A 288,358-nucleotide genomic window follows, 5' to 3' on the forward strand; every position below is an offset into this window, starting at 1 on the left:
GGCTGGCATTTAGAAGGGACTTTGTTCTTTTCTAACCAAAGATCAGGAGTCTTTGATCTAAGCTGAGTAAGTCTAAGTTCATGTTACAGGTCCAGGAATGAACAGATTTCAAGAGAATCCTTATGGATGAGGATTGGCATTTATTCCTTCCTTCCTTCCTTCCTTCCTTCCTTCCTTCCTTCCTTCCTTCCTTCTTTCTTTCTTTCTTTCTCCTTTAGTTATACATGGGCACGATATCTTTATGTTGTTGATTTATTTTTATGTGGTGCTGAGGATCAAACCCAGTGTCTCACATGTGCAAGGCAAGCGCTCTGCCACTGAGCCACAACCTAGCCCTTATTGTCTGTCTTTATCATTAAAATGGGAACAATTGCATTTACATTTCACTTAAGGATATTGTAACTTTTTTTTTCACTGAATCAGTTGCAGCAGTAGCTGTGATCCTATAACTACTTGCTTTGTTTTAGAAGTTGAGAAAAACGGGTAAGCCTTAAAAAAAAAAAAAGAAAGATCAAAACAAAGTTTTAACATTCGATGTGTTTAAAATTAAAATGTTATTTTAAAACTAAGCAAACACTGGAAAACACCAGGGGGCAGTATTTCATAACCTTATGAAGGAAGAGTACTGAGTAAGTGGGCTTTCTTTTGTACAGCCTCATAGATGGAGAATAGACCTCCTTACAGAGTGTGTTTTATCCAATAAGGAAACAAAGTCCAAATACCTCAAATAAATCACCCTAAGTTAATTTAAATCCCAAAGCTCAAGAGCAGCAAAGCAGGACACTTGTTAGTGCTTCTCAACTGTCAATTAAGTGTTTTTTCAACCCTGTATTATCATACTCTTTCCTTTGGTCACTTGCTGATGGTGACTGACTTTTTACCAAAAGACCCATGGACACCAAGCTTGACACCTTGTCACTGAAGATGCATAGTTAATTTGAGCAAAACATGAATCAACTTCCAGAACAGGAATAGGCTTCCAGTGTAATTCTGCATTAATCCTCAACATAAAGGAGGTCTGAAGGGGAATGGTTAGGGGATAAGCATTCCAAAATGTTTTACAAATATTAAAGCTGTGTCCTTTAATTTCTCCCTTGAATCATACTTTATTGTATTCTCTCACCTCTGAGGATGAGCCATTCTAAAGCCTCGGGGTGACAGATATGGTACACTTGCTCTCTTTAGAAAGACAAGAAAATGGGGCTGTCTGGGAAAGAAAATGAGGGTTTGCTATAGCTCTTTATCAATAGAGCCTGGTATTATCTATATAAAGATAGGCCTGGTGGACTCATTTGCAGAGTTTCTGAAGCTTCTCTCCCTTCCCATAACAAGCAGGCCAAGAAGTTTGCAGCTCCTTGCTTAAAGATGACCCTGGAGTCCAGGAAGTAAGAGGAAAATGTCACCTTTTCTTGTGGGGAGAAGTTTAATAGAAAGAAAGACAAAAGATGAAGTGATCAGCATGCTTGCCCTGTCGCCTGCTCTCTGGGATAAAGTCTGCGGCCTGGAGAAGAAAGCCTAGGGGAAGAGAAAGTTCTCTCCTCCTCCTCAGTCAGACCCAGGAAGCATCAGCCACTTCTCAGGCCGCCCACAACACAGTAAATCGGACAGTGCATCGTGGGTGGCCGAGTGAATGACTTTGAGCCTCCCTAGGTAATTCTCTGTTCCTGAGGTTCCTGGGACCTCGGAAGGCAGCAAGGTAGAAAGGGAGAGCCTACATACCCACCACACGCCCACTGTGGCAAAGATTGAGGCTGCTGCCCACCATCCTCAGGATGAGGCAGGTCCTGCAAGTGGACAGCAGAGCCGAGGGCTGGGTGGAAGACAGGGTGGAAGCCAGGGAATCTGTGGGGCCAGAAATAGCCAAAGTGAGACCAGACTGCCAAAGACCAACCCGGACCTTCGCCAGGCAGAGAGAAAATGGATTACAGACGACAGCAACTACAGCCTATTTAAAGGCTGAAGTTGAAGAAATGGCCTCCCACTTGGACCAAATTCCTTTTTCTTTTTCTTTTTTTCTTTTTCTTTCTTTCTTTCTTTTTTTTTTTTTTTTTTTTGATGAGTTAACATCAGATTATTTATTTTGCTTACACAAAATAAGGACAAGGGAACTTCACTATTTCGCCAGTTGAGAATGGATGTTCTCTCCCCAATCCAAATTTCTCTTGGAGGACCAGATGTGTCAGCTTGGTTTGATTGACACCATGGGTTTTTTTTGTTTTTTTTTTTTTCCCCTGGAGTATTGTCTCTGTTGAAAAACTGGCTTCACAAAGAAGGTGGCAGCAGGAAAATTTCAGAATCCAAAGCTTAAAAATAAGTCTTGGGCAGTGTGGGGTTATTTTCTGTCTCTGGGGGGGATCATCCAGTGTCTGAGGCCTGGGGACAGAGGCAAAGTCCCCAGCCGGCCATCCAGGAGATGTCACTCTCAGTAGCATCTGGTGTCTTGACCTGTGCTCGCCCAGGATGACAGTGGGTAAGGAGCAGCAGGTCACAGGGGCTCCCTGACCCTCTGGGAGACAGAGCTCTCCCTGGGCAGATCCCAGGGCTGAGGGTCAGCAGCCAGGGGAGAATCAACGACTGTCCCCGCCTGTGGTCCCTGAGGTCCTGGGGCTCGGATGTAGGAGGCAGCTAGTGTCATAAGACGTCCCCATCCCCAGCCAGGCTGGGCGCTTGGCTAAGGGAGGAGAAAGACAGTGGCCTGGCCCCTGCGCCTGGTCTCACTTCCTCCCCGGCACCGCTTGGAAGGGGAGGAAGTGACACCCAGGGGAAGGCTGGGAAGTGAGGCCACCATCACAATCAAGTTCAGGGTGCGACAGCTCAGTCTGCCTCCCAACAGGCCCCATACTCAGCTCCCCTTTATGGGCCACATCCCTTCTGAGAGTCACACCCTGCCCTTTATAGGTACAAGGAACCAGAAGTTCCAGGGACACATCCAGGTTTAGGCCCTCGGATCTGGAAGTGCCTCAAGTGTCCATGTTTAGGCTCCAGGATCCGGAAGTTCCTCAGACATCCATGTTTAGGCCTCAGGATCCGGATCCAGAAGTTTCAAAGGTGCACGTCCATGTTTAGTTGCCCGGATCGGGAAGTTCCTTGGACGCACATCCATGTTTAGGCGTAGCATCCAGAAGTGCCTCAGGTGCACATCCATATTTAGGCTCTAGGATCCGTAAGTTCTTCAGGTGTCCATGTTTAAGGCCCCCGGATCCAGAAGTTCCTCAGGCATCCATATTTAGGCCCACGGATCTGGAGGTTCCTCAGGTACACGTCCATGTTTAAGCCCCCGGGTCCAGAAGATCCTCAGCATCCATGTTTAGGCTCTAGGATCCGGAAGTGCCTCAGGCGTCCATGTTTAGGCCCCAGGATCTGGAATGCCTCAGGCATCCATGTTTAGGCCCCCAGATCCAGAAGTTCCTCAGATGCACGTCCATTTTTGGGCCCTCGGATCGGGAAGTTCCTCAGTCTTCCATGTTTAGGCCGTAGCATTAGGAAGTTCCTCAGGCGCACATCCATGTTTAGGCCCCCAGGTCTGGAAGTTCCTTAGGTACATGTCCATCTTTGGGCCCTCGGATCTGGAAGTGCCTCAGGCATCCATGTTTAGGCCCTCGAATCCGGAAGTTCCTCAGGCACACATCCATGTTTAGGCCCCAGGATCCGGAAGTTCCTCAGGTGCACGTCCATGTTTAAGCCCTTGGGTCCGGAAGTTCCTCAGCATCCATGTTTAGGCTCTAGGATCCGGAAGTGCCTCAGGCATCCATGTTTAGGCCCCTGGATCCGGAAGTTAATCATTCCTCCATGTTTAGGCTGTAGCAACCAGAAGTTCCTCAGGCACATATCCATGTTTAGGCCCCTGGATACGGAAGATCCTCAGCATCCATGTTTAGGCTCTAGGATCCAGACCCAAATTCCTTTTTTAAGTCATAGCAGGACAGCACTTCTGCCTCCCCTTCCTGAGGGTGCCTATTAGTCTATCTCTTTTATTCTACTGAATTTACTAATAGTTTCTTTATGTCCTTACTTCACTAGGGACCTGATATCAAGTCCCTGGGGTAGTGAGACAGAAAACAGCTTGCATGGCATTGGTCTCAAAAACTTTTGTTAATTCCCAGATATTATCCTAAACTTCTGCACCCCAGAGCATTTTCACCCCTTATGGAAAGTGCCTTGTGTATCTGACACGCTGCCCGGGAGGTCAAAAGGAAGCCATCGGTCCTCCAGTGTTTGGGAAGCCTTCGCCCTGACATCCAGTCTTCACTTCTAACTCATCCACCCAGGGTGCATCATGCGCTCCTGATAGCAGGACTCCTGGCGCCTGCCCATGCACACCCCGTGCCCAGTGAAATGAATAGTCATCATCATGTAATTAGACCTTTGCTCTGAACCCCCTGCCATTGTTCTGAGGAGCTTCAGCAGTGATAAGGATAATTCCACAAGAAACATCTCAGGACACTACAAAGAACTCATCTTCTGAATCTCTTCTTGCCAGGTTTACCTAAAACAAAACAAGGGGTGCCTGTAGTTCTAAGGCTCTGGGGTAACTCCCCCCACTGGTAGAGCTCCTAGGCTGTGAGAAGAGATTTGATAATGGTTAGTTGGATTTATGGATGATAACTTGGCCACACCTCCTGAGTTCAGATCCCATCTCTGCCACTTATTGAATGACTGGAAACTTGCTTATCCCATGAAGTCCCAAGTGTGTCATTCTGTGATCATTTCAACCAAGTTGACTCAGGTGCATTCACATAGGTTGGAAACCATAATCTAGAGCACATATATATTATTATATCAATTTAAATAATCACATTATAATTATAATATAACTGATTATATTATGCTGAATATCATACAATTATCTGATATATTCTATTCTATATTTAAGTTTTTATCTCACATCTGGGATGATGAGACAGAACAGGTGAACTTTTCTGTCCTCAGCATCCTCATCTGTATAATGAAGAGAGTGACACCACCTACCTTAGAGGGTCGTTGCAAGGATTAAATGTGAAAGGAAGAAAAAGAGAAGAAGGAAGGAAGGAAGGAAGAAGCAGGTGGTGCCCGACATAGAGAAAGGAGAGAAAATGTATATTATGATTATTGGCTTAATGGTGTTAGCTTTCGTAAAGAGGGAAAATTTAAATTTTTATTTTAATTTATTTTATTGATGCTGGGGATCAAACCCAGGCTCTTCTGACTGATAAGCATGTGTTCTATCATTTGGCTACATCTCCAGCCTCTAAATAACTCTAGAAGCCAATGTATGTTCGTATCCAGATAGACTTTGATTAGTACAAAATTGCCTTTGATTTCTATTTACTGGCCTAGATTCTAAACCCTAGCCTGCTAAACAGCCAAGTCTGAACATATTGACATGATTCATTCTACCCTCATCTTCAGGAAGAATTGTCACAACGTTCTTGATGAGTTGCCCCAGTGAGACTGTACCTAGGACTATCCTGGCAAGCGGCAGCAGCACTCAATGGGAGAAGCCTCACCTTCAGAAGACACTGAGGCCCCGGTTCGCAGGGATTATAAACAGGTGGGATGAAGAGGGTCCTGGGCCTGAAGAGGTGTTTCATTTCATTGAAGGCTGTCGTTTTCTTTCTTTTTTTTTTTTTTATCTTGTTTTGACACCAACATTGGTGGGGTTGGAATGTCTTAGAAGGAACAGGCATTTTAGGGCTCACGCAGCCCTACCTCCCACTGCCTCCGCCCTGTGTCTTCCCACATGTCCATATCCGCCTGCTATTAAAGCTTTTGAGTTTACCTAAAACAAAATAAAACAAAAAAAATACATGCCCTGGGGCCGAGAGAATTTTTCAAACTAGTCTCTTTCTTGCAAAAGACCATCGTCCCTCCTTCCTCACCACCGCAGAAGGCACACACAAGAGATTCACCAACTGCCCAATCTGCCTTTCCCTCTTTCCTCTTCACAGTTCCCCTTCAGCTCACCAGCCAGGTGGCAGGCTGCATTCAGCAGAGGAGAGGCGTCTCCACAGAGCTTTCCAATGTTTCTTGCCTTTGAAATAGATAAGACGAATTCCTTGCTTCTTTTGGTAATTCTTAAACAAGGTGACTGTTGGTTTGGTATTGGCCTAAGTGGACAACGTGGCAATAGATAGATCCAGACTTTCAGGTGTTTTCTGATTCACTGGGAAGCCATAGGGCAAAGACAACCTCCAGCTGACAGCTACATGGAAGAAACTTCTGAATTTTAGGACACTACTTTGGCATTCCATGCTTTTTTCAGATAGAGCAAAAAAGCTCTTGATGATACTATTTTATATTTTTGTACTTATGTATCATGAGTCATGTCAAGTTCCTTGAAACTGAACTGCTACATTCATTGAAAATTTAGACATTTCTTCTACCGTTTAATACCTATGTTCAATTATGTATTCCAAGTTTAAGAGTTTGAGGGATTTTATTTGTTTTGGTACTGGGGATTAAACCTGGGAACACTTAACCACTGAGCCACATCCCCAGTCCTTTTTTTAAAATATTTTATTTAGAGCCAGGGTCTCACTAAGTTGCTTAGGGCCCTGCTAAATTTCTGAGGCTGTCTTTGAACTTAGGATCCTACTGCTTCACTCTCCCGAATCACTGGGATCACAGGCAAGTATCACCTCACCCGGTGTGAATGTTATCTACTTTAAATAGGCAAGGTCTTTCTGTTCCATAAATCTATTCATAAGGATTCATAAAGAGATTTTTTTAACTTGGGACACTTTGAAATAACAACAGAACTCATTGTTCTTCATGGATGAGCAGATGAGACAATGAAAATTCTTAGCACCAGGTCTGGTCCACGGGAACTAATCAACTAGAGTAGGAAGAATCAGGAATTCATGCAGAACAGGATTTCTTGGCTACAGAACTATTGAAGTTTGGGACTAGATAATTCTTTGTGGTGTGCAGGGCTGGAGGTGTTGCCTTGTGTACTGAAGAATGTTTAGGAACTATGTTAACGTTTGACCCACATGGCACCAAAGTTCTTAAATCCTGCATTACTGACATAACAAGCCGAATCACTCCACTTTGGAGCACTGTCCTGTACATTATAAAATGTTTAGCTGTGTCCCTATGTCCACCAGTTGCTCATAGTACCTAGTTGTAATAACCAAATATCATTCCATATATTGCCAAATATCCCTGGAAAGCAAAAGCAGTCCCACTTGAGAACCACCGGTGGAGAACCTGGGCTTTGAGTCTTTTAATTACTTCTTCTATAAAACATTGAACAAGTTTCCATCCAAGGGAAAGGTGTCTGAACCTCCCTGATACAGCTACCTGGTTACTGTCCACCTGACCCACCAGAACAAAAAAGCTCCAGGAAGGTACTCTTGTCTGCTGTGCCCACAGGGGGCAAATCACCACGGACATAGCCAATGTTCAGTAAAAACCTGTCTAAATGAATTCACGTAATAACATTTTTTTCTGAAGTCCCTGTCTACTAGCTAATAGGTCATAAGGTTCCTGTAGGCTCCATAGATTTAACTAAGTCTGTGGAAAGTATCTACCCTCCCTCCCATCCCTAATATAAACTCTTCTCTCAAGAGAACCTATTGTTGCAAAATAGTAAGATCTTCTCCAGAGCACAAGTGCCAGTATGGGGGTCTGAAAAGAATAAAATGGGATCCTAGTTTCCAGGGTCATTCATAAGGACCTGAGAGTTCTTTCAGATCAAACTGGATCCAAAGCAGGATCCAAGGTAGCTTTAAAATTCTCTGCATCAAGGATACAAAATCAACACCCATAAATCAAAGGCATTTCTGTATATCAGTAACGAATCCTCTGAAAGGGAAATGAGGAAAACTACCCCACTTACAATAGCATCAAAATAAATAAAATACTTGGGAATCAGCTTAACAAAAGAGGTGAGTGACCTCTACAATGATAACTACAGAATGCTAAAGAAAGAAATTAAAGAAGACCTTAGAAGATGGAAAGATCTACCTTGTTGTTGGATAGGCAGAATTAATATTGCCAAAATGATCATACTACCAAAAGCACTATACGGATTTAATATAATTCCAATTAAAATCCCAATGACATTCCTCATAGAAATGAAAAAATCAGTCATGAAATTCACTTGGAAAAATAAGAGACCCAGGAGAGCTAAAGCAATCATTACAGGAAGAGTGAAGCAGGTGGCATCACATTACCAGACTTTAAACTGTACTACAGAGCAATAGTAACAAAAACAGCACCAAAATAGACTGGTAGACCAATAGTACAGAATAGAGGACACAGAGGACACAGAGACCCACCTAATTATAGTTATCTTATATTTGACAAAGATGCCAAAAATGTACATTGGAGAAAAGATAGCCTCTTTAACAAATGGTGCTGGGAAAACTGGAAATTCATATGTAGCAAGATGAAATTAAGCCCCTATCTCTCACCATGCATAAAACTCAACTCAAAATGGACTAAGGACTTAGTAATAAAACCAGAGACCCTATGTCTAATAGAAGAAAAAATAGGCCCAGATCTCCATCATGTGGGATTAGGCCCCAACTTCCTTAATAAGACTCCTATAGCACAAATTAAAATCAAGAATCAATAAATGGGATGGACTCAAACTAAAAAGTTTCTTCTCAGAAAAAGAAACAATCTGTGAGGAGAATAGAGAGCCTACATCTTGGGAGCAAATCTTTAACCCTCACACATCAGATAGAGCACTAATCTCTAAGATATATAAAAAACTCAAAAAACTAAGCATCAAAAAAAAAAAATAACCCAATCAATAAATGGGCCAAAGATCTGAACAGACACTTCTCAGAAGATGATATACAATCAATAGACAAATATATGAAAAATCTTCATTGTCACTAGCAATTAGAGAAATGCAAATCAAAACCACTCCAAGATTTCATCTCACTCCAGTCAGAATGGCAGCTATTATGAAGACAAACAACAGTAAGTGTTGACGAGGATGTGGGGAAAAAGTCCTATTGCTGGTAGGACTGCAAACTGGTGCAGCCAATCTGGAAAGCAGTATGGAGAATCCTTGGAAAACTGGGAATGGAATCACCATTTGACCCAGTTATTCCATTCCTCAGTCTATATCCAGAGGACTTAAAAACAGCATACTACAGGGATGCAGCCACATTAATGTTTATAGAAGCATAATTCACAATAGCTAAACTGTGGAACCAACCTCGATGCTCTTCAGTAAATAAATGGATAAAGAAAATATTGGAATATTATTTAGCAATAAAAGAGAATAAAATCACAGCATTTGCAGGCAAATGGATGGAGAATATAATGCTAAGTGAAATTAGCTAACCCCAAAAAACCAAATGCTGAATGATTTCTCTGACTTAAGAATGCTGATCCATAATATGTTGTGCGAGGGAGGAGATGGGAGGATTAAATGAATTCTAGGTAGGGCAAAGGGGAGGAAGGGGAAGGGGAGGTGCATAGGAGTAGAAAAGACGGTGGAATGTGATGGCCATCATTACGCTAAGTACATGTATGAAGACTTGAAGGATGTGACTCTACTTTATGTACAACTAGAGATATGAAAATCTGTGCTCTATATGTGTAATATGAATTGTAATGCATCCTGTTGTCATATATAACAAATTAAAATTAAAAAAGAAAAAAAAACCCAGTAAGCATGTCATGTAACTAACAGAAAGGAGAACCAAAATCACCTTCTTAGATCATGTCTATAAAACTATAGATTTTAGCTGGGACACAGAGGCATCAGAACTGTGACTCAAGAGGCAGAGGATCCCAAGTTTGAGTTCAGTCTGTGCAACTTATTGAGACCCTGTCTCAAAAATAAAAAATAAAACGGGTTGGGGATGTAGCTCAGTGGCAGAGCGCCCCTGAATTCAGTCTCCAATACCACAAAGCAAACAAACCAACCAATGATTTTACATATCCATGCCAAGATCACACCAGTGAGTTCCTCTCTAATGCCCACCCACATTCTACTCTGCCAGTGTGTGCTTCTTGCTTTCTTTTAATAAAGTTGACTTGTGTATCAAAAAAAAAAAAAAATTCTCTGCATCATGTCGGGACAGGTACGTGAAGGGTCAGTTTCACAGAAAGGCAGAAAAAAGCCTCAAGTCACTATGGGTTTGACTCCAAGCCCCTCCTGCTAGTCAGGCTTGTGGGCTGCTCCCCGGGACAGCGCTGCCTGGATAACGAGGTTTTTTGTGTTCTAGGTCACTCTGCCCTTGTTGTTTATTGCTCACATGTGGTGGTTGACTGAGCCTGAAGAAAACTTTGTACCTTCTCTTCTGCTCAAAAACCACGCTATCCACTCACTCATCTCATAAGTCCACCGGCTGGCTACCCAAGACCAACGACAGCTATTCTTTTTCACGCTAATCTCTTTTTTGGATACTATCCAGGAAACAGCCTTTTCTAACTATTCTGGCAATCAGGAGAACATTTCTCATGTGTGCAGAGTCTCTTCCATTGAGTGGATTCCTGTGATTCTTGCTGGCACCTGCCCAAAGCCACCACTTGGCTTTCCTGAGTCCAGCAGCTGGACCCCATCTGTGTTGGCGGCTTCTCTCCACCACCTCCATCTACTGTTCCCTACGTGAGTCTGTTGTGGATGAATCTCATGTCTACTTCCTTTCTCCAGCAGCTTTGAAGACCTGATTTATCATCTGTGTATTCCTCTGCACGCTTTCTTTACCTATTCCCAACTTTTGTCCTCTAGCAAAATACTCCTCCTTCCCTCTCTAAAAGATGGCCTCCATAGGGGCTCCCAGGGGTCAAAGGCAAAGAGAAGACTATCTTGACCACTCAACCGAAAATGGGCAACACTTTGAACTATTCAAATAGCCACTAAACACATGAAAATATGCTCACTTTCATTGGCTCCAGGGAAATGCAAATAAAGGCCTCAGTGTACAGCTACCACACAGCTAGCCATGGTGGCTGAGATTAAAAGGACAGAAAACACCAAGTGTTGGTCCTAATGTTCCTGTACTGCAAATGGCAGTATAAACTGGTATCACCACTTTGGAAAACTGTTTGGCAGAACTGTGCCTACTAAAACTAAACAATGCAATTCCCTACAACAAGGAGTGCTTAGGCCCAGCCAAAGACATTTTCTAGAATGTTCATTATGCTGCCACTCAGAGTGGCCTCCAAGTGGAACTACTCCAATGTTTGTCAACCAAAAAGCTAAAAAACAAACGGTATCATCCTCACAGTGGAATACTAGACAGCAACGGTAGTGAATTGTACACAAACCCATGCAACAGCACCAACAAATTCCAACAAAATATTGAGCAATGGAAGCTAGATAGAGAATGTTCGATATGATGTCATTTAGATAAAGCACTAGGACAGGCAAGGGAAATCAATCTATTAGAAGTGATAAGTGATGAGAAGAAAGCATGTAGGATATTCTTTTTTGGGGAGGGTGGGTGGTACTGAGGATTGCAAACCTAGGGGCACATTGAGCTACATCTCCAGCCATTTTCTATTTTGAGACAGAGTCTTGCTAAATTGCTTAGGGACTCACCAAATTACTAAGGTTGGGCTTGAACTTGCAATCTTCTTGCCTCTTCCTCCTCAGTTGCTGGGATTACAGGTGTGTACACCACACCCAACTTGTGTGGTATATTCTTGATTTGGAGACCGATTATATAGGTGGGTTCATTTTATAAAAATTCATCTAGTGGCACGATTATGATCAATGCATTTTTCAGAGTTTATGTTATATGGTATTGGGGTCAGTTTGCTGGAAAGCAGACTGAGATAGATAACCATGTACTAGTGCTTGCCTGACATTTGTGAAACCCAGGTTCAATCCTCAGTACTGGGGAAAAAAAGCTAGAAGTTAATTGGGGTAGGCACACTTCAGAATGATATGTGTGATAAAGGAAGGCTTAAATGAGCAAAGAGAACAGGTGAAATATGAAATGTCACCACAAAGCCCTCAGACCATCCCCTCAGGGGTTGTGATGAATTGGGACTTGGAGGTTAGATATTTACATGTCCCTATTGATCACATAATCTCTTTTAAGCAGGGTCTTTGCAATTCCTGTCCAAAAAGTCAGTCCTTTCTCTTAAAATGTGGGCTGCCATGAGGACGGGAGCAGGACCTGAGAGGAGGCATCTCTCTTTAGCAGAGAGGGGCTCAACCCAGAATTTACTGGCCAGGTACACATGAGAACTTCAGTCTGGAAGGCAACCACAACTACCAGTAAATACTTGAATAAAAAGCATAACAACAAAGATTCTGACTTGGATGATGAAAGAAGAAAGAAACATTCGAAAGACCGAATAACAAGATGGGACAGGCAATGTACACACTGACCACACGCCATCACTGAAATGCTTAAAACAATTACCAGTAATTTGTCTCATTATCCTGAACCCTGGGCCAAGGTGGCCTATGGCGTACTTTGTTAGTAATTTATTACAGACCAAATGCTAACAAATGTTTTTCTAGCCACACATTTTTTAGTTCCAAGAAGAATTTCTGTGGTTTGCACAGATCCTTAGAGTCTAGCAAGAGAGAATGTACCTATTAGTAGCCCTTGGTGGACTCTCCCTTTTATAATGTGGAGCCCCAAACAGTGGTTATAGCTTCCAGCATTTTCAGTTTGTCAGCTACTTTCATAGGGCAGGGCTTGCAGCAGATGGTCATGTTGTTCAGTACTGTGCCAGAATAACCCTATCTGCTCCAACAGGGCTTGGGCTGAGCTGGTTAATTATTATTGGAGTTAAGGCTGCAGTTTCTTGGAAGACACAGCTGACTTGCAGGATAAAGAACTCTCTCCTGCAAATGCCGTGTTCCCTGGAGTGGCGAGGCCCACTGTGGAATCGTGTTCTGTTAGATTGCACTCCCCTTCCTTCCCCGGGCTGCGCCACCTCATTGCAGGTGTGGGACCCATCGCCATCTAGACAGCCTCCCACACACGTATCCACTCCCTCTCCTAGGGAAGGGTTGAGTTGGGGAAAAGCAGGTTTCTGATGAGTTTTAGCATGAAGGAAAACTCTTCACGGGGGGAACGATCATACCAGGGTGGAAAGTAGCACCTCTTTCTATTCCAAATTTCATCATAGATGGTTGTGGTTTCAGCAACGGATTTGAAGGAGGGTATTCGGTGGATGCGGAACTAGGAGCATGGCGAATCTGGGATAGAAAGAAAGTTGTTTCTACCAAACCTCTTTTTCAATCATTTTCTATGGAGTCCTTACTTTCCTTCCTGTTCCCTAACTCTCCATTTAAAACTCAAGGTACCCAGTGTCTTCATGGCTCTGCCAATGGCTTTTCAGGGCAAAGCCAAATGAGAAAAGCAGAGCAGAATCCAGGTCCATCCTTCCTATGTCACCTCCTACTATCATTTCATTTGAAAGGTGCTTGTTGCTCATGGGAGCATTCAGCTCTGGGGCCTCGCACATCTGTAACTGAGTATTACATACTGGATAATAAATGAATAGGACAGGCCTGTGACTCTTTGTTTAAAAAGATTGATTGTGAAGCAGGGGTGTAGCTCACTGGGAAAGTGTGTCATGTCTGAGGCCCTAGGTTCAATTCCAAACCAGACCCTCCCTTAAAAAGGCAGATTTCAAAGAGCTTCCAGGGCCACAAGGTTTTCACCCTATTCCCAGGTAGCTCCAGCATGTTTTATGTAACAGTTAACAGTTCTCACTGCCAGCGGACTTGGCAGCAGGCACTCTATAAAAAGACTGTCTTCGTGGATATTTATGGTTTTGTCTTCCATAACAACAGCCTTTCTCTTTGGGGAAATGCTGCTTCAAGCTATTGGGACTGTTAATCATTGTTCTCCCATGTCCTCCAAGCAGGAAGGACATATAAGCCAAGATGAACTTGTGGTAGAAATCCATCTTTTTTTCAGAGATGGATCCAGAAATTCATATGAGGTAGGCCAGACGACATGGAATTCACGGACAAGATACTTCACAGTGGTGCAAATGGAACAGCACTGTTTTCCTTTCTGACTGGTAAGCGGTATGCATTTAACCCTGGAGAGAGCGGGGCAAGGATGTGCACATCTGTAATCCTAGGGACCCAGGAAGCTGAGGCAGGAGGATTGCAAGTTTGAGATCACTGAGACCCATCTCAAAATAAAAAGGCCCAAGATGTAGTTCAGTGGTAAAGTAACCCTGGGTCAGATCCCTAGTACCCCAAAACTAAGGAAAAAGAATTTGAACCTGGTGCTTCTGCCAGCTGTGTCCCTTGCTATATGACCTTATTGGAATATAGCTCACTCTAGATACTCAGAAAAAAAGCAACAAAGAAAGCGGGAGAGAAACTCGGCAGCTTTTTAGGTTGTATTCATCCTGATTTTCTGTACTAAAATGAGCAGGCCTCCCAGGCTACATAGGCAGTTCCAGCTTACACCCTGTTGTCTCAGCTCAATCATTAACAGCTCTCACTTTCATTCTCAGAAGTGTCCCATAAATTATTTAATCATTATCTCTTCGCAATGTGGTTAAAGCAATCAAGTCTTTTCACCCTTACATTAAACTGGTTTTCTGTCACTTGCAACAACAAAAAAGTCTTACTGAGTTACCTTTATTTCCCAAATTAATCAGGGAATTTTTCCAAACTGATTTCTGGATTTGATTACTTAACGCTTTTTCTTGAACTCCTTGGCAGATTCCTGATTCTACATCTGATGCTTGGTCTCCACTTACTTTGTAGAATTGGCTTCTTGGACCCTCCGAAACCTATCCAACCATCATGGCCTGATCATGAGTTCCTTTGCTTCATACCTCACCCCAAAGTCAGCAGAGTGCACAAATTTCATCTGGAAGCTCTGGGACCATGGTTAGAGAGGATAAGAGCCAAGTTTAGCCTAAGAGACCACCTGGATGAGTTAGCTTCAACTGTGTTTTCCATAATTGCATTATCCAGCTCAAAATTCATTGTCCTTGAAGAGGATCAAATGGCACAAGTTGAGTTTGGGGCCCACTGGTTCAATAGGAGAGAGAGGGCATCATGATAGGTATTTCATTACAGCTACACAAAATTAGGGAGAGGCAATCCACCCTCTAAGAGACCAAATATATACTTAACAATGTGCATTTACTGATTTAACCAGCTATTTGTGTGTCTATACCAACAAGAGCTGAAGAATTCTTATATAACAAATGTGAATGGTGCTCAGAAGAACTGGTGATGACATAGTTGATCTTTCTGGAATAACGAAGATAAATATGACCACCCTGAGTGATGATGAAGCTGATATTTATATGTATTCTGCATTTCTGCATTCTGCAGTTATTGAGTAAAAGTTTGGGGTTGGTGTTTGTAGGAATTTTTTTTTTTGAGGTTTCCTGATGTATTCATTCCTCTGCCTTAAATCCACCCTGCTGGGTCCTGTCCTTCATGGCTTCCTCCTTAATCAATATCACATTAGAACCAGCTTCCAATATCTTCCCATGGTTTCTTTTTTCTTGATGTCAACTCCAGGGCTCTACACATCTGCCCTGTTCCCCCTTTGGCTTCTGACCTCATGATTTGATCTTCTTGGTAATGCACATCTCACCACTCTGACCTTTCAGCACTGCCTCCAGAGCTCTCCACCATTTTTCATCTACAAAAGCTAGTGGCTAATCCACAGTTCACCCTCATTTGGCCCCTGAGACCTTGAGCCTTAGCACCGATGCTAGCAGAAAGCATTTTTTTTTCTGGCTCTCCCCTCAAACTGATGGAAAATGTGATGAAGAAAGTTATTGGTCCTGGAGTCAGGCACACCTGATTCATGTCCCAGCTCAGCCATTATTGTCACTGTGCAAACCTGAAACTTAACCTCCAGCAGGATGATGCTGTATAGCTTTCTAAAAATACCACAGTTTTGAAGATTTTTTTTCATGTGCAAATCTTCTGCCTTATTTGGTAATTAGTTATGTCAAAATAAATACATATTGTACTAATAAGGATAGGCTCACATACACTATAACAACAACAAAAAAATCCCCAAATCTAAGTGGTTTGGCACATTTCTGCCTCATGTGAGTCAGGATGGTCTCCTTCATGCACAACTCAGGGATCCAAGCCCTTTCCATCAAGCATCTCCTCAATCAAAGAATCCTTCTCTTCAGGCCCTTGAAAGGGGAGAGAATGAGTGTAAGGTTTTACAGGATATGGTAGGGCTAACTTCTAACCACATAGCATTGGCCAGAACTGAGTCACACTGTCCCACCCACATGCAAGAGGAGCAGGGAAATGTACACTTCCTGTGTGCCCGAAGGAGGAAGCAGGATTTGGTGAGCAAGTGTCTAGTCTACCACAAAGTCATCTTACAGTTGATGTGTGTTAAAATAAAACCACATAATGATATTATATACTTATTATAACTTATATAATGATATTATGCATCGATATGCCAAACACATATTAAGCTTTTTACATTGGGTTATCTCATTTCATTTAATTTTATAACAACTTTATGAGGTTTGGTAAGAATTAAACAAGGCAAATGTGAAAACAGCAGATGCCAACAATTACTCATATCATTTTTTGTGCATTTCACATTCTACGAGGAAACTGCCCAAGTTAGCATATTAAAACAGCACTTGGATGGATACTGTCTTTAACTCATATTTAATTCATATAAGATGAATCACTTTATTATGGAGTTATATGCTAGAGATTGTAGGATATACCAAGATGAGTCTGCTAGGGTCTTCAATGATAGGACAAAAGAGTATATATAAATAGAATTGATACAAAAGACACCATTGTAAGGGTATCAAGAGGTATCTGTTCAATTCCGGGATTTAACTTTAACTGAGGTTGATTCACAAGACACCACCAAGCTGGTAAAGAAGAGAAAGGTGTTCTGGACAATGTTGCTCATGATAAAAGAACTTGCGCCCTCTTCCCTCTTTTTTTTTTCTCCTAATGCATTTCCCCTTGTCCAGATTATGATTTAGGGCTCCTTCTCCAATTCAGATGGAACCTGGGCTTGCGGTCTTTCTGTTGCCAGGGTGCTGACTTTCACTCTGTTTCCTGTTTGCCATCTGACACAGACCGACCATAGGAGGCAGCCTCTCTATGTGGATTCCCCAGTGCTTCTTCCATTACTTATCTTTGAACCCAAGCTCATATTTATTCTTGCCCAATTTTAGACAGCATCCCTGAGACAGAGTTCAACATTTAATGAGTATTGGAGGAGACATAACAGATTTTGAGTCAAAATGGGGAAGGAAAGGGTAAGACAGGGCCAAAGTCAGTTGGTAGTCCAGGAAAACAACAGGCAAGGAGAATCAAAAGAAATAGCCTTGCACTCTAACTCCCAGTCTGCATGAATTTTTTAAAAAGGAAGCTTTACTTGATTTTTATCTAGAGCCTAGATACTAACTATAAAGAAACGTTTCCAAGAAAGGAGCATATTGTTTGAGAAGCCTTGTGAGCCGTGTTTTTATTTTTGCAGTAGAATTCTCTTTGGGGTGGCAAGGTTAGGAGTGGGGGAGACTCCAGCAGGCACACAAGAGGCAGCCTCTGTTCATGCAAGTGGTGGTCTCAGCCCTCACAGAGCCCTCCCATTGTCTAACCCCCACAAAACTTGCTGGACAAGCCAATACATTCTTTGTTTCTTGACTTACCCTTTCATAGTAAGAGGTTTACATCACTCAAGTCATCCAAACACAGTTGATGTGAACAGTCATTTCCAAGGAATGAGAAGAGCACTTCAGCCCCTGGTTGAAACTGATTGATGGCCGATGTGTGCATCCTGCCAGCCCCCTTGTATAACTGGGACTAGAGTCAGGAAGCCCCCTACAATGGTGTGCATTATGTTAAGAAACCATAAATGTGCATGTCCTTTGAGATTTGTTTTCTTCTCCTTCTTCTCCTTCTCCTCTCCCCTCCCCCTCCCCTTTCTCTTCTCCCTCTTCCTCCTCCTCCTACTCTTCCTCCTCTGTGGGCACTAACAATCTTTGATTTTTTCACAGTCACGTTCTTTCCTAATAAAACTCTGTGAGAGTCAATAACCTAGCTAGAAGACTGAGGTAGATCCCGAGAGTCCTTTAACATGTTCATCTTTCTAAATGAAAACTAACATATTCTTTTTGACTTCCTCATTCATGTAAGAAAAGCATGACAAATCCCAAAATAAAGAATTTGTCAGGAATTAAAAGACAGCCGCAACTCTCTTAAGAATGCTTTTTTCCCCTTCAAACATTTGTGAGTGAAAATTCCAGCTTTACTAGCCTGCTTTGTAATCTGTTTTGCATGTTTGGAGGTCAAAGAGGAAGCCAAAGGTCAGAGTTTAGGGCAGGATTGAAGCACTGTAAGAGGCATTACCAAGTGCTGACTTGCATTAGAAAGTGGTTGCTTAGACAATGTACACAAAGTAAATATAAAACACTTAATAGCAGGCATAAAACACTTAGCATGTCTGTTACATTGCACATAGTGCACACTTAACTATTGCTATTATAAATGAAAACCATCTTCTTTCTCATAGCCTAGAATGTGGGGGATTTGCCTGGACTCATTTTGTGGTGGATAGGTGACCCTGAAGGTCTGTTCTTTCAAAAAAAAAAAAAAAAGTTCCTTTGATTCTTTCTCCTCCATCTTTTCTATCAGCTCACCATTTTATTCTCTCTGAACTCCACGTCCCCTTGTGTTCCACCAGATGTCAGTCTGGCCTTGCTGGTACCTTAAGGAGGACCAAGAGAAAGCGAAGACACACAAGCCTGCTTCTAAGAATGATTGAAAAGGGGAGTGGAGTCTTTGACAGGCCATCTTTAAGAAAGGAGGCTGGAAACAGGCATCAGCGAGACTTCTATTCTAGGGAAGACTAAGGACCACTGCAAACTGGGGGACATTTTTACAAACACATGCTTTTATTTAGCAAACATTCATCAAGCGGCTCCTGTGTCAGGGTACGATGAGGTCCTGGGTATATCAGTATTCACTAATGCAGTTTCTGTCCACTAGAACTCGTGGACTTGCCAGGTTACTTTTCATTGCTGCTTCTAGTGATTAGCACTTAATATTTAACACAGCAGAGGGGTCCAGCAAAGAAGATGATTGTGCTAGATGAAATGAAAGGAAAGGAAATGCACATATGGAAACATTTGCTTCTAGAATAGCAACTGTCGAGGAAGCTAGAGAAAAAGCTACTGCACCCCCAGTTTTGGAGCAAAGGAGACTCTTGGAAGGAGTCAAGTGATAGTAGTGATATCGAGAAGAACGAACGAAGCAGGTAGAACACCATGTGTGCAGATGATCCAGGCACCAGGTTAGAGGAATAAGCCTAGGTCAAAGTGGGGTGCTCTCAAGGAGCAAGTTCTTATTCTAGATTGTTCTCTCCATTTCTGTGCATGTGTAATCTCATGCTCAAGTTGGATGGAAGATTCCCTCCGTAGTCAGGGGCTAGGTTCCAAGCCTGGCCCCATCACTTGGCCAATATGTGATCTCCACTGACTTAATGACTAAAGAACTGCAGTCTTTGTAAAATGGGAACTTTACTAATACACACTTCATGGAATTGTGAGGATTAAATGAGATCATCTGTAGAAAACATTTAGCAGAGTAGCTGACATGTATTTAGAGTGCAATAAATACTAGTAACCCCCTACCCCCCACTGTGTGTGTGTGTGTGTGTGTGTGTGTGTGTGTGTGTGTGTGTGTGTGTGTGTATAGTGCTGGAGACTGAATCCAGGGCCTTGAGTATGCTAAGCAACCATTCTACCATTAGGCAACATCCTCAGTATAATAGTACTAATAGTAACTATCATTATCAGTTATTTATCAGTTATTTATTTTTTGAACCTTTTTTTTAGTTGTAGATGGACACAATACCTTTATTTTATTTATTTATTTTTATGTGGTGCTGAGGATCAAACCCAGTGCCTCACAGGTACGTGGTAGGAAGTATTCTACCACTGAGCTACAAACCCAGCCCCCATTATCAGTTATTTCTAAGACTGTTTATCTGGGAAAAAAAAATAACAATTTTTACCAGAAAATTTAAAGCATCTCTTAGATTTTAACAAAGTTTATCTTATTTGTTTCTTTGCACTTTGCACTTACAGAACAAGTTGGGAGTGTGTACAGTACTGGCGGGAAGAAAGCGAAACAGGTGGATGTAGGGAAGAAAATGAGTGGATTTTCTTTTGCTTGTTAAGAAAGAACGTGAACTTTAATGAAGATAGTACCCAAACTCTTCCCATTCCATGTCAATACCTAAAGCACCAGAAAGCTCTCGCAACTGATGTAGCTCAAACTGGCTGGAGTAAAAATCTGAAAAAAAACAAGGGTTCTTTGTTTAACACAACAGGCTGGTCTCATGTTCTCAGACTCCCATGTTCCTTACAGCTCATCAGACTTGCTTTCCTCCCTTTGTGCTGCTAAATAACAGATCTAGGGGGCTCCCTACTTAATATTTAACTAGCCTTGGTGTCCCCATGTCACGCAGCTCGTGAGTTTTTCAGGTGTAGGTGCTAGTATTCTGCTTTTTACCTTTCATAGCAGCAGAAACATCTGGGTCTTTTAAAATTCTGGGCTCACAGTTTTGGCTACACTCACACATCCATGTTCAAGTTGAGGTCACAGAGCCAACGTCCTCTCTCTCTCTTCCCAAGCTACCTGAGGGCTAGTCACCCGATGTCCCATCGAGTCAGACTGGACCTGGATAGGTGTCACTGTCCACCTTCATAAAGCCCCAATTATGAACTGACCTCTGTGGACCCAGGCAACTCAGACTCGCAGAAATGAGTTTAATATTTAACTCTGAGGAAGCAAAGGACAGCTAGAGTAAGATATGGAGTCCCTGGAATCAAAGAGAGAGCCACAAAGACAGAATAACGTGCCAAGGAAAAAGAGAGTTGTCAAGTTCTGGAAAATAAAGAAAGGAGACACGTGAGCCAAGTTCTTGACAAACCTTCCTTTATTTTGCTCAGTACGTTCATCAGACGTACACGGCAAGCAGTAGCCTGTGCTTCCGCTCTGACCACAGAAAGCTTATGTAAATAGAAGCACAAGGATGTGTGTTGCTCATGTAATTCTAGGGAAGAATGATGTCTCAGTTCAGGTGTGTTCACGGGGCAGTGAGGGAAACCACCTCCATCATCAAGATGAACTCTCCAATACCCCCGGAGAGCTTTGCTATCTGATACAATGACCTACACTAGTGCAAACATGTCGATTGTTTTTATTGCTTTCCTACCAGGCTGTAAAACTGCTGGGAATCTGATAGGGTAAGAAATAGATATTGTTGTTTGTGAAACTATTCTATAGGAAATTTTAAACTTTAAAGATTATGTTTGGTGAGTCATTTCCACATATGTTTTAATTTCAATAGCTAGGTATCTGAGTAAGATAAGGATCCAAAAGCAAATTTATTTTGGCTTCCTCCCAATTTTCAATCCAAAATTCAGAGCTATGTTTTCTATTAACCTGTGAATCTCCTTATTCCTCAGTAACTGAGAAAAATAGTCAAAGTGACAGAATGAGATACACATTGAAGTAAAAATTGCCTCTTCAACAAATGATGCTAGGAAAACTGGAAATCCATATGTAGCAGAATTACACTGAATCCCTGTCTCTCACTTGCTCAAAACACAAAGTGGATCGAGGACCCAGGAATTAGACCAGAGCTCTGGGCCTATGAGGAGGAAAATATAGACCCAACTCTATTACATCAGCTTAGGAACTGACTTCCTCAACGAAATACGTAAAGCGCAAGAAGTAAAATCAAGAATCAATATATGGAATAGTATCAAACTAAAAAACTTCTTCACAGCAAAAGAAACAATCAAAAACATGAAGAAAGAGCCTGCAGAATGGGAGCAAATCTTTGCCACCTGCACCTCAGATGGAACATTAATCCCCAGGATATATAAAAAACTTAACACCAAAAAATTAAAAAATATTAAAAAAAAACCACAAATAACCCAATCAATAAATGGGCAAAGGAACTGAACAGGTACATCACAGAAGAAGAAATATGACTGGTCAACAAATATATGAAAAAAATATTCAACATCTCTAGCAATTAGAGAAATGCAAATTAAAACTGTACTGAGATTCCATCTCACTCCAGTCAGAATGGCAATTATAAAGAATACAAGTAATTATAAATGTTGGCAAGGATGTGCGGGGAAAGGTGTAGTCATACATTGCTCATGGGACTGCAAATTGGTACAACCACTCTGGAAAGCAGTACGGAGAGTCCTCAGAAAACTTGGAACAAAACCATCATTTGACCCAGTTATCCCACTCCTTGACATATACCTAACGAACTTAAAATCAGCATACCACAGTAACGCAGCCATGTCAATGTGTATGGCAGCCAAGCTATGGAGTTGGTAAATGAAACTATGGCATTTGGCTGTAAATGGATGGAACTGGAGACTATTATTGTAAATGAAATAAGCCAATCCCAAAGAACCAAAGACCAAATGTTCTCTGATCTGCTGATGCTAACACACAGTGTGTGTGTGTGTGTGTGTGTGTGTGTGTGTGTGTGTAGGAGGAGAACAGAAGTTCATTGGATTAGACAAAGGGGAAGGAAGGGAAAGGACAGTGGATGGGAATAGAAAGGCAGTAGAATGAATTGGACACAACTTTCCCATGTTCATATATGAACACACCATCAATGAAACTCCACATCATAGACAACCACAAGAATGGGATCCTAATTAGAATAAGTTATGCTCCATGTATATATAATGTCAAAATACTCTCTTCTATCATGAATATTTATCACATATATTTACAAATTTAAAAATGTAAAAAAAAAAAACAACTGACAGAATGAGTCCTTTTAAGGCACTCAATTGAATGTAGAGTAACAGATTATTTGTTGGAGGTTCCCGAATATTTTATACAAACTCTCAATAATCCTTGCCTCAATTGATTCATGGAGTTGTAGGATACAAAGGTCGAAGACATCCTGCATATGATGAAGGCATAATGTAGTAAATTAGGATGGCGAACGTAGATAAGTCTGTGCTTTAGTTTATGTGCTCTGCAGCACCTTGGAAACCTCAGGATCATCGACCACACATACACTCATTTGACAATCATCAAGAAGTCTCAAAACATGAAGAGTTGGAGAAGATATTAATATACACCACTTTTGTATTTTGAGTCAGTTTGGAAGCTCATTAGTATTACTCTATAAAGTTGGACGTTCATATTTCCTACAACTCAACAATTATTTTCCTAAGTGGACATCTAAAAGAAACTCCTCTATTGTTTGGAGATGGCATGAGAATGTTCAAAGCAACCACACTTATGACAGTAGCAGTGAGAATGGCTCAAATGCCCATCGACAGGAAACTAAAGAATTTGCGGCATGGACTTTACTGAGTTGTGAAAAAGGAATGAATTATTATACACAAAAACCTGGAAAATAAAATGCAAATTGCAGATTACATAAAACCCGATGCTCTTTTAGTAAATTAATTTTTTTTAAAAAACGAAACAATTAATAAGAACCAAAAAAAGCAAGAAGAATGGTAAACTTCATGTTCATCACTGTGTTTTCCTTGATTAAGGGAAAGTCAGAGACGGGAGTGGGAAGAAAAATACAATTAAATTATTAAAGTATTATCAGTATTCTGGTTCTTGAGTTGGAAGGTGGTCTCTAGCATTAAAACAGATGTTTTAGCTGGGTGCAGTGGCATACACCTGTAATCCCATCGACTTGGAAGGTTGAGGCAGGAGGATCACAAGTTCAAAGCCAGCCTCAACAACTCAGAGAGGCCCTAAACTCAGTGTCACTCTGTCTCTAAATAAAACATAAAAATGGCTGGAGATGGGGCTCGGTGGTTAAGTGCCCCTGGGTTCGATTCTTGGTACCCCAAACAAAACAAAACAAAACAAAACAAAAAACCCAGCTGTTTTAACACCTTGCTTTCTTATTCCCCCATCTACAGAGAGAATAATTTTAAGAGACAAGCCCAAAGGTGACTCTTGAAGGACGAGCTGCACGTCCGCTCACTTTGTATTCCCAGTGCCTACGGGCAGTGTCTAAAACCCAAGTCCTCAGTAAGGTTTCCTGAATGAATCAATAAGTGAATAAGCAATAGAAAATTAAATGTCCTTTTGGTTAACTCTGAGTATAGTGTGAATAACCACTAACCCCTAAAACTTTACATCCCCCCCAACACAGAATTATTTAACTTATTTCCTAATCCATCGTCATTAGTTTTTAAAAATGACAAGTACATGGTATTTTTCCATATAGAACATCCTACAATACCCATCATATAGGGTATCTGAATAGGAGAAAATTATTCTGAATCAAATATAGTACAGAAAAAAAAAACACATTTTAGTGCATATTTTTTTTCCAGGCAAAAGACCTCCAGAAAATATCCATCAAGAAGTAGGTTTAAAAATGGCACTTTTGGCTACCTTAGAGAATTAGATATGAGTCCCATGTGTTTTCGCTGATAAATAAGTAGTAGATCAGCTTATAATGCAACCCTTTCTTTGAACAAAAATTGGCTAATTTGTTTTAAATGACAGGAAAAGCTGAAATCCTAAAGTCATTGTTTTAAAAATGTTCCATTTATTTCATGCCACATGCCTCTGTTTTTATATAATAATTCTAAGTATTATGCTACCATTTTAATAAAGGGCAAATAAATCTCAACCCAATTTTAAAGATATATATTAAGTACATTTATTGATTCATTTAACAATACCATATGCTATCTTTGACAATGAACTTCATTTTGGTACATAGCGCATTTGTGTTTTGGTATTGAAATGAAGAAAGATACATTGCACCTGAAAATCTGCCTTAAGTGATTAAAACCATGGTCAATGACAGTGACAGATTTCAACCAATTAGCAAAACCAACATGTTCTAGAGTTATTCTGATCATTTATAATAAAAAAAATTAAACAGGATTAATACTCAACAGGAGAGAATAGTTAATCTCAACAATTTAAAACAGGTCTCTCTTTAAGACAGCAGATTATTTTCACAATACATTTGAAAGGAAACAGTATTTAAAAATGTGAGATTCCAATATGAACAAACTTTCAGCAGTAACATTTTAAATATGAATTACCTGTCCCTGTGGTATAGCCACCTTTTATAAGATGGTGTGAAGTCGATCACACTAATCCACACACATAATGATTATCATCTCCAAGTTATTCCCCATTTATCAACTTAACGTCTTATTAATTTATACAATTATTTAACAAAGATTACCTCAAGACTCAACCCAAAAGGTAGCTGCATTTCTCTCTATAACAAAACATGGCTTTCAAATTTGCACACATTGAATTAATGAAGAAACAAAAACTATATTCCTTTCCATCACCAAAAGATAAACTCATCACATACACAAACACCTGAAAAATCAAAAGTGAGCAAAGAAGGGAGCAAAGAAAGATATCAGAGGCCCCCGAGTGTGAGTAAAACCTCACACAATACCCGTGCCCTATGTGGGGAAGGCACAGTCCAGACACACTCACACACACACACACACACGAAATAAAAGCTCCTAGAAACACTGCTCTTATTCATTTAAGATATTTTTTTGTGCTACATTTAGAAATGGGTTTTTAAATTTTAAAGCAGAAAACTGTGAAAATATCAGGTAGAATACTTATTGTTTTATGATATGATTTAACAATTCAAGACAGATCTATTAAAACTCTATTCCCTTGCCTTTACAGACCTCTTTCCTTTGCTGAATACCCGCAAGCCAAAGGCCCATTCTGGCAACATTACCCTCGGCTACACAGCAGGACTGCAAAGGCCCTGGTTAGGAGGAGGAGCAGGGCCTCTGGCCTAAGCTCTCACCCAGCAAGCTTCGTGGATCTGAGCATGTCACGTGACCATTCTGTTTCCTTGGTCATCAAATGAAAAGACTGAGCCATGCCCACATGGCCTATCATTTTAGGATTTTCTGACTTGAAGTTTTCATTAGAAACAGCCTTGATTCAATATTACACTCTACCCAGGATGCTGACTAGTAATTTGCATCTGGATAGAGAAAAGCTTTCTGTAGCTAGGTTACCTGTTGGGATTTATTAAACAAATGGGGGGGGGGGGTGGTGTCCCACTCTAGGTGGATTAAAAATGGCTACAAATTCTTTGAAATTGACCCATAAAAAGGAGGCATCTTGTTTCCTACCCTTTAGTTCTGGACTAACTTTATGACTCCTTTTGGCTCATAAAATGGTGTGGAAGTGAAACTATGTAACTTCTAAGCAAGTAGAAGAAAGGTATTACAGTATATTTAATCTCAACCTGGGCTAGTTCTGGGGAATAGTCAAATGCAGCGGAAACGTAGGCAATTTGGCCCACAGTCCCAGCCCACTATAAGACATATGCATAAGACCATCTGTGTTTGTTAGCTTTCCATCAGTATAACAAAATACCTGAGATAATTAACTTACAAAGAGAAAAGGTTTACTATAGCTCATTTTGGGAGGTTCCAGGCCATCAATTGGCCATTGCTTTGGGGTCTATGGTGAGGCAGGATATCACAGCAGGAGTAGAAGGTGAAACAAAAGTGCTCAACTGATGGCTAGGAAGAAAAAGAGGAAGGACTAGGGCCTCCCAGTCCCTCTCAAGGACATACTCCTATGACTTAAGGACCTTCTACAAGGTTCCACCTCTCAAAAGTTTCCACCATTGTCCCAATATTATCACTCTGGGGAACAAATCTTTAACACACGGGTCTTCAGGGGTTTTCAAGATTCAAACTGCAGCACCACCCAAGATCAAGCAGCCTCCACCAACTGCTCACTAACCACAAACGTGGGGCAGTGGTGGGCCACCTCAGCTTAATTCTGCCCCAACCGACAACCTGTAGGGTCGGGAACAAAGAAATTTAGGGGGAGGTTGTTGGGCAACAATAAACAGCTGGAATTCTCCTCTGTGTCAGGAACTATGTTAGGTAAAGGGATATCCTTCTGGGTACCAAGACATCCTTATTCTGCAGATGCTCAGCGTCTAGGCTGGGAGACAGTGCGGAGGCGGAGCAATTTCAAAGGAATGTCATTGGTACTATAATGGGGTTAGGGTAGGACTGACTCAAGGTTTATAGGAATTCGGAGAAGGGGCATGAATGCCAGAATGGGGAAACTGGCAACAAAGGCTTCTCAGAGGAGATAATATGTAAGGGTGGGTTAATAAGAAGAAAGAGATTCCTGGGTAAAGAAGGAGATAGGACATTCTAGGAAAGAGAAACAGCAGGTGCACACCCTGAGGACAGTGAGATGAGGACGGGGACACAGGGGCATTCACTGTGACTCAGGTAGGAGGACACTGGGGTGGGCGGAGGAGTGGCTAATGTACAGCTCTTGTGGCCTTAAGAGACCCTCTAGCATTTGGCCTTTAAACTGAGGGTGATGAGAGCCAAAGAAACCCTCTCTGCCTCCGCTCCCTGGCAGGAGGAGGCTGTGTGGAGCACAGGTACTTCTCGGGTGCTCAGGTTAGCTAACGGGAAGTTATATTTCCGAGGGTTCAAGACGGTGGGCCTTGGGATCTCAGTAAAATGTACAGGCAGCAGGTGAGAAGATGGCATTTTTGAAAGGTGTTCTTTCTTCTCTTGTCAATTAATGAAAACCTGGAGAAATAAAGCATCTAAGACCCATCTTTAAAAGATGCTACAGGAAATGTTGTTAAAAACCAGGTGGTAACCAACTACTATACATATAAATAGCTAATAAAAAAATGGGAAAAAAAACCCAGGTAGTATGTTTTCCTACTGACTAGTGGTGTGGTTTGGGCATATGACTAACCTCTTTACAAGTGGGTTTCCTCACGTGTACAATGGGGATAACGCTGGCCTTGGCCTCACAGCTCATTAAAGACAAACAGGTCAAGTCTTAGCATGGCACCTGGCATATGAGAGCTTCCAATATAAGGTCCCTAAATGGGGAAAGTTTGGAGGGGAGGGGTAACACGGGCTTTAGCAGGAAACTACCGGGTGTTTGAACTCGGGCTGTAGGATGCAGTAGTTTTGGCAGCTGTTTGAGCTTAGAGATCAAATTCAAACTTGCTCAGACTTAGTTTCCACATCTGAAAAATGTGGGTGGTGATATCTACCTCAAAAGACTGTGATGAGGAGGGAAGGAAATCATACACAGCAAATACCACACAGCACAGAGCCCGACACGCAGTAGAGACACACACACACGTGGAGGCAATCATCTTTCTCAAATACAGATTGACAATATTAATGCTAGACATTCAATATTACTTCAAAATCCTGTCCTCTGACTACAGCTAGAAAAGTTGGATTACCAGGAAAAAAATATATATATATGTATAAAATCTTCAGCATGTTTTCCCATCCGCTGGTACCAATGTATGGTGATAACCTATCACCAAGAAATGACTGAGGTACAACACTCTTACTTTGTTAGAGCATATTAAGAAAGCAATCTTGTTGTTTATGGGAAATGATAAAAAGAATTTAGCATTCCCAGACTCCCTCATTTGGCACTTTGAGGAACTACCTCTACATACCAAGACCCAAGATGTACTCTTTCCTAGACCAAAAAAGGAATCGTGCATATGTACAACAAAGATGAAAAATCCCTACCCCAGATGGCAAATTCAGTGAAAATAATCCCCCTGATGAGCAGCATGTCATGTCCTTGGAATATGTTGCATTAGAAGGCCAGCAACAATTTGGGCTTAAGAAAGCAATTCAGAGTTTCAAGTTTTATCACACAGAAGCTGAATTCTAGAATATTTACCTTAAAAGTGGACACCTGCAAAGTAAAACCCTTGCTAGAAGGCTTGATTTTGAGCTTCACGTGTCGTCTATGCACAAACTTCTTCTATTCACATTCAGTATATTTAGAATTAATTCTAGAAAATGGTTATAGCTGATTTATAGAACCAAATGATTTAGGCTCAGTAAAAATAATCATCATCTCAGTAAAAGATCATCATTTCCCTATTTACCTGCTCACAGCACGACAAGGTTTCTTTCTTTCTTTTTTTTTTTAATCTAATGTCCTAATTAACATTAAGTTAAAAGTTGATACTGAAGGCAGTAATTAAGGAATTTGTCATTTTATAATGGCTTTTAATCACTTCAATGCTTTAGAACCTTTTTGGAAAGGCTGGTTAACAGGTCATATTCCTATGGATGTCACTTTCGTTTGAAGCTTGGTGAAATCTAGACCCTCGATTAAACAATTCCCTGCTAATTTGGGTGAAAGTTTTTGTTTGTTTGTTGCTTTTGTTTTTTGAGATGGGATCATGCCTTGTGACCTTGGAACCCCTGGGCTCAAGCCATCTTCCTGCCTCAGCCTCCTATGTAGCTGGGACTACAGGTACATACTACTGTGCCCAGCTTAAAAGTACAATTTAAAGTCTGTAACAACTAATGATTCCTAAAAGGGGAATTTTAGCATGTTGCTCTTCTGGGTAGAAAAACATTTTAACAGCTTTCTGCAAACTAAGATTTAAAAATACAATGAATGAGAACTACACCTAGAAATCTAATAAGGCAATTCCATCATGTAGGAAAACTCTAGTTCCCAAATGTTTTTTAAAATATGTGTTACCCGGTTCTTCCACATTCAAACAGTGTATGAAACTCAATTTTAAGATGTGTATGCACAAAGAAAAATTTCCTATGTCCAAAGCCATCCATTCGCATGAAGTGTTGTCATTGTGTTATTGTGTCACTCTGGTCACCCATGGGCCACTGGAGGCCTGGAGGGACAGCTGCTCAGCACTCCAACTCCTCCATGACTTCCATGACAATTGTCCGTGGGCCTGTCAGAATCAGATTGCTCACGGTCCGGTAGTCTACGTGCAGCACATTGAGCCCATTGACAGAGACGACGAACTGACAGACCTAAAGGAACAATGAAAAGAAAGAACATCAGTTATAGCTGCAAGGTTTTTACAGACCTTTCATAAAGATAGTGTGCAGCCATAACAGGTAAGTCATTCTTAAAATATCCATCCAAACGCACTGACAACTCCAATTCAACAATCTCCAAAAAGCCACATTTTTCCTGGCATTGTGATGGGAAAAAAACATGTATTTTATGTATTTATTTTCATTACTGGGGATTGAACCCAGGAGTGCTCTACTGCTGAGCTACAATACTAGGCCCACCCCCTTTTAAATTGGGACAGGGTCTAAGTTGCCCTGGCAAACAATTTACAGTCTTCCTGCTTCATCCTCCTGAGTTCCTGGAATTACAGGTGTGCGTCAATAATGTGCCTGGTGAAGAAGCATTTATTTTAGGGTTTCACAAAATTGGGCTTAAATCCTAACTCAGAACCTTAAGCTAGGTTATTTAAATTTCTGAGCTTTATTTCCTTCATTTCTAAAATAGGGATGTTACCTACCTTATAAGGTTATTGCAAGAATTAAAGAAGGTGAAATACACAAAGCTTCGTTACAGTGCTCCAAATATGTGGAGATGCAATGTCTCCTTACAGTCACTGTGGTTTTTTTTTTATGGCTGTAATTATTCATATGGACTCAGTAGACAAGAAAACCCTATGGTCCAGTGTTCTCTAAACAGTTCTCTTTTATAAATATTGCTTCTACATGATTATTAATAGTGCTTCCTAGTGCTTCCTTCCATTTGTCAAGGGGTCCAGTCATTTTTTCCAGTATTGTGTATGGAATCCAGGGGCACTTTACCAAGAAAGCCACTTTCCCAATCCCCACCTCACTCCTACTTTTTTTTTTTTTTTAAAGACAAAGTGTCCCTAAGTAGTTAAGGTTGGCCTCAAACTTGCAATCCTCCTGCCTTAGCCTCTGGAGTCCCTGGGATTACAGGCATGTGCCATCACACCTGGCTGAAGTGTACCACTTGTAATGATAAATTCTACAAATCTCCCTATTTCCTATCCCCAGAAAAGTGGATGAGGCTAACAAAGGCTAACTTTTACAGTGAGTGGTAACCTATGGCAGGAGAGGGAACCACAAAACAATGACAAGCACCATTCATTTATGTGCGCCCACTCTGTATGTATCAGTTAAGTTTGGTAAGTCTGTGCTAATTTGTTATAGCAGCAGTACTTATACATATTCAGTGTCGAATGAACTGAATAACTAAATGCATAAATAAAACAGCACAATTAGGATTGAGTCTGAAGGCCTCCTTGCTCCACGTAAATCTCTCCTTTCACTGGGAAAATAAGAAAATAGGAAGAAGGAAAAGACAGCAAGCAGGAGAAGGGATAGAAACAGGGAGAAGAAAAGGAAGGATGGAAGATGGTTGAGATGGACTAATTGAGTGATGAGACCCATATCTGTGGTTCTCATCATCCTGAGTACAAGGCCTGAGTAACTAATGTGTGCTCCTGCTCCTAACTGGTTATTAATTAATTTAGTGTTGAAGGATTCAACCAAACAATGTGGAAAATACAAAAACATTCTGAAACTACCATTTCCCTTTAGGTGTTTTCAGAGTGGGTGTTGTAGTCAGTTTTTTCATAGCTGTGACCAAAGACCTGACAAGAAAATGAGAGGAGGGAAAGTTCGTTTGGGGCTAATGGTTTCAGAGGTCTCTGTCCACAGATGGCTGATTCCATTCCTCAGGGACCAAGATAAGGCAGGACATCATGGTGGAAGTGACGTGGAGGAAAGAGGTTCAGGTCATGGTCACCAGGAAGTTGGAAGCTCTGCTCCACACCACAAAATACATACCCAAAGGCATGCCCAATGACCCACCTCCTCCAGACACACCCCACCAGCCCCAGGCACCACTTAGTTAATACCTATTGGGGGGGCTGACCCACCCATTAAGTTAAAGCTCATAATCCAATCATTTTGCTTCTAAACCTTCTTGTCTTGTCTCACCCATGAGCTTTGGGGGGGCGGGGTGATGGGATTCCTCACATCTAAACAGTAACAGAGGATAATTTCAATTTAAATTCAAACATTATATTAAGTTCCAAACAATCTATACCTACTCCTTAGATACACCAAAATTTGAAAGTATTAAAAGGTCAGTTCTGCCTCTGCAGAAAAGATGTGGGATTTAGAATCCAACATTATAGACTGACATCCTTGGCCCCTTTGATGGACGACTTTAATCAAATCACTTCTGCTCTTCTATGTCTCATGATGTGTTTCAGTCAGTTTTTTCGCTGCTGTGACTAAACGGTCTCACCAGAACAATTTTAGGGGAGGAAAGTTCTATTTTAGGGGCTCATGGCTTCAGAAGTCCAAGTCTACAGACAGCAGACTCCATTCCTAGGGGCTCAAAGTAAGGTGGATATCATGGTGGAAGATTGTGGCAGAGGAAATCAGCTCACATGATGATCAGAAAGCAGAGAGGGAGAGGACTCCACTTGCCAGGTACAAAATATATCCCCCATAACCACACCCCCAGTGAACCATTTCCTCCAACCATACCCCTCCTGCCTCCAGGCACCAACCAGTTAATCCCCTCAGGGACTAATTCCTCCCCAATCATTTCTCCTCCAAACCTTCTAGCATTGTCTCACACATACAGAGTTTTTCTGGGGACACCTCACATCCAAACAATAACATGATACGTCTGATTTTTAAAAGAGTTAGGTAAACATGCTTATCCTCACAGGTTCGGATTAGAGAATGCACTTATAACCTCTTCCTTAACACCAAGCAATACAGTCGTGCTGGGTTCTATTCATTTTTTTTTCCTTAAAAAACACTCCCTTCAAGGTCACATACAAAACAGAATAGAAAGTGGAAGGTCATAAGCAGACTGTTTATTTACTCAGTGAGCAGTTGCTATTTCTTCTTGGATTTTCTACTCCCCAATTTACATCACTAAGGTGTTTCACCTGCCCAAGGCCACCCCGTGATCACCAGTTTTCCCTGTTCCTTTTCATTAGTCTTTCCTCTTGGATTCAGGGCATGTCTTATATAAAATCAGCACTTGTCAACCATGGTCAAGGTCAGAGCCATAATGGAGGTCATGCACCAGGTCGTAATTCCTCCCTAAGTGGGTCACAGCAATGCACAGGACAATTTAGTTCTAATTTCACATAGGCATTAGCCTGGGCTTTGCTTTTGTTTGTTTTTGTTTTTTTTCTTCTGCAGAGCAGACTCTCTAGCCAAAGAATGGGAGGAATTTCACCCCCTCCCATACCAGAGAGTTGGTCTTTAGAGCTTGATTCTTCTTTCCTCTTTGTATTGCCAAATAATCCAGTCATTTTGAAGGCAAGAGTTTCCAGGAAGTCCAGCTCCAGCTCACCCTTCACAGGTTCCCCAAGATTAAATGTGTCTCTGCATGACACAGGGTCACATTCAGAATGAGTCATCACCACACTGGGTTTTGTCTATAGTTTGTTTTAATTGACCAACAATTAAAAAAAAAATAGAAATTCTTCATATAAAATCCAGATTGGGGCCTCTCTTGGACAAGGAGAAGACCTGATCACATCAAGCCTGGATGGCCACTGGACAGGGGCTGAGTAAGGGCAGCCCCTTCTCAATGGGGCATACTCCACCCTCTCATTTGCCACCATAATTTCTACTTCCTAACTTATGCTTAGCTGATGGGCGTTTGAGTTTGAAGTCCCCTATCTGGAACCAGCAGAGAAAAGAAGCCAAAGAGACAACGGCTGGAAGCTTTAAGAACTGAAGGAGAAATGAAATGTGGAGTATCCATGCAATGGGAGGTTATCCAGCCATAAAATGGAACAAACCACACGCTGTAACACGCACGGATGAGCTTAGAAAACATACAAAGTGAAAGAAGCCAGTCACAACTGCCCAGAGAGAGAGGACTCCACTTGCCAGATACAAAATATATACCCCATAGCGATGCTCCCAGTGAACCACTTCAGAGGAGCCATCTGTAGGAAATGTTTAGAATGGCAGAGTCCTATGGGTTGCAGAGGGCTGGAGAACAGGGGTAGGATATGGGGGTGATTGCTAAAGGGTAAGGGATTTCTTTTTATTTATAATTTTATTTATGATCTGGACATCATAAATCTTGGTGAGTGGTGGCTTGAATTAAATTTAATTTTAGGCAAAGGGAGAGGATCATTTCTTGGTTTTGGTTTGTATGCATGTGCACACACAGGCACATTTCTCAAATACCAAAGTGTGACTTATTTGCTTTCTCATAAAATTAAGGCAATAAGACTGGGCAATTAGACGTTCTCACTCCCTTGCAAAGTAGCAGGGGCAATAGGGGGTTAGAACAAATGCCCTGTGAACAGCTCATAGCCCACAATCCTCTTTACCTGTGCCAACACCTGGGTGCACCTCTGGGAGTATAACAATCAAGGGGAGACCTCTGCCGCCAAGGGGAAAAGGCTAAGACATCTTGAACCAAAGTGAGTGTGAAGAACTTTAAAAATAATAATAAGAAGAAGAAGATTTAACCACCAGAGTCCTTGCTTTCATGAAGCTCACAATTTAGTTGGAGAAGCAGAATATCACAGGTAGAGTCCTTTCAAAATTGAGGGCAACTTTTCAGTAAAGTCTGTCCATTGACTGAAAACCTGTCTTTGGGGATGGGAATATAGCTCTGTGGTAGAATAAGTGCCTAGTATACATGAGGCCCTGGGTTCAATCCCCCCAGCAACACACACACACACACACACACACACACACACACACACACACAGGAGATGAGAGAATAAAACATATTCTTTTCCAAGGTACTTTAAATACTTACTAAAAAATCTTTCTGGCCAGATGCATTGGTACATACCTGTAATCTCAGTGGCTTGGAGGCTGAAGCAGGAAGATCACAGGAAGCTCAAAGCCAGTCTCAGCAACTTAGCAAAGCCCTAAGCAACTTGGCAAGACTGTCTCAAAATAAAAAGGGCTGGGGATGTGGATCAGTGGTTGAATGCTCCTTGATTCAATTCCCAGTAACAAACAAACAAACAAACAAAAAATTTCCTAACAACCATGTAGTGACATGTGTTAGGTTCTGGCCAGACACCCAGCTGTCATCCTAAAATCAGCTTGATATTTTTTTCAGAAATCACCTTCCCTCTGTCTCTGCGGTGGGCAATATGCATAGGAATGTCAACCGAGGTACCATGTCACCTCCCTCATTCATGGGGTCACCTGACTCAAGCTTGGCCATTCACACTCACTCTCCCTGAAGCACTGAATCTGGATGTAACACTAAAGACAAACTTCATTTGCACTGGTTGTTAGGTCTCCAGGTCATCTCTATTCCTGTCCCTTGCTTATCAATTGTGGTTCTCTAGATTTGCCTTTGATTGTTTTGTGTACTTGATATCCTTCTAATCAGTTTTTTTTTTCTTATCATAGCTGGTATCTCTCATTGGCAACCCATAATTCCCAATACAATCCTTATGAGCAAACTGCATGTCAGGGAGGTCAAGTTACTTGCTCAAGGTCACACAGTTAAGTGTCATATCTGGAATTTAAACTCCATATGAATCCACAGCATTACACAGATACAAATTTATGAAGTACAGTATGTACACGTGAATTCTGAGGAATGTAGAGAAGAGTGGAAGATAGGTATTTTTTTCTCTTTAACTGTTAAATAGTTGTAGACCCACTCAAATCTCTTATAGTTTTGATGTTTAGGATCTTTCAACTTTTTAAGAAGGTTTTTACTCAATTAAGACTGGGTTGCTATGTGTGTCATTTGTCATTCTCAACAATATGTAGAGTTAGACACTTATTTCACAATTTTCCTTAAAGGAAGAAAAAAAGGCTTCAAAACCTTTATCCTGCTTATATTCAAGGTAGTATTTTTAGAATTAGACTTTAGAAAGACGTCATCTCTCCCCAAGTGTTCTCAACACTGTGGTTCCTGCAGTTCCAATGTCCTGTTACTAAAAATGTACAAATGATCTAGAACTGCAGTCTTACAGTGTAAGGTATTCAGTCATAATGGACCTCCAATTAGCATCCATGGTACACTATGTTTTGCAAATCAACATGCATTATGAGTAACCACAGGAAGTGCACAGCTTGGGGGGAAATGACTTCTCTGTATTAAAAAGCAAACAGACACAAATACAGAGAACAGGTGCCTCTGAATTGGCCCACCTGAGGAACATATTACCCCCTACCTGGGCTGGAGGGCTTAGATGAGAATTCAAGCGCGTTCAGAACACTTTTCCTTATAATCATCTTTATCATGTCTATTTTCAAAGATTGGGCTGCAGTTCTTTCATTTCCCCAATTCTTAGAAAAGCGATCAATCATGAGTTTGTGCAGCTGCTCTGTAACTCATCTCCCAGGAGTGTGTGTGTGCTGCACAGGATTGAGTCCAGGGCCTCACGCATGCTGGGCAAGTGTTCTACCACTGAAGTTACATCCCCAGCCATTTTAATTTTTTATTTTGAGACAGAATTTCACTAAATTGCTCAGGCTGGCTTCAAATGTGGGGTCCTCCTGCCTCAGCTTTCAGAATAGCTGGGATTACAGGTGTTTGCTACCATACCTGGCAAAGTTTAGGATCCAGTCTCTCCCATCTGCTAACTTTTACATGAAGCGACATGAAACATGTTATCATCAATGAAAAGAAGAACAACACCTTCGTCTGTCATAGTAAGCCTAGGAAAGCAATGTCTCTGAGCAAGCAGGCAGTGGAGAAAAGTCTAAGAAACTGAGTGTGCCTTGTAAGAGTTAACAAGAAGAAGGCAGGACTAAGCACATTGCAGGGTGTGATCAGGTTGGAACAAATACCTAGGCAGAACTCCAGCCTTCCTCCTGATAGGAAGCCAAATCAACTAAATAATCTTGCCTCTAATTCCTCTCCCTGCGCCAGTCCTGGCAGATGGATGATAACCCTCTGGACAGGCTGAGTTCCCAAGGGATTGTGCAACTGCACATTTGTTCTTACATGGCTGAAGTCCCACAATTACTCAACTTGATTCATCCAAAGTGGGAGCGAGGCTGGGGAGAAACACAGCACCTACAATTACAAGAAGGTCTTCTCCCTGCCCTGGGAATCTGCATCCATTCAGAATCTTGCACCCTGCCACTGCTTCGTTCATTCGTATGAATGCACTTTGACTTGTCTTTGCCTCTTTTGTCTTTCTTTCTTTCTTTCTGATCTTGAAAGGACTGAAGGGTGAGCTGCTTCAGACTTTCTCTGAAGATTACAGAAAATGTTTAGAGAGAGAGAGAGGCAGATAAAGTTTTAGAGATAAAAATCAGAAGGAAGAGAGAGATAAAAGAGACAGAAACAGATGCAGAAAATAATCAGGAAGAGCTGGTTCCTAGTTATGGGGTGGGGAATCCTGTCCATCTAAATGATACAGAAAGCAGGAACCAGATGCCAGGCAGCAAACCTAAAACTCTGAATCAAGCAGAATGCTCTACTGTGCTCTAGAGATCATCCTGATCAAGATCCCATTAAAAGTGGAACCCTTTTCTATCAGACCCTGCCAGCCATCCAGCCTATCTTCTCTTAAACACTTCTTAGGTCAGGAAATGCAGAAAATGATAAGGAAGGCTTTTGGGGGCTGGGGGCAGTTGCATGGTAGCTGTTCCTGCTTTGTGTGCAATCAACATTGTCTAAGTCACTTTTAATGCCAATTGCTTAAACAAAAAGCACACTCAGATATAAAATGCTAGCTTGCGAACTGCACTGCAAATACAAGTCACTTTGAGGAGTTTTCTCAAGTGTGGACCACTCTCTTGGGTGGTCTCACCCGAGACCTACCAAGTCAGACTCTCCAAGGGGTGTGCTCTAAGAATCCCCATTTTCATTGAGCATATCAGGTACCATTTCGAGAAACAGTGCTGCAAAGCATCTAGTCAAAATTTTTCCAACATCATTAGTTTAAATGCTCATCCCACCTGTCTTATAACAACATTATATTCTTTAATCATGAATATTAACAACTTCAAACAAGAGAAAAAAAATCACATTTCAGTTTTTTACTTGAGTCAAATTTTGTTACCTTTCAGGTTTCAAAGCTAATAATAATCTATAAAATGCTGAAGATTAGAGCCACAATCAGAGATAACATCTAAGTTTCCCAAAACACAACACAAAAAGTAAAACATGCTGTCATGTTAGTCCACACATACCTTTAATGACATTTATGAGCTATATCTCAACTGTTGATGTCACGAATTAATACTATGGTCAGGCCTACTGAGAATAAAGTTACAACATTTGAAGGCCAAAACATCAAAAAGAAAAGAAGGCTAGGGTAAACCACAGCAAAAAGAGTCATGAGTAAATTAAGAAATATTTGAAGAATGTTGAAATTTAGTGTTCAAAAAGAAAAACAAGTTATATTTTGATTGTTCTTATTTCCTTAGTCTTTGCTTCAAATCACACATGTGACTGTCATAATAGGATCCTGAATAATGTGAAAGCAATGGCAGACACATTTCCACAGAGCACTATCTCTCCTCTCCAATGCACACTTCTGAAAGCCCAGCCATTTGGTCCACACCTTAATCTGTCTGGGAGGCAAAAACAAGTACCATAAACAGGGGAGCTTACAAATAACAAATATTTGTCTCCCATTTCTGGAGGGCAGGAATTCTAAAATCACCACACCAACAAAGAGGTACTGGGGAGGGCCAATGGCTTCCTTGCAGATGATACCTTCCCATCCTCATATCGGGAGGAGTGACAGCACCCTTTCAGGACACTTTTAAAAGGGAATAACGGCATTCATGAAGGCTCCACCTCCAGGAGCTCATAACTTCCCAAAGGTCTCACTTCCTAATACCTTCACCTTGGGGCCTAGGATTTCAATGTGTGAATATGTGAATTTGAGAGACACAAACATTCATACCACAGCAGTCCTTACCCCAGACCACTTCTTAGGTCACAACTTGCCAATCAGCATAATAGCTAAGAACACCTAACCCACCTAACCTTCTTTTAAAACTTTTTTTTTTTGGGGGGGGGATACTGGGGATTGAACTTAGGGGTGCTTAACCACTGAGTCACATCCATAGCCCATTTTTTATATATTTTTTGAGACAGGAACTCACTAAATTCCGAGTCTGGCTTTGAATTTGTGATCCTCCTGCCTCAGCCTCCAGAGCCACCAGGATTACAGGCATGCACCACCATGCCCAGCCCTCTTCCAAAGTTTTTGATGTGTGTGATTTCACTTAAAATTCTCATCATACCCTCCTGAGGCAGTTAATTATTTTTATTCCCATTTTACAATGGAAACTTAAGTTACTTCACTGGCCCAAGTGTAGCTACAAGTGGTGAAGCCAGGATTCTGACCTTGAACTTGTAGACTTACATCTTAGATTACTCTGCATCCTGCAATCAGCTAGCCACTCCCCTAAAACTGGCACTAACACCCTATGGATGAACACCCTACCCTGATCTGGTGTCTAAGTGCCTCTTAGACATAATTAATTTCTCAAGAACACAACATTTGCTTTTTCCTTCTACTATCCCTGAATATGGAACACTGCTTATTTCATGGTCATCATTATTACCACTATCATCCTTATACAAAGAAGAAAATAAATAAGAACAGGCAGGGGACATTTTTATTCTCCTAAAAATAACTCTCATGCCTGTAATCCCAGTGCTTGGGAGACTAAGGCAGGAGGATCACAAGTTCAAGGTCAGCCTCAGCAATTTAGCATAGCATTGAGTAACTTAGCAAAAAGACCCTGTCTCAAAACAAAAAATAAAAAGGGCTTGGGGGTGTGGCTCGGTGTTTAAATGCCCTTGGGTTCAATCCCTAGTTAAGAAAGAGGAAGGAAAGAATGAATGAAGGAAATGAAGGAAGGAAGGAAGGAAGGAAGGAAGGAAGGAAGGAAGGGAGGGAGGGAGGGAGGGAGGGAGGGAGGGAGGGAGGAAGGAAGGAGAGAGAAAAGAAAAGAAAAGAAAAGAAAAGAAAAGAAAAGAATAACTCAGGCAAACATAAGTCAGATCCAGCAGGGTTATGTACCATCTTATCTCCAAAGACAGTTCAGATAACCGTGTTTCCTCATAAAATGAAGGAGGAGGAGGAAGGTCCTACTCTGTTGGCAGCTCTTCTCCTTTGCTACAATTAACCAGGATGCAACAATGAGGGGAAGATTAATGATTTCCGGATCAAGAGCTTAAAGATTCCAGAGGAACAGAGGAGGGTACAATCACCTTTGGTGGCAATGCTACATATAATTCAGCCAGCAAGTTCCCTAAACCACATTGTTTGTCATAACAATCGATTATATTACCTAATCTCTGCCTTCACCCAGCATGAACAATTCCACTAAACACCCTTTAAGTGCCTCTAAAACTTGGTTTATCCACAGCAAAAATCAATTTCCTATGGAGTTTATCCCTGGGGATATTCTCATTCTCTCCTTCCTTCCTCTCTTTCTGATGAGGGATTCTCCAAGTATCCTCAAGCACAGGGTAAAGGAAAAGTAGCGCAGAAGCTGGAGTCAGGAGATAAATTCTAATCTCAACTCTACACCCAATAAACTGAGTTATGGAGCATGCTATTTCCCTTCTCTGGGTATTAGTTCTTCATCTGATAAATTAGATAGGAAAAAAACATTTTTAGAAAATTTAAAGTACATTTTAGCTCTAATGTTCTATGTGGAAAAGAAAATGGTGATTGAACAACATGTTTACTATTAACAGTGCCTTTGGTTTATTAAATACTTATGTGCCAAGAACTAGGCCAAGCATTTGTTTCTATTAAATTTGTAAAGGAAATGTTATTCTTAGATACGTAAACTGAAGTTTCAGAGCCATGCAAATGGAAGAACATGAGATCAGAGTTTCTTTCGTGCACTTAATGCATTTTAGGTTTATGAACAAACAAACAAAGCAAAAAGACATATTACAAAGCTCTCTTCCCTTAAGACAGTGTAGCGTAGCCATCAGCAGAATGTGGCAGGACTGAAAGTCTAGTAACTGATCCTCATACATGTGCATTGGACTTAAGACCAAAACTGTACAATAGAAAAGAGAAACATTTTATAGTGATCAAAGGTTCGAACCTTTATCAGGAAGATTAAAAAAAATTGAAAACACTTATGCACCTAAAAAAAAGTCTCATAAACCACATAGCAAAATTCACAGAATTCAAGGGATAAATGGGCAATTACACAAAAACAGTTAAGACTATTCTGTCCCATTTTCAATAAAGGATAGAGCAATTACGCAGAAGGTCACCCTAGACATATGTAATACATATGTATAGCCTATGATCAGCAATTCCGCTCCCATATCGTACACAATACTATGCTTACAGTATGACTCATTTAAAAAGACTTCAAAAATAGATAACTAGTCCATGATTTAGAATTCCTTGGTAGTGGTTACATTAGCAATTCAGTTTGTAATAACTGTAGATGTACTTAAATACTTTGTACATTTTTACATAGTTCAATAACATTTTCGTTTTAACCCCTACCTTTATAAGTTACTAGTTTTGTGACTTGGGCAAGTTGAAAACTCTGAATTCTACTTTACTCATCTGTAAAATAAGGATCAAGTTTATTAATAGGATCAAATCTGATTAAGTACTAATCTCAGTGTTTAATAGCAGTAAATATTAAATAAATGTTGGCTTTTCTCTTTCATTCTTCTCCCTACGCAATCCTTCTTCCACCATATAGCCCAGTGAAAGCAAATTGTTGAAGGCAAGGCTTCTTATTCAGGAAAGCCAGTCTGGATTCTAGTTTGGGAAATGCAAACTTGTCAAGTGATGGCCTCACTCATTCAGATGAAGAATTTTATTTTCAAATATCTTTATTTATTTATTTTTTTGTGGTACTGAGGATCAAACCCGGTGCCTCACACATGTGAAGCAGGCACTCTACCACTGAGCTACAGCCCCAACCCCTAGATGAAGAATGTTTAAAAACTGAAAAGAGAATTTGCTCCAATCTAAGAGAACCCTACAAAGACAGAGAATCTAGAAGCCACAGTAAACCATTAGTATACATTGAAAGTAAACAGAGGGGTCAGAGCAGAATCTGTGGAATCCGTGGTCCTGTCCCTAAGGTATTCACATTAACAAAGCTGTTTCAGAGCTGAAACAGTTGTACAGTGTAATTAGACTCAAAGATGGTCCTTCATCAAAATATTAGAGACATAAGCCAGCTCAAGATTTGCTGGTAAGTAGGAATTCATTACATCCATGGAATGCTTTTTGCTTATAAAAACATTCACACTCATCAAGGACACGACTTAGAATTTTCAGATGCTGCTGTTGTAAATAAGTTGTGGGTTTGTGTCTCTAGCAGAACAGCCAGGACAGCAGAACACTGTTCTGAGGGGGAAAAGGAGGGAGCAAAAAAAGAAAGAAAGAAAAAGAAAACTTGCAGCTGTATCTTCAGCCCCATAAATCTCTTCTCCAAGTATGCAACTGGCTGGAGTGACGGGTGTGGGAGGAGGTAGAGGTCCAGCTCTTGGACAAGCACAGGATTCTCTCCCCAGGGAATTAGTCCTTCTCTAAGCCTCATGCATTTTAAGCACGCTATATATGTTTATGTGGTGTCCCCAAAGAACAGTGCACAATTAGCCTTGAAGGAAAGCCAACTGTTCATAAGAGTGACTATCTTTCACAATAAAACAACAATGACAGTAACTCAAAGCAGCACAAAAGCATTTTTGTTTCAATTTGAGAAATTCAAAGTGCCTGCTGGCCCTACACAGAATCTGCCCCATTTGAACCCATCAATCACTGGTGTGTGTCAGATCTAGGCTTACCCTTGGTCCACTCTGCCCAGCTGGGTAAATCAACTCCAGGGGGATTGTGGTACACCCAAAGGAGGGGCAAGGATGGGGAATGCTGGCTCAGTTCGTGGAACTTGATTCTCAAAGTTAAGACAAAAAAAAATTGTTTTCCCGGGATTTTCTCTAGAGATATGGAAAAAGCCAAATGGAGGATCTGTGACCCATACTGACAGTTCACGTCCACTTCCCACAGGCAGCCCGGGACTGTTCTAGGACCACTTGCAAGGCCTGCTTGCATTCAAGGAATACAGCATATTCTCAATGTGGCACTTTCCCAAAGCCATAAGAAAGGTCCAGTCACTGGAAAGAAGCAATGCATGCACATTACCTATCACCTTAGGATCAAATCTCACTCTCACACTCCTAAGCTGCTCTTAGTCAGCTTTTGCGTCAATAAAACACACGACAAGAACAATTCAGAGGAGGAAAAGTTTATTTTGGCTCATGGTTTCAGAGGTTCAGTCTGAAACTGCCTATAGGCCCCAGGTGAGGCAGAACATCCTAGCAGAAAGGAAACTTGAGGAAAGCAACCTAGGACACAACCAGGAAGCAGAGAGAGTGAGCTCCACTCTCCAGGGACAAAATATAAACCCCACAAGGTACACAGGTGCACCCCCGACTTACTGTATCCCACCCTCCTTGTCTGCAGTTACCACCAGTTAATCCATATCAGTGGATGAACCCTCCATTCAGGTTACACCTCTCATAATCTAATCATATCACCTTTGAAAATGCTTTCATTGTCTCACATGTGAGCTTTTGGGGGATGTCACATATCTAAACCATAATAGCCACCACAAAATTGGCTTACTCTGGATACAGAAAGCTCCTCAGAACTCCCTGCAATTATGAGTGGGTTGAGGGGAGGTTCCAACAGTGGGAGGCACATCCTCCACACGCCGACTCAAATACAAGGCTCCACGAGGTCAGCCTTCCTCCCTGATCCCAAATTCCTTTCTCCATAAGAACCTTTTACCCAGTTATCTGTTTGGCTTTAAAATGTTTATTATTAACTGTTTTAACACTCAGAAATTATTAGACTTTTTTCCCCCTCCAAAGATTTTAAAAGACTGACTCTTAACCAAGATACAGAATATTAAGGTTATTCATCAGGCAACTAATTTAGTTATAACTTTGTTCTCATAAGCACAAGGCAGGGGCTGGGGATGTGGCTCAAGCGGTAGCGCGGTCGCCTGGCATCTGTGCGGCCCAGGTTCGATCCTCAGCACCACGTACAAACAAAGATGTTGTGCCCGCCGAAAACTAAAAAATAAATATTAAAAAATTCTCTGTCTCTCACTCTCTCTTAAAAACACACACACACACACACACACACACACACACACACCCAATAAAGTCCTTTTTAAAAAAAAAAAAAAGCACAAGGCATTATTTCACCCACAAGGAATGATCTGTAGTGTGTTGGTGTTATGATCTAACCTCTAAAATGAGTCAACCTTTCTCATTCTTCCTCTAAGGTGGTTGTGCTCTGATATGGGTCAAGAACAAAATGGGGGCATGGCATGCGTATTGCAGATATGCATAAGGATGTTGCCACCTAATTTGTTTTAATGGGAAAAACAAAATAATTGAAATAGGATTGACCACAGGGTACCCTTTTTTGGTGTGGTGAGAACTGGACTAAGAATCTTTACCTATCCTTTCCTGGATGCCCACAGAGGAAGGACCAAGCTGCTTTCTGCTCAGAACCTCTTCCTTATTCCACCACTACATGGCTATCATTAGGACCATGAAGCTGGCCCACTTCAGGACTGTCCCAGTTCAAGAACTTGTACTTAGGGTTCAAGAAAGCGTTCCATGCTGATTTGGTGAGATACTGGGGGTGAAGACTTGTCTAGTATTTCAAAGTAGGTGTGGGACAGTGTGTCATCTGCATCATATCATTCTTAGAAGCCTTGGACACCAGTCACAGAGAACTGTATGAATCTGTGGAATAAAGTTCCTCAAATAGCTATTCCTAGAGAGTTCATAGTGGGGTAGGGAGGGGGAGCATGGGAGGATTAGATGAATTCTAGATAGGGAAGAGGGGTGGGAGGGAAAGGGAGGGGGCAGGGGATGAGCAAGGGTGGTGGAATGTGATGGACATCATTATCCAAAGTACCTGTATGAAGACTCAAATTGGGTGTCAACATACTTTATATATAAACAGAGAAATAAAAAATGTGGTATATATGTATAGTAAGAATTGTAATGCAAAACAAAACAAAACAAAATACATGTATAAAAGCATGAATTGGCATGAACATACTCCATATACAAAGATATAAAAAATTGTACTCTATATGTGTAATAAGAATTGTAATGCATTCCACTGTCATGTATTTAAAAAAATAAAATCAATAAAACTAAAAAAGAAAAAAAAAGAAACTTAAAAAAAAGAGAGAGTACCTAACCTCTGGCAGGGTGGGTAACATATAGCAAGAAGATGGAGAAACTGAGGACCAGGAAAGTAAAATAATTTCAACCCATTTGTAGAGCACTAGGGTACGATGGGGAAACCATGAGCTCTGAAGCCAGACCAACCTGAGCTGTTTTGGCTTCTAGCTCTCACACTCAGTTGCACCACCCATGGCTGTGGCTCAAACTCTTTCAGCCTCAACAATAATATGCAATTAATATTCAGCCCACAGGGTTTCGAGAAAGAGTAAAGGAGACAATACTCAGTAAGCAACCAGCACGGTAAACAGCATAATGAACAACAAAAAGTGGTCCCTTCCTTTATCCCCTTTAGAATCCACTAGACTTGAAGTTACATAAGCACTCTACCCTCTAGGCTAGTTCCCAGGTCTATAATAGTTACTTTAAATGCTAAACCACTAGAATCTTAGCCAGGACCAAATTCCTTTACTAAGCCTCTATGCGAGAAAGCGATTAATTTATAGTCTAACTCTGGAAAACCAACTACATTTTGGACATTCAAAAATGTTTCCCAGAAAATTTTCCAGAAACAGCCACATTTAGCTTGGTCATATTTCTTCTGTGTCTTACAAAGTGGCTGAAGTAAAAACCATGTAGGGTACACAACTAGAGTTTGCTGGGACCAGTTCTTTTAGAGGCTGGAGAGAAAATACTGTGAAAAGGATTCTTCTCTTCAAAACTTCATCCTTTCGTATCCCTGTCTCAAAGAGCCAGAGGGAATCAGACAGCCGGTTTAGCTCACAGAGACAACCGTGGAAGCAGCCTCACTCTGGATGTAGAATTCCATCTCTGAAGTAGGTATGAGGTCTAATGCTCAAGGAAAGCTGTCAACTTCCTTTAACAGAGCATCCTCACCACTGCTCTCTGGATGAGCCTTATTCACTCTCTCCACCCCTTCCTCCTGTACTGATCATTTTCTGGACTGGCCATGAGGAAGAATGTTGGGAGTTGCCACATAGGAGCTGAGCAATGGAAGGTTTGAGCAATGGAAGCAGGTGGATCCCCATCTCCATTGAGCAGAGGAGCAAACCTTTGGGAGTGGACGTTACCCAGTGGGAGTGGGCTGCCCCTTCTAATATTACCCCTCTGCCTTATATGGATGGATTGGTCTTCCGAAGAGCCTCCTCCAATAAAATCAGGGTTTGAGGTGTGCTGCTTCTCTTTTCCAATGGATCCCTAAGGTTGAGAGCCATCGCAGAACCCAAAGAAAGGGGTATTTTCTGTCTGTGTGTAATTATTTTGTGCCAACCCAAATTCACCTGGAGTGACCCTGATTTAGTTATGTGTTGCAGCAGAAGAACATGAATATAAATAAGAGGGTGGAGTTTTATGGTATCAACTTGGCTAATCTAGAACTACATGTCCCAGATTCCCTATCCTGTGCAGTTCCTGGTTCAAGTTGGCCACAAGAGAACTGTGCACAATATCTGGAAGGTGGAAGTGAAACAGCTACCATTGCTCATGGCTACTGTGGTTCATGGCAGTGAAGGGTGGACACGAGGGTGCCTGTCCAATTCTTCTCCCCAACTGATGGTACCACTGACCAGTGGCTTCCAAAATCCCGCCAGCTGATGAGGCTGGAGTCTTCCAGACACTTTGTCACTAGCTTCCCTTGTGAACCCACTCTACAATCTTCAGGAATGAAACTTAGTGTCACCTAGAAAGAAGAATTTGCAGAATGAAGGTTTGGGAACCAAAAGCAACCCAGGTGCTTTCTGGGGACTAAGGGCATATGGAAGAAGTATTATAAAAAGAGAAGTTCCTAAGACAGATGCAGAGAGGCTGATGGGTCACAACTTGAGGTCACTCTTCTATGAGGTGAGAGATAAATGCAGAAGTGCTGGTAGCTTCCAACTCGCTCTGATTCTCCTCCACTCTATATTCAGCTGTTCATATCACCTGCTGCCTCTGCTAAGAAAAGTTCAGACCCACTAAAATAAGTGTCAAAAGGAACGTGTCACCCAGACTGAAGACTAAAGGGGGCATAAAAATGGAAGCTCACTGCACAGGCACAGCTGACAAATGAGGATGTAGGCCGAGGATACAAGAGAATTCCAGGTATCGAACCTGGCTGGCCAGGAGAATAATGATGGCAAGGGCAGACATGGGGAAGGGGATTAATAGGAGATGCAACATTAAGGAGGAGCTTGGAAACATGACCATACTGATGAGATGTGCTGCTGCAGTGTCCAGGAAGAGACGGAGTATGGGCCAGGAGCTCTGAGAGAGCTTGGGGTGGACAGTCAGCTGACTTCCAATCACTGACACAAAGGTGAATAGTGAAACAGCAGGGGACAGACAGAGTCTCATTACAGCAAAATGGAGCACTGAATCATTTACAAACATGACTTTAAGTAAACTATTTTTTGAGGAGTTATGGGTTCACGGGAAGATAGGGAGGAAAGCACAGACCCATATCTCCTTGCCTATAATCCTCCAAGCATAGCCTCTCCCATTATCAACATCTTCCACTTAAGAGATACATTTGTAGAACCAAAGAGGCCACACCGACACATCATTATCACCCAGAGTCCGTGGTCACAATAGAGACCAGGTTGCCTGCTGCACATCCCATCATAAGGGCAAACGTTTAATGGCACATACTCACCATTACAGTATCAAAGCAGCAACACCACCTCGAAATCCAAACATGACCTTTTCTTCTCGTTATTTCTCTCCATTTATATGCTATTTCCACAAGACTTGAAAATCCTAAAGAGAGCTGACCTCTCTCCACATGTGGGCCACAGCCTCCCCAGGCCTGGTCTAGGCAGGGACAGTCAGGAACCTCTGGGCTTACAAAGATAAGATTGGTGCCTGGAGTTGATTACTCGGGTTTTAGAAAGCAGAATTGAATCCCATTAACCCCAGGGAGGACATGTGCAGGTGGCTACCCTGACCATAACACAGTATAGTTAAGGTCCTGTTTTGTCTGCAGTGATTACACAGCTGTCCACACGTGGCTGTCACAAATGTAGCTTTATCCTGAGATGCAGAGGGCTCTGTGGACACTCCTTATCCAGAGAGCTGACATCCCACACTTTCCCTGCCCCAACAGTGAGCCCCATTTAAAACCTTGCGCTGTGAACTTTCTACCAGTCTGCACAAACTCTTGCCAACACTGAGAGGGTAGAGGGCTTGGTGTTGACACATGTGGGGAAAGTAAATATTTACCCTTTTGTGGAGGAACATCCTCACTTTAAAAGGCCCAGAGCATATATGAATAAATAACACTGACCTCCTCAAATTAGTCCTAAGCTTTCCTTAGGAAATATATTTTTCTTGTCTTCACAAAGGCTCTGCTTCTTAAAACAAACAAACAAACAAACAAAAAACAGGACACAGTAGAACCTCCCCAGGGTACAAGATCACAGCTACTCATTGGCAGCCTCCCTAGGTATGGTGCCTGAGATGTGAACGGTGTTTTACACTGCTAGTTGGGGCAGGCTCCGCTTCCTAAATGCCACATGGCCCAGCTGTGATGATTCAAAGCAACCAGGATGAAGGCATGAGCAATATTTGGCTCTAGAGACTGTTATTAGGAATTAGGGGCTGCTGCTTGGCTTGGTGTGCTCCATGAGAATTTTGACATTAAGAGCTAGAAAGTTTTCCAATGTGTGTAACTGATACTCTGCAAGGAAATACCCCAACACCAAAAGTACATCAACCAAAGATTTCATAAACAAGTCATAGGATACCGCTTTCCATCTGAATTTGAGGCATGAAAATCAACATAGTCCCTGGTCCAGCAATATGCAGAACAAACAGCATTGTATTCCTCTCCAGAGATCTGGGACAGACATCCTTACACTTGGCTGTGCATGAAAATCACCTGGGAGTTTACACAGAGAGCTGACGTCTGGGGCTCAATCCAGATCAACCGTGTCTATATCTCTGAGTACTTTTTAGGAGTTTCCCAGATGATTCTGATGCATAGTGAAAGATGAGAAGCCCTGGTCTGGGCAATTCTTGTTCTTGTTTATGCCTTGCTTTAAACAAGATGATTATATTCAATCAAGCCCAGTACCCTATAGTGCAATTCATGGCACTGACTCTCATCTTGGTCATGAACAGCTCAGTGGGTTTCATTTTTTAATGTGTAAAATGGAGTCAGTCGTATTTCCTCATCTCTTATTTCCCAAAGCTGTGAGACTACAATGAGAAACGTGCTGTCCTCACACACGTTTTACAAAAGCAAGCATCATTATTACTATTGTTATCGCTACTATTATTATTATAACAGTTGAACATAATGTAAATGTAAAACAGCCCAGTTCATATCAGATATTGGAATCACTGTGATGGAAGAAGATGGTTGGAAATAAATAAAATGAGTGACCATCAGACCACAACCACAGCAGTTGGTCTATTCCCCCGCATTTAATATCATGGTCATATCTTACTTCTGCTCATCTCACTTGACCCTTAATGAGAAATTTCACTTCTGAAGGCCTTGCTTTTGTTAATTGAAGAGGTCAAACCAGGGGTTCTTAAACTGGGTCCCCAGATAAATTTTTGTATGATCCATGCACAATATCAAATTGTGCAAATGTATCACACACATGTGCCCAACTTTTTTCCTGGGATTAAGGTCTATAACTATCATCAGATCCTCAAAGAGGCACATGATCTCCAAATAATGTTAAGAATCAGAGGAATCTGCCGGGCATGCTAGCACACACATGTAATACCAGCAGCTCCAGAGGTAGTAGGATCACGAGTTCAAAGCCAGCCTCAGCAACTTAGTGAGGCCCTAAGCTATTCAGCGAGACCCTCTCTAAATAAAATATTAAAAAGGGCTGGGGATGTGGCTCAATGGTTAAGCACCCTTGAATTCAATCCCCATCCCTGCCCCTACCCCGCCCCCCCCCCAAAAAAAAGAATCAAAGGAACCTTCCCAACTCTTAAGTTTTCTGATTATTAGTAGTGGAAATAATGCTTTGGAAACTCCAAAGCCATTTATTTATGGGTGGATTTCAAACATTTTTTTGGCAAAGATATCTTTACCCTATGATAGTTCTTTTATAAAGTTCTTCAATGTAAAACACTAGATTTGAGTCAAAATCAAAAGCTGAGCTAATACCCATTACACATTGTCAATGCTGCCTTTACTTCCTAAAAATCAAGTTGGTTGGAAAGTGGTCTCAGAAGACCAGCCTTGTGGGATTTGGGACATCCTTGAGGCCCTGCCAATCTGGAGGCTTTCTGTACATTCCACAACGGTGCTGGTGGGAGAAGTATGTTGTGCTGGAGGATGGATGGGGAAGAAAATGAAGCCTTGGGGCAAAAGGAAAAAATTCTTAACTATGGAATTCAACCTGAGTAAGAATGTGAGCCACTGTCACACAAAGCACAGAGTAAGGAAAAAACAGATGCTAAGCCCTGAGTGGAACAAAGTGTCTGCTGATGCTGAGTCCAGACTTTGCTTAAGGCTCTCTACAATCGCATCATCAGGATCTACACATGGTCTCCTGGGATTCTAGGGTTCAGGCTTTTAGATCAGATCAACAGCAAATATTCATTCAGGAGACCTGCTAAAATGCTGATTTTTCAAATGCATCCTAAAGGTGAACTGTTTTGAGCTGCTCTAATCCTTGGAGTACAGAAAATTCAGAGACAAGCATATGTTCTTCCTTGTTTCCAAAACGCAATACTTTCAGTTTTAAAAATTTTATTGATATGAACTTATCACTTCCTCAAAATGCCATCTATTGGTATTATATTCTTGGAGAATATGGCTTTACAGTACGAGCCCATGTAGAGTGGCCCCTAGTGTAATATTGTGCTCAGGCTACAAGATTTATCTAAATCCCTACAATACAAAGGGAACTTCTGGCCTATGCCTTCATTTGAGATAATCAGCTCCATACATGAGCAATAACAATTCCAAAGCACAGGATCAAGTTCCCAGCATACATGAATTCATATTCAAGTCTTGACCTTATGTGAATTTCTTAGCCTCTCTGAATCTTATTTTTTTCCATCTGTAAAAATGGAGACAATAACTATGTCTGAGGATTATTATCTTAAATGGTAAGACAGATATAATATACCTAGCATGGTGCTTGGTGCTTCATATCACTCAGCAAGTATTGCTTTAATATATCGTAGAGCTTTTATCAGTTATCCATTAAACCTACTGAAAGAGGAGAATATGTTTCCAATCATTAAGTGAAAAAAAAATACCTTTTTAGTAATGTCTATAGGTTCAGTGCCATCTGTGACTTTTGTATCCATTATATTAACTGAATATCTGTTGACATGCTCAAATCCTTTTAGAAAACAAAAATGAGACTCGTTCGCTCAAGATACATTTTAGAAGCATCTTAAACTAGAGGAAAAAGAGAAAAGCATGGCTGATTTCTAGATTTCTGGCCCAGGCAACTGGGTGGATGTTGATGTTATTTATTGAGATGGAAGAGAGAGGAGGAGGTTCAGGAATGTGCAAAACAAAGCCTTCAATCAACTCAATACCCAGAATTTCTATTCCAGGGATCTGACCTTGTGGCAAACCAATGTTCCCACTTCAGTTTCCGTCATTTCAATTACTCTTACAGGCTCTCTTGGAGGACCCCAAGTTCTAACAGTAATACCATTTCATCTGGCAGAAGATATGATGGGTAGAATTAAGCTAAAGGCAAAATGACAGACTCGATGCATGTTTCAGCGTCGTCACTGTGGAAGTCTGACAATGGATGAAATGTGTAAATATGTAAACATCTGTAATGTAGGAACGGAAGCCTTGCCTTCAGGAATGTTCCTTTCAAATACATGTTTTCCACAGTTTATAATTAAATATTTGTGTGTAATAGATATTTGCAGGTCATTAATAGCTGCCTCATCACTAAATCTGAAGCCCCTGACCTTGCTGCCTTTGCTTCCTACTGGACCCCCTGTGCCTGCTATAGGGTATCACATATGGTAGGTACTCCGTAAATATGTGTTGTAGGATATTTGTGAAGGTTTTTTTTGGGGGGGATAGGTCATGACAGAAATTATTAGTTGTCCCCCAATATCCACTATCCTCTCTTTATTAATAGAACCCCCATTTTTTTCTGGACATGGCAACTGTATTTATTTCCTAGGGTTTCTGTAACAAAGTCCCCCAAATTGGATGGCTTAGAATAACAAAAGAATATTTTGTCTCACAGCTCTGGATGCTAGAAGTGTGAAATCAAGTTGTCACCTTGCTCTCTCTGATGGCTCCAGAATTGAGTCCTTCCTTGGTTTGTCCAGGTTTTATTTTTAAGTTTGTAAGCGGTCCTTGGCATTCCTTAGCATGTAGCTCCATCGCTCCTGTTATGTGGACATCTTCTCCCTGGGGGTCTTCCCATCGTCTTTTTGTGCATCCGTCCCTACGTCCAGTTTCTTCTTCTTATAAGGACACTAGTCATATTAGATTGGGGTCACTCTAATAACCTCATCTTAACTTTACCTCAGTCCCTGTTTCCAAATAAAGTCAACTCAACTTCTGAGGCACTAGGGGTTAGGACTGGAGGACGGTCCCCAATTAAAGTACAATGTGAATTTGCAACTGCCACTCAAAATAAAATGTCCATTCCCCATATTTTCTTGCATCCAAGCCATGTGTGGTTATATTCTAGCCATTGGGATATAAAAGAAGTAGTATGTGCAACTCCCAGAAAGTATTTTAAATGAGGGGCAGTGCCCTCTGCTTCCTTTCTTCCCTGCAGAGTGGCTAGGATGCAAACCTAATCACTATCATGTCAGTAGTTATGTTAGACCATGAAGTGACCTTGGAAATGGAAGATGGAACACAGTGAAAAGACAAAATAGGTGATCAAAATCACAGAGACACAATTCAGCCATGGGCTGCTTTCCTTCCAGCATTTACATGACAATAGTAACTATATATGTTGAAGGATTTTATGTCTTTTGAAGGATTTGGTCACTCATAACTTAATCAAAACAGATATAGTCTGAAATATAGAATCTTCTGAGCCACCTGCCTCATCCTAGTAGATAAAGACACTACTGTGCTTGTCTTTAATCCCCAAGATGCTTGGATTGGTCAATGCTATGGACTGAATGGGGTGCTCCCCTCACCCTACCCCTCTATTCATATATTGACACCCCAACCCCCAGTGCAACTGTATTTCAAATAAGGAAGTAATTAATGTTAATGACGTCATAAAGGGGGAGCCCTGATAGGATTAGAAGAAGAGACACCAGATATTCTGCTCTGGTCTGTTTAGCATGATCCATATTGCATGGTCCACAGTCTAGAACACAAATTACATTTGCTCATGACTTTTATAAGCCCCCTTTTGGAGATGAAGAATTTGAGGCTGAGACTTTAAGCAACTATCCTTGTTACTAAGAAAAAGTGGTGAAGCTGGGACTCAAACCCAGGAGTCTGACACTGAAGTCTGGACTATCCATCACATGACCTAGCGGCAATAACACACTTGAGTCTCAAGTTCTAGGTGAAGGTGGACATGGGCCTGAAGAGAGTGGGGAAGAGATGGGCCAGATGAAAAGAATGAGAGGATGGCCAGAAGAAACAGAGATGCTCCTGGACATTTCTGGAAGTGGAAAATGGCATGTGGGGACAGGGCTACCAATGGCCAAGATGAAGCTAGTCAGGCAGAGCCTGCGTCCCTATATCCAGCGGAGTGGGATGGTGGCTCTCAAGACGAGGTGAGGAATAGAAATGTGGGGAAATGGAAAGTAGTATGTGCAACTCCCAAGAAGTATTTTTAAATGAGGGGCAGTGCCTCCTTTCTTCCCTTCAGTGTGGCTAGAATGCAAACCCTCATCACTATCACGTCAGCAGTTATGTTAGACCATGAAGTGACCTTGGAATGGGCAGGGCAGAGCACAGGGCATCTGGACTGGCAAGCATGACATCCAGAGGCACTAAGACAAAGTCCAAGACTGAAGAGGTATTCAGCTTTATTTTATAAACTGGCTGTAGCTGGGCTCTTAGAGATGCACCCATGTATTATTCAGAGTGGGACGGAGGGGAGGACCAGGTGCCCAGTCTGGTAAGGGGCTCTGTTCACCACCTCCCTCAACCCCTCACCTAGCCCTGAGGAAGAGCCACAAAGGTCCTCAGTCAGCAGACGAGAGAGAGAGGGGCCGGGGAAGCTAAATGATGTGCCAAACCTTACACAGGCAGGAGGAGGGGCGAATGGAGCCATCTGACTCCAAAAACCCAATTTCTTATGACAGAAATCATATCCATGGCTGCCTCTGGTGGAGGGGCTGACATGAAAGAGACGTGAAGAGTTTCCTGGAGTGACATGTCCTACAATCTGACTGGTAGTGACACTAGCGTGCACATCTGACCAAACCTGTAAACTACACACTTAAAAGCCATGTGCATTATTGCATGAAAATTATGCCTCAATTCAGAACATAATTTTATAAAGCTCTTGAACCTCTTCCTTCCTCTAAATCATGCTTTCTCAAGGAGGAAAGGGACATAGTCCCTAAAGAACAAACATTGCTTCTTAGAGTATGAAAAATGTATATATGTGTGTGTATATATGTGTGTGTGTGTGTGTGTGTGTGTGTGTGTGTATTGATTAAATCATTTTGACTAATTTGGCAGTACTGGAGGTTGAACCCAGAGACACTGTATTATTGAGCTATATCCTCTATCTTTTTATTTTTTATTTTGAGACAGGGTCTTGTTAATTTGCGTGGGACCTTGCTAAGTTGCTGAGACTGCCCTTGAACTTGCAATCCTCTTGCCTTTGCCTCCTGAGTTGCTGGGATTAGAGCTGTGAGCTGTTTCACCAGCTTATCCTATTTTTAAGTATAAAGCATATGTGCATTTGTATAGACATATATAGTAGAATATATATATATATCCACACACTGTATACATATATACAGTAGAACATAATAGATAAACAGGTACTCTGTAAATCATTGCGATCTACATTTCACAGGGAGGGATAACTAGAAAAAAACATGTCTTAGACATATTCCTCATGGGGTGAATCATAAAAAAAAAAAAAAGGCAAGAAACTTCCTTAATCCACAGCTCCCTCCTTCCCAATTCTCCTCACACTGCAGTCTGGTTATGACTTTCATTCTTTTCTGCAAGACACCATGCTACCTTCTGGGTTCCCTCCATACAGAATAAAACCTGTGTGTGTGTGTACCCATGTGAACACCCAATCCTGTGCACACCCATACACATGCAGGGTGCACACACTTAGCAGGTTTCTGTTCATTCTTTGGGTTTCAGCTCAGGCCTTCTTTCCCCTGAAGGTCGGGGAGTGTTCCTGCTCATTCCCCCTTTATTCTGCAAAAGCAGAAGCATCAGGTTTTTCCCCCCTTTCCTTTCCTACAGTAATTCTACTTTCATTAGGGGGAAGTGTTTGCTTAATGTCTCTTTTTCTTCTCTCGACTGTAAATCCCAGGATGGCCTAACCTAATGCCAAGCACATGGTAGAGGTGAATGTGCATTTGAGGACTGTTGGAGCCTGGCACAGGGGAGGCTCCCTGCTAAGGAAGGGGACAGAGCAGGAGATGATGTGAGTCTGAGCCCGGGAAGTGGCCCTCGCTTATTGGCAGGTCCCTCCCAGGCAAAGGAGTTGTCTCTTCCCTCCCAGGCCTGCCCAGTGGCAAGTGGAGGATTCTCGTCCCCACTATTCCTGTCACCCTCTGCAAGGGCCAGCCAAGGCACAGAGCAGCCTGAAGTCACCTGGAAAGGAGCTACTTTCAAAAACATCAAGTGAAGTCACTTAAAAAAAAATCTCTGTGGATGGTCATCCCATAATTTACTTTAGTGCCCAAATTGACTTGGCCAATTAGGTAAGAACCTGGCCTCTTTTGGTGCAGTAGGTAAATTCCATGAAATGACACAGTACTCTGTCCCTGGGGAGAAAAGATCAATGGGCAGGATTTTGAAAAAAAAAATTTTTTTCTATGTGAAAAAACAAGTCAATTTTTAAGAGGGGGAAAAAAGATATAATGGCCACTAATTCCTTATTCTGACTCAGATAGTTCTGTTTCTATATAAACATGCAAAGAAATAAGTAAACAGAGAAAAGAGATGGAGTCAGTCCACATCCATCAATTCATCACAGCAGGAAACAAGAAAAGAAGCCAGGAGTCTTGAAATCCCTCTGAGACTTGGCACGGGGCAGCATGAAAACTGGAATACTGCTTCTGGCAGGATTTAATTATTCCCACAAGAAAAATAAACTTTCCAGAAAAAAGCAAGGATATCTTTTGTCCTGTATTTGTAAATATGGCTCAGATTCCTTCGTAGCCTAAAGGCTCAACCGTTGGTTCTAACAAGTGTTTCATTTAACTAACGAAAGTAAGTATTTTAGATTTTTCACTTGGATGACACTGTGAGATCTAGTCCTCACCTAAGTAAGGGGACAGTGCCAGGGACTAAAACTACTCATTTGATCTTCTTCAAGCCAACCCAGATGAACATGTGACCACTTTACCAATGCACTTTGCATAGAATGTACAGTCTCTGCACAGGAGACATGAAAGGTCATGAATCCAAAAGCAGTCTACCTAGGATTTAAGATTTTAATGGGACACATCATCTATTGGGCTGTGCCTCAGTTTGTATTTCTTGAACTAATACTATGAGAAGCATGTGGATTTGAATCTAGCTCTTGATATTTACAAACTGGTAATTAGGAAGGGATTAATTGGGTTTCCTCACTTGTGAAGTAGGGAGACTGTAAGCCACCCATCTTCAAAAGTCAAGACCATATATGGGAAAGGCCCAAGTTCATGATACAGGTGGCTCCGTATGTAAGTTCCCTGAACCTTTTGTAGAATAACACAGAGGCGGGGCCTTCAGGAAGGGATTAGGTCATGAGAGTGAATGGGACTGGTGCCTTTATAAGAAGACCACAGGAAGACTTGCTCTTCTCTCTGCTCTATGACGTGTGAGGAAACATCGAGAAGATGGCCTTTGAAAACCAGGTAGCAGGCCCTGACAGACAATGGATCCGCCAGTATCTTGATCTCGGACTTTCCAAACAAATGCTTGACATTTACAAAACCTCCCAGTGTATATTATTATTATTGGACACAATACCTTTATTTTATTTATTTATTTACTTATTTTTATATTGGTGCTGAGGATTAAACCCAGTGTCTCACACATGTTAGGCAAACACTCCATCACTGAGCTACAACCTCAGCCCCTAGTTTATAGTATTTTTGATACAGCAGACTGAAATGACTAAGAGAGCAGGGTGAGATGATGAAGAGCAGCTGGTGGAAGACAGGGGAATATCACAGGATATTTAAGGAAGGCTTCTCTGAAAAGTCAACATGGAACCTGAGATTAGAAAGACAACAATGGAACCAGTCATCTTTCTTCAAGTAGGAACAAACCTGATATTTGGGAAGCACAAAGAGAAAGTCAGGGGTACTATAAGCAACACAGTGCAGGAGATGAGGTTCTGATCTGCAGAACCAGATCAAGGACTCTGCAGCCCACAAAAGACATCTGGAGTTTATTCTCATTGTGACAGGAAGCCATTAGAGCATTAATGGCCAGAGTCAATGAATTAGATTTACTTAAGAGCTGGACATAGGCGCGATCCTGAGATACTAGTGAAATGTAAAAAGTCTGCCTGGTTAGAAAGAAGGCTGCTTATTAGAGGATCATGTAGGTTAAGATGATCATAGCGTGGTCCAGAAATGGAGTTAACTGGAGTGATAGAGAGGACAGATATCCTAAAATTGCTGCTCCCTCAGGATATTAGTATTTTGCTGTAGCCATTAAATGGGCTCACGAAGAGAAGGGCCAGCAAGGTACAGGCACAGAGAAGACCCTCAGGAAACCAGGGTTCCTTTTCATGTTTTCTCCCTTCTCCTTTGTATTGAAAGGAGTAGTGCTGGTGAAATTCCCAAAGATGAGTGAAAAGTCAGCAAATAGAAAATGTGGGGAAGAAGGAGATACAAATGTGCAGCCATGGGTGCAACCACACCTTTGACCCTCTGCATATTTCGTGCTCCACTTTAGAGCTGTAGAAACATAAGCAGACCTTCCCCTTAGGCCCCCCAAGAGAACTGCAAAATCAGGTTGGTGGAAACAAGCCTTCAGTATTACATTATACAACTGGCTGCTTATGAAACTGAAACATTCTGTTACTAACACAAGTGGTAAAATATGAGATAGTTTAGTAAGTGTTTTAGGTCAGAGAATCATGAACAAACTATCTCTAATGAATAAACACAGCTAAATTATTTGAAGGGCATGACAATCACCATCATTTTCATTTAACCAACAAACCAATAGTGCATTCAAAACTATATCTCTATGAGTTTCATTCCAAAATAGTTTGGCCAAAGGCATCTTCTAACAGTTTGAGAGCTATCTTAACCAAATGGAAGACTCCATTTGAGTGTTTCTCTTAAGTGATAAAATGATATGTTAAATAACTGAAACAAAATTAGCCCTCTGCAAGATTAGAAATTTAATATGCTGATTTGTTTTATTAATTTCCAAGAAGGAGATGAAGTGTGTGCAGTTTAAAATGGTTTTAAGTTGGATGAGGAGGCACACACCTGTTGTCAAGAGCCATGGTGGACTATGTATGGACCAAAACTGGCATTGTAGTCAGTGAATAGGAAGGTCTGGTATCTGGAAACTTCCAGTGGCACTTGTGCTGGTTAAGACAGCCCAGATACATATGTGTTCTATTCAGCTCCGCCAGGTTCCATACAGCACCAGAGATGGGGTGACCTGCGGCAGCCACCTAGCCACACAGACTCCCAGAAATAGGTGCGGCTTCCCAAGATGCCAATCAAGCTGTCCACTGCAAGACACCAAAAAGAAAGACTCTACCCACTGAAACCTATCCCCGCCTTTGATGCTCTCCCTTAAATAAAGAATCAGAGCCATTTTCTAACTGTTCTGTTCCAGCTTCCACCAGGACTGGGAGAACCCATCTGGCGCTCCCTTAAAACTAATTTTGACTTTGTCTTATTTCTTCACTAATTATTTCAGACTTTAATTCTCCTGTGGCTTATTCCTTCCTGTTCAGTAAGAATTACCCTGTCAAGGTGCTGGCTGCTTTGTGTTAGCCTATAATCCTAGCAACTCCAGATGCTGAGGCTAGAGGATCAGAAGTTCAAATTCAGCCTTGGCAACTTGGAGAGACCCTGTCTCAAAATTTTAAAAAATTTAAAAGAAGAGCTGGGGATATGGATCAGTGGTACAGCACCCCTGGATTCCATTCCCAGTACTGCAAATAAAATAAAATGCGATAGAATACAAATAAAGCTACTTTTAAGTAGAGAAGCTCAGGATAGAACATTCTGCTGAATAAGAGAGCTATATTATGCAATTGCAGAAGAGCTGCTCTGATGAATTCTATACAGCTCCAGGATATAGGAAAACCATTATAAACTTCCAAGGAAAATAAAAATATAACCATATGATGTATTAGTTTATAAAATAAAAAATACATATATCAGGAAACCCATTTATCCAGGTACATACAGCAAATAGTTAATTAACTGACATGTCAATTATGCATGTTAATTGACAGAGATGAACTAGAATCAATTAAATTCCCTATACACTTGGCTAGGCAAAGCAAGTTCTTCAGTTGCAATATAAATCTACTGTTTTCCTCAAAGGAAATGTGCTTAAAGCCAAGTCCTCACGTGAATGAATGCACGCTCAGCACCGAAGCTCTCTGCCAAAATCATCCATACTGGGTACTTTACTGTGGAAATAAAATGTAAGATCCTTCCCACAGCCAAGAGTTCCATTAGAAAATGAGAAATTCAGCCTCGGCACAGTCACAAGTGCTTGCCCTTTATGTTCCTAGCCAACTTTCCTGCTGAGTTTCTTTGGTGCTGTGCCTGCTGTGGTATACTGAGAAGGTAGGGAAGGTCTTCTGAGGATTCCACAGCTGCCATGGGGCACAGGGCACAGCAGGACTGTGCCTCCCCCATTCGGACAAGGTCGTGAAATCAGGGTGCAGGGCCAGCACCTGATCACACCAGCCTGATTACCTAGACTGGCACTAAAGGTGAAGCTCTTTGCTCCCCCTTTTCCCCCAGGGTGTACACCAACGCCAGAGGGCACATGCTGGAAACCAGACAGGTGGAGAATCCAATCACACCTGTTGCTGCACCAGAAAAAGCCTGATGGGAGAGGATGAAGGCACTGATGAGTGAATGGTGAGAGTGATCTACAGCTTTCCAGCTTGCTGAACCCTCCCATGTCCCCGATAACTGAGATCAATATGCCCTGGGAAATGTTTCACAGATGACAGAACAAAACTGTGCTAGATAAAGGTGTTTCGAAGCTCTGAGAAAAAAAAAAATCAATGCTTTCAATATTCTCTTTCATTTCTGTTATAAAGACAATGTATTTCCATATATGCATACGAGAAGTCTAGAAAAATAAAAATCAAAATGTAAATGGTACTACTCCACCGGGTGCTAATTATACATCCAGAAGGCTGCTTTTAGAATGTTATATAGTTGTCATTTCTGGATTAAGAAAGATGATAGGCAATTTCAACTTTTTTTAGGCTTGTCTGTGTTTTCCAAATTTTCTTGGACACACATCACTTTAATACCAAACAATATGTAAAATTATTGCCAGAAAATCTTTGAATTCATTCAATATTGAATTGATATTTGTGTAGCTGTTTGTACTTTATCAAGTATGTCCATATATATAATCCATAAAAGAGTTAAGGGAAAGATTAATGCCATTTCAGAGAAGAGGAAATAGGTTCTGAGATGTCACCAAACTTGCTCAAAAAGCCAGTAACTAGCAGAATCAAGATATGAATATTGTTCTCTTCAAATTCCATGAATTTTTTTCTCAATATGTGCTCATTAGGGTCTGGTATGATCTACTGATGGCATATAATCCACAGAATAGACCTTGTCTACAACACAAACAGCAGATTTTGATATGAGATTTAAGCAAAAAGAAATATATGTTTATGTAAATATATATAAATAAATAAATACACTTGAGTATGGTGGTGCATACCTGTAATCCTAGCGGCTGGAGAGGCTGAGACAGGAGGATCACAAGTTCAAAGCCAGCCTCAGCAACTTAGCGAGTTGCTAAGCAACTTAGTGAGACCCTGTCTCTAAATAAGATACAAAATAGGGCTGGGGGTGTGGCTCAGTGATTGAGTGCCCCTGAGTTCAATCCCCAGCATCCCTCCCCACTGAGAAAAAAAAATTAAAATTAAAATATATATATATATATATATTTTTCCTCTCCTCTAAATTCAGCATTAAGAAAAGAAATGTGGAAAAAAAAAGAAAGAAAAACAATGAGAGTTTGGAGAATACAAAGCAGAGGCAGGAAGTGGGCAAACCTTCTTCTCTGGTTGCTGCATGATATGCTCTTATCTTCATCTCGACCCCATTCAGAAAGGAAAAAGAAAATTTGACAAAAATGGAACAAAAACACTTAGGGAGAGAAAGTACAGATGGCATCAAATAATTAAATAAGGCTGGAAGTGTTCACACTGGGCTGTTAAAGGAGAGGGAAGACCCGGGACAGGTAAAGGGTGTGGAGATTAGAAATTGAAAGGGCACAACCTGAGAGGGCTTTGGATCCCATGACAGAATTGCAGCCAACGCAGGCCCAACCCAGGACAGATAGAAACCAAGTCAGAAAGGCCTGGGAATACCTTCATTCCTGCTGCCGCTGCAGGGCCACTGGGATCCACAGCCTGGATGTGGCATGGCTTACTTCCTCTTACCACAAAGCCCCAGCCAACCGCATCGCCAACAATCTAGAGAAGAAAACCACAATTAGCAATCGGCAGGCAGTCCCTGGCAATTTGCCTGTCCTGCCAAGAGACAGAAAACCAGCACAGGATTAAGCATGTGCCATGACACATCTTTCTCCACTTCCTCGCCACCTTGTTAAGGGGATGGAATACGTTGCTTCTATCATGAGAGCAGGCAGAGCTCCGTGGAAAATGTGGTTGAGAAACAGAACCTGTTTGGCAGAAGGAAGTTGCTTTTGGGAGGGCACTACTCAATAAATAATTGGCAGACTGCCTCTTTCTTAGGCTGCTCGACGAGTCAATATCAAAATCTAGTAGAAGGTTTAGAAGATCTTAAAAACATGGTTGTAATTTCTCTCCAAATCCAATCTCTACCCCAAGTTTGTCTTTTCCATCTGGATCCAAACGATACACTATTATCTAGCTATGTCACTCATGTCTGGAATAACATTTTAAATTACTAATAATGAGAAATATGAAGAGCCTAGTATTTCTTGAAACAACTTTCTATACCAAGAAAATAAAGTGATCCAGGCGCAGTGGCATGCACTTGTAATTCCAGTGCTGCTGAAGACTTCCACAGGAGGATTGCAAATTTGAGGTCACCCTGGGCAACTCAGAGAGACTGTCTCAAAAGAGAAAAATAAAAAGGGCTGGGAATATAGCTCAGTGGTAGAGCACCTCTGTGTTCAATTCCCAGTACCAACAATAGAAACAAAGAAAGAAGGGAAGAGAAAAAGGAGGTGAAAAGGTACATAAAGTTCTCAATTCATAAGTAGACTCCAATCCAAAAGTTATTTTAGAAATAGTACATAAACTTTTCCTATAGAATCACTAATATAATTGGCAGTTACATTCCCTGGGGGCTCTAAGACTCATCCTTAACATATACGTTAGTTGAAATACAGATGAAACACATTCACAATCAATTACTAGCAATGCTGGCATAAAACTAAAAGCCTAAAACAAATACAATCCACCGTCTCTTCAAAGCTGGAGACTGAGGAAAGCAGGAATTTGGTGGAAATTCTCAAGATTCTTAATCACTTTAGCAATTTTAGGGTTTGCTATTATTTCGTTTATTATACAAAATTTCACTCCCAAATGCCTTTTCCCTGAATACAAATATATATCACTGCCTTCTCATGTTAAGTCCTCCAGCTCAGCAACAGAAGTAGCCACCAAAAAATGTTTGCATTATGTATGATTGTGGAAAGCTTGTGTGTGTGTGTGTGTGTGTGTGTGTGTGTGTGTGTGTGTGTTTCTCTACCTGAGGTAATGGAAAACAAGAGGAAAGAGAAGTGTATAAGAGGAAGTTGATGTAGACGTGAGGAATCTGAAAGGAAGGGGATGGGGGGAGGTGCTGTCAATCAGAAAACTTCCACATTCTGAAGAAAACCTCTGGGGCTAGAGGGAGGCAGAGTTAAGGCTGCAGGGCCTTTCCCCAGTAGGTCTTCAGGAGCCCCTCACAGCCACACAGGGCCCCAAATTAGATGCCTTCACAACTGGGGGTTTGCTGATATTGTAAAAGGCACCACTCTTTACAGTGGAACAATTTATTCGATTGTTCCCTTTTTCTACCTTAAGACTCTCCTACTGTCTTCAGTGATTTTTAAAATTAAGTGTAATGCAGAAGAAATTGTGGGCATTATTTGCACTACCATTTGTCTTAGAATTCCATAATTACATTAGCATAAGTGCATCATGGAAATCTCTTTTTAAAAGACATATCAAAAATAACTTAAGATACCAAAATACTATGTGAATAACAAGTGAATCATGTAAAGACCTAATGTGCTTTATGTTTTAGTGTCTTAGTGTCAAAAAAAAAAAAGCCTACTTTCATAATATGGAAAGCAGGCTGTGCCCTCTCTGAGTTATTTCATGATGTATAAAACAGCAGTGTTCAGGCTGGGCCTAAACCTGAGCTGCTCCATTTTGCAGTCTGCCATAAGCTACACAATGTTGAGTCTAAGTGCTCAGTAGAATGTCTCTATACCTTGTTTGTACAAACAGACAAACATAAAACAACCATAAGCCAAAAACTGATAAATTAATCACACTAATAAAAATGGCTATCTGTGGCCTCATCAAATTAATCAGAAGCACATGGACAGGTGTATCAAACTCATATGGGGGAAAAATAAAACAGGCTCATGAGCTTATCAAATACCCCAGACTTTTACTACTGAATGAAACAGCCCCCTACTTGAGGCCCAAAAAGGAGAAGCACCCTGAGTCTGGTCACGACAGCACCCTTTTCCTGTCACCTGTCACTTGTCCTAAGCTTGCCCAGGAAAACTCACAGTGATGAACCTCTGAATCTCTGTCCTTGGACTTTAGCAGAGCAGTTTCTCCTGCCAGTGATCACCATGCACACCCACTCCAAGCTAACATCTCAAGCTGACACTGTGAACCTGCTGTCCAGGCAGACCTTGGCCTAGCATAAGTTCCTGTGCTTTGACAGTTCTGCATCCCGACCACCTCCACTGACTCTTTGACTCTGCATTCATGTCTCTGCCTTTGCTCTCAGTGCAGCCTCCTGAACCCCAATGGCTGCCTTAACTTCTTCTTGACCTTTCTGTAAACTGTATATATAATTGTATAAAGTATAACTTGAGTGTTACAGATACTAGAAACTAAGATTAGAGTAAAAGAACCTGTGATCTCCTGGCTTATGACTACCAGGTGACCCACAAATATTCAGTGAACTGTCACTGATCAGCTGGTATAGCCTGTGAATTTACTGTTATTCAATAAATTGTGATATTCTTGAAAGACACGAATGTGTTTTGTTTATGTTAACACAGTTTGCTCACAACACATGTGAAAAACAAAGGAAATTTAGGACAAGTTTTCAATTCAGTCCATGAGCTACACATCAACATGTTGACATGACAGAAAAATGAGTATCACAGGAGAAAAAACAAGGCATAAGCCTACCGTGAACGTCTTCCTTGCGTATGGTGCCCCAGGAGTCAGGAGCTCCTCAGAAGTGACTGGCCTCTTGAGCACTGAGAAGCAGACACAGGGTCAGGGAATGAGTACCTGGAAGTCCTTCCTTCATTCATTCAGCAGATACTTACTGAACACCTGTTACGTGACCATCAGTGAACTACAGTGGCCAGGTCCCTGCCCCACTGTTAGTAATAAAATATCAGCAAACAAGTAAACCTAAACCCACCCACAGAGCTAAGGAGTTGGTGGGTAGCCAAAGGAATAGAAGCAGAAGGGACAAAGGACAGGGTCGAAGTTTTCCTATAAAGGAAAATGTCATGTTTTCTATTTTTCCCATTTCTCTCTTATAAATCTATTATGCATTTATATGTTTCAAAGGTAGGAAAAAATAGCTCCAGCAGTCTGAGAGTCAAGCTTTAAGCACTAACCAGATCCAACCCCATTCCCACACTGCCCTTGTCCCATGCATTAAAGCTCCTACTCATCGGGCTGGGGATGTGGCTCAAGCGGTAGTGCACACGCCTGGCATGTGTGCAGCCCAGGTTCGATCCTCAGCACCACATACAAACAAAGATGTTGTGTCCGCCGAAAACTAAAAAATAAATATTGAAATTCTCTCTCTCTCAAAAAAAAAAAAAGAGCTCTACTTATTTCCTAAATAACATAGGAACACAGGGCTACATATAATACTGCCTTGTGCCCAGAGTGATAATACTGGTGAATTTTTCTGAGAATTCAGCATGTCCTGAGTATAATGCTAGGTAACCCATTATTCAGTTAATTATTACAAGAGCTAATGAGTTAGGTTCGTCAGTATCCTCATTTTATTTGTGAGAAAACAAACCTAAAATAGTTAAAGTATTTATGGCCAAGGACCTAAAGCTAATTATCAGCTTCCAGAATTAGAACCAAAGTCAGATGTTGACTGTCCATGCCCACACTCTCAGCCACTGTGTTACACTGACCCCTTGCACTATGCTGTCTTGTAAGTAGACAGAAGGGCTCAGAAGCTCTGGAAGACAGTGGTGTGGTGTGGTGTCTGTGGTGTCTATTCATCTTAAGATGTCTGTTTTCAGCGGCTCACCTGTTGCTGTTGCCTACCAAGATGGAAAAGCCAGCAGCCAAATCCTGACCAGCCAGCTATAAAAAAACACCCACAAATAACTTTATCATCTGTTGTATGCCTATTAAGAACTGGAGAAAGGATTTCCCCTTCTTTCTAGAATAGTTGATCGGGGACAGAGACCATTCTAGTTTATATGAAAATCAGGGACTTAAGTGCCACAAGGAAATGGAAAGTGCCAGAGCCAGGCCAGCCTGGACAAGTGCCAGCTCTAATTCCCTTTGCAAGTGGCAACCAGAGGTCAGACACCAGCCCTGCACAAGTGGGCAGGAGTGTGGGGCAAGGCATGTGTGATTTCCAAGCAGCTGGGTCTTGTCTGTTGGGTGCAGCCCAGGCCTAACAAGATCTCTCAGTTAAAGGCAGTGAAATGCTTCTGCGGAGATGACAGATGGCTGAGATTACTACTTTTGCTCTCAGAAGCTTATAAAACAGCAAATGATTTTATGTTCACTAAACAAAAGGGAGTAGGTTAAATATCCAGCTGGGAACAGAATCTCTCAGTAGATGGAAAGGAGATAAGAAAAGTGGTCCATGTTGGAGGGCTGAGATATTTTTTAATCCTCCATGCCCCATAAATCCTCATGGAGTTTATGAATCTGAATACAGGACACCCTCACACTGACCATTTATTTTAATGTACTTTATTTCTTTATTACTTTGAAAAACTAGAAACTTTTGAGGCTTGAAAAAATATCCTTAGAGTCCTTTTTACATATCCTTGGAAGATAACATTTTAGCAGGATACTGATTATGGTCATAATAGCTATAGTTTTTTGGGCAGAATGTCTGGCTTAAGGCATTTTTTTTAATAAACTACCAAAAATACATATTGATGTTTCTGGGTGGTTAATTTTAAATTCTTTACTTTGAAGGCCTGTTTATCTGCTTGAGAAAAAAAAAAAAAGATCATAGATGAGCTCACAAAGTACTGGCCACCTTCACAAGGGTGAAGGAGAAGCTGGTCAGAATATGGGTAAGAAGTGAGATGCAGGAGCCACTACTGCTCCAGGCCTCAGGGACTCAAGAAAGGCAGCTTCCTCTTCTACCCACTTGTCAGTGAATTCTTCCCTCTGATCTGGGTGCAAGGGGAAAACAGGAAATAGTATAACCCACCTGGGAGCACACAGATGTGTTGCTAATTTAAATAATTAACCCTTTGCTCATATTTTATCATATGCAATCAAAAAAATAAATATCCAGCCTTGGTGGCACCCCCCTGCAATATCAGCTGAGGCAGGAGGATTGTAAGTTCGAGGCCAGCCTCAGCAACTTAGTGAGACCCTGTCTTAAGTAAAAAGTAAAAAAGGCAGTGAGTGTGCCTCAGTGGTTAAGCACCCCTAGGTTCAATCTCTGATATATAAAAAAAAAAGTTTTTTAATCTACCTATCCATCTGTGGGTGGGGGCTGTGGATGTAATTCAGTGGTAGAGCACTTGTTTAGCATGTGCAAATATATACATATGTATATACACAAATATAAATATATGTACATACACACACACACAAATATATATATGGAAAAATGGAGATAGCATGACTGTCCTTTTTTTGAAACTGAGATCTTTTGCTTTTAACTTTGAGGAGGCCTTTCAGGCTTCTACCCAGTTTTCAAATATCCTTCTTCTTCTTTTATTATTGTGCTGGGGATGGAACTCGGGGCCTAGCACACACTAGACAAGCCCTGAATATCCTTTTTCTAGAAAGTCCTTCTCCTTTCTCATTCTCCCTTATAAGCACACTCCAGTAACAGCAAAACATAGTAGAACATGGGTATTCAATAATTTTGCAGCCAAGACCAGGATGGAAGCAAGTTTCTTCATTTGCTTGCAAGTTTATTCTTGCCACCAGTTCTCGGAAGGCAGAGAAACAAAAGTGAGATCAGGAAAGGCAGCCACCTTCCCAGACAGCAGCATTGGATGACAAGTTCCTCTTTAAACCTTTTGAACAACATCTTTTAGCCCTTCATCTTATTATGTTTTGATTTTTCCTCCACGGGGATGAAGTGCTCGTTGAGCTAAGGGGTCATGGCCTCTCGTCTCTGTATCCCCAACATCTGATGCTGGGGAAACATGAACAGAAGGAACAAAGTTCCCTGAAAGGACACACTGAAGGGAAGGTGGAAAGTGCACTGAACAACTGGAGTTGAGGATGTTCTCAAGTGATGACTATAATGATGTCATACACCAGCTCATCCTGGGAAGAACAGTGAGGACCGGGCAGGTAGGGGGAGTGAGAAAGGGGTAATGTGGATGGATGGCAGGTTCCTGGGTGATGAGGTCAAGGGAGGATTGTTTCTTAGTATAAGTTCAACATTCTTTGAACCTGCATTTTTTTCCCAGGTATTCAGAGACCATAGAGGTCGATGAGTAGATTTTAAAAGTGTAAGGCACCCGGGAATTCCAGAGACAGGTGGATTTGCATAGATCCATTCTTCCTTAAGAGCACAAGCCTTCCTCCAGCCTGGGGAAGCGCTGTTTCTCCTATAGTGAGCAGCTGCCCCTCAAAGGCTGAGGGGCTCCTCCCAGCTGCTGGGAGAGCTCACAGCAGATGGCCCTCAGCTGTCTTTGGGAACCACTTCTCTGAAGAGAGTAACACTGGCCAGTCATGGCTTCCTCTCTGGGATAGCAACATTTAAAATCTGGTTAACTTGTGGGTGGGTACAAAAGCCCAGCCCTCTCAACACAACTCCATGTGACTCTACGGGGCCACCCAGTGCAGATTTTCCACTGGGGTCCAATGCAGCCTTCACTGAGACTGACTCGCCATCTAATTTCTCCTCTGCCCAGTTCTACTCTCTCCCCTAAGAGCCAGCTCTCACAAGATTCCTGCAGTCTCCCTCCATTTCAGGGAGACTTGTTCACCAGGGAACCCAGCCTGCCCATCTGTCCCAGTCCCCATAGCCAGGAGCAGGACCGCCCGCCTGTCGTGAACTCACCAGATTTGGGGTTGCAGAGCACAGGGGGGCTGCTGCTGAGGGTGGGGCTGCTACTGAAGTAGCCGCTGCTGCCACAGCTGCTCATGCTGCTCCTCCGCACTGCAGACACGATCTTGATCTCCTTGCTGGGGCTGACTGCAGAAGGGAAGACACACACAGTCATCCCGGGGGCCATCTGGGTTCCCTGGAGCACCCACGCTTCTTTCAGAGGCAAGGTACAGCAAAGCAAGGCACGTTGGCCAGGAAAACACACCCTGGCCTTGGAGTCAGAAAAGCAGGAACTTGGGGGGCAGCTCTGCCCACTTACAGCACAATTTGGCCACTGTCTTCAGTTCTCTGAGACTCGATTTCCCTGATGTAAAGTAACCATGGGAGCTCACAGGGTTAGTGCAAGCAGAAGGATTATAGAATGTCCATGAAAGTATGATATTATTTCAGGAATGACCAAACCCAAGCGTTCCTGGCCAGGGTGTAAGTTCAGTGCTGGCTACACGTGTGATAAATAAACAGTGATGGTAAATGCCTCCTGGTTTCATATCAAACCATTAATCATTCAGAGTCATGAGAGAAGGGGCTTAAAATGTAGAGCACATATTCATACTTTCAAAGTGTTACAGGAGGCAGTGTCTTCAATTTTCTGATTTGGTTCTTCCTGCTGTGGAACAGGCTGGCTCTCAAGCAGGGGAAGGGCCACAAGTGAAAGAAAGAGGCTATGGAGAGCACTCTGCCCACTGCCTGGCAGAAGGAAGCAAAAAAATAAATCTAGCTTTCTGGGGGACTATGATGAGGCAAGAAGATTGCAAGTTCAAATCCAGTCTCAGCAACTTAGTGAGGCCCTGAGCAACTTAGCAAGACCCTTAAAATTAAAAAAAAAAAAAAAAAAAGAGGCTGGGGATGTGGCTCTGTGGTTAAGCACCCTGGCAAACCCAAGTACCAAAAGAAAGGAAGGAAGGAAGGAAGGAGGATCATTGATGACATATAATTGTGAGCCAGGTGTGGTGGCACATACCTATAATCCCAGTGACTCAGTAGGTTGAGGCAGGAGGATTACAAGTTTTGAGGCCAGCCTTGGCAACTTAGAGAGGCTCTAAGCAACTTAGGGAGACCCTGTCTCAAAATTAAAAACACAAAGGGCTAGGGAGGTGGCTCAGTGGCAAAGTGCCCCAAGTTCAATTCCTAGTATAAAAAAAAAATAAAAAGATAAAAAAAGGAGGAAGAAGAGAGTTGTTTGTAAATGAAAAGTAAATAAGGCATGAATGAGCTTGAGTGATCTTCTCTAATTCAAGTACATAATTTCACAAAACAGACTTCATGCTATTTAAGCCTGAGAACAACTTGTTTTTTGCTTTTTGTTTTGTTTATTTGCATACTTCTTGGTTATTCTTAAATAAAAAAATCTGCTGGAGAAACAGTTTCACAAAGAAGAATTATTATTCTACCATTTCTCATAAGGCAAATACAGGTTCACATACATCATGGGACCGGCGTACCTGACATGAAGCTGGTAGATTTCCGATTGTCGTGGCTCTGCTTCCTCAGGCAGAAGGGGCTGTCATGAGCCTCCTGGGAGGAGGGGGACTTTTCATTGAGAAGCTCCATCAGTCTTCTCCTCCGACGGAAGTTCATTCTGAACTGGTAGAGAAGATTGCTGTCCACAAACGGGTGCTTGTTGGACACTGGGGGAGAAGAAAGAGCCGGTGAGAATGCCTGGCATTCTGGCCACCCAGCACTGCAGCCAGAAGCCAGAGGATGCCGACAACAGAGGCAGAGGCCTCTAGAAAGAGGTTAGTTCTATAGCTACCACATGGGCTTGTGGTCTCTCCACAATGTGCAGTCCCAAATTGCTTCCATGTGTCATGCACTTTAAAAATTTGCTAAGCTGTTCCTCAGGGAAACCTTCCCTGACCTCACCCCCAACTTGAGCTCTTCTCTTCAAGGTGGTCTGCTGGCCCCTGTATCCCCTTCATCACCGCACTGACTGCCCTACACTGTCCTTGTCCACTTTCTCCCTGTTTCTCCCCCTAAACACTAGGTTATTTGGGGCAGTGATCGTAGCTTCCTTTGCTAACCTTGGTGAAGTTTAGTCATGACAGTGATAACAGTCGTTCACTTACTACAGGCCATTTTACTAAGCACTTTATGAGACAATTTCATTTTCTTTTTTTTTTTTTTCATTTGCAATGCTGGGAGTTGAACCCAGGACCTGGTGCATGCTAGGCAAGTGCTCTACCACTGACCCAGAGCCCCAGCCTCATGATCACTTGCAAGGTAAATGTGACTGTTCCTTTTTTTTTTCCTTCCTTCCCTTAATTTCACTGTGGAAAAAAATGAGACTTAAATGGGTTTAGTAACTTTCCCAAGGCCACATTGCTACAACTTCTGAGCCCAAATCAACATGGGCCACACGTTGACAAAGTTGTATAAGTCACAGGCCACAGATAGTTGGAAAAGACTAAAGTGATGGTAAAATGTCACCTTCTCCAACATTCAGTCTTCTGGTTCATCATGGAGTGTGTTGTCACATACATATCTAGTGACTGTGACACCATATTGTCGTGTAACAAGGGTTTTCTGGGGGTGGGCAGAGGGTGAGCACATCTTTTTCCCCAACTAAGTCACTCTGCCTGAGAGCCCAGACTGGCTTAGCCACTCTGTCATCCTCAAATCCTAGACTATCATATATGCTTAGCTCAGGGAAGGTGCTGGACGAATGGTTGAAAGAGATTCGAGCATGATAGGTAAGAAGGATGAGCACCAGGCACATAACAGTGCTGACTCTGAACCCTTTTGCAGCCGTCTGTGCAGGAGTTCCACCCAAACCAATCTGTGTGCCCCTGTAGTTCCTGAAGGGCTTGCTGAGCCTTGGGGAGAAAGGACAGGAAGGACAGGCATTTGGTTTTTCTAGTTTGAAGGCTTTCCTTTGCTCCAAAATTATACCAGGACTACATTTTTATTGTCCACCATCTATCCATCTACGTAGCTAACAGGTATGGAATTAGGCAGACTATAAGTCAGGTACTTTTCACACCTAGTGTTTCACAAAATGAGGGAGAAAAGATAAAATTTTTAAAAAATACTCATTAATGGCAACTTTTTTTAAAATTGTGAGATTAAAATTCCATAAACCACTAGGAAAATAATCAAATGTAACCTAGTACAATTCACATTAACCACTTAATCAATAATGCTAACTTCTTCACGCCCTCCTTTGGTGTTTCATGAACATTATTTACATCCTCTCTAGGTCAACACCAAAAGTGCAATCTAGGGTTGTAACTGTAATTGTTACCCACATTTGTTAATGTATATGTATGCTGGTTAAACATTAATCTTGGAGTTTAAATGTGAATGATGGAATGGAAATTGAAACGGAAGAATAATTTATTAGCACCTTTAAAGCCAATGCCAGTTCGTAAAATGCCTTGGGTTTACAAGGCACTTGATCCGAGTCTCAGAATTCAAGATCCCTGTAATGAGAATATTCCAGCCAACATTTAACCTAATGATTCATATGGGTGATTCACAGTCTTTAAATAATGATAAACTATTCACTTTGGTCAAATGAATAATATTGGCCTTAAAGAAAGATACATTTAATTCAGTGGTAATTCTACATGTTCTCAGTAAATAATCTATTGGTGAGTCACAAGATGCTCTCCTAATGCTATCTGGACCAAGAAATAAACCAATTATACTTTGATGTGATCTCTACAATTACTGCTTCCCTTGTTCACAGTCAGATTTTAACATAAATTTCCATCACAACACTGAGTGATACTATAATAAAAGTTTAGAGATAAGTTATTTATTTTTGTCCATATTTTCTGAATTTATTGATTTAAAAAACCCTCAAGCTGACTTTAGCAATGACATCTTAAATTATGACCTGCAAATACACAGATCTCTATGTATATACTTATTAATACCTACTATTTTCTCTTGGCACAGTGTATTACATAAAAGTGTTGGCTCTGGTATAAATAAATCCTAAAAAATAGTCTGAATACAAACAAATTCCATAACAGATGAAAGTATATTAAAAGTATTTTTTAACTGCAGTGGAAATTCGCCTGCTAATCTAATCATGTGTCTCCTCCAGCTTTAATTACCAATCTAGTGTTTAATTCCCAGTCTCCATACTCCACCTCCTCAGCTCTACACCATCTGTAGCCAAATGGAAAACATACTGTCTAAGATAAAGAGACAGGGTTAAATTTAAATAATCTTTAATCATCACATATTGCCAAACAGATTGTAAGAACCCAACAAATTGCACTTTAATTATTTTACAACCACTGTTGTTGTTTTTACTGTTATCATTTGCTGATGATACACTGCCATTTGGCTTATGAAAATTCAATTTTAGAAGCCATTACACTGAATGCCCCGCTTCAGTTTCCAAAGACTGACTTGAGTTTCAATGCCGCAGGAGCAGCCACTGTCCCTCTGTGAAACGAAGGTCACCATGGGTTCATCCACCCAGCTGTGCGTCTTGGCACATGAGTCAAGTTCTCCTCTCAGTAGAGGAGGGACAGGTGCACAAATCGCCTGCATTACTGTCAATACTTAATTTTGCCTTGAAGGTATTCTTTATCCTTTCTCTCTCATTAAAAGTTTAACGTGAGTTTCATGCACTTGCTTTGTGTAAGTAACTGGAAGATGGAACATGTGATTGTAGCTTCAAAAGTTGAAGGAGTGCAGGTTGTCAGCTGTATCACAGCCTCAATAAATCACACCAATTCACTGACTCCACAAACCAGTGCTAAGTGCTGCTAGAGTCACACATGGTCCCAGCTGTCTATCTCAGCACTGTGATCAAGAGCGATCTGCCACTGGAAAGCTCATTAACACCAAAGTCTGCTGAAAGAGACACTATTTCATATCAAAACAAAACAATTAAACCAGGCCTTTACTGAAAACTCCCTTATGCTAAATAAAGTCTTACAAAATAATACCTCTCCATGAAGAACTCAGGTTTTATAGTCAGACAGTCTTGGTTTCAATCCCAGTTCTGCTGAGTAGCTGAGTCAGTGATTTGGGCAACTTATTAAAGATTTCAAATTTCAACTGTTTTCTGCACAGTTTCTATAGAAAGAAGAAATGGGGTAACTCATGCAAGAGACATGGCACGGCAACTAATATATGGTATTTTCTTTCTCTATATGGTGTTTTCCTTCTCTTTCTTTTCTTGTTTTCTTTTGGTGGTGCTGAGCATCACACCCAGGCCCTTGTGCATGTGGGGAAGTGCTCTGCCACTGAGTTCCATTCCCAGCCCAACTTACAGGGCTTCACATGTTCTTTGTCTTAAAGACTTCCAGCCTTAGATCATTAGGTTCCTTTACAGAACCCATTTCCTTTCTTCTCTGACCTTCTTTCAGAGAACATTTTGCCCTTCTCTCATGTGCAATTCTATCACCTATGATGCATGAAAAATATGATCTCCTAACTGGACATCCAGATCAAGTTTAGCAAGAATCCCACTGAAGATATTTAAAGTTCTGAAGTCAAAAGAAATAAAGGAGTATGTTAAGACACAATAAGCTTAGTAAGCTTCTTAAAAATATTAAGAAAGACAAACATTTCTTTGATAATTATAATTTACATAAGCAGAGATCCAAGAAATAACAATGGGTAAATGTAATCGTTTATATTCCAAATAGAGAAAGTTAATTCTGTCTACATTTCAATGTGATATTCTTCATGTTTAATACAAAAAATTATTTACTATACAAGCTACTTAGCCTTTTAAAATAAAGAAAAAAATAATGCATGATCTAAACAAAAAGAGGGAAGAAAAAAAATCAAGCAGAACAGTTCACAGGTGACTCTAAATCTTATAGGTGCTCCCGGTCTCCATTTCTCAGATTCTGGTATTATGGAAGATCTTAATATTATAGTAAATGTTGCAACATATACGGTTTGGTAAGTTTTATTCTTTGCTTTTTAGCACTATTCATCTCTAAACAGGAGACAATGAGAAGAAACACATGTTCGAAGCCCACATTCAATGTCCAGTTGTGATCTTATCAACAGCTATAATTAAAAACAAATTTTGTATGGGGCTGGGCTTGTGGCTCAGTGGTACAGCACTTGCCTAGCGTGTGTGAGGCACCGGGTTCAATTCTCAGCACCACATATAAATAAGTGAATAAAATAAAGATCCATCAACAACTTTTTTTTTTTTTTAGGAAAAAAACTAATTTGTTACTTGATTTATAATTTCTGGGACATCCTTTGCTTTGGTGGAATTCTCTAGAGGTTTGACTTGGGATATGAAATAGGGAAGGCAGACATAGCCAGAAAGCCGAGGCCATGTAAACAGAGAATTTTACTGCTTAGGATGTGTGGGGCTCTGGAAACACTGAGCTCAGGTTTGTTTAAAGAGAAACAGATCCCTGCTGACTGGATGTCTTGACTTACAGAAAGCATGAGGGAGATGTCATTTGGTCTACCAAAATAATGATGATACAGTACAGATGTTTTCTTTTCTCACGTGTGATAAGCTATCAATCAGGGTGATCCTAGCAGATATAAAGAAATTTTAAAAAGCTGAGGCTGTAAGAGGGGGGAAATCAGCTTCCACTGCATTCACATGTAGTCTAAGGACAAAGATAAAAAAAAACTCACCTTGAGCTCTACAGGTTCAGCTGAGTATAAAAGACATTTTAGGCTACTTATCTTGTTGAAAGGAGGAAGGTCATATACTTTCACCCTTCCTGAATTGCTTACTGGAAAGCCACCTAACCCAACAGGCTTGATGAAATCAGTGAACTAGCCCAGCAGTCTCACAACCACACAGCGAGTGCAGACCTCAGCTGCAACCTCAGCATCAAAAAGCCATAAAAGACAATCTTGGATTTTGGGATCACGTAGGCAACTTAGTGGAGTAAAAGAGGGGGCCTCAACAGCAAAGGCAATAAGAGAGAACAGCAAGGACAGAACTAAAGGAGCTATGACTACGACTACAAACCAGTGCCAGAGTTAAAAAGGGAATCGAGGTAGGCTTACAGACAGAAGCTCATGAGCTGCCACTGCCAACATCACTGTCACCCTACATTCCTCCACAGCCAGGGTGGCCGCGGCCCATCACCTCACTAAACTGTACGAGGCTGGTAGTGGGGTTGTGTTGGTGAAGCATCATTCTGTATGGTCCGTGATAACCGCTTGTTCCTTTTTCTTCCGCTTTTACGTCTCCTGTTGACCTCTTTATCCTGATTTTTGTTTTTTTACTATTTATTTGTTTGTTTTTGAGATGGGGTCTTGCAATGTTGCCCAGGTTGGTCTCGAACTCATGGGCCCAAGCAGTCCTCCCACCTCAGTCTCTTAGATTCCCAGGACTGCAGCTGTGTGACACTGCACCTGGCTTCTACTGAGTTCTAAAAGATCCCACCGAGTACTACAGACATTGCCTGAGAGTACAGACAAACTTCCAAGGATAAGCAGGTAGCAGGTCTTTTCTTCATACTCGGTGTTTCTAGAAGGCAAATGGATTCTGCATAGAAGAAACCCATACCCACTCTGCCAACAAGATGTAAGCACTAAGCTGCTTCACATGTCCAGGCTGGATCTGCAGTGTTTTGTCTTTCTTCCCCTAATAGACCAAAGGCCTACAGAACCCAGGTAATTGATGTAATTTAATACTATATATTTAAAACAAAAATTGCCAAACTTGAAAAAAAAATATTAATATTGTGGTTTTAACCATGTGTTTGGAAGAAAACATGAATTAAGAATGAATTAGAAAGCTATTTTTTCAGGAAAATCTGAGCTGACTCACAGGCCAAAATTAGCCACCTCATATCATCCTGAGAGAAGGCAGTAATTGAAGGAGCCCTGTCACCGGAAGCAGCAAAATTCTTGGTTCAAGAAGATAAAGCAATTGTTTTTGAGTGCCTACTTCAACAAGGACCATGTTAGGTGTTTGGGGTATAAAGCTTCTCAAGAGGCATTAGCAGCAGTGAGTCAGAGGCTAAAATAATTACTTCCTTAGAACTGACAACATTAAGAAGAGGATGTAAAAGCAGGAAATTGGTTTTTAGGGCATAAAGTTCTCCTAGCTAATATTAAAATGAAACACTTCATACACCAAATTATATCCTACTTAAAATTTATTTAATTGATTGTAGGGAAGAGGGAAGATGGGAAAGAGAAAAGGAAAAAGGATTCAAAGTCACCTTAACAAAGATAACAGAAGAAACCAAACATGACATTCTGATTATACAGGTTTCTGCTACTTCTGTGTCTTCCTGGCAGAAACGTAAAGGTATTAAACAGACAGAAGGTCAAACTATGCTTCATTCTTCTCTACGCATCAGCAAGTGGTAGCTGTGTGTATTTCAAATATTGACAACATTCTTTATGAGTGATAACATACAGAGCATAGGTTAGATTTTTCAGAGACTATATCATGCAGTAAAGGTAAAAATATCCTAAAAAAAAAAGCAAAACAAAATCTATTTTGTCAAGCAAATGAATATCTCAGATACATGACTCAATGAAAAAAATCTGCAAATCTATTTTAAATCTTTTGAAATTGTTGGCATAAATCCAAACACCTGTTCAAAGCACTTCAGTGTAAGAGGTATTCAGACAATGTGTAAGAGGTATTGTTTAAGACCAGAAGTGAATGAGGTCATCAAACTTATATTAAAGTTTGCCCCCAAGGAATTTGATGAGGAGGGCTGAGAATAAAAACAATGATAATAATGCTCAGCTAACCCAGTAGCATAAATAAAGAGAGAGACAATGTTGTTTCACTTACAGTAAAACTTCAAAGAAGAATAGAAGGTATTATTTGAATTTTGGATCATATCTTGGATAAATCTTTTCTATGTAAAAACATGAGAACTAACAAGATCAGTCCCAGTCTAAACAATAGTAACCAACTAGTTTTTGACTTGTGGAAATATTAAAAAATCAAAGGTAAGAACAAGTGGCACAAACCTGTAATCCCAGCATTTGGGGAAGTGAAGGCAGGAAGACCACAAGTTTGAGGCCAGCCTCAGCAGCTTAGCAAGACCTATCTCAAAATTCAAAGTAAAAATGACTGGAGAGGCAACTCTGTGGTAAAGAGCACCCCCCCACACACACACACCAATTAAAGATAAGAATAAAAAGAAAAATATGAAATTAAACCTCAATAGAATAATAAACCTCAATAGACTCTAAGATACAAATGATAGCATAGAACTGAGTGTAAATTTAGTCTGGTAGCCATATACTGGCAGTTTTATAGGACATTGTTTTCAATTTTTTATGAGAACCTAAACAAACACAGGAATTGTTTATCGTAGAGATGTGGCTTAGAACTTGGACGGTGAAGTCAGACACTGGAGGTCTATTTCTTTTTATGGTATAGGGAACTGAACACAGGGCAATTAACCCCTGAGCTGCATTCCCAGCAGCTCCTTTCATTTTTAATTTTGAGACAGGGTCTCTCACTAAATTGCTGAGGCTGGTCTTAAACTTGGAATCTACCAACCTCAGACTCAAGAGTCACTGCAATTACAGCCGTGCACCATTGCTCCTGGCTACAGTTGTGTTTCTGTCTCTGCCATTCACATACTGTGTCTTCTTGGGGTAATTAATACTTCATCAATAAAATGGGTAAGGAAATTTGACTGTGGAATCATTGTGCTGAGGAAGGGAGAACATTTGCTTTTGCTTCTGGGGCTGGTCCCCCACTTCTTTAGTTCCAAAGTGGAACTGCAAAATACAGCTCTCCATAGTCTCCACCACAGAGGAAGAAAGATTCCTGGGATAAAGGACTAAAAAATTAAACTTGCATTCAAGAGGATGCTACCCTGCCCTGTGCTGGTTTCCAAAAGGTCTAGAACTGGACTCCTTATGAGGGTGGCCACTAGCCACATGTGGTTGCTGAGCACTTGAGATATGGTGAATCTGATGTTAAGTATAAAATAAGTACTGCATTTTCAAGATTATGTATGAAAAAGATGTAACACTCAAGATTAACATTTTATTTTAGTTCCATTTTGAAATGATAATATTTTAGAGAGAGTGATTCAAAATGTATTACAAAGATGAATTTAACTTCTTCCTACATTTTTACTGTGGCTACTAGGAAATTTTAAAATTACACATGTGGACTGCGCTTGTGGTTTGTGTCATATTTCCATTTGGTAGCACTGATGTGGAGGCTTCTCTCCCATAAGGATGGACCAATCAACCAACAAATAACATCCATCCCTTTAAACAGGTGCAGCACCTGCAGAGAAGATAACCCTTGTCCTGAGCTTCTAAAGGCAAATAATTAAGAGCAGTGGTAGGTTTGTTTTTTTTTTTTTCTCTCTCTCTCTCTTTCCCATCCCATTTCCCTCATTTTGACGAGGAAGCACATTATGTACCCATTCAATAGGAATCTCCATGAGTTTATGATTTAAGCAACCTGGAGGACTAGAAAGAGAGAGTAGTGAGCCAGTGAGGCAAAATCAGCACTCACCCCTTCCCTGCGGGCATGGAACCTTTAGGAACTTCCAATTTGACCAAAACCTGGGAAATAGCTGGGGACATGGTTGGAATAAAATTTAAAGAATACAGATTCTGGGGCTAGGAATGTAGCTCAATGGTGGAACATATGTCTCATATTTGTAAAGCCCTGGGTTCCATCCCCAGCTTACACACACACACACACACACACACACACAAAAAAAAAAAAAAAAAAAAAAAAAAGCCTCCAAAACCAAACAACCAAATCCTGATTTGCAGATCTTCCTCGATTGGAAGAAAAGATGAGGGTGGGTGCCCTTTTTTGGGTCAAATGTCAACACTCAGGAGAAAGAAAGAGGGAAGCTTTTTAGAAAATAAAACAAAACAAAAACACTACACGAAATGTTAGGGTTAAAATTTTATGTTAATTTAAAATAGCATACAAATAACTTTTTAAATGGTACTCAAAATTAAATCAAAATCAGTTATAAAGATTAAAAACACTTTTTATCCAATTATAAACAGGACCAATGTGTGGGTTTGTGCATACATAATGCCTTTGTGAATTTCAACCTAATAATTTCATAGTTGCACTCATCAGAGTTTACGTATGGTCAGTCACTCCAAGAGATTCATACACTTGAGCTTGTTTATCCAGTCCATGCTGGAGTGGAAGTATGCATCAGGCAAGGAAGGGGAAGGTAAGAGCAATTTTTCCAAAGAACCATAGGTCTAAACAAGAAAGACAGCCCAGCTGTAATGAGATGGAATTATCAGCTGAGAGAATGTGTAAAATGGCAAGACACTCAGAATCAGGCCACAAAAGGCTGGTGGGAGAGTTTCTAGAGGAAGAAGTGACAGCAGACTGACAAGGATGGCTCCGAGAATAAATATTACAAGTCTTCTGCCAAAGAGAGCCTGAGTCCCCGCTGGAATCCCTGACTAAGCCCTCAACCTCCTAGCTGGGTCAGGCTGACCCAAGGCACTCACCCCAGATTGGCACAAGATACAAAGACATGAAAAAAGACCTGTGATGGAAAGTATGGGAACAATTCACTGCTTAAAGGAAAGGATCCCAAGTTTTTGTCCCCCTGAGCCCTGCCCCTTTGGGGGCCGTGGCCAAGCTCACTAACTGGAATTTAACATCACAGTGCCCCTCCACCAAGAAGAAAGGAGGCAATCTTATCAGAATCCACACTTTGAACTTTCCAGTCCACCCGAGAGATTCTAGTATGTTTTTCTAATAAACCTGAGAACTCAACTTACGTGTCCCACTAAAAATGACCACTTAATCCCATCTGAATACTTAAATTATCACATAAGGCCAAGCTAAGTACTTAATAGTAGACTATGTACTTCCCATATTACAGTTCTCCTTTGGTACCTATGGGGATCTACAGATACCAAAATCCATGCATGCTCAGGTTCCTCATATAAAATGGTATAGTCCTTGTACATAATCTACACACATCCTCTTGGGTACTTTAAATCATTTCTAGGTTACTTATAATACCTAAAACACTGTAAATGCTTTGTAAATAGTTGTTAAAATATATTGTTTAGGGAATGATGACATACTGTATGTGTTCAATACTGATTCAATTTTTTCCCAAATATTTTCCATCCATGGTTGGTTGAATCTACCTGTGAGACACCAAGAATACAGATAGCTGATTCTACTTCAACTGTAGAAAGATTGTGTGCTTGTGTTTTGTTTTTGTTTTTTTGTTTGTTTCTTGTTTTTTTTTGTTTGTTTGTTTGTTTGTTTGGTGGTGCTAGGGATTACAACCCAGGGCCTTGTACATGCAAGGCAAGCACTCTACCAACTGAGCTATATCCCCAACATATGTGCTTATATTTTAAAACTTCCTCTTATAGGGGCTGAGGATGTAGCTCATGGGTAGAGGCCTCACCTAGCATGCATCAGGCCCTGGGTCTGATTCCCAGCAAAAAATTTCCTCTTGGAAATAGTGCATAGTTGGGTAAACTGAGAACTACATACTGCAGGGGACACTGGGTGAAAAGCTGTCAGGGGCAAGGCAGGAAAGGACAGTTACACAGGCCTGGGAGCCAAACATGATCTGATTCTAGAGGATCAGCTTATAGACTGCTGACAAAACCATACTAATTTCAAGGAGAAAAGAAATACAGTTATGACACTTCACAAAAGAAACACTTCTGTTCCATGTATACCACTTTTCTTTTGGACAATTATACAGAGTGCCTACCTTTTAGTCTTTCACACATTGTAAAAAGTTAAGATCTGATTCAGTGACCGGGTCTGTTTTCCTTTAACCAAAACCAACACTATAATGTGTACCAAAGTCTCAGTGCATGACTTTACCAAGCAACCTTGCTCTCTTATATTTATATTACAACAAATTTCTGGCTGTCTATTTTTCTTCCTGCTTTGGATTCAGCTACAATAAAAAGGCAAACAGCCAAACACATGAGGGAGCACAGTGGAAAATTCCCAGAAATTCTAAATTGAGAAAATAAAAATTAGATTATAGTGGCTGATTATGGATTGAAACATTAAATATTGAAATTAGAATGAGAAAATATTTTACCCATTTTTAATTTTTTTAATTCAAAGTTTAATATTTTGGAGGTGAGAATGATTATATCATTTGCAAAAAATTTCCTCAACATCCTCATCAAAAGAAATAAGCTGACAGTATTGAGTGTATTGACTCCTTGTCAAGATTAGAGCCAAATGTAATTTAATTTTTTTTAAACCAGCTTATCTGCTGCTGTGCTCATCTGCTTAGCACTCATTTCCCTGTAGTAACAGAGCTTGCATTTTGTTGTTGTTGTTGTTGTTGTTTTGGTTTTGATGCAACTACTCCATCTATCCCACTTAGAAGGTCTGTCAATCAAAGTGTCCTGCCTACTCAGGATCAAGGGTAGGAGGAACAAGTGAGCCAGAATCAGCCAATTGGGTTCCTCTCTAGAATATCTGCATCGTAAGAGTAATTGAACAGACAGAAAACAGTTAGAGCACATTTATCTGGCCATCGGAAGCTGGAGGGATAGACTACTACCATGTAGACACTGGTTCCTGGTAGCTGCTTTGGTTCCTCTTCTTAGAGTAGCTTGCTTTTTCAGTGTTTTCTTTAACTGACTCTGGGATGACTGAGACCCCTTATATTCAAAGACCTCTAGCTGGTATAAACATCTACTGTGCCTAGCAAATGTCAAGTTCTCAACAAATGGTCAATATTATCATTTGTTCATTCAATACATTTTTACTGAGTGGCTATTACAAATTGAGCATTCCTAATCTAAAAATCCCAAATCTGAAATGCTTCAAAAATATGAAACCCTTGAACATCAAGTTTTGAATTTCAGAGCATTTGGATTTTTTGTTTGTTTGTTTGTTTATTTTATTTTTTTAGTGTGTGTGTGTGTGTATATATATATATATATATACACTAGGGACTGGGGTTTTTAAATTAGAGATGCTCAACTGATAAAGTCTATGCAAATATTCCAAACTCAAAAACAAAAATAAACAAACAAACAAACAACAACAAAAACCCTGAAACCTGCAACATTTCTTATCCTAAGCATTTTGGTCAAGGGATAATTAATATATATAAAGTCCAGGTCACTGGAGATACAAAGATGGAGAAAAATTCTCTGTCCTAAAAACACCTAGGCACTAGTTAAGTAAGGGTAAAGAAAGGTTATTTTTTTCCATTTTTAATGGAAGAAAATCTCCATTTCTTGATGGTGGAAGTGGCAAAAGGTCACCGCATGCCAAAGAAAGAGACTGAGTAAGAGGGCCTTGTGGAAAGGAAGAGCAGGTAGGCAAGCAAGGATAGGTCAGCTCTGACAAAAATTCTCTCCTCCACCAAACTTCAGTCGGGCTTCCTTGAACCCTGTTTCTACTCAGCCTTGACCCTGCTGCTGTTTCTCCCAATCCCTGTCCTGTTGTCATTGGCTGGGGGGCCCATCCCAGTCTTAGCAAATAATCCTGCTAAACTATTTCAGCAAGAGTCCTCCCACCTTTGGTATCTGAAGTATCTTTTCATGGTCCTCATCTCCCATCTTTGATGTGTGAGTCCTTGGCCTGCCTTTAGCAACAACCCTGGGCCTTCCAGGTGGGACGCATTCTGGAATCCCAGCGACTCGGGAGGCTGAGGCAGGAGGATTCCAAGTTCAAAACAGCCTGGACAACTGGTCTTTATTTTGAGATACTGTCTCAAAATAAACATTTATACAAAGGGCTAGGGATGCAGTTCAGTGGTAGAACACCACTGGGCTTCATCCGCAGAACCAAAAAAAAAAAAAAATCAACCTGGAAGGACAGCTTAGTAAGAATCCTTCCTAGTGATGTCTCCTCCTAGTGATCTTCCCTCCAGGGACCCCGCCATCATGCTATAAATCCTCACTCGTCCTTGTCTGCTTAGAATTCAACCCATTTCTCCCCTACCCCAATGCCTCCATTGCAGGAGTCTTGAATAAAGATTCCTTTACCATTTTGTCAAGTGTTAGAATAGCTTCTCTTCAATGGCTTGGGCACGTTGCGACTGATGATGCTCAGGAAATGCCATCCCCAAATACCACTGTAGGAAACAATATGCTATCCCAAAATATGACTGCAGGAGACAGAATCCCACCTCAAAACATGCCTCTCTGACATGAGGATTTTGTTTTCCCCCAGAGGCAGAGAAAGCGGTTTAGTTAGGAAAGTAGATACATATTCAAGGGAGAATGAGGGTAATCAAGGGATGGAGGTTGGGGGGACGGGGGAGACAGACAGGCCTTTGGGAGTAAAGCACGGAAGACGCGTTCCAGGGAGTGTGCAGGACATCTCCAGAGGGAGAGGCAGCCATGAGGATTATTTTGAGTTAGTTATTTTAGGATCAGCAGACACAGCAGTAGCTGGGAAAATCTGTCCCTTTATAAAAGAACCGTCCATGTGTAAGCATAAGCATGTCTCCCTCTGCACAGGGAAGGATGACTAAACCAGGAGGGACTCTGAGCCAATGGAGAAGGGTTGGGTTTAAATCTACTGAACAAACCTTACTTTGTTTGCGCTCCGCCTGGCCTTTTCATTTAGCCAGGTGTTCACTGCTTTTTTTTTTTCCCCCTTTGTTTCAGATAAGGATGGTATTTAGGTCTAAAGTTTAAACAATGCCTTTGAGATCTACTCTAGAAGTCCACTCATTTCTCCGGGTTATCTCCCACGTATACAAGAGGTATGCATGTTATTAAACTTGTTTTCCTCTTGTTGTTACAAGAATCCAGTGAAGAACTCATGAAGAGCTCGGCACAGTGGCCCATGGCTATAATCCCAGCCACTCTGGAGGCTGAGGCAGGAGGATTTCAAGTTCAAGGCCTCAGCAATTTATCGAGGCCCTGTTTCAAAATAAAAAGGGCTAGGGACGTGGCTCAGTGATTAAATACCTCTGAGTTCAATTCCCAGTTTAAAAAAAAAAAAAAAAAAACTCACCAAGGGCAGAAAGTTATTTTTCTTCTCCTACACAATCTTACCTTTAACCTTCATCGGTCTTTCCTTCCTTCCCTCCCTGTTTATTCCTTCTCATCTTCTCTTCTGCCTTCCCTCTCTCCTTTTTTTCCTTTCTTTTCATGATTTGTCTTTCTCTAGGCAGGTTTAAGCTGAACTCTGTCAATGACCTTGATTACTGGAAAGATGCCATTGATTCCTGTCAGGATTTTGACATAGGCAACGCCATTTGGAAATTTAACCTCAATCTTAGAACCAAAGTGGTGGCAGCCTGACCAATCCTCCAGATAATACTCCATTATCATGCAAAGAAAGGAAATTGTTATCTGGGACTGAAATCCTGAAAAACACCTGTTTTGATTCTTCCCTGACAACCCCCTGGTAAAGGCCTAAACTGGTAAAGGCCTAACCGCAAAAATCCCCTCCTTCCTTACTACCCTGTCATTACCTCAGTGGAAGACAGACCTCAGTCTCCACTGGACCCCCAACTGCAGCTCTGTCCTGAATAAACCTGGGTTACTGTAGAGCTGCCTCTGCTCTCTATTTCCTTCATTGGGTCCTTTCCTGATAACATCTATCCTCCCAAGTTCTTTATGGCTTTCAGAGTAGATGTCTCAGCAACCTTCTTCCACCAGGGGAAGGGATAATCATTACTACCTTGGGGCAGCAGGGGGAATGGAAAAATTATTTCACATGAAACTACTTTATATACTGCACAATGTTATCTAAATACATATTTTAAAAACAAAAGAAAAAGAAAGAAGGCTTTCTGGAGTGTTAAAATTGTTGAAGCGCTCTAGCTGAAGTTCTAAAAGAGAAAATTATACGCCTGGACACAGCAGCAATAGCCTGATTATCCAGGGTCAGCTGCTGCAGCTGTGAGCAGTTTACCCACATGATTATCCAGTTTCCATCTCCCTCCTTTTAAGGCTGAGATAGCTGGATGGCAGCGAAGGCAGTGGGGGTGGTGGGTATCTAATATGAGTAAAGAAGTGTGTTCATCCCATTTGCAAAGGTTACACAAAAACTCAAGGCACCTAGCCATTGTTTGGAGAAAGGGAATTTTTAGATTTTATGGGCTAACGGTATTTTATAGTTGCAACCTCTGCCAGGTTGTGCGAGCTAATATAATAAAAGTTGAATTTTTTTCCCCTAGTTCCCTATGACTTACATTTAGCACCCTATCTTCTTTAGTATTTGAGAGTTTGCCTCTAAAGCTAGACTGGCTTGATCCCTAATCTTGAATCTATCACTTTTTAGCTTTCATCTTCAGCAAGTTTACTTAACCTCATCTCAAAATGAAAATGATTATGATAACTTACTCAGTATGCAGAGAAATAAAAGAGTAAAGGCACAGAGGCTTAGAACAGTGACTGCTAGCATACAGTAGGAGCTCTATAAATGCTAGCTATGATTTGGAATTGATCAGATCATATACAAGAGCTAGCATTTGAAGGCCATCAGAGTTAGACACTGTACTAAAAACTGTGCTCCTGCCACCGTGCCAGGCAGCCACACCTGACTACATGCTTACTGGACATAGGCAAGCTTCTTTCTAAGGTATGGATGCCTAGCAGGGACTAGCCAGCAAAGCAACCCTGGAAAAAAGATCTTAAAGGCTTCGAACTCAGATTTCTTCCTGTAAAACTGTCATAGTAATATCAATGTCACAGAATTGATGTGAGGATTTGATAAGATTATATTGAGATTCTGTCTCAAAATGGAAAAATAAAAGGGCTACAGATACAGCTCAATGGAAAAGCTATCCTGGGTTCAATCTGCAGTACCAAAAATAAGTATATACATATAATCACACAGACATAACATAAATATGCATGCAAATGAATTACGTGACTAACAAACTCTGCCTTGATAATAGAGTGTCATTCACCATTCATAGGTGAAGCTAGTTAGGGTTTCATAAGTGGGCTTGATTTTTATACCAACTGGTTTCAATTGATGAAAACACTTTTTATTTTTTTGGTAATGGGGATTTAATCCACGGGCCCTTTACCACTGAACTCCATCCCTAGCCCCTTTTCTTTTTGGTTTTGAGACAGGGTCTCACTTAGTTTAAGACACTAACTGGTATTTATCATGAGCCCTAACATATACAGATATGATGGCTACATTTCTGTAACTCTAAATTAGCAATCCAGCAATGAATTGCTGTGCTGTATAACGATGAGTCCAGCTGCTATACAGACTATTCAATGCTCCTAAAATCATGGAATGCAAACTGGTGTGGTTAAGATCTGCTATCAAAGTCTTAATTTTATCCTTTACATTATATGTATGTATGTATGTATGTGTTTTGTGGTACTGGGGAATGATCCTGGGGCCTTGTGCATGCTAGGCAAGTGCTCTGCTACTGAGTCACATCCCTAGCCCTGCATTGCATCTTTATGGCACTTATGTTTGTAGCATATAAAATTCATTGTAATTGAGGTGTAATTAGTCATTCCTTTGAAGTCATCTGGAAACAATTCATGACATCCTCTATCTTCTCTCATGCACAGTATGAGTCATGAGAGAAGTCATAATCATAGTACAAGAGGCTGGTTTTCTCACAGAACCTGGTTATCATCTGAATTTTTCTGCTTGAGCAAAGATGGCAGAACCAATTGTAACTCAAACATACCATGGCTCACCGGGAAAACCCTAACACTCCAACCAACTCCAAGTTCATACCTACCAGCAGTAATGACCATTTGGACATTACTACTGAATGGCCTCTGATAAATTTTATAACCTACTGGTGATTTCATTCCCTGGTCTATAAAATGGAGATAGTAAGAATACTGTTTTATACCCTCAAAGAAGAGGGCAGATCTCACATTAAGTGTTCTTAATTACCACAATGAAATAAGATTTAAAAGATTAATAGCTATCTTGTCAGTTTTAATAAATTAATAAAGGTTAAAATTATTAGAACAGTGCCTAGCACCATGTAAAATCAATAAACAAATGGAAAAAATATATGATACACCTTCTACTGTCCTCTAATTGCTTCTAAAACCATTTTCTCATCCAACAAGGCTTTGAGCCTTTGAAGTCCAGGGACCATACTGGCAACACGCTTTCTTTTCATCTTCCCTCCCTCAGTGAACTCAGCTCCACTGGAGGCAGGTTACCACAGCTGTGAGTTCAGTGTGGCAGTAGCACATGGGAGCAAAGCACCTGGGATACGCCCAGTGCCACTCCAGTCAATGCCTCCATAGCAGTGGCTTTCCAAGCATTTGACCCCAATACACGGTGCTTTTCGGTTGCAATTCAATACATGCTTGAATACTACATAAATATCTATATCTATATTGTAATATATATATTACAATATAGATATATATCTAGATAGTATATATACATATAATGTAGATACTACAGAACATGTAGTACCTATACTATCTACATATTTATATAGTGTATACCTAACTAAAATAAAATTTGCAAAAAATATTTATCTTTATTTTATAAAATATACCCCATTATTTTCTAGTTAAATCAAATTTGGTTCCTCTTAAACTGTAATATACAGTCCAATTTTGTGATCATCTTAAAATTCAGATCAGATTCAGCAGGACTTGGGTAGGGTCAGAGATTCTGCCTTTCCATCACATTCCCAGGTCATACTGCAGGTTCATGGACCATACTTTGATTATAAAGAGCCTAGTCTAGTTTATTTAAAGTTATTTTATATTATTTTAAATTTTTTTTAATGCTAGAAATGATCCTTTAAAATTATTTCAGGACCCACGAAGGGGTTTTAATCTGCATGTTTTAAAACATTGCTCCAAATAATTTCTAAAGTTTATTTAAAGTCTATAATTCCTAATCTTGGAATAGAAATCCTATGTAGGCCTGGAAGGGAGCGGGGGAAAAAGTAACTCAAGGATCACCTCTCATGCTGCCTATAGGCAAAATGCTGTCCTGTTCCCATTTCTTTCCTCCCAGTCCCAAGCCTCCGCCTTATGGCTACTGACTAAGCAGTTACTAAGGGCAGGGCGCTGATCCAAGTGCTTTACATCTTTCCATTTATTCACACAGCCACCCTATGAGGTTATCCCAATTTTTTTTTTTTAATTTTAACATTTATTTATTTTTTCTTAGTTCTCGGCGGACACAACATCTTTGTTGGTATGTGGTGCTGCTGAGGATCGAACCCGGGCCGCACGCATGCTAGGCGAGCGCGCTACCGCTTGAGCCACATCCCCAGCCCCAAGTTATCCCAATTTTCGAGACAGGGGAAAGTAAGCAGCTGTAAATGGTGGGTCTGGGATTTGGGAGGCTATGATTTGTGACAGTCCACCTCCAAGATGGCTCCAGCGGTCACTGTGTTCTGGTATCCCTGCCTCCTCTTCCACACTGAACAGGGCTGACCATGTAACCAATAGACTATTGAGGAAATGGCAGAGTCTGACTTCCAAGGCTCAGTTAGAAAAAGCACTGTGGCTTCCGCCTTTCACTCTCTTGGCCCCTCCCTCTCTGGGGGAAGCCAAGCTATCAGGTCACCAGAATCCTCAAGCAGCTTGCTGAAGTCCACACAGTCAGTGTTGCACTAAAGCCTCTAGCCTACAGCCAGAACCAACCTGTTTGGCAACAAGTGAGTCACTGTGGAAGTGAGTCCTCCAGCCTGGCTGGTCTTCAGATGACTATCACCCTGGCCAATGTCTTGACTTAACCTCAGGTGGCACCCAAGCCAGAACCTCCCAGCTGAGCTTCTCCTAAATCCCACAGAAACTGTGTGAGATAATAAAAGTTATTGTCGTTTGATACTTTAAGTTTTGGAATAATACATTATGCATTAAATTTTAGGATAATTTGTCATGTAGCAAAAGGTAACTGATACAGCTCTCAACCAATAGGTTACACTGCATCATTATGATTCAGCACTATAAAGAAAATGAAAACTTTATGAAGTCTCTTTTGATTAACCCTTCCCTGTGGCTACTTGTATCATGATTCAGAAAAATTTCATTTTCTCCTCCCAAGATATCTACTTCCCAAGGCCATGGAGTTGTTTGTGATGTTACATTCTCATCTGAGTAGAAGCTTCTGAAAGCATCACAAGAATCTGCCTGTCCTTTTCAGCTTCGGCAGTCATCTGTAAAAACAACATACCCCAGACAGTCGATGTACCTCTAGACTGTGTCCCAGAACAAGAAGGCATGATACACATATCTGAAATTGACTCTCAGCTTACAGACAAGCCAAGTTATACCCAAGCAGAGGTACAACAGATTTAGAACCATGATTGAGAAAAAAAGTGCTTGTTGTTATATATATCACAAGATTGTGGGGTTTGTTTGTTACTGCAGCAAATGCTGACCAATACACTCACCATGTTGTATGATGCCATGCTCCATAAGCCGATGGCAAAGCTGCTCAGCCTCTTTTCTTGTGGTGGCCTCACCTTCCTGAACCAGCCAATCCAGGAATTCAGATGCCATGAAGGTGCGCTCATACTTGACTCCTTCTTCTTCCCTGGGTTGTAAGAGTGTGTTTTCAGGGGCCATCAGCCTGGGAGGAAAAAAGGGGGAAAGAAATATAAAGCAAATCAACACAAAAGGAGCATAGCTCATTTGAAATCCTAAACCATAGACTTCTGTGAAGTATCAAGCACTTGTCAGACAGACAGATTTGGCTGTCATGTGCTGCCACAAATGTAAATTCTAAGAGAGGATCTGCATCAGAAGTGAACAGATGCATTTTCTTCTGGTAATAAGGGAAAAAAAACTGGAAATAAAACCTAAGACTTTACCATTCATAGATGATATTCAAGATAGTCACCTTGCAAAGTAGTAGCCCCATCCCACCTTTCTAAAAAGGCTAGTGTTTCTTTCCTAAAGACATAATCCATTTCTCAAATCACTGTGCTAACAAGATTTCTGCTGTAGTCTGTTTGTAAACTCCACCCTCCACACACACACACACACCAATTCTTTGTATATGCTGAATAATCCCTAATGTGATGGATTGGAGATGGGTCTTTGGAAGGTAGTTTATGTGGTTGGAGCCCTCATGATGGAATTAGTGCCCTTGCAAGAAGAGACAAAGATAGCATGCTTCTCTCTCTCTGCTCTATCTATACAAAGATGCAATGACAAGACAGCCATCCTCAAACCAGGAAGCAGGTCCTCATCAGATACAGGGTATGCTGGCACCTTCATCTTGAAATTCCCAAACACTTGTTGTTTGTTTAAGCTAACCAAATCTATGGTAATTTTGCTAAAGTTGCCTGAGCTAAGACAGCCACATAAGTCAGTCCTTTACAATCTTCCTATCTTCACCACCTAACTTGCTTTCTAAGCATTTCTCTACTCCTTGGGATTTTGCCCTTCAAAATCGCTTCACTGGGGCCATCAGCATTCTCCTATGCATGCAAATATGACCCAATGTAACATAAATCTAAGTCTTCTTTTAGGTTGACATAAGTACCATTACATATTGCTGACCATTTCCTCCAGCTAAAGGGACATCACACTTATATTCCTCTCCTGTTCCTCCACTCCCACCTCTTTCTCAGCGCATCTGTGTTGGTTTCTCCTCATCTCCCTGAACTTTAAGTTTTGGAATAATACATTATGCATTAATGTAAAGGCTGGAATCATTTGAGATTCAAACCCCAAATACTTCTTTTCTCATTCCATAATCTCCTGGGTGAACTCTAACATCCTTACAGATTCAGTTACTATCTGTGCCTCAAAGATCCCCAAATATACATCCCCAGACAGGGCCTCTACACCCAACTCCAGTCATTTGCATCCATATAAATGCTGAAAAGACACCTCAAAATTAACAAAAATTGAGCTCCTGTCTTTTCCTCCCAACCAGGTTCTGTGCTAGTGAATGCTTCCACTCGCTGGACAGAAAAATAAATAAATAAAAGCCCCAATACCTACATCTTTACCAGCCTCCCACCCCCACAATCTGGCAGATGAACTGCAGATTTTATTTCCTAAATCTCTCTCATGTATGTCTAGGTCTTCTCTTTCTGCATTGCCACCACCTTAGCCGAAAACACCAATACTTTTAACTGAAATAATGATGTGTTTTCTTAGAGTATTTATCCATCTGCTTTTGTTCTCAACCCAACTTTATACACCTACATCCTGATATGGTAATTAAAAATTATCTTTCAAAAATTCAAATCTGATAATGTTCTTCCACTGTTGAAATTATACTTTAGTGAGCTGGGTGTGGTGGTACATGCCTGTAATCCCTGCCACTCAGAAGGCTAAAACAAGCAGATTGCAAATTTTAGGACAGACTGGGCAACTTAGCGAGGCCCTCAGCAAGTCAGCAAGATCTTGTCTCAAAATAAAAAATAAAGAGCAGCCTCTTATCCCTGTTAAAAAAAAAAAAAGAAGAAGAAGAATTAAAAATAAAGAAAAGCTGGGGATGTAGCTATCAGGTAAAGTACATGGGTCCAATCCCCAGAACCAAAAAGAAAAAATAAGAAAATATACTTCAATGACTTCTCATTGCCTTTAAAATAAAAACCAAAGTTGTTTACACGGCTTATAATGCATGCAAAATCCTGCCCTCTGGCTCACTAGAATCACTGCTGTGGCCAGGCCTGGTGGCACATGCCTATAATCCCAGGGATCTGAGAGGCTGAGGCAGGAGGATCACAAGGTTGAGGACAGTCTGGGCAACTTACTGAAACCCTGTCTTGAAATTTAAAAAAAAAAAAAAAAAAATTAAAGGGTGGTGGTGGAGAGTGGCTGGGAAGGTAACCTAGTGGTAGAGCACCCCTGGGTTCAATCCCCAGTATTAAATGAGTAGTCACTCTCACTTCTTTGGGGACACTGGCCTTCTTTTAGTCCCACAGACATCCTATACCCTATCTTCCAAAGGGCCTTTGAATGCTGGAATATTCTCTCCTGCTTCTCCCCATCTTACCTCCATTTTTCATGCTTATTTAACTCCTATCCTTCACATCTTTATTGACAGGTCTCTATTAGAATCTTCTCATTGTTTCCCCTGCATTTTGTGTGATTTCCAGACTAAGGATTACCTCCCCTATTCAATATAAGCTCCAGGAGGGTAGGGTCCATGTTCATCCACAAAATTTTATGTAAAACAGAATCTCGTCAAATACCAAGGTCAAAAACCAAATACAAGGCTGTGTCATCTTCTTTTGTAAAACTGTGCCTGGTAATTTCTGTCTTCCATATGAAAGCTGGTCTTTCTTTTAAAAAGCTTCGTTTCCTTTCAAACAATAATATGCAATACAAATTGAACCACTTCACTCGAGAGCAGGAAGAAACCTTAGAGATCTTTGTAACCCAGCTTCCTCTGCATCTACACAAGAAAAATGCAGTTCTCATCCAGATGAGGAAAACTACGCAACAGCCCTCACTGTAAGGGATAACTGCACAGTACACCTGAGTGCCATATGGTGTCCATCCTCGGTGCTTTCTGACCTACAGCCCAACCATGCTACAGAGTGAACACTGGTCTAGGAATCAGATAAGGTTTTCACTTAGCAGCTTTGAGACCTCAGGCAAGCCCTCTTTATTTTTTTTCCAGACTCATTCTCCTCAGGAGTACAATGGCACCTTCACAGAGCTGTTGTAACAATCACACGTGAGTAAATGGCTTCATAATGCAGAAGTCACTGTAAATGCCAAGCCCTGCACTACTTAAGTAACCCCCGATGCCCACACCAGGACACGACAACCTTGTTCCTAAAGGCTATGAACTGATGGAAACAGAAACTCTTTCAAAATTCCTCTGCTCCTCCCAGAAGAATTAGGAGTTTTGCTAAATACAAGTCACAAAAGGGCATAGGATTAGCAAACCGCAGTCTTGGGATCTGAACTCAGACTGCCACAAATTCAGACTGCCACATGCCATTTCTCACTGCTTCAGTGTCTTCCAAACATATTAAATAAGGAAAATAATGCCTGTTCCACTTTTCTCATTGGGTTACTGCTATCATCAAAAGTCTTTTTTTTGGGGGGACCCTAAAAGTTCAAAGAATATAAATATATATTTTATATAAAGAGAATTTATAAAAGCTACAATTTCTCATTTAAAATCTTCTTATTCAGGATGATCTCATTTAAACACTTCTTATGTAAATCCCTCTCTAAGTCAATCCTCTTCTGTACTTTTGTTCATACTGAGAAGTAGTTACTAGGCTGCTTGCCTGGGGTTAATGACAGCTGAGTTGGGGTGGGCAATAAGAGCTCAGAGCTATTTAAGTATTATTTAATATAATACTGGCCAGCCCCTTCTTAGAAGGTGAAGGGCAACACAAGTGTCAGAATCATGAAGACATTCTATAGGTGATCAAGTGCACGGAGGCCACACAGCTCCTCTCACCTGCCTTCCACTAGGACTGCCTTGTGTCTCCCATCAAGAGGCTGAGTCTGTTTCAACTTCCCTTGAACTTGTGTTGGCTTTGAGACTGGCTTTGATCAACAGGATGCAGTGGAAGTGACATTATAGACACTTCGAAGGTGAAGTGTAAGAGGCCTGGCCAACTTCCTCCTTTGTTCCATTGTAGTGCCACCATGTAAGAGTGCAGGTGGCCTCTTGGAAGGAGAGGGCCCAAGGAGGGGAACCAAGGTGCCCAGGCAACAGCCAGCACCAACTCTTGGACATGTGAATGAGACCATCCTGGACCTGTCGGCCCTCCAAGAGCAAGCCCTGGAGAAAGGACTGGAAGAACCACGCCAACCCATAGAATCAGGAAAAATAACACTATTAAGTTCTAGGGTGATTTTCTTTGCAGGAATAGGTAATTGGGACACATTCCTATCAACAGAAGGTGGCAATACTATGTGAAACATCACACACAGGAACACATCACACAGCTCAGAAAGTATTAAGGGCAAGATAAGGAACGGTGGAGGGTGCTGGAAATAAACTGCACAGAAAAAAAAAAAAGCCATATGTGGCCAGACCTGGGAGCCTGCACTGGTGATGAGAATCTAGGATTCATATGTTCAGGTCCCAATAAGGAACACCACCCTGGGGCTGGGGATATAGCTGAGTTAGTTAAGTGCCTGCCTTGCAATGCTCAAGGACCTAGGTTCAAACCCCAGCACCACAAAAAAAAAAAAAAAAAAAGAAATACCACCCTTCCTTCATTTCTTTGACCATTCAAAGAATGGAGCAAAAAAAATGGATAACTAGCCTCAATTTTGCCATTATAAACATTATGTCTCCTGAGAATTCTCTGATTCTTATAAATCTGAACCATGCCACTTCCAGAGTCCTCGGGAATCACCTGCTCCCACGACTGTAAGCTTTTGATGAGCAGAGACCCTGTTTATGTAGTTCATGGTTGTTTCCTAGCACAATAGGTTTATTAAAAATTTTGGCTGAATGAATAAATTAAACTCATTTCTATGCATTTCCTGTCATCATCCATTTGGTGGGGCGAGTATTGGGAACTGAACCCAGGGGTGCTTTACCACTGAACTATATCTCCAGTCCTTTATTTTTTTTCATTTTAAGACAGGATCTAAGTTGCTGAGGCTGGCCTCCAACTTGTGATCCTCCTGCCGCACGCAGTTTCCCAAGAAACTGAGATTCCCTGCCTCAAAAAATAAAAAGGGGCTGAGGATGTAGCTGAGTGGTTAAGCCCTGCTGGGTTCAATTCCCAGGACTCCACCTAAGAAACCTACAGCTGGGCATAGTGGGGCACTCCTACAATCCCATCTAATCAGGAGGCTGAAGCAGGAGGAGTACGAGTTCAAGGCCACCCTGGACAACACAGTGAGCACATGTATCAATAAAGAAAGAAATAAAATGACCCCTTTAGGATCATTCTATGTGGAGATGAGGTGAATCAAGAGAGTTCCAGTGGGGGAGTGTAGCTCCGTGGTAGAACATTTGTCTAACGTGCATGAATTCCTGGATTTGATCCCCAGCACCAGTGAGGGGGGAAATGAGTCTGTACTGCTGACACTCTCCACTGCAGACAGACTCCTGGCCTTTAGCCTTGCTTGTAATGACTCTGCCCCTTGCAGCTCAGGGATTCTCCTTTCAAGGTTTGGGGAGGACAAGTGCATGGGGTTACTTTGTGTCATTTTTCCCTCCAGAATCAAGATCTGCCAGTCCTCTAGAGTTCCCGCCAAGGAGCTGGTAGACTCCGGAGTCCAAAGTGGCTGGTTAGCTGCTTCTGCCAAGGCGAGCTTCAGGAAAGAGAGCAACTGGCAGGCGGCCTGGGTGGCTTCGGCTTGCCATTTAAAACATGCCCTACCACCCTTGACTCTTCCTTATTTCATTTCCCCTTAATCAAGGAAATAGGTCTCCATCCGGGTTCCCCTTTTTAAGGCCCAGTCTTTCTTGGGATTTGATTTTGTTACTATTATGTAGTCACAGTGTTCAGGCAAGAATTTGACTTATAATGGGTCCTCTTCCTCTTTTGCTTCATAACAAGCTACCCTCGAATGCAGTGGTTTTAAACAACCATCATTCAATCATCTTTTAGTTTTGGATGGCTCTGGCTTGGAGTAACACACAACTGCATGCAGAGGGTGGCCAGGGCTGGAGGTCAGCCTCTGTGGTGCTCTGTCTAGCAAGGCAGCCTGGACTTCCCATCTGGTGCCACAGGGCTTCAGGAGGAGGAAGCAGAAGCTACCAGGATGAAATGATGTCAACTCCTCCTCCTCCCAATTTTATTCGGATATAACTCACACACCATACAATTAATCCATTTCATGTACACAATTCAGTGGTTTTTTTTAAAAAAAAATATATGTGCAACTTATACCACCATTTCCACAATCCACATTACAACATTTTCATCTCCGCAGTAGGAGACTCTAAGCCCATTAAGTCATTCCCCATCTCTTCAGTCCTAGACAAAACACTAATCAGTGTTCTGGCTTTGAATCTGTCTTTTCTGGAGAGTTCATATGAATCGCTCATACCACATGTGGTCTGTTGTGCCTTAGCTTCTTTCACTTAGCATAATGTTTACAAGGGCCATCTGCATTGTACCAATTATGCTTTTTATTGCCAAATAATATTCCACTTCATGGGTATACCACATTTTGCTTATCCATTCATCAACTGGTAAACATTTGGGGTTTTTCCCCCATTTTTAATTATCATGAATAATGCTGCTATGAACAGTTGTGTAGTCCTTAGTTCCATAATGACATTTCAGTCCATGAGTCTACATGTACGATGGTCTAAAATCAGACAGATTTGAACTCTGCACACTTGTTAGTTGTCTGGCTGACTCTCTTTGTTCATGTGTAAAATGGGAGTAGTAATGGGGTTGTGGCTCAGTGGTAGCGAGCTTGCCGAGCATGCATGAGGCACTGGGTTCGATTCTCAGCACCACATACAAATAAATAAAGGTCCATCAACAACTAAAAAATATTTTTTTAAAAAATGGGAGTAATAATAGTGCCAATTCAGGGAATTGTGAGCTTAAATGTGATGAGACATAAAAATTATGATGCCTGGCACAACATCAGCAAACACTGAATACATTTTAGCCATGATGATGATGATGGTATTGACAATGATGATAACTACTATATAAGTTTTATAGATGGAGCCATTATTTGATTAAAAAACTTTCTTTGCATCAAAATGAATGAAGCTTTTGTATTATTTTTATAGACAAGAACAATAATTCCTCCTCAAAGTATAGAACCATTTCTACACATGTTTTGGCATTCATAATTCTTGTCTCCTGCAAGCCTTCAGCAGGCTGATTGCACATGTGAACTGATTTCAACCTTTCCTGCATCTATATCTGAGTCAGATTTCCCAGACTCGCATTAACCAAAGGGAAGGCAGCATACAATAGAAGGAACTCTACATTTAGGTGCCAATACAGGAATAGAAACAAGCTGATAGCAATCTCCTTGTACATTGAAAAAAAATTCAAAAGATCTGAACAGACCCTATATAAAATGAGAATATTTGGGAATGGTGTGCAGGAGCGCAAACTAGGGAAAGAGTTAAAAAGACATGAGTTAATACAATAATCAATTATTTATATACATGATAACTGTTATTTGGCTTTAAAACTTAAAAATTAATTCACTCAAAGATTGAAGGTGGTTTATGAATAATTTTGCCAAATAGAGTTCTCTATTACTCAAATTCTGCCCCAAAGAAAATGTACTACATTTATAACTGGGAAAAAATGTTATCAATCAAGGAGTCAAATTAAGGTTAAGTTTATGTTTAACCAGATGTGTGGTTCCTGACAAAATGTAAGTAAAAATGGTCATATTTCTTTTTTCATTTTATGGTACTGGAAATTAGACCCAGGGGCACTTAACCTCTGAGCCCCATCCCCAGCCCTTGTTATTTATTATTTTGAGACAGGGTCTCCCTAGGTTGCTTAGGGCCTTAGCTAAGTTGCTTAGGGCCTTAGCTAAGTTGCGAAGGCTGGCTTTGAGCTTGGCATCCTCCTGCCTCAGTCTTCTCAGCTGCTGGGATTACAGGGGTGTGCCACTACACCTTGTAAAAAAAAAAAAAAAAAAAAAAAAGGAGGGTTATATTTCTAAGCTCAATATAATAAACTAGTTTCTAAAGTTTAAACTGTATTTAGATTCAGATGCTCCCCACAAAGAGTTTTGAACATCTAATATTGACTTGTGTGGTGAACAGGAAAATATCCATGTTTACCCCAGTACTGGTATTTTTAAGTATTATGCCATTATCTGTAAAACGGATGTTATATGGATAAACTGATATAATTTTCATGATAATTAGGTTAAGAACCAGTAAACAGAAAGCGGTTCCGTTAATATTTATGAGTAAAAGCAATGCATACTGGAAAAGCAAAGCGGGGAGGGCAAAACAGCATTCCACACTCCACCACCAAGTCTCTGCTCCTCCCTTCACCCTCTCCACACTACACGCACAGATTCGTTCTCTGCCGTATCCCTTACTCATGCTCTTCCCTCTCTTTTTCCCTTCCCTGGAGAAATCTGGGCTAGTCTCTGAAAACGAGGGCTGCTGGTGCAGTGACACAGGATGTTTACCAGGCAAGGGAACCTGGCTTCAGGGACAGAGGAGGGCTGCCGTCCAGCTCCCTGTGATCATTCCTGTGGGATGAGGGCCACAGCAGCCTGAGGGAAAGGCAGAGGGGCACCGGGCGCTCATTTACATCAAGGTGCTGAATGACCTGGTGCAGTGGGGCTCGCCTGTAATCCCAGGGATGCACAAGGCTGAGGCAGGGAGCTCACCAGTTTGAGGCCAATCTCAGCATTTAATGAGACCCTGTATCAAAATAAGAAATAAAAAGGGCTGGGGCTTTAGCTCAATGATGGAGTAGCCCTGGATAGTCAATCACTAGTACAGAAAAAATGAGGTAGTGCAAATGCGCTTTATATAACCCAATTAAGTCCTAAGACTATATATATGTATATATTCACACACATATCATCTCAATTTTTTGTTTATTTGGTCCTGGGGATTGAACCCTGGGGTACTTTACCACTGAGGTACTTTACCACTGAGCATTCTCCCCAGTGCTCCTACTCCTTTTTATTTTGAGATAGGGTCTTGCTAATCTGCTTAGGGACTCACTAAATTGCTGAGGCTGGCCTCCAACTTGCAATCCTCCTGTCTCAGTCTCCCAAATCACTGGGATTACAGGCATGTACCACTGTACTCGGCTCAATTTTTCTTTTTCTTTTTTTTTTTTTTATATTGGGGATTGTACCCAGGGGTGCTCTACCATCAAGCCACATCCCCAGCCCTTTTTATTTTTCATTTTGAGACAGGATCTCACTGATTGCTCAGGCTGGTCTTGAACTTGCAATCCTCCTGACTCAGCCTCCTGAGTTGCTAGGATGACAGGCACGTGCCACCATGCCTGGTTCAATTGTCAATATGCTATTTTTACCCCTCCCTCCAGCCAGACTAGAAGCTCTTAAAGGTGAGATACCATGCCTTAAATGATTTTATTTCTTAGAAAACTAAACTCAGAGAAGAGGTATACATTAGATGCTCCACAAACATGTTCTTATCAAGTGACAAAAACTAAGCAGAAACCATAAGAAACAGTAATGGAAAGTATTGTCTTTGAAAGATAATATCCCTTCCTCTTTGCTTATTGTTTTAAATTATTTGGAAGAAAACCAAGAACGTTTTAGTACTGGTTTTATGTTATAAAGAGACAGAGATTATGAAACCTAAGCTGTGATTTCCACATTCCCTGTGGTTTTTAATGTTGTCTTAACAGTCATTTTCAGAACTTGAATCAGATTTAGACAGAGGCCAAGAGCAGATTCTGAGTCCAGGGCTATTTGAAAAGGCTACATTCAACTGTGGTTTCATAACCATAAAATTACACAAAAAGGAGAGAAACCAAGCACCCTTACCCTCAATCCAAACAATCCAAACCTTCCTAAGCCTTTCGAACAACTATCAAGGGAAGCCGAGTTTTATAAAAGCTCTTTCAGAGACATGGCCATTATTTATTTGGAGGCTTCTGTCATCATCAGAGGATCTGTCACCCAAAATGAAGAAAGAAATGAGGGGTAAAGGAAGAAATTAAGGAGGTGTAAGGTGAAGTGATGAAGAAAAATGAAATACAATACCAAGGAGGGAAAGTGAGTTAAGAGAGTTAAGAAAGTGATAAAAACTGAGTACACATATTGAAAAAAGAAAAAAAAAAAACAACAAACCTCAATACAAGGATAACAGGACCATCTTTACACAAGTGAAGAGGCGAAGTGACTAGAGGACCCAGCATGTGGGAGCCGTATAAAAGGGGAAGATAGCCAGGTGTAGTGGCCCTCACCTGTAGTCCCAACAGCTTGGGAGGCTGAGGCAGGAAGATCGTGAGTTCAAGACCAGCCTCAGTAATTTAGCAGGTCCTAAGCAAGCAACTGTGAGAGACTCTGTCTCTAAATAAAAATATAAAAAGGACTGTGGATGTGGTTCAGTGATTAAGGGTCCTTGGGTTTAAACCCCCTTACCAAAAACAAACAAACAAATAAAGGGAAGACAGCCAGGAGCCGTGGCACACACCTATAATCCCAGTGGCTCAGGAGGCTGAGAATGGAGGATCTCAAGTTTGGGGCCAGCCTCAGCAACTTAGAGAGGCCCCAGCAACTTAAAGAGGCCCTGTCTCAAAATAAAAAATAAATAAGCCTGGGGATGGGACTCAGCATCCCTGGGTTCAATCCTCTGTGCCAATAAAGAGAGAGAGAGAGAGAGAGAGAGAGCCTTCTCTCCTTAGTCAGTCACCTTCTTGTACAGTCATAAAACTCCCTCTCTTAAGATAGCTTTTAAATCATTATCCTGATCGTCTGTAGTCAGCTGAGTTTTGTTTTGTTTGCTTCTTGGGTACTGGGGATTGAATCCAGGGGCACTCCACCACTGAGCCACATCCCTAGCACCGCCCCACCCCCCGCCACTTTGGGGTATTTTTAAATTTAGAGACAGGGTCCACTGAGTTGCTTAGGGCCTCGCTAAGTTGTTGAAATTTGGACTTGAACTGGAGATCCTGTATCTACCTCCACCTCCCAAGCTGCTGGGATTACAAGCACGCACCACCATGCCTGGCTGTCAGCTGGGTTTTGATAAGTGTCAAGGCCATCTCATGGAGAAAGGATGGTCTTTTCAACAAACAGTGAGGAGACAACTAGCTACACGCAAAATAACAGAGTTGGACCCTCACTTGACATTATATATTAAAAATTACCCCAAATCGATTCAAGACCTAATTTTAAGAGCCAAAGCCATAAAACTTTTACCAAAAAAAAAAAAAATGGGGGTTTTCATGAACTTGAGTTTGGCAAAGAAACATCAGATTTGACACCAAAGCACACATGCAAAAAAAAAAAAATTAAACTGGGATAATCATTATTTAAAACTTTTGTGGCTTAGGAGAGTTCAGTGGTGCATGTCTATCATCCAGAGTCTTGGGAAACTGAGGCAAGTTTGAGGCCAGCAACTTATCGAGAACTTCTCGATTTAATGAGACCCTGTCTCAAAATAAAACTAACAGGGCTGGGGATATAGCTCAGTGGTAGAGTGTCCTTGGGTTCAATCCCTGGTATAAAAACAAAACAAAATCCCTGGCATAAAACCAACCAAACAAAACAACCAGAAGAGAAGTGAAAAGATGCAAAGGCAAGTATAAGTCATAGAATGGGAGAAAATATTTTCAGGTTATATCTCTGATAAGGGATTTGTATCTGGAATAGACAGAGAAGCCACAAAGTACAATAATAGAAAGATAAATAACCCAATTAAACAGCAAATAAGTGATTTGAAACAAACGGCCAGTAAGTACAGAGAAAGATACTGGATATCAGTGGCACACATCTGTAATCCCAGTGGCTCGGGAGGTTGAGGCAGGAGGATCACAAGTTCAAGGCCAATCTCAGCAACTTAGTGAGACCCTAAGTGACTTCAGGAGTTTTGCTATCCCAAAATTAAAAACAACAAGGGCTGGGGATATGGCTTACTGGTTAAGCACCCCTGGTTTCAGGAGATACCATTTCACATCCATTATTTTGCTAGATTAAAAAAAGCTACATAATAACAAGTATTGGCAAGAATTGAAGAAATGGAAGCCTCCTACACTGTAGGTGGGAACCATAAGATGCCCAGCCACTTCAGAGAGATCTCACAGTTTCTCAAACCATGAAACACAGTTACTCATTTGATGCAGTCATTCTACTCCTAGATTTATGTCCAAGAGAAATGAAAACATCTACCTACAGAAAATGCTAGCACAGAGATGCTCATAACAGCATCACTCTTTATGGCCCCAAAGAAACAACTCAAATGACCATCAAGTAGGAAAACTAAAAATGTCACCTATCTGTACATGGAATATTACTTGGCTATAAAAAGAAATGAAGTACTGAAACATACTACAACGTGGGTAAACCCTGAAAACACTGAGTGAAGAAAGACAGTGCCAAAACACTATACCTTACATGGTTTCATTCATATAAATGTTCAGAACCGAGAAATCTATAGGGAAAAAAGTAGACTAGCGGTTGACTAGGGATGAGGCAGGTGGATGAAGGACTAGAGATGTGACAGCTAAGGGGCATGGGGTTTCACCTATCTGTGAATATAGTAAAGACCATTGAATTATAGGCTTTAATGAACAAACTGTATAATATGCAAACTATATCTCAAAAAAAAAGCTGTTAAAAATCATTTCTATTCATGAAGCAGATATTTACTGAGCTAATTCTGTGTCCCAGGAGTTAAAGCAATGAAAATCATGGCCATTATCCTTAAGTTGCTTACTTTTATTGTATGGGGCAGCAAACACTAAAAACCCATGTGTCAGGGGTATAGCTTGGTGGTAGAGTGCTTATCTATCATGTGTGAGGTTCTAGTTCCGATCCCCAGCACCACCACCACCACCACGTCAACAAACCTATGACAAGCACATAAGTGCTTTAACAGAGGTGGAGGTCTATATGAGGAGAAAGGAGAAGCAAGAGAATAAAATAACCGAGTCTGCCAAAGGGAGCATTCCAGCTCCAAGAATGACCTTGGGAGCCAGGGAGAGGGCACAGAGTCAAGGTCAGCTAGTACAAATTCTTGGTAGGAGTGAAAATCAAGACAAGGTGTCAGGACAGGATGGGGAGGGGAAGGAAGGGAGGGCAGAGAGAAGGATGCATGGGTACCAGAAAGTGATGAGGTCAGAAAGGCTTCTTACCCTACAGGTGAGAAGAGCTACAGAAAAATGCTGAGCCCAGAAGTGTCCATCAGAATAGCAAAGATGAGCTGAGCAAGGTGGCCCATGCCTGTAACCCCTGGGATTTGGGAAGATGTGCAGGCAAGTTCAAGCCAGCCTCAGCAACTTAGCAAGACCCTGTCCCAAAATAAAAATGTAAAAAAAGAGCTGGTATAGAGCCCCTGGGTTCATTCCCAGTACAAAACAAAACAAAACCAAAAAATGACAGCATAATGATCCTTTTGCATGATGGGATCAGTCACCTTCTTACTTTCCACTACAGCAATCTTGCTTTTCAGTTCAGCAAATGTATCAGGCATTTACTGGATAGATACCCTGACCCGTGCTGGTCACTAGGAAAACAACAGATAAGGCAAAGTTCCTACTTTGGAAGATCTGGAAGAAGCAGAGTACACACATTCTCTGAAAGCTGGAATTTTTTTTTCTTTTCAGTAGGAATTTTGACCTGTCCTTCTGGCTGGAACCCAGCAAGAGGTCATCAGCACCAAAGCACCAATGGCTTATCTTGGTGCAGAGAAATGGGAAAAAGAAACACAAAGTAGAGCCACTGGTGTGTGGGCAGATGCTCAGCCACCACTTAGCATGACCAGAGGGAAAAGCAGGATCCACAAAAGCAGGATGTGATTCAGTTATTTCTGAATCTGTTTTAGGCAGAAAAGAAACAAAATGAGTAAAATCAATACCCCAGGGCCAGATGAAGGGAGTGGGGGTGATCCACTTGATTACCTTCTCCTCCCTACTGGCCTTTCAACACACATAGGTCCAGAGAGGGAGAGACAAGGGGAAGCCATCCTAGATTTAAATCTCAGAACTGTGGTTTCCAAGCTGTAGTTGGTTTCTAGGATAGTAAACTTCTTCACAAAGTGATGAGGACAATAATACTTATCAGAGTCACTGTAAAAATTAGAGATAATCTGTTTCAAGCATCTACCATACTCCCTGGAATACAGTTGCAATGAGCAATGATACAAGTACACACATGCCCCTCCCCAAGGGTTGATTCTTACAGAGGCTGAAAACAGTCCAGACTGGCCAGAAGACCATGTCCAGGTACCTGCAGGAGGGTGGTGTCTTGTGATGGGTGAAAGAGAGAAAAGGCCAAGTTAAATTACTTAAAAGTAAGTTTTATATTCTAGAGAATTCGAATGCTGATGCCAAAGGTAATTTTGTTTGGGATATTTATTGGGCCACAGTAGAATACGGAGGACATTTTTTTTTTAAATGCCATCCGGGTGGTGGTCTCACAGGTGTGTTCAGTTTATGAAAATTTACTAAGCTGTAGCCTTTGTGGATATTATATTTCAATACATTTAACTTTACAGTTGAGCTAGAAATTTACTTTAGTAAAGTAAAAAATGTTATTTGGATGTTCTTTCTTCAGGGTATGAAAAACTGTTCTTAGGGGCTCTGAAATTAATAAGTGCTTTCTGTCAATTTGGTGCTTTTCCCATTTGGTGGAACAGTGCCCTCATTTTCCCTCCCAAGCTGTGTGTGAAGGGACCTTAATTAAGCAGGGATGTTTTCATTTAGCAAACAAAGCAAGAAAAACAACGCAGCAAGTATACCTCCTGGAACCATCTCCGCACTTAACAAGAAGCCATCACACAAGGGAGCCTCCATCTTTAGAAACTCCCAGCCAGGGCTCCATTGGTATCTCTCCCAGATATTCCCTTTCACTTTATGCCAATGTGCCTCTTCTCTCAGAGGGTCCCACCCTCACTTCAGCTTTGTGTGTGTGTTCTCTGTTGCAGCCTGTTGATCATAGAGGGCTCACCCTGCCTCCTCCCCCTTGATTCAGCCAGAGTGATTTTTGTCTAGAAAGGATTCCATGGTTCTAAATCTCTTCCAGATGGAATCCACCAACACTCAGTGAGAGCTGGGGTCTTTGGACTCAACATGGTGGACATGGTATTCAGTCTCTGCAGGAATTAAAATTTGAAAAATTGAATGCCAATTATGGGAAAATAAAGAGCCAGCCCTGTGAGCAACTTTTGGCCAGTAACTGGAAGACCATGAGCATGTTACTTAGCCCATTTCAAATTCACTTTCCTTACCAGTAAACTAGATGGTAAGGGAAGGACTGAATGAAATTATGTGTAAGAAATAGGATTATAGCCGGACACGGTGATGCACACCTGTAACCCCAGGAACTAGGGAGGCTGAAGCAGAAGGATTGTGAGTTCAAAGCCAGCCTCAGCAACTTGTGAGGCCCTAAGAAACTTAGTGAGATCTAGTCTGTAAATAAAAATATACAAAGGGCTGGGGATGTGGCTCAGTGGTTAAGTGCTCCTGGGTTCAATCCCAAAAGTATTGTGTGTAGAACACAGAAGTTCTGAATAAATAATATTTTCCAAATATATACAATCAGAAGCTATAATTAATAAACATGAATAGAATGATCTTATAATAGTAAACTTTTTTTTTTTGTACCAGGGATTGAACCCAGGGGTGGCTTAACCTGGAGCCACATCTCCAGTCCTTTTTATTTTTTGAAACAAGAGCTTGCTAAATTGCTTAGGGCCTTGCTAGATTGCTAAAGCTGGCCTTGAACTTAATCCTGAGTTGCTAGGATTACAGGCATGTTCCACCATGCCTGGCTAGAATAGTAAAAATCTACTTACTATCTTATTTACAATTCAATATCCCTATGTTTAGGAAAGAGAGAAAGAGGCTGCCCATTGACTCTTTTTCTAAATAAGAATGACCAAACATTCATTTGTCTTTTCATCTCTTCAACAGCATTTAGAAGTACATGCCCTGTGTTGGGTATTGAGATCTCATCATGGGGTAAGGTTTCAAGGTCTATCCCCTCAAAGAGGTTTTCAGTCATGCTGGAGAGACTGAAATATTAAACACAAGTTACCCTGGAGAGATGGCAGCAGGCTGGCACCCAGTGCAACACAGCAGAGGGCAAAGGAGCCAGAATAATTCATCATAATTCAGAACTTCTCCTCTACAAATAGTGGCCACTCAGAGTGCCATGTGTCAGTTTCAACTATGATATTACAGGTAGTACACTATCCAAACAACAACACAGAAAGATCAAGTAACTTTTCCATTTAGAGGGGGAAGGCAATTCAGCCTGCCTGTCAACTCCTAGAGGAAGGAGATAAGAACCCATCTGACTCCCTAAGTGAGTCTCACAGGCTTTGTCAATCAGGGTCCCAGTAGGAAAAACAAGACCATACCAATGGTTAATGGAAGACGGCTTACAATACAGGAACTACTAAAGCTATGGGCAGGGAAACTAGGAGGGATGGTAAAGTTCAAGTCTCAGAGATTGGGTGGGCAGCCATTAACAACTCTAGGCCCGAGGGTTATGGGGACGGGATGGAGGTAGGGTCTCCAGAGCCCACAGAGGATAGATTTAAGGAGAGGGCTGCCTGGCAAGAGCTGTGGCCTTCACTAGTACAGAGGAAAAAGGAATGTCCTGCTCGTCCCTTCACTGACTGAGACAAACCAGGAGGCAGAAGACCATGAGGCCTGTAAAAGCTGTTTATACAGGCCAGCCTCCTGGGAACACAGAAACTTGGAAAGGGCTGAGAATAGATCTAGAAGACAGACAGAAATGTCCCACATGCAGGCTGAACATCATGTAGAATATAACTCTACTGTAGAAAGGCTGGGTTTTGATGCAACTTGGGTAACAGAAGGTTGTTTTTTGTTTGTTTGTTTACTACTGGGGATTGAACCCAAGGGCATTTAATCACTGAGCCACATCCCCAGCCCTTTTATTATATTTTATTTAGAGACAGAGTCTCACTGAGTTGTTTTAAGCCTCACTAAATTCTGAGGTTGCCGTTGAACTCACAATCGTCCTGCCTCAGTCTCCAAAACTGCTAGGATTGCAAGCATGTGCCACCACATCCAGTTCTAGAGGGATTTTTATTGTTGTTATTTGTTTGTTTTGCAGAACCTAGGGTCCTCTACCACTGAGCTGTACCGCCAGCCTTTTTTATTTGAAACAGGGTCTTGCTAGGTTGCCCAGGCTGGCCTCAAACTTGCGATCCTCCTGCCAGAGTCTTCTAAGTAGTTAGGATTATAAATGTGTGCCCCCATACCTGGCAATAACAGGATATTTTTGAGTCTATATATTTCCTTACATATCGGAAACCTAATGGTCCTGGCTTTAGTAAGACTCCATTGGACTTGACCACATTTGTCCTCACAACAAGCCTCTGAATGGGCATCTTCTTTCTAGATCACAGAAGAAAAAACAGACTCAGGAGGGACAAATGTCTTAAGTGGCAGAAGAAGAACTCTGACCCATACTTCTCCAGCTCAGGAATCTTAAATGGTATTTTGCATTCTACCAAGTTGAAAAGTAGCTCTAGAGGTTGACTGGCAAAAATCAATGTTACAGAAACTTGGTTTGTACCCCTGACACTACACAGGATTAGGACAATTTAGCAGAAGTTACCAGTACAGTCAATCTCTACTGTCAACAAGTCCAGGTCATTTTTTGAACAGCAGTGTGTTTACCTTTAAATCAAGTCACTTCTAAATAATCAACCAGAGCTAGAAATCTGCCGATGACAACCTAGGGCTGACGACTTCTGACAAGCACAGCTGGCCTGTTGCCTGATCTGCATAATAACGAAGTTCTAACATTATTGTCATATATTACACAGCAGGGGGAAGGTGTATTACTAGGAAAATGTGATTTCCAAAACCAGATGCAAGGAGTTGGTGTGAGCCAAGTGATGGACACTTTCCTCCAGCTCATTTAAAAATCCATTAAGCCACATATCATTCACCATTATTAAACAGTATTCCTTATGGCTATTAGACTGAACCTAAAGAAATTTTGAGAAGTAAAAGCTTCAAACTGAAAAATACTTTGGGGGGGATGAGACTTTACTGGGGCCAGGGATGCTTTACCACTGAGTTACCTCCCCAGCCCTTTTTTTTATTATTTTGAGACGTGATCTTGTTACGTTGCTTAGGGCCTTGCTGAATTGCGGAGGCTGGTCTCAAACTTGGAATCCTCCTGCCCCAGCCTCCCCAGCTGCTGGGAACACAGACATGTGCCACTGCACCTGGCTCTTCTTCTTTTTTAAAAAATGGGCTCTCACTACATTGCCTAGGCTGGTCTTTCCAACTTGTAGATTCACATGGTCCTCCTACCTCAGCCTCGGAGTAGCTGAGACTACAAGTTAAACAATTAAACCTATAAAACATTTTTGATTAACTGAAAAAAATATAGAAATAAGAAGAGGAGTAGGGGCATAAGCATTTCTATCCCAATGTTTAGCTCCAAAATTCAATTTTTGCATTTTGTTGTAGTTGTTGAGAGATAATTCTCCATGAATCTCTCTCGTTTTTTTATGTTTTACAAACAGAAGTACTAACAGCTTTTGTTCCAGACTAGCTTCTCAAGGATGCTTACACAGTGAATAGACTTGGAAGACTATGGCTCTCCCTAGAGGAAAAAAAAAAAAAAAGGTAGATTTTTCTCTGCCAAAGAAGCAGCAATGTTATATCTCCTTCTGGAACTGAGGGCAGGTGGGTCTGAAGAAGAGCATGATTAAAAAAAAATTCAGGTCCCTGAAGCTTAGGGTTCCTCTTCTACCACGAAACCCACTGGGTGTGCAATGTCCCCGGAGTTCATTGTGCTATTTTGTAGGAACTAAGGTTTGAGAACTAAGTCAACAAAATGATGATACTCTGGTTACTGCTATTACTAAGAATAATAAGGTATCTTTGTCCTGACCCAGGGGTTTCTTATCGTCTACAGTATCCATGAAGAAATGTCAGGCAAATTTGGTAGCTTGCAAGTAAAAGGTCAGACCCCCTAATAGTTTTTTGCTTTGTTTGTGCTAGGGATTGAACCCAGGAGCGCTTTAGCTGAGCTACATCCCCAGCTCTTTTTATTTTTTTATTTTGAGGTCTTACTAAATTGCTTAAGGCCTCACTAAATTGCTAAGTCTGGCCTTGAACTTGTGATCCTCCTGCCTCACCCTCCCAAGTCACTGGCATTACAGGCATGTGCCACTGAGCCCAGCTCTTATCAGTTCTTGACATTAGTTACACATTATCAAAATCATTCCTGAGGGCTGAGGATATAGCTCAGTTGGTAGAGTGCTTGCCTCAAAGCCCTGGGTTAGATCCCCACACCAAATTTAAAAAAAAGAAGAAGAAGAAGAAGGAAAATCATTCCTGGTCACATAAATAGTTATAAAACCTAATAGCTTTTAACCCACTAACATTGTAACTTTAGGAAACTTAAACCTAAGAAGATAGAAAATGTTAATTGGAAGATTCTATTAAACCACTAATTAATTAGGTAGCACAAGTAAAATGCAAATATGCACATATTAGAAAATGTATTGGGGCTGGGGTTGTGGCTCAGCAGTAGAGCACTTGTATCACACGTTCAAGGCCCTGGGTTCCATCCTCAGCACTACATAAAAATAAATTAAATTAAATAAAGGTATTGTGTCCAACTACAACCAAAAAATAAAATATTAAAAAAAGAAAATGTATTATAGTTTGCAAAATAGTTTTAAAATATTTAAAGATAAAATTTGAATCAAGCCAGACTCAAAACAACGGTGCATGCCTGTAATTCTAGCAGCTCAGGAGGCTAAGGCAGGAGGATGGCAAGTTTGAGGTCAGTCTCAGCAACTTAGTGAGTCCCTGTATCAAATTTTTTTAAACAAATCAATTTAAAAAATTAAAAGTTTTTTTTTTTAATCTAAGTTAAAGAACTGGGGATATAGTTCAGTGGTAAAGTGCTCCTGGGTTTTATCCCCGTTCCATCAAATTTTTTGTTAATGTGTTTTGAATCAAATTCAATCAAGTTATAGAACTTGGGATTTCAGTTTGAAATAACAAAACAAGTCAAACACGTGGCACACACCTATAATCCCAGTGACTCAGGAGGGTAGGGCAACCTCAGCAACTTAGCAAGGCCTTCCATAACTTAGCAAGACCCTGTCCCAAATAAAATATAAAAAGGGCTGGGGATGTAGCTTAGTGATAAAGAGCCCTGGGTTTAATCCCTGGTACAAAAAAAGCAATAAACAAAACCACTTCCATATTGAAAATAGAACAAAATGGAATAAATAGCTGGAAAGCTTAAAGACCTTTATTTTTAATTCCAGTTCCCTCTCAGGGTCTATATCAATTATTAAACCTCTCTATAGCTCATGCTTCCCATTTTACAACAGGAATGGTTGTGCCCGCTGGGTATACAGCTCACAGAATTGTACAGAGCATCAAATAAATAATGCGTAAAATGCTTTGTCAACTCTAAGAAGCCAGGCAAGCTAAACCTCTGGCTGCTGCTGCTGCTGCTTGTCATTAAAAGCCAGCTCTCTGTGGCTCTTTCACACCACAAGATCAGCAGCTCATAGCTGTCACAACATGGAGAGTCCTTTGTTCATTCAACAAATATTTACTGTGCCAGGCACTGGGAGAGAACAAAGGAGTGTTCCTGGGGCACATGATGGAGAAACCTCTGATAAGATAAAACACACAAGGGGCTTTGCACTTTGGATACAGCTTCTCTCTTTCATTACTCTTCTGTCCTTGGAAGAGAGCATGAAGGAAGCAGTGGGAATGCTGCTGATCTGATGGCATACCGGCCCTTTAAACCAACTCTTCAGCTGGGTTTAAACCCCTTTGCAGGATAAATGGACCACTAGGGGCTGCAGAGAGAAACTCCTGCTGCTAAGAAGACCAAGGCCCTTTGGATGAAAAACTAGACAAATGTCTCCAGGAACCAGCCCTAGAAGGGCTCTAACTCCATATGAAGACTGAGGTCAAATAAGAATGGAGATATCTCCTCTAAGTTTAAAGATGAAATCATGGTTAGTTGAAAATGTGCATTTCAACTACTAGATTTAGTAAGGAAAGTGCAAATGGTACCTCTAAGTCATATTCGATTTTATAGCTAATTCTATTCATCAGTAAATAGAGCCCTTGATATGTTTTTTTAAGTATTTTTTTTTCTTGCAGTGCTGGGGATTAAAATCCAGTCCTCATGTGTGCTAGGTGAGCACCCCAGCCCAGCACTTGATAATTTAGAGTTAAGTGTTTCTCTTAAAGAGATCTATTTTGCCAACTGCTAAATGACTAGTTCTACAGTTTAGAGGATGCACCACACCTCCTAGCCTCTGAAGGCAGCGTACACAGATTTAGTGCTGCTCTTTTAAGTTATGCATATTTATCCTGCTAACAAAAGTTTCCTTTGAAAACTAAAAATTGTACTGCTGGGGAGAATGTGCCTTCTGTTTGTGTGCTGGCTGTCTCAGGTACACACGCCCATGTGAAATGCAGTGGACAGGCAAGGCTCTCCTGGAGAGAGGCTGTGTTCCGCTTCACTCCTTGCACGCTTAGCCATCCACAGGCCATAGTGCACGCGGGTGGTGCGTGTTCATGAAAGCACACTCTGCCCTGAATGCACCTAGATGAATTCCTCAAAATGACAAGCTGGGGCATCAACCCAGTGCACTCCCGCTCTCTTTTTTCCAAGCTGGCAGCAGATGAGCAGCAGCATGCACAACACTTGGGGGTAGGCTCTATGCTGTGTGCTTGTACATGCTGGTCCACTTTATCCCCTAAGAAGCCTATGAGGTTAGTATAATCAGTACCTCCATTTACTAGACAGGCAAATGGAGGCAGCGGAAGGTGAAGCTATTTGCTCCAAGGCACAAAGCCAAGATCCACAAGCAAGCAGCCTGGCTCCTGAGTTCTTACTAGGCTGCATCTTATAACGACATGATGAACCAAGAATAACAGGTATCATTTATTTATATTATTATAAATACTACTCTAATAGAGCAGGTAGAAATTCTTAAATCTCTTGTTCCATGCCACATACTGTACAGACAAATCTCATATATAATCTTCCCAACTGCCCCTTCTGGATTCTGGCCATACGGTCATTGAAGACAGCAGATCAGAGTCTTGACCACAGCAACCTGCTCAAGGTCACAGAGCAATATGTATATCTGGGATTGGAGACCAGGGCTTTTTGACCCCAATGCCCACCTTCACTGTCACTTATTATGCAGGAGGATTCCTGTCTCCTTCTCCCCTATAACTCTCATCACAGTGGGAAACTTCTGAACTCTTTATTGTCACTCAATCCAGAATCCTTGATATAAGGTAACTGGGGGACATAAACACGGAGAGCCAGCAGTGATTGATATTTTAGTTTCAAAACAGAGTTTCTGTTCAACTAAACAGCAGACACCGCCACAGAGTAGAAAACCAGGGCACCTTAAAATCATCATAGTTCAGTAAAACCTCAGCCAGAAACCACTGAGTTTCAAAGTCCTATTAATAACAGAACAAGCAAGAGAAGAGCTAGGAGGAAACACGGGCAATACAGCGGGTCCCTCGATCCCTCGGTTCCTTGGTCCCTCGATCCCTCAGTCCCTGGATCCCTCCGTCCCTCGGAGTTGGTGGGAAGGGTGCAGACAGCAGCAGGCACTGCCCCTGCCCTGGCTACTGGCCCCCCTCCGTTCCCTCAGGCTGTGTCACCTCAAATCTAATGACTTCACTGCTTTGGGTCTCTGATGCTCCTTCTGAAAGCAAGATGAAGAGGTCATGACCCCATGTTGTAAGGAAGTTCAGATGAAGTAATCTAACAAGAGTGCTTAAAGGAACTTAGAGTTTGCAAATAAAAGGCGCTGTTGTTGCCTTGATCAGGTCTACAGGATGCCCTGCAGACCTACCACGAAGGAGAAAGAGTTGGCTCTCATTTCCCCAAATCGACATCCTGGTCTATCTTTAGTGAAGTTTTACAGAAAGTTCTTCACCCTGACAACTTACAAATCCTTCTGTATGGGAAGCTATAGGTTGAAGTCAATGTTGATTTCATTCATCTAATCTCTACTAATAGAAATATAAAGGGTTTATTAATAGCCTAGTGACAAAGAGGTTAGGGTCTGGGGTCCAGCTGTTATTTTACTGAAATGAGCTTGGATAAGAGATTTAACTTTCCCTGTCACATTTTACTCTTAAAACAGACAACAACAGTATCTAATTCAGAATTGTTATGACAATTAAGTAAAGTGGATTAGTCTGGAAGTCTGATACACAGTCGGCAATCAGCAAATATCTATTGTTAGGGTCTCAGAAGGAAAGTAGCAAAAGGGACACATCTTGCAAATCTTTCATGTATAAATTTAAGAGATATCCCAAATAAGCATTCTGCTGAAAAGAATGTAGGAACTGGGGCTAGGGCTGGGGGTCAGTGGTAGAGTACTCGCCTAGCACACATGAAGAACTGGGCTTGATCCTGGACACCACATAAAAACAAAATAAAGGTTATTGTGTCCACCTACAAGTAAAAAACAAACAAAAAAGAAAAAAAAAGAATGCAGGAACAAAATGTCAATACTAAAAAATTAAAATAATTGAAAAAATGAGCTATAAAACCAACTATTCATATGGTCTCTCTCTCTCTCTCTTCTCTTCTCCCTCCCTCCCTCCCTCCCTCTCCCTCTCTCTCTCTCTCTCTCTCTCTCTCTCTCTCTCTCTCTCTCCCTCTCTCTCCCTCTCTCTCTCTCTCTGTCTTTTAGAAGCTAGGGAGAGCCCAGGGCCTCGGGTATGGTAGGCAAGTACTCTACCAAGTTACATCTCCACCTCCAACTTCTAATGTTATTTTTAAACAGGTATTTAAAACTTACAAAATTCACAAAAAGCCTAGAAAACAAGAAAAGTGCATAAAATATACTCGCTAAAAATAACAGATAGAATAGGTAAACAGAAATGTCACTTCTAAAGGTCCTCAAGTTTGTTCCAGGTGTGTTCCAGCCACCAGAAGGGACTGCCAAGGTTTGCTAGGAGGCAGCTAGGTCATCCAAGGTTAAGTACTTATTAAATTACTTTTTCCTAGTTCTAGTTTCACAAGCAATTTTAGAAATAAATTTCCTTAGATATTGTGACACTGAATATTAATGACTGGAAAGTTAAGTGCACACAGAAAAAGCACAGCAATATTGAAGAACCCATCAAAAAGTTCACGCAGCTGGCTACAGTGTCACACGCCTGTAATCCCAGTGGCTTGGGAGGTTGAGGTAGGAGGATCTCAAGTTCAAAGCCAGCCTCAGAAAAAGTGAGGTGCTAAGCAATTCTGTGAGACCCTGCTTCTAAAAAAAATATGAAATAGGGCTGGAGATGTGGCTCAGTGGTCGAGTGCCCCTGAGTTCAATCCCTGGTATCCAAAAACAAATCAAAACAAAACAAAAAAACTTTACCCTTGCTGTTCCCCTGCCTGGGTCACCTTCCACCAGACATCTGCAAAACTCATGCTCTTCAAATGTCATCTCCTTGGGGACATCTTCCTTGACACACACACACACACACACACACACACACACACACCCCATCTAAAACACCTCACCACCTTCAGTAAATCTACTTTTGTTTCTAACAGTGACAACCACCAGCATTATGCTTCATTACCTTTTGTGTGTGGCAAGGTGGGGAGGGAGGTGCTGGGGGTTGAACCCAGGGATGCTCTACCATTAAGTTACATACCTAGCCCTTTTTATTTTATTTATTTTGTTCTGAGAAAGAATCTTGTTAACTTGATGAGGCTGGCCTCTAAGTTGCCATCCTCTGACTTAGCCTCCCAAGTTGGCATGTGGCCACCAAGCGCAGCTCAGGGAACATTTCCAGTGCTTGGCATGGGGTAAAGGCTCAACATAGATCTGTTAAATAATCAATGAGTAAATATATTTCCTGAAGGCAGAGAGAATATTCGGATGGTCCAGAGATATGCATGTGAATAGGCATACATAGGATGAGAGGAGAAGCAACAGAAGGTGAGGCTGGAGTCTCTTTTCTAGAAGGCATCAACAACTTGAACTCTTCTTCTTGTTATCTTGCCATCGTAATCTTAATGTTATCAATAAAAGCTGACAACAGACATTTTCACATTTTTTTTCCTTATAAGGCTGGGGATTAAACCTAGGACTTCATTTCATGCTAGAAAGCACTACACCACTGAGCTATAGCCCTAACCCTTCTTCTAGACTTTTAAAATTGCTGCTAATACTTGTCCTAAAGTGTGGATATCCAGATTCAAAGGATAAGCTGCAGGGAGAGGGCATGAATGGCTTTGGCAACACAGAATCGTAGTCTGAAGTTATGGTATCTAAATATCTAATACCTCTTAGAATTTTACAAATGGAACCAAGAAAGTGAAAGAAAACAACATCAAGTAGAAGCTCAAATATTCCAATAGAGGTGCTGGTGGATCCTTCCATTCAACTTCAGGTGAGTCAGGGAGATGAGGGATTTTCTATACTTTAAGTTAAAAAATAAGTGCCTGAAGAGCTAGTGCATACTGGGACATAAAATGGTAAGACAAGCTGGATGTGGTAGCACACATCTGTACCCTAGTGCCTCAGGAGGTTGAAGTTCAAGGCCATTCTTAGAAAATAAAAAATATAGCTCAGTGGTACAGCACCCCTGGTTCTATCCCTAGTACCAAAAACAAATAAAATATAAACAGGCAAACAGAAGTCGGACAGAGCACATAGCACAGGAAGGACAGATTTGAGGGGGGTCATCAATACTGAGCTCACATCGGGAATGGCTGTCACCCATGGGGTCTTCCTATGTCCCAGACATCTGAGCTACACACTTGGGATGTGGCATGGCTTCTGATTTCTGCTTGTTTTTTTTTTGTTTGTTTTTTTTTTTTTGGTGATACTGGGGATTGAGCCTGGGCTTGGCACATGTTAGACACACCTGCTACCCCTGTGCTAAATCCTCTGCACTCCTGTCTCTAATGGTTACCCTGGGGAAAAAAACAAGATAGGTAGAATGAGGAAGAAGCCATAGAGTGGCAGGTCAGCTCAGAGACAGACTCCTGGGGGTTCAAGATCCAACAACAGAATCCTTTTCAGAAGAGCAGAAAGATGATCATAGTGGCACTCACCTGTGATTCCAGCAACTCGGGAGACTGATGCAGGAGGACCACAAGTTCAAAGCCAGCATCAGCAAAAGTGAGGCCCTAAACAACTCAATGAGACCCTGTCTCAAAATGAAATATGAAAAAGGGCTGGGGATGTGACTCAGTGGTTGAGTGCCCCAGGTTCAATCCCTGGTGTGTGTGTATGTGTATATATATAAAAGAAGAATAGAAAGATGATTCCTGTAGACATCATGCTACTTGAAGTTCTTGCTACTTCAAGTATCTCTTGATGAGCCCTGATCTTCCCCTGCCCTTGCCTCTGCTTTTCTAGCTAATTCCAAGCCTGAGCCTCCTGCTGCTGCAGCAGCATTCCTCTTCACACATGGTAAAGGGCACCGGCCTCACCCGAAGGGGAGCGCCAAACCCCATCCTTTGTTTTCACTTTTGGAGTTTTTGTTAAATTGACTTAAATATAGAAAAGATGACTTCATTCCTTATTAAGAATCTTATGAAATCAACTTAATTTCTGGCAGAGAAAAGCAAATGGGTGATCGCGTTTTCTCCTCTTAAAAGGAACAGTTATGTAACCAGCCCCCGTGGAGCAGCCAGGCTAAAGTCAACAGAAGGAAAGATGGAGACCGCCCTGCTTCTCTCTACCAGTCAGAATGACAGCTTGGGGTCCCCACACACTTACTTCTCATACAGCCTCTGTCCTCGCATGAACGCCTTCACCTCATTATCCAGCGGGAAGGTGCCATCGTCCTTTCTGAAGCGGTAGAAGAGTTTGACATCCTTGAACTCCTTATGCTCGTCACACACTGAAACACAACATGCACAGAGAGGCAAATGAGGAAAACGAATCACTCTGTATTTAATTACTCAAGTGACGTAAGTTGCTAAGTAAGAATCATTTCACTTCCCAATTCTGCAAGCACACAAATGGCTACTGTATGGGTAAATACATGCACAGTACTTAGCACGCTACCTGGTACACAGTAAGTGCTCAGTCTGACTAGCTATCATCATCATCATTATTATCTATTAAGAGGTTCACAAAATTCATCATTTATTCTACAAACTCTTCTTAAGATGATATTGAGGCAGACGTTAGCCTCAAAGAGCGCACAATCTAGTGAGACAGAGAGAAATGACAGCATGGAGCTAAAACATGGTGTGACGGGGCCATGAAGGGGAGAGGAGAGTCAGGCACAGTGGTGCATGCCTGTAATCCCAGGGGGAGGCTGAGGACAGAAGGATCACAGGTTTGAGGCTAGCCTTAACATGTTCAAATTCAGCCTGGGCAACTTAGTAAGACCCTGTCTCAAAAAACAAAACGAGCTAGGGATGAAGCTCACTGGTAAAGCAACCCTGTTTCTGATCCCCAGTACTGGAAAAAAAAACAACCAAACAAAAAGGAGGTAAAGAGAGACCAGTGCCCAGGAGCCCAGGACCCCAACTTTGGGGAAAGAAAGCTCCCTTGAAAAGTCTGTACATGGAAATCTGAAGAGTAAGTAGTAACTGGGCAAAAAGGAGGGGGCTTGGTATCCCAGCCCGGAGAAGAGGAGCACATGCAAGGGTCCAAACCAGGCTGAGAGATTTCAAAATGTGTTCATGAGGGTTAACTGAACCATTGAGAGAAATGGCAAAAACATAAACAACCTGGATCTCCATCAACAGAGGAATGGATAAGTGTACGATAGCAGCAAAATGAACAGATATACTACCAACATGAGTGAATCTCATAGCGTATTGTTCAAGTCACAAAAGAATAAACATGCATTCTTATAATGGCTCAAAACACTTAAAACAACATGACACGCTACTTAAGAGATGCATACATAGAAAGGAAAAGTCTAAAAAAGTACATGGAAACAAGCCAATACCTCTTGGCAAGAGGACAGGAATGCAACTGGGAAGAGGTACACAAGAGACAACTTAAAGTAATATATGCATTTCTTTTTTCTTTTTCTTTTTGCATTTCTTAAATTCATGAAAGATTTAGCCCTATTTTTCCTCTCAAGTCACCTCGACTGTGGCCACCTCACTCACCATGATGAATAATGCCCCGGTCTGCTAATTTCTGCATGAGCTTAATTGCCGTCTCTCTATCGGAAGCCTCTTTGTGTTCAATCAGCCAGTCAATCAATTCTTTTGCAACAAAACAGTTTGGGTAGGTTTTGAGATGATGTCGTCTATCTTTAATGACCTTTTCTTCATGCAGCCTGAGTCTAGAAAAAAACAATGAACAATTTACTTTAGGAATTTGGAAGACCACATGAATAATTAAACCAATTCCAGAGAGAAGTTAACAAAACAGAAGCTCTAAATGCATCCGAGTGGTACTAAAATATCTTCATGTCAGTTGGTGATTTCCATACTGTCAGAGCTCAAAGGCTCCGGGAGGTGATTCCACCCTCATATCTAGGGATGATACAGGTAAATGTGAGAAGAAAAAAAAAACCACAAGGCCAACCTACAACTCTCCAGCCATTCAGGAGATCAAAGAAAGCTCTCTTATCTTCTACTTTACCTTACACCCTTCCTCTTTCTCCCTCTACCTCTGATGTTATTGAGTCAACCCACCAATAAAAACTCTAGAAACCTATTGAAACAAGGTACTTTCTCTCCATCACAAATTGCTCAGGGTCCACCATAATTTCACTCCTCCATTCATTTAACAAATACTCATGAGTGACTACCACCTGCCTTTTAGGAACTTTGAGGCAGCAGACTCATGCATCATTAAATACAGAAGAAATGAAAAGCTGAGGCAAGGAGGATCCTAAGTTTGAGACCAACTTGGATAACACAGTGAGAACTTGTCTCAAAATTTAAATAAATAAATAAATAAATAAATAAATAAAAGGGTTGGGGATGTGACTCTCTGGCGAAGCTCCCCTGGGTTCAATTCCTGGTACCCAAAAAAGGTGGGGGAGGGAAATGTTTCAGACAATTTTAAGCACTGAATTCAGAAGTTCATGAAACCAACTGTTGTGACTAGGATAGGAAGTATCCTCAGAAGCTACTGTTAATGCAGGAACATTCAGAGGTGAGATGATTGGATTATGAGAACTGTAAACTAAGAATTCCACCCTAGGTTAAATGGACTGACGGGTGGAAACTGTAGGCAGGGGGAGGCATGCCTGGAGGAGGGAGGTCATCAGGGGTCTGCCCTGGAAGGGTGCATCTTCCCCGGGCCCCTTCCCCTCTCTTCCTTTGCCTCCCAGTTGCCGTGAGCTGAGCTGCTCTTCTCTGCTAGGCCCTTCCGCCATGATGTTCTGCCTCACCTTGAGCCCAGAGCAGTCTGAGGTCCGTGGACTGAGACCTCTGAAACCCTGAGCCCCAAATAAACTTTTCCATCTCTAAGTCATTCTTGTCAGGTATTTTGGTCAAGGCAATGCAAAAGCTAAGACACTGCCTAACCTTGATTTAATTACATGAACTAATACATTCCTTTATGCTTAAGTAAGTTGAATCAGGTATCTAATACCAAAATCATCCTAAAACATCCTCCAGTTGAATGGTTTGATGGCTCTGTGGCATTGAAAATTGCGAGAAACTGGTGCATTTAGAGCTGTCTGTTCCTGCACCCAGTCATCCCAGAACTTCCTAGAGTCAGATAAAAGGTCTTTCATTCTCTGGTCTCCTCCTGTGTTCTGCTGTCATGCAAATCACTGTCCTTGTTCCTGAACTCCAACAGTTCCCTTAATCTCCTGCTTCTGTTCTGCCAGGGTCCTCTAAGCTAGCTGGTGTAAAAATATTTATGTAGAACTCATTTGAGCAAAAGCTTGACATGAACATCTAGGAATAAAGAGAATAAGCACATCATGCACGGAATGTATGACATCTATTTTGGTCACTAAAAGGCTGTTTTTTGTACTTTATTACTGATCCTCGGCTAAGGGCTAAAAAACTGAGGGTAAATGTTAATTGTGCTTAATTACTTCACAATGCTCTATCATTTGTAAATTCCATATTTTAAAAAGTCTTTTTTTTAGCTGTAGATGGACACAATATCTTTATTTTGTTTATTTAGTTTGTTTATGTAGTGCCGGGGATTGAACTCAGTGCCTCACAAATGCCAGGCAAGCACTCTGCCACTGACCTACAGTCTCAGCCCCCCACCATTTGTAAATTTCTATCATCTGAAAACTAGAAGTCCAGACATATTAATAAGACTGTCTACAGAAAGGGCACAGCAATAAATCTATTAGAAAAAGAGATGAGGGTGTCAGTAATATTAGGAAAACATCAAAGAGGAGGAATTTAGTAGGCCCAGAAAATATGCTTATAAAAAGGAGTAGTGGAATAGCATTGCCAGATTTAAGCAGGAAAAAAAATCCAGGAAACTCAGTTAAATCTGAATTTCAGAGAAACAACAAATTTTCATACAAACATATCCCAAATGTTACATGAGACCTACTTATAATAATAAAAAATACCCTATTATTCACTGGATCTTCAACTCAAATTCTACTAAGTACCCTGCATATTATCTTATTAAACATGGAAGCTGGTATATTAGAATGTTAGAGGGCACTCTTGTGTCTTCAGGGCTTTCTCCTCTAGGGAAGCTACTTGTGAAAGTTATGTAGAGTACTTGACTCCTCATTTTTATCTGATTCTTCCAGAAAATACTTTGGTCCATGTGCTTGAGGCCAGACCACAGATTTCATGTGCTGAGGACAGGGTAGGAAATACAAACTATAAAGATTATAAATTATAAAGCAGATGGAGTGAAATCAAACCACAGAATCTTATTCAGCCAAATAGCTGGGTATTGTGGCATGGGCCTATAATCTCAGTGACTATGGAGGCTGAGGCAGGAGATCAGGCTCTCCAACTTACAGAGACCCTGTCTCAAACTGAAAAACAGGGTTGGGGATGTAGGTCAGTGGTAGAACACTCCTGAGTTCAAACTCCAGTACTGGGAGAAAAAATATGCAATTAGATTTTACTGCTTTCCTTCTTCGGCCACTTTTAGTCAAAATTTTGCTATGCTTTACTTTTAAAATTATCTGGCTTAATTTGTTTCCCTCTTGGGTGCTAGAGATTGAACCCAGGGGTGTTCTACCACTGACCTACATCCCTATCCCTTTTCCAAAACAGAGTCTACACTAAATTGCTAAGGCTGGCCAGGAACTTGCAATCCTCCTACCTCAGCCTCCCAAATTGCTGGGATTAGAGGCATGCACCACCATACTGAAGCCGGAATTAGACAGGCAGACAGGCAAATGTCAGATCCAGAGAATGGAAGAATTGAAATGTTAATTCCTTCAGAGCCCTTCCTCCACCCTATCAAGATAACCTGCCCCAGCTCCAACCTTTTGCTAAAGTATCCTGTCCCAGGCATTGCCCCTCCCTACAGGGAGTTATAAAGTTGTCAATTAATGACTCCTGGGCGATCCATGCAGACCTTCCCCTGTCCATCTGCTTCTCACCTTTTGGCCACCCCACCCAGCATCTCCTGGCTTAGTCATGAACACGAAGGAGAAAGATAGAGGGAAGACAGCAGGAGAACAAGGAAGCCTAGGACACATAAAAAAGACAGAATACCTCGCTTCTTGGGATACCAGGATACCAGCTATGGCCCCCTCCTCCCTCCTGGGAGAAGTCTGTTACCCTTTTTAAACAAGCCCTGCTTTATATGCTTGCCTCAGCGTGCTTCTCTAATGTTATACTTCAACATGTGGGGAGCAGGACTCATCACCAGTAACTGGCGGTATCAATACCAGGTTTTAACTCTATAATTTTTTTAAAAAAATCAGCTAAGGAAAAAAAAAAAAGAAAAAAGAAATTCCAGGAGTGACAAGGGAAGGCAAGTGGGCTCTCACTGCTTAGGAAAAAAGAAAACCTGAGTTTTCTGTCTTCTGATTCAGGGCTAGTAGAAAAGGCAGTGAAATATAGCTCAATGGTAAGTAACCAGGTGGTGCTGGGTTCAATCCCCAACAACACACACACACACAAAAGAAAGAAAAGAAAAGTTAACTCTCTGTAATCCCAGAGAATCAGGAGGCTAAAGCAGGAAAATCACAAGTTCAAGGCCAACCTTGGCATTTTAGCAAGACCCTGTCTCAAAATAAAAATAAAAAGGACTGGGATGTAGATCAGTGGTAGACATCCTGGGTTCAATCCCCACTGGGTGGAGAGAAGCTCAAGGCGGGGGAAATGACATTCTTTCCTTTTGAGATATCTTAGGAAGGGGTCAAGGAGGTGTCATCCGTCTTTCGTTAGAACAGAGATTAGGGAAAAAAGGACATATCCAAAGTAAGGACAAAACTGCTTGTGTCAAACATAAACATGATGAAAAAAAAGAACTATGCAAAATTGAATAATAATTCACAAAGATTAAAAAAGGAAGAGATCATGCAATAGATTAAATAAGAATCTAGTCTGAAAGAAAATAATTTAGGAAACCGAAAGAAATGACCCTATTCTGATTTTAAAAAAAAACTGAAAAGAACATGAGTTCAGTAAAATAAGAACTCAAAGATGAAATTATGATGAAAAGAAATTTTTAGAGGAAAAAACTGCAGTAAGATCATCATTGTTAAATGAATTACAAACTGCAAGGACAAACAAATTACATAGCTAAAAATTGAAATTCTGATTGAAAAAAGACTTTAATAAAAGAAGGGGGAAAACAAAGAAATTAAAGCAGGTAGAAATATATATTTTAGTATAAAATTAATTCCTAATATTTGCTCAGTATACTCAAGTTTCAGGAACCAACTCAAATAGCCACCTTCATATTAAATCTAAGGAAGGTTTGGGTATTTCAAGAAAAAAAGAGACTGCCCAAGTATTTCTTGGCAAGCTGATGAGGCTCAGTTCTTTCTTTCAATAGGTTATGTTTTAGTTATGGGATGATGTTTCTGGAGGTACAGACCAGGAAGACCCCTGGGAAACCATTCCATATAGCCCTTTGTTCTTTTCTGAGCACACAGGTTTAATCCCCAAGTGTCATTTCAGCAAAACAAAGACTTGGACTGTCAGTAATTCTGTGACAATCAACTTTCAAGCATTGGAGTTCTACGCATCGGTAAAACAGAGATACTGGTGCCCAACTATGTGCTAGGCACAGCTGAAACTGCTTCATGAGCATTGATCCTCGTGACAACTCCTGAAGGCAGGTAATTCTAAACTACAAATGGTACCCATGTAGAGCTGTAATTATTAGTAAAAAAAAAAATAAATGGGCCCTAATTAAAAAAAAAAGTTCACATAAGTGTGCTTAAGTCATCACATGAATCCTTCTAATTAATTCGGTGACAATGACAATGAGTAATTTGTTTAACATGCACAGAGTGGCAGAATGCAAAACATTAATTCTTAGACATGATGTCTGTCAGGAATCCAAGAATAATGAAGACCAATTTACTTAGAAATTGAAATGTGGAACAAGTTTCCATATAATTTGGAGGAGGAGGAATAAGTTATGAGCCAAGAGAGGAGTTTTAGCTCCTGTAAAGTTTCCAAATTAAAAAATTATTAGGTAGTGTTTATCTTTAAATACTACAGAACAGAGCCTTTCAGTTACTGTCCTTTCACGACCCCTGAGCTTGGAGCCCTTCTGGAGAAGTCTCTATGCCTACTGACTCCCATCCTGCTCAGTGGGACAGGGGTGGCACACTCCCCCTCCTGCCCCACCAAGCCCTGGTACATTTCCATGTTTACAAAAACTGAGCAGAAATAAGATGAAAGAGAAAGAATTTTAGATCCAGGATATTGGCTATATGAATACTGATATTTTTAGACAAGTTACCAGGGGTTAAAAAGTGCTCAATAACTGTGCTACCATCTTTTTTCTTTTATAGTCAGAAATACAGAATTCTGAAAATGAGCACTGAAATTTGCATATCACAAATTGGGTGTGGTAGTGCACACCAGTAATCCCAGCTATTCAGGAGACTGAGGCAAAAAGGATCATGAGTTCAAGGCCAGCCTGGGCAATTTGGTGATGCCCAGTCTCAAAAATCAAAAAAATAAAAAGGGCTCAGGATGTAGCTCAGTGAATGATAGAGCATTTGCCTAGCATGTGCAAGGCCCTGGATTCCATCCCCAGTACTGCAAAAATTAAATTAAATAACTAAAAACTATATCTCCGCTTTTTAGAGTAATTGATTTCCCAAGGTTTACTACTAGGGCTGGGATGTAGCTCAGTGGTAGAGTGATTGCCAAAGTTTTGCTCCTTATCATTTGTTTTAAAAAGAAAAACATTTCCTTTTACTTGAACTAAACTTCTTTCTTTCAAATTTTCACAACTTTTCAAAACCTGAAAATACACATCTCAAAGAAAGGGAGAGAGTAGCCATATTTCAAAGCCTTGTTGGAAAAGACAAATTTCTACAGAACAGAGCCTCTCATGAATAGCACTCTTTAGTGCTCGAAACACATGCTCATTTGTCTGCATAGGGCAGGGTCTAAGTGGAAGAGCCCTTGACCTCTGGTGGTCCCTGTACACATGCACAGGCAGGACAATGGGAAGGCCCAGGGTACAAGATGCTCCCCAGTCCAGCTTACAGTCATAGGTACACCAAGCCCAAAGACCCCTTGCCAGATTTAAACCAGAGTTGAGGTTTTCAAACTCTATGCCATGGCACATTTTCTTCAGGTGAAAACTTCCCCAAACAGCAAATCAAGAGCAAGGCAGGGTGCTCTGGTTAAGAGGCAGCTCTGCTGTCCAATCCAGAGTATTGAAGCCAGAATTAGACAGGCAAGGGTCAGATCCAGAGGATGGAGGAATTGAATTGCTAATTCCTTCAGAGCCCTTCCTCCACCCTTATCAAGATAACCTGCCCCTGCTCCAACCTGTTGCTAAAGTAACCTGTCTCAGGGATTGTCCCTCCCCATAGGGAGTTGTTAATTATGCCCCATTCCTGCCCAGATAACTCCAGTTTGGCCCCAAAGCCCCATGTGCTTCTCACCTTTTGACCATTGCACCTGGGCATCTCCTGGGCATAGTCACACACACAGGAAGGAGAGAGATCAGGGGAAAAGGGAAGGAGAAGAGGAGAACAAAGGTCTAGGACACATAAAAAGGCAAAACACCCTGGCTTCTTGGGATACCAGGATACCAGCTATGGCCCCCTTCTCCCTTCTGGGAGAAGTCTGATACCCCTTTTTAAATAAACCCTGCTTTATATGCTTTCACTTCTCTAATGTTACACTTCAACGTGTGAGGGAGCAGGACTTCGGTAACCGGCAGTATCAGTATTCCCTGGTGTTCTAACACACACCCTCCACAGCCCCAGAGTACCTAGAATTTGTGGAACAAAGGTTAAAAATAAAACAGAAGAAGTTGAGGAAGTCGAGGAAACCAGACCATTAGGAATGAGGCGCAGTGGCCCAAACCTGTAATCCCAGCAGCTCCGGGATGCTGAGGCAGGAGGATCTCAAGTTCAAAGTCTCAGCAAAAAGTGAGGCACCAAACAACTCAGTGAGACTGTCTCTAAGATACAAAATAGGGCTGGGGATGTGGCTTGGGGGTAGAATGCACCTGAGTTCAATCCTGGTACCATAAAAAAAAAAAAAGAAAACGGGAGACAAGGTTGCTGAAGCTTCCAACAAGGGGTGGTCAGGGACAGCAGGCTCTGGAGTGCCTTGGTTCTTTAGAGGGCTCCAGTTTCTCTTTGGAGCCTTGTGCCCCTTTTAATAACCAGGACACAACCCTGCCCCTCAGATGGCTGAGTGAGCCTTGACTCTCTAGATCCAAAATTCACAGTACCCAGGCTCCAAGCAGCCCCTCCTCTCACCCCAGGCCCCTCTGAGGCTCCCTTGCCCTGCCTCTTTCTCACCTCCCGGACACTCTTGACTCTTCACGCCTTGAGCATGAGGACACCATGCTTTAGAATACGCCCTCTTCCCACCTTCAGCAATTCAAAAAAATCCTACTAGCTCTTTAAGGGTCAGCTTTCCAAGGGCGCCTGCTCTGTGAACACTTCCCCACACCAGGAAGCAGCCTTCTTTCCTCTATTCTCCTACAAGGTATTTTAGTGCCACTGTAGAGCATTCATCCCACCGTATTACAGATATATGTGATCATGGACAGAAGGGGACAATTGCTTATTTGTTGCTGCAATTCCAGTGCACAGGAAATGGTAGGGGATCAATCCTGGATGAGAAAATCAGTTAGCACATACTATACTCTCAGCACCGTGGGAAGCATAGACAAAATAGTCTTTGGACTAACAGAGTCCAAAGCAACCCATACTCAACACACTGGGGAGAAAACCCAACTCTGTTTTAGTGGCACTTTTTTTCTTTCTTTCTTTTTTTTTTTTTTTTGGTATACGGGGGATGGAACTCAGGGACACTTGACCACTGAGCTGCATCCCAGCCCTATTTTGTATTTTATTTAGAGACAGGGTCTCACTGAGTTGCTCAGGGCCACACTAAATTGCTGGGGCTGGCTTTGAACTGGAGATCCTCCTGTCTCAGCCTCTGAAGCCACTGGGATTACAGACATGAGCTATCACACCCAGTTTGGCTGCATTTTCAATCCCCTTGATTATGGAATTTAAATCAAAAAAAGAAAAGAGGTGGGCATGGTGGTGTGCACCTGTAATCCCAGTGGTTCATAAAGCTGAGGAAGGAGGATCACAAGTAAGAGGCCAGCCTCAGCAACTTAGTGAGACCCTAAGCTTAACAATACCCTGTCTCAAAACAAAATATAAAAAGAACTGGGGATATGGCTCAATCATATGCACCCCTGGTTTTAATCCCAGTACAAAAGGAAAGAAAATGAAACCAAACCAAACCCCACCATCCCATCCTTCATCTCCGACAGTTGGTTCCTAGGCTTTAGATTCAAGGTGATTCTGTAATATTCTATTCCGGTCCAGCTAACCAGCTGCTAAAATTGCATCAGACAATTTCCTCTTTCAGCCCTAGGAGAACAAACATTACTGAGTGCAGGGTGTTAATAATACCTACAAAATCACTGTCCATCTGATAAGAAATGTGGATACTGTTTTTCAAAAAATAGCTCACAGAGAAATGCAGCAGGCTGCGGGACCCAGAAAACAGAGGGGAGACTGAAAGCACCTATTCTCATTTAAAAACAGTGTCCTAAATCTCAGCCAAAGTCAACATTTTGAGTTAAGAACATAGCAAACGGAACAGAGAGCCTTGTGATGTGGGCAACAGCCCCAACACAGGTGTGCCTTAAGCCAAAGCTATTGTCCTTTCCACATGTTCTGCCACAGCCAGTGAGTGTCCTTGGGGACCTGAGAACCCAGAGAAAGTCACTGTAAGTCATTATCCTTGAAAGGCTCTGAGCCTAAATAGGAACAAATGAAATTTAACACAACTGCATTACCTTTGGGACTTATTTTATAATTAAAAATTTAAATTATCAAAATAAATGCTCACAGTAGAGAAAAATTCAACACATACTAAATGAAAACTAAAAGCCTCCTTTCTGGATTATTGAAGCCAGTAAACTAGCAATAAACTGATCATTGTTGAAGCTAGCTGAGAGGAAAGTGTGCTTATGTATACTGTAGTATCTACTTTGATATATGACATTTTCCTTGCTCTCCACCTTCCAAAAAAAAACCCTGATATTAATCATTGCTTATGTAATTCTGCAGAAATCTTCTATATATATACACACACATATGGTTTGATAAGTATATTTTTATATGAAATAGGATCATAATGCACATTTTGTAGTATTGCTTCAAGAAACTGCTTGAATGCTCCCAGCCTGACCAGAACAATAGAACACGGACAGGAATGGGAAGGAAAGAGTACAGAACTGTAAACAGAGCATGTGTGACTTTGGTGAATCAGAAGGAACTGGTCTGGGACTACATACACACACACACTAACTCACTCACAACAGGCTAAAAGTGGCAGTACCCACTTCGCTTATTTATTTAGCACACAGGGGCACTCTACCACTGAGTTTTGTCTCCAGCCTTTTTTTAATTTTTGTTTTTTTTGAGACAAGGTCTCACAAAATTGCCTCAGATTTGCCATCCTCCTGCCTCCGCCTCCTGAGCTGCTGGGGATTACAGGTGTGTGCCACCATGCCCAGCTGCAGTTCACTGTTGTAGAAAATGTTCATGCCAAACATTCCACTAGCAAATCCTTTTCAGGAGGTTGTAGGCAATTGTTCTGTGAATGAAGAACAAAGCCAGAATTAAAGTTCTACTCCAAGTCCTTCTAGGGAATGTGTGAAGTCGACACAAAGCAAAATCCCCTATGAGCTGTCTCAGGTCATTGCAATGCATCGAGATGGCAAACATACCCAGAAAGGAATTTTTATTCCAAATCTCATATAACACATAATCCCTTCTAAATCATGATGAAGGAGTATCAGTAGCCAAAATAATAGTAATATGCTGCATCTGGATGGAGCCATACACCACCAGAGCCGAGCCTCACAGGAAGGCAGTGTCACGCTCATCTGACAGATAAAGAGGGGAGTTCAAAAAAGTTAAGAGACTTGATCAAGTCACATTTTAATAATAAGAGATCAGGACTTGAACCCAGATCTTCTGATTGCTATGTTTAAAGAGCTTTCAGGTCATCAACTGTTTGGTGGTAGGAGCACCTGTTTGGAGCAGTGCTCAAAAGAAGAAACATTCTAGGTATGTCCAAGTGCCATAATAAAAGTGAGAACTTACGCAATTTACACATCACACAGACAATGCCACCAATATACAGGTCAAACTCAACAGAAATGCCTACAAAAGAAGTCATCCTGCTATCCTTACGTTTGCATAAAGAAGATGTCATATGATTAACATGACACTCCAGGGGGTAGGAAATGGGCAGAGGATTAGACCATTCAGAGAGTTGGTCATTTCATGTGAGATATCTGCTTCTCAATGATGTTTGCCTAAAGGCTTGTGAGGCCTTTCTAATCTCTGACCTCATTCTTGAGATAAGAGGAAAATACAGGGTCAGGATGGGAAGTTCTCTAGGTCAGCTTTCTTTATCGTGGGTTAAACCTATGATTTTCACTTATTCTTTCTCCATGTGAGCTCTGTCTCAAGGGCTCTCTCCTTCTGAAGAAACAAAAGCGCACCATATCTCCAGGTCTGATCTGTCCTCTGATGAGTCAGAAGAAATGTGCTCTTCCTGCTCATGAAGCACCTTTCCAAGAAGCACCAAGAATTTCTGTTTTACAAACAGGCCATTATTTGTCTACACACCTCGCCCAGGAGCATTAGGCCTCTAATTGCCATCTTACAGATGAAGAAACAAGTCCAGAATGGTTCGGAGAACTTGCTGAAGACACAGCGTGACTCACAGGACCAATACTGGTTACAGTGGCCATCAGCCCCGGCTGTCTTGGTAAAGGACAGGGCAGCGTTCTCCACTCTTGGCCCCTGTCCCTGTTGTCCCTCTCTGTCATGAAGGGATGCTTGTCCTGACTTCTACAGACACAGGGTGAACTATATTCTCTTAGAGCAGGGTTTCCCAAACAGCAGGATACACTGTATCCCTCCCTTCACATGGGGTCCCAAGATCTGACAGCGAGCCAATAAACGGTCCTGCTCAGGTGACAGCAATTGGGGGAGAAGAAAACTAAAGTTCCCAGGTAGGTCTAAGGGGCTCAGTTACCTTAGTTAGCAAATTAACTTCTGCCCTCCTCATTCACTATTCATTATTCACACAGAAGCAGTGCTATGGAGCTGGAGAGCCAGGGTTCAAATACAACTTCCATCCATTATTCCCTCTAACTTTGGACACTAGAGTTGAGTGTGTCCCTTCTTGGCGACTGGACTTTCTCATCTTTAAAATGGGAATAACAAAGCATGACTCATAGGATTATAGTGAGGAATAAATGACAAACTATGTAGAATTCTTAGCACACAACAAGATCTCAATAAATATCAACTCCCATTACAGTTATTATTATGTAATATATATTTGTCTTTTTTGCTGCAAGCATATAGAAGTCCCTAAATATGCATTTTGGTGATTTTGCAAAACAAATGTAGTCATGAATCAGGGAAAAATCAGGGTGGGCTAGTAATTACTGAAGAGTCTGGCCTCTTTTGATAAAGAATTAGAAAGACAGTCCTGCTAATGGAGTGGCGGGTTAAATCCAGGGCACTGGAGGTGAGGGACTCCTTGCTCACTCCCAAATAGGTTGAGACCCTCTCTTCCTTGAGACTTGCTAGTGCCAACCTCATCTCTTCTTTTTTGGGGAGGTACTGAAAACTGGGGGCATTCTACCACTGAGTAACATCCCCCACCCTTTTTATTTTTTATTTTGAGATAGGGTCTTGCTACCTTGCCTAGGTTGGCCTCAAAACAGCAATGCTCCTGTCTTAGCCTCCAGAGTCACTGAGATTATAGACCTACACCACCACACCGGAGGCTCAACCTCACTCTTCTCTGAAAACCAAATTGATAATTAAAATCACTTAAGTGTTTTAACTGGAAAGAACTGGCAGGCAAATCCAGATCACGCCTTCCCCCATATTGGTTCTTACAGAAGGGAAAACAGATTTAGAGAAGTTCGGTGACTTGCTCAAGTTTTCCCAGCTGGAACTTAAACCGTGGGCTCCTGATTGATTCCAGAATGGTTCAGTGTGCTCCACAGTTGCACTGTGGGAAAGGAGCCGGCTGAGCTGTTCTTCATCCAGAAGTGGCCCACTGAGAAGAGAGCTGGCCTGGGCTCGGCCTGTGGCAGCCTTTCAGGTCATTTCTGGTGGCACCCAGAATACACTCATTCTTCTTTTTTTAAAAAAAAAATATATATATATTTTTAGTTTTAGATTGACACAATATCTTTATTTCATTTTTTTATGTGGTGCTGAGAATCGAACCCAGTGCCTCACACATGCCAGGCGAGCGCGCTACCACTTGAGCCACATCCCCAGCCCCAGAATGCACTCATTCTTCAGCAACATGCTGCCTCCCAACCAAACGATTAGTGGTGGAAACTGGAAACCTCTTCCCAGAGAAGACAGTACCTCAGGGACCATTTTAGACAAAGGAAAATATATAGAAAGATCAAGTACAAAATATCATCAGGTACCTAAAATATCATCCAGTACATCCCACCGCTACCACCATGAAAGCTGAAAAACACAGGCAAGATGATCTGGACTGTCGGCACTAGAATCACCTCAAGGGCTGGTTGAAACAAGGCTGGGGGAGCGGGGACACTGGGGACACAGCCTACTTTTCTAATTCAATAGGTCTGGGTGGGCCCAAGAATACGGGTGCCTGAGTGAGGCAGATTAGGGACCACACTTCTGCCTATCACTGGGTTGGGATCTCACAGAGCCAACAGCTGTGTTGAGGAGTCAACAGAATAAAAGAATAAGGGACCCAGGTGAGAGGCTGAGCCCAAAGAGTGGCAAGTTCAAGGCCAGCCTGGGCAACTTTGCAAGGCCCCCTATCTCAAAATCAAAATAAAAGGGGATGAGGTTGTAGCTCAGCCGCGGAGCTCCCCAGGGGGCAATTCCCACTACCAAAAAAAGAAAAAGAAAGAAAGAAAGAAAAAAGAAAAGCAGCAGCCTCAGAAGAATAATGGGAAATGACAGGGAGGAGGGAAGCAAGGTGAAGTTGAGCAAGTAAATCTAAGCCAGGCAGGGTGTGGTCAAGGACACACCCGCCCCACCCTGCCAGCTTGCTTCCAGGAACCCAAGTACCCCACTCGGAGAATCAGAACCTGTGGCCCAAGGCCCACAGACCAGTGAACTCAATTCAGAACCAGGTTTATCCTGCTTTTAGGTCTCCTCCTTTTAAATGCATTTCCCTACCTGCTTGCTTCTTCTTTGGGCAGTGGCCTGGCCTTTCCTTCCAATAAAAAAAGGCATAAAGGTTTTTGGTTTGTTTATTTTTAAGACAGTGTTTTAAAAATTGGTGTGTAATTATTAAGACAGTTCTCTGGTTGAGGAACATAAGCTCACTCCTATACGAGGTGAACAGTTAATCAGCTGGTGTAACTAATGGCAGGTATTGCACCTTTTCCCAATTTGACAGGGGAAATTTAAAATAGGAAGGCTCTTCATTTAGAAGGCAGGAGCTTTTCCCACTGGAGAGCAAAGATGAACACAGGGAAAGCCAGGCTCAGGAAGCTGCCCTGACCGTGGTCCATAAGTGGGCAGAAGAGAAGGGGTCAGGTAGAGTGTCATTTCTGGGAGGAGTCGGGACACCTAAGCCATAGTGTGTGCAGTTTTTATCTAGGTACCTGAGTAGTCTCTTGGCATCTAGATTGTTCTCTCGAGTCAGGACCCAATTCATTTCCTGATCTGGAAAATGAGGAAGCTGACTCCACGTATCTCGAGAATCTCTTTCAACCCGTAACTTCTGTGTTTTCACAGACACCCTGATGAGCCTCCAGGGTAAATTCTCACAGGATCAAAATAGAACAGAGAATTTTGGGCACATTTTGTACTGAAAAGATCAACCACAAACCACAGGGCCAGGAAACACAGAACAGCAAATTTCATTTCCTTTGGGCTTCCAAACAAGGATGAGCGTATTAAAGGGAATCTTGTGCTAAGCATGCTGTGCAAACACCGTGTAGGGTTACCATCGTCTATTTTCAGCTCCCAGGACAGATGCTGAGGCTGCCAGAGTGACACAGGCTTTGGGTTTTGCACATTTTTTTTCACGATAACACACAAGGTTTCTCAGGATTTAAAAATATTCTGAGTCTTCAAAAGTGTTATCAGTGACATCTGTATCTATACTAAAGGTGGCTTTTGGGTAAGGAGCTTATAAAAAATATTTCTCAACCAACATACATTTATTGACTCCCAACTGCATACCAGGCATAGCTTAAAAAACTGTTTATGATACACTAGTTTCTGTAGTCTGAGGGCAATGGAACTGAAACAGGTGTTGTTTTTTCCACATGAAATGTATACTCTGTATAGAGGCAGTATATACTATATACTATATACAGTATATATGTCTCCAAAATAGGTAAAAATCTATCCCACATTATTTTTCCCCTATTTCTTTTCTCTGTCTTAGCCAAATGTCTCACCTTCTGCCTTTGTCTCTAAATGAATGGTTTTTTGTTTGTTTTGTTTTTGTTTGTTTGTTTTTAATCTTTGCTACTGGGGATTAGACTCAGGGGCACTTAAAAACTGAGCCATATCTCCAGCCGTTTTTATTTTTTATTTGAGACAGGATCTCACTAACTCGCTTAGGGCCTCACTGAGTTGCTGAGGCTGGTCTCAAACTTGTGATCTGCCTGCGTCAACCTCCATAGTCATTAGAAACTCAGGTGTGCACCATTGCACTCGACTTCTAGACTTCTGTTTCCTTTTGAGGACATTTTCTTTTTAATTTTTTTTCTTTAGTTGTAGATGGACACAATCACTTTATTTATTTTTATGTGGTGCTGAGGATCGAACCCAGTGACTTAATGTGCTAGGCAAGTGCTCTACCACTGAGCCACAACCCCAGCCTCTTGGAGGACATGTTTTTATGTCACCAAATTCAAGTTCACTTCAACCTCCTTCCATTGTACCGTCCTTCATCTAACCAGCAGGATGCAATTTCCAGTAGGATCTATTTTCTCCAGTGCTCATTTTTACCCACGTACTGTTTTGTATTACTTTACACTTCTTTGCACTAATTCTCTCTTCAACTATATTACAATTCTTTCTTTTTTCATATTTTGCCAGAGCATCTGGGATAGGGCTAAATTCTCACAGGGTTGGGGTGTCCATCTTTGTTTAACGCTGACCAGAAACAACAGCACGGTACACAATGCACAACTCTGATCCCAGTGTTGGCCCTCTGGCACCTGTACACCCTCTTCCAGGTTGAACACTGCCAGCAGCACTTCTAGTGGTTTCTGCCATTGCTCTTCTATGCATACCCAGTCTCAGGACCACCTGTATGTGGTCTGGTTCCCTGGGAGAGGAGATGTTAAAATGGCTCTTCCTTGAGGAAGAGCTGGGTTCTTCCAGGGTACACACGGCAGGGGGCCGGGCTTTTGCTGGAGCTCTATCTACTGTCTGGACAGGTGGGGCTCGGGCTGGTGGACAGGGCCTTCTGGGAGTCAGCTGATAGCTCAGAGTTCAGCAAGGGAGTCAGACAAGGAGACAGGAGAGAAACTGGCAGAAGACCTCAGTATTTGTCAGCCCCGAGGACAAGGAGCCCAAACTGAAGGTGCCTGTGGTCACTGAAGTTCGCTGAGAAGGAGGCATCAGTGTAGAGGCAGCCCTCTTTGAAAGGGTGACAGTACCCATACAAGAGGAACCCGAGGGTGTCACACACTTCCAAACACTAAGAACCAAAACTTTTGGTCACAGGAAGACCTGTTGAGAAGATCTAAAAGACAAGAGAGAGATGATTAACCCCTGCATACAGAGGAGGTTTTCTCTGGTGATTGAAATCAGTTGCTAATAGCTTGCACATGGCAACGCTGCGTACACCACCCAGAACTTAATGTTTCTCACCACCACTCACTGTTTTTGGTACCTGGGATTGAACCCAGAGGTGCTTTACCACTGAGCTACAGTCCCAGTTGAAGGAAATGGTTACCTACCAGTCCTCTTGCCCCACCCTAAATTCCTCCCATTACCTGGCCCTATCTGCAAAAAGAACTCTTCCATGACCTAGCTCTGCTACACATTATAAAAACCAGACCTTCTTGGGAGCCAGCCTCCGCCCACCCCACCCCCTGCACCTGCAACCAAGATGTGCCTCTCCAGTGATGAAGAAACCATCGCTGCTCCATGAGGTCTCCCTCCATTTCCCTTTTCTTTTTGTATTTCCTTTCCTGTGCTTTCACCAGTCCCTTTTATTTTCTACTTTGAGATAAGATAAGCTCTGAGTTGCTTAAGGTCCCAGTAAACTGTTGAGAATGGTCTGAAACTTGTGGTCCTCCTGCCTCAGTCTCCCAAGTTGCTGGCTTTTTGTTCTGTTTTTGCAGTACTGGGGATTGAACCCAGGGGCACTTCACTGAACTCTTTGTTTTTTTGAGACAGGATCTGACTAAGTTGCCCAGGTTGGTCTGCAGGTTGCCATCCTCCTGTCTCATCCTTCCAAGATGAGATTACAGGCAGGTACCACCATACCCAGCAACCAAGACTCTCTAGAAGAGTCCATCCTACCTCACTAATAAGAATATCTCTGCATGGTTGCTATTAGTTACATTCATGGTTTTATCTGTAGTGTTTTTTTTTTCCCACATTTAGGCTTTTCATGGGTTCTCCATTATTTTATAAGCACCCCCAACACTGTTTTCTCTATAACTCCTATGAGCAGGTATTCAAAAATCTGCGGATGATTATATAAAGAATCTAAAAACTTACCAAACCTTATTTGGAGCCCCAAGAATGCCTACCATGCCTCCAAACACCTGTGGCTACTTATGAAATAGAGTATTCATTAAGCCAAACAGAGCATCTTCTAAAGATAGGTAACTGAAGATCCCATCAGCCCTCAGCCACATTCTCCTGACAGCTGTCATTTGAACTGGAGTGGCACTTGGCAACAGCTAAAAAGTTACACTCTACTAATCAGGCTAGTAAAGGCAAAGCAGAGAAGCTCAATGGGGACTCTTGGGAAATCATTAGGATTCTACAGGGCCTTTGAAAGACTTAGTTGAACTTCACCCTACTACGGGTATCTGTTTCCAATATCTTCCCATACCATCCCTTGTTTTATTGTGTGAAAGATTCTGATTAACAAAAAATCCAACATGACAAACTCTAGCTCTGGGTACCAAAAAGTTAATATTTGTGTTTTGAGAATTAGTAGGCTGTCCTGGCTTTTAAGGAGCTTCTATTTTAGCGTAGTGGACTGTTCCTTGGTGACTCTGATTTATATCACTGTTACAGCTGCCCAGAAGTATTTGGATAAGTTAAGGATCTCATTTGTTCCTCCTTGAAACTTAAAATGTCCTGCAAATGAGTCCCCATTCATCAACCATGTAACTTTCCCACTGATTACACAATAAAGTTCAGGGACAAGAGCTTCAATAGCAACTCAAGTTACCCACGAACAGGTTTTAAGACTAAAACAATAATAAAACATGCACTTTGATAAACTGACATCAGGTAACCACAGAAGAGGGGCTGGGGATGCAGCTGAGTGGTAGAACGCTTACCTAGCACGTATACAAGGCCCTGAGTTCACCTCCCAACTTCTGAAAGAAAGTAAGCCAAAGAATAGGCATTTTGTACTAGTTTCTTAATAGAAAAAATGATGGTCTGAATACAATCAATATACTTGCTGGAAATGAGGTGCTGAGTACATACAACGGAACATGTCCATGTTTAGAGAATCACAGAACCTTCTGTAACAGGGGTTCACTTAATGCTTTGACTATACCCCTTGTGGCTTCGAAACTTACATTTTTTTTTTCCTGTTCTTCTTTTCCTTAAACTTCTCCCTGATCTTCTTTTCCATGATCTTCTCCCTGATTTCTCCTCTCTAATCTCATTTTCTATGAATCATCTTTATAAAAGCCCCCTGTTCCTGCGAATGGGCGGAATCCCAGCCTTTGGGATAGGAGTCCTCTTCGTTTCTCCTTTGCTAGCAAAAGCAATAAATCTTCTTTTTCCTTTTTCTCAAGACCTTGTCTTCGTTATTGGATTTCTAAAACTCTACCATGGGGCTGGGGTTGTGGCTCAGTGGTAGAGCACTCGCCTAGCACGTGTGAGGCCCTGGGTTCAATCCTCAGCACCACATATAAATAAATAAATAAATAAATAAATAAATAAATAAATAAATAAATAAATAACATAAATGTTTTGTGTCCAACTACAACTAAAAAATAAATTAAAAAAAAAAAAACCTCTACCACATAAAAAATATTCTTTTTCCTGTTTTCACCACCATATTTTATTTATTGAAATGACCACACCATCCAGTTTCCTAAATCTTCTCCTGATGTATTTAACATGGTCTTTGAAGACTAGGGAAGCTCTCACCCAAACCAAACTCAGCCAGTGTAACATCCCATGTTGAATCATGTATCAGTGGATAAAATCCATCCATTGCATTGGACATGCAATTAGTTTTTTTTTAATATATTTTTTTAGTTGTTCATGGACCTTTATTTTATTTATTTGTATATGGTGCTGAGAATCAAACCCAGTGCCTCACACATGCTAGGCAAGCGCTCTTCCCCTGAGCCACAACCCCAGTCCCAGGTTTTTTGTTTGTTTGTTTGTTTTTTAAATGTCTGGCTTATGATGTGACTTTCACTTCATGAAATGAGAATAAATTCCATTTGTTCCCAAAATGCATCATGATATTTGAGTTCTATGCTGCAGACCTTTTAATGGGGCGGGAGGGGGGAAAGGTGAAGGGAATGGGGAGAGGGTTACTGAGTACTGAACCCAGGGGCATTCTACCAGGAGCTATAACACCAACCCTTTATGTTTTTTATTTTGAGATAGGATCTTGCTAAATTGCTCAAGCTGGCCTTGAACTTGCAATCCTCCTACCTCAGTCTCCCCAGTCATTGGGATTACTGTCTGCACCACTGCACAAAGTTCATTCTGCATTTCTTCAATGCATAAGCTAAAGATCAAAGGTGACCATTACTACTAAAAAGAAAGGAAAAAGCCTTGGACTAAGAAATATGTAGTAAATTGCCTGGGGATATAGCTCAGTTGGTAGAGTGCTTGCCTCATGCACAAGGCCCTGGATACAATCTCTAGCACCACAAAAAGCAAAGAAGAAAGAAAGAAATATGTAGTAAAAACAAAACAAATCCAGATAATAAAGCATTACTGCACTTGGAGTACATGCAAGTTTTCTTCTTGTTGTTCTTTAATATTTTTAGTTATAGATGAGCACAATACCTTTATTTACTTATTTTTATGTGGTGCAGAGGATCAAACCCAGTGCTCACAGAAATGTAGAGTTGTGCTGCAATTGTGTACAATGAATCAAAATGTATTCTGCTGTAATATATACCTAATTAAAATACATTTTTTTTAAAAAACCAGTGACTCATCCATGCGAGGCAAGCACTCTACCACTGAGCTACAACCCTAGACCTGTTCTTTAATCTTTTTTTAATTTTTTAAAATTTGTTTTAATTAGTTATACATGACAGTAGAATATATACATGAACTTTGATATATCATACATAGATGGGATATAATTTCTCATTTTTCTGAGTGTACATGTTGTAGAATCAAAGTAATAATGTCTGTTTCCTTCTACTATCTTTCCTATCCCCACAGCCCCTTCCCTCCCCTCCCTTCACTTCCCTCTAATCTAAGGTAAGGCTATTCTTCTCTAGTGTCCTCCCGCCTTATTGTGAATTAGTATCCACATATTAGAGAAAACATCTGCCTTTATTTTTTTATGGAATTGGCTTATTTCACTTAGCAAGATATTCTCTAACTCCATCCATTTACTGGAAAAAGCCATAATTTAATTCTTCTTTAAAGATGAGTAATTTCCATCGAATGTATACACCACATTTTCTTTATCCACTTATCCATTGAAAGATACCTAGGTTGGTTCCACAGTTTAGCTATTGTGAATTGAGCTGCTATAAACATTGATGTGGGTGCATCATTATAGTATGCTGGTTTTAAGTCCTTTGGGTATAGACTAAGGTGTGGGACAGCTAGGTCAAATGGCAGTTCCATTCCAAGTTTTCTGAGAAATCTCCATACTGCTTTCCATAGTGGTTGCATCAATTTGCAGTCCTACTAGTAATGTATGAGCGTATCTTCTCCCCCACAGCCTCATCAACATTTATTGTTGTCTGTATTCTTGATGATCACTATTCTGACAGGAGTGAGATGAAATCTTAGTGTAGTTTGATTTGCATTTCTCTAGTTGCTAGAGATGTTGAACACTTTTTCATATATTTGTTGATCAACTGTATTTCTTCTTCTGTGAAGTGTCCATTCAGTTCCTTAGCCCATTTATTGATTGGGTTATTTGGTTTTTTTGGCGTTTTTTGAGTTTTCTATATATCCTAGAGATTATTGTTTTATCAGATGCATGTGGTAAAGATTTTCTCCCAATCTGTAGGCTCTCTCCTCACGTTATTGTTTCCTTTGCTGAGAAGAAGCTTTATTAATTTGAGTCCATCCCATTTATTGATTCTTGATTTTACTTGTTGTGCTTTAGGAATCTTGTTAAGGAAGTCAGATCCTAGGCCAACATGGTAAAGATCTGGGCCTACTTTTTCTTCTATTAGGTGTAGGGTCTCTGTTCTAGTGCCCTGCACAAAAATCAACTGTTCTTTAGTCTTTACTTTCCATCCAATGGTACTTCCAAACTTTTTATTGGTGTTATATAATCAATTCCACAGTAATCATCAATGACTGTATCTATTCTCTTGACTTAGTCCAGTTTTTTTTTTTTTTAAATAGAGCTTTATCTCTAACCTCTCCCTAGTCCTGGAGGGTTGGTGGGTAGCACTGAAAGTTCCAACCCTCTACTCCTCTGATCACTTGGTCTTTCTAGTGACCAGCCCCATCCTGAGGGGGTCACATATGTGTAAGTCATTTCACTAGCATAGACACAGTTATGATCAGAAGAGTGTGTTAGAAATAACACTGGACACTCCCAGAACTTCAGAAACACTAAGGATTCAGGGTCTGTAACAGAGGACAAAGACTAAATATGTTTCTTACTTTACCACAGTAATATTTTGTTCAGTTGCCCTCCATCAACTCATGGATTCTTCTCTTTCTCTACCTAAGTCATCTCCCTCATCCCCAACACACACACAAAGAAAAGCTGTCTCTTTGAGGGCAGTGATCATGCTGTTTATTTCTTTGTATCTTGTTCAAGACTATCAAAAGCCAATCTCACAGCCTTTCAATAAACATCTGTAGGCTGACTAAAGACAAAATGTTATGAGAAACATTTAGGCATATTAATTTAACAGTTATATACAGGAGCACACATAGGAATGAGAAAATTATTCTTGCAGACAAAATAATGAAAAAAGATATATTCAGGTTTCTCTGGTATTTGGGAATAAGCTCTGCCTTATATACACCCCCAAAGCCTCAAATTAACTAATGCATAATAAAATGTTTACTGTGCTTTGAAAAAAGAAAGTTCTGGTCCACTGCCTTACAGCTTGTTCAGATCCACTGACTCACTAGAGGGCTATCTCAGACTCTGTGTTTTGTTGGTTGCCATGCGAAGAAGACAGTTCTGTTACTACAACATCAAAGACCCCTGGATTCAAAAGTCAAACAGAAAAATATGCTATTGATGTTGTTATCATTACCAGTAAGAGCTGTGGTAGGAGGAAGAATAGCCTCATTCTCTGTGCCTGCTTATATAAGGGCTATTTACCATTTTGATAGGCCTTTCATCTGTGCCAAGTGAGTCACAATATCCCTTTTATTAACTACACACCACAAGCACCATGTAATGCACAGGAATATTATTGGCCCAGCTGAACGCCCTGAATGCATAGGAGACACAGAGAAATTATGAGGAACTTGACTACACTAAGACAAATGGCAAGGGTCGGAGCTTGAACTCAGCTCTCGAGTCCTGCTTGGAGTCCTGGGAAAGGCTATGATAGTGCTTCCTTCACTAAAGCCTGGGACACATTTGCTACTGTCTCATCACCTTAGGCTTGTGGTATGGCAATACCGCAAATCAGCTCAATGCAACAAATATTTATGGGGTTCCCAGTAATATTAGAGACTGTAAGATCTGAGGGATACCGTAGTGAATCTTACATAACAGACCTTTGTCGTGTAGCTTAGAGTCCAAAGAATGGCTTCTAAAGGAGGGCCTAGGACCATCCGTTGGGAAAGAGCTAGAAAATACCGAAATGTCTATGTTTAATTAATTAATTAATCTAAAACTTTAAAATATTTTAAAAAACTTCTTTCTATGTTTGTTTACAATACAAACACATTAGGAGAGAATTGCCTGTATATAACTGTTACATTAATATGCCTAAATTAAGGAAATCTACATCAAGATATTTACACAGAGAAGGAGGGGGAAGCTGAGACATTGGAAACTCACTGGATGACAGAACTTTTAGGACTTTGCAGAACATGCCAGGACATGTCACACTGGCAAATCTTTCTCCTTGCTAAAGTGACTAAAGTGCTCTCTTCCTCACTAAAGTGCTCCTGGTAGCTTCTCTCTTCCCCAGCTCAGCTGTCACCTGCTTGAGGAGGTCTCTGCCATCCTCTCTCCCCCAGGAGGAGTCTGTCACCTCCACCCAGAGCTCCCATCATACTGGGACATCTTTCTATTACAGAAATTATCCTGCTGGGTTGTAACATCCATCTCCCTCTGCACCTGAACCTAGATGGCTGGCGTCAGGCTGTGAGTTCCTGGAGGGCACCGTCCTCACAGATTACACATTGTTCTCCAGGGCTACAACAGTGCCAGGCTCATAAGTTACTCTTATAAATCATGTGAGAAATGTATTCACAATTTTTCTTTCTAGCTGCAAGGAACTTGAAGAGAACAGAAGTTTCACACAGCCAATCAAACAGAGGGTACTGTATTTCCCTTCTTCCCACCAACCCCTCATAGAGCAGAGGTGCCCACACCTCGCCCCCCCGCCAAGGTTAGGAAGGGTGTTCATGGTCCAGATGTTAGACTGCAGCTCCTAATCCCCAGTTAAATAGAAAATGTACAGCTAGGAGGTGAGCACGCTACACACCTCTAATTCACCAGTAATGGTTGCCTAGTTTCCACTCGGAATTAAAGTTGGAAACTAAGCTTCGCTAAACTGGAAGGCACAAATCAGAAATGCAGAGAGATGCTGTTTGGGTGGAAATGTCCTCTGCAAAAGCCTGTGGGATTGAGAGAAAAGGGCCCAGGACGGAGCTACAAGTTTCACGTCCTATCTCAGCTTGACAGAGGCCAGTTCAGGGGCCACCTGAGAGACCTCATTAGTCTGGATTCCTCATAAATATTTTCAGAGTTGACATGATGAAGGAAGGTGGCTGAACCAAGACCATCAGTTCTAATTCCGACTCAGGTACCAAATCAGATGGCCGAGCAAGAGCCCCATAAAGGGGTTGAAAGAGATGGTTGCTAAATTCCCTCAACTTCGTCAACTTCACTATTCCTTCGACAACTTCACTATGTTGAAGACATGAAGATGGCACATTATTCAACCATGGTGTGACCAACCTTAAGGAAGACCTTCATTAATGTGTGACTATGGCAACTACTTCAGTTTTTTGGATCTCAATCCTGTTCACAAATATTAACCCCCATGATGCTATATACTAGCTCTGTGCCAAACGCTGAGTATACAGTGACAAACAAGATACAACTCAGGGACCCTGTCCTCGGAGACCATTCATGTAAAAAATAAATAAGTAAATAAATAAATAAATAAATAAATAAATAAATAAATGATTCAGTGTGAACTCCAGAATGATAGAACCTCAAGATTTCTTCTCCAACTTCACATAGTTAAAAAAAAATAATTCTACTTGAACATATCAGAACTTCTAGAATTTAATTATAGGTGTGAAATAATTATCCAATTTAAGAGATCTGCATTTTTAAGACTTTGAATGTGTTTCTGTATCAAAGTTCTTGGCATCAGTAAAAACTATTTCAGTTGTCCTCTAGGAGCATAAACATTGTAAAGTTATTTGCATATAGGACTTGGAATAGAAAAATTTTAAACATGAGCTCTGTCTCTTGTCACTAAGTTACCCAGACTGGCCTTGAACTTGTCACACCCCTGTCTTAGCCTCCAGAGTATCTGGGATTACAAGTGTGCACTACCATGCCCAACTACCATGCTATTTAAATGTTAGCTAATGCTCATAATGTGTATCACAAATACAACAAATCTAAGATCTAGGAAAGGAAGGTTGTTATAGAGAGAATGGCATTTCCTCACAATTCCATCTCCCCCAGCAAATGTTTTATGTGATTCTTCTGACCAAAACTAAGCATGCCTGCTCCCATTTCTTCAGAGAGCATTTGTGCCATCAACTATAATAGCTGCTGTGAATCCATGAAGCTGAAATTCTCATGTATTTCTAACATTTGTAAAAGCTTAAAATTTAGTATGTTTTGTGTATCTTTTTACTTGTGATTACATAATCAGCTGACTCCAAACTGTAAGTCTGTGTTGGCACCTAAATGTTTAGCAACTTCAACAACACACTGAAGTGACACACTGAAATATACAAAGACCAAAAACTGGTAACTGGTTCATAATAGAATTGTGTCTTTGTCCATGCATACAGATAAAGCTGTAAAGAAATCAGGCATGGTGGCACACACCTGTAATCAGTGGCTTGGGAGGCTGAGGCAAGAGGACCATGAGATCAAAGCCAGCCTTAGTAACTTAGCAAGGGCCTAAGCAACTCAGCAAGACCCTGTCTCTAACTAAAATATTAAAAAAGGGCTGGGATGTGGTTCAGTGGTTAAATGCCCCTAGGTTCAATCCCTAGTACAAAAACAAAACCTGCAAAGAAATCAGGCACCTAGTATACTGTGACTTGGCAAGCTGAGGTGGAAGGATGGAAAGTTTGAGGCCAGCCTTGATAAATTAGGGACAAATTGTCTGAAAAGTTTATAAAAAGGGAAGGTTTGTGGGCTGGGGTTGTGGCTCAGTGGTAGAGCACTTGCCTAGCAGGTGAGAGGCACTGGGTTCGATTCTCAGCACTGCATATAAATATAAAATAAAACGTCCATTGACAACTAAAAAATATTAAAATTTTAAAAATACTTTAAAAAAGGGAGGGGCAGTGTCTGGGGATGTAGCTCACCAGTACAGCACCCCTGGATTTAATCCCCAGTACTGCAATAAGTAAATAAACTGCAAATAATCAAATAAAATCAATTTAATAAAAACACTATTCTTGCTCAATGTCAATTCCAAAGCACAAATCTCAGAGTTCCTCTATTTTCAAAGGAAGAATTGGGAGGGGAAAAAAACCATTGCTTGAAAAATAAAAGCAATTTCCCTTTTCACTAGAGATCAATTTATAAATATTTATTTATATTTCACTCTATTCCTAGAACAGTGGAAATGTTATAAGTTAGTACAAAAATAGAATAACAGAACCCTCTATATAACAAATGTTGTCAGAAGTCAAACATTTTCATCTATGAGAGCACATACAAATGTGAACGTTTATTCAATACCAAGCAGAATTAGCTTTCATTTACACTTTTTAACAGGAAATATTTTTAAAATAAATATCCCCATTTTGTGCTTCTAGCAAAAGCTAAGAATAAAAAAATGGGTGTAAAAGACATCTATAATTTTTGACACAGTATTTATTTGTTAGATTCCTGGTACTAATTTTTGTGTCAACTGTGATATCTGATTGTAAATAAGAAACAGAACCTAGAACCAGGTGCAGTGGTGCACACTTGCAATCCCAGCAAATAGGGAGGTTGAGATAGGAGGATCACAAGTTCCAGGTCAACCTCAGCAGTTTAGCGTGGCCCTGTCCCAGAGTAAAAATAAAAAGAACTGGAGGTGGGGCTCAGTCATAAAGAACCCCTAGGTTCAACCCCCAGTTCTAAAAAAAGGAAAGAAACAGAAACTAATTCTAGCTAATTTAAGTAAAGAGGGATTTAACTAAAAGGATAAAGAGGCTTTTACAAGTTCAAGGGAAGGCTGAAGATCCAGTCTCTGAAATCCCAGAAACTGTACAAATGTGCAAATATGCTCCAGAATCACATCAGGGCAGCATATGAACTGCTGGAAGGTTCTGAAATTAGACAGGTAAGAGACTTTCAGAGACACTTAGGAACTTCTAAATGATGAAGGCTGCATAATCTTGAAATACGTTGGCAGGTTTCTCTGAGCAAAAAAATATAATTTTTTTCATAACAGATTTGTCATGAAAAAAATAATAAATCAAACAAGTTTTACAAACTAAAAGTCATTCCAATTGCCAATGCCAGAATACACATTTCTGAAAACAGATTTCTTATTTAACCAAGATTTTTGGCTAACAATTTCATTATCTACAGATTGTTGCACAGATGGAAAGCATTCACCTCACTAAGAGTATGTTGGGTCTGAATGAATGCAGGCGTGCCTTCTGGGTCCAGCTGATTTTTTTTCTTCCAGTTAAAGAAGGTAAAGGAATGAATAGAAAGAGTAAGTAATTCCTTTTCCAGGCAACATTCATTTCCTAGATGAGATCTGTGACCAAGAACAAGAATTTAGAGAAGTAGAGACTCCCATGTAGAGAAGTGCAATCCAGCTACCTAATGACAGCTTCTAATTTCATGTCTAGCGATGTGAGGAAGTCTGATAACATCAACACAAGCAGCTGCTCAGAGAAAACAAAATAAAGAAAGCATTATATCACTAGATAAGGGGAAGTAAAAGGGAAATATGACTTATACCTACAGCAATACCTCAAGATCTATAGTGGTTGATAGACAGTAGGCCAAAATTGATAGGAGAAAAATCAAGTTTCACATTTGGTTCAAACAGCAACACATGTGTTATCTTTCCATTTCATTTCTTTATTTTTTTTCTCCAGGGCTGGAGATTGAACCAAGAACCTTGTGCATGCTAGGCAAGTGTTCTACCACTGAACTACCCACCCCACACGTCGTCTAGTGTGAATTTTATCAGAAAAAAATTGAACTTTTTGCCACAACTGCATACAAAGTCAATTTGCAGCTGCAAATACTTTAATGTTTGTTATCTTTTCCATCAATGAAATTGGTATTACACATCCATGACAAGGGGGAGGTAATTAGAAAATGAAGGTTTAGAATCCATATGACTGATTATTTAAGTAAAAGCCTTATTGACCCTTGGTCAAAATTATCAGAATGTTTCTATGCTTGATTTCCTACTGTAAAATATAAAGCTTTTAAAATGGAAGTGATCACATAAACATCAATTTATAAGTCTGCCAAGCATTTATATCTCACTTGAAGAATGTCAGCAACTTGTGTATCTATATACAAATCACACATATACATATACAATTTTTTTTTCAGTTTTCAATATACAAATTTTTTCTATCAAGGGACAGACTGTAAATATTTTTGGTTTCAGAGGTAATACAGTTTTTGTTGCCATTAACTACTGTTGTAGCACAAAAGCAGCCATACATAATATAAAATGGCTGAATTCTAATAAAACTTTATTTATAAAGTGAGCAGTGGGCCACATATGGCCTACCAGCCATAGTTTTTTTCTATCTTTGACATATATAAGATTGATTTTCATATATCATTTTTAAGTCCTGTGTGCAATACCATGAATAAATTCTGTACCTGCAGTTCATAATTGAAGAAAAGCTGCTTTCTAAATATTAACTGAGTCATGTTAGCCTGTTTGTTATTATTAATAACAGTAACAACTAACAGTGAGCATTTCCTACATGGTAGGTCTATCCTAAGAACTTTACTGGCATGTAACTCAAGCACACTACTTACTCTTCCCATTTTACAGAAAAGGAAACTATGAACTTTAATTTGCATTAGTCAATAGAATTCAGTTAGAAACAGCCTCTGATTCTGCTTAGAGAACCCATTTATCCAAAAACCATGCAAGATTACATATTCCCCTTAAAAATACTCTTTATCCTCTTTTTTCCCCCAAATGAACCTTCTCTCAGGACATTTGAAAATTGTAGCATTATGCCCAAACATTCCCTTAGAGCTTAGAAGATCTTTATATTTTTTTCTATCTTGATTCCAAGAATCTGTGATCCTTAGAATTTTGTATTCTTCTGACCCTAAAATCAGCCCCTAAACTACAGGTCCTATTTTCCACCACATCTCGAGATCTGGTGTGAAAATCTATGATCATAAAATTATGGCCTTGTCCATGCCTTCAAAGAAAGTGCGAGGGTGTTGAACTAAATATCCTGTGCTTATTTTGCTATTTTAATCTTATACTTTTTGAGGATAATGAGTCAAAGTCTTTATGCGATGGCATCTATAGTAAGAATCTTACAGTTAATTAAGTGAAAATATCTCAGGCTTCTATATCTAAACAGAAGTTGAGCAATATCTTAAAATGTTCTTGATCTACACAGTACTAAATAATTTCTAAAATACATAAAAATGTTTCTTGTATGAAATCCTACTGGATAATTTATTCCATATATGTATAGCATATTCAGTCTAAGAATATTCATTTTCCTAGGGTTAAATTTCACACAAAAGAAGAGAGATAAGTTTTCTTCCAGAACCTAAAATATGACCAGTAGGTTCATATTCACATCTACTAATATTTTTAATCAACAATGCATAATAGTAACTCCAAGTAATATGCATGAAAGTGAGTCTGACATATTTACTATATTCATACTCACCAGTAAGTTACCTGGTAACTAGACATACATGGCAGAGAAAAATAGTTATTTATATAACCAACCTAAGCTTTTAGAGCTTTTAAATATTTCTTGATTCTTAATGAATTAATGAGATCATTTTCATATAAGTAGCTGGCATGATTATCATATATGTAAGTTTAATTTTTGTCCATTATAGACAGAAATATTCAGAGATTAGTCAAATTTCAAAGGAGCAGGCTCCATGTCCACAATGGTCACATGCTCCACCTCTGACCTCCATGCTTCAATGGCTTAAGGCTGAGACCAGTTGTGTACAGAACCATCAAAGAGCATGACTTTTAAATGAGGCTGTGGATTGTAATTCCAGCTCCCACTGGCTCACCTTGTGACCTGGGACAAGTTTCTTAAGCTCTAAGCTTCTGCATCCCCAACTCACAAATGGAATAGATGCTACCTACTATTAACTTAAATGATGTAATTCACATGAAATGCTTATCATACTACTTGGCACACAGTATGAGCTCAATAAATACTAGCTATCATTATACTATTACTATTTCTTGAAAAATCTAAAAAAAATTAAAATAACACCAAACCAACAAATATTGCAATTGATAGCCTAGTAATAAAATTGAAAATCTGCTCCCAATGAATAATTTATCCTTCTATCTTGGCAGAAGGAAAACAGATGAAAGTTCAGTGTTAAGCAATTAAAAATAGTCAAAGGTTAAAAGATATAACCTAACGTAACCTTTGGCTTAACACTCTCATTTGCAAAATTCCTTGTTTCAAAACCTCAGAGTAAGTAAAAAATGCAAGTGTGGCATTGAAATAATGATATGCTTCTTCCTGGATTTTAAGCAAGGAAGCTTTGGACGTGAGAATGAATGAGATGCCATACCTCACCTTGGATAGTGCACAGTCCTGCCAGGCTGGAGGGACATGCAGGATTTGTGGATATGACCTCAGAAGCTCAGCTTGATTTGTCATGCAGTGCGCTGGTGGACAGGGAGTAGGGACATTCCCCAGTAGAAAAGACTGTGCCTTCAACTCAGCTCCCAAGATTTCCAGGTGCTAGATACTCAGCATTTCCAGTTCAGGCCCTTCAGTGCCTGAGTTCACAGTAAATGCCCAGCAGAGATAAGGTCATTCAGTCATTCTCATGCTTGCACTACAGGAAGACAGTGACAGAGAGACAGAGTTCCCCCTGTGGAACAGAAACCCACTGTGTGCCAGGCAGCTTCCAGATTATACCTAGCTCTTTATAGAATACTAAGAGAGTGGGGGACTCCCTCCCTTCTTGACCATCATCTGTATTTGTGGATTACTAATAAAGCCATTTGTTAAGATTTAGATATGAGTCATCCCTCCAAAGCTGGAGACAAAACAAGAAATGTGCAGTGGTGATGCGATTAGATTATGAACACTGTAACCTAATCTGCAGATTAACTTACAGATATGGAGTAACTGGGTGGTAACTGTAGGCAGGTAGGGTGTGGCTGGAGGAAACTTGTCACTGGAGGCATACATACCTTTGGGGTTTGTATTTTGTTCCTGGTGAGCTGCTCGCTCTGCTTCCTGGTTTCTACGTCCTGAGCTGCTTTCCTCTGCCAACAGTTCCACCATGATGTCCTGCCTCACCTTGGGCCCAGCGTTGGATAACTACTGACTGAACCTCTGAAAGTGTGAGCCAAAATAAACTTTTCCTCCTCTACCTTGCTCTTGTCAGGTCTTTTGTTTACAAAAAGCTGATTAAAACACCATTTCTTAATCTGCACTATAACGTATTATATATTTTCCCACCTCACCATATAAGGGGGGCAAAAATGTTGTAGTCCCCATGGTGACAGTCTGCACAAGGTTCCAGGAGGCTAACAGCAGACAGAGAACCCATTCTTTTAAGGCACTAGAATAAGAAATTTGTCAGTGAGATTTGGCCTTCTGATTTAGAAAACCTCTCTCTTTGCTACACTTCCCATTCCTAAAGTCTCAGGGGTTAGGGAAAATAGGTCACCAAATGCCTTGATCTTCATCTAGGAGAATTATCAAGTAAGACATAAAGGCTCTTGGAGAAGAAAACATATGCCCTGTGAAAAACACATACTCATGGGACAACCTTGTATCATGGAAGGCACTTCAGGTTAAGCAGGTAATTCAGACATGAGTCTCAAAGCCATGCAGCCTAATGCTACATAAATGTCTGCACTCTGATGTGTGTAGTTTTAAGTGATTAATTGCATTTCTCAGATATAACATCTGAATAAGACTCTGAATAGATCTAAGTGTAGTTTTATTTTATCTTTAAAATTTTTTTTGTAGTTGTAGGTGGACAGAATGCCTTTATTTTATTTATTTGTTTGTTTATTTATTTACTTTTAATGTGGTGCTGAGGATCGAACCCAGTGCCTCACACATGCTAGGCAAGCACTCTACCACTGAGCTACAGCCCCAGCCCCCTAAGTGTAGTTTTAAATAAGCATTTTTACACACTGCATTGTAATTGCCATGAAGGCTAAATTCCCAGGAACCTTAGACATCTTTATTAACTAATTCTTGCTAGGTTCTATTAATAATAGCATTTTCATTTAGTAAGTAAAACAAATGGTCCTATTTTATTATAGGTACATGGTCTTTTAACAACAGTTAAGATAAATGTGATAGTAAAATCTCCTTTCACATAAGTCATCAATAAAGATTGCAATGATTTCCCAATATGTATGTTAGAGTCCATATACAGGGGTGCTACGGTGATGGGCCCCCACCCTCAGCTCATTTATTTAGAAGCTCATTAGGAAGAGATTGAGTACAGGCCACTGAGGTTTTTTTTTTTTCTGGCAGAGGCTGAAGGATCAATTCTGTATCAGGTAGAAGTTACAGGTGGCAGGGAGATGTTCGGAATCTCAAGAACCTGGGGAGAAGAGATCGGTATTATAACCCTGCCCCCAGTACTCCCAGAAGATCTGGCTTCAACCAGGAAATCTAAGAATACAGATGGGACAGGGAAGAGATGGAAGAACTGAAAATGTCCAGAAAATCTTCAAATCCTCACAGATTTCAAATGCCTCCGTGAATAAACATTCTTTCAGAACTGATAAAAAGCCAAACCAACTTCCTCTCCTATCCCTTTAAGAAAAGAAGCAATCTAGCAGCAAAATAACCACCCAAAATAGAGCTAATAGGGAGATCATTGAAGTGACCCCTTTTGGTTAATTAAACATGTCAATAATTAGACTGTTTGTTCCATGGTAATATAAGGATCAATAAGTCCCAGCCCATAAGAAGAGTGGTTTCTAAGGCCCTAGTTGTTGCACCTTCAATTGAAAGACACGAGTGTAAATTATAATAAAGTCCTCAGTAATTGGACTCTGCTCCTCTAGGCTTAAAGCTCTGGCTAGTGTGAAGTCAGCCAGTGATGGAACAAGTAGACAAATGTGCCAACTCTGAGCCCTGTTTCTTAGACATCAAGATGCTTCTCAGTGGTTTAACTGGAGTTTCTCTCTTTTGCAGCTGACACAAGTAAAGAAAAATCATGCTGTTTAAGTCACAATTCCTTGTCAGTACTTCAGCATAAAGGGTTTGTGCACACGCTACATATTTTAAAAAATAAAAGATAAACTCATACGCTATTAACCAAGAATAAAACCAGTTTTTTTTCTATTTAGTTCTATTATGTTTACAGCAAGATGAAGCACAAAGTCAAGGCCAGAGTTAAGAATGTTATGTCAGTGCAATGGTAAACTGAGTTATAAGCTTAAATCAAATTAAGAATGGAAAAAAAAAATGCCCCCGTGACAATCAAAGGTACTTTCAATTTCTAATTTATAGAGAGGGAAGAAAAAATATTGACAAATTCTATTGACACGTGTGACCTCTGCTGAGTTATATAAGTAAACACCATTTTGCAACTTTCCCAGAAAGTCTGCATCTTAATTATTCCTCAAGCAGCTTTGCTTATACAAAGAAATAACTTATAGACAGTTTTGGCTGGGACTCTCTCTGGGTGGAGGTGTTTCTTGGAAAGACATCAAAATTCAAGTAGTACAAAAATCATTCCTTCCAACTTGAATTTGAGCCATTTGCAACTGTAGTCATGTGTTGAGAGAGTTTTATTTTACCTCTATTACTGAGTAAATGTTTGAACAACAGGGCCGTATCTTCCAAATAAGGAATCGGTGGGGGCAAATGTGGGGATGATCAACAGGCCACCATCCTTGGAGGACTTTTGTAGGGAACTATGTTGAAAGCAGTCAGGCCCAAGACACATGCCAACAGCTCCCACCTTTCCCACTCTGTCTCAGTTCTGAGGCTTTTCTATGTTTCTTTGTCTGTGTATAAACTTCCTTCCCTCCCAGCTTTAAAGTATTTCTCCTTAAGTTTTGCCTTAATAATATCATACCCTCCTCGGGTGCCTCATCATGAAGCCCAAATGACCTTCTGCAGAGGAAGCTGTGCTTATCTATCACCCGACACTCACTCACCCCCTCCCCAAAGGACAGCAGCTACCAAGGGGGATTCTGACTGGTCTAAGATAGCCAGGGGCACACCATCCTCCTTGCCACAAAACTGCAAATGGTGAGGTGAAGACAACCAATGCTGGATGCTGCTCTGCCTTAAGATCCTGCGGGTCTGATTTAAGATGGTCTAAAAAGATCAAAGCTGAAGGTAAGATAAATGTGATAGTAAAATCTCCTATCACATGGTTGATGGCCACGGCCTGACGACAGCGATAGCTTTGTCTCCATCAAGACAAAGCTAATGCACAGAGGAGAATCAAGAATTGAAGAGAAAGAGATCTGGAGACCTGGCTTTCTCTTTCTTTTTCTCTCTCTTTCTTTTTTTTTTTTTTTTTTGTACCAGGGATTGAACCCAGAGGCAGTTAACCACTGAGCCACATCCTCAGTCCTGTTTTATATTTTATTTACAGACAGGGCCTCACTGAGTTGCTGAGTCTGGCTTTGAACTCACGATCCTCCTGCTTCAGCCTCCAGAACTGCTAGAATTACAGATGTGACTACGGTGCCCAGCTGAGACCTGAAATTCTGACCCAGGCTCACCTGAAATTAATGTTACATAACTAAGAAATGCCCTTCATTGTTTAAACCAACATATACATTGTCCATTCAAATTATTACTTTCAAATTATTATGCCCATGATGCTTTTTTCCCTATGCCTGCCACCATAGACTGCGACTGGAAGGCAAGGAGCAAGAACCTTAATTCTTGATATTTTGGCTGGTTACTTCCACAATTGCTTGCACCTTGTTAGGACTCTGAAAGGCCTGGATTCAAAATCAAGGAACCAAAACAAGGTTCCATACCTACCACTTATGCGACATTGGGCAAACTGCTTATGTGGTGATCTCTTCCATTTAAAAAAAAAAAAAAAAGGCAGTAACAGAATTATTGTAAGGAGTCAAGGACGTAATGCAAAAGTAAATGCACAGACCAGGACCTGACACTTCCCTATCATCCCTAGGCCCCTTCTCTAGATGATTATCATCACCTCTAAGATTTTGTTCCAAATTTCCAGATCAAGTGGTTTACCACAGGCCTATAAGTCAGAAGAACACTTCAGAGTCAGGGCAGTCCAGAACCTGACAGCCCACTTCTGGCCCAGTTTCCCACAATGCAGGCTGTTTTTTTCATCCCACATCCTGTGTTTAAGGGCTGTGTGATTCTTTTCTTTTAAGCCCTGGCCCTGCAAGAGTTTCTATGGAAGTTATCTTCCCAATGATAGAGGCACAGTTCTCTTTTCTAAATGTTCTTTGACCCAAATGTCCAAAAGCATCTTCAGCTTACCCATGCTTAGATTTTTGAATGATCTCATTTCAGTGTTTCTCAGGTTTTCTGCTCATTGCATTATATTGAATAATTATTAATAGGAGCTTAATACTTATTGCACATGCAGATATTAAAATAAATTTGTTATTTGGAGCATGAGACCTAAGATTCGTAGAATATGTGACATTTGTCTTTTTCATTCAGGCATCCTTGCAATTCCCACTCCTCTAGGGTACACACCCCTTCATGAAGTTAAGTTTGCTCACTAAAGAGAGTTCCTAGGAAAATAGTAGAATCAGAAATCTGTAGTACAAGGACTGTAAGGAGACAGAATCAAATCAAACTACAGAACCATCAGCAAGCAGCTGGGGGTTAGAAGTGGACAGACCTCAGCCTTCCCTGGCTCAAGCTACCTACCTCTGCAGCTGCCCTGGGCTTCCTCAAGCTGCAGGCCCTGGCATTTGTCCCCTTTCGCTACACCACAGCAATAGCTGGTATCTCAAAACTAGGGATGCAAAAGGGTATCTTAGCCCACACTCCCCGGTGTGTTTCAATGCTCCATCTTGGCTTCCCTATCAAATCTTTAAAATGTTTGAAGAGATACAGCAAAGTGCCAGGCGCAATGGCGCACCCCTGCCATCCCAGCTACTAGGGAGGCTGGAAGCAAGAGTACCCACAAGTTTGAGGCCAGCCTGGGTAACTTGGTGAGACTCTGCCTCAAAATGAAAAAAAAAAAAATCAAAAGATGTGGAGATGTAGTTTGGTGGTAAAGCATTCCTAGATTCAATTTCCAGTATAGCAAAAACAAAACAAAGCATAAAAGATACAGAAAAAATGACGCTGTGTGCAGACGTAAGTAAGTCAGTGCTATGAACACTTCAAAGGATGAAACCATTCCAGCCAGCCCCACTGACAATAGTTCAAGTTGCTCCTGCTGGTATCACCATGGGAACAGCTGCTTGCAAGCATGCTGCTTGATCCACTAAGCCAGCTCCCCTCACTGCATCTCCACTGTGGCCCCCAAGTATCTACTAATCCATAAAAATAGTCCCTGACATAAGCTTCCAAGTTTAGATAAAGCCTCAGATCTGGTGGCTACCACTCTTTGCTAGAAAGGCATGATCATGCCGGACATGATGGCCATACCTACAATCCTGGTGACTCAGGAGGTTGAAGCAGGAGAATTCCAAGTTTGAGGCCAGTCAGCCTGGGCAACTTAGTAAGACTCTGTCTCAAAACAAAAAATTAACAAGGGCTCAGGATGTGCTCAGTGATAGAGCCCCCCTGGGTTCAATCAACCAGCAGGAAGGAAGGAGGGAGGGAAGGAAGGAAGGAGGGAGGGAAGGAGGGAGGGAGGGAGGGAGGGAGGGAGGGAGGGAGGGAAGGTGTGAACATTCCATACACATAGGGATTGACTGCTGCTTCCTTTTTCTTCCTAATCACTGAACTCATGGACACTCACCACTTAAGAGTCACAACCTAATAAAGGGAAATAAGTTCCTGATCCAAATGAGTACTAAAAATAACAGGAGAAGACAGTGGTCTTCCTTCACCTTGAATTCTCTTATTTAACTTATTTTCAGGATTACTGATTCCAAAACTGACGGAAGCCATAATTTAAACATCAGCACTGGCCTTTTGAAAAATAACCACACACATATCATCCACAAACAAGTAATATTCAGGTCATTTTTTTTAAAAAAAGTTATATGTAAAAATAACTGCTGAGGGGTATAATTCCACATTTATTGGACATTTACTAGGTGTCTTTCATTTGCATGTTTTTGCAAGTTACAAAGTAGTTTTATATACTCTCCCTCCACAGAAGAAAGAAACCTTTGCTGAGTGTCTCCTATCCGCCAGGATTGTGTTCCCTGACTTCAGATGCAATTTGTGAAGCAGAAATGACATTCTCAGGAAAGGGGTCTGTATGCTGATCCAAAGGCAATTTAATACTCTACACTTAGCTTCCATTCCCCGCCCCTGCCCCCACCAACTTTTAAATCTGTATAGGCAGTAATTTCTTGACTTCTCTGTTATATAGAAGAATAAAAATTGCATCACCTCCATGTTTGGGTACCTAGATTTTAGTAGCAGCTGCTGGGGAGGTAGCTTGCCAGCAGTTCCCTTCTGTTACAGTATCCAGTGGAGCTAAGCTTCCAGATTGATGTCATCAATAAGGGCTACCAACCCACTAAGACATACTCAGGGTTCTAAAGAACCTGAAGAGTTTGTTAGGTTTAAAGTTTTTAAAAAATCATTTCTCTTCCCAGTAGCTTGGGAGGCTGAGGCAGGAGGATCACGAGTTCAAAGCTAGCCTCAGCAATAGCAAGGCACTAAGCAACTCAATGAGACCCTGTCTCTTAAAAAATAGAGTTGGGGATGTGGCTCAGTGCTTGAGCGCCCCTGAGTTCAATCCTCGGTACCCCCTCCCGCCAAAAAATTATTCCTCCTTTTCCTATTTGGTGTTTTCTAATTTCCTTATCTTATATTTGATTTATTGCATGTTGGTCTTTGGATCAACTGTCTTTTTGTTTGTTTGTTTTTTTACCTTTTATCTGCACAGTGCCTTGACATTTGCAAAGCAAATCCAGGAGAGCAAGACAATACATTAGTGAACATATTTTTTATAAAAAAAGGCAATAGCAAGGAGAGCTTGGAACACAGTCTGTTAGAGCAAAAATTCTGAAAAAACTGTGGTTTCCTACGTTGCTAAAACTCATTGCCTAGTAAATTGCTTTTAGGGAACTGGCTTTAGTGACTGGATACGATTGTTGTAATTAGAATAATTAGTCTAGATAGAAGAGAATAACTGAAATGCTAGAAACATTTTCTCTCTTTACTTAAGCATTCCTCTTATATTCTTAATTCTCTTTTCCATCCTGCTCCCATGCTCACCCATGGCAAAACAGTGAACTAACTGCAATTTATCCTCCCATTAAAATGGTGACAAAATTCAGAATAAATGAAGTCCAAATTAAAATTTCAAAACCACATGGCAAAGAAGACCCAGTTTAATATTTAGTAAAGAAAATGAGAATCCTGTCTTGTCAAAACATAAACACTTCTAGGAATAAATTAGATTTTCCCCAACAGAATGGAAAAACCATTTGTCGACTTTTTTTTTTTGTTTGCAAAAGTTGTCACACTACAAATGTGCCAGTCTCATACACATGATTCTGTTTTAAATTTTAGTGTTCTATTTTCTTTAACCCTCTGAGTCACTAGATGAGACAATGTTAAATTGCAGTGTGACATCCTGCTTCAGAGCAGAGACTTTCAACTCTACCACTTTCTGGCTGACTGACTATAGCCAGTTTCAATGCTCTGTGCTTCCATTTTCTCATCTGTGAAATGCGGGTATTGAGAGTAATCACTACACAGAGTTGCTATGAAGAGTTAAGGCATTAACATTTAGAAGAGACCTAGGCAGGTAATAAGGGCTGTCTAAGTGTTATTGTTTTTTCTCTTGGTGGTACTGGAGATGGAATCCAGGGATGCTCTACCACTGAGATACATACCCAGCCCCTTTAAACTATTTTATTCAGAGACAGGGTCTGGCTAAGTTGCCCAGATTGACCTTTCACTTGGGATTCTCCTGACTCAGCCTATGGAGCAGCTGGGATCACTGGTATGCACCACCGTTCCTGGCTATTGCTATTGTTTTGATGATCATTCTCACCATTACTACAAAAAGAACAAACTAATATTTTTAGGCTTCTTTGTTTTAAAATGCTCTATTACAGAAATCTTTCTCTGTAAGTACCTCCAGGATTAGTCCTGGAAGAAACAGGAGGTAGAATTTGGATGTCCCAATTAGTGTCATAGTTACAAATGGATAACTAAATTTCAAAATAATAGGTTTACATCTAAAACCCATAAAATAACTAATGATTTGAAAAATCATAGCATAAGACACTTAATATGAATTATTTATATGTGGTTGATTATCTTAAAATTAGGAATATTTTGGGGCTGAGGTTGTGGCTCAGTGGTAGAGCTCTTGATAGCATGTGTGAGGAACGGGGTTTGATCCTCAGCACCACATAAAAATAAATAAATAAAATAAAGGTATTGTGTCCATTTATAACTACAAGTGTTTTTTTTTTAAAAGAAGCTTAAAAAATTAAGAACATTCAGAGAATATTTTCTTGACTAGTACCCCTTCTCTGTTCTATTGTCAACAAAACACTATGATAATGTATATGTAAAATATCAGTCCCACCAGGAGGGGAAATGAAGGGGAAGTTCTAAGGAGTGAAGTCAACCAAATTATATTGTTATATTGTGTACATGTACAAGAATGTAAAAAAAAATCCACTATTAAGTATAGTTATTATACACCGTTAAAAATAAACACACACACATATCCCAGTGGTATTGTAATAATGTTATTCAATTAGTGATAAAAAAAATCATTGTATTTTTTGGGGCAATAAAAATACAGCAACTAAAAAGTTTTAATATTTTTGTCTTCTACCATCCCAATGTTTTATCTAAATGCATTTTTGTAACAGCTTTAGTGAAATATAATTTGCATATATATACACAAACAATTCACCCATTTAATGTACACAATGTAGTGGTTTTAACTATATCCTGAGTTGTGTGTGCAACCATCATACAAATCAGATTTAGATAATTTCATCAGCCCAAAAGGAAACTCCATACTCACTAGCAGTTACCCTCCATTTCCCCCTTCCACCGTCCTGACAATTGCCAATCTACTTTCTGTCTTTTTATTTATTTGCCTATTTTCGACAATTCATAGAAATGGAGTCATACAATATTTGTCCTTTTAGTCTGGCTTCTTTTATGGGTGATCTTGCCAAAGTTCATCCATGTTGTAGCATGCCTCAGTACTTTGCCTTTTTGTTGGTGAATAACATTCCACTAAAGGACTGATCATGTTTTGTTTATTCGTTCATCAGCTGATGAATATTTGAGCTGTTTCTGTTTTCATGAATAACAGCGTGGATATCTGTGGCCAGATGCTTTCACTTCTCTGAGTATATGCCAAGGAATGGAATTTCTGGGTTTTTATGTTTCAACTTTGAGGAACTACCAAATTGTTTCCCAAAGTGGCCATCCCATTTTACATCACCACCAACAGTGTGAGAAAATTCTAATTTCTCCACATTCTCACCAACACTATGTTACTATCTGACGTTTTTATTATGACCCAACCTGGGGGCGGGGATCCAAATGCATTCCTAGATGCAAAAACATAGGAAATAATTGGACAAGGAAGCAACATCTTTTAAGACAAGGGAAAAGCATAAAGAGAATTAGGAAAAGGGTCCTGCAGTCGAGATGGAAAAGAAAGCAGCAGATGTTAGATGTGTTATTCTTATGCAATGAACTGCAGAAAAGTGTGAGCATCGTGCAGCCAGCCTCCAACTTCCCATCTGGAGCAGATAATATTCACAACAACACTCTTCTGGGTCTATTGACTTATTTTACAGGGAGCCTTCCCATGTCGTACCCCATCTGATCCACCACCACAAATCTTATGTGGGAGGATAGTATTCCAATCTGCAAGGGTGTAAGGGCTGCAAAGATTCACTGAATTGCCCCAGGGACCAGAGCTACAAAACTAAAGAGAAAGGAAAAGGAAGTGAACAGAACTGAGTTTGGAAGCATAACTTTTTATCTCATATCTCAGTCGATGGCTTCCTCTTTCCTCATGATCCCAACCTTATCACTGATGACCCAGAAACCAATGCAAAGGCAAGAGAAGGCAGAGGTGAACCCAGGGTATGTGTGAAACAATTAAAGGCCAGAGGCCTGGTCATCACAAAGTGGCCACAATCATACAGTTAAGAGAGCAAGCTGGGGACAGAAGCATACATTGTGACGGTAGCAAAAAGATGACCAAGTTTCCACCCTCCAGTAATCAGGAAGCCAGGCATACAGCCACGCTGATCCCTAAGTGTTAATTAAATATCATATTAAGCTGTATTAATAGAAGTATACTGGATTACATACAACACTCATTCAAACATTTATTAAGAAATTACTATGTGTTAGTCACAGTAATAAAATGACTAAAATAACAAATAGAATGATTAAAATTTTCCAAAGTAAAATTAAATGACTAACATTTACTAAAACTTTTACATGTAGCATCTCACTTCATGCTCCCAAAACTCCTGAGGGAGGACTGTCACCAGACTTCCCTTTCCAAGTTGGATGTATTGGTGCACATCTGTAATCCCAGCTACTGGGGAGGCTGAGGCAAAAGAATTACAAATTAATGCCACCCTGGGCAAATTATCAAGACCCTATCTCAAAACAAAATAAAAAGGGCTGGGATAGAGCTCAGTGGTAGAGTGTTTACCTAACTTGTTTAAGGTCCTGGGTTCCACCCCCAGTACCAATAAAATAAGAAAACTTAAATCTAAGAATCTTTCATGTACGGTTTTTATTTCATATATATGTCATATACTTCTATCATATATGTTCATATAGAGTAATGACCAGTGTAATTACACATCACATGCAACCAAGGAATGAGAAGTTTCATTCCATATATGTATAATGTCAAAATTCACTCTACTGTCATTTATAAAAAAATGATTTAAAAGGAATTGAAAAATTTTGAAATCAATTAAAATATTGAAAGTCTTAATTAAAAGAATCTCTTTTCCATAGAGGAGAGGCAAGAGAGGTTAAAAGTAAATTGTCCCAAAGTCACAAAAATTAATAAATGGTGGAGACAGAACAAGAACCCGGGCAGCCTGGGTCTGTAATGTATGCTCATAACAGCCCTAGTCCTTCCTGCCAGGTTTTATGTAACTGGAAGTGACATGTGGTGTTACAGGAAGCTCAGGGCCAATTCTCAGGAGCCTCTCATAAAATACTCTTATCTCTGTTGCCATCTTACCAATGAGGAAACAGAGGCTCAGAGAAATGAATTAATTACAATATCTCATGCTGATATGACACTTACATTTCAGGCTCTGTTTTAAGCACTAATGCATCTAGTCTTCATAACAACTTACAAGGTAAATTTCATTATTATCATCATTCTAAATTAAATAACTTGTCCAAGGTCCTATACTAGTTGAGGGCTAACATGGCCAGGATTCACTCCAGCTCAAAGGCCTCCTCAAAACAAACCTAATGATGACCCTTGGAAAGAGTGGTGGAGCAGAAATTCAAACTCAGTTCTAACTCCTGAGTGACAGCCTTCTATCTTTTCACCCACTTGCCCATGGATGACCCTTAAATCTGCTGCAGGGTGGAGAGGAGCCAGGGAGAGGGGAGTACAAATGCTCTGGAGACCCATAAGAAAGGGCATTTAAGCTGCACTCTGAAGGACAAAGAGCTTGCTGGACAAAGCGAGTCACTACACAACCTAGTATTTGTAAAAGAAATAAACAGCAAGTAACCTTATCCAAGGGAGAACGCTAAAAAACAAAGAAATCAAACTATTAAAAACAAAGTGTTTCAGATTATTTCAGAAGAGCTTTACTTCAAATTTTAGTTAGAAAACATTCTTGAAGGGAAAACAAGTTTTTAGTCCCTTTACTTTTGACTATACATTCAAAAAATTCAACAAGGTATATAAATGTGCAATTTATCTTTTGTAACACGAATTCTGACGTCCAAAATTTACTTCCTCAAACTAAGCGCTGCAAGCTGGTGTCTACCAAACCTTCAGGAATGTTTGCAAGATTCTCCATCAGGTCCTGAAACAGTCATCTAGAAACCAAAATGAGCTGGGAAATTCAAACCAAGACCTTAAAGGAACGTGGTTCTGGCGGGGCCAGGGGCCCATGTGCAAGTTGAGGCTGAAACACTGCAAAGATGGATTATTTTTTCCTGGCAAACTGATTTATGACCACAGAAGGGCAGCTGCAGAACCAGTCTGACCATAACTACAATCCTCAAACACAGAACAGGAAGTGATGGAAACAGCAGGAGGACCCTGAAGACCATCGCTCATTTCTGGGTGTTGTGAGACCTAACAAATTCTAATTCTTGCTGCAGACTTGGGGCGATCAATGGAGTCCATGGCCCAAAACGTGACCTCTGGGAAAGTTGGCACAGCAGAAGGGCACTAGACAAGGTGCCTCCACGCCCCCTGGCGGACTCAAAGGATAATTATGATGTGCCAATTAAAGGATAGATAGGTTCAGGGTTTCTGAAAAATTCTCTGTTTAGCTTCCACAGCAACCCTTAAAAGGAGGCGTGGACTCCGTTTTACAGATGGGGAATAAGGTATGACTTGCCAACAGACACAAAAAAGGAAAACAACAGAAGCAATCACTGGGCTGACTTCTAGGAGTACAGGGGATAGGGTTAGCTCGGACCCCACAGCGACCCTCGGTTCACCAGGCGGACAAGGTGCAGGCTATCAGCAGGGAGCATTGGCAGCGCCCAAGTACCTCGGAGGAGGGAGCGCGCGGCGGGTGGTAGCGACTCATCCCGGCGCAGGGCTGCAGCAACCAGGCTAGGGCGCAGCGCGCACCACCCGCTCGCCTGTGCCTGCCCGGACAGCCTCGCACGCTGTGCGTGTCCAGCCGCTGCAGCAGCAAGGCGCGGCGCAGCGTGGACTGTCCACGCGTCTGCACCTGTCCCAGAGCCCCGAGAGACTCTCAAGCCACCACACACGGCGCGCGTGTGCGCAGGACTGCAGCGGGCACGGGCTGGCAGTGCCACAGCAAGCCCACCCTCTCTGTCTCTGGTCTTACCGTAACTGTTCTCCAGTGACTAGGACTTCAGCCATGCGCTCCAGCTCCCTTTGCTGCGCCCCGCCACTCCCGCTAGTGCTGCTGTCGCTGCCACCGCCGCCAGTGCTACCGCCCTCCTCCATGGTCCGGGCCACGCCGCTACCACTGCCTGGGCTATCCGCCTCGGATTCTGCTGTTCGAATCAGTCTGCCCTCACCGAGGCTTCTCCCGCCATCTTTGTTCGGGGCAGTCCCAATGCTCTGAAGTGATTGGTTAGGGAGGGAATCCCTGTGAGTTAGCGGAGGCACTAGGCGAGTCCGGCCCCAGAAACTTCAGCTTGGGGGCGTGGCTGGAGTCCCTCGTGGCTGGGGGCGGGGCCGAGGGAGGAAAATATCAACATCTGAGCTGGGCACAGGCTCAGGGCTGTGTGTGCTGGCTGTGGATGAATTCCCGGGACTTTCCTTCCTTTACCCTGCAAAGCTCTTGCTATGAAAGCCTGCGTTTTTATTATATTGCAGAGAATGAATGAGAACAGTACACCCAATAGTGCACAAGAGAGGATACACATGTCACTGCAGGACATGGAAAAAAAAATTGGGATGAGGGGTGGTACCGAGGAGTGAACTCAGAGGCACTCGACCACTGAGCCTCATCCCCAACCCTACTTTGTATTTTATTTCGAGACAGGATCTCACTGAGTTGCTTAGCGCCTCGCTTTTGCTGAGGCTGGCTTTGAACTCGCAATTCTCCTGTCTCAGCCTCCCGGAGTAGCAGGTATTACAAGCCTTCGCAACCGCGAGGCCTGGAAAAATTAAGCATTCCTTTCACTCGGACCACTCTCACCGAAGACAACTTACATAACTTGACGGTGTGATCAATACATAATGCTGGCCTGAAATTAAACAGATCTGGGATCGAGCTCCACAACTATCTTGAGAGACATAATTTTTCAGTTGCAGGTATGTGGTAGAAGTTTACAGACTAGTACATGGGTAAAAAAAAGAAGGAGAAGAAGAGAGACGTTGTTTACAGAATGAAAATGGGAGGAAGTTGAAAACCAACTTCTATATATACATGTTTATATGTACATGCGCACACACACACACACACACACACACACACACACATAATCAATTCTGCTATTTCAAAGTATTTATATTTACTCTTCTACAAGTGTATTTTATTTTCAGGGAGGGTATGTTTGTTTGATCATGTTTTTTCCTTTTCTTTTTTGGTATTGGGGGTTGAACCCAGGGGTGCTTAACCACTAAGCTAACTCACCAGCCCTTTTTAATTTTAATTTTGAATCAGAGTCTCACTAAGTTACTGAGGGTCTCTTTCTAAATTGCTGAGGCTGCCCTCTAAGTTGGCCTCCCGAGTCTGTTGGGATTACAGGTATCTGCCACCTCACTCAGCACGTTTTTTTTTTTTTTTTTTAAGGAAGATCATACAAGTCTTTGCCAAACTGCTGCAATGTTAGTGTTGACATTAACTGAAACTTGCAACAACTCATTAAGCATTCATCATGTGTTTTATATACCACAGGCACCTTGTTTATATTGTTTAATTTATCCTCAAAATCCTAAGAATTAAATGTTGATTTCAATTTACAACTAACAAAGCTTAATCACAGGACTGGGAATGTGACTCAGTGGTATAGTATTTGCCTGCCATGCATGAGGCCCTGGATTTGATCCCCAGCACCAAAAGAAAAATATGCATAAGCACAGACAGGTAAAGCTTATCTAAATTTTTTATATAGAAGGTTAGGCAGCCTTTGAACTCTAATTCTGCTGATTCCCAAGGCCGTGCTCAGCCAGACTCCAGGATAACACTTTCTCTCATATCCAACACTAAATATCAGGCAACTCTTTTGCTCAAAGAAATTCTCTAAGGTTCTTAACTTTCTAAGTAGATCATGGTGGAAATGTAGACCCAGGGAGTCATAGTTTCAGTTACATGTGATTTTAAGAGCCTTATTCTGTTCTCTGATTTAAGGATGCTGATTCATAATGTGGTTGTGGGGGCATGGGAGGATTAGATGAACTCTAGAGGACAAAGGAGAAAAGCGGAGGGGAGGAAGGATAAGGGAGGGGACATGAGGGTAGGAAAGATGGTGGAGTGAGATGGACATCATTACACTAAGTACATGTATGAAGACATGAATGATGTGATTCTACTTTGTGTACAATCAGAGATATGAAAAATTGTGCTCTATATGTGTAATATGAATTATAATGCATTCTGTTAATACATAACAAATTTAAATAAATAAATAAGAGCCTCATTCTGCATAAAGCATAAAAATCATTTAACAGAAGTAGTTAATGCTTTAATTCAGTAATTATTATATAGAATATCAAGAATTTGCTTGGGGTCTGATTTATATCTCAGCAGTAGAGCATATGCCTAGTATTCCCAGTGTTTAATTCCCAGTGCTAAAATGACAACATCAAGCAAATAGTTTTTGGGGGGATTCTCACTCAAATGCTGAGTTTCTATCCTGATTCTGTCATTTATAACTTTGTAATCTTTGCTAGTCACTTAACTTCGGGGCGCTTCAATTTCCTATTGACAAAACAGGAATAGTAATTTCTCCCTTATAGGGCTGTTATGTGCTGTTTTAGTCAGCTTTTTCATTGCTGTCATCAAAAGACCCAATAACAAGAGCAATTTTAGAGGAAGAAAAGTTTATTTGGGGCAGTTTCAAAGATCTCGATCCACAGGTGGACAACTCTATTGCTCTATGACTGAAATGAGGCAAAACATCATGGGGGATGAGTGTTGAGGAGGAAAGCAGCTCAGGACATGGCACCAGGAGGCAGAGAGAGAGAGACAGCTTCCCTTACCACTGACACCACCTCCAGGTTTATATTCTCCTCCAGGGACATCCTACCTGCCCATAGTCACTACCAGGTAATCCCTATCGGAGGATTAACACACTGATTAGGTGTAGATTCTCATAGTCTAATCATTTTACCTTTAAACTTTCTTTCATTTTCTTACACCTAAGCTTTGGGGGGACACCCCATATCTAACCTATAACACGTGGCTTAAATGAGTAGCATTATATAAAATTTTCATTATTTAAAATTTTAAAGATTCATTTTCAGTAACCAATTTTTTTTTAAGTTAGAAAAGAAGTATCTTAAGCCCGCTACAGTGGCACACATCTGTAATTCCAGCAACTCAGGAGAGCAAGGCAAGAGGTTTGCAAGTTAAAGCCCAGCCTCAGCAACTTACAGAGACCCTGACTCAAAAGAAACTAAAAAGGGTTGGGGAAAGGTAGCTCAGTGCTACCTTTGTCTAGTACGCGTGAAACCTTGGGTTCCATCCTTAGGCTGCTCCTTCTGAAAAGTGCCTTAACATATGGGAGGAAAAATTGAGTCGGGAAAATGAGCAGGAGAGAGTATAATTAATTTTTCTTACTTGACAAGATAGTTGTTGTTGTTGTGTGTAGATGGTTGTAGATGTTTATAGGAAATGAGAATTGCTCTGCTGCTATTGTTTTAACCTTTCATTGATACATGAAATACAACATGCCTCACTAGGTAAGGAGAAAAACTCTTTTCTCTAATTGAGGGGAAAATTGATGAACTGACTCCTGAGGACTTGTTAGCACCAATGCCTGTAACCAGGAGCCCTGGAGCAAGTGGTCCTAGAGTCAGCTGTGACCTATGAGTATTGATGGAAGAGAGAAGGACACCAATGTGACAATTACTCTAGCATGAAGATTCTGGAAGAGCTAAATTCTGACAGATCTGGGTTTGATTCCTGGCTCTATTTGGGCAAGTTCATCATCTTCTCTGAATTTTCTGTCCTCTTATGTAAAGATTATACCACCAGTCCCATTGGATTATTGGGAGGATTAAATGAAATTTAATAACTGCTTTTATTAAAGGTAGATAATTTCCCCCACAAGCCCCTGCCCCCCAGTGCTGGGGATTGAAATCCAGGACCTCATGCATCCTAGGTAAGTACTCTGTCACTGAGCCACATCCCCAGCCCTAGGTGGACATTACATTTCCAGGTCTCCTCGCCTCTTTCATGCTTTTTGTATGTTTTGGTACTTTGGGGGCTAATGTTTCTCAAAATTTTGATGGTGGTATGTAGTGTGTGGGTGTGTGATGTATTTGTGTTTTCAGCCCATTTAAGCCTGATACTTTGATGAAATATAATAAAATGAGATTTAAAAAAATATCTATAAAGCAAAATCCCAAATTCTATAGGGATCAATAAATGGAAATATTCTGTCAAATTGCTCTACACATTTCTTTTTTTTTTTTTGGCTGGGTGGGGAGGAGGTTGACCGGGAGTTGACCCCAGCAGTAGTTTACCACTGAGCTACATCTCCAGCCCTTTGTATTTTTTTTTGAGACAGGGTTTTGCCAAGTTGCTTAGGACCTCTGTAATTTGCAAAAATTGGCCTCAAACTTGTGAACCTCCTGTCTCAGCTTCCCAAGTAGCCGGGATTACAGGCGTGCACACCCAGCTTGCTCTACACATTTCTAATTGATTTTTCAATGTTGTTATGTCTGGTTGTTTTTCACCACAAGTAATGACCACCAGTTGATTGACCAAGCTCTGAGTGGTACTGGTGTACTAAAATTTTCCTAAAGGTGAGTGGCAGTGTGAGGGAATGGGCTTAAATTTATAAAATATGCAAAAGAATAGGGCCACCTATGAGGTTTCATAATAGACTAGTTGTCATGAGTGTTGCTGATGCCTCTTAATGTACATCTGTTTTATTCTGGCCTGATCTTATAGACTAACTCAGATGCCTCCATCTCTATGTGATCTTCCTGGACTTTCCCAAGCAGTGTGTTGCACCTTCCTGTGAATTTACATCTTCTTACAGTTTTAAGACTATTCTTAACCATTAGTGGAAATCCCAATTCTTTAGCTGCTATAATTTTTATTCTTCTTGTAAATGGAAGAAAACTGATTTGGCAGTATTCCGTCCAGATATTTCCATTGATAGATCCTGTTAGGAGAACTGTCTTTTAAAAATAAATGTAAAGATAGTAAAAATATAAAATTCCCTCACCTTCATTATTCACAACACATTAAATTAGTTAATTTATTAATTTTGGTTCAAAAGATTGAACCCAGGGGTGCCTAACTACCAAGCCACATCCTCAACCTTTCCTATTTTGAGACAGGGTCTCACTAAGTTGCCCAGAGTGGCCTTGAACTTGCCATCCTGCTGCCTTAGCCTCCCAAACTACCATGCCTAGCCTATTCACCCCCATCTTAAATATTTTTGTTATATTTGACTTCATGGGAATGGAAAGAAAGCATTACAAATAAAGTTGAGGTCCCTTGCTCTCCAGGTCCAACTCTGCCTTCCCAGGAAATCCTCTGGGTCTTAACTTTGGTTCCCTGCAGGACTTGAATGCTTGATACTTTGGTGTATGCTGCCATCTGCCGATTTCTTTTCACCATGCCATGAAATGATTGTGGATTGCTAATAGGGAAAGGGCTACCTCCTGCGAGTTTGTTGGGAAGTTTAGGGCAGAAGTTGCTGTTTATCCTATTGGGGGTGGGGTGGGGGAGTGCTACTGACTTTTGGTCATGAGGGACTGAGATGCTAGTTAGGACCTCTGTAATTTGCAAAAGTTGGCCTCAAACTTGTGAACCTCCTGTCTCAGCACCTCACAAAGCACTGTCCCAAATCCGGAATGTCTGTCTTAGGTGGTCATTTTGTACAATTTTAATATAATACTGAATTATCAGGAATGCAATTATTGTGTACACTGAGAAAAGACTGTACTTTGTTCTATTCCAAACCTGACCCTGAATTTTCATAAAGTGATTTCATTTGTGTGACATTCACTGCATATGGCACAATTATATTCTGTATTCAGTAACTGCAGCGTTCACAGTGATCATCTGTATGTGTTGAGTAGGAATAAATTATTTAGCCTTTTTAAAATGACAAATGCATAAATGAAGTATGGAAACATTGAGTAAAATGTTGTCTTAATTCTCTTAATTAAAAATTATTCAACCTGAAGTTGGTCATGGTGATTCACACCTGTAATCCCAGCTGTTCCTTAGACTGAAGCAGAAGAACGGTGAGCTCAAGCTTAGCCTCAGCAATTTAGAAAGCTCCTGTCTCAAAATAAAAATAAGAAAGGACTGGGGGTGTAGCTGAGGAATAGAGCACACCTGGGTTAAATCCCCAGTACCACGAATTAAATAAATAAGTAAAATTATTATAAACACCTGAGTATGATTACCTCCTTAGGTCTTCTATGCTCATTTAAATATTGAAGTATTTATTATTTTATTATGTATTATTTCCCTTTTACATTTCTTCCATATATTCTGGTAAGGGCAACATATTGATATTTGGTTAATTACATACACACAAAAAGGTTATATTACCTGCAAACTAAGTACATTAAAACAAAATGATAATTACATCTGTTTTAAAGGAAACATTGAGTTAGGAGTTTTTTAAAGGGAATAATAGTAGGTATTTATTGAGCTCCTGGGCATGTTCACAAAGTATGGTCTATGCTAAGCATTTATTCCTCAAAATAACCCTTTGAACTGTTTTTCTTCCCACTTTTGAGAAGAAGAAATTGAGGCTAGGGGAAGGGGAGACCATGCAAGCCTTCCAGAGGAGAGCAAATGAGTGAGGCCTCAAAACCCAGTGAGGCCTGGATTTGAACCCAGCTCTGCTGGTTTTAGAAGCCACTTTGGTAGTTCCTTCATTATGCTGCCTCTCCAAAGGGGCAAGTCCCTGGGTGCCAGTTCTTCCCATAGGCCAATACTCTGATGTGCTTTACTGGAGTCTTCTTTAAGCCCTTTGAAGGAGGGGTTATCCTCTCCAGGCAGATTAGCTGCTGAGAACCAGGCTCTCACTACTGGGGAATATGATGGCAACCTCTGCACAGGATTGAAAGAAAAAGTGTGAGGGAGTTGGCAAATGCGATAATGGTGTTATCTGTGTCCCCTGGCAGGCTTGGACAATTAGCCAGCACTATCAAGTACATAAAAGAAAGGGAAAGCTTGCTGGTTCTCTGAGATCTCCCTGTTCCCTCTTCCTCCACGCTGTCAATCCTTAGTTTGAATACATCAGAGCCGTAGGACTACCATAACCTCTGTGGGCACAGCGTGGCATAGATTTTCCCTGTTTGTTTCCTGAGCGAGTATCTTCTCTGACTACCTAGATTGTAAATAAGAATATGCCCCACACTTTTGTCCTCCTCCTCCTCCTTTTTCTTTTTTTCATTTATGTGGTGCTGGGACTGAACCCAAGGTTGCACACATACTACCACTAATTTAATTTCTAAGCTCTCTTCATTTTGAGATAGGGTCTTGCTAAGTTGCCCAGGCTGGTGCCAAATTTGCAATCCTCCTGCCTCAGACTCCAGAGCAGAGTCCCTGGGATTACAGTTGGGCACCATTGCACTCTGCTTTTCTCCTCCTTCCTTAGTGGAGTTATTTCACCCAAAGCTTAGGCACAGAAAATGCACTTGAACCATTGTTCAGGGACCTTTGTGTGTGGAAATACCATTTTATTTCTGGATTAAAAATACCATAAAGGAAGAAAAAGAAGGTATCAGATATCTACCTTCATCGATCATGAGAGAGAATCTAGAAAATGATTGTGCTTTGATATAAATGTGTGTGCAATGGAGGGCTTTGCTGGATGGCAGGGCCATCCCTTCCTTCTGAATAAAAGAAAGCTCAGAACTTTGTAGGCTGTCAACAATACTTAATTGTCGACAATACCTAATACTTGCTTGGGCACAGGGACACATGCCTGTTATTCCAGCAACTCAGGAGGCTGAGGCAAGAGAATCACAAATTCATTGCCAGCCTCAGTCACTCAATGAGGCCAACAGGAGGATTTGGTGGGAGATTGGACAGCGTACATAAAGGAGAGTCCAGGGTATTTCTTATCAATGCTCTCTGCCTCTGAGGCTATAGGTCCTTCTACACAGTTCCATTATAGTTCCCAGGGGGACCGCTGTCCCCCGGGGCCAGGAACTCCGCCTCTCTTCTGACCTAAGAAGGCAGAGGTTTCCTGCTGCTGCGATTTTTGAGATTGTTTCACTATTCCTCTCTTGAGTGTCTTAGATTCCCCATCATCCATGAGAACAATTTCCTATAAGAAATTCTCTCTCATTTATTTATTTATTTATTTATTTATTGTATTTCAGTACTAGGAATAAAACCTAGAGTCCCACACATGCTAGGCAAGCAGTCCACACTGAACTGTAACCCAGCCTTTTCATTATCTAAATGTGTTCTATTTTTATAGGAACCTGGTTGATCATTATCACCATCTCTATTTTATATAAAAGGAAACCAGAGCAATGCCAAGTTAACTGAATGTCCCCAAGGTCATACAACCAGTAAGTGGCAGAACAAGGCTTCAAGCAGTCAGCAGGCCCCATGGACCTCACTATCATTGAACATTGGAGATGGTCTCCACTCTACCCCAGGAAGACGCTATGTATATCACCAGTTGTCAATTGATCTCAGGACTCACTTACATTCTAAACAAATTATTAAAAGCTCCACATTTCTTTTATTTCATTTATTTATTTTTGATACTAGGAATTAAACTCAAGAGCACTTATCCACTGAGCTATATCCCCAGCCCACCCCCACACTTTTTATTGATTTCAAAAAAAAAAAAATAAAAAGGGCTAGGGATATGGTTCAAGTGGTAGAGCGCTCACCTGTCATGCATGCTGCCTGGGTTCGATCCTCAGTACCACATACAAATAAAGATGTTGTGTTTGCCGAAAACAAAACAAAAAAATTAAAAATTCTCTCTTTAAAATAATAAAAATAAAAATAAATGATAGCAGAATGCATTACAAGTCTTATTACATGTATACAGCACAATTTTTCTCGTCTCTGGTTGTATCTCCTTACGTTGCTTAGGACCTTGCTCAGCTGCTATGTTTGATCTTGAACTTGTCATCCTCCTGCCTCAGTATCCCAAGTCACTGGAATGATAGTCATGTGCCACTGTGCCCGGCTTCCTTTCCTTTTTTTCTAAGTGGCCCAAGAAAACTTTTGGGTGTGATAAGAATTTCTGCATCTTGCTTGCAGTAATAGGTTCACAGCGTTTGTCAAAATGTTAAATCATTTAATTTAAATGGATATACTTTATTTATATTTCAATAAGGTTGATTAAAAAATAAATTAAATGATCCTGAGGTAAAAGTATGTCTTGTGAATTTAGGGAGTAGCAAGATGAGGGGTGAGGGGAATACAGGTTACTTATGGTCTTATGGGCCTTGGTAAGGACTTTGCTTTTAATTCTAAAGGAGATCAGAATCCACTGGGGGATCTTGAATGGAAGGATCTGACTCACTTTGTTGCAGGAGTTGCATGATCAGTCTAGTGCTTGACTCAGTAAACAGTAAAGATTTCTTTGCTTTTCTAAGGCAACAGAGGGAAAATAGAGAAGCAGGCTGCTTCATGAAACATGAAACAATATCACCACCTAGTGGAAAAAATCTTGATTGTTATATAAACAAAACCTTAAAAATCTACTTCACAAAATATGTGAAACTACCTTTTAAGTGATTGTATTTCCCACAGAATAAAATAAATTTAGCTGTAATTTAGGACTTTTTATCTGAAGTTATTGTAAGTTAAAACAAAGTGATACAGTTTGCGAGCTTGCTTTATTTACTTATTGGTTGGGCTAGGGAACCAACTCTGTATGTTATGAGAGTGCTCTATTACTAAGCAATAGTCCCAACCCTATCATTCTAATTTTTAAAAATCTTTTTTAGTTGTAGATGGACACAATATCTTTATTTTATTTATTTATTTTTATGTGGTGCTGAGGATTGAACCCAGTGCTTGAGCAACAACCCCAGCCCCTTATCATTCTATTTTAAGAGAACCTAGGTCCAACTCCCTGCTGGAATACTGAATTAATGGTAATGATTGAATATCATTAATTAAAATAAAATTATTAAATAACTAGCTATATCAAATAAGAATGGGGGGAAAAACCCAAAACTTCAGCTGCCATTTATTAAACAGGCTGTACTTTTTTAATATTTATTTTTTAGTTGTAGTTGGACACAATACCTTTATTTTATTTATTTATATGATGTGTTGAGGATTGAACCCAGGGCCTCCCACGTGCTAGGTGAACACTCTACCACTGAGCCACAATTCCCAGCCCCCAGGCTGTATTTTTGAAAAGATTGTTTTGGTTCTTTTTAGTTACATATGATAGTAAAATTCATCTTGATATAATTGTTCAAGCATGGAATATATGTTATTCTAGGGTTGGGGTTGTGGGTCAGTGGTGGAGTGCTTGCCTAGTATGTGAGGCACTGGGTTCCATTCTCATCACTGTATAAAAAAATAAATAAAGATATCATGTCCATCTACAACTAAAAATGTTTAAAAATATATATCATTCTACTTAGGACCCCATTCTTATGAATGTCCATAATGGTGGGATTCACTAAGGCATATTCATACAAGTACATGGGAAAATAATTTTGGATTCATTCCACTGTCTTTCCTTTTCCTATCCCCCAACCCTTCCCTTCATTCCCTTTGTCTAATCTACTCAATATCTATTCTTCCCCTCTCCTGCCTTATTGTGGATTAGCTTCCCTATATCAGCAAAAACATATGACCTTAGATTTTTAGGGACTGGCTTATTTCCCTTAGCATGATAGTCTTCAGGTCCATCCATTTACTTGCAAAAGCCATAAAGTCATTCTTCTTTATGGCTGAGTAATATTCTATTTTGTATATACACCCCATTTTCCCATTCATAACAGATTGTACTTTACATGAATTTCAGAATAAGGAAGTGCAGTTAAAAAAAAATAGGCAAACTGCCTTAGATCACAAAGCTCTGAGGGCAGAGTTGGGATTCCAGCCAAGCCCAGCTAATGAAAATGTAAGATTTACTTATACTGCACTACTTCTAGATTTAGAGAATGTTTCCTATTTAATAGTGCATCTGTAATGGTTGATTATCTTCCTAATAATATATGCTCATGAAGCAATCACCTTCCTATTCAGCATGTTGCTTTATCATTTTCCTTATGTGTTCTTATATTTTAAAAGAGTAGGTTGCCAGGCACAGTGGCACATGACAGCTATACCAGACAGGCTGAGGCAAGAGCATTTCAAATTCGAGGTCAGCAATGGCAACTTGGCTAGACCCTAACTCAAAATAAAAAATAAGAAGGATGTCATAAAGAAGAATGAATTATGTCATTCACTGGATGGAACTATAGAACATCATGCTAAGTAAAATAAATCAAACTCAGAAGGTCAGGATCCATATGATTTTTATGATATGAAGATGAGGTGCCCCCAATAGCTCATTCATGAGACAATGAAAGAATGTTTGTCCCACTCAGTCAAAAGTCAAAGGTAGACCTGGGTAGGACTCTCTGGAAACCTCCCTGGGACTCCCAATAAAACTGGAGGGCAAGAGGGGTACTCTGGCCTTCTGAGAAGACCCAATGTCTCCATTGAGAAGGTCCCTTTTTCTATCCCCTTCTAACAAACTTATGCCTGCTACTCTAAGCCACGTGTCTGAAATCTGTGTGTCATGATTCAAGAGCTGGTGAAGGGACCTCTGTGCGGCCTCAGTTTTGCAGCAGGCCCTTGCCCCCAAACACATGTATGGATATGGCGTAATGAATCCCACTATTATGTATAGTCATAATGCTTAAATAAAACACATAATAAAAGGTGCTGGGGATGCAGCCCAGTGGTAGAGCACCACTGGGTTCAATCCCCAGTGTTGGAGGCAGGATGAGCAGAATGAGAAGGTTAATGAAGAAGTAATAAACCAAATTTTCCACCACCAACTGAAGCATCTCACAGACCTGAGACTCCCTATTTTAGTATTTTCATATTATCTGAAGAGCTGAAACAAACAGACTAGTCCAAGCCACTGTCTCCCAGGTAGGATGGCCCAGTCTGATTCTAATCAGCTGATTCTCGGTGGTGCATCCTTTGCACAAAACCCCGCAAGATGCTTTTAGAGCCATGATACACTAAGCTGGAATCAGACTTTGCCATCTCCTGTCTTTGCCACCACGGGCAAAGGTCCTGTTTCCTCGTTTGCAGAAAACAAGATGACCATGCCCCACCTCGCAGGGTCGTCCTAAAGGGTTAATGAAATCGTGTGTGCAAAGACTGGGAGCACTGGCAGGGAATAATGGACTGGGGCGGAGTGGGGCGGGGTAGGGTGGGGAAGGACTGGGTAGGATTCTGCCAGGCCCCGCCGGGTCTCAGCTCTGCTCCGCGAACTTCCACGCAGCCCGCGCGCAGGCAGCCGATTTGCTTTCCAGCCGTCAAGACTCCGTAGAATGACCCGGCCTCCTAGGGGTGGCGCGCCGTGATGCTTTGGGATCTTCCCGCGCACTGCGGCGCGCTCCGCCCCGGAAACACGTCTCCAGCGCCTTGGCGCGCTTTTGAAATAGTGTATATTTCGTGTCCGTGTGGCCGGCTTCTGCTGCTTGAGTGTCTGGTTCTTGCCCGTCGCACCCGCCCCCGCGACCCTGGTGCTCGGCATCCCCCTCGCCGCGCCGCGATGAGGACACGCGAGGAGGTAGACGCGACGCTGCAGGTCGCCAAGCTGAACCCCGCCGAGCTGCTGCCCACCGTGCACTGCCTGAGCTTCGGCCTGGGGGCCAGCGGCGCGGCCGCCGGCGACTTCTGCCTGCTGGAACTGGAGCCCGCGCTGTGCCAGCAGCTGGAGGCCGGACACAGGTGAGCCGGGGGCTGGGGTCCCAGGACGCCCCGCGGAGCCCGCCTGCTGCCAGCCGCCTTCGGATTATTTTTTCACCCGGAAATTCAGGTGGAGCAATCAGGGCCAGAGAAATGCCAGCGGCTCACAGCCAGCTGGTGGCCTGATATCCTGCGTGCTGCCAACTCCCGAGAAGGATCCCCAGCCCCTGCATGGCCCTGCAGTTAGCTGGACTGAGGTGATAAATAGGATGGGTTCAGCCGAACCAGGAGGCCTGTGTCAGTGGAATTGTCGGCAACTAGAACCCCACTAAAAATTTGAAGACATTAACAGTGATGCCAGGGACTCCACAGGACACTTTGTCATTTTACTTTGTTGTTGTTCTTGTTAGGTACAAATGACAGTAGAATGCATTTTGACACACCATACATAGATGGAGTAAAACTTACCATTTTTGTGGTTGTACATGATGTGGAGTTACACTGCTCTTGAATCATATATGAACATAGGAAAGTCATGTTTGATTCATTCTGTTGCCGTTCTACTTTAAAGTACAATGATAATATCTGATCTTTACAAACGTCTTGTTTCCCACATATATTACTTTTACTCAAACGATGGATAGGACCTTTAGGGAATAAGTTAAAAGCCTTAATTATGGGGGGCTGGGGTTGTGGCTCAGCAATAGAGCGAGAGGCCCTGGGTTCCATCCTCAGCACCACATAAAAAATAAATAAATAAAGGTATTATAATTTTTTTTTTTTAAAAAGCCTTAATTATGACTTGGCAATTGAGCTAGGGCCCCAAACAGACTTGTTTGGGGTCATTTAATGGGGGCTTAAAGCTATTTCTAATTCTAGGTCAGCTGCAAATTTGCTGCCAACCTCTTGGATTAAAAAAAACATAGTCAGATATTGAGAGTTGCTCTGTGGTACAGTGCTTGATTAGCATGCAGAGGCCTTGGGTTTGCTCCCAGTACAAACAACAACAACAAAAAATAGAAGTTGGTAGTTGTGAAGGCAGCCTTGAGAAATCTAGAGAATCCTTCAATCAGTTGCTTGTCAACTTGGTGCAGTCCCAACTCCTGCAAGTTGATTTTCTTTTGTGTCACTCTTACTCCAACATACATATTTGTAGGTTCCTTTTAGTTGAGCCCTTTGGGCTGTGTTTCAATCTTCATATCTGACTCTTTCAAACAGTGTTCTAGTCAATTGACCAGTCTTTGGTATTAATCAGAGTACCCTTAAGAGAACTGAAAAGCTTCCGTTAAGAGTTTCCATCTGAGTTAATGGAGATCAAAAAGACTTCAGGTATGAGAACCTTCTCTTTATCTGGTTAAGCTGACAAACTTGCGCATTTTATTGGGGATAGTGCAATGTAGAGACAAACATCAAAGGGTAGACATTTGGGCCTATTAACTTTAAGCAATAGGAATCTAAGAAACATTCTTTTCACTTAACTGACGGCTTAGTTACAAAGACAATTGCAGTCTTCTATTTTAGATTTGTAATTATTTGTTTAAAAGAAGTGAGTTGTGCACAGGAGAGTTTAATGTTCCATACACAAGGAAAACTTGGAGAATCAACTCTGTCATCATCTGGTCTTTCCTCTTCCTCCTCCTCACCTTCATCCTTATCTTTTTGCTTTTCTTCACCTGTGATAAATTCCCTTTCTCAGAGTCTTTCATTTCTATACATATCATTGTCCTATTTTTCATTCAGCATCACAGTCTTCTTTTCATAAGGCTGAGGTATCTTTGCCACATAGCTAATGGTTAGGCTAGGATGTGCTCCTTTGATTGCTCAGAACAAAACACCGAAAACATTTGAGTGGGCATCAAAGCAGTATTGTGCTTATCCTAGGTAGCTTTATAGAAATAGAGTCTTAGGTCCCATCCCAGACCTACTATATCCCAATTTGCTTTATAACCAGATTCCTATGCACATGTTTCATAAGCACAACTTTAGCCTGTTTTAAAAGTTGTGAGACATCGACTAAAGCCTCTAGATACTTGTGGTCTTCCCAGTAGCTTGCACAAAGATGCCTTTGGGTGACATTTGGCCTCATGGCCTCATTAGTTCTTACTTGCCCATATTTAGTTATTGTTTTCCTTAGTGAGGCACCAGGCGCCTGTCTGGCTCTCACTTGGTCCAGTATTTGCTCTTTAGAATCCATGATTGTACCACAAGGCTGGACACAGCATCAAGGCTTAATTTTAAATTCTGCAAGCCAGAACATTCGGGAAGTGAGTTTAAAATGAAGATGTCCACTGGAGTCTCAATAAACCATGTTTTCATATATATATTTTTTGTTGATAGACTTTTTTTGTTTTTTTATTTATATGCAGTGCTAAGAATAGGACCCAGTGCCTCACCCATGCTAGGCAAATGCTCTACCACTAAGCCACAACCCCAGCCCTAAACCTTGTATTTTCCCTCTGTTTTCCTGCAGTCTTGTGATTCGGGGAGATAAAGATGAACAAGCTGTGCTGTGCAGTAAAGACAAAACATATGACTTGAAAATAGCAGATACTTCAAATATGTTGCTTTTTATTCCTGGCTGTAAAACTCCAGACCAGCTGAAGATGGAGGAAACACAGTGTAACATTATTCACACTGAGGTACTATTTTTTCTCCCCTCATTTATGTAAGTCTGAGGTTGATAACACAGGTGCCAATCTTGCCTTTTATTAAAACTTTTGGCATAAAATGTATAATCATGGGGAATTGTAGAAGTTGTGTTATGAAATTTATTTCTACTTTTTCATTTATTTTGGTACTGGGGATTTAACCCAAGGGCATTTTACCATTGATCTATATGTACCCAGCCCTTATTTTGAAACTGAGTCTCACTAAATTGCTGAAGTTGGCCTCAAGCTTCCCATCCTCCTGCCAAGGCCAGGTCGCTGGGATTACAGGTGTGCAACATCTTGCTTAGCCCTCTATAATGAAATTTGAAAGTTTTTCAGCATTATTATTATTTTGTTTGAAATATTGTGAACTTGTCTTTAGTTTCTCAACTTAATTATTTCTTTCTTTTTTTTTCTTTTGTGGTACTGGGGTTTGAACTGAGGGCTTCATGCATGCCTGGCAAGTGCTCTCCACTGAGCCACATTCCCCAGCCACTAATTTGATTTTTAAGTCTCAAATTGATCTTTTTTCTGATGTGATGACTTTGCTATTAGGTGACTCATTCAAAAAGTTTTACCTAATTTCAGTGAATTTTGTTGTGGATGTGTTTTGAAAAGAAACTCCCTCAAGTCATAACTAGTGTATGTGAGGGAGAAAAGGGAAGAAAATGAATACAAGGGAGAAAAGGGAAGAAAATGAATTTTTGAATGAAGTGTGCTTTAAGTGTGGTTTAGTTCATTAATATCTGCAGCCAAGTATAACAAATTTTTAATTATTTTGGAGAATACTAATGGTAGTTACCAAACAAAAGTCTCCATCCTGTCTAGGTCATTACACATGTAACAATCAAAGCATAGCTCTTAATTCTTTCAGGATGACTTTAGGCCAACTATTTTCTTAAAAATAGAACTGGAGAGGAAAAAAGGGAAAGTGCTGGGAAGCTTTGGTGATTCATGTGATGTTACTGGAATAGAGGAATTTCCAGTAAAATTTTTATTTTGGTTTCTGTCGGGTTACAAATCTTTCACTGTAACTAACTAGATATATTAATAGTTCATTCTTTTGTAAAAGATGTTATATTTTTCATCACTAACTTGGTTGGTTGGTGTTTTTGTGAGAACATAATAATATCTACAAGTATCTTTGAGCTCTTATTTGTTGTGGGAATTCTGGTTGATGAGACTGGGTAGAACTTAAAGATCCACTAACCAAAGCCATAATCCATGGTAGCTCTTCCCAGCAGAGAAATGCCTAAAAGGACTAAATGAGAATGCACATCAGCAAGGCTGGGGTTGACAAATGGTAGTAGATACCCAGGAGTAGCAAGTAGTGTTTGGGTCTGTGGGAAATTGGACACCATAAGCCCTAAGTAGGTGGATGGCCATTATTCAGTTGACTTGTAGGTAAGCAGGCCCAGCATTGTGATTTTTTTTTTTTCCAGTTATGCTTGAAATTTAGGTTTGGGGGATAAAATCTTCTTTTTTTTTTTTTTTTTTTTTTTTTTTTTTATTGGCAACTAATTTAAACATAAGGCCAAACCTGATTCCTCTCCTGTACCACACGAAACCATATGCCCCCATCTGTGCCTTGGAGATAGTCAGATGGCTGCCACTTTGAACTACGGATAGACTCCATCTTTTTTGTTTGGCACCAACCTCTTTTTTTGAAGGCCTTAGATTCAGCAGCATTTCCTTCAGGCTGTAGCCTCATCTTGTCAGTCAAGCCTTTTCCTATTTTGAGAATAGAAGCATCCCCTGTCCTTCCATCTCAGAGTTGCAAGGCATCCTGGAGATAATCCAGTTTAGCTTTTTCTTCTTTCATGTAAACACTTATTGGGCATCCAGTGCTCGGCTATCCTGAAAATGTAGAGGGAAATAACATATTCATCCATCATCTAGCCTCTGTGACCTGGATTTCTTCAAGTGATAGACCTCTGTCACAAGTCCATGCTGCAGTCTGGCTGAGCACAAAATAACCGAGCCACCACGAGGCACTTGTAGGTTCAAACAGGCACTCCTTTATTTCCCCGAACTCTCCCAAACGCCACCCACATGGCTCTTCCAGGAACACCACACCAACAGGAACTCCCTCCCCCTGAACTTCTTCCGCCCTCCACTGGGCTCCACTAGAACTACTCCAGGAGAAGTCAAGGGGAACTCAATGAGAACTCAACAGGCGGTAGGTAGCAGGAGCCGCCCTATTGCCAGACAGCAGGGGTCCATATACAACTGAATACACAGCCTGTTTCAATCCAGCATTATCCAGTCACAGCAATTATACAGAGCTTAACTTAATTATCATCATCTTAATGGCTCCCTGGCTTCACCTCTCAATCATTCCTTCTGGTAATATGCCAGACTCCGACTCTGCTATAGCTCTCAACAAGTCCAGCAATCAAATTAGCTGTAATTAGAAATAGTAGAAATTTTTGCACTGAACAAAAGCCTCCCCAAACTGAGCAAGATAGAAGGAAGGTACCTCCTTTTCCTTTTAATATTCCTTCATTATTTGATGACTGAGATAATGTTCCTATTTTCTATTTTTCAGACTATATGTTTTCATAACTATGTTTTTCATAACCATGTTCATTTTCAGTTTACTTCTACCAGATTTGCAGAATTGTGACCATTCTGCTCATTCTATTCTGGGCAGACTTTAGTTTCTAAGACTATTCTTTTTAAAAATATTTTTTAGTTGTAGATGGATACAATACATTTATTTATCTATCTTTATGTGATGCTGAGGATGGAACCCAGGGCCTTACACATGCTAGGTAAGCGCTCTACCCAGAGCCACAACCCCAGCCCCTCTAAGACTATTATTGAGATGTGATGCTCAGTTATTGATTCTCACTTTGTTGGCAGCATTTTCTGAATTGGACATTGAGAAAAGATGTTTGTTAAAGATATCTATCTCTACTTGATGCAACTGGATGAGTATCTTCCTGATAAAAAGTAGAATACTTTGGTTTCCTTTTTCTTTGGTTTTGGTCAGGAAAGATGGATTAGTTGGAATTTCTTATGAACTCTCTTTTAGAATGGACCCTAAGAGGTTATGATATGATTTCTAGATCTTTGGTTTTTCTAATAACTATTGGGAATTGAGAAGATGCAGACCTAAATTAAAGAAGCTAAAGAAACTTCTAATGGAAAATACCTATGAAGGACCTGACAGTCAAAAAGAAGAGGATTCAAATCGCTCAAAAGTAAGACTCCTGTTTTCATTCTTGATTTGAAATTTAGAAAACTTTTATAAGGTGCACTTCATGGTGAAATTCTTACTTTTTAAAGGTTATGAAAACTTTAAACTCATTCTGATGGACTTAAAATGGTAACTTTTCAAGGGCCATGCCACCCTGACCATACCTGAACTTTTATGATCTTGGAAGCTAAGTAGGGTTGGGCCTGGTCAGCTCTGGAATGGGAGAACACATGGGAATACTGGGTATTGTAGGCTTAAAATGTACATATATATGTAAATAAATAACTGGTATCTCATGTGGTTTTGAAGTACATTTCCCTGATGACTAATGATATTCAGCACATTTTCATGATTTTATTTATATATCTACTTACTTTCTTTGCCTGTGTTTTAATTATTTGTCTTTTATTTATGAACCCTTATCATATATATCATATGCAAATATTTTCTCCCATTTGGCAGGTTGTTCTTTTAATTTCTTGATGTATTTTTATTGTGATAAAATAGATACAACATAACACTTGCCATTTTAATGACTTTAAAATATAAATTCAGTAGCACTAAGTACATTCATGTTGGTGTGCAAATTAAGCACCATCTTTCTCTAGAACTTTATCATCTTCCTAATGGAGGATGTTGGGAAGATGAAACTTTGTATTCATTAAACAATGGATTCCCCAATGGATTCCTCCCTCTCCCTGAGCAATAGCAGCCACATTCTACTGTCTGTCTCTGAATTTAAGTACTCTTAATACATCATATGGATGTGGAATCATATAATATTTGTTCTTTTGCATTGTTAGTGTTTTTTAAAAAATATTTTTTAGTTGTGGATAGTTACAATAACTTTATTTTGTTTATTTATTTTTATGTGGTGCTGAGGATCAAACCCAGGGCCTCACACATGTGAGGCAAGCGCTCTACTGATGAGCCACAACCCACAACCCTTGATAGTGCTTTGATACAAAAATTCATCATTTCAGTGAAGTCTGGGGATGTAGCTCAGTGGTAGAGTGCTTGCCTGGTATGCATGAGGCCCTGGGTTCAATCTCCAGCATGACAAAAAAAGAAACTATTACCAATTTCAGTGACATGAGCATTTACCTCTGTTTTCTGCTGTCTATTGATTTTGTATTATAAGCATTATTTATTAATAAAAGAAACTGGACTAGTCCATAAATATTGCCTTAATCTGTTCTATGTATTTATTTCCCAAAATTCAACAAGGAATCTAAAATATTATTCTTCAAAGCATTAAAATGTTTTTGTTTGTTTCAGTATACCACTGAAGATTTGCTTGATCGAATTCAGGCAAGTGAAGAAGAAATAATGACCCAGTTAGAAGTTTTAAATGCCTGTGAGATTGGAGGTAACATTTTTTATTATTATCATTTTTAAAGATAGATTTGGGTATGAATCGAGAAGTTTTTGGACAGCTTCACCCTGTTGCATGCTTGCTTATTTGTTTGTTTGTTTGTTTATTTATTTATTTATTCTGGTACCAGGGATTGAACCCAGGAGAGCTTAACAACTGAGCCACATCCCCAGCCCTTTTTATGTTTTATTTTGAGACAGGGTCTTGCTAAGTTGCTTAGGGCTTCACTAAGTTACTGAGGCTGGCTTTAAACATGTGATCCTCCTGCCTCAGCCTCTTGAATTGCTGAGATTACAAGTGTGAGCTACTGAGCCTGGCTATTTATTTATTTTTTTGAGACAAAGTCTCACTGAGTTGCTAAGACTGGCCTTGAACTTGATATTCTCCTTCCTCAGCCTCCCAAGTAGCTGGGGTTAAATGTGTGCACCATTTCTCCTGGCTTATTTAATCTTTTGCATTCAAATATGATAATATTAGTGACTGGGAATGTTGCTGTGTGGTAGAATGTTTGGCTAGCACGTATGAGGCGCTGTGTTTGCAACCCTAGTACCACCAAAAACTAAAAAATGAAGAAGAGGAAGAAAATAGGATGGTATTTGTCTTTTTGGGTATGGGAGAGTCTATGTGTGATCATCATACAGAAGGTTACCAGTGACTTTAACCATTCCTTGTAGCCTTTTTCTTTAGGTTAAGTGGTAATAGAAGAACCATGTTTGATTAAGAAAGGGTTTGATATATCAGGCAGTCTATTATTTTTTTTAATAGGTAAGGAAACTAAGGCCTAGGACAAAGTTTAAAAAACGACCTTGACAAGGGCTACATGTTGAGTGATAGGATGTGGCAAAGAATCCTGTATTTGAATTCCTAGTTCAAAATTAATTTAATAATCTCATTGTATTTACAAATTGCTTGGAGATGGGGCTGTGTTTCTTCTTTAATGTATTTCTAAGCATGCATTTATCATTTAAGCCTATATAAAAGATACAGGAGGGCTTGATGGAGAAACCATGCAATACCTTATTGGAGCTTCTTTTCAGCACATGGATCTGTGGTGATCCTCAGTAGATGTTTGCATGCATTCTCTTTTTTTAATTTTTAAATTATTTTTATTATTGCCAAGAGAAGCAGCTTAATTCTGTCCCCATGTGTTATGGATGAGGAAATCAGCATGCATTGGTAGATACACAATTCAATTTGCTTATAATCTTCCAATCAAGATTAACTTTTGTGAGACTGTACCCCTCAATGTGGCAAATTTTGTTGAGTAAAGCAACTTCACACAACTTAGGATTAACTGGTACCACTTAGCCCTTTGTTGTGGTTTCTTGAGACTCATTCTGTCTAGAGCGTCTAAAACAGTTTTTAATTAAGTATACTTGCTGCTGATTAGTATGGTGTATGGATGCCTTGAATGTTAGTTTTAAAAGGTGGGGGGGTGGTGGCAAACCAAACCATTTATTCTTTTTTTTTTTTTTTTTTGGTACTAGGAATTGAACCCAGAGAGGATTTACCACTGAGTCACATCCCCAGCCCTTTTCATTATTTATTTTGGAATGAGTTTCAGTAAGTTGCTTAGGGCATTGCTAAGTTGCTGAGGCTGTCTTTGAACTTGTGATCCTCCTACTTCAGCTTCCAAAATCTCTGGGATTACAGGGGTGTGATACCGCACCCAGCTATAAACCATGTATCTTCTATAGCCCTCTACATTATTCACTGATTGCATGGGAATGGATAAAGTTTTGATAGAGGGATACATAGATTACTCCTAGCTCTCTCCTCTAGTTTTACATCACACAATTCATTTTTTAATGTTGCTTTTATTTTTTTCAGTATAGAAATAGAAACCTTTTCTCTTGGAAATGGAGGACATGTGCTCAGTTTCTTTTTCCAGGGCTGGTGGTTGTGTTATCAATTATAATATGGCATTTTATATTCTTGCACAGTTACAGGGATAATATATCTCAGTGTCCAATGTTTATTTTCCTTTGCCCATACTGTATCAGAGTCTGCCATATCTCAATTGAGCTAAACATTTTTATGAATGTGAGAATATCACTGCAAAATAGCCGTGACCGGGGAATTATAACCTGGCAATGCTGCACAGCAGATTACCCTGTAGATTACCCTGGAATCTGTGACCCTCGCTTCACTTATTTGAAAATGTTTGCTAATGAAATGGCTATACCAGCTGCAGATTTCCTTACTTTCACAGAACAAGAAAATTATTGTGAGATAATAGAATATTAAATATCTTGGGGGCTGGGGTTGTGGCTCAGTGGTAGAGTGCTCACCTAGCATGCACGAGGCACTGGGTTCGATCCTCAGCACCACATAAATGTAAAATAAAGATATTGTGTCCATCTAAAACTAAAAAATAAATATTAAAAAAAAAAGAATATAAAACATCTTGAAGAAACCCAGTGTTGGTCATATAAAAAATACTATTTAAAAATCAGTTGATCTTCCCCAGGATAGAATTTTAAATGATTGAGAGAACTAGTGGTATAGCACAATGGTAGACTACGTTCTTAGCGTGTATGGAGTCCTGAGTTTAATCCCCACCACCACAAAACCTGGGAGAAAAGCATTAAAAAAAAATTTGTTTAAAGAAAATAAGACTTTTAGTGCCTTTTTTTCTTTTTTTTGAGCTTTTTTTTTTTTTTTTTTGCAATGGGCAAGAGAATGCTGCTGTATTAACAATCTGTTAGCTAATTAATTCACTTAATGTTTAATTCGTTTAAATGTTCTTTTGGAATTTTTAGGTTATTGGAGGATTCTTGACTTTGACTATGAGATGAAACTTCTGAATCATATAACTCAGCTGGTGGATTCTGAATCTTGGTCTTTTAGTAAAGTTCCTTTGAACATATGCCTTCAGGAACTTGGACCATTGGAACCAGGGTAAGTATTTTAATTACTTGTCCCTCCAAATTTCTTTAAGGGGAAGGAAATTCTTTTCTAGAGCAAAACTAAATCCAGGGGACAGAGTATTTGTATTTCAATATAAAAATAATTTAAATATAGAACTAAAAAGGATTTAGGAAATTTGGTAACTGGCTGAATAAATTTACATCATGTTTTCTCCTTTCTATTTTGTTTTTATCATAAAAATTTTCTATTTATTATTTATTTAAAATTTTTCATTTTTAAAAGGTAATGTTATGAGATGAAAATTATGCCTCCATCAAATATTGGGAATTCTAAAAGGAATTGTTATGTTTGAGCTATTTTACAGTCATAAAATTGTGCTCACATAATTCATGTAAAAATGTATTAGCCTGGGGCTTGGCAAGTAGCAGCTTCCCAGTATATTTTATTTAGTTCCCAATTTAAATAAAGTCTTATTTGGCATCCAAATAATTTAGTATCTCAAATCTCAAATTTTTATCTTAATTTCTAATTAGCAATGGGGTTTAAAATACAGTGTATAAAAATGTTGGTAATTTGTCAAAGATTGTTTTAAATTTTTCAGGGAAATGATAGAACACTGTCTTAAATGTTATGGGAAGAAATATACAGAAGAAGGTAGGTTTTTAAAGTATTTTAATGGGTATTTTAACTTTTGTATGTTAAAATTGGTATACCTTTCTAAAGCATGCTGGGGTTAAAAATAATAGTGGGACTATGGGAGGTGAGTGGAGGTGTATAATTCTTCCCTAGAAGTAGTATAGATGAAAAGAAAACATTAGTGCTACATTTAATTGTAAGTGGATAATTTGAAACTATCTTTTCCTTAGGTGAAGTTTATTTTGATTTGAGTTCTGATAAAATATGCAGAGCAACAGCACAAATGTTACTTCAGAATGCAGTGAAATTCAATCTGGCTGAGTTTCAAGAAGTGTGGCAACAGAGTGTTCCTGAAGGAATGATAACTAGGCTTGATCAGCTCAAGGTAATATCAGTCAAAGTTACTACCTGATTCAATAGGTGATTACTTACTAGGGGAGATAATATTTGTCTTGGGTCTGAATTTGGAGCTGATTTATTTTCCTAGACACCAAGGGGATTATAATGCCCATTGAATTCATCACAGAGACCTTTTAGAATTCCCAATACTTGATGGAGGCATAATTTTCATTTCATAACATTATCTTTTAAAAATGACTTTAAGGGTTGGAGAGCTAGCTCAATGGAAGAGCTTGTGTTAGCACTCACAAAGCCTTGAGTTTGATCCTCACCAAAAATAAATGAATCAACTAAAATGATTTTTAGTGACTTGACTAGTTATATAGCTATCACCACAATCCAGTATTAGAACACTTCCATCACCTCCTTAATATCCCTTGGGCCCATTCATAGATAATCTCTTTTCTTACCCAGTGTGTCTCATTTTATTCCATTTCTCTCCATTTCCATCACAACTGTCCTAGTCCAAACTACCAGGGTCTCCTGCATCTATAATAAAATCCCTCAGCAGGCTCCTGCACTTCTCATTTTCCCCATCTTCAGTCCCTTCCTGTGGTACTACTAGAATGAATTTTGTGTATGTATGGTGCTGGAATTCCAACCCAGGCCACTAAGCATGCTAATCTAGTGCTCTGCCATTGAACAACATCCCCAGGCCCTAGAATGATCTTTTAAAATTGCTAGTCAGATTAGATGAATGTCCTGCTTAAATCATTTTAATGATTGCCCATTGCACTTAAGATGTAAAATACAGACTTTGTATCTCGGCCTATAGGCTCCCTTTTTAAAAAAAATACTTTTTTTAGTTGTAGACGGACACAATGTCTTTATTTTATTTATTTTTATGGCGTGCTGAGGATCGAACCCTGTGCCTCAAGCGTGCGAGGCAAGCGCTCTACCACTGAGCCACAACCCCAGCCCCTAGGCCCTTTTTGATCTGCCCAAAGCTTTATGTGTTTGCTTTCTCTCTGGCTTACCACATAACAGCCTTCTTGAAGGTTTAAAGATCATTAAACTCTTATCTTACATTAGGACCTTCATATAAGGCTTTTGTTCTAGAATGATATTCACTCTAATTCCACCTGACCAACTCTTACTTATTTCTTTCTAAAAAAAATGCCTCCCATTTCCTCCTTCTGTAGTGCCCTGTAGTTTTTCCTTCATGACACTTATCCCTTAGCTTTGGAAAAGTGTTTAATTACATAGTTTCTCACTGTCTGCTTTGATAGCATTTTGTTTATTGTTGCTTGCCCATATGGGGCATTCTGCCTGGGATGTAGTATATTTAATAAGTATTTGGAAAATAAATGAAAGAATTTATTCCATATTTATAAAGTTCCTCTTATGTGTAGGTACCAAACTAGATGCTAACCACCATACAGGTGCTAAGAGCTGGCCTGGGAATTGGCAATGGTGGGGTGCACATTTCATGAGTAAATCTGTTCTTACAAACAGTGATTGTTGCCACCGAAAACGCATGCACAGAATGTATGAGAGCAAAGAAAAGGAGTCAATCAGATGATTGTTAGAAGTAATAGATGCTTTACTTGCTGGGTATGGAAGGATGAACTTTTTCTTTCTAGGTAGGAAGGGCAGAGACAGGTACCAAGAGAGTATTTTCAAAGGTATAGAAGTATAAAAATTGGGGTACCAGGCTGGGGATGTGGCTCAAGCGGTACCGTGCTTGCCTGGCATGAGCAGGGTGCTGGGTTCGATCCTCAGCACCACATAAAAATAAAATAAAGATGTTGTGTCCACCGAAAAACTAAAAATAAATATTAAAAAAATTCTCTCTTTCTCTCTCTCTCTCTTTAAAAAAAATTGGGGTACCGTTAGTATGGATAGTGGCTAAGTGAAGGGTGCTGGCAAGATAGTTAGGGACACTATGGATTGTGCAAAAAACCCTTCAATTCTAAAGATCTGGGGCCATTCAGTGACATTGGTTAGAAGAGTTGCCTCATCAAGTGCTTATCAGATTTGCCTTTTGGAAAGAATATAAGTTGAGTGTCCTTACCTGAAAAGCTTGGGACCAGGACTGTTTCAGATTTCAGGATTTTTCAGATTTTGGAATATTTGCATAAATTCCTCAGGTTGAGCATCTCTAATCCAAAATCCCAAATGCTCCCAAATCCAAAATTTGAAACTTTTTGAGCATTTTTGATTAGAGATGTTCATCCTGTACTATAACAATAAAGAAGTTAGATGGATGGAAGTTTGGATAGATTATGAAAAAGAACATTCCAGGCTTTCTGCACTTAAATACTCCTGTTTAAAAGAGTGTTGGCCAAAGAAATAGGCAATAGGGAATGGATAGAGAAATCTTGAGGCTCTAAATCTACAGGATTTGTTAACCACTTAGGTTTGGGGTTTGAACAGTAAAATCTACGATGATACCTAGGTTTCCTATTTTCCTAGCATACTGGGTCTATAGCAGAGTGGGATGATAAACAACATGAGCTCATCTGTAAATTTGGATATAGAAGTCTGGGTCTCGGAAAGACATTGGAGTGGGAGATACAAATGTTAGTCATTAGCAGGTAATGCCAGGCCACAGGTTAATATGAGGTTACCCAGAAGAGTGACAGTGAAAGAGGTAATGGGGTCAGGATAGAGGCCCAGGGAACTACCATATCAAGTAATGCAGAAAATAAGAGAGTGATGTCAGTGATGACTCTTTTATCTACTCAATGGTGACTGCTTTTTCTATAAGAGTAGATAAAGGAGTCATCAACATTAACTAGAAGCAGTGGGTCAGTAAGATGAATTCAGAAAAAGAGCCCACTGGATTAGGCAAGGACAGGTCACTGGTGACCTTAATAACTAAAGCTGTCTTGGGCTAGGGATGTAGCTCAATGGCATGGTACTTGGCTAGCATGAGCAAGGCCCTGGGTTTGATCCTCAGCACTATTAAAAAGAAAAAATAACTAAAGTTACTTTAATAAATTGGTGGTAGTAGAAGCTGGAATACAAGGAGAAGAGATGACTGCTTAAAGGAACTCTTTTCATAAAAAAGACTATTATAAATCCCTGGATGGTTTGTGTAAGTTTCTTGTAGCTTACTTTTTTAATACTATGGGCTAAGCTAAATCTAGTGGTAAAAGAATGAGTCATGTTTGAATATTAGATCATTACTTTAACTGCCATTTTTTGTTGTTGTTGTTGTTGTCATTTCTTATAGGGTTTAGCACTGGTGGATAGACACTCAAGACCAGAAATCATATTTTTGCTGAAAGTAGATGATTTACCTGAGGGAAATCAGGAACGTTTTAATAGTCTATTTTCTCTAAGGGAGAAGTGGACAGAAGAAGACATTGCTCCATATATCCGGTAAGTAATTTATGAAAAGTGGATTTTGAGGGTCGTTCTTTTTACAAAGAGTGGCATAGCATTTTAGATTTATTACCAGGACTGTTATTTTGCATTCCCTGAGAACACTGCTTCCCTCCATACTTGCTCAGGTAGTCTCCATGATTACTGGTCCTGGAGGTGGCATATGTGTTAGCTTTGTTCCTTACAACTCCTAGAACACTTCTGCTCTCCTTCCTACAAAATTATAGTTCTTTGAGGGACAGAATATATACCTCACTAAAACTCTAATCACCTCTCTTTGCCACCTATTTATTGCCTTACTTTTTAACATTTTGGTAGAAGCCAAACTGCAGCAGAATGTGTTAACTCTGAGTCACTGTTTAGAGGATCTCAAGTGCACCGACACTTGAGATCCACTAACACTATGGCTTCATCCCTGTGTGTCACACCTAATAGATCATCTCTCTTCTGTTTACCCAGCTTGGATTCTGTGGCCAGTGTCTCTAATGCCTGCTGTTTATACTCTCTTACTGTGCCCTCTCTTCCTCATACGGCTCTGGTAAAAATCTACAAAGATTTAATACAACTTTCTGCTTATTCCATACCTATACCTGGGCAGCTAAAATTTCTCAGAGAGAACATAATGGGGCTATCACTTTTGGTTAAAAATGTAAGTAGAGTAGCTGGGATCGTAGCTCAGTGTGGTAGAGCGCTTGCCTAGTATGTGTGTCGCCCTGGATTGGATCCTCAGCACTGCATGTAAATAAATAAATTAAATAAAGATTCATTGACAACTAAAAAAAAAAAAAAAAAGGAATGTAAGTGAAACTGGATGCAGTGGCACATGCCTGTAATCCCAGCAATTTGGGAGACTGAGCCAGGAGGATTGTAAGTTCAAGGGCAGCTTCAGCAACTCAGTGAGGTCCTAAGAAACTTAACAAGACCCTGTCTGAAAATAATAAATAAGGGGTGGGAATGTGGCTCAGTGGTAAAATTGCCCCTGGGTTTCATCCCTGGTCCCCCTTCGTCTACCCACAAAAATGTAAGAGGAATTTACCAAAGCCCCTGGCTAGGCACCATTTCTTCATTGAAATTGTTCTACTGTTGGAACTTCAATTACATCTTTTTCTATCTCTACACACCAGCAATATCTCCTGTTTCTTCTTTGCCCTCAGCTTAGGAACTTCTTTATTTTACAATTTTTATTTTTTCATGGTATTAGGGACGGAATCCAGTGGTACTCTACCACAACTACGTTCCCAACCTATTTTTATTTTTTGAGACAGGCTCTCTGCAAGTTGTTCAGATTGGCCTCAAACTTGCTGTTCTCCTGTCTCAGCCTCTCAAGTTGCTGGGATCATAGATGTATGCCATTGTGCCTAGTTTATGCTTATGACATTATTTCTTGAAGACATCAGAGCAATTAGACAGAGCCACCTGTTTTAGTCAGGTTTTTTTTTTTTTGGCTGAGGTAACTAAAAGATCTAACCAGAACAATTGTAAAGGAGAAAAAGTTTTTTTAAGGGCTCATGGTTTCAGAGGTCTCTTTGTTTTTTTTTTTTTTTTGGTTGTTCAAAACATTACAAAGATTGCAGAATCACATCGGTTAAACATCCACATTTTTACATAATGCCATATTAGTAACTGTTGTATTCTGCTACCTTTCCTATCCTCTACTATCCCCCCTCCCCTCCCCTCCCATCTTCTCTCTCTACCCCATCTACTGTAATTCATTTCTCTCCTTGTTTTTTTTTTTTTTTTTTTTTTCCCCATTCCCGGTTTCAGAGGTCTCTGTAGGCAGCCAGCTCCATTCCTTGGAGGTTGAAGTGAGCCTGAATATCATGGCAGAAGAGTGTGTCAGAGGGAAGTAGCTCATATGGTGATCAGAAAGCAGAGACAGACTCCACTCATCAGATACAAATATATGCCCCAAAGCCATGCCCCAATTCCCTCCTCTTCCAGCCACATCATACCATTTCAGTTAGCACTCAGTTAATCCCTATCAGGGAATCAATTCACTGATTAGGTTAAGGCTACAGCCCAATAATTTCTCATCCAAACCTTCTTGCATTGTCTCACACATGAGCTTTAGTGGGACACCTCACATCCAAACCATAATACCACCTTATCCCATTGTCAACTCTGCAACTTCCTCATGTCTGCGCCTCTTCTTTTGTAGTCCCTCCTATGCAGTGCATGAAGTGTCCCTGCTGTTAAGGGTAGTCTTTCCTCTGCAATAGATTCATTTCCTCTGTCTTCTTCAAGACATGGCTCCTTTAATTATCCCCTTTTCCCACTCTTATTATCAGTGTCTCCCTATTATTGGGATTGGATGGATCCTCCCATCAGCACAATCTTTTTTTTTTTTTTTTTTAGAGAGAGTGAGAGAGAGAGAGAATTTTTAATATTTATTTTTTAGTTCTCGGCGGACACAACATCTTTGTTGGTATGTGGTGCTGAGGATCGAACCCGGGCCGCACGCATGCCAGGCGAGGGCGCTACCACTTGAGCCACATCTCCAGCCCATCAGCACAATATCTATAATATTGTCTGTATTGTCCGTCTTGAAAGAAAACACTGGCTACATACGTTCTCTTACAAGAAGACACCTTTTAAAAATGTGTATATTTACTCTCTGCTTTTTCATCTTCTGTTTTTTTTCCTTTACCCAGTGACATCTCCTGGTTCCAATGACTTCCATCTTCCTATATGCAGTGGCCAATTGTCCTTGTTTACTTGACCTCTTAGCACTGTTTGAGTAGGCCACTTTCCCCTTCTTGAAACATCTTGGGTTTCTCCTCTCTTCCCCAGGGCAGCTCCTTTTATGTCTTTTTGCTGACTTTTTTCTCCCTTTCTTCCCCATCTTTAAATTTTGAAGTGCTCTAGGACTCTATTCTTGGTTATTGTCTCTTCTGTGCATGCTTTTCCATTGGAGCCCTCATCTTGGATTTAAATTTAGTGACTTCTTCATTTTATCTTCATACTTTACCTTTTCTGTGATTATTATATTTAGCTGCCTACTTAACATGTCCATTTGGATATCTAATAGGAATTTCATAACAGAACATTGATTCTTCCTGTCTTTACTCTTCATCTTCTTCATCTCAGTGAGTAGCACCTCCACTCATCCATTATTCAAGCAAAAAGTCTAGAAACCATTCTTGTCCTTGCCTTCCTTCACTTTCTGGGGCAAAGTATGAGTAAATCCTGATGGTCATCTTTGAACTGGGCTCTCTCCTTCTACTTTTCTTACTTTCCCTCTCCTTTCTTTATGTTACTTATTTTGAAAAGCTTTAAGCATTCAAAAGCAGCAATATAATATAGTGAACCCTCCACATACCCCCACCCGTCTTTCTTAGTCATTGACTTGTTGCTTCTATTATTTAAAACTTAGATCACATTATGCTTTTTTTCTATTATTTAAAACTCTCTTAGGGCTTCTTATTTATTTAGAATTAAGTCACAGCTCCCTTTCATGTCTTCATGGTTATTTATGATCTAGGCCTTTCCCCTTTCATCATGTCTTCCCTCCCTGCATTATGTTCTGGACATAATCTTCTCCTCTTTGAGGTACAGAAAAGGAAGCTCAAGTTCAAAAAGGGCAGGTAGCATAGACAGGCTCACGCAGGTGGCCTAGTATCTAGATTTTCTCATTCCAGACTCCAGGGTATCACATTGCTTGGAATTCTAACCTTAGAAATTGTATGATATTACAGAAAACATGGACTCTGAAGTCATAAAGACCTAGTGGCAAAATTTGACTGTTGTTCATCATCTTTGAGCCTCTTCCTCTTATCTAATGTAGGGCTAAATAATATATCACTCTTGCTTCTACTGTGAAGATTCAATAAAATAATAATGTAATGTAATATACCCATTCAGTTAAGACTTAACCAATCCCCACCCTGTTTCTCCCCGCAAAACATACCCTTATGCCTACTTGAAAGATGGATTAAGGGGAAGAAAGATAAAATAATTAGTACTTTATATTATGCTTCCTAAGATTTTCATGTTATTCGTTTATTTTTTCCTTCCCACAGAGATTTGTGTGGAGAGAAGCAAACCATAGGTGCATTACTCACTAAATACTCACGTTCTTCAATGCAAAATGGAGTTAAAGTTTATAATTCAAGAAGACCCATTACTTAAAATTTGAACAAGAGTTTTTTCTTTGGAACTGAATTGCTTTATAAAGTTGCTAGATATAAGAAAAAGATTCTTTTATGTATTTTTATTTTGGCTTTTAAAAACCTACTCCTTGAATGCGTTTTTTGTTCTCATCTTAATGTTTTGAAACTATTACTACTTACTTTTTAAGTGTAACAGGATATTTCAGTATTCTTCATATTACATTTGTTGTATGTACTCAGTGTAAACAAGGGCACGAGAAAGTATTATTTCCTATATTTAATAGAAAAGTAGTTCTGTAGTCTCTGATGTCTACATGGTTCTATTTATAGAAAGGACATTGCTTTTTGTATATAAATTTCACACCTTTAATTAGGATTTGATGTTCTCATTATTTAAAAGTTTTCTAGATAAGAAAATAAGTGTCTAGAAGAGATCTAGTCACTTACATGCTATTTCTCAATTGAGTTCTTCTCTACTTTCAACCTTCACAGAAACAGGATGTCACTAGGTGTTATCAAGTGTACTGTTAAGATTTGTGAAATTGGCTTGGTAATTGCTTCCCTGTTCGCTTAGCTGGTATATACATGCACTTTAAACAAAATGGGTTTAATCCTCAATCTTATAGATCGGTTTATAATCCTGGCACAAATAAAACTCATTAGAAAACTACTGGTAATTTCTAGGTGGAGTTGGAATGCTTGATAAAATTTGTTTTTGTTTAGACCAAATTTTATTTTAGTTAATAAGCTTTCCAGTAGGACAGAAGGAAAGGATAAGCCAAGTTAAATCTGGTCCAAGGTTCGAAAAGTGTTAATACATAATTACAAGATTTAACTGTTACTGAAGTTTACCAGCTTTTTTCTCATGCGTGTGAAATGCAACATGATGACTTCAAAATGTTTTTTTCATAAGAAGATGGAAAACCTTTGATGTTCTTGAATAGGCAGAATTAATACTGTTAAATTTGCTATACTACCAAAACTCAAGGTACAGAGTCAATGCAATTCCCATCAAAATACCAATGATATTCTTCACAGAATTAGAAAAAAAAAAACTGTCCTAAATTTCATTTGGAAGAATGGAAGTAGGTGGAACTAGAGACCATTATGGTAACAGAAATAAGTCAAACTCACAAGGTCAAGGCTTGTCTTTTGACCCAGAATAGCCAAAGCAGTTCTAAACCAATAAAGCAATGCTGGAGGTATCATAATACCTGACTTCAAAGTATGCTACAGAAATATAGTAACAAAAACTGCATTGTACTGACATAAAGACAGACACATAGACCAGTGGTACAGAATAGAAGACACAAAGACAAACCCACATACAGTCATCTGATCTTTGACAAAAGTGCCAGAAACATAAACTGGAGAAAGACAGCCTTTTAAACAAATGGGACTGGGACAACTGGTTTTCCATATTAGAAGAGGCTAGACTCTTATCTCTCACCCTGCACAAAAATTAACTTAAAATGGATCAAAGACCTAGGAATTACGCTAGACATTATGCAATTCCTAGAAGAAAACATAGGGTCAACACTCCAATATCTAGGCACAGGCAACCACTTTCTTAATAGGACCCTGAAGCTCAGGAAAGAATGACAAGAGTTAATGAGACAATATCAAATCAGAAAGCTTCTGCACCCTGGGTGCAGTGGCATACACCTCACCTGTAATCTCAGTGACTTAGGTTGGGGAAGTGGCTCAGCGGTTAAGTGCCACTGGTTAGCTCTCCAGCAAATCCCCACCCCCCACCAAAAAAAAAGCTGCATAGCAACAAAACCCATTAAGAATGTAAAGAGAATCTACAGAATGGGGATATCTAGCTACTCTTCTGACAGATTTAAGGTCCAGAATATATAAAGAACTCAAAACAACAACAACAAAAACGCCAAGTAAACTAATAAATGAACAAATGATCTTAATGTCCAACATCACTAGCAATTAGGGAAATGCAAATTAAAGCTATACTGATATTTCACCTCACACCACTCAGAATGGCAGTCATCAAGAATACAAATAATAAAAGCTGGCTGGAGAGGACATGGAGAACTGAACACTTTTTGCACTATTGTTGGGATGTAAATCAGTACATGCACTATGGAAATCAGTCTGGAAGTTTCTCAAAGGGTTAGGAATGGAATCACCATATGATCCAGCTCTTTTACTCTTTGGTATTTGTCCTAAAGAATTAGAGTCGTCATACTCCATGATACATGTGTACTCATGTTTATAGCAGCATAATTCACAATAGCCAAATTATGGATGAATGAATGAATAGAGAAAATGTGACATATACACACAATGGAGTTTTGTTCATCCATAAAAAAAAATGAAGTCATTTGCAGGAAAGTGGGTGGAACTAGAGACCATTTTGGTAACAGAAATAAGTCAAACTCACAAGGTCAAGGCTTGTATGTTTCCTATGTGAAAGCTAGAGAGGAAAAAGGAAAAGAAAGATTGGGGAAATATGCAGATCAAAGGGCATTCAGAGAATAAAGAGACTGGGGGAGGGGAAGAGGAGGGAAAGAGGAAATACTGAGGAATGGTATTGGTTAATTTATATTTGTGTTTATGTAAGAGCATGTAAAGAAACCCCACCATTTTGCACAGCTATAATTCAACAAGAATATGAAAAATCTTTTTCAATACATTTTTCTGCATTTATGTGGATTATATGATTTTTATACACACACAAAGGCACACGCAGCATATATTGAGTCAGCAGTGCCTACTAAGGACTCCAGGTTTGTCAGGCTACCTGCAGTATAGGGACATTACCTACAGTTTAAATCAGTGGGTACAAATGAGTTGAGTTTGTGGTGTCTCCATACAGCAAGCCAGAAGCACATCCCTCCTCTTGGTTTTGAGAAGCGCCCCCAATATTGGCCCCTACCCTGTTTATTCTAGGCTCTTTGCAAACCTTGTTCCCCCGCACTTCACAACCTGCGTGCGGTAGGCCTTTATTTAAAAACTTTAGCCCTTAGGGGTGGCGCATGCCTGTAACCCCAGCCGGTGGGGAGGCTGAGGCAGGAGGACTGCGAGTTCAAACTCACCCTCAGCAACTCAGGGAGGCACTTAGCAACTCAGCAAGACCCTATCTTTAAATAAAATGCAAAATAGGGCTGGGGAAATGTGGCTCCCTGGTCGAGTGCCCCTGAGTTATATCCCCAGTACCAAAAAAAAAAAGAAAAATATATAAAAAAGGTCGGGGATGTGGCTCAGTGGTTGAGCACCTCTGGGTTCAATCTTCAGTACAAAAAAAAAATAAAAGAACTTTTAATGTCTCTTCCCTAACTGCGCTTCTCCTCTCATCCATTATTTTGTCCATTCTTCTAAGTTCCAACAATCGCAAGGAAATGAGAAAATTCCCGCGTTTTTGTCGCGCAAGCACCGCCCACTGACGGGAGACTTCCGGGTCCGCCCCCGGAGGCGTCCAACTTCCGCTGACGCCAGAGGTTAAAGGCAACCGGCAGCATGTCGGCTGGCGCTCCCTTTGAGCGGTTGCAGAGAGGGGCGTCCGTGTGACAGAAGCTGGACGCAGGAGGCTGAAAGGAGCCTAGTCTATCGGCGGAGCCCGGTCTGGGTGCCCAGGGTGTCCCGGAGGCGGGGCGTGACTGTCGGGGCAGGGAAGAGCTAGGCTCCCGAGACCGGTAATGCCCCGTAGCCCCCGGGGAAGCCGGGAAGCCCAGCCCCGCGGGCCGCTGTATGCCACCGACCGGTGCGGAGCCCTTCAGAATGAACAGGAAGAAAGGAGACAAGGGCTTTGAAAGCCCAAGGCCATATAAATTATAAGTATCCTTTCATTCCTCCCCCTTTTTTCTCATTATTTAGTTTGTAATTGTTTGAAACCGACTTGGTGGGCCTTGGAAACGGTGGGAAACGAGAGTCCTCTCGCTGTGATGGAAGTGGTCTTTGTAGGGTGATCATTATGAATGGCAGTGTCAATTAGCAGATATAGTTCACCATGCAGATTTAATAAATCTTTTTCTTAAAGTACTAAATTATTTCTGTCTAAAGAAATTTGTGTTTTGTGGCTGTTGCTAGATTTAAAACCAGCAAATCATTCCAGTTTGTAGGGTTTTTAAATGAAAGATTAACGTGTAATTTTTGAATTTATGTGGATTATATGATTTTCATACACACGCAAAGGCACACGCATGCTTAGAACATATATTTATACTTGGATAGAGTTTGCTTTCATGTAATAATAGAAATTATTTTATCCTTTTGTATTTTTTAATATACAACCCATCAAGTTGTCTGCATCAACAACATAAATTTCCAGAGGAAGTCTGTTGTGGTAAGTTTTATCTAAAATTTACAATGAATAATAAGTGTACCTTTCACAGTACTCGAACACTGTATGTTCTTTCAGATAATGATGTTTTAAGACTAGCTAAGAATTAGAATTCAGATCTGTTTGATTCTGAGGTCCTTCTGTACATTTCTCAATCCTTCTCCTCTTTTCTTTTTTCTGATTACAATTTATTTCTTTATTGTGGAGTATGAAAGCTTGTGTAACCAAGCTTTTTAGAGTTGTGCATGAAATAACAGTAAGCCCATTGTGAGATCTCTTCTGTGAAAAAATTAAGATGAGTGGACTCACTTTAGTTATCTTCTAATATGCCACTGCTTTTGTTTTCTGATCCTTGGCTGACCTAGTTTAGGTGGTATTGCTTTTTAGTGGTTTCTAATATAATATTTGAGATATGGTCAAGATTTGTAAAGATTCTAAACATTTCATTAAGTTCGTCTATTCATTTGGGGTATTTAGTTTTTGGGGGGGTCGGTGGGTGGGTATTGGGGGTTGAACTCAGGGCAGTTGAACACTGAGCCACATCCACAGCCCTATTTTTTGTTATTTAGAGAGAAGGTTTCATGGAGCTGCTTAGCGCCTTGTGGTTGCTGAAGTGGGCTTTGAACTCTTTGAACAGTTATCCTCCTGCCTCAGCCTCTGGGATTACAGGCCTGCGCCACCACTCCTGGCCATTTGTGGTGTTTCTTTTGCAGTGTTTCTCATACCTTATTATTTACTTTGTATCTGTGGTAGAATACTTTAGGTGTATAATGTTGTATGAATTGTATAGGAAAGGTATGAAAATTTGGAGTCTGTATAACAGGTTACTACAGTAGTCTGGTGGGGAAATGGTGACACCTTCAAGAATGATAGCATTTATGAGAATGGAATAGAAGGAGTTGACATGGTTGATTGAATTACAGTGAACATGTATGGTAGAAACTTCTTCTAAATTGTATGTGTATTAACTAATTGAATCTTCACTAGAATCTCATGAAGTAGATAATATTTTAATCGTAACTATAAGTGAGGTAGCTGAAAGAATAGAGGTTAAGTAACTTTCCTAAAGGAAAGTAGAAGAATAAAATATTAACATATCAATGAAGCTTCTGCTTACCTGCATCCTGGCAGAGAGGAACTTTTGGTATCAGCATTTTTCCAATCTTTTTTGGCACTAATCTGCAATTCCCCAGGGTTGTCTAGTTGCTTTGGTTTGCTATATTGTAGTAAAGAAATAGTCTGTCTAGTGGTCTCTACTTACTCTTACCATAATAGCCCTTACTCCATTTTATAGGTATCCAATAAGGATATTTGCCAACTACTAAATAAAATATATACTATATGTTATAGGAATGGAGAAGTCTTTCTGTGTGGTTGACTTGGTCTGTAACACCACTTCTTATTTGACCTCTAAAAACTTAGTCTGACTAATGGACTATCATAATGTTTCAGGACTTTAGTTTTCACATCAGATCAGAACCAAGATATAATAACTCAAGGAAGATTTGGAAATTTTCTTTTCTCCAGAATGAATCAGTACCTGGCAATTCGGCTACAGGCCATTCTGGGATAGTCTTAGAAGATAAACTCTAGAGGCTGTGTGAACTCTCATCAAACTTACTCAAAGGGCTCTGTTCTGGAACTGTGAACTGGCTGAGGTCTAGGAACTGAATAAGAGGTCATAAATTCCTCCTTTTGCACCTTGAGTCAAGTTTTTGCCTATTAGACCTATACTTTTTATATTATTGAGAAACATCATAAACTACCTTTAGTTTTCATTCTTCTAGACCCAGTAATCATTGGCCTTAGATTCCCTGTGAATCAAAAACTCTTTAAGCTGGGTGCAGTGGCATACACCTGTAATCCTAGCACTGAGTCTGAGGAAGGAGGATTATTTGAACCTGGGAGGTTGAAACGAGCCTGGGCAACATAGCAAGACTCTGTCTCAAAAAAACCAAACCAAAATGACAACAAAAACCTCCCACTATCTTTACCCATTCTGTTTCTATGGTATATTTTGTGCCTACTTTTCTGTGAGGTGTTTTTTTGTGTTTTGTTTTTGATGCCAGGGTTTGAACCCAGAGGCACTTTACTGTTGAGCCACATCCCATTCCTTTTTGTTTTTTGAGATAGGGTCTCACTAAGTTGCCTAGGGCCTCCCTAAATTGCTGAGGCTGGCTTTGAACTTGAGATCCTCTTGCCTCACCTTTCTAAGTTGCTGGGATTACAGGCATGTACCACCATGCCCGGCTTTGTTTGTGAGTTTTCAACGTGTTCATGGGCACAGGGAGAATTTCTACAGAGAGGAAAGATTGTAATTTGAGGCAAAGATAATAAGCAGAGTAATATTTCAGGTAATAATGTGGAGATTAACTCCAGAGGACTAGTAGAAGGATCATTTTAGGGAGAAAAGGAGGAGGAACACAGCAGCAGAGTAGAATTGGTAGTTGGCAGAAAAGTGATTGACGTTAAGGATTCAGGGGGAGCAGTGAAGAAAACCCCAGAAGTACTAGGATGGATTGGGGTGAGAAACTCTTAATCATGTAGGTGATCGAACAGAAGGACTGGGAGAGAAGTAATTATCAGGAATAGGTGTCTTGTCCTGGATAGTCAAGAATATGATGTCAGGATCGAGCTGTGATGAGGTACCTTTCAGATTGTGATTCCTTTTTTTTTCCCCTTACCCCGGGGATTGAACTCAGATACTTAACCACAGAGTCATATCCCCAGCCCTTTTTTGCTATTTTATTTAGAGGCAGGGTCTCACTGAGTTGCTTAGGGTCTCACTGAGTTGCTAAGGCTGGCTTTGAATTTGTGATCCTTCTGCCTCGGCCTCCCAGGCCATGCACTGGGATTACACTGTGCTGGACTCAGATTGTGATTTTGATTTTTGTCAAGGAATGGAAATGAAAATTGTAGGATCTGGGGTTAAGGAACTTTAAAGTGGTGTTATTGGAAGGATCAGATAAACCTATATTGAAGTCACTTAAAAAGATAGCAAAGATATGTTAGCAAGGAGTGTTCAGTGAATGTAGGGGGATTTAATCAATTGTGGAGGATGTTATGCCTGTATTAGTATGATCACAAAAAACAAAAAGTAGGAAAAAAAAGAATATAAACATTTAGGTGTTAAGCAAATACTAAATGCCAACCAAATTTCCTGATGCTAGGGATAGAATCCGGGGCCTCACATATGCTAGGCAAGCTACTCTACCCCTGAGCCATACCAATGTCCCTTAGCTATTTTAAGTAGGTTTCATATAGTAAATTGTTCAGTTGTCATAATATCAGTACAAGTTAGTTAGTATAATTATTTTTGTTTCACAGATGAGGAAAATGAGGCATAGAAAAATAGAGTATTCCAAGAGCATAAAATTACTAAATGGTGGAGCTGATACTTGAATATAGGAGTTTACCCCATAACACATTCATTTAACTATAACACCATTCTCCTGGCTCTTGTAATGTGTATTGTATAAAATCCTATAAATGGCCTAGAAGTAACAGTGTGAGAATTTGTATTTTTTCCCCAATCTTAATTTATAGTGAGTGAGAGAATTAAGTAGTGTATTGTCAATGGGTAGTCAGGAGATATTTCATTTAAGGATAGAAAGTGAAAAGAAGATTTTTGAAAAGATAGAAAACACAGTATGGTTAAGCTGTGAAATGGTCAGAAGAGGTCAAGCAGCAAGAATGAAATAAAAGTATGAGGTTAGAATACTTGGGGAACTTGCATTTATACCAGTGGCCAATGATGACAGGAGGTTTGTAGAGGTTAGGTGGTATCAGGGCATGCTTTCCCTGTCTTCCTGAAATATTCTCTGTCCACTTTTTTGTTATTACTTACTTTACTGTAGAAAGCCAAATCATGTTCTTACCCACCCTTGCTGAAGTACATATTGATGACACTTCCAATTCACTTTTGACATTGTTGTGTTGTTACTACTTGCTGGTTTTCAAATAATTGAAGCTCATTTATTTGGAGTGGTCAATGGATGACTGAATTAGTGATTTAAGAAAATATTGGTCTTCCAGCTACAATTTCTCATGGCTTACACTTTTAAACATAAAACCTTCATTAACAATATTTTTGCCTTTGACCTATTTTCTATGTTGCTTCCCCATGGATCTGTATAAATGGTCTAATTTAAGAGTGTGTGATTCTCTTTGGGAATAGGGGGCAGAGGGTCTGTATAATTCCAGGCTTTTAAACAATTGGGCTTAAGGTTGTTTCAAAACATATTTAAGGGACTGGGGTTGTGGCTCAGTGGCAGAGTGCTTACCTAGCATGTGTGAGGTCCATCTATAACTACAAACAAACAAATAAATAAATAAAATATTTAAAGCCTTTGTGCCAAGAGGCATTATGGAATAGTGGGAATCTGTTGGGATCATTTAAATGTATCTGTGAGTTTTCCACTTGATAAATTTTTTAAATTTTATTAATTTATTTGTAAAAAGTTAATTTATTTTTTGCACTTTTCAATAGCACTTAGCTCTTAGAACCTCTCTGTAAAAAGCATAAAGTAGCACTTATCTCTCAGAGTTAGTATTAGGAATAGAGAATACATAATGAAAGTATACAGTATAATATCTGTCATAGAGTAGAAGCCATTGTAATCTAGTTCTCCTCGGTGACTGCTTGAGTTTCATTGTAGATATCCCCATTATATCCTCTTAATTTTTCCTGCTCACTTTGCAGCCCCTAAAATGTTAACTATATTATGCTCTCTCATATTTCATGTTTGAGTATATTAGTTTTCAAATAGTGATACTAAAATCATTGGTGATGTACTCCATGTTTCATCTGTCTGTCTTTCCCATTTGATTGAACAAATGAACAAATGGTGAGTGGTCAATTTATTTATCTGTCTGTCATCTCTTAGGTATATGCTTCAGATAGATTGCATACCACACAGCTAACATGGTAGAACTATGGACTACTTGGTAGGAAAATCTTCTGCATTTTGAAGTACCTACATGCCTGAGATTTTCTTTTAGCACTTGCTATTTCACATGTCCTGATTTACCTCCTATAAGCTGGGACTCATACTTGTTGGCTTTAGTAAGACAGGTTTTTATTGCCCCCCCGTTTTTTGCCTTCCCATATTCTTTCACTTACCAACCTGTTTGATTCTTTCTGCTCTTTTATTTTCTTCTCATTATTCTCTGTTTGGGTTGCAGTCTATCTAAAAATTGTTGTATTTGAGTGTATTGAATACTTGTATTAACTTAATTTTCACTGATATTTCATATGAATAACTAAGATGGTATAGTATACATAACTCAGACCCCATTCATTCACTAGGACAATCATGTTAAAATTAAGATATTTGTAGAGAATTTGTGTGTATGTAGCTTTTTGGGATGTTATTTCTGGAGGGTAGTATGTTTCTAAGTAGTAGAAGTCAAAGGAATATGTTCTAAAACATACCAATCTTTATAATAAAGCTATTATTCTTTATCCTTTAGGGCTTTGTGGAACTGACTATATTTCCTACAGTTGCAAACTTGAATAGAATCAAGTTGAACAGCAAACAGTGTAGAATCTATCGAGTAAGGATCAATGATTTAGAGGCTGCTTTTATTTATAATGATCCAACCTTAGAAGTTTGTCACAATGAATCAAAACAGTAAGTTGTACACTTTAAAAGTTAACATTTCTGTCAATTTTTTTTGCTATTGTTTTTAATGATTGGATTACTTATTTTTTTCAGATTATTATTAGATTCTGGATTTTTTTTTTCCACTTTGTACATGTATTTCAGGTGGTTTTGTTCTCAGTATTATATGATGCCAAGTTTCCTTTCTTACCAAAGAACTTAGTTAAATCTTATTAGCCATTTTCCTGTTTTAAATTATTTTTAACTGTTTACTTAATAAAAAATAAAAGTGATTTTCAGTGTGTTGGGTGGTCACCATAATTCTTAGGTCAAAGACTAACTTAAAATAGTCTATAGAATATTTTGTCTATTTTAAAATATCATATGAAAATATTACATGTAGGCTGGAGACAGTGGTGTATACCTGTAGTTTTAGCTGCTCTGGAGGGATCTGTTCTCAAAAAAGAAAAAGGGCTGTTGATGTAGCTCAGTACTAGAGTATACCTCGGTTCAAACCCAGTATTGCTCCCCTGAAAACATGTCCATTACTATTATAAATACATTTGAGAGTACTTGTTTTTTCAAAGCTTCAGTAGCATTGTGTCATATCATTTCTGTGCTTCTTGGTATTTGGGGTAGATACCAAAAGTCATTATATATTCTTCTTAATCAGTGTGATATTTTAAAAAATTAACCAGTGTAGTGTGTGTAATCTTTTTATTTTTATTTGTTTCTTTCTGGTACTAGTGTTTGAACCCAGGCTGCTCTACCACTGAGCTATATCCTTGGCTCTCTTTTATTTTTTATTTAGAATTGGCTGATCTTAGACTGGTAATCCTCCTACCTCAACCTCCTGAGTGGCTAGGAAATATAATTTTTGCCTTAAGGCATCAATCAATTCTTAAATTGTGTTCCCAATTGAGCAACATGAGCATCACCTAGGAACTTGTTAGAACTGTAAACTCCCAAGCATTAACCCAGACCTACTAGAGACTGTGGTCAGCATCCTACGATTTGTGTTCTAATAGGCTTTCTAGGTGCTTCTGCTGTAAGCTATTGCTTGAGAAACACTACCATAAGGGTTTGGGGACTGTTGAGAAGGGAAACTTAACTTGTGACATATTTAAGATCTCAGTAATCATTGCTTCAGAATCTTTCAAACTCAGAGAGGAGACCTGAAAATGGTGTTGAAAAGTCCAGGGACTCTGAGTTACTCCTATAACTTCCCATCTCACATAGGTGAGTTCTTAAAATTACATTGTTTTTACAGTTGCCCTAAACTTACATAAAAAGGCTCTCATTACAAGATTTTCTCTATCCCCTTTTCTTCAGGAGAAAAGAAATCTTCCTTTAGAGTACTAAGTGTTTACCTCTAATGAATGGAAAGGACATCTTTAAAATGAGCTTATAGGGGACTAATTGTTTTGCTAGAGGAAAAACATATCTGTCATATTTAGCCTAGAACCCTGCATTTGATGATAGGGTAGGAAGCCAGATACAAAACATATTATTTGCACATATGCTTTACCAACGATTTGTTTCTGATGCTCAGGACTCATAGCAAATAATCTGTTATAGTACAATGACAGGAACAGTGGATATCCTGTTACATTAAGGAAGCAAACTTTACTTTGCTACTTACTTACTTTGATGATACCTCCTAAAATTTTTCTCTAGTGATATTGATGATGGCTTATCCCTTTGTTTTGTTTTGTTTTGTTTTGGTATTGGGAATTGAACCCAGGGCTGCTTAAATCACTGAGCTACATTCCCTACTCTTTTTATTTTTTATCTTGAAACAGGCTTGCTAAGTTGCTGAGGCTGGCCTCCTGCTTCAACCTCCCAAGTTGCAGGGATTACAGGCATGTGCCACTGCACCTAGTTCCTTATCACTTTTAGTATTAAAAATAAAGGAAACGATAAAGGAGAAGCTTTTCAAAGATTATGTTAGGAAATTAGGAAAGATATAGTTTAAATTTTCCTTCCAGCTAGAAGCAGAATTTTATTGGCCATGGTCATTAGTAAATATTTAACTAGCATCCCCTGCTTTTTTGCCTAACTTCAAAATCTTTACTACACTTTAAAGAGAGATGATTTTTTTTTTCTGATTTTATTATCCCATGACTTGTTTTAAAAAGAATTTGGAATTGGTTTTAGAGTTTTATTAGACAAAAGTTGTAAAAGGTAGATGATGACATTGGCATAAAGGATAAACAAATGAATGTTGGTGAATACACATTGTTAAATTACCACAAGATTCTTAGAAGAAAACTGCAGGTTTGGTTCTCATTTCTAGTTGTCATAACAAAGAGGGAAACATATTATTTATGAGACTCAGAAGACACAAGACAGAAACACACCGATTATTCAGGAGAAATATTACTTTTCTTGGCAATTGAATATAAAAAAATATCTCTCATGGATCACATTATATTTTTAAAGGAAACTTTGGGAAATACAGCTAGTTAACATCTTTAGCATGTTCCCAGACACTACAGTTATCTTTCTTGTTTCTAAAATAACTTTTCTTTAATGTACCTATAAAGTTTCCAATAAAACTAAAATGAGAATTAACTTGTAGTGGTTTTGAAATTAAAAATAAAACTTAAAATTCCATGGTAAAATTTGATCTTAATACACTTAAATGTCTTTTTTAAAAAAATTTTTTAGACATTGATGGATCTTTATTTTATTCATATATTTATATGTGGTGCTGAGAATTGAACCCAGTGCCTCACACATGCTAGGCAAGTGCTCTCCCATTGAGCCACAACCCCAGCCCTAAATGTCTTAATACTCAAAACAAGTAATGTACTATTTTATCACATTTTTTTCTTATTTGTTTTAAAATTGAGGCACCAGCTCCTCCCAGTCTTGATAGAATGTGCTCTCAGATTTAGCATCTTTGAACTGTAGAAGGATATGCAGGAATGAAAATTTCAGATAAGAGATGAAAGACATTTCTGCTTATTCAACTGTATGTTAGTTGACTTGTTAAATTGCCTTTAAGAATTAAAAACCATATTGTTTATATAACATTTCTGCTTTCCCTTTTTTGGGGAGGGATTAATTTTTTCCAGTAAAATAATTTTAGCACTTGGAAGCTTTTCCAAATACATTTTTAAAATTTGAATCTTATGTGTTATAAAATAGATAGAGATATAGTTCGCTTCCAAAGGAGCTGTGGGTCTTTGGATGCTTTTTTTGTTGTTGTTTTTTGGGTTTTTTTTGGTGTGTGTGTGTGTGTGTGTGTGTGTGTATGTGTGTGTTTGTGTGTATGTGTCTGTTGCTTTGTTAGACTTCTCTCTTCTTAGTTGTAAAATAAACAGATTTTGCCACAGGAAACTGTTTTTTGTGGATGAGTAGCCAGTATAGCTGATATCTGTTGCAAAAATCTGCACCTATAGTTTTAAAAAACAAATGTTCTTTATTCAACAAAGGATTATCAGGTTATTTTAATTTAATATGGTTTAATAAATAAGAATTGGTTATCCTTTTCCTGAAATACTTAGGATCAGAAATGTTTCAGATTTTGGAGTTTTTTCAGTTTGGGGGGTATTTACATAGATAGACTTTACTGGTTGACCATCCCTCATGGCCAAAATATTTCATATTTTGGATCTTAGATTTTTGAATTAGGAGTCCTTAACCTGTAATAGGTTCTTAGAATTCTTTTGATTCCTTTAATTTACTAGTTTTTTAGTATTCCTCTATAGCATTGTTCCTTTTTAAACTGTGTTTCCATGAGGAGAGCTGGGAGTTGGAGATGGTGGTAGTCATAGGGCAAAAATCACAGAATTTTTCTGAAAATTCAAAAGCCTATAATCTTGCTCTAGTAATTTCTGAGTTCATGAGTTATGAAAGAAGACATTTCATTTCTATACTAAAACCAAACTATCAGAAGATTGTTCCTCATGACTGGCTTCCCAATAGAGTACATTTATGATAACTTGCTCATTTTATTTGGACCAGTTTACATTTTCTCAGGAAATGAGATTAAGTAAAAATAATTACCCATTAATAAAGAACAATTAAGCACTCTAATGTGTAATGTTTAAATCTGGATTATTTTTTGTCTAAAAGTTTTTTTCTTTTATTTATTTTTTTAACCCAAGGTCTAATGCATGTTAAGCTCACTCTAATACTGAGCTACACCCTTGGCCCTTCATATTTTTATTTTTGAATTTCACAGATTACTGGGGTTAATGGGATAAAAGTTCTGTCGCTATCTCTCAAATTTCATGTTTTTAAAATTTTATTGAAAAGTCATTGTAATATGTAGATAAAATAGTTTTAAAATGAGATGGTATGCTAAATGTTAGTGAGGATTTGGACTAGTACTTTCATATATTGCTGGTAAGGATATCAATAGTACAACTCTTCTGGAACACAGTTTGGCAAATTCTTAGAAAGTTAAACATGTTTACCATATGTCTCAGTTTCACTCACAAGTATTTTATTTACACTATAGAAATGAAACTTATATTGATAGAAAAAACCTAAATACAAATGTTCATAGCAGCTCTATTTGTGACAGCCTAAAGCTGAAAATTGCCTAAGTATACTTGAGCTGGTGAAAGGATAAATTAACTGTGGTAGAGTCAGGCAATGCAATGCTATTAATTGGTTAAAAGGAACACAATATCCATACGTCTAACAACTTGGCTCGATTTGGAAGACACTGAATAGCACAAGCCAGTTTCAAATGGTCACATTCTGTATGATTCCATTTATTTGACACAAGGGGTAGCACTCTTTTAGGGTGATGGCAACGTTTTTTATCATGATTATGGTGGTGGTTACTTATATCTACATGTGTTAAAATTTATAGAACTGTATACCAAAAGGAAAGAAAAAGGTCATTTTTATTGTATGATAATAATGAAAGAAATAGATGATATGTTAAAAAATAGTTATTGGCAAGGAATGTAGTTCAGTGGTAGAAAATGTGCTTACCATGTGCAAGGCCCTGAGTTCAATCCCCAGCACCAGAAAAAACAGAAAATCCACAGTTCCTGTCTTTAGGTTGCCTCTGAAGTGTTACAGCTTTTATTTTACATAGTTATCATAATAGAAAAATATTTTTAATATATTGAGTAGTTTGTTTACTTTCAGAATGTAGAAAAGTATAGTGACTTTGACATTCCAAATTTAATGAAGAATGTGATGCTCATAATAATAGTCATTCAAGAGCCTTCTCGGCACATCAGTCAGTGTGTCAGTTTTATGATAATAGTCATGTAACAGTAAGCGAAATATATATATGCCATTATCTTTGTAGTTTAATAGTTTCTAACATGGTGAGTAGAGCAATAGTTAACTTGGATAAAAAGTATTCTTAGGAGCTATGTAAGAATCGTAATTCTTATGAATTATATTATGCTTAAAAACAATTTGGTGTCAAATGAGATCTAAGAAGAATCTTGGTGAAATATGTAACTTACTGTTATTACAAATCATTTTTTCTCCCCTCTTTCTCCAGGAGGAATCTCAATTATTTTTCCAATGCATATGCAGCTGCAGTTAGTGCCGTGGATCCTGATGCAGGAAATGGAGAACTTTGCATTAAGGTTCCATCAGAGCTATGGAAGCACGTTGATGGTAAAGTACCAAGAATATATTGACTACATTAAAATCGTGTAAAATTCAGAGATTTGAAAATTAATGATATCTAAATTGTAAATAAATCAGTTTAAATATATAGGAGGAAGAAGAGGAGTTGGAAACTTTGTCTTTTTTGTGATACTGGGGATTTAACCCAGGGGCACTCAACTACTAAACTTCATCTGTAGCCCTTTTATAAATTTTTTTTAATTTTGAGACCGGGTCTTACTCAGTGGTTGTCCAGGCTAGCCTTGAACTTTGTGGTCTTTCTGCTATTTTAGTATCAGGAGTTATAGGCATGCCACTATCACTGTTGTTTTTTAAATTTAAAATTTTTACTTTAAAAAAAGATGGACAGGACAAATTGTCAAGATTTGAGAGCCTATGCCATATTAAATCATTTTAGAATTATAGCATCTTATAGTAGGATAGATCCTGAAAAATAATCTGGTTCAGCTTCTTCATTTTATAGAATAATAATCTGAAATCTACTGAGAGTAATGGCCTACTGAATTTCATTTAGCTAATTATTGGTGAAGTCAAAACTGGATTCCTGGTACTTACTCTATATACTTTAGAGCATATTCTTTCTAAATCGTACATTTTCAGCCATTATAATTTTTATAAAAAGCTTTTGCCTGCCTTCATTTAGCCTTAAAAAAATTAACTGAGATAAAAAAGTTAAAGACTTTTTGTTTTTGCTTTCTATATGACTGGGGGTGGGAGAATTCAGGGAGGTTATACAATATAGGGACCAGTCATTAAAGTTTATCATTGTTGAAATGATTGTAATATTTGGAGATAAATTGAAGTAAAAATTTTAAAAAATATTAATGAAAGCAATACATGTTTATCAAACATAATGAAAAGCTTAAAAGAAAATGCAAATTCACGGGTAGTCCTGTTCTTATACGTCTTTCTTCTGTACTCTCCAAAGTCAACTACAGTGAACAATTTTTAGGGAAATTTAAAAGAAGAAAAAACTTGAAAAGAAAATTCGGGATTGGATTGGAAAGGCCTGCATGTGCATTGTGGGAATTTTGAACTTTTTTTCTTTGGCATTATATGTTGTTAGAAATGTTGAGAGGAGGATATGATATAACCAGAGCAGCAGTATTTTGTGAAAAGCAGTAAGCATCAATTAAACTGATTGGAGTAGGAACACTGGTAGAGGTAGGCTCTTGGGTTAATATAAGTGGAGAGAGAATAATAGGCCTAACTAAGGTACATAGTATGGTTTTTAATATAAAATTCAGGCTTTGACTCCCATTTTATATTCAGTGTAACTCTGTATATAGATCACTGTTATGTATATATCAACAGATGTGTGTATTTATTTGTTGCAGAGTTAAAGGTTCTGAAGATACACATTAATTTTTCTTTGGATCAGCCAAAAGGAGGTCTTCATTTTGTGGTACCCAGTGTAGAGGGGAGTATGGCAGAGAGAGGTGCTCATGTCTTCTCTTGTGGGTATCAAAATTCCACAAGGTAGATTATAAATTCTTATATATTTCAGTTAATTTTATTTTTCAATTTATTTTATCATGAATGTACATGTAATATATTCAGTTAATGTAAAATGAGAAGTATGAATTTGATTTCCCCAAACATATACCTCTTCCTAATCTAGTTATTCCTCCTCAATCTTGTGTCTTTCCTTTTCCTCTTTCTTTTGAAGTCTGTTGTTCCAAAATAATTATCTTACTTGATTCTTTAACTTTATATGGAAGTTTTAAAAAATGCAGAAAATTACAGAAATTTTAAATGTAAAGCTCAATAAATTTTCACAAGTGAATGAACTCATTTAATCCATATCTCAAATTAAGATGAAAAACATGACCAGCATCACAGACACCCCTTGTGCTTGCTTCCATTCATTGTTTCCACAGAGCATTCTGTTTTCCAACTATATTATTTTCTAAAATGCCAGTTTAGTTGTTTTTGAATTTGATATAAATGGAGTCATATGTATTATGCTTTTTATATTTGGCTGTTTTTGTTCAAAATTGATAGTGAAATTTACCTACATCTTTGTATGTAATTGTAGTTCATACATTCATATACTCTGTAATTTGCTACACGTTACTGAAATGTTTTATAGTAAGTTTACTCTCCTTGTATTCTCTAAGCCCATTTATGTTTCATTACCAAGTACCAACCCTAAAACCATAATAAGACCTGACCTGAATTGACAGTCAAATAAATTTTGTATCTTGTTTTATTAGTACTCAGTGTGAAATTATGCAGTATATCACATAATATCAAAAAGCAACTTCCAGGGGCTGGGGATGTGGCTCAAGTGGTAGCGCGCTCGCCTGGCATGCGTGCGGCCCAGGTTCGATCCTCAGCACCACATACAAACAAAGATGTTGTGTCTGCCGAAAACTAAAAAATAAATATTAAAAAAAAAAAAAAAAAGCAACTTCCATACTTACAGACTAGATTCTGAATATTAATTGTTTCATAAAACTTAATTATAAACTTTTTAATTTCTGCAAATGAATGCTACGTAAAAAATAACTGATTATACAAATTAAAATTATTTTTAACTTAAAAAGTAGGAATTGCTTAACTGTTTATCATTTGAACTGGAGTTGCCACACAATATATTTTTTAAATATTGCCAAATGATTTTTGGAAGTTTTTTTTTTTTTTTTAATCAGATTCTTTGAAAACTCAGTAAAAACTTCATCAGTGAAATATCTTTTTATACATTTTTAGAAATGGTAAAATAACTTAGATGTGGAGACAACAATGTAGGATACACTTTCAATGTATTTTCTATACTGTCAATCTTTGTTCTAGATTTTGGTTCCCGTGTGTTGATTCATACTCTGAATTATGTACCTGGAAATTAGAATTTACAGTAGATGCTGCTATGGTGGCTATATCCAATGGAGATTTGGTAGAGACAGTGTATACCCATGATATGAGGAAGAAGACCTTCCATTACATGCTTACCATTCCTACAGCAGCATCAAACATCTCCTTGGCCATTGGACCTTTTGAAATACTTGTGGATCCATATATGCATGAGGTAAGTCATAGCTTCTCCCTCTTGCTCTCTTCTATCCTTTCATTTCTTGTTAAATGAAGAGTATTAATGAAATAATGTCTTTGTTAACTCATCTTCCAGCTTTCAAGAATATCATTAAAGAGAAAATATATATTATTTTTTATTTTTAGAAACTGTTAATTACATTTTAATGACATGAATTCTTTTTTTTTTTTTAAAGAAAGAGAGAGAGAGAGAATTTTTTTAATATTTATTTCTTAGTTTTTGGCGGACATAACATCTTTGTTGGTATGTGGTGCTGAGGATCGAACCCGGGCTGCACGCATGCTAGGCAAGCGCGCACTACCGCTTGAGCCACATCCCCAGCCCCATGACGTGAATTCTTGAATGAATTCCTCTCAAAAGGAAAGAAGTCTTCATGAGTTTGCTGACTAGAATTTGAACCCTGCCTCAGTCTTTTTTTCTCTTTTCTGAATACAATGAAGTGAGAATAAGTCCTGCGCTTCAAATTCTGTTTATTTATTTATCGGTACTGGGGTTCTAATCCAAGGGCACTTTGCCACTGAGGTACATCCCCAACCCTTTTTTATTTTTAGTTTGAGACAGGGTCTCATTAAGTTGCTGAGGCTGGCCTTGAATTTGCAATCCTCCTGGCTCAGCCTCCCAGGTTGCTGGGATTGCCAGCGTGTGCCGCTGTGCCTGGCTTGCTTTTTAATTTTGAATATGTGATTTTTCAGATTCCAGAGATGGGACTTGAACACTCATAAATGCATGTTAAGGAAAAAGAAGACATTAATAGTGAACAGAATTAGTAGATATCAGTCTATACTCTAATCAGATTATACTTGAATTTTTTAGAATACTAAGCACCATGTTGTAAAAAATCTAAAATTTTAATATATTTGAAATAGTCTATTTATCATAACATAGTTATTTCTCCATCTCGGATATTCACTTTTCCTGTTGTTGTGTGCCAAACTTTTATCTAACTTAAAATGATTACCTCAGATTCTTTTTCATATATAAAACCTTCCTGGGTATTCTCTTCTGTGCCGTTGTTGAAGTCATTAATTTGGCATAGAATTATCATATGAGACAGTGATACTTCTGTGACCAGTGAACTGTTACCTAATAAGAAAACCAAAATTGCTACTTGTATTGTGAGCATTTCTTATCTCCTAACTACCAATAAGCTTCTGTAGCTTTCATTATGTATTTGAGATTTTAGAGGCCAAATATAGTAATTGTTCTTTATATGCAGTTGGTTAGCATTAACTAAAGTACTAGGATGGGAGGCTGGGGATATAGCACAGTGATAGAGCACTTGACTAGCATGTGCAAGACTCTAGGTTCAATCCCCAGCACCTGCAAAAGAAAAATTATTAAGAGAGTGCTATAAAATGCATAGTATTCAATAGGTTAGATATTTATAAATAAGAGGTAGGTTTTGAAAATTCTTTTTATGTATTCCTATCAGAAGAAATTTTAGTTTAATTTGGAACCAGAGTTTTATTTTTAATAGATCTAAGCATTTCACAGATTTATAATCCATCATGAATTTAGTATTTTCAATAGAATGAATATTTGGTAAAGGTGATTAAAAAAGTAATTAATTATTTTATCATAGCATTTACTGTCAGGATTATGAAATTTGTAAAAAAAAATATATATATATTTATATATATATATATATATAGAGAGAGAGAGAGAGAGAGAGAGAGAGAATTGAAATTTAGGAAATTTAAAATATAAAAGTTAACCCTTACATTTAGATGACCTCCCTGGCTTTTTATTTTCAGGTTACTCATTTTTGTTTACCCCAACTTCTTCCATTGCTTAAACATACCACGTCATACCTTCATGAAGTTTTTGAATTTTATGAAGAAATTCTTACATGTCGATATCCATACTCGTGTTTTAAGACTGTATTCATTGATGAGGCTTATGTTGAAGTGGCTGCTTATGCTTCCATGAGCATTTTTAGGTTGGTATCTCTTCACATTTGAAATGCCTAAAGTAGAATAGTGATATGAGGAAAGCTTTCTGATTTTATGGGCAGCGTTACTGTGAGGTATAAACTTTCTCCCCTTAATTTAAATGTAATTGAGTTGAAGAAAATATTGTGTTTTTAAAATTTAAAATTGTAGAAAAACATGAAGAAAATTTTAACGTAACTTCAAAGACTCATTATCTTCATCCAGAATTAATAGATGTTAATATTTTGCATGTTTTAGTCTCTTTTTTTGTTTATAAATTTTTAAAAATCACACCCGTAGTTTAGTTTTTCTAGTAATATTTAAAAATATGCTGATATCATCAGAAACTTGTTCATGGAAAAAAGTAGAGAGGACTTGTTTTTCATTCTCTCCTTTTCCTTCTTTCTTAAACTTCCTTACCTGCCTCTCTTCTTTTATTCCTTCTTTGGAAAATTCCAAATGTTTTATGTTTCAAAGTCAGTTATTTTACCTTCCTTGTTTCTAAATTTTCTCATGTGTAAAATGGGCATTCCTCAGAGTGTTGTTTGGAAAGTCCAATGAGATAATGTGTTTAAAGATAAATAATAAAACAAAGTTAGTAATTATTAGGAAAGGTTTTTTTGTTGTTGTTTTATTGTTTTTTGTTATTGGGGATGAAATCAGGAAGCTTTACCACTGAGCTACATCCCCAGTCCTTTTTATTTTTTATTTTGAGAAAGATTCTTGCTTAGTTGCTCAGGGTGGCCCTTGAGATTCCTCTGCTTCACCCTCCCCAGTTGCTGGAATTTCAGGCATGTGCCACTATGCACAGTATTGTTCCCTGTGTTAAGCAGCAGTTAGGACTATAAATTTCAGCCAAGTTCTGAAAAGATTAGAAAGTATACTGGGAAACTTTTCTGGTTTTTATCTTTTGTGTGTAACTTTAATTCAATTATTTTAAAAGTATGATTATTTAATTATTAATTATTTTATTTTGACTGAATAATGATTTCTTGATTTTAATTAACTTCCTCTTCATTTAAATTTCAGCACAAATCTTCTACACAGTGCCATGATTATAGATGAGACACCTTTGACTAGAAGGTGTTTAGCCCAGTCCTTGGCCCAGCAGTTTTTTGGATGTTTCATATCCAGAATGTCTTGGTAAGTCATTTTAATGTTTACATTATCTCTGGGTTCAATTCAAATAAGAAATTGAATCAGAAAGGTTTATTTCTCTTTTCTTGCAGTGTAAGCTGACCTTTGTTCTAATTGTAGATAACTAACTTAAAAGATACTATTCTCTGTGTATATCTTAGAAAAGTAATGAAGTTAAATTTCATCCTAACTTTTTGGCTGTAAAAATCAGTATAATTGCTTCTGTAATAAAGTCAGATTTTTAAATACAATTTCTTAAAGAATAGACTTAAATGTGCACAAAACTATAGTGAGAATTCTGATGCTAGTGCTCATAGCAGTTGGAAATGTTCAAGGTAATTTAAAGCAAAATAATTCTCCACAATAGTGTTAATGATATAGGGAGTTCCTTGCTAGTATTCAACTGTGTACCACGTTGAAAGAAAGGAGAGATGAGAATATTTTTTTGGACTATAAGTATGTCTCAGTGATAAGAGTATTTGCCTAGTATGTACCAAGCCCTGGGTCTAATCCTCAGCACTGCCAAAAAAAAAAAAAAAAAAGCCACCAAACCCTTCTATTTTCTTTTTGTTTAGCTTGAGATGAGTTTAAAAGAATACAAAAAAATTTCTTGAAGATTACACTTTCTAATTGCAAACATTTTGTACTCTACCTATTGTATAAATCCTGGCTTGTTATTCTTTCTTGCTAAATGGGAAAGGGGAACATTTCTGATTTATAATTTTCCTAACATTTTATATAGTTTAATTAAAGAATGGTGCCTGAACATGATAGGCAGATGCCTGGACAGATGGATATATTTATGAATGAATAAATGAGTGAGTGATGTCAGTTGTCTTTTCTCTGGAGAAACATAACAGTAATTAATAGTTCAACTTCATGTTTTGAATACCATTGAAAATTATTCATAGAACTGGGCATAGTGGCACACGCCTGTAATCCCAGAGACTCATAAGGCTGAGGTAGGAGAATCACAGGTTTGAGGCTAGCCTAAACAACTTAGTGATTCCCTGTCTCAAAACAAAACAAAACAAACAAACAAAAATTAAAAGGGTGGGAATGTGGCTCAGTGTTAAAGCCCCTCTGAGTTCAATTTCCCTTGCCCCCCAAAAAAGAGAGAAAATTATCCATTGGATTAGCAGTAATAGAAAGTGGAATGTTGAACTGAGCAGTGCAATCCTTGTTATTCACAAGTATTTCTAAAGAAGCAGATGGTCAGAGCAGAGTTGGTAAAGAGAGAAGCAATACTGTTGAAATAGAGCACATCTATTGATAAATTATACTTGAAATAAGATTGGAAAGTAGTCTTATAATTAAAGATTAAGCCAGATGTAAAAAAAAAAAAAAAAGGCATAATGAATGGGCAAATCAGACAGAGGAACTTAGGAGCCCAATAATTTGTTAATCACTGTCCTTTTCTTTAAGAAGGCTGGAGGAGGTTCATACTAGTTGCATTATTCTTTTTTACTTCATTGAAGAGTTTTATGATTAAAAATAAGTTTATATGTTGACTTTTTGCTTAGGTCTGATGAATGGGTGCTGAAGGGAATTTCAGGCTATATTTATGGACTTTGGATGAAGAAAACTTTTGGTGTTAATGAGTACCACCATTGGATTAAAGAGGTAATAATAGCTAGATCCCTTACACACTCATAAATCAGTAAGATACATTAGTATTTTCCTGGTTTCCAAGTTATATGTACTCATTTTGTTTTGCTTTCTTTTTGGTTTGGAGATTGAACCCAGATCTTCCCAACATGCTAGGCAAACACTCTACCAACCCCAGCTCCCATCATGTACTTTATTTTTAATGACTATAAAACATAACTTGAAAAATCTCTAATTTTCCCTCGTAAAATGAGTGTCAGTTCACTGAGAAAAAAAATTAGTTATCTGTTTTATCTAGTTTTTATTGTCAATGTTGGCCCCTAACAACTTTTCCCTAAGGAGAAGAATATTTAAACTCTCTAATCATCAAGTTGGTCAATAGATATATCCCAGCTCCTCATAGTGGTCTTTTGTACCTGTGCTTTGCAAATTAGTCTGGCTTTGTGACTGGTTAATCTTTCTAAGCTTCATCTGTGTAAGGAGTGAAATAGTGTTTACCCTGTTGTCAAGGGTTATGGCACACTATATCATGCATGGCGTTTTGCACATGATGAATGCTTATTACAGGCTAGTTATCCCTTTAATACTTATATATTCTCTATTGTTATACCTTTTTCCTGTTATTTAAACATTTAGAAAAAAATTAAAACATCTATTTTACATATTCCATTCTAGTCATATATGTTTTAATTATGTCATGCTTATATTCTTCTCAGTTGTAATGTTCTCATTAAATAGCCTCCTTCATTTTCCCCATTTTATTATTTTATATATTTTTATCATTCAGGCATAAACCCAAGCCCAAAAGTTAATTGTTAAAAAGACTTCACACATCTAGAACTGTTGAAAGAATTTACACATTCAGAACTGTTAGAGCTAGTTCTTCATTTCAGGAGAAAAAAATTACATCCTACTTGTGTCAGGCATTGTTATATTGTTCATGAGTTTGATTTATGTCATATTAGAGAAAACTAGAGATGTTTTAAAATTATAGATTTCTAACATAATTTATCCCCTTTTCTTTTACTTGTCTAAGTCTTCAGAAGCAAAATACTGAGAAGGAAAAAATAAAGTTGGAAGGACAGGTCAGAGAGGTTGAGAAGAGCCATAAGGAAAAATTGCCAGGCTGCTGGCCAGCCCTGAAGTCACAAAGAATGCTGTTTGGCTTTTAGCATTCAGCCAGCTGTATAGTTTGCTTTATTTATAAGAACATTAACTATTCTGCAGATACATTTCATTTATCTTATAAAATTTATATTCTGGTGCCAGGAAAGAGAATTTATGGTTTATTTCTAAAATTTGGTGTGTGAAAGTTTTTAACTCCCATTTTTTTGTCTTTTTTAGGAGCTAGATAAAATAGTGGCATATGAACTAAAAACTGGGGGAGTTTTACTACATCCCATATTTGGTGGAGGAAAAGAGAAGGATAAGTAAGTTTTCTGTTCCAAGATATGAGCCTTATTTCATGGAGTCACTCTTAGATCACTTGTGTTTTTATTGAAGCCCCTGCAAGGCCAAAGAAGTACCGATAGTATGCAAAACCATTAATGCTAGGAATATTCCTTTCATTTGTTTTCTATGTTTATCTCATTAGATGGCTACAAATGGATTCAAACTGAAAAAAAAAAAAGACTTTAAAAAAAATTAGACTATTTTCTGTGATTACTTCTTAATGCTATGCTATTGTGTCATACTGTTCTTATTAAAGTTTAAAAATAATGGAAACGAGTATTTTGCTTTTATACCAGATTTTTTTAAGTCTAAGTAGATAATTTCAGCATCAAGATATTCTACCCCTAAATAAATAAGCTTCCTATTTACCTGAGTAGCTACCTAAGTAGACACTCATTTATTCCTTTTTCCTATTCTTTCCCTCACTCTTCCTTCTCCCTGTCTTCTCTGTTTTATCAAGTCACTAAAAGAGACAGCCACTTTTTGTTTTTGTTTTGGAAAAAGGAAAAAAAGAATTTATTACTCTGTTAGGAAAGGAGAAACAAATGGGACTCCGGTCCTAAAGGAATCTGCCTATTGGGGGATTCAAAGGCTACATTCTAGGTGTACCCAAATGGGGGGGGGGTCTTAATTTGTTTGTTAGTTTTGGAGATTTCTTAGATCTTCTGCATCACCTGATTACTTCATTCTTATGTGTGCTTAAGCACAGGAATGCCTAGGATGAGGAAGAAGGGTAATCCTACCCTCTCCCTCCCCAGATTGGAAAGAAAGGATTAGGGAGGAAGAAGGGGAGAAGAAAAGAAAGAAACATGTCTGTTTTAAAAATAAGACACAGTGGCAGGGCAGCGAAAGTTTATATTTAATGCGTGAAGTGGAGCACTGTTACATTTCCCCACTGTCAATTTCTGCATTCCATTTTTATGGAAAAATAGGTAACTACATCTCCAAGTTGCTTCATTCTAGAGAGCAAAATTGGAGAGAAGTGACACAAAGTCCTTCTTCCTTTATCAGGTGGAACAATGACAGTTAAGGATATTTAGCATTGTGGCAGTCCAGATGTCTGTGGTAGCAGTTGGTGGGTGACTGGACAAGGAATACATAGGGCAGAAATCATGCAGATGGCTAAGGGTATCCCAACTTTACATCATTCATTTTCCTTTTTCTCACAGTTGAACAATTGATGGAGCAATCTATACAGTTCGGAGAGAGAAGGCAAGAATTTTCGAAAGCCAAAAGAGCTTGATAGCTGCTTAGATGGTCCCTCAGTCCTTCCCTTTACTCATGGGAACACCTCCTCCTGTTCAGCCTGAGGCAGACTCCCTAATTTTCTAGCCATTGGCTCTCTAACAAGGTGACCAGCCACCTTGAATCCTTAGTATGGAAGAGGGATTGCTGGGAATACTAGACCTGCCCAAGAAAACTGGAGAGGGAAGTGTTCTCAAGTCCCATCTAGGTTGCCAGTTTGTTACTGAAAATTTGGTCCTTGTCCCTGATGCCAATCCAATAATGAGGACACGGTTTCAGAAAAAGGAAAAAAGTTTTTTGCTTTGCTAGCAAAGGAGATACACAGGAGACTCTTTTCCTGAGGCTGTGATTCTCAAGATAGTCACTTATAACAACACAGTGGTGTTGGCAGGAATTTTCATCTAAAGTTCATAGATTCTCTAAAGGACTATGGATTGAAGTGAAGCAAAAATTTCCTAATTTCCCTAACCATAAACTAAAATTTTTCATTTCCTTCATTAGGGATGTTGGCAATAGACTATGGTAGTATTAACAATATGTATTACTTTGTCAGCAGTAGAAATCATAGGTGTTTTTCTGTCACATTATCTGCTGGTAGCAGATATGTTTATATATCCTTGTATTCATCACTTCCTCAAAATGACTACAGCAGACTCTTGTTAGATCTTGTTGTTTTTTAATAAGTAAACTTGCATATTCAGTGGAGTATCATAATTTTTAATATTTTGATTAACTATCATTATAGTTTCCTTTATAACCCTATGTATTTTAGTTATTTAAAAGCAAATTTTTACGTAGGACTCATAGGGTTAATCATAGTGCCTGTAGTGCTCAAAGAACAGCAAATATTAAGATAATTAAAGTTTTGCAAGTGGTAATCCTTTTTGTTGTTGTTGCAGATGGTCACTGTGATAAAATTGTCAGTGGGGAAGAATAGGAATTAATTATTTTATTGTTTTTGGTTCTTTTTAGATACACAGGACAGTAGGGTTTATGTTGACATATTATACATACATGAAGTATAACTTATTGTAGTTAGGCTGTCATTCTTGTGGTTGTACATGATGTGGCATTTCACTGGTGGTGTATTCATATATGAACACAGAAAAGTTATGTCTAATTCATATTACTGTCTTTTCTGTTTCCATCCCTATTTGCTTCTCCTTATTACCCTTTGTCTAATCCACCTAACTTCTATTCCTCTCCCCTGCCCCCATTGTGTGAACATTCTGCCATTGGTTTTTTGAGAATGGCTTATTTCACTTATCATGGTAGTCTCTAGATCTATCCATTTACCAGCAAAAATTATAAGGTCATTCATTTTTATGGCTGAATAATATTCCAAAGTATAGGGAATTTATAGAGTTAGGCAAACTAGACTTTTATTGTTAAATTTGCAGTTAAAGAAAATTACATAATCTTTATGTGTATGTGCATGTGTGTGTTTTAATGTATTTATACATTACCAGTAATGATTCACCTTAAAGTGGTTGGTTGTGAAGGATTACTTGAGGTAAAGCTATATATATAATAAGCACTCAGTAAATTTTAATTTCTTTTATTTTCTTCTCCTGAGTGCCTGATGCTTAGCAGTTTCCTAGTATAATTAGGGCATTCCCATTGTTCCTTAGTATTTATACTCAATGATTTTATATTAGTCCCACTCATTTATTAGTTTTTGTTATATGTTTAATTTTAAAAATTTGTACATGAAAAATATTCTTTCAAGAGTTCAAGAAAATTTAGAAGTATTGGAAAACAATCTCTGTAACTACATTAACTTGCTTCATTCCATTTAAGATTTACATACTATTCCATTTTGCCTTAGCATTTGCCATGTTACTGTTTATTTCTAAAGCTTATAAACCCACAGTGCTCAAAAGGTTGAAAGTAATAAGTGAAATATAAAAATAATTTTATAAATATTGGATTGGTTAAAATACTTTAAATTTCAATATGCCATGCGATTTTTAAAATTTTTTTTTGTTGATGGACCTTTATTTTATTCATTTATTTATATGTGGTACTGAGAATCTAACCTAGTGCCCCACACATGTGAGGCAAGCGCGCTACCACTGAGCCACAACTCCAGCTCCAGTATGCCATGCTTTTAAGCACACATAATACTTGTCTTAGTTTATGCTACTGTAACTAAGTAGTTAATATAGTAGATGAGATATTAGAGATCACATAGGTGTTAATTTATAAACAGTGGAAATTATTTCTCATGGTTATTAACCCTGGGGAAGCTGAAGCTGGAAAGTCCAAGCTTGAGGGACAAACAAAATTGATATCTGAGGAGGGTTGCTTTCTGCCTCCAAGAAGGCATCTTGTTGTGCAGCCTACAGAGGGGAGGAACACTGTGTCATCATGTGACCTAAGGGACAGACAGGCAAATAAGTTTCCTTTACCCTTGAGACCCTTTTACTAAGGTGCTGATCCTTTTCGTGGAGGGTGGGGAGCCCTCATAACATAATCATCTCCCAGAGGTCACACCTCTCAATTCTGTTACATTGGGATTAAGTTTTAATGTGAATTTTTGGAGGGCCACTATTTATATATTGATTCAAAGAGTACAATTTGATACATTTTTGAAGGCTAATATATTGATTCAAATTTTAAAAATGGGGTAATTTCCAGATTACCCAATTCTTCTTCAAGGTATTTGATCATGTAGAAATTCTACTTTTCTACTAGACTGTACCTTTTTCTCACTAATGATCTTTTTTATCTTGTCAAAATTTTAAATTTTTACATAGTCAATCTGGTATTCATGTTCTTCAGATTTCACATTTTTCTTAGGAAAATTTCTCCCACTCTGGGATTATAAAGAGAAAAAATTCTTTTTTTTTTCTTGGTAGATTTATACTTTATGCAATTTACCTTGAATGTATTTTTATGCATGCTTTAGTATTAGGATATTGGTTGGAATTGCATTGATTGTATTTCTGGATTTGGTGAGAATTTATATGTACAGTATTATGTCTTCCCATCTATGAGTTTGTCATGTATTTCTATTTTTTCAAGTTTTCCTTTATGTGCGTTAGGAAAATATCATAATTTTCTTCTAGTTAAGTTGATTTTTAGATGTTTTTTAGTACTAAGGAAATATGTTAGGTATTCCCATGAGGCTTTTGATGTGACCATGAAATTTAGTGCTTAATTAATAGTCAAATGTGTTTTATTAAATAAATCTTTTTGTTGTTTAGTCCAGCATCCCATCTACACTTTTCCATAAAGCATCCGCATACACTGTCCTGGGAATACTACACTATGTTTCAGTGTAAAGCCCATCTTGTGATGAGATTGATTGAAAATAGAATCAGCATGGAATTTATGCTACAAGTAAGTACTAAAATTAAGAACTTAACAAAAGAAGAGATAAATTTATATGTTTATAATGAGTATTATTCTCTAGGAATCTGGGTTTATACTGTTATTTGCTACTAAATAACTTGTTAATTTGCATTTCTCAAGAATAGAATGGTGTCAGTACCTAAGCTACTTAGCACATGATTATTATGAAGATGAAATTAGGATGTGAAAATGAAGGTCAAACCTATTTAGTCATTATTTTGTATTCTGCAGTAATTAGAAGAATAAGGATGAAATTCCATTTAAAAATACTAGCAATAGAAAAAAAACCAAACCCATTTAACAGGTGCTTATTTTTTGCTATTGTTAAATTCTGCCATACTTTTAAACATGTTCAGGCATAAGTAGTTAACAGTATGGTAGATGAGATAGTAGAGATCATATAGGTACATTATAAATGATAGTAGCATTCTGAGAGGCAGGTGGAAAAAACAACATTTAATGCCTTTTTTTTTTTTTTTTTTTTCTGATACTGGGGCTTAAACCCAGAGGCACTTTATCACTGAGCCACATATTCATCCCTTTTTATTTTTTATTTTGAGACATAGTTTCACTAAGTTACTTAGGGCCTTGCTAAGTTGCTGGGGCTTGTCTTGAACTTGCAATACTTCTTCCTTAGTCTCCCAAAACAGAAAGAGAAAACATTTTAAGTTTACCTTAAAGTTAAGTTTAATTCTTTTATCATTCATTTTGCCTTTAGGTTGGAAAAAGGAAATATTAAATGAGAAAATGATCTATAAAGAGCCATTCAACTTTTTACAGTAGTATAAATCTTAGTGACTATTTGTATTTACTTTTTTTTTTTCTTTTTGGTACTGGGGATTTTACCCAGAGCCTTGTGCATGCAAGGCAAGCACTCTACAAACTGCTCTATATCCCTAGACCTACTTTTTTTTTTTATACTTTATTTATGTATTTATTCTAATTAGTTATACATGACAGCAGAATGTACTTTATTTCATAGTACACAAGTGGTGTACAATTTTTCATTTCTCTGGTTGTGTATTTACTTTTTATTTAATTTTTGTAGTTCAGGGGCTCAAACCTAGGAATTCACACATGCTTGGGAGGAACTCTAACACTGATGAACACCTCCAGCTGTCTCCCCACCTTTTGTAAATAGAAAAGGCACAAAATTTAAGACTCATGCTTAAGACTTGAGAGTATTAGACTGCTAATGAATATTCTTAAGTCCTTAATTTTTAGTTTCTCTATAAAACTCAACAGAATAAATTGTAGGTATTTGATGTTGATCTAATTCTTAGTAAACACAATACTTTTTGTTCACTGTATTATTTATTCAATAATGTTTACATTTAGAATGCTTTTGTATTCTGGCTGTTTAAATCTTTGCATGTTTCTGTTGCTTTGTAGTCTTTAACTAGAACAATCTATATAAGAAGTTGTGAAATTATTGTATTTTACAGTTGGCTATAATGAGGTTATAATGCCAAGTGGGTACAGTATACAACAGAAAGCAGTGTTATATGAACTTACTAAATGATACTTTTATTGTTAAAGGTTTTCAATAAATTGCTAAGCCTGGCTAGTACTGCTTCATCTCAGAAGTTCCAGTCACATATGTGGAGTCAGATGTTGGTTTCCACATCTGGGTTTTTGAAATCCATTTCAAATGTCTCTGGCAAAGATATCCAGCCCTTAATAAAGCAGTGGGTGTATCCTTTTCAATAGCATTTCTACAGAGTGGGGTGGGGAGTAAGGTATGTTTAAAGGGAAGATGAAAGAAGAAGGATTTGGGGTGTAGGGGGAGTATGTATGAACTGTTAATATTTGTAAAAAAATAGTGGAAATGGCTGTGAATTGTGAATTGTTTCCTCTAAAACTGCTGCTAATCATTGAGATACACATATATATATATATACAAACATGCTTATTTTTATAAAATTTGTCATATTTTAAGTACTTTTTAATATGCAAGTAAAAAATAGGTTTGCTAGTGGATGAGGTAAATAATCTACCAGACAGCCTGTAGCATACTTGTAAGATGAAATGGTCTGGTGACTTTTAGATGTGGTTAGAAATTGGCACAACTTGAATGGTATTTTGGAGTTTTGCAGTTTTTGCATTTTTCATTTTAAGAACATTTTAATAATCTGGTAGAATTTTTTTTTTCAAAACACAAATTTCTCAATGTTTCAAAAATTTTGTTTAAATCTGGGGAAGCATTTTTCACAAGGTTTTTGAATACTTTGCCACCTGGTTTATAATAAAGTCTGCTTTCAAGCTTTGAACTCCTGATAATACATTTGAAAAATTTTAAACTACAGTGAATAACTTATTTTGTTTAGTATATATTCATTTCAGCATGTAAAATTTCCTTTACAATTCTTCAGAGACCAAAGTGGAGTGGTAAAATTTTATGGAAGTTTTGCATTTAATAGAAAACGAAATGTCTTAGAGTTGGAAATAAAACAAGATTATACATCTCCTGGAACTCAGAAGTATGTGGTAAGTGTTGTTTTTCCAAAGGGGCCTTTTGTATCGCTCTCCATTTTCAGTATAGGAAGGGTTTAGGTATAAGGTTACTGGTTAGAAGTTTCATAATAGGATTTTGTTTGCAGAGAATGAATTGAAAAATACCATGAGTCCTTGAAGGGAAGAGGGGCTACAGAGCAGGTTTCAGATTCTCCCATTTCCTCTCTTCTTTGTCACCAGATGCTCTTGTGTTTGTAGATACACATCTTGGATAGTATTATTTTATATCTTTATACATGTGTCTGTCTGTACACGTAAGTATACATATTGATGTTTTTTCTAGCACAATTTTCAAACAGTATGTTTATATTTTTTTAAGGGACCACTTAAAGTGACAGTACAGGAATTAGATGGATCCTTCAATCATACATTGCAAATTGAAGAAAACAGCCTTAAACACGATATACCCTGCCATTCCAAAAGCAGAAGGTAGGCATTTTAATCATAGCTAAAAACAGAAGGTTAAACTATGAATCTCACAGATAAAAATGCCAAAACAAAAATCCTTTTGTATTCCAAATTTTTAAAGTAAAGAACATGTTATCTAGTATCTTTCTTTTTATTTTACCTCAAGTTAGCATTACCAAATAGTCTTCATTTGTTTTCTGTTTCTAATGACTTTTTATCTTTAGAATTAATACTGTGTGTGTGTGTGTGTGTGTGTGTGTGTGTGTGTGTGTGTGTCGGGGAGGTACTGGGGAATGAACCCAGGGTTGCTTAACCACTGAGTTAATACTTTTTTATTTTCAGCCAGGGTTTCAGCTAAGTTGCTGATCCTGGTTTTAAAAATTTGCCATTCTCCTGCCTTAATTTCCTGCTGAAATTACAGGCATATGCCATTGCGTTGGCATGGCATTAATTTGCATTAATTTTTTAAATTTAGGTTTGAGGTACTTATTTTGTGGGGAGGGAGCAGGTAGGAGAAGAGGATGGAAGTTTTGTCTTTGAAGCTAAGAAACACTCAAGGAAAACAATTTAGGTTTATGCTTTGTAAAAAAATTACGACACATTTTAATTGTACAAATTAATGGGGTTCACTGTGCTATTTCTTACATGCTTATATTGTGCATTGATCATGTCCATCCATTCTTCTACTGTCTGTTCTTCCTCTCCCCTCTCCTCTCACTTCCCAGACCCTATAATTAATCTCTCTTCTTTAAGATCATTTTTTTTTTTTTAAGTTTACCCATATGAGAAAAAAACATGTCACACATATCTTTCTGTGTCTGGCTTGTTTCACTTGACATGATGTTCTCCCATTCTATCCATTTTCTACAGGTGACAGGATTTTATTATTCTTTATGGTACCACCATCTGGGGACCAAGCTTTGGGAGATATTTCAGATCTAAAGTATAAAACTCTACCCCTGCTCCCCAAAGGCCTATGCTTATCTCCCAGTGCAAAATGTATTTAGTTTAATCATCCGAGTCCGAATGGTTTTAACAGTTCTAGCATTACTTAAAAGTTCAGTTTCCTTTGAAGCTCAAAATAAACTCTCAGCTGTAAGCCTCTATACAAGCAAAAAGAAAGTTACATACTTCTAATATACAAAGGTATAGGATAAACATTCTCATTCCAAAAGGAAGGAATACTAAGGAGGAATTGGACCAAAGCAAGACTGAAATCCAGGAGGCCACCATTAAATCCTATAATCCCATGTCTGGCATCTAAGGGCCCCAAAGGGCTTGTGCAGCCCCTTTCCTGTGGCTTTGCTTACTGCATCCCACATGGCCATTCTTTTGGGCTGTGCTGGCTTGCTGCTGCTGCATTCCCTGGCAGACATTCTATGTTCCTGGAATCTCCTTTGCAATTTTGGCTTCACTTTCTGGTTTCTGCATGGCCCTCTCAGGGTCTCTTTTACTCAGCTTTTTTGCTGCTGTGACTAAAAGACAATTATAGAGGAGGAAAAGTTTATTTTGAGGGCTCATCGATTCTGAGGTCTCATCGATTCTGAGGTCTCAATTCATAGAAGGCTGGCTTCATTCCTTGCAGCTCAAACTGAGGCAGAACACCGTGGCAGAAGGGGGTGGTGGAAGAAAGCAGCCCACAAGATGATCAGAAAGCCTAGAGACTCCGCTTGCAAGATAAAAAATATATGCCCCAAAGGCATGCTGCTAATTCCCACCTTCTGCAGCCACACCCTATCCACTTTCTGTTACCACTCAGTTTATCCCATTAGGGGATTAATTCATTGTTTGGCTTAAGACTCATAACTGGAATCATTTCTCCTATAAACCTTCTTACATTGTTTTACACATGAGCTTTTGGGGAACACCTCTTATCCTAACCATAATAGGCTCCTGCAGGAATTCTGACCCTACCACATACTGCCTGGCCTTCCAGGTCTTTGGTGGAAACCTCTGTGACCGTGTAGCTCTTGCATTCTACATTTCTGCAAGCTCCAGGCATGTAGTATCACATGGATGACAGCAGGTTTCCCATCAATGAGCTGTAGCCAGGCATGCTTGGACCATGGCTGCAGAGACCTCTGTGCACAGATGACTGAACACAGTGAAATGATTCCTGGGGAAACAACTTCTGAGGCTTCCCTGGGGACCTAGGAGCCCCCTACCATTCTTTTCAAATAAAAGGTTTACACTTAACATTCTTGTGTCTGCAGTGGATGGGCCAATTTCTGAGATACCCTTAGGCATCTTCCCTATTATCCCAGTGCAAAGTACTTGATTTCTTTTTAAAGGTGCTAATCTCTTAAGCACTCACATTTTCCTTTGCCCTGACTTCCCCGTGCCTGTTTTCTGGCCAAACTGCAGGTTTTTCAAATCTTTCTTTGCTCCTTGTTGTTATTCTCACAGTATATCTGGCTAAAAACTACCAGCAATACTGATGCCATTGCCTGAATGCTGTGCAGCCTTGAAAATTCCTCTGTCAGATTTGCTTCATCATCTTTTTTTTCTTTTCTTCAACTTTTAAAATTAGTTTATTAAAGAATGTTCTTATGGCAGTAACTTTTGATTTGTCCTTTTTAAAAAAGTTATATTTCTTCGTACTGTATAATGTAAGAGAATATAGAGCTACAAGGTTTTTGCTGGAATTCTCTGATACTAAAGCACAGTGTAATCATTCATGCAGTGCTAGAATAATTTTTTTTCTTCTTTGCTTCTTTTCAAAAAGTGATGGATAACAGTAGATGTACTAAAAATGTTTTTTCTAGTCATTCTGAAGTATTGGAGCCAATATTTTTACCATCACAGGCTACAATTTTTGCTTTGTCCACTTTAATTCACCTCTCTGAATTCAACATCATTCAATACAAAAGTCTACACATTATTGCAGAATCTTTACATAGAGCATTCTCCCAAAACTGACTGTTCCTAATTCTTTAATTTATATAACTTTATCAAACTGAAGTTGAACTTGAAGGGTAAGTTCAGGTGGATGACCTATTGAGACTGTTTGAGTCATTTAGGCTTTCCTGAAGACTGTTTCCCACAGTGGTATTTCTGGATAACTGATATGCCATGGTGTAAGAGGAAATAAATTCTTTTTCGTTAAGGTTGTGTTGATGTCCTGCAGGCAAGGTGATTCCTCCTGCACAACACATAGAAGTGGCATTGCCAGGATGCTAGAGTCTGTAAACAAGTCAAGATGGCGCCTGGCATTTTGCAGAGGGAGTGGTTTGTGAAGCCACCGAGCCATTAAGTGTGGAGATTCCTGACTGGTTGACTGCTGTATCTAGTTTATGTTAATTAAGATAAGCAGTGTGGAATGTATATATAAGGGGGGAGGTGACCAGCAACTTATGTAGATTGATACAGCAGGAGTTCGAGCCCTTTATTGTAGGACAGGTGCGGTCCACTCCCTCTGCAAAATGCCAGGCGCCAGCTTGACTTGTTTACAGACTCTAGCACCAGGAGCCTGGCAGCAAGTAACCACTTTGCCAACTACCTTTCAGTTACCATAGAAACCCCTCTTTAAACTCAGTGTCACAAAAGTCGCAAGGCATAGAGAAAATTTAGACAGGATTTTTTTGACAGAATATACCAAGTGTGGCCTGTAGTCCAGTTCTTAGTAGAGTCCTCATTTACAACTGAAGCCTCATGAACATGCTCTTTACAGTATATAGTCCTATCAGCATTCTGGTCTTCCACCCCTCACTAGACTCGTCCATTAAACACTGCTTACAATAATTCTAGGGCTTTTGTAGCCTACATCTCCAGACCCTTCCAAATTTCTGCAGACTAGTTCCAAAAACTTCTAAACCACATGATCAGAAATAGTCACAACAGGGACCTCCTTGCTCGGCACCATTTTCTATGTCAGTCTCCTTATTGCTGTGCCAAAATACCTGAGAAAAAATTCATTTGGCTTGTGGTTTCAAAGTTTTCAGTCCATGGTCACTTTGCACCATTGATTCTGGACCTGTGGTAAAGCAGAATATTATGGTAAGCAGTGCATGATCGAGGAAAGCTGCTCACTTCTTGGTGGCCAAGAAGTAGAGAGACGGTAGGAATGGGTCTATGTACCTAAATGCCCTTCAACATAACGCCCTCAATGAACTTCCTCCAAATAGGCCCTACCCACTTAAGTTTCCACTACCTCCTAATAGTGCTACCAGTTGAGGTCCAAGCTTTTAACACATGAATCCTTGGGAGATATTTCAGATCCAACTAAAGTGTGAATTAATACTCTTAAGATGTTTTAATAGTTAATCACTTCATTTTATATAGGACACAGCCTTGCAGATAAAGCACATAATTCAATTTGAAATGATTTACACCTTATTTCAGGCCTAGTTATTTTTTTTTATTTGTTGTAAAGGATTTCTTTATTGGTAAATCCTCTTATTTTTTTTCTATTTAAAATTGTTCTTGAGAATATACATGATTGCAGTTGACATTTAATTATATATTTCTGCTTTTTGTTAAACTTTGATCTGGTAAAGATTTTAGTATTTTCTCTAGCTTCAGAATAGATTTTGTTGTTTTTAAATTCCTTTACATTTGTTATCCATTCTTCATTAGAACATCTTTAATATTATGTGAGGTTCTTTTTTAGATCTCTAGCTATTATTTATCTTCGAAAATCTAGTTTTCAAACTTACTTTTTCTTAAATGTAGGAATAAGAAGAAAAAAATCCCATTAATGAATGGAGAAGAAGTTGACATGGATCTTTCTGCAATGGAGTAAGTTACTTACAAGTATGTAATTATCCTTGAAATGAGTAATTTTTTAAAAAATACTTAAGGTTAATATAAATTCTGTGCTTGAAACAATTTTTATAAAATCATGACTCAAAAAAGAGATCAGATTATATATCTGGACTGGTTGAGTGAAATTAAGAGGAAATGCAGCATGATTGTGTGGGAGTTGAGAGAGCCTCAAGTGAGCAGTCTGTTTGCTCCTTTTAGGTGGCTTCTCAGGCAGTGCTGCTTAAACTTTGATGTGCCTGTGAATCATTTGGGGATCTTAAAATGTAGTTTCCGACAGTACTGTCACATGATATTATCTTGGGGATAATGCTCCAGAACACTTTGAGATTCCCTGTATTTGCAAAAACATAATTTAAAAACCAACGTTCTCGGAAAGGCAGTGGAATGAGATGGACATTATTACTCTTAAGTACATGTATGAAGACAAGAATGGTGTGACTCTTTGTGGTGTACAACCAGAGATATTAAAAATTGTGCTATATATGTGTAATATGAATTGAAGTGCATTCTGCTGTCATACAATCAAATTAGAAAAAAATTTAAAAAACCAACATTTTTTATTTTATGTGGTATAATATTTATTGATTGACAGTGCTTCATTTTTAAAGATAATATAACTCAAACTTTGTTATTTTGTTCATTTACCCTGTGCCTGTATGTTTTTATAAACATCTGTAGTTATTTACTGACTTGGGCACCAGATTGTTACTACTATTTACATGTAGAATATCAGTGTTAATATCAGTGTTAATCTAAATTTTTCCGTAGCAAGTACCTTGCCTATAGTAAACACCCTGTAGTATTTGTTGAATTTAATTAATATTACAGATGGTATTTTTTTGGTGAATTGTTGACATAGACTCAGTTTTAGAGCTGTGCTTATGACTTGAAAAATACATGAGGATAAGCTCATTCTTTAGAATTATAGTTTCAGAACTTGCCGTTTGAGAAATGTAATTATTAATCTAGCATTTAAAAAGTATTAAAAGTCAACTAAAGGAATAAATTTAGTTAAATGGATGTTTTCATTTTTTTAGTCACAAATTGATTTCCAATAAAAAATAGTATTCATAGCCATTATCAATTAGGAGGCCATTATCAAATAGAAGGTTAAATAGAGAGATTTCATATCATTTTCCTTTTTCACATCACATAATCACAAATAAAAATTCCAAAAATAATATTTTCAGATGGCAAATGAAGGATTCAGTATCCTATGTGACAGCAGTTGACTTATCCTTAAAAGATCTTTTTATTAAGATTTATGTAAATTAAACATTGTGAGAAAGTTGACATATATTAAAAATAATAAAAAATTTGTTGGTACAGTTTAAAAAAATACAGAAACTCACTCAATGGTTTAAATACTATATCTAAAGGAGAATATGATTAATAATTTCTTAGTTTTTATTTTCTAAGAATAAGGATTAATTTTTTTAAGTTAAAATAAATAAAATAGAAAATTGCATTTTATTTCAGTGCTGATTCCCCTTTGCTGTGGATAAGGATAGACCCAGATATGTCAGTATTGAGAAAGGTAGAATTTGAGCAAGCTGATTTTATGTGGCAATATCAACTCCGCTATGAGAGGGATGTTGTTGCACAGCAGGAATCCATCTTGGCTTTGGAAAAATTTCCTACTCCAGCATCTCGGCTTGCTCTCACTGACATATTAGAACAAGAGCAGTGTTTCTACCGAGTAAGGATGTCAGCTTGCTTCTGTCTTGCAAAGGTGAGATTATATAAGCAGAAGGAAAACAAGATGACTATTGTATGTTTTTTTTTTTTTTAATTTCTGAAAATGAATTACAATTCACCATAGTCTAAATTTACTTGGTAACTGTTCTTTGAAAGCTTCTGCCAAATACTTAACAGGACTGATTTGGAAGAAACATGTTTTAACCTAAAAGCACATGTGCACAAAAATGTGATGGTTGTCAATCTGAAACACCAGATTTTAAAACCAAAGAGAATTTTCTCTGTTGTATTAAATGACCAATCAACTTTATTCATTTTTTGGAACTGGAAATTTTGGTACGTAGGGGTGCTTAACCACTGAGCCAAATTCCCGGCTCTTTTTATTTTTCATTTTGAGATAGGGTCTCACGTAAGTTGCTTGGGGTTACATTAAGTTGCTGAAGCTGGCTTTGACTTGGCAGTGCTCCTGCTCAGCCTCCCACATCACTGGGATTACAGGCATATGTCACCGTGCTCATGCCAATTATATTTTTAAAGCAAAGAATATATTTGATAAAAAATTCTCTGGTGTGAGTTTTCCTTTTTAAATTATAGAAATCAATTATCCCTCTGTAGCAGTTATTTCACATTGATTTGGCTTAGGAACCAATATTTGTGACATGTAATTTAATACTGATTGGCTCTACAATTTAACATTCTGGAAAAGTTATTTTGTTTAAAAACACTAAATATCTGCCTTTAGAATTAAAAAAAAAAAAATCTGAAGGCAGAAAAAGTGAAAACCAGAAGAATGCAGACAAATATTTAGACAGAAGTATTGGTTAACAGATATTTAAAAAGCATCTTTATAATAAGTTCATTCTGATTTAGTGACCCTCTTCCCTTTCTGACTGCTAAATTCATTTATCTTACATTTCAGCAGATGGTAATGGTTTAGCTTTGTTTTGTTTAATGATAGCATATGAGTAGTTCAGTTCCTGTGTTCTCACATATTTGAGGAAAAACATGATTATCTCTTAGAGATAAAATTTTATTGCTTCTGTAAAGATCTTTGTGACACTTAAATGTGGAATGTGTTACTTAAAGTTAATCATAACTTTATTTTTTCAGACATGTTTTTTTATATACCCTGAACATACCAGAAGCCAGATTTTTTTTTTTTTTTTTTTGTAAAGCATTCTAAAAGACTTAACTAGTATGGTATTTGACTTGGTTTTGACTTGGGTATACTGAAAAACCTTAAAATTTATGGTGATGTTTCTGCCTGATAAATTTAAAATATTACAATTATAAGTCCATTTTAAGTGGGTGGAGACAAACTTACTCAGAGAAGAAGCCTTTTGCAAACATATTTCTTGATTATTGCAGTTTAGAAATTAAGTTGTGGAAAATAACTATAAGTATACATAAGAATTATTTTTGGAGGGTGGGTTTGTATATATTCTTGGAGATGATAATAAAAGGACAAATGTGTGTGTGTGTGTGTGTGTGTGTGTGTTTATTTATTTATTTTTCATGCGAGGGGTTGAACCCAGGGACATTGATCCACTGAGCCACATCCCTAGCCTTTTTTTTTTTTTTTTTTTGTAAAGACAGGATCTTGCTAAGTTGTTGAGGCTGCTTTTGACCTTGTGATCCTCCTGCCTCGGTCTCCCAAGCTACTGGGATTTTAGGTGTGTGCCATTGTGCCTGGCTCAAATTATATTAATTTAAAAGAAATATAGTATTGGCTTTTATAAATATATTTTATTGATTTAAAAATATGTTTGTAGTGGTGATGGAAAAATACTTCATTTTCTGATTATTTGCAGATTGCAAATTCAATGGTGAGCACGTGGACAGGACCACCAGCCATGAAGTCACTCTTTACTAGAATGTTTTGTTGTAAAACTTGTCCAAATATTGTGAAAACAAACAACTTCATGAGCTTTCAAAGTTATTTTCTACAAAAGGTACAGTTTATGTTCTATTCTAATGATTTTTTTTTTACATTTAATGTTACTTATGCTTGCCTTTAGGACTTTAATGCCATAATCTGCATATTGTAGTTTAACTTGGAAACTGTTCAAATAATGTGTTTAATTACAAGTCTGCTTTTGATCTTGTAATATTTCTTTTAGAACTTTAATTTTGATTTTTTTCTTGAGTTTTAAAAATGAATTTTATACAAGTAACTCACTATCTATATTGTACTCAAGTGAGTAGAAATGGATGACTTGTCTTTGGTTGGTTCTCTGGTGAATGGAGGAATTGGTAAGGCTTTCTGATGGCAGTCCTTCTAGAATGTGACAGGCATATCCATGTCAGGAACAATATAGCATAGGCCTCTAGTTTTTGTCCCAGTTCTATAATTCACCACCAGTTTACACATAGACAAGTTTCTTAATCTAAAAGTTTTTAACTTAGAAAGCCTATTTGCTCAATTTAAAATTTATCTGTTTTAGAATTAAATAAGATAAGTATGTAAAGTGCTTTTTACTGCACTGATTACATTAGTAAGTTTTCTGTAAGTGATAATTTAGAAAGTGGTGATATAGTGTGGTTAGATTACTGTTTTAGGAAAGGATAGAGGAATGAGAGTGTGGTTAGCCTTTGAATGATGAGGAAATCATTTGTAGTTTTTTGAGTGATGTGAAAATGAAGTCAGAGATCGGATTACTAGATTGAAATAGAAAGGAGTGAAGTTGAAGTGGAGAAAAATAATGAAGCATATTCTTTCATGATTTTAGTTGAAGTATATGAGAAAGAAAACTGTGTTGAGGATAAAGCCAAGTTGAAGAGAGGACATTTTATGTTTATTTTGTAAAGAGGAAAAAGTAAACCAAGACATGTTTGGGGCAAAGAAAAAGAATTGGTGGAGAGAAAGATATGAAATATTTAAGTGACCTGGGTGAGGTGGCACACATCCATAATCCCCACAGCTTGGGAAGCTAAGGCAGGAGGCTCTGGATTTCAAAATCAGCCTCAGCAAAAGTGAAGTGCTAAGCAACTTGGTGAGACCCTGTCTAAATAAAATACAAAATAGGGCTGGGGATTTGGTCAGTGGTCAAGGGTCACTGAGTTCAATCCCCAGTACCCAAAAGAAAGAAAAAAAATTTTTTAAGTGAGAGAAAGTAAATGTAAAAGAGAGGTGATGGAACAAATTTTGAAGGTGTTAGTAGAGGAGAGGACACAACTAGGAGAAGAATTGTAAAAAAGATAGGAACATTCCTTTTTCTAAAGAAGGTGAAAAGCAGATTAAAAACAAGTAAAAAGATATATTGAGGAGTATGTTAGACAAGTTGATTTATGTACAATATAATGAATAGTAAAGGATTTCTGGTAACATTGGGGTGCCTGTTGAGAGGGGCCATCATGGTATAATTATATAAATTTCAGTAGTAGAATAGGTTGAGGATGACTCAGCTGTAGGGAAAGGCAAATAGGTGTGATCAAAGAAGTGTGTGGCATCTTGTTTTATTTTTAAGAACTGAACATTGGATAATAAGTACTCAAACATATTGCCCAGTTCTTGGCTGTTTCACAGACTTGTGAAAGTTAATTTCTGTGTCTATCTAATTATTCTCTGGATTACACTATTTTACTTCTGAATATCTTTTAAATTAGAGTTGTGGACAGTTTGTGAGGGACCTTGAAATTAATTTAGAAGTTTTTGTTTGTTGTTTGCTTTTAATTTTTTTAAATAAAACAGAATAACCAGTGTCAGAATGTATCGTGTGTGATGAGGTTCATTATAAGCCTTTTATTTTTTAGTTTATGTACATTGCTTCTAAATGTGTGTTCATGTTTTAGATTGTGTTATAAAATATATTTCTTATTGCAGTCAAAAAACTTGGAAGGCTAATCCTTTTTTGACTAATTGACTTTTCTTATAATACTTGTAGTGGGTGGGACAGAGAGAACAGAACCGTGTAGGATAGATATTTCAATGGAAAAGAAACTTTTCCTCAGTTTATTTTACAGAATCTGAACACTGTTGTTGCTTCCATTGCCTTTGCTCCTTCTAGCAAGAAAAATGAGCCATTCTTCTTTCTGCCCTCCCAGTTTAGATGGGATAGTGCAAATCTTGCCATGTACTAAGGATATCTGCAGTTTGCCTAGGGTGTACCACTATATTTGAGACATGTTTCTGTTTACATAGAAAAATTGCACTTGAAAATTTTGAAAAGGGGAAAAGGTAGGTTGGGTTTCAGATAACATACTATTTTTCCTTAGTCTCAGGGTTAGGTAGTACTGGAGAATAATAGAGATTGAGCACTATTGTATGCAATCTAACTCCAGCCACTATTTATTTAACCCTAAAAATGCTTACAGGTGAACAAGGTTCCTATTTAGTAAGCAACTAGCTAAAAAACACTACAGGGTAGTAGATAGTAGTTAGGAGTTGAATAATGACCAGTGCTAAAATCTATTCCTTTCCACTGTATCATTCAGAACTGAGTTTATATAATTTACATGAAATATACTTTCCTATAGCAAATGAACTCTCAGGTTCATGTCCTACATAGTACATCCAGTCATACAGTTCTCTTTTTTGGTTTCCTTCCAAGCTCTTAGAATGCTTAGAGAGATGTTCTCAATGGGAATAAGTGGGAGCCAAGGGGTTAGGCTCTATTCACATATGTATGTCAACTCTAGAGTAATTTTTTTTCTACATATAGTTCAAAAAATTGTCATAATGAAAAATTTGGGTTATATGCTTAAATTTTTTTTTTTTTAATTTGTAGACTATGCCAGTTGCAATGGCTTTATTAAGGGATGTTCATAACCTTTGTCCCAAAGAAGTCTTAACATTTATTTTAGACTTAATCAAGTACAATGACAACAGGAAAAATAAGGTAAGAAACTTTTCTTAATGAATATTATAAATCTAACCATTGATACTTTGTTCTTAAAGAAATTTTTAGGGGACTGGGGATGTTGCTCAGTGGTGCAGTTCTTGCCTAGCATGTGCAAGGCCTTGGGTTCAATCCCTAACACCACCCCCCCGCCCCCAGAAAAAGGAAGAAAGGAAACAGATATTTATCTATATAATCATTGTTGAGTCCATGATACTTGAAATTTCTAGAGTTAAAGTCTTAGAAACATTACTTATTAGAATAACTAGTGAATTTTTAAGTGTTCCTCAAATTTCTTGTAGGGAGTAGCAGTGCATTGTATTTGGGAGAGCCAGCTAAACTTTGGTTTGATGAAGTCTGGCAGCATAATATTATTTATACTCTTTTAATAAAAATAAATAAAATGATACCTTTTATAAGCAGTTACGGCTTGGAAGGCTTGGGATTAACTTGTTCATTGGATAATTTGATGATGTTGTTTTTTTTTTAACCATTTTATGTTTGTATTCATTTACTTAGCAATCGTTATTAGATATTATCCTTCAAAGGTTAATTCATCTTACTGGTTGTCAGTCTAATAATCAAGCATTTTTTTGAATATATGTTATACTAGGCAATGTACAATTTTTAATAGAAGACACAGTTGACATCTTCTGGAAATTCATTTATTCATTAAACATTTATTGAACAACTCATATATTCATGGTCTGATTTTGGGCCCTCAAGGACTAAATCTAGTAGGTAATCAGATAAATAAACACAAGTCATTCAGGATCACTACCATGATGGAAGTATACATAATTTCTTGGGGCATCTCAGGAAGTAGTGCCAGCTTCCAAATACGTAGGGAAGTTTTGTAGAGAAGTAGTGAGCTTCAAACTGAATCATAAAGATGAATAGGACTTTCCCTGTTTATGAATAGGGCTAATTTAGGTAGGAAGGTCATTTCGAATTGAAGGAACATCACATACAAAGACACATGTGACCGGTAGAACAAAATTATGAAGTTTAATAAAATGCTGAAACAGTAAAAAAATGAAGTCAGCACTATTAAAAAAGATTATTTTTTTCCACATTTTTATTGGTGCATTGTGGTTATACATAATAATGGGATTTATTGTTACATATTCATACATGCCTACAATGTAACAATATAATTTGGCTAGTACCACTCCCCATTCCTTCTTTGCTATCTCCCTACCTCCCACCCACTGGTCCCTTTCCTCTACTTATGTCCTTTTAATTTTCATAAGATCCACCCTCCCTCTTTCTTTTCCTTTTTCCTTTCTAGCTTCCACATATGAGAGAGAACATATACTCTTGATCTTCTGAGTTTGGCTATTTCACTTAACATAATGATCTCTAGTTAAAAGAAGATGACTTTCTGTGAAAATTAAGAAGACAAATTTTGCCTTTTTAAATAATATTTAAAAGTGTTCTTAAGACAATAGAATGAATTAGTCATAACTTTCTTATTCTTATATATAAATACACAACCAATCAATAATGAGATCCTAATTGGAAAAAGTTATACTTATTCTATGTGTGTATAATTTGTCAAAATATACTCTATTATTGTGTATATCTATAAAGAACAAATTTTAAAAGTCTCCTTAAAACTTAAGTGTTTTAAAAGAATACATTTCAACAGGTTTCATTTTTCTTGCTATTTTTGAATACTTTTTGACTTTATTGCTGGGATGAGATGATCATCAGTGTCACCCAGAAAAGGGACATTAGGGTCATAGAATTGCAAGGATAACTTTTAGTTACCTTTCTCATGGGTCTGGCTTTTTTAATGAGTAGCTTGTGTTGTCAGACCCATTGTAACAAGCATTTGCTTATTTTTCTTGCATTATTGTTTCATTTAAGTGTCTAAGATTTTCATCTAACTTAACACTAAATTGGAATAAAACACTGGGTGGAATCTTTAATTTCATCTGATGTTTTATTTCAGTCAGTACATAGCTGGGTAACTAGTTCCCAGGGAAATTTAATCTAATGGACTTTAACTGGCTATATTTCTCATTATTTACTTTCAAAGTTCTTAATTTGAAGAAAGTTTTTCTACCTACCAGTCTAAACTGTGTGGCCTACTTGGGAAAGCACTCAATATGCCCATAGAAACATATTTACCATGACTTTTTAAAATTACTGTTTTAATCTTTGGGGATTTGACTTCCAAATTGTTTTTTATATTTAGTTAAGCCCGTTTTTTTTTCTTGTTAGGTTTCATTGAAGTTTTTATGAATGTTCCATTAAAATAGCCATGAAATAATGTTATAAAAAATAAGACAGTAAGAAAAGCACTTATTATGATAACAAGAATTTACTAAGTAGTTGATAAATGAACACCGTACATCTGCATCATTTTTGAAAAATCAAGCTTAGATTTAATTTATTTTATTTTTTTTTATTGGTTGTTCAAAACATTACAAAGCTCTTGACATATCATGTTTCATACATTAGATTCAAGTTGGTTATGAACTCCCATTTTTACCCCAAATACAGATTGCAGAATCACATCTGTTACACATCCACATTTTTACATAATGCCCTATTAGTAACTGTTGTATTCTGCTACCTTTCCTATCTTCTACTATCCCCCCTCCCCTCCCCTCCCATCTTCTCTCTCTACCCCATTTACTGTATTTCATTTCTCTCCTTGTTTATTTACCCGTTCCCCTCACAACCTCTTATGTGTGATTTTGTATAACAATGAGGGTCTCCCTCCATTACCATGCAGTTTCCCTTTTCTCTCCCTTTCCCTCCCACCTAGTGTATCTTTTTAATGTTGATCTTTTCTTCCTGCTCTTCCTGCTCTTCCTCCCTGTTCTTGGTTGTTCTCATTATATCAAAGAAGACATTTGATATTTGTTTTTTAGGGATTGGCTAGCTTCACTAAGCATAATCTGCTCTAGTGCCATCCATTTCCCTGCAAAATCCATGATTTTGTCATTTTTTAGTGCTGCATAGTACTCCATTGTGTATAGATGCCACTTTTTTTTTATCCATTCATCTATTGAAGGGCATCTGGGTTGGGTCCACAGTCTAGCAATTGTGAATTGTGCCGCTATGAACATCGATGTGGCAGTATCCCTGTAGTAAGCTCTTTTAAGGTCTTCAGGGAATAGTCCGAGAAGGGCAATAGCTGGGTCAAATGGTGGTTCCATTCCCAGCTTTCCCAGGAATCTCCATACTGCTTTCCAAATTGGCCGCACTAGTTTGCAGTCCCACCAGCAACGTACAAGAGTACCCTTTTCCCCACATCCTCGTCAGCACTTGTTGCTGTTTGACTTCATAATGGCTGCCAATCTTACTGGAGTGAGATGGTATCTTAGGGTGGTTTTGATTTGCATTTCTCTGACTGCTAGAGATGGTGAGCATTTTTTCATGTACTTGTTGATTGATTGTATGTCCTCCTCTGAGAAGTGTCTGTTCAGGTCTTTGGCCCATTTGTTGATTGGGTTATTTGTTTTCTTATTGTTTAATTTTTTGAGTTCTTTGTATACTCTGGATATTAGGGCTCTATCTGAAGTGTGAGGAGTAAAAATTTGTTCCCATGATGTAGGCTCCCTATTTACCTCTCTTATTGTTTCTCTTGCTGAGAAAAAATTTTTCAGTTTAAGTAAGTCCCATTTATTGATTCTTGTTATTAACTCTTGTGCTGTGGGTGTCCTGTTAAGGAATTTGGAACCTGACCCCACAATATGTAGATCGGAGCCAACTTTTTCTTCTATCAGACGCTGAGTCTCTGATTTGATATCTAGCTCCTTGATCCACTTTGAGTTAACTTTTGTGCATGGCAAGAGGAGGGGATTCAGATTCATTTTGTTGCAAATGGATTTCCAGTTTTCCCAGCACCATTTGTTGAAGATGCTATCCTTCCTCCATTGCATGCTTTTAGCTCCTTTATCAAATATAAGATAGTTGTAACTTCGTGGATTAGTCTCTGTGTCCTCTATTCTGTACCATTGGTCCACCTGCCTGTTTTGGTACCAGTACCATGCTGTTTTTGTTGCTATTGCTCTGTAATATAGTTTGAAATCTGGTATCGCTATACTGCCTGATTCACACTTCCTGCTTAGAATTGCTTTTGCTATTCTGGGTCTTTTATTTTTCCATATGAATTTCATGATTGCTTTATCTATTTCTACAAGAAATGCCGTTGGGATTTTGATTGGGATTGCATTAAACCTATAGAGAACTTTTGGTAATATCGCCATTTTGATGATGTTAGTTCTGCCTATCCATGAACAGGGTATATTTTTCCATCTTCTAAGATCTTCTTCTACTTCTCTCTTTAAGGTTTTGTAGTTTTCATTGTATAGATCTTTCACCTCTTTTGTTAGGTTGATTCCCAAGTATTTTATTTTTTTTGAGGATATTGTGAATGGAGTGTTTTTCCTCATTTCCATTTCAGAAGTTTTGTCGATGATATACAGAAATGCCTTTGATTTATGCGTGGTAATTTTATATCCTGCCACTTTGCTGAATTCATTTATTAGTTCTAATAGTTTTTTTGTAGACCCTTTTGGGTCTTCGAGGTATAGAATCATGTCATCCGCAAATAGTGATAATTTAAGTTCTTCTTTTCCTATTTTTATGCCTTTAATTTCTTTCGTCTGTCTAATTGCTCTGGCCAGTGTTTCGAGAACTATATTGAATAGAAGTGGTGATAGAAGGCATCCCTGTCTTGTTCCAGATTTTAGGGGGAATACCTTCAATTTTTCTCCATTGAGAATGATGCTAGCCTGAGGCTTGGCATAAATAGCTTTTACAATGTCGAGGTAAGTTCCTGTTATCCCTAGTTTTTCTAGTGTTTTGAACATAAAGGGATGCTGTACTTTGTCGAATGCTTTTTCTGCATCTATTGAGATGATCATATGGTTCTTATCTTTAAGTCTATTGATGTGGTGGATAACATTTATTGATTTCCGTATATTGAACCATCCTTGCATCCCAGGGATGAATCCTACTTGATCATGGTGTACAATTTTTTTGATGTGCCTTTGTATCCAATTCGCCAGAATTTTATTGAGGATTTTTGCATCTAGGTTCATCAGAGATATTGGTCTGTAGTTTTCTTTCTTTGAGGTGTCTTTGTCTGGTTTCGGAATCAGGGTGATGTTGGCCTCATAGAATGAATTTGGCAGAGCTCCCTCTTTTTCTATTTCCTGAAATAACTTGAAAAGTATTGGTATTAATTCTTCTTTAAAGGTTTTGTAAAACTCCGCTGTATACCCATTCGGTCCTGGGCTTTTCTTGGTTGGAAGTCTTTTGATTGCTTCTTCTATTTCATCTATTGATATTAGTCTGTTTAAGTTGTGGGTATCCTCCTGACTCAGTCTGGGCAAATCATATGACTTAAGGAATTTATCGATGTCTTCACTATCCTCTATTTTATTGGAATATAGGTTTTCAAAATAATTTCTAATTGTCTTCTGTATTTCTGTAGTGTCTGTTGTAATATTGCCTTTTTCATCCCGTATGTTAGTAATTTGAGTTCTCTCTCTTCTTCTCTTCCTTAGCATGGCTAGGGGTCTGTCGATCTTATTTATTTTTTCAAAGAACCAACTTTTAGTTTTGTTAATTTTTTCAATAGTTTCTTTTGTTTCAATTTCGTTGATTTCCGCTCTGATTTTAATTATTTCTTGCCTTCTGCTACATTTGCTGTTGTTTTGCTCTTCCTTTTCTAGGAAAGGAATGGAGAGATGGAGTGTGAGCTCATTTATTTGTTGATTTTTCCTTTTTTTGAGGTATGACCTCCAGGCGATGAATTTCCCTCTTAAAACTGCTTTCATTGTGTCTCATAGATTCCGATATGTTGTGTCTGTATTTTCATTTATCTCTAAGAATTTTTTGATCTCCTCCTTTATGTCTTCTGTAACCCATTGATCATTCAGTAACATATTGTTCATTTTCCATGTGATGTAGGATTTTTCCTTCCTTCTTTTATCATTGATTTCCATTTTCATTGCATTATGATCAGATAAAATGCATGGTATTATCTCCACCCCTGTATATTTACTGAGGGATGTCCTATGGCATAATATATGGTCTATTTTTGAGAAGGATCCATGTGCTGTTGAGAAAAAAGTATAGCCACTTGATGTTGGATGATATATTCTATATATGTCAGTTAAGTCTAGGTTGTTGATTGTGATATTGAGTTCTAAAGTTTCTTTATTCAACTTTTGTTTGGAAGATCTGTCCAATGGTGAGAGAGGTGTGTTGAAGTCACCCATAATTATTGTATTGTGGTCTATTTGATTCTTGAACTTGAGGAGAATTTCTTTCATGAACGTCACAGCACCATTATTTGGTGCATAAATATTGATAATTGTTATGTCTTGTTGGTGAATCGTTCCTTTTAACAGTATATAATGACCTTCCTTATCCCTTTTGATTAATTTAGTCTTGAAGTCGATTTTATTCGATATGAGGATGGCCACTCCTGCCTGCTTACGAGGACCATGTGCGTGATATATTTTTTCCCAACCTTTCACCTTCAGCCTGTGTATGTCTTTTCCAATCAGATGTGTCTCCTGGGGGCAGCATATTGTTGGATTTGTTTTTTTAATCCATGTTACCAGCCTATGTCGCTTTATTGGAGAGTTGAAGCCATTAATGTTTAGAGTTACTATTGATGTATGGTTTGTACTTCCAGGCATGTTTGATTATTTATCTTCTTTTAGTTTGTTTCTCCCAGATTAGCTTTCCCCCGCCCTCTGACTTTATAGAGGCACTTCCCACTGATGGTTTTGGTTATTGTTTTTCATTTCTTCCTCATGTAATGTTTTGCTCAAGACGCTTTGCAGTGCTGGTTTTCTGGCTACGAATTCTTTTAGCTTTTGTTTATCCTGAAAGATTTTTATTTCGTTGTCGTACCTGAAGCTTAATTTTGCTGGATACAAAATTCTTGGTTGGCATCCATTGTCTTTCAGTGTTTGAAATACGTTGTTCCAGGATCTTCTCGCTTTCAGCGTCTGTGATGAAAAATCCGTTGTTAACCTTATTGGTTTACCCCTAAATGTAATCTGCCTCTTTTCTCTTGTAGCTTTTAATATTTTCTCTTTGTTCTGTATGTTGGATATCTTCATAACAATGTGCCTTGGCGTTGGTCTACTGTGATTTTGTATGCTCAGTGTCCTGTATGCATCTACAATTTGTATATCTGTTTCCTTTTTTATTTCTGGAAAGTTTTCTGTAATTATTTCATTCAGTAGGTTACTCATTCCCTTGGTATTAATCTCTGTGCCTTCTTCTATCCTGATGACTCGTTAGTTTGGTTTTTTTATGTTATCCCAAATCTCTTGGATGTTTTTCTCGTGATTTTTTACCAGCCTATCTGAGTTGGCTAGACTCCTTTCAAGATGATATATTTTGTCTTCATTATCTGATGTTCTGGCTTCTACTTGCTCCACTCTGTTGGTGATACTCTCAATTGAGTTTTTAATTTGGTTTATCGTTTCCTTCATTTCTAGAATTGTTGTTTGATTTTTTTTAATAATCTCTATCTCCTGGTAAAGATGCTTAACTTCTTCTTTTATCTGTTTATGTAATTCATTTTCAATGTGATCTTTAAGGTTCTTTTCCATCTGTCTAAGGTGTTCCTTGAGTTCTTTATATGGCCATTTTTCTGATGACTCTAAGTTCTCCTGAATATTTAGGCTGTCCTTCATTGTTTGTACTCCTTTTCTTCCTTGCTTTTTTATGCTCATGTTACTTCTTGTTCTGTTTGACTGCTGAGTTACTGTTTACTCTTATAGATTTATTTGATGCTTGGGAGGAGAGATATTAGAAGGGAAGGGAAGAAGTCACTAAAGAGAATGAGTGTAGGCAGATAGAATTCAGGAAAGGGGAAGTAAGAAAATTGAAAAGAAATGAAAAGACAGAAGAAAAAAGTGAAAAGAAAGAAAGAAAGAACGAAAAAATAAAAATTTAAAACCAAAAAAAAAAATTATAGTGATAATAAAAAAATGGAAATTAAAGTTTAAAAATAATAGTAATAATAATAGAATAAAAAGAATTTAAAAACTTGAAACCATTAATAAGAAAGTTAAAGAACAACAACTACATCAACAACAAAAAGTGAAAATAAAATTTAAAAAAAGTACTAGTAATAATCATTAAAAAAAAAAAAATAATAAATGCAGTCATAGAGCTCGATTAACTTCTCTTCCAGTAGGTGGAGCTATGCCCACTGGGCCAGGCTTCTCTTCTTGATAGGTGGGAACCAATCACTGTGTCTCAGCTCTTCTTCCCAGACTGTGCGGGTCTCCAATCCTGAGTGCTTAGGGCCTTCTCTTGTGGTTCCTCAATCCAGGCCCCGCTCACCTGTGACGCTTACCACAATACTGGCTACACGCTGGGTCTGCTGCTACTGGGAGCTCTGTTTTCATGGATGCCTGGGCACACTCTCCCTGTTTGCCTCCCTCAGACCCTAAGTTTGTATGGCTTGGAGCTGAGGGCCCCCAACGAACTCGTTTGCCCTCAGGTAGCAACTCCCCTGGTAGCTGGTGCAAGGGACCTCTGTTATCAGCACTGGTGGAAGCAATAGCCCGGAGTTCTGCGCTGCAGGTCCCACGTCCCTCCTGATTCCCTGGGTCCGGCCATGGTGCTCAGTTGGCTTTTACCTCTGTGACTTCAGGTGGGCCGACTAGTTATTTCAGCGGGATCGTTATTGCTGAGTCACGAGAAGCAGGCGAACCAGAGCTTGAATGCAGCTGATTCGTGCTCAGTGTGTGTTTTCTGAGGGGCCCAGACTGTACGCCCTAGCTCCACGTCAGCTCAGCATTGCCTAGTGATCCTGAGCAAACAGGCTTTAGATAATTTACAGCTTCCTATGTCCGCGCAATTGAAGAGGTCAGAGACTTGATCTCTCCGCGCCTGCCGCCATGTTAGACCACCTCAATGATATTCATGTTACCCTTACAGTTTCCTGGCATAAGCAAGAACTTGGGATTATACAAACTGCTGCTTCTGTTTCCAGTCCAGTTTTCTAGAACTGAAACCCTGCTGCCGTCGCCTCCACCTCTGGGCCGCGCTCGGGCACCACAGGCACCTAGCCGAGGAGCGACAGAGGTCCCAGTGGCCCTGTTAAGGCCGCGGACTAGCGGCCATAGCAGGGCCACCGGGACCTCTGTCGCTCCTCGGCTAGGTGCCTGGCCGGGGCCCAAGCGGCTGCCTCCGTGGATCTCCGGCCCCCACCTCCGGAGCACGGGTCCCCTTGCAGGGGAATGCCGAAAGACCCCAGAGCAGGCTTTGCCCAAAGGTGCAGCAGGGAACGAGCGACTGGCGCTCTAGGTCGTGGTCCCGCCTTCGGAGGATAGGACTCGGCACGCAGCCCAGTTCCAGTCTCTAGGTGCGGCAGCTGGACCATGTAGACAGAGCCATTAAGACAGCATGCAGAAAGCAAATGGCGGCTCCCGCGGAGTAGATTTTTGGCCCCGAAACCACAGCCCAGCCAACAATCCCAATCCACTAACTCTTCCTGTATAGAAAATATTCAAAAAAAAAAAAAAAAATGAAGGGCGGGGTGTACTGAGCTTTCTTTGTCTCGGGTACTTACAATCCGCTGCTGATTACGCATTCAGCTTCTTTGCCGGGAGCGAAGTCCTTAGATTTAATTTAAAAAATAATAATAAAAAACAAGCATGGTTACATTTCTTAAAAAAAAAAAAAGGAGAATTGAGGCTATAGTCAGTGGTAGAGTATTTGCCCAACATAGCACTACTTCTCCTATTATTTCACTTCATACACAGTTCCTTAGCAAAGCTGAAGCATAGAATTATCAGAGTTAATGAAATTGGAAAGAAAGTCCAGTTTATTTTCTATTATTAGTGGCTAGTCTGACTATACATTAAAATTATTTGTGGATGCTTATGAATCAGAAGATAAGTCAGAAAGTATGTATATGAATGTATATGTACATATAACACTCCTTTTTAAAAATTTATATATTTTTTAGTTGTTGATGGACCTTTATTTTATTCATTTATTTATATGTGGTGCTAAGAATCGAACCCAGTGCCTCCTCACACATACTAAGTGCTCTATCACTGAATCACAACCCCAGCCCATAGTTACCTTCGTACTGGCAGGATTTCTGAATTTTGGCACAATTTAATATTTGGTCCTTTTCTATGCATATTTCTTTCTTTAAAAGTAATGTTATTGGAATAAGCCTGGTTCTCAAGCCCACCTGTGGCTGTACCTTTGCCACATGGTATTGTACACGTGCAGGCTAGAAGGAGAGTGAAGGATTATTACAGTCTGAGAATGAGTATGTGTGAAGTGAGGTGATATTTATATTATCAACTTAAATTTATTGCAGTTTCTTTTTCCCAGAAAACAAGGGGTTAGATGTTGCATTTCATAAAATGAACCGAAGTTCTGTCTACTGATGCTGCACAAGACATGTAAAACAGAGGGGGAAAAAAGGAAAGATGCTCTTTAGGTTTTTTTGTTTTTTGTTTAAATTATTTTAGGGAAAATACTGACAAATGGTCAGAGCTCCTAATCTTGATCTTTTCATCAGGGTGCCTTTCCTAATAATATGGTTCAACTGTGAATATAGAAGTAGGAGTGAAGGGGGAGAAAAATAAAACTCTGGAGTTAGAGGATATAACGTTACAAATAAATAATAGAGACTTTAGAGAAGACATTCAGCATTTGTTTTTTTGGGATTGGCTAACTTCACTTAGCATAATCTGCTCTAATGCCATCAATTTCTTTGATATAAGGGGGTGACTCAAAATGGGGTAGGGAGGAAGAGCATGGGAGGAAGATTACCTCTAGATAGGCAAGAAGGGTGGGAGGGAGAGGGAGGGAGAAGGGGAATTGCATGGATGGTGGAAGGAGTCCCTCATTATTACACAAAATACATGTATGAAGATGTGAATTTGGGGTCAACATATCTTATATACAGAGATATGATAAATTGTGGTATAAAGGTGTATTAAGAATTGTGATGCAAACAACAACAACAATAATAATAATAATAGAGCTCATGTTAAAAAAAAAATTTTAAAAAAAGAATGCAGACTTCAAAGACAAAAAAGCCACAACCCAAATTTAAATGCTTGAAATTAGCAGCACAAAAGAAAAGCTCTCCTGGCTTGAATTGTGGCAGTCTCAACGCCCCCAGAAAATTGTGCCAAAGGGTTTAGAAAACAAATAACCAGTAAAAGTAAACAGACACACACACACACACACACACACACACACAAAACAGCAGACTTCAATTAACTATTTTGGATTGCAAATGAGAATAAATTTAATGTTTAAACAATCTGATAAAATAAGGATGTGGAAGCTGAAAAAAAAGGAATGTTATGCTGTTGGAATACATATCATTGATAATTACTCAAATAATATTAATGATAATTCATGAATTTTTCTTTTGTCCCTTACTGAAGTTTTTTTTCTGGTCCTTCCATGCTCTATATCTTACAAATTGCTTTTTTGTTCTGAGTTCTTTTCTTATGTCTTTTTAAAATTTTCTTTTTTGGTACCAGGGATTGAACTCAAAGGTGCTTAGTCACTGAGCCAATCCTTATCCCTTTTTTTAAATTTTTTTGATTTTGAGACAGGGCCTCAATAGGTTGCTTACAGCCTTACTGAGTTGCTAAGGTTGTCTTTGAACCTGTGATCCTCCTGCCTTAGCTTCCAGAGCTGCTGGGATTACAGGCATGTGCCACCATGCCCAGTATTTTTTTTTTTTCCTTTCTGTGCTACTGAGATTGAACCACAGCTTCCTGCCTATCATAGTGCTTCCTTTTCATGTTGAAGCCTTCCTCAAATATGTGGTGATCCTTGGTTGTATTTTTATATATTAAAGTAGAACATTAAATAGCTGATTAGAAGCTTTGTGTTACAGGAGGACCTGTGGACCATGGTTTCCTTTTAGAGGATCTAGCTAGATTGCTATGAGAGTGTCTTGCAGAGTAAATATTTATTTGGTAAAGTAATGAGTCACTGATTAATAAATTTCTTTTACTCTTTTTCCGAAGTATGACTCTATGCAAAGGCCAGAGTTGAATATTTACTAGAGAACTGGATTAGATCTTCAGATATATTGTGTTTTTAAGTAATTCATATTAAGTTTTCATTAGAAGAATTTTCTTCTGTTAATTATTCTTTGACTTAGTTTTCAGATAACTATTATCGTGCAGAAATGATTGATGCTCTGGCCAACTCTGTTACACCTGCAGTTAGTGTGAATAATGAAGTTAGAACCCTGGATAACTTAAATCCTGATGTGCGACTAATTCTTGAAGAAATCACCAGGTTTTTGAATATGGAAAAACTCCTTCCAAGTTATAGACATACTATCACTGTCAGGTAGCATTAAATTTTTTTTTGCTTTTTCTTTGAACATATTTATTTGTTTTTAAAATATTTTTTTAGTTGTAGATGGACACAATACCTTTATTTATTCATTTATTTTCATGAGGCTCTGAGGATCGAACCCAGTGCCTCACACATGTGATGCAAGCACTCTACAACTGAGCCCCAGCCCCAGTCCCATATTTATTTTTATAAGTATAAAATAAATTTATTTTCATCAGATAAATTGGGAAATAAAATAAAAGGGAAAAATTTAATTCTGTGATTCTTTTATCTACATATAAATTTTTAATATTTGAAAAATAACCTAAATGTTTCCCTTTTATAATTACAGAACTTTGTAATTACTCATATTATCTTATATATTTTTATATTCAGTTTACATGTAACCTTTTATGTAATAAGGTTATAATATAACTTTCTGTTATAAAATGACTAAAGTATATTATTAAAGCTTTTGGAGAAAATACTTAATTTAAATGATATTTTATGATAAATAGTTTCTGAACAGTTCTTCTGTTATAATGATACATCAAACTTAAATTTCCATAAGTTTTGAAATTTGTTTTCTTTAAGTAGGATCTGGTTATTTAAAAAATTTATCATAGAAAAAATTGAATATTACAAAATTGAATGTGGATTCAAATCATCTCTTTAAATTTACTGTGATAAAGGAATCTCTGCTATCTAGAAAACAAATTTGTTTCAAAATACCTCAATGAAAGCAGTTAACTGAAAATTTCTTTCATAGTTGCTTGAGAGCCATACGGGTACTTCAGAAGAATGGACATGTGCCAAGTGATCCAGCTCTTTTTAAGTCTTACGCTGAATACGGTCACTTTGTAGACATCAGGATAGCAGCTTTGGAAGCAGTTGTTGATTATACTAAAGGTAATGTTTTAAAGATAGATGGTATGTCATTTTAGAAATACTTTTTAAAGCAAGTCTACAATATAGATATTTTAATTTTAAATTTGTGACATTGAATTTGAAAGAATTTTTGATAAAATGTGGAATTCACATAAAAATTGATAAATGAGGGAAAAGAATAAAATCATAGATATCTATGGCTTTTTTGAGAAGTTATTGTTTTCTATAGATTTAATTATATGTAGTTTTTTTTTAATGGAGATTTTTTTGGAAATTTCTAAGAAGTGGAGGCAATATATCCTTGAAAAAAATTATATCCGAAAATAGCAGAAGACATAAACAGGAATTTCAGTAGGGAAATTAGGCAATTTTTCACAAAGTCAAAAAGATGTAAAAGAAGGCCAAAAAAATGAATAAAAGAATATGTTAAAACATTTTTGAAAATTTAAATGAGGAAAAGTAGTGAAAACAAAGAAAGAAGAAGTCATGAAAAATGAAATGGATTGGAAGAAAAGCAATAATAATAGAAATCTCTGAAAGGGTGTAAATTAAACTGGGTTAAGCTATATTTTGATGAAATTTCAATTTTTCAGGTTAAGAAAAAAAGTTCTTAGGAATATCAGAACCATATTTTTGTACAAGGTAAAAGAATAGTGTGGCCTGTAAATTCTTCAGAATATGAAGATTCAAAGACAAGTGAAAAATTGCTATGTAAGTTTTAGGGGAAAACTGCGATCTAAATAGTGACAATGTGTTAAGGTAGCCTTATAGAATTAGAAGTACATCTCCTGTATAACATTTTAAGAAGAAAACTCCCAAAGATAATTTTCCACTGACCTGGCTGTGAATCAGATTATAACTCAAACTTGGTGAATATGTGAAGTGAACTCTTAATTCTAACAATGCCTCTAAAATAAAATTTAGTTTACATTTGTAAAACATTTCTTTTAAAAGAATATGCAAGTCAAAGAAACATATAAATGTAGTCAACATCTAGAAGTCAAGATTATTTAAAATATGGGAAGAGTAAAGAAATTTAAGTATGCTAAACTTCTCATCCAACTATGAAAAGGAAGTCTTAAGGTCCAACAAATTTGCTGGTATGATCAACTTGTTTCCCAAGATGTATGAATGGTATATAATGTCTTTATAAATCTGAAATGAAGTAGATATTAATATTATGGTTTCCAAAAGAATGTTAAACTAATGATTAAAATATAATGTAATTTGCTTAAATGTAAACCATGAATCCCCAGACTTCACAGTTTTTTAAATTTTAAGTTTAAACGTTGGTTGTCAAATTAAAAGAAATGACAACTATTGGGAATAAAATTTAAAAGCTTTTCAAATCATAAAAGTGAAATATGTTGAAAAGATGAACAGTAATAGTGAATAATTTATGTCAGTTATATTAATAGCACTTTTTTATTGTGTTTTATATTGTACTGAAAAATTAAGACTACTCTTTGGTCTCAAAGTGAAAGAAACTGTGTGGACAAAAAGTTGATCATTCTCTATAATACAGTTGAGATACCAATGGGTATCAAGCCTCTCTGTAAGCATTTAAGAAATAATTCTGTTTATACAGATTTTGTCTAGTTAATCATCTTTAATTTAGGACTCAATAAATTATAATTGGCTTTATGGTGTATTTGCCATTGATTTGAACTTTGGTAAAGAATATGTAGTTGATAGTATTTTGTGTCTTGGTTATGTATGTCACAATACTTAAAAAAGTATAAACGTAAAAATGTATAACATTCTTAAGAAGAAAACTCCCAAAGATAATTTTCCACTGACCTGGCTATACATCAGATTATAACTCAAACTTGATGAATGTGTGAAGTGAACTAGTGATGTCTAACAATGTTTCTAAAATAAAATTTAGTTTACATTTGTGAAACATTTCTTAAGAATCTTATACAATTTTATGCAATATAAAATTGCATAAAAAATCTAAGAAAGTATAAGAGCTTGATTGTAACCTTCAACTTTGAATGGAAATCCAGCTAAAGCAGAATCCTACGAATGAATATAAACTCTCTGCTTATCACTTGAACTTTAATTTGTTTTAATTAACTACAACTATATTTCCTCAATTTTATTTTCAGTGGACAGGAGTTATGAAGAATTGCAGTGGCTTCTTAATATGATTCAGAATGACCCTGTACCCTATGTGAGGTTAGTTTATGTACTATAATACTTTATTTTTGTAAGTCCTGAAGTAAATTGAATAATTTCAGATTATACACAGAAGAGATGAGTTTTTGAAAATATGGGAACATGTTAAGCATATATTTGTATCTTTTTTAAAATTTCATTTTCTAAAATTTGATTTGCCTTTAGGAAAACGTTTTTTAAAATAGATTGCTAACAAAGTTTATTCCCTGTAATTTTTAGTATGTTTTCTATGGTAACTTAAAGAAAAGCGTATGTAATAGTTTGTAGTGAATATGGATTTTATTCCTTACAAATCCCAAGTTATAAGACCTCTGTACTCATTGATTTTTGAGAGTAATTTTGAGAGTAATTAAGAGCAGTGTTTGGGGGGTCCCTTTTTTCCTATTTGTCTCACAATCTCAATTTTGGAATATTTTTAAAGATAATATTATTAAAATTTTAGAACATGAGGAAAAAATAAAATTCCAATCCTGACATAGTAATTACTTTTATTTTTAAATCCTCTTCTAGTCATTTTCTTCATTTCTGCTGCTTTCTTTTACAAGGTAGTATGTTCATAGGATATTGAGATAAGAGTCCATTTAACCATTTCTGTGTCTTTTTTTTCTTTGAAAATAGTTAATAGATTTTTGTTTGGTTTAATATTATGACTTTGTAGAACAGAATTTAAAGCTGAAAAATAAATTATAGCTTTCCAACTAGAAATGAGGACATAAGACTCTGAGACCTTAATTGTCTTGCAATCTCCTAAAATGACAGAAAGTAAAACCTTACCTTCTAACCACCTCACCAGAATGCATGTGGGCATGAGAAGTGATCACAGAGATTGGTCTTTGGCTAACAAATTTTCGCATTGTTGGGGCTGGGATTGTGGCTCAGAGAGAGTTGCTTGCTTGGCATGCCTGAGGTACTGGTTTCGATCCTCAGCCCACATAAAAATAAAATAAAGATACTGTGTCTACCTATAACTAAAAAAAATAAATATTTAAAAAAAATTTTCACATTGTTTGTAATAATGAGCTCTTGGTTAAGTGACCTTATAGTCCAGTACTTTAAGTGATGATGATTATTAAATTCTTTGTGCAAAAGTTTTCTTTTAACTAAAAAGAATTTTTAAGATTTCATAGTTCTTGATTTGTGATCTAACTTGCATTTTAAGTATGTTTTCCTTGAGATCAATATGCTAATATAAGATTGACATGAAAAAAGAAAACCCTCATAATTACCTGTTTTAAAATACAGGTTTGGGAAACCAGCCTCCTGTTTTATCCAACAGAGTATGTGCATTTGGCAGTTTATCATAAAGATCCTGCTGATAGCCAGTAGGATTGGGTATTCATTCATTTGTTTTCAGTTTACATTAACATAACTTAGATTAATACACATATTTCTGGGATCTGTTTTAAAGACATTTCTTTCAAAGACTTTGTAGCAGATTATCATAATTTTGTAATATTTAAAATTACTGTATAAACTGTATACCATATAATCTAAATAATTGTTTTTGGAATACTGTTTGAAACTGTTAAGAAGCATTCATATTTTAAGAATCCTGTGATTTATAGTTTGAATAGAAAGTCTTTTTAAATATATATTTTTTATTGTTTTAGCTTTTTTTTCAGGCACTGGGGTCTTAAACTCAGGGCCTGGCACATGCTAGACAAGTGCTAAACCACTGTGCTACATCTGCAGCCTTTTATCTGTTCATTTTTTTATTTTGAGACAAGTCTTTCTTTACCAAGTTTCTCAGGTTGGTTTTGAGCTTGGGTTCCTCTTGTCTTGGTCTCAGGTGATGTGGTTCATTTATATCACTCTCAGGGAAACTTAGGGACATTAATATCATCTAGCATGTAGTTTATACACATAGTTATAAAAATTCAACATATTTTTAAGTGTTTGGGACTTTTGTGTTTCTCCATTTTGTATACTTTTTTTTTTTTTAGATGTAGATGGACACAACACAATGCCTTTATTTTTATGTGGTGCTGAGGGTCGAACTGGGTCCCGCCTGCGGAAGGCAAGCACTCCACCACTGAGCCTCAATCCCAGCCCCATTTTGTATACTTTGAATATGAACTTTTTCTTTTTCTCTTCATCCTGATATTACTTTTTAAAAACCTCATTATATAACTGTCATATAGAATGTCTATATTTGTTTGTATTAATTGGACAGAATTCTTAATATTAAGACAGATAAGTTTTTCTCTTAAAATCAGTAGCATTTTCCTCTCCTGGCCCAAACATAAGCATTTTATTTTTATGATCTTTGGTGGATTATTAAACTCATGGTAAAAATTGCCTTTACTAGGGCTGTAGATGTGGCTCAGTGGTAGAGCTCATGCTTAGCATGGATGAGGCCCTGGGTTCAACCCCAAATACCACCACCAACAAAAAAAAAAAAGTACTTTATTAAAAATTTTAAAGTATGTAGATTTTCTATTCCTGATTTTATTATAATATATGTCAGAATTACTCCTTTGGTTAGAGTTAGATAAATTTCATAGTTCTTGATTTGTGATCAAAATTATCTAAAGGAATTTGAGGTAAAACCTTAAAGTCAGAAGCAAAGAAAATGAATTTTTTTCTTTTTCTTTTATTTCCCCTTCATAATTACATTTGTCACTTTAGAATATCATTAATAAATAAATTAATACTTAATAACTAGTCCAGAGAGTCAAGGGGAACTTCCTTGACTCTCTGGACTAGTTATTAAGTATTAATTTTATAATTTGATTATTATTTTTGGAGTACAGCTGGAATATAACTCTTGAAAGGCAGAGGCCTTATCTCTTTCTGCCATTGTATATCTGACACATAGCACATTGCTTTGCACATAATTGGTCAAATACATGTTAAAAAAAATGGATATTTTTTTCCTTTTTTCTCTAATCACATATATATTACATAAACACACATGTATGTGTGTGTATATATATGTTTTAAACTTAATTTATTTTATTTGTGTTGTGACAACTAGTTGGAAAAAATTTTAAGATATATAATCATATAAAAATGGCTAAGGATAGACATCATGGCACACACCTGTAATCCCAGCAGTAACTTGGGAGGCTCAGGCAGAAGGATCACAAGTTCAAAGTAAGCCTGAACAACTTAGTGAGACCTTGTTTCAGAAAAAACAAAAACAACAACCAAAAATTGGCTGGAGATGTGGCTCACTGGTTAAGCTCCTCCTGAGTTTAATCTTAGAACCAACAACCAGGAAAAGAATGTTTAGGAAAGTATGTGGTCTTCTGTGTGATTGATGTCACAAATGTAGGGACAGGGATGACCATTTTTCTTGTATAATCTACTCTTAGTAGAGAATTTTCAGATTCTATACCTGCTTTTTATTATATTTTTCCAATTAAACTAAATAAATGTATTTTAGTTAGTCTTTATAATCACCTGACAAACTATTAGCACTTCTTTTTCCCATGAAATTTGCTTTTAATTTAATATGTCTGTTAAAATTAAAAGAATAAATTTAGATATTTAGCTTTTAACTAAATATGTAAACCTAGGTTTGTTTTAAATTAAAACTTAAAATTTTGGAATTACAGAGTTTCAATGAGAGTGACTTTCTAAAATATACAAATTTTGAAAAAATGCAGAATCAATATATTAAGAAGAAAGCTATATAGTAGCTTATAATTGTTATAGCTAGAAAACAATAATTCTCACTATTCTGATTTATTGCTCTTCAGTTATTTCTATGCTTATATTTCCTTTTGTACATTAGTAGAAAAAATAGTTATGTGGGCTTTAGATTAATAGTGCCATGGAATTATCCTCCCATTTTGTAATTAAGCATACTTATGAATAGAATGCATTGATTCTTTAAGGGGGCAAACTTACATTGACTGCTTTTTCTCCTGAAAGAGTGTTTAATATTATTTGTTTTGATTTAGCTTCATTTTTTATGGTGATTGGCAGTGGGATTTTATCAAAGGCCTTATCTGTGTCTATTTGTGATTTTTATCCTTAATTCTGTTTAAGTGATAAATTACATTTATTGATTGCATATGTTGAACCAACCTTGCATTCCTGGAATATTCATGTTATATTATCTTTTTGATATTTTTGAATGTAGTTTGCTACTATTTTATTAAGGATTTTTACATCTGTGTTCATTAGAGATATTGGTCAGTAGTTTTCTTCCCTTCATGTGTTTTTATCTGGTTTTGGTGTCAGTGTTATACTAGCTTTATAAAATATGTTTAGGAATGTTTTCTTTCAGTTTCCTGAAATAATTTGAGAAAGATTGTTGTTTTTCTGTAATGGTTTGGTAGAACTCAGCTGAGAATCCAGCAGGTCTGGGTTTTTCTTTTTTGGAAGGCTTTTAATTGCCATTTCAATTTCATTACTTAATTTTTGTCTTTTTTTAATATCTGATCTCATTAATTTGTATCTTCTTACTCTTTTGGTTAGTTGGCCTAAGGGTTTTTGTTGTTGTTGTTGTTGTTACTGTTGTTCTTAGTTATACATGACTGTAGAATGTGTTTTGGCAAATTATGCATACATAGAGAATAACTTATTCTGTTTTGGATCCCACTCTTGTGGTTGTCCATGATGCCAAATTACTCTGGTTGTGTATTCAAATGCATGGCCAGAAGAGTTGTGTCCAATTAATTCTACTGTCTTTCCTATTCCCCTCCCCCTTCTCTTCCTTTCATTTCCCTTTGTCTAATCCAATGGATTCCTATTATTCCCCACCCCCCCTCCCTTGTTTTGTATTTGGCTAAGGGTTAGAACCAACTCTTCCTTGCATTGATCCTTGGGTATTGTTTTCTTATGCTCAGTTGCATTAATTTTTGTCTCTGATCTTAATTATTTCCTGTCTTCTACTGATTTGGGGGTTAATTTGTTCTTTTTCTAAGGTCTTGAAGTAGAGCATAAGCTTATTTACTTGGTTCTAATTTTTAACTACGAATTCGGTGCTCTTAAATATTCCTCGTAGAACCACTTTCATATTCTCTCAGGTATTTTAATATGTTGTATCTCTATTCTTGTTCATTTATAAGAATTTCTTGATTTATTCTTTGGTTTATTTTTTCTTTTTTCAGTCTACATGGTTTATGTGGTTTCTATTATTTTTCTTGCTGTTGGATTCTAGCCTCATTCCATTATGATCTGATAGGATGTGTGGGACTATATCACATTTTTTCGTATTGGCTAAGATTTACTTTTTGGTCTAGAATATGATCTATTTTGGAAAAAGTTCCAAGTGCAGCTAAGAAGAAGGTAAATTTAGCTATTTGGGAATGGAAGATTTTGTAGATGTCCCTTAGTTCCATTTTATTTATAATATTGATTAAGTTGGAGATATCTTTACTTGATATTATGTTTTGGTGACCAGTTGGTGAAGAGGGTGTTTTGAAATTACCCAATATTATTGTGTTAGGGTCTGTGTCATGGAATTTAATGTCAAGGAATATTTTTTTTCCCATGTAATTGGGTGTGTCAACATTTGGGGCTTAAATATTTACCCTCATATCATCTTGTTGGATTGTACTCTTTCTGGAATGTAGTGGCCTTTGTCTCAGTAATTTTTGCTTGAATTCTGCTTTGTTGGATAAGAGAATAGCTACTCCTTCTTGTTTTCTTGGACCATGCATGGAATATTTTTTCTATCCTTTTACCTTCAGCCTGTGGTTGTCTTTCCCTTAAGATGAGTCTCTTGTAATTTTTTGTATCTTGTTTTTTGATCCAGTCTGCTAATATGTGTCTTTTAGTTGGGGCTTTGAGACTATTAACAATTAGCATTAGTCTGGACCATTTCTGATATGGGAAAAATTTTCTGTAACTAGCTCATTGAAGATTTTCTTTATGCCTTAAGTTTTTATCTCAATGTTTTCTTCTATCCCAGTGATTCTCAGGTTTGGTCTTTTAATATTATCCCAGATGTCTTTTGTATTCTGATATGTCCTATAATTTTTTCTCTTTTATTACCTTCTGTGTACTCAAGATCATAATATAGCCTGTCTTTAAGGCCTGAAGTTCTGTCTTCAAGGGCTAAGGTTGTATATTCTCTGCAGTCTAATCTGTTAGTGAAGCCTTCAAGTGAGTTTTTAATTTGATTGATGGTATCTTTCATTTCTAGGAATTCTGTTTGGTCTTTTCTCTCTATTTAAAAGTTTTCTTTCATCTTCTGTAATTACTCTCTCAATTCCTTCCTTATGTCTTATTTTAGTTCATTGAACATTTTAAGAATGGGTTTTTTTTAATAATCTTTCTCTAGGCTTGCACCCACCTTAGTATCAGCTGGATCTTTGTTGGGGGGATTGTGGATTTTGAGAGATCTGTTTACCTCTTTTCTCATGTTTTCAAATGTCTTAGTCTTATGCATCAATTCAGGTGGACTCCTCTACCTCTTTTATTGTGAGTATTCTTTTATTATTTAATCTTATTTGTTCTGGGACTTCTCTCTGTTTTTGATGTATACATAGATGCCAAGGAATGGGACCTGGGTTCCTTCTCTATTTTTTTCCCTCCTTGAGTCCTTATTGGTTTGAGTCTTTGGTTTCTTCCCTTGAGTGGAAGTAATGTTAAGGAATGTTTAGTTCAGCAGCAGAATCTCTAACCTATGAACTTTTAGTGTCCCTGTAGGTTCTTAGCACCTCACAGAATGGGGTGAAATAAACAACAGAACAAGGGTTGCAAACAACAAACAATATACAGTGTTTAGTAAATACCTAGTCCCTACTGTGAAGTCTTCAACATTAATTGCCTCCAATAAAAAAGGAAGATTGGTTTGGGCAATTGTCAATAGTAAAAACAATAATAACCATGAACTGGGATATGGCTTTGAAGCAAACGGTGTCAACCTTGACCAGGCATAGTGGCACATGACTGTAATCTCAGCAGCTCAGAAGGTAGGAAAATTGTTAAAGCTGGCCTCGGCAACTTATTGAAGCCCTAAGCAACTCATCGATGTGGCTTAGTGGTTAAGTGGTTTAATTGTCAGTACCACAAAAATACAACAGAATTTGGCTGTTAGCAGGAGAAGAGAAAAAGAGAAACAATAGAAATAAACAAATGAAAATAATACAGGACCAAATCAAATTGTACAATCTAGAATACTTGAACCCTCAAAATTTTGACTATGCCAGGAAAAAATAATTACATTTTTTAAAATACTACAAATGAAAGAAAAAGAAATAAGTGTATATATATATATATGTCACTGAATCAACCAGCACAGCTAGAATACATCTCCCTCAACACAGAGAAAGAATAAAATCAATTAGTTAAAAATTTTAAAATCTTGATGAAGAATGAAAGAACCTTCTTAACTGAGATGGTCAAAATAGTTGACCAGATTGGGACTCACTCACATTTTAAGGATGCACAGTGGCCCAAGCCCAGAAATACAGTTCTATACTCTTAGAAATGAGGTAATAGTTCTTGAAGGACAGGAATTGTGTTTATCCATAAAGACAAAAGTAGATATCTATAAAAATTCATACCACACTTCATAGTTGTATCTATAACCACATTTTGCTTTTTTGTTTTTGTAGTCTTTTAGCAGTCTTATTTTATAATCTTTAATTTCATAGCCCCAAAGTGTATTTAACAGAATCCACGTCTCAATATTATAAATATGAAATTATAGCCAATAAGCATTTAATGTCTAAGAAATTATCACTTACAGATCAACTTTCTTCCCATTTCTTTCCTAGTTTCAAGTCTAATTTGGTGTCTTACCACCAATAATTAAATGTAAAAAAATTCCCAGATTCACCTTTTCTCAAGATTTGCTAAGCACCATAAGGAGGATAAAATTCAGTTTCTTTCTCTCTCACGTATATTGTAGAATTTCAGTTACTCTTTTTTAATTTAATTAATTATTATTATTTTTTTTAATGTGGTGCTGAGGATCGAACCCAGGGCCTCGCACAAGCTAGGCGAGTGCTGTACCACTGAGCCACAACCCCAGCTCTCCAGTTACTCTTAAACCTTGAATTTTTCCTTGATCTTAGACCTGGGTTTGCTTTTCTCTATATACTTCATATGATGTCTTATTTTCATACCATCAGATACTTCTTTTTCAAATTTTTTCTTCATCATAATGCCGTATTTTGACTAAATGACTTAGTAGAGTTTAACAGTTACCCCATGAGAATACTTTTCTTAATTGACTCTTTTTTTAACCTCAGCTTAATTTGAAGAATCTTTTTGTAGGTACCACATTAAAAATGCTCCCTCACATTCTCTACAAAGATAGAATAATGATGTCTATATTCATTTTATTATCTTAAGTATAGACTTCTAGGTCTATTATGTATTTTGTGGGTTTGGGGGGGTTTTGCCTCATTTTTAAAATGTACTTAACTGACCAGTCTATGTGTGTTTTCTTTTTTGTACATGTTTCTATGGAGAGTAGATTGTTTATTTTAAAACATGGGATGGGTATAGCTGGGCACAGTGGCCCAAGCATATAATTCCAGCTACTAGGGTGTCTGAGGCAGGAGGAAAAAGTCAGTTCAGCCTGTGCCATTTGAAACTGTCTCAAAATTATAAAAGTGGCTGGGGATATAACCAAGTCGTAGAGTACTTGCTTAAAATTTGCAAAGGCCTCCTAACACACACACACACACACACACACACACACACACACACACACAGAATGTTATGGTAAAGATTGTTTAAGATTGTGTAGTCAAGCTTTTTATTGCACAGTTAGATGATTTAGAAGCAAAACAACCAGATTTTTTTTAATTGAAACAAGTAGGAAGTATTTAGGATGTAATGTCTTCTGAAATCAAACTAATCTAGTCACAAAACTAGGCCTAATGGAAAGTGGCAAATTAGGAAGGAAGAAGTACACATAATTTTCAGCTGTTTTGTGGTGTCTCTGACTCAGTATCAGTCAACAGATGGTCAGCAAAAATTAATTAATTAATTTGTTTTTTACTCTTTCAGGCATAAGATTCTAAATATGTTGACTAAGAATCCACCATTTACAAAGAACATGGAGTCTCCATTATGCAATGAAGCCCTGGTAGATCAACTTTGGAAACTTATGAATTCTGGTAAGAGAGCAGTGATTTTTAAAGAAATTTTTATTATTGGAGTATTTTCATTTTATAGCAGACTTGCAATTCAGTAGCACATAAGAACAGAAGATTTTAGTTTTTGCCTTTTTTTTTTTTTCAAGTAGAATATCACACTTTTACAGTGATGGGTATTATAATATTGGTTAAGAATATGCTCACTGTGCTCCCCACTGAGGTTAAGGAAATAAAAGATTAATTTATTTGAATGTGTTTCAGATGATTAAAGGGCTATTAATATAACCCTACAAAGTGTTACATAGTAGTGAAAACTTAAACTTTCCACCTCTTTTCCATAGCCACTTAATGGCCTTTTCCATAAGTAACCAATTTCTTATTCTTGCAGGGGCAGTCAGTGCATATAGAATCAGTCTCCATTTTTTAAAACTGCATATTGGTTTTGGTCTGCACCCTGGAGTTCATTGTATATTATAGTTTTAACTTAATTTATTTGAGTGAGGTCAAGAAGTAGGATAACACTGCTTGGGAGCACTCTCTTTGAAACCGGTTTGCAGATAATTGAGTCTTAGTTATTTTCTCACTGTGTAGCTTCTAAACTTTTTTCATTTATAAAATGCACATGATAATTATATCAACTCCTGTAAACTGAGAATTAAAATGAGTTAAGCACAGTATCTGGCTTATATTGAATACTTAAAAATGTTGTTAGACAAGTGTAATGATGATATTATCATTATGCTGCTTATATTTTAGATATTTGTAATTCCTTTTTTTCCTGTGCTGGGGATTGAACCCAGGGCCTTGTGAAAGCTATGCAAATGCACTACCACAGAGCACACCCCAAACCTGTGTCTTTTTTAAGTCATTTTTATTTATTCAGGTTATTGTTCTTCTATGGGTTTGTAAGTATTACATACATTTCACCAAATTTGCCTGATGTCTCTGATAGGTTGAAACTAACACTGGTTTTAGTATAAAGACTCAATCAAAAGATAGGTTGAAATGTGTTTTATTAGATATAAATAGTTGTTATATATAGAAGGTAGGAGAGTAGTAGGTATTTGTTTTAATACTTTAAATACTTTAAAACTTTGTTTCTATGATAAGGTACATGAAGGATTATGGAGTGATGTTTGCTTGACAGTCTGTTGATGAAGAGAATCAGACAAGTTGGACAGAAGTGAATGAATGTGGTATAACTAATTACTGGTGAGGAAGAAGTAAAAGAATATTGAAAACCAGAAGGGAAAAAATTGTTTTTAGAATGTTAGATTTTTTAGTTGATGTATAGTACTCATTTTGTAAGAATAAAGGTGTGATAATAAAATTTCTTTATTATTTATATCTTAGGTACTTCACATGACTGGAGGTTGCGGTGTGGTGCTGTGGACTTGTATTTCACACTTTTTGGCCTCAGTAGACCTTCCTGTTTACCCTTACCAGAGCTTGGGTTGGTTCTTAATCTGAAGGAGAAAAAAGCTGTCTTGAATCCTACTATAATTCCAGAGGCTGTAGCAGGCAACCAAGAAGCTGCGAATAATCCAGGCAGTCATGCACAGCTAGTTGGATTTCAGAATCCTGTAAGAATCACAAGTATTACATACAGAAGATATAGTTTTATTATATAGAGCCATCTAGAGAAAAGAATTACTTCTTGTGAACTGGAAATTTTATAGCAACTAAAACAGTTCACAGTGCCATTTTAAAACTTGTAAACATTTGTTTAGCATTTTATCAGTCTATTTACTCTCTTTTGTGATGACATAATCATTTTTAAAAAATATTTGAGCATAGAATTTCTCCTCTGAGTAGTAGAAAATAAAAATGAATAGTTAATCTATTACATATTAATCTGTTTTGTCCAAATGTGCTCATGGCAAGCTTTTTGAACCCAAAGGCCCTGTCTTTTTTAATTTTTGCTCTGTGTAGTACCTAGCACAATTCTAAACATGGTAAGTGCCTGGCAAATGCTTGTTGAATGAAAATAAATAAATGAATGAATGATCAGGTAAATAAATAAGCCGCCGATTTGAGAGAAGACTGTCTTAAAAATTTTTATATATTTGTGTGTGTTTGCCTTTAGAAAAGCTTTTCTAACTATACATCATACAATTGTCAGCCTTTTTGTAAAAGGACTTATAGGATACATATTAATTATTTGACTATAAACAAAGTTTTCCAAAAACAATTTTCTTACTGATGAGATTGTCTATAGTATTTCAAGCTTCATTTTTCACCAATATTTAGACCAGATTACTTGCATGGCAAAGCCCTACTGGTGTTTTAACATTTTGATACTCAGATTTTTCTCTATGATACTAAGTAATTTTTAAACTTATTTACCTAAATTTTTTGAAATGTAACCACACTTATTTGTTGTAAATTTTACATGTGTCTTAGAGTTTGATTTTAAAGAAGTAAGGCCAATTATTACATTGGAAAAACAAGTCTAAAAAAGGAGCTCTTTTAGATTTAGATATTTATAAACCTGTGGAAATAAATAGTTTATAAAAGTTCTTGCCCATATGTTAATTGTGCACATTCACACTTTAGGATAAGTGAAGAAAGTGACATTAAAAGATACATTCTTTTGGAAAAGCTCTGGAAGTTCACTTAAATACTTATATTCTCACCCCAAAAGTAAAACACACAGAAAAAGGTTATATTCTTAAGCCCATTTTTTAGCCTTTGGGCATGCTCTAATCTGCATGGTTGTTATAGCTATTAGTTCTCAGCTATAATATGAGCTACTTGTCTTTACAAGTCTAATTTTGATCTTAAATATTGCCACAGGAAGATGATCACCTTGCCAAGGAAGCATCATGTAATGTATCAGCTCATCAGCAGGGAGTGAAGAGGAAGGCTGATACACCACTGGGGTCCCCACTAGAACCTGGTCAAATACTGGAGAAGAATGAGGATAGCAGTAAAGTCAAACTCAAAATCAGAGTAAGAAATACAGGTTCAACCTGTATTAACAGTGTAGGGTATTCACATTCTCATAAATCTTTTTGAATACTTGGAATGGTTTTTCCTTAACAGGAACATGTGGGACAGACTGAATCATAAAACAACCCAAATGTCCTTCCAAGTCATTTCATCCAATTATTTAACTTCTATTATCACATATTTCTTCTCTGTTTGGGGAAGGAACTATGTGTGCACGTTTCACCACAACTCACTACTTCTTCCCACAATATAAGAGTAGATTTTAGTTGCTATTACATTTCCAGTAATTTCTAAATCAGCTTCTTTTGGAGGCTGGACCACCTAATCCTTCCTTTCTCTTAATACCTTTTGAGGAAAAGAGTCTGCTTTTCCTTTTAAGATTATAAGGGGTTATATTCTTATTGCCTCTGCCACTTTTTCTAAAAGATCTAAACATAAAGTGATGTAATAGCTTCTTTTTATTTTGTTTTGTTTTGTGTGCCTATGTTTAGTTCTCAAATTCTCAAGATGAGGAGGAGATTGACATGGATACTGTTCATGATAGTCAGGCCTTCATCTCCCATCATCTGAACATGCTTGAAAGACCGTCAACTCCAGGTAAGATTAGTATTCTACTCTGAGAAGAAGGAGTTCACATGATATCTCCATTTGAACATTTGTTGCTTTATTTTCAAATGAAACCTATAAAATTGAAAAGGCAGCCAGTACAAAATATTAGATGATACCAGATTTTAAAACACATAAGCAAAATAAAAAAATTTTAAGTGTTTCTCTTGATTTAATTTTAATTTTTTAAAATATTGTGTGCTTTTGAACTTGTTTTTTGTAAAACCTGTTTATCAGATTCCTTACAATAGCTTTAATTTCTTTATTTTTTTTAAATATTTTTCTCTAGTTATAGGTGCTTTATTTTATTTATTTTTATGTGGTGCTGAGGATCAAACTCAGTGCCTCACACATGTTAGGCGAGCACTCTACCACTGAGCCACAACCCCAGCCCTATAGCTTTAATTTCTTTAAGTGTATGTGCTCATGTGTGGTAGACTCAGCTTTGAAATGAAAAATTAGGTCTCGTTGAGTTTTTAATAATGTAACTATATTTATGTTAATTTTTTTAACTAAATCTAGTGTTGCCCATAATACTACTTTCTCTTTGTGCCTGCCTATTCCATGTAATATATTCTAGACTTTTGCATGTATCTCTCAAAGCAAGTTTTCTTTTGGAAATACTACCCAAGACACTATTGAATTGATAATGCTTATAATTTGCCTTATTATTTCCCTGTTTGCAGATATTGAGGTTGTTTCTAGTCTTTATTGATTATAGACAATTCTGAACTGAATATCTTTACAAGAAAGCTTTTGATACTTTTACTTTTAAATTATGTTCTTAGTATATATTCCTGAAATATTATTGAAAAGAATATTAGCTATATTGTGAGATATTCATCTTAAGATTTTCATACAGCTTTTTTTTGTGAGGGGTGATTTCACTTCACTATGTAGCCCAGGCTGATTTTTAACTGCTGAGCTCAAGGGATCCCTTGAGGCTGAGCTCAGCCTCCCAAGTAGCTAACACTACAGGCTAGCTTTTTTATCTCTTGTTATTTGTTGTCATGGTGCTTTTTTTTCCCCCCTTTTTTTCAGTGCTGGAAATTGGACCTATTGCTTTGTGCATGCCCATGGTACTTTTTGAAGAGATTATATCAGTATATGTCATAAACATTTTTTTAATTTTTAAGGAATAATTAAAGCTTTTGATATGACTCGCGCATAAGTCATGAAATACAGTAATAGAACAAGTATCTGTGAACTTGATCATCACTTAACCTGTACAACATAGTGCACGTGTGGATGTTCCTGTAGACTTCTGTCCTAGTTCTATTCTGTTGTCTTTGCACTGTAGTTAACTACTATCTTGAATTTTCTTTTTCTAAATTTAGTTTTGTTGCTTTTCTTGATAGTATACAGCACAGATGTATTATTCTATGTTTACTTGCTCTTATTGTTTGAATTTTTATGAAAATGGTATGATAATATGGCTTTTTTCACTCAACGTTGTTTCTAAAATTAATATGGATACATAAGGTATAATCCATTAATCTATATGAATCATTATCATGTCTGTCACAGCACTGTTTTATTATCCTCAGTGTAATAAGTTAAGATTCTTATTTAGGAACTCTAGAATGATTAATTAAGGTTTAATGCTGGGTGTGGTGGTGCACATCTCTAATCCCAGCAATTTATTAAGACCTTGTCTCAAAAAATGAGAAGGGTTGGGGAAATGGCTTAGTGGTTAAGCACCCCTGGGTTCAGTTGCCAGTACCAATAATAATAACTGTTATTATTCAGGTTTGCTTTTAATGCATTTTTCTATTATGAATATGACTATTCTTTTTCTTCTTTTTATATCCTTCCTGAGTTGCTTCTTTTTTATGTTCTTCTTATTTGAAAATCCTAATACCCCATGTAGTTGTAGTTTATAATTTTTTCATTTGAGTGAGGGTTTTTTTTTTTTTTTTTGGTACCGGGTATTGAACACAGGGGCACTGGACCACTGAGCCACATTCCCAGCCCTATTTTGTATATTATTTAGAGACAGAGTCTCAATGAGTTGCTTAGTGCCTAGCTTTAGCTGAGGCTGGCTTTGACCTTGAGATCCTCCTGCCTTAGCAGTTGGGATTACAGGCATGCACCACCACACCCAGCTTGAGTGAGGTTTTTTTAATTTTACTTTTTTTAAGTTCTAAAGTCCCCACTACTCACCTTGATTTGCTTGTCTGTCTTTTTATTTATGGGACCTATATTATTTTATATGATCTGGTAATCTAAGATGAACTAAAGAATTTGAGAATTGGTTTCACATAGAATATGAGCCTAGGATATAATTGGAAACTAATAGTTCCTGAATTCTTTTGCTTTTATAATTGTAAAAGATCTTAATAATAATAGTGACCTGTTTTGCTCACTTAAGTGGTAAACTTAAGCAGAGATATTTAAATGATTTGCCTGAACTGACACACACATGTAATGGCCAACTACATCCAGATCTTAGAATTTTTCCATATTTTAGGTGAAGGAATTAACATACAAATAGATACTTGCTGATAAATTGGTAGATACTTGCTGATAAATTGGTATCAGGTACTGATCGTGTTACACCATTAAACCACTATCTGCTTTTTGTTTGTTTTTGTTTTGGCACTGGAGATTGAACCCAGAAGTGCTTTACCACTGAGCTACGTCCCCATCCCTTTTTATTTTTTATTTTGAGACAGGATCTCACCAAGTTGCTTATGGCCTTACTAAGTGGCTGAGGCTGGCTTCAAACCTGGAATCCTCCTGCTTCAGCTTCCCCAGCCACTGGGATTGGGATTACAGATGTGAGCAGCCATGCCTCACTCACTTTCTTTCTTAAATGTCTTCTGTAATTCCTAAATTATTTTGATCTATTTTAAAATAAATTTTATAATGTAATTTATTAGTGGATTTTCGGGAGAGTGGGCACATTTTATTATGTGCAAAGTTCCATGTAAAAAAATTTATGAAATGGTTTCTGTGATAGAATATAGAATCTAATTCATATGTTTACCAAGTCATTCCACCATTTTGTCTCTCTTCAATGTGTATTATTTTCAGATTTAAACTTACAGGACCTGTGTCAAAGGATTAAATTAAATGGGATTGTTAGTAGTTTTTAAAGGATATTCTTTTTATTATCAGCAGTTTACTGTGGTTCCACTGCCTCTAGTTTTAAGGGTAACTTATAAAGACCCATCATGCTTTTTTCAGCTTTTAGGAAACAATGAAGTAAATCCATCCTTTTCCTCTTATTTGGCATTTTAGGACTTTCCAAATATCGACCAGCTAGCTCTCGATCTGCTTTAATGCCTCAGCATTCATCAGGTTGTGATAGCACAGCTACCACAAAACCCCCATGGAGTATGGAACTTACACGTAAGGGAACAGGTAAAAATCAATTGACTAATTTCCTTTTTTTTTTTTTTTCCCCCTCAAGAACAAATCTGTAAACTACATAGAGTTACTTTAATAACTTGAAAAAATACTTTAAAAATATAGATCTTAGGAGTTGTTTTCCTTATAGTACATTTGATTTTATTTAACTTTAAAGACTTTTAAATTAGACTTTTTTCTGTTTCAAAAGAAATGTACTTTTGTTACAGGAAACTTGAAAATAACAGAAAAATAAATGAAAATAAAAATCATTTCACCTGATACCATTACATATACCCTTTAAATTAATATTTTGCTCTTATAGTACATTTTCTAATTATTATGACAAATACTAACTTAAGTAGAAACCATCAAATCTGTATCATTATAACTTTATAAAATATGAAAATCAGCTGCTTATTCCCTCCATATACCCAGTGTTCATGATTGGCGATTTATTTATGAAGACTTGATGATTTACCTAGAAAATTCAAATGTTATATCTTTTAAATTATTGTATACTAATTAGGCTTAAGTTTATGAAAGATAATTCAGTACAGATGTGCTTGTTACCTATTCCATGGTTTTACATATTTTTCTATTTATTCTGTTCTTATGTTACTTACTAAGAGGTTAAAATCCAAATAAAGAGTAATAAACGTTAGATGCTGATGAGCTACCATGAAATAAAGATTCATTAGTCTTCAAGTTTTCAAGAAACAGGGAGTGAAAAACAAGATATGTAACCAAAATTATTTTCCAGTATAAACAGTAGAGTACTGTTTATTCATTTGAAGAGCTTAGGGGTCACTGTGACTAAAAGGAGACTTCAAATAAAAGTGACACTTCAAAATATTTTGATGTTGAGACCCCAGACTATTGCACTTTGGCATTTACTCTGATGAATGAATTTTCACATTTCTCACTTCTTGGCCTCTGCTGATTTTGTGTTCTGGGTTTGTTTTTTGTTTTGTTTTGTTTTTTTCTTTTTGTTTTTATTGTTTTGTGGGGTTTTGTTTGTTTTTTCTTTTGGTACTAGAGGGGGAACCTGGATCCTGACACATTCTAGACAAGCAAAGCATTCAACCACTCAGGGCTTTGTATTATCTTGGTTTTAGTTTTGGTTTTGGTATAGTGATATATAGTGATAGGCTGAACATACTGAAGCCCCTCCCTTCCAACTACTGCAGCTCTGTCTCCACCACTGTAAAGGCTTGAGGTGACAGGGCTATCTCCAGGTTGCTACAGGGTTACAGTGATTAAGAGGAGAGCAAGGTGAGGGGAACAAGGTGCATTGGGAATTCCTAGTAGTTTCTGTGGGGAAGAGAAGGCACTTTCCTGCAGCTGCTTAACTTTGGCCACTATGTTATGTAATTCTTCTTGTGCAAATCAGAAGAACATATTTCTAGTGCTTGATTTTTTAAGTTAAAACTTTTTTTTTTTTTTTTTAAGTTTGGAAACTTTCCCTGTAGGTCTTTCTTTGGTACTAAATATGAGAAACAGTCTTAGATCTTTCTTTTTTTAAAAAATTTTTTTAGTTGTAGATGGACACAGTATCTTGATTGATTTATTTTTATATGCTGAGGATCAAATCCAGTTCCTCATGCATGAGAAGCTGTACTCTACCACTGAGCTACAACCCCAGCCCTAGACTTTGATCTTTTTATCCTTAAATCATCATGGTATAATTCAACACTTTATTTTTATATTGCTTTAAAGCATTGAGGAAAAAAAAAAACTACTTCATACCTTTCCTAATAGAACCTACAGGTTTTTGATTAAATCCAAGCACTTAATATGAACAAATTTAATAGATTAATTAGCAGATTATTCACTGTTTCTCAGCAGCAATGTTATCAAATGAACCAAAAACCTATATTAAACTTATAGTAAGTGCCTCTTTCTGTTTGTTTTGCATTTGTTAAATTTGCTGCAATAACCTTTATTCATGGTTTCTTTTATTTGGTCTTCGGGAAAAATTTTTCAGAACAACAAAACTCCGAATATGTCTTTTGTTTTCTATTTTTAATATGAAATAGGAAAATTGTAGTATTTTGAATTATGTGTATTATTTTCTTCTGATTTATCTGCTATCTTAAATAGAAATACATATTTTAGGTCACTAAAATGGTTTTCATTAGCTTAAAAAGGAGTGACGCTTAACTGTGGGTGGGCCTCAAGTTTCTAAGCATTTTATAAACCTCTAAAATTGTGTGTCAGTTTGTGTCTAGGAAATGATTAATACATGCATATTCATGAAAGTCCTTGAGTAACCTCATTATATTATTGTGAAAGTAAATTCATGTATACTTAATCTGAATGTTAATGTGATCTACATGAGAAGGAAATTGTATTTCTTATCACTTTGGATTAGACCTGGTAAAGTTTTTCAGGAAAGATAGAGAAAAAGCAAATAAGAAATATGCATTGTTTATAACAAATGAAAAAACATAAAAGCTAAGAGCTAACAATTTTTTTTTTGTGATGATAGTATAATGTGGGCAGATGTTTTGCTATTAAAAACAATTTCTCTGTGTTCATGTATTTGGACATATTCATGAACATATTAGTGGTATAAGTTTCTAGAAATGAACTTTCCTATATCAAAGATATGGCCTCTTAACATTTTCATATATATTGCTAAATTACCCTAATTACTTCTTAAGAAACAATTTATTATGGAAAACAACAAAGTAGATTAGTACAATGAACTTCATTTTCATTTATCTTTTAACTTAATTTTTGACAATGATCAGTTCATGGTCAGTCTTATTTAATCTGTACTCTTACTCATTTCTACCCTTCTGAATTAGTTTGAAATAAATCTTGTCATTCCATCCACAACTTAGTATGTATCTAAAAGATAAAAATTTTAAAGTTTATAAGCACAGTAAAATTATTATACCTAAAAATTAGTATTTTTATACTATTAAATATCTAATTTGCTTCAATTTTAATTGATTCATAGATGTACTTATTTTGTTTTTGGTTTGTTTTTGGTGCTTTTTTGTTGCTGGGGACTGAACCATGGGCCTTGTGCCTGCCTGCAAGGCAAGCACTCTACCAACTGAGCTATATCCCCAGCCCATTATTTTGGCTTTGTTTTTAACAATTCATTTGCTTATATCAGTGTCCATGTAAGGTCCACATTTCAATTTGCTAGTATATCCTTTTTATTCTAAAATTTCTCATCCCTCTCTCTCCAGTCCCCTGCCCCCCACCGCAGTTTATAGTGTTTTTGTTAAATAAACCAGGCTTTTGATCTGTATTTTTTTAAGTCTGTATTTTGCTATTTGTATAATATATTAGAAGTCTCTATAGTATTAGTAGTTGTACTGGAGTGTAATTGGATTCATATTTACAGGTGGTGTTATGTTCTTCATCTGGAAGCATGCAGTGTCAGGTCAATTCCTTTTCGTGAGGTTAACCACAGTAAATGTTCAAGTTGTAGATTCATTAGGTTCCTGAGGGTTGCAAGATGGTGATATTCTAATTCATCTTCTATTTTTATTTATAAGCTGGATTGTTTCTATAAAGTAAAATTCTTGTTCATCTGCTACTTTAAAAAAAAACGAGCCCATCTTTTTTATTGATTCATTTTAGTTATACATAACATTACATTTTGAGATAATTTATAAAAGGATAGAATGTAATTTGCTCTAATTCAGTCCCCAGTATTTCCCCTTTCCCTCCCCAAGAGCATCTTTTTTAAAAAAAAAAATTTGATATGTTATACATATATGGAGTATAACTTCTCATTCTTTGGGTTGTACATGATGTAGAATTTCATTGGCTGTGTAAACATATATGCACATAGGATAGTAATGTCTGATTCATTCTACTATTTTTCCTGTTCCTATTCTCCCTCCCTTGCCTTCATTCCTCTTTGTCTAATCCAAAGTCCTTCTATTCTTCCCTACCACCATGTCCTTATTGTGAATTAGCATCCACATGTCAGAAAAAACATTCAGCCTTTGGTTTTTTGGGGATTGGTTGATTTTACTTAGCATGATATTCTCCAGGTCCATCCATTTATCAACAAATGCCATAAAGAAGAATGAAATTACGAGTAATACATATATATGTCACGTGGTATATACATACCACATTTTCTTTATCCACTCATCTGCTACTTTTATAAAGCTAAATTCTTCCTCATTTGTACAGAATGATATAAATCATTTAGAAAAGTCAAATATTTGATTCTATTTATTAATGATTTTTAAAATAACAAACTTATTACATTTAAAAATAATGAGTTGGTTGACTAGCATCCTTCAGTGAGACACTTGAGTCTGTTATAATCATTATCTTTATCAGCATTCAAATTGTCTTTGGACATTAATGCTCTCTTAAGCTGACTCCTGAACCTGTTTGGCAAGACTTTTAACTTCCTTCCTATTATACATGATATTTCAGGTTATTTTGTAAATAAATATTCTGCCTCGGACCTGGAATCAGATTTTTCCTAGGACCTTGGTTCCTAATACCAGTATTCTTAACTTGTATTCTAATCCATTTTTTAAATTAATATTTTTAGTTGTCAGTGGACTTTTATTTATTTTTATGTGGTCCTGAGAATCGAACCCAGTGCCTCACACATAGTAGGCAAGTGCTCTGCCACTGAGCCACAGCCCCAGCTCTAATCCATTTTTTAAATAGACCCCATGTAAATCAAATGAAGTGCAAGATTTGTGATCAGTGTAACCTTAGTGTAAACTTTAGGACCTGCAGACAAAAGATTGGAATCACTTTCAAAGTAGTTCTAAATATTCCTTAGAAAAGAGTACACCACAGATACTCAGTTGTTCATTTGGTACTTGCCTCTGCTGGGAACTACAGGTTCCAGTATAATTATTGGCTTTTCTGCAATCCAAGTAGCTTGGCAGGTACTTAGGATTAGATGAAGAAACTTTTTTTCAAGCCAGAAAAGGACCTCAGTCTCCCAGGAGTACAGACAGCAAATTAGAAAGTTGCAGAAGTCTGTTATGTAGAATAACTAAATAATGAGCTGGGAGCTTATTGACATTGGGGAAACATCCCAAAGAGACATTTGAATTTATTTTTAAACAATTAAAGAGACTAAAGTGGTCCTCTAAACCCTCCTTTAGGTTACATCTTTACTATTACTTTTTGGGGAACTTTGTCTTTCTAGTTCTGCCTCCAAAATACTTTAAGTCCCCTACTGTGCTCCTGTATCTTTAGAAATTTTTTTTCTTTTCTGATTTGTAAGCTCCAGAATAGCTAAGATCCATCCAATTTATCATTGTTTTTTCTAGTTCCCCAATAGTTTCTGATATTTGTTAAATGAGTATGTGAGCCAGATAACAAAAAGGGGAGGTTATTCTAAGCACAAGGAAATAATATTTACAAGTATTCTCTTTTGCCTAGAGGAAGAGTGGAAGATAAGACTGGAAAGGTAACTTCAAGACACATTGTGAATTGTCAGTAAAATTAGTGCTGTGGTATAGTTTTTAGAAAACGTCCTACTTTGTTGAAAACTACAGTTTTGGAGCTGGTTTGGATCAGAATTTGTGCTGAGAAATTACTTTTTAAAATATAAACAGTTACCTTGAAGCTTTAGTGAAAAGCTTGGATTATTTTTAGTTTGAATTTTTTTTTCTTTGTTAATTTGGGTGGTCATGGGGGAGACTTCTACACTGAAGTCCCAAGCTTATATACTATCAGTAGAACCAACTGACCTTTTAAGTATATATCATGGTCAGCTTTGTTTTTAGGAAGATTATTATAGAACAGGGTTTGCCAGCCTGGACATCATTGATACTTTAGGCATAATAATTCTTTGTTGTGGGGTAGGGGGTTGTAGATTGTATGTTTGGCAGTATCCCTGTTCTCTGCCCATACAATGCCAAGTTACATTTCCTATCCCCATACCAGTTGAAAAAAACAAAAAAATGTCTCCAGATATTGCCAAATAACCTACTGTGCAACTGTATAAAGTATAGTTAGGGTATACTTCAGGCAGAGGAATCAGTTAATAGGAAACTATTGGTGTAGTCCAGATGAGATGAAGACGTATGAATTAATACAGTTGCAGACAGGATTAGGGTGGGGCCTGATTTAAGAGAGGCTGTGAGAATTAACAAGATTTGGTGACCAGTTAGATCGGAGGAGATGGGATCTGAGATGAATCTCAGACTTTCCTTAGTTGGCTGCATCTAAAGCAATGCCATTAACCTGAAGTAATATAAGAGGTAATTGTTTTTTAAAGCATGGTCAAAGGACAAGAAGAAAATTCTTTTACTCAAGTCTCGGAACTACTATTCTAGAGTCCTAGGTTGGTAGATTGTTAGAACTGGAGAGAATGTTCTATTTAGATTTTTAGATGAGGGACTTACTGCTCTAAGAGATAAAGTACACTAAAGACTAGCAGGACAACCTAGTCTAGAGCAAGAGTCTCCCAATTCTTGACCCTTTCTTTTTCAATGACACTATGCCTTTTCTGGGTTTCTTTTCTTTTCTTTTTTCTTTTTTTTTTTTTTTAAAGAGAGAGGTGAGAGAGAAAGAGAGAATTTTTTTAATATTTATTTTTTAGTTTTTGGCGGACACAACATCTTTGTTTGTATGTGGTGCTGAGGGTCGAACTCGGGCCACACGCATGCCAGGCGAGCACACTACCGCTTGAGCCACATCCCCAGTCCCCCTTTTCTGGGTTTCTAAAACTGTGCATATGAATCCTCTCAGAGAGTTTACTTTTGCCCATCTATTCCCAGAAATTGTATTAAGGGACCATAAGAATATTCAGTTTTCACTAAAATATCATTGTCAGTAACACGTTTGTGAGTGAATAGTTCTTTAAATGGCACTAATCAAATACTGCCATTTCTACATATAATACATAGGGCAGAATTGTATTGGAAGTAATTATATTTTCATTGACTAATGTAGATCTTAACCTGTAACATACCGTGTAATACTTAAAAATATTGAAAGGTAATTTGGTCATCTTTTAATATATGCATTGGTATGTATCATAATTTGTATAAACTAAGAAACTAAAACATTCAACTTCATGGCCAAAAATACTAAAAACTTTGTATAACTGGTTGGATATCTTACTGATATTCCTCATTCCTGATGGAAGTGATAAGTATTTAGGAATCTCCCTTTCCATAATACTGTCATCAGCTTCCTCTTACTTTAGTTTTGTCTTCCTTGGTATCAACAGGAATTCATTTGGTATTTTTAATCTTAAAGGTAAAGAACAATCGCCTTTGGAGATGAGTATGCATCCAGTGGCAACAGCTCCACTCTCAGTATTTACTAAGGAATCTACATCCTCCAAACACAGTGACCACCATCACCATGAGCATAAGAAAAAGAAGAAGAAGCACAAACATAAACATAAACACAAGCATAAGCACGACAGCAAAGAAAAGGACAAGGATCCTTTCACTTACTCCAGCCCTGCCAGTGGCAGGTCTGCTCGTTCACCTCTCTTTCAGACTGAAAAAGGGACAAAGAGCCCTTTCCCTCTGTGTCCAGAAGAATGTATATAACTAAAGCTTTATCCTCTGTGGAGAATGATAAAAGGCAGGAAAGGATTTGCTTTTCTTACATAAATTCAGAATCCATTTAAGTTCTAGACATTTGATTTATATTATTTATACAATTGAGATTTAATTAGGAAGATGTGTTTTATGGTTCTGAGTAAACTATTTCATCGCCTGTTTCCTACTTAAAACACACAGACACACAGAGAAAACTTCTTTTACAAAAGCCCTCGTGTCCATTGGGCAGTCCCCATTCACATCATGATCTCCATGTGTACTGCCAAAACCAATTATGTTTGAAAGCCTTTGATGGATGTTATGGGGCAGAGTTACGGTTTAAACAGAAGCAACTGCCAAATCTGTGGTGTAACCACTATTTCCAGTGAAATATTGTATAACGCCATTTGAAACTACTGAAAAGACAGAGGCTTTTCTATAGGAGTCTTCCCTCTTGCACTATTTTTTGTGTTAACAGTAGAAACTAAGCAATGTAATTTATGAACAAAGAATATGTTGTGTTTCCTTTTATCCTGAAATACTACAGTTTTTGGAAGAAGTTCTTTTTAGCAAAAATTGGAATAACTATCTTTTGATGGCACATTTGGTGATTATGATGTTGGAATTTAACAGAGATACCAATCCACAGTTGTTCTCAAATCAAGATGCTTAAATTATAAGTTTTGTTTTGTCTTCCATTAAGTATAAGTGAATAGGTTCATATGTAAAATGTTTTGTTAGATGTGGACAATTTACACACCCAACATGTATTCTTTTTAAAATATACCACAATGTATGACCTTAAGGTGAGTTTATTTGTTTATTAATTTGGATGAAGACAGTTCAGTACTCATGTGAGTGTAACAGCATTTGCAAACATGTGAAACATTTTGGTTTCATGGTTTAATAATCTGTGTGGTTTTGTGTTTTTATTTTTTCTTCTGGATTTACCACGTGTTTTATTGTTTGTTTAAGAATACTTTTTATATCTTCAATTTTTATCATCTCCCATGTCATTAAAAAGTTTGACAAGATACTTGTTCCCTGAACAGATATTTCAAAAGGCATCCAATATTGTTAAACTTTTAAGTATACTTTTAGTTGTATTTAACTTGTTTAATAAATAACTTTTTAAATTGACCATTCTGCCTTTGTATCTTTCTATGTCGTTTGTTTCCTTTTTATTGTGTATGTATAATAAACTTATCCACATGGTTTGCAGAACACTTTGCAAATAGGTGAATTTGAGCTGGCCCCAATAGCAAGGATCATTTAGTAGGTAAAGGTGAGGCAAAAGTGTCTCAGCAGAAGAAACAATATCTTCAAAGGCATGAGCAAAGTAAGGACATATTTGGGAATTAGAAAGCACAGATGGCTTGGAATGTGAATGCAAAGGAATATATTCAGATGTTGAAGTGTTTAAATGACAGGTATTTAAAGATTCTAATTAATTGGATGTTGACCAACTGAAATTATTTTTGGAAAACGGGATCTTTTATGATAGAGTCCACAGTGGTACTGTACGTAGAACTGGCAGCTTTGAAAATTCTACAGACAAGTTTTCAGTTATTTGTGTTGTAGGAAGAGTGGCAAATAATAGCTTTCTATTATAATTTAAAAGCACCTTTTGTGTCTATTATATGTGCTACTGCAAAATTGGATATTTGTATTATACTTGTGAAGAACTTTTTTTATAGTTCACTCTCGATTATTTAGGCTGAGAGTTCAGAGCAGACAATGTGAAAATTACTTTATTCAGGTTTTTGAAAATAGGTAATTGCTGGCAGTGTTTAGTGCCTTTCTATAGCTAGTCCATATACATTTACAGGTATATATATATTTATACAGTTTTTGTTGGTGGTGGTTTTTTCTTTTTGCTTTTAATATTTTTAATGCAAAGCCGTTGTAACAACAATGGCAACAAAAGAGAGGAACAGAAATACTGTTCAGATATAATTATTTTGTTTGCGTTCTCTGGTGTCCTGTGGATTTGCTTTAAGTCTGCTAGACTTTTTTTTAAATATTTTTTTTAGTTGTAGTTGGACACAATACCTTTATTTTATTTATTTATTTTTATGTGGCGCTGAGGATTGAACCCAGCTTCTAGCACATGGTAGGCAAGCTCTCTACTGCTGAGCCACAACTCCAGCCCCTAAATCTACTAGACTTTTGAAGCCAAATGTCTAAATAAGATACGTAGAAAAACAAAGACACATAGTCTCATGTAAGATAGTCTGCTGCTGCCTTCAAATCTTTGAAACAGAGTACAAAAAAAAAATGAGGGTTTTTTTTTCCATTTTATTCTTTTTTCTTTTTTTTTTGCCTTTAGTAATTTTTCTTATTCCATGATTATAAAAGAATTTCCCTCTTTTTTTTCTTTTAGAGTCTTTAAAATATTTTTTCAAGTTTATATCCTTTGTCTAACTAGATTCCATCTTGAATTGTTTTGATAAAATATTGATGGGGATCCACGTTTTTTTTCCTTCCCGAATGCTACCCAACACCATGTGTTTAAAACTCTTGTCTTTAATTTCTAGATTTCAATATATTCTTTACTAAATTATTTTATAGCTGATTTCATGGATCTGTCTTCTTATCACTACCATACTGTTTAGATTATTATAGAACTGTGATATAACTAATGTTTTATCACTTTTCATTTTCAGAATTTTTTGTCTCTTCTTGTGGACTATTTTCTTTTTTCCTTTGATTTATCTTCTAATTTATTTGTTGTAAAATCTACTCCTTGTCGTATACTTATCAGTTTTCCACCCTGTGATTTTTTTTCCTTTTTGTGGGTTTATTTTCAGTAATAATATGAAATCAGTTTTTCTAGTTTCTCCTCAAAATTATTTTTGTAGTTTGTGGTTAAATCAGGAAGTAACTTAGAGTTGATATCCTGCTATTGATTCATATTAGAGATGTCAATGTTACTAGTAATATAATAGTTCCTTTATAAGTTATCATTTGATATTCTATAAATTGTCTTTTTTCACTATAAGATTATTTATTCCTTTATGCTAAACTTGTGCTTAACTATCTGCCTGAATTCTCATTATTTGCAACATTTTAAAGCATTTCTTCAATTGTCCTTGAAAATAATCACATCTGTAAATGATGGAGGTATTATTACCTCTTTTCAAATCTTCATGTACTAGTTTTCTAATTTTGCCTTTCGTATGACATCTTTTCTCTTGCTAAGTTTGCCTGAGAGTTGCGAGGATGAACATCCTCTCTCATGGTCTTCCTGCACCCTGTGTACTTTGGCAGCCCTTCCTTGTGTGTCATGGGTTGAGATTCACATTTCTTTTAGTTCTTGGTATGGTTTTGCTTCTTGTTCTTTGTAGGGTCTTTTTTTGGTACTGGGGATTGAATTTCAGGGGCCCTCAACCACTGAGCCACATCCCCAGCCCGATTTTGTATTTTATTTAGAGACAGGGTCTCACTGAGTTGCTTAGCGCCTTGCTTTTGCTGAAGCTGGCTTTGAACTTTCAATCCTCCTGTCTTGACCCCAAGCCAAACTGCTGGGATTACAGGAAGGCGCCATCATGCCTGGCCTCTTTGTGTTTCTTTTGGTTGCTTTCATAGAGATTGGAGAAGACCAAAGTCATGCAACTCCATAAGAAGACAATTTTGATCAAAATATCATCCTTACTTTGATATCCTTATCTGTGAAATGGCTGGAAAGCTAGTTTTCTCATCCTTTCTATTTTTTTAATAAATAAATGAAATTTCCTCAGATCAAATATTTACCAGTCTAAGCAGAACTTTATTTCAAAGTTAAACTCCTAGCACCTTCCCCTTTGTCAAAGTGTGTGCTAGACTTGCTTCTAAGAATTGAGTACATAAAGGGAAAAATAGGAACTTCACTGTTAAGAAAGTGACAGAAATTATCTTAACCAAGTAATCATAGTGACAAGTTGTGTGAATATCTTATAGAATTCTTAGTGTGATATGATGAGAAGGCCACTTACCTGTAGGTATAAAAACCTACAATCAGGGTTGGGGTTGTAGCTCAGGAGTAGAGTGCTTGCCTGGCATGTGTGAGGCATGAGGTTCAGTCCTCAGCACCACATAAAAACAAATATTACAAAACAACTAAAAAATATTAAACAACTAAAAAAATAAACCTACAATCTTGATTACCCAATCTAATCATACTTATCATAAGAGATGTAACAGACAAACTTAAACTGAGGGACACTAGAAAATAGTTGTCCATTAATCTCAAAGCTTTTCACATCATTTAGAACAAGACAGTGCTGGGAAATTCACAGACCAGATGAGGCTAAGGAGACCATAACAACAATGCATTGTGATATCCAGGATTGGATCCTGCAAGAAAAAATAACTTTAGTGGGAGAACAAATGAAATTCTAGTGCATTTTGGAATTTCATTAATGTACTGATGTTGCTGTTATGGTTTGAGTGTTTTTGCCCCCCCCCCCCGCCCCCAAATTGATGTTAGAAATTGAACCTCCAATGTGATGGTATTAGAAGGTAGGAACTTGTGGCTGGGGGTGTGGCTCAAGTGGTAGCGCGCTCGCCTGGCCTGCGTGCCGCCCGGTTCGATCCTGGGCACCACATACAAACGAAGATGGTGTGTCCGCCGTGAATTAAGAAAAAATAAATAAATATTAAAATTCTCTCTCTCTGTCCCCCTCTCTCTCTCACTCTCTTAAAAAAAATAAAATAAAATAATTAAATAAATAAAATAGAAGGTGGGAACTTTTTAGGTCATGAGGGTTTCCATTATGAAAGAAAGCCATGAGAACTAGCTTGCTTCTTCAGACAGAGGGGAAAACTGGAAGAAGACATCACCCATTAACCTAGAAGCAAGCCCTTACTAGACACTGAATCTGCTGGCATCTTACTTGATCTTGGACTTCCCAGAGTCCGGAACTGAGATAAATTTTTCTTTTTTATAAGCTACTTAAAAGTATACCCAGTCCAACCACTTACATGTAGTAGGACAGTCGTTTTTTAGATTTGACAAATGTACTGTGGTAATATAAGATATTAACAATAGGGAAAACTGGGTGAAGGGTATGTAGGAATACTAAGGAAGAGTTGCTAATAGAATTGTGATCCTAAAATATGAGTGTATTTTGGTTGTCTCTATAACCCAAATTATTTACTTCTTAGAGATATAAAAATTCATTTCCTCAATTCAGGATTTAGAATAAAATTTTGTACACTTATTAGAAGTAAATTTGGAGAAAGGTCAAAGTTACCAATGATAGTGGTCCAAAATTTGTAATCAGGAGAGAATTGTGAAAGGATTTCTTCCAAGGAAGAAATGAAAAGGCTGAGGAATAAGTAGTCTTTTTTGTTATTATAAGTTAACAATTTATAATTGTACAGATTTATGGGGTACACAGTGATGCTATGATTTAAGAATATGATGTGGGATGATTAATTAATATATTCCTTCAAATATTTATTTTTTGTGGTGAGAACATTTAAAATTTGGTTTTACCAATTTTGTAATATATAGTACACTCACTCACTGTTCATCATAATTGTGCAATGGAATTTTTAAAAAATCCTTATTCCTTCTGTCTTACTGAACTTTGACCATACCTCCCATCACCCCCACCCACACCTCTGTAACCACTCTTCTTTTTGCTTCTGTGAGTTCAATTGATTTAGATTCATGTGTTGTCTTTCAGTGCCTTATTTATTTCATGTAGTTTAATGTTCTCTAATTCTATCCGGTTGTCACAAGTGACAAAATTTCCTTCCTTTTCAAAACTTAATATTTTTTCAATGTGTATATGTACCATTTTCTTTATCTGTTATTAATGGATACCAAGTTGATTCCGTGAATTGGGCATTGTAAATAGTGCTGCAAGGAATATGGAAATGCATATATTTCTTTGACAAACTGATTTCAGATCTTTTGGGTACGTACTCAGGAGTAGGATTTCTGGATCATATGGTAATTCTAGTTTTAGGTTTTTGAGGAACCTCAATACAACTTTGCATAATGACTGTACTAATTTACATTTCTACCAACAATGTATAAGGGTAACCTTTTCTTGGTATCCTTGCCAGCACTAACTTTTATCCTTTTGATTATGCCATCATAAAATATGTAAGATGTTATGTCATTGTAGTTTTCATTTGCATTTCCTAATGACTAGTGTTATGGTTTAGATATGCAATAAGATTTAGAAGGGAAATGATTGGGTTATGTGAGCCTTAACCCAATCAGTGTGTCCATCCCCTGAGAGGCAATAACTTGAGTGGTAACTGAAAACAGGTAGGATGTGGCTGGAGGAAGTGAGTTATTAGAGTCATGCCTTTTTGGGTTTATATTTTTGTCATGGTGAGGTGAGCTCACTCTATGCTTCCTGATTGTCATGTCCTAAGTTGCTTTCCTCCACCATACTATTTTGCCATCATTTTTGCCTCACATCGAGTCCTGAGGAAAGGAGCTGGCTATGTATGGACTAGGACCTCTAAAACCATGAGCTCCAAAATGAACTTTACCTCCTCTAAAATTGTTCTTGACAGGTCTTTGGTCACATCAGTGAAAAAGGTAACTAAAACAGCTAGTGTTGTTGATTATTTTGTCATATATCTGTTGACTTCTTGTATGTCTTCTCATGAGAAATATCTGTTTAGGTCTCTTGCCCATTTTTTAATTGGGTGTTTTGTTTTCATGTTGCTGAGTTGTTTGAATTTCTGTACATTTTGGATATTATTCCATTATTTGATGTATGGTTTGCCGATATTTTCTCTGAATCCATAGTTTGTCTCTTTACACTGTTGTTTTCTTTTTAGTTTTATGTTGTCTAGTTTTGCTTTTGTTCCATATGCTCTGTGGGTCAATTTCAAAAGATGATTGCACAGACCAATGTCATACGTTATTCCACTGTTTTTTTTTTTTTCCCTCCAAGTAGTTTAGGTCTTTAATCCATTTTGAATTGATTTGTTTTTTTTATATGTGATGTGAATAATGGTCTTATTTCATTCCTCTGCATATAAATATACATTTTTTCCAACATGATTTATTAAAAAGACATTCTTTTCTCATTGTATATTCTTAGCACCTTTGTTGAAATTTATTTGACCATACATTCATGAGTTTATTTTGGGGCGCTCTCTTCTGTTCCATTGGTCGGTGTTTCTTTTTGTTTTCCAGTACCATGATGTTTTAATTATTCTAGCATTGCAGTATAGATTAAAATTAGGTAGTGTGATACCTCCAGCTTTGTTCTTTTTCCTCATGATTGCCTTGGCTATTCAGTTTCTTTTGTGATTCCATATGAAATTTAGGATTTTTTTTCCTATTTCTATGAAAAATTAGATTGGAATTTTGATAAAAAGACTACATTAAATCTGTAGATCAATTTAAATAGTGTAAACATTTCAACAATATTGATTCTTCAGTCCATGAATGTGGTTCTTCTCATTTATCTGTGTCTACAGTCTCTTTTATCAATATTTCATAGTTGCAATATACAGGTCCTTTATCTCCTTGGTTAAATTTATTCCTAAGTTTTTTTATTTTTATTTTTTGGTAACTCATAAATGAGACTTCTCTGATTTCTTTTTCAAATAGTCGCTTGTTAGTGTATAGAAACAATGATTTTGTGTGTGTCTCTGTGTGTGTGTGTGTATATGTTGATTTTTTTTATCCTTCAACTTTACTATATTCACTTAGGAGTAAATTTTGAGGGGGAAGGGGTGGAATTTTTATGATTTTATTTATAATAGGATCATGTCTACAGCAAAGACTGACAATTCTTCTTTCTTCCCAATTTGGACACCTTCTATTTCTCTTGTCGAATTGCTCCAGCAACAACTTCCAATACTTTGATGAAGAAAAAAGAAAAAGAAAAGTGGGTATCCTTGTCTTGTTCTAAATCTTATAAGAAATATAGTTTTTTACCATTAGAGTGATATGTTAGCTGTGAGCTTCTCATGGATAGCCTTTATCATGGTGAGGTATATTTCTTCTATATCTAATTTGCTTACTATGAGTTTTTATCATGAAAAGATTTTGAATATTTTATAAAATAATTTTCCTACATCTGTTGAGATGATCATAATGAAAGTTTTTAATCCTTCCTCTGTTGATGTGGTGTATCACAAATAGGGATAAACCCCACTTTAATATGTTGGGTGATCCCTTAAGTATATTGTCAACTTTAGTTTGCTTGTATTTTTTTGAGGAATTTTGAATTTAGGTACATAAAGAATATTGCCCTATACTTCTCTTGTAAAGTTCCTGCCTTTTAGTCCATTGATTGGATGACAGAAACTGAGCAGCAGAGGACTGAGACACACAGGTAATACCTAATTGCTTTTTATTTTTATTTTTGGTACCAGGGATTGAACCCTGGGGCACTTAACCACTGAGTCACATGCCAAGCTCTTTTTATATTTTATTTAGAGACAGGGTCTCACTAAGTTGTTTGGGGACTTACAAAATTGTTGAGGCTGACTTTGAACTCACAGTCTTACTGCCTCAATCTCCCAAGCTGCTGGGATGACAGGCATGCCATGGTGCCCAGTACTTGCTTGTTTTTAATTTGAGTTGGATATAGAAAGATTTTTTTTTTTAATTTTCTGATTGATGGCTATCTAAAGAGTTCTGAACTGTTCATTCAATTCTTTGTAAAAACAATCAATGTGGGCCTTAGCATGAACAAAAGAGTCTTCCAAACCATTGGCCTAAAACTTCCCTAAAATATTTCTTAGAAAAAGGGTAGGTAATTCAGAATCAACTATACTAAGTAAAACGAGGGCAGGAGTTGTAGCTCAGTGGTAGAGCGCTTGCCTAGCATGCATGAGACACTGGGTTCAACCCTCAACACCACATAAAAATTTTAAAAAGTATTGTGTCCATCCACAACTAAAAAAAATTTTTTTAAGTAAAACCATTAGACATAAGCAAAAATTTTTCACAATAATGGACTTTGTTTTAAATAAGATAGCAGAAATCACTTCTTTTTATAGATTTAAAGAAACTAAGGCATAAAGGAGTTAAAGATTTGACAAAGGCCATACAGCTGATTATTGGCACAGAACTGGAACTTACTCTGGTCTTTTATTCATGACCAGATAACTTATTCTAACAGACTGATTAGTATACAGTACTTCAAAATCAGATGGTACCATAAATGCCATGCTGAGGTTGTTTTATGGATGATTTGGTAAATGGGTAATAGCTACCCTAGATAATTCTCAGAATGGAAGTATTTTTTTTCTTTTCAGTACTGAGGATTAAACCTAGGGCTTCACCCTTATACTTTACCACTAAGCTACACTTCCATCCTCCTTATTTGAGACAGGGTCTAAACTGCCAGGCTGACCTCAAACCTAAGACCCTCTTGCCCCATTCTCCTGAGTAGCTGGAATCACAGGTACACTGTGGCTGGCTGAAATAAGACTTTTTGTTGTTGTTTGTTTGTTTAATTGGTGCATAATAATTATACAGAAGAGTGAGTTTTGTTGTGGCATATGTGTTCATGTACATAACATCATTTAATCAATTTAATTCCTGATACCTCTGTTTGTCCTCCCTTCCCCTGATACCCTTCCTCTATTCTCCTGGTCTTGATTATGTTAAAACAAGTTCTTGATAAGAACCTACATCATTTATTTTTCCTCAGTGAAATTATTTAGCTCTATCTGAATGTCATTCTGATGTCTATACTTGAACATAAAGTTCTGCCTATGCAGAAATTCAAAGTGAATAAAGTAAACTATTACCAGAACTAAGTGACTACAAGCCAAGTTGAAATAGAACATGTTATGTCCATGAGTACTAAACACTACTTACAAACTAATTTTCTTTTTTATTTTTCTTAGTTATATATAACAATAGGATTCATCTTAACATAATTATAAAACCATGGAATATAATTTGTTTTAATTCAGTCCCCAGTACTTACCTTAACCCTCTTCTTCTTCCTCTGCTTGTTCCTTTCCCTCTACTCTGCTGATGTTTTGCTATTTACTTAGTTTTTTTAAAATTAGTGTCTTGTGGATATACATGATGGTGAATTCACTCTAGCACATTCATATACGTGCATAGAAAATTAGGTCAGATTCATTCCACTGTCTTTCCCTATCCCATCCTTTCTCATTCCCTTCATTCCCCTTGTCTTCTCCACTGATCTTTCTTGTATTCTCTTTGTTTCACCCCTAGACCTCTTATTTTGGATTAGCTTCCACATATTAGAGAAAACATCAAACTTTGACTTTGGGGGGACTGGCTTATTAGTATTATAATTTCCAGTTCCATCCATTTACTAGCAGATGCCATAAAGTCATTATTCTTTATGGCTGAGTAATACTCCCTTGTATGTGTGTGTATGTATGTATATATATATATATATATATATATATATATATATATATATATATATATATATTACATTTTTTAAAATCCATTCATCAGTTGAAGGGCACCTAGGCTGCTTCCATATCATGGCTGTTGTAAATTGTGCTGCTTTAAAATTGATGTGGCTTTGTCACTATTATATGCTCATTTTAAAACTTTTAGATGTATACCAAAGAGTGGGATAGCTAAGTCATATGGTGATTCCATTTTTAGTTTTTTGAGGAATTTACATACTGCTTTCCAGAATGGTTTTACTAATTTGCAGTTCCACCAGCAAGGTATAAGTGTACCTTTTTCCCTATACCCTCGTCAGCATTTATTATTATTTTGTTTTTGATAATTTTGACTGGAGTGATATGAAATCTTAGTGTCGTTTTAATTTACATTTCTCTTCATTGCTAGAACTGTTGAACATTTTTTCATATATTTGTTAACCATTTGTCTTTTTTCTTTCTTTCTTTTTTAGAAGTGTCTGTTTAGTTCCTTTTCCCATTAATCAAAAAAAATTTTTTTTTGGTTAAGGTTTTTCAGTTCTTTATGTGTCCCGGATATTAATGCCCTATTTGAGAAAAGGGTGGCAAAGATTTTCTTCCCATACTGTAGGCTCTTTCTTCATGCTCCATTGTTTTCTTTGCTGTGAAGTGCTTTTTAATTTGATGCCATCCCACTAGTTGATTTTTTATTTTTCTTCCTTTGAAGTCTTAAAGAAGTCACTTCCTGAGCCAACATGTTGAAGTGTTGGACCTACATTTTTTTCTAGCAATTGCAAGGTTTCTGGTCTAATTCTTACGTCTTTGATCCACTTTGAGTTGAGTTTTGTGCAGGATGAGGAATAGGGGTTAAATTTCATTCTACCACATATGGATTTCTAGTTTTCTCAGTACCATTTGCTAAAAAGGTTATCTTTTCTCCAATGTATGTTTTTGGCATCTTTATCTAGTATGAGATAACTGCATTCTTGTGGGTTTGTCTCTTATGTCTTCTATTCCATTGGTCTTCATTGTTGTTTTGGTGTCAGTAATGTAATATAATTTGAGATCCGGGATTGTGATGTCTCCTGCTTCACTTTTCTTACTAAAGATTGCTTTTGGTATTCTGCGTCTTTTCTTTTTCCACGTGAATTTTATAACAGCTTTTTCTAGTTCTGTGAAGAACATCATTGGCATTTTGATTGGGATTATATTGAATCTGTGTAGTACTTTTGGTAATATAGCCATTTTGACAATATTAATTCTGCTTACCCGAGAACATGGGAGTTTTTTCCATCTTCTAGGGACTTCAGTTTCTTACTTTAGTGTTTTATAGTTGTCATTGTAGAGGTTCTTCACCTCTTTTATTAGATGGATTCCCAAGATTTTTTTTTTTGAGGCTATTATGAATGGGAGAGTTTTCCTAATTTCTTTTTCAGTGGACTCATCATTGGAATATAGGAATATAATTGGTTTAAATGTTGATCCTGTATCCTGCTACTTTGATGAATTCATTTATGAGCTCTAGTTGTCTTTTTTGGTGGAGTGTTTTATATTTTCTTAATATAGAATCATGTTGTCAGCAAACATAGATAATTTGAACTCTTCTTTTCCTTTTCGTATCCCTTTAATTTCTTTCTCTTACCTGATTGCTCTGGCTAGAGTTTCAAGGACTTTGACTAATAGAGGTGGTGAAAGTGGGCATCCTTGTCTTGTTCCTGTTTTTAGAGGAAATGTTTTCAGTTTTTCTCCATTCAGAATAATGTTAGCCTTGGGTTTTTTATATGTAGCCTTTCCAATGTTGAGGTAATTTTCTTCTATCCTTAGTTTTTCTAGTGTTTTAAACATGAATGGGTGCTATATTTTTGTCAAATGCTTTCTCTGCATGTATTGAGATAATCATGTGATTCTTGCTTTTAAGTCTATTTATATGGTAAATTACATTTATTGATTTCTGTATATTGAACCAATCTTGCATCCCTGGGAGGAAACCCATTTGATCATGGTGCACTATCTTTTTAATGTGTGTTTGTATGTGATTTGCCAGTATTTTATTAAGAATTTTTGCATTGGGGCTGGGGATATGGCTCAAGCGGTAGCGCGCTCGCCTGGCATGCTTGCAGCCCGGGTTCGATCCTCAGCACCACATACAAAGATGTTGTGTCCACCGATAACTAAAAAATAAATATTAAAAATTCTCTCTCTCCCTCTCTCTCTCTCACTCTCTCTTTAAAAAAAAATTTTTTTTGCATCCATGTTCATCAAGTATATTGATTGGTCTGAAGTTTTCTTTCCTTGGTGTATCTCTGTTCTGGTTTTGGTTTCAGTATGATATTGGCTTTGTAGAATGAGTTTGGCATTGTTCTCTCCTTTTTTATTTCTTGGAATAATTTGAGGAGGATTGGAATTAGTTCTTCATTAAAGGTATGGTAGATCTCCGCTGAGAATCCACTTGGTCCTGGGCTTTTCTTTGTTGGAAGGCTTCTAATAGCTGCTTCAATTTCATTACTTGATATTGATCTATTTAAGTTTTCTGTGTCCTCATGGGCAGGCCATATGTCTCTAGG

The 288,358-nt window shown here is 38.5% G+C and overlaps 3 protein-coding genes, 1 long non-coding RNA gene and 1 pseudogene across 6 annotated transcripts; 3 read left to right on the forward strand and 2 right to left on the reverse strand.

Annotated features, from left to right (window-relative positions):
- Positions 1–10,272: 10,272 nt before the first annotated feature.
- On the forward strand, positions 10,273–21,655 carry LOC144365427 (uncharacterized). The gene is made up of 3 exons (XR_013423835.1): positions 10,273–10,555; positions 13,839–13,944; positions 19,996–21,655. It is a non-coding gene; the product is annotated as an uncharacterized LOC144365427 (long non-coding RNA).
- Positions 21,656–24,571: 2,916 nt separating this feature from the next.
- Deptor (DEP domain containing MTOR interacting protein) lies at positions 24,572–162,135 on the reverse strand. The gene is made up of 9 exons (XM_005316200.5): positions 161,859–162,135; positions 118,259–118,437; positions 116,904–117,027; positions 89,998–90,176; positions 70,228–70,413; positions 68,738–68,872; positions 64,666–64,736; positions 61,621–61,725; positions 24,572–29,760 (listed from the first exon to the last, which is right to left on the reverse strand). Exons 1-9 carry the CDS (start codon positions 161,978–161,980, stop codon positions 29,632–29,634), a joined length of 1,230 nt encoding a protein of 409 aa, XP_005316257.2. The 5' UTR covers positions 161,981–162,135; the 3' UTR covers positions 24,572–29,631.
- A 12,144-nt stretch (positions 162,136–174,279) lies between these two features.
- Positions 174,280–193,776, forward strand: Dscc1 (DNA replication and sister chromatid cohesion 1). The gene is made up of 9 exons (XM_005316201.4): positions 174,280–174,578; positions 177,007–177,175; positions 180,256–180,390; positions 181,665–181,755; positions 184,524–184,662; positions 185,234–185,286; positions 185,499–185,653; positions 188,846–188,994; positions 193,017–193,776. Exons 1-9 carry the CDS (start codon positions 174,400–174,402, stop codon positions 193,123–193,125), a joined length of 1,179 nt encoding a protein of 392 aa, XP_005316258.3. The 5' UTR covers positions 174,280–174,399; the 3' UTR covers positions 193,126–193,776.
- Positions 193,777–196,537: 2,761 nt separating this feature from the next.
- Taf2 (TATA-box binding protein associated factor 2) lies at positions 196,538–276,602 on the forward strand. 3 transcript variants are annotated; one of them, XM_013357289.4, is made up of 27 exons: positions 196,538–196,897; positions 197,355–197,409; positions 202,879–203,039; positions 208,492–208,610; positions 209,960–210,101; positions 211,419–211,650; positions 213,429–213,613; positions 214,635–214,748; positions 216,266–216,365; positions 217,695–217,780; positions 222,257–222,392; positions 223,944–224,098; positions 224,777–224,891; positions 225,238–225,347; positions 229,998–230,063; positions 231,570–231,822; positions 233,600–233,740; positions 236,516–236,626; positions 248,781–248,974; positions 249,732–249,871; positions 251,962–252,031; positions 260,954–261,063; positions 262,396–262,625; positions 263,839–263,994; positions 264,486–264,591; positions 267,844–267,966; positions 275,170–276,602. In XM_013357289.4, the coding sequence occupies exons 1-27, from the start codon at positions 196,815–196,817 to the stop codon at positions 275,469–275,471; spliced, it is 3,795 nt and encodes a 1,264-aa protein (XP_013212743.2). In that variant the 5' UTR covers positions 196,538–196,814; the 3' UTR covers positions 275,472–276,602. The 3 variants fall into 3 exon arrangements, with proteins under 3 accessions (XP_013212743.2, XP_005316259.2, XP_040149632.1); XM_005316202.5 differs by lacking the exon at positions 263,839–263,994; XM_040293698.2 differs by lacking the exons at positions 196,538–196,897; positions 197,355–197,409; positions 202,879–203,039 and adding an exon at positions 204,160–204,248.
- Positions 228,092–228,400, reverse strand: LOC101969244 (transcription initiation factor IIA subunit 2 pseudogene; annotated as a pseudogene).
- Positions 276,603–288,358: the final 11,756 nt, after the last annotated feature.

The sequence above is a fragment of the Ictidomys tridecemlineatus genome, chromosome 7 (assembly GCF_052094955.1).
Source record: "Ictidomys tridecemlineatus isolate mIctTri1 chromosome 7, mIctTri1.hap1, whole genome shotgun sequence".
Classification (NCBI taxonomy): Eukaryota; Metazoa; Chordata; class Mammalia; order Rodentia; family Sciuridae; genus Ictidomys; species Ictidomys tridecemlineatus.

Coding starts and splice junctions, on each gene's coding strand:
- Deptor (XM_005316200.5), bottom strand. CDS start 161,980: ATGGAGGAGGGCGGTAGCACTGGCGGCGGTGGCAGCGACAGCAGCACT. Junction 117,028..118,258: donor CCGGGGCATTATTCATCATG/GTGAGTGAGGTG, acceptor GTTGTGTTTCAG/TGTGTGACGAGCATAAGGAG. Junction 90,177..116,903: donor GGACAGAGGCTGTATGAGAA/GTAAGTGTGTGG, acceptor TTTTCCTCCCAG/GCTGATGGCCCCTGAAAACA.
- Taf2 (XM_013357289.4), top strand. CDS start 196,815: ATGCCACCGACCGGTGCGGAGCCCTTCAGAATGAACAGGAAGAAAGGA. Junction 224,099..224,776: donor CCCTTAATAAAGCAGTGGGT/GTATCCTTTTCA, acceptor ACAATTCTTCAG/AGACCAAAGTGGAGTGGTAA. Junction 267,967..275,169: donor ACTTACACGTAAGGGAACAG/GTAAAAATCAAT, acceptor TTAATCTTAAAG/GTAAAGAACAATCGCCTTTG.
- Dscc1 (XM_005316201.4), top strand. CDS start 174,400: ATGAGGACACGCGAGGAGGTAGACGCGACGCTGCAGGTCGCCAAGCTG. Junction 180,391..181,664: donor AGGATTCAAATCGCTCAAAA/GTAAGACTCCTG, acceptor TGTTTGTTTCAG/TATACCACTGAAGATTTGCT. Junction 184,663..185,233: donor CTTGGACCATTGGAACCAGG/GTAAGTATTTTA, acceptor TAAATTTTTCAG/GGAAATGATAGAACACTGTC.